We start from the raw sequence: 279,172 nt of genomic DNA on the forward strand, positions 1-279,172 counted from the left end.
CCGGGGTCATGACCCGAGCCGAAGGCAGACGTTCACCCGAGTGAGCCGCCCAGGTGCCGCCCCCAGTGAATCGGGTTGGTTTGATGAAAGGGCTTCGGGAAGCGGGGTTTCTGGGACCAGGACCGTGGCATGCTGTGTAAAGCAGCAGCCATCTGAACTGCGGGCTTAGAAAGGGTTAAAATGGCAACATTGGTTACTTATTTTGTACCAGGACCCACCCGCCCTGTGTGGGCAGCATTCACCGCCCGACCAGGTGCTGAGACACCTGCGCAGACCCTGAACACAAGCCCAGAGCGGCACAGTCCCGAGCCCCGGTGTTCATCAGTGTTCAGTCGGGGGACGGGAGCAGGGTCCGGCGAAGCCCTCCTCCTGGTGTGGAAGCCCGGGTCCCCGCGGACCATGTGTGCGGTGCGGCCGTCGGCCCCTTGGAGCTTCCAGCATGGCCTGTCCGGCTCCCTGGGAAGGGCCTGGCACTGACGGAAACCCGCCAGGAGTGGGATGAAAACTAGGGACAGGGCGTGAGGGAGGGAGACCGGGCTGAAGCAGGGCAGGCGCAGGGCAGGCGCGGAAAGCTCCGGCAGCCGCGAAGGGAGGGTTTTTTGTGACCTTCCCCAGAACAACAGAAGAGGGAGCTCTGGAGAACTAAAGACGCTTTCTCGATGCCCCTTTCATTCTGGAAGTTTATGATCTACTTTCACATCAGAAAAGCGTCCAAGTCAAGTCCATACGAAGCTGAGCGGGAGCAGAGCGTCCTACAGACCAGGAAAGGCCAGAAAGATGAGCCTGCAAGACGGACAAACCCGTCAGCGGTTTCCTCTGAGCACACGATGTTGTGTTAGCGTCGGGGACGCAGCGTAGGGACTCAACGGTTCTGTGCGTGCCCGCGTGCTCGCGGCGACCACTGTGGCCGCTGCCTGGTACAGGCCATGTCGCCATGGCCTCATCGGCATCCGCAGGCCAGGCCTCTCGTCTCCGGGACCGCCAAACCGCGTGACTGGAGGTTTGTCCCTCGTCACCCCCGCCCCTCTGGCGACCACCAGTCCTCTGGGTGTGCGTCTGCATTTGGGTTTGTTTTTTTTTTTAAGGAACTAAAGGAAATTAAGAGAGACAGGACAGGAAAGAATGCGTTAGAAAAGCCCAGAAACGAAGTGACAAGAATTAGAAATGAATGAAACCACTTCAGAAATTCAGACAGAACTAAGACGCAGTGAAAAATGCAGCAGAGGGGCACCTGGGTGGCTCAGTGGGTTAAGCCGCTGCCTTCGGCTCAGGTCATGATCTCAGGGTCCTGGGATCGAGTCCCGCATCGGGCTCTCTGCTCAGCAGGGAGCCTGCTTCCCTCTCTCTCTCTCTGCCTGCCTCTCTATCTACTTATGATCTCTCCCTGTCAAATAAATAAATAAAATATTAAAAAAAAAAAAAAGAAAAATGCAGCAGATCAGGCTCTAAGAGAAAAGTGCGAAAGGGGAAAACCGTGCGCATCAGGAAGGACGGAGGTGAAGGGACGTCCAAGGGGACACGGCTTGAAGGTGAGCGAAGCAGGACAGCATGGGTCGCTTCGGCGAGATGGAGGCAGCTGGGCCGAAATCAGCCTTTCCAAAGGCTGAGCTTTACGGGGGAAGAAATGGAATAATTGGGATTTTTAGGGGAAGAAAGGAAGCTGGGGAATTTCTAGCCAGCAGCACTGCGTGTGGGTGTCCGCACGGTGCGTTCGAGTCGGGGGGCCGCACGCCCTCGGGTCAGGCTGCCAGGGTGCGGGGGGAGACCGCGGACGGGGGGTTCAGGGCTGTGTTGCCTGAACGTCCAAGGCCAGCGAGCCCGCAGACGGGGTGGTACATGCTTGCTACCGCTCTGTGTCTGAATCAGACAACTTTTTTTTAAAAAATATTTTATTTATTTATTTGACAGACAGAGATCACAAGCAGGCAGAGAGGCAGGCAGAGAGAGAGGAAAGGAAGCAGGCTCCCTGCCGAGCAGAGAGCCCGATGCGGGGCTCGATCCCAGGACCCTGAGATCATGACCTGAGCCGAAGGCAGAGGCTTAACCCACTGAGCCACCCAGGTGCCCTGAATCAGACAACTTTTTAAAAAGGGGCAGGAAACAGGGACAATGTATGCAGAGGGTTCTGTTCTTCGTCACCATATCAACCGCAGCGACCGCGTGGTTGATCCGGGAGTCTCGGCCTGTGATAGGGATGCATCTGGCTGGGACCAGACCAGCGCACTGAGAACTCCAGACGCCCACGGTGTCTTGACAGCCCGGTGGGCGTGGGGCAATTGCGCAGCTCCTGGGCATGAGTCATTGGTTGGACTCAGGCACTTATCTGGCTCCGTGTTTTGTTTTAGAAAACAGGTTTGTGGGTGGTGGTATTTTTGGTTAGGACTTCAGACAGGTAATTTGCCTTGAGGGAGAGTCACAGCGGCTCACTTGCTGGGACTCAGGCTTTCTTTCCTTTGTCCTCATCACTGGATCACCGGAGCCCTGGCTGGAGCCGCTGGGACCAGCAGGTCCCGTCTGATCTCGGGCTTGTGTGCGCAGGACAGCGAAACGGAGCCCTCTCCCTGGTGGCAGGGGACCGCATGGCTGTTCTCGTGGTGTCAGGCCGGTCCTTGAGAGCCCTGCCCCTTGCCCGTGCTTCTCCAATAGAAGCGTCCAGACTAGTGTCCCGCTCTGACCTTGCCTTTGGGTTTAAGAACTCCGTCTCCAAGGCCCATGTTGACACCCACTGAGAAACAGTCACGAGCCTCAGATATGCAAATCACTGGGAATCCACGCACCAGCCCAACCGCCCTGTGTCCTGCGACTGGTGAAGGACAGAACAGTGAGCTGCCTGCTCTCCGGGCTGTTTCTGGGAACCAGCGAGGGGCAAAGGGCCCGGCTGCAGGGAGGAGGACGCCCCCGCTCCGTCTGTAGAGCAGTGTGGGTCTCCATGGACTTGAACCCCGTCTACACCCATGATCTGACAGTCCTGGTGCTACAGCCAGAGGGACACCCAAGGTCACCCCCAAGGGGAGCCTTGCCTTCCAGCCGGCTGAAGCTGAGGGCCCTCCCGGCCCCTCCGGCCAGGGAAGGGCCTCCCCCCCGCCACCTTGTGGCCCCATAGCAGACACGCATCCTCCATCCCCATGTGGGGTGGTGGTGATGTCCTTTCTCCAGTTCCATCTTGCAAGTCAGCGCCGAAGGTGGACATTCTCCAGCCCTCATAGCTCGTGAAATCTCTCAGAAGAGGGGCCATAGTTCGTGGGTCAGTTTCATTGGGCCACACGGTACCCAGATATTTGGTCAAACGTTATCGTGTTTCTGGGGATGTGCTTTTTCGGGTGAGAGTAACAGTTAGATGGGTAGACTGAGTGAAGCAGACTGCTCAGTAATGCAGGTGAGCCTTACCCAATCAGTCGAAGGCCCCAATCGATCAAAAGGCTGCCCCGCCCCAAGGGAAGAGAGGATTCCTCCTGCCTAATGTCTTCAAACATGGATATCAGCTAATCTTGCCTTTGGGCTAAAACCGTTGTCTCCTGGATCTCAAACCTGCTGGCCTTTGGACCAGAAAACACCACAAAGCCCTCCAGTCTCCTGGTCTTGGGACTGGTCAGCCTCTGTAATCATGCGAGCCTATTCCCTACTTCAGCTCTCCTTCTACGAATATGTTCTGGGTTCTCTGGCGAACCCCACTAATACAGGAACTGTGCTCCACACCCCCAGAATTGCAAAGCCTTTGACGTTTACCTAAAAAGCTGGTTAATCTAGAATCATCTTTCTCTGGTTTATGTCTATGTGTTTTGGTTTGGGTTTTTTTTTTTTTTTTTTTCCACCAATAGGCTTATTTTCTTGAATGTAGAATAGAATCATGGGCTGTTAAAGCTGAGGTGGCAAAGTCTAGAATGGTCTGTTTGCAGCTCTTGCAGCTCGGGGATGGTCAAGCCTGGAGGGGGGACAGGGCTGTGTCTGAGCAGGTGCCTACGAGTCCAGCAGGCTGGGGGACGTTGGGCAAGCCACTTAGCCTCCCGGAGCCCCGCTTCTCACTGTGAAGGCCAAGTCCGGAGACCTCCAGAGTCTCCTCCATCTTGTTGCCATCATTTACCATGAAATGGGAAGAGGCAGGCCCGTCTCATCGGGGTCACTGTAAAGACACAACACGCAAATGATGAGGCGACTCTGTGGTTCAATTCCAAGTGCTCTGCAAACATGACGTGTTCCATACAGTTCTGGTCTTGCTTAGGGCAAGGGTGCAGAGTTCCGTGCGCACGCCGAGGACACATCAGTGCCTGTGCCTTGCCTACCAGGGTCCTCTGGGAAGAGAGCACACTGGACCTCGGGGGGAAGACACGCCACTGAAGGAGATGCCAGGAAGGACCGCTTGCAGTTAGAAGCGAAACAAGAAAACTTAACGGCAAGCTCTCCTCCTCCTTCCCGAGAGGGAATGCGATGGCCCCATGTTGGCAGGGGGTCATGGGGGAGAGCGTGTCCCCTGACTGCCCCTCTGCTCCGACACCCGTGGAATGGGACAGACGGCTTGGTGGGTTGAACGTCTGTTGGAGCCAGGGGCTGTGGAGGGGGACAGCGGGCCCCTTCTGGCACCTTCTCTCTTTCCCACATGTCACCTCTGTCCGGGGCTCGACCAGCCAGAAGGCCAGGGAGGCACGGCTCCGCGGGGTCATGAGGTCGGATGCTCGCTATTCTCATGCGTCTGTCCCCGTCAGGGCCCAAGACAGTGCCTGGCACAGGCCGGACGCCCCCAGAGCATCAGGGGAGCGAACATGGGAGAAGTAGACTTCACGAGTGGGTTGGTCCAAAGGTGGGTGTGATCCAGCCTGGATTCCTTATAGACTCGGCATTAACATGCTCATTGTTTTCTTCTTCTTTTAGAAGAAATTAAAGTTAAAACGTTTTTGTGGACCCCTAAAAGAATGGTGGACCCTGGACCCTGCTCATAGAGGCTGGAAAGCCTCTGCGGACTGCCTCGCCCCACCCCAGAAGCAGGCCGGGGAAGGGACCCTCCCCACCACGCAAATCCTGAGCCCCAGCCCCCCGGCTGCCCCGGAGCCTCCCCGCAAGGTCTTCCTGCAGGGATGTGCCCGCTGCCCTCCCGCGCCCCCGGGGCTGGTGCTGGTGAGCGGGTGTGCTGGGTCTGTGCTGGCGCTCTGCACACAGGACGGGCGCAGAGCTCAGCACCCTTCCGAGGTGTGTGGAAGGGACGTCCTGGTCGGTGCCCTCAGTCCTGGGAGCTGGTGCTTCCTTGGGCCTGGGGGCTCTGGCCAGTCTGCGGGGTGCTTGCCCCTCGGGCCGCCCTCACTGTCTGACTGCTCCCAGGTGGGATGTGCCCGCCCTCTGTTCAGGCCAAGCCTCAGAGGAACACAGTACGCTCTGCTTCTGGAAGGCTCCATGGCTATATGGAGAGACCCCTGGAGTTCTTTAGTGAGTCAGAGTCTCCTCCCAACATTTGGATGTGCCTACCTTGGCTTAGCTTGCAGAGGCTGAGAGCTGGGGGGTGTCAGGCATTGCGACAGCCCGTGCCTGGCCGGGCCCACACCCTCTGCTCTGGAGAAGCATCTGGCAAAGGGGTCCCTGTGCCGGTGCCAGGGAGGCGCCTGGGGCTTGTGCTCAGCCCGTACTGTTTCTGAGCTTCCCCGTGGCCCCTTGGGGGTCTTCCTCTCCATACCCTTCTGCCTCCAACGCGTCTCTTCTTATCTTTTCTTTTCTGCCTAAGTAACACTCACCATACGCCACAGTCTCTGGCTTCAGCCCTCCCGGTGGCCCCCAGCCTGAGGGGGGCTTGGACGGAGTACCTAGAAGCTAGGCAGAAAGACAGGGCTGGCCAGGGAGAGCCGGCTCAGGATGGCGGCAGGTGCCCTCCCCACCTGGTCCTGGGGGCGCAGCGGGCAGACCTACGGGCCGGACCCTCACTTGTTCCCTTTTCTCATGGCCTCTGACTGGAAGCTTCTTCGTGAGGTTGGGGCGGGGGCCGGCCTGGTGGGACGACCGCCCACTGTGTCCCGCTCCCGGGCCTCGTGGCGGCTTGCACGTCCCACCCTGCAGCCCCAGCTTCCAGAAGCCCCACTGCTGCTGGGTGAGTGGCCGCTGGCTGCAGGTGGGAGTCGCAGTGTGTCCCTTCCCACTTCCAGACATGAGCAGTCGCTGCCTCTGTACATCCTTCTGCTCGAAACAGCTAAGGTGATCTCCGTTCTCCTGTCGTCTCGTGTGGTGACATGTGCCGGGAGGAAAGTAAGCTTGACGACGGACAGGGTGATGGGGTGGGATGGGGGGCGCAGTCTTCAGCTGGGTGAGCAGGAAAGGCCTCACTCAAAGGTGAGGGAGCCAGCCTGGCAGATTTCCAGGAGAACATTCTAGAACGAGGGAGGCGCTAACACAGAGGCCGAGGGACAGGCGTGTGTCCAGCAGGAGGGCTGTGGCAGGGAAACCTCAGTTCATCAGGTGCCGGGACCGCCCGTACCTCCCAGGGGCCCACGAGGTCGCTCTGGCCAACAGACGATGTCACCTCTGGCGGGGGCGGGGGCACAGTTCCCCACGTGGGCCTGGGTCGGTGTCACCTCGGGGTGTGGCTGCCGGCTTGCCGAGCTGCCTGAGCCTCAGGGACCTCGGGTGAGTGGGAAGGAAATGCCTCCGTGATGTCAGGGTTTGCTGTGACCCCTGCGGGAGGGCGCTCGTCCTGACCGAGGTGAGAGGCCGGCGGTGGGGGCGGGGCGGCCAGGCCCCAAGGGCCCCGTGGGTCCCGCGAAGCCACCAGCCGGCGACTCTACCTCCGACTGTGCGGGGAGCGGCTGTCTTGTTCCCCACGGGCTTGGGCTGTTCGCTTGTTCTCCAGGAGAGAATTTTAATCTCTATGACATCAGATTTCTCTTCCTTTCCTTGAGGGCGTCTGGGTTTTGCATCCTGCTCAGAAAGGACCTCCCCATGTGAAATTCTCCCTCACTCTCTTCAGGTTCTTCCGTGGTTTTGTTTTTTCGACCTTCGCACCTCTGAGGCGCCCGGTGTTGGTTCTGTGTGAGGAGCCACGTGAGGACTGGATTGGGCCTAACTGGTTCTCCAGACGTGGTAGCTGTAGGACAAAACTTACGTCCAGCTCTTTTTTTTTTTTTTAAGAATATTTATTTACTTATTTATTTGAGAGGGAGGCAGAGAAAGTGAGAGAACACAAGAGGGGGGAGGAGCCGGACGCGGGGCTCGATCCCTGGACCTGGGATCCTGACCTGAGCCGAAGGCAGACGCTCCACCGACTGAGCCCCCCAGGCGCCCTCACTTCCAGCTCTTTAGAGCCCTCTTGGGGGTGCCTGGCGGGCTCCGACGGTGGAGGTTTGGCTCTTGGTCTCAGGGTTCTGAGTTCGAGCCCCCTGCTGGGTGTGGAGGTGACTTAAAAATAAAGTGTTTTTAAAAAACCCCACAAAACCCTCTTGAGAAATGCTTAGGGACTGGCTAGCGGGGGCAGGAAGGTGGAGGTGGTCGGGAGCCCAGGGCCAGCTGGGCAGCCGCCTGTGGACGGCGAGACCGTGACAAGTGCTGAAATATTGCAGGATCGAACTGCAGCGCTCGGCGAGCCCGGTGTCCCTGCACACCTCCCTGCCGGCCGAGAGCGCCCTCGCATGGCCCGTGTTGGGGGGGCGGGGGAGGCTGCTGCCGGCGCATGTGGCGGGCAGCCCCGGGGCCCCGCCGTCAGCATTCCCGGCCAGCATTCACTCAGCACAAACACGCGGCCTAATAACCAACAGGCTGTCTTCCGAGAACAAGTGATTTATTTTATTGCCTCATTTTTAAACACTCCAGCGCGCCTCCCAAGAAGCTGCTTGGTTTGGGAAGTCACAAGAGAGGAGGCCAGCTGCACGCGGGGAACGCTTCTCCGCCCTCCTCTGCCTGGACGCCAGCCTGCCCCGCTGTGGACGGGCGTCGGGGCGACGGCTCTGGCTCCCAGCGCACGTTGGAACGAGGCACCCACGTTGTCGTTAGAAGAAAAGGCAGACTGTCGTTCTCTCTGCCTCTGGAAGCACCGAGTGGACACGGATCCGTTTCAGGGGCGTCGCAGGGGCCGCCTGCAGGGACCCCCACCCGTCTCCAGGTAGCCGGGTGGCCGCCACCGTTAAGGAGATGAACAGGTCCAGGTGCCCTGGGCCTTGGTCACTGACACTCCGGGGATCCCCGAATGGGACATTCTAGCCTCGCGGCCATCAGCCCCGACCTGCTCTCTGCTCTTCCCAGAGCAGGGGAAGCTCCTGAGAGATGTCACCCAACTCTCTGGAAGGACCATGGAGAAAGGGCAGTGGACCTTGTCCACTCCCCCAGTTTGCATCCAGCCCAGTAAGGCAAGTCCGCCCTGTCGTCTCCACAGCCCGGTCTTGACCTGGCATGGGCAGGGCTCTGTCTGCTCCGGGGTCTCCTGACGTCAGCGCTGTTGATGTTCTGGGCGGGATAATCCCTTGCTGTGCGAGCTGTCCCAGGCACTGGGGGGTGTCCAGTGGTCTCCCTGGCTTCTCCCCTCTAGATGCCACTGGCATCCCCTCGTTGCGACAACCGACCACGGTTCTAGAAGTTGCTCGTTGTCCTCTGGGCGGGTAAAACCATCCCTGGTCAGAATCACAGTTCTAATCCAACACTCTTATGCCTGGGAGGAAGAAGCTGAGGCCCAGAGAGGTTAAGACATTTGCTCAAAGTAACACAGCAAGTCCATGGTAGTGGAACGGGGGTTCGACCTCTTGCCCTGGGCTCCTGGCTGGTGCTTGGTCTATCGCAAACGCAGTGGCAGATGTGACGAGCGTGATTTTAACAAAAGGTGTAACGGGACTTCATTTGGGTCCAGCTCTCTCCTGGAAATCGCAGAGATCATGAATGAACCTCGTTGGCGGTGCAGAGAAACGAGAGCATTTGAATGCTGGGCCCTGACCCAGACCTGCTCCCACCCGATCCTGCACAGAGAACACAGCCTTCTGGCGGGGGAGCCCAGACACTTGGCTGACAGTGAAGAGCTCCCCCCCGACCCGATGCCTTCATACTGGCTGTTTCGCGGTAAGCCTCACGGTGGTGCCGCCTTGGTCGTTCTCCCCGGTAAATACCGCAGGCTCCCAAGTGCACAGACGTGTCCCTTGTGGAGGCTAGTGGCCCAAAGTCTGCTCGGTAAACACCTTCCCGGGACACCAGCCCGTGGGTTCAGATGTGTCCTGGGCAAGGCTGTCGGAAGGGACCCCCAGTCAGAGTCCTTTCATGGTGCCAGATTCCCCTGGTGATTTCTCCTGACTTGGGGTTTAGTAAATGGCATTCAGCACAGTGTGGGATTGTCTTAAAGCACAAACACGTTTATTTGGAGGTGGAGATAGAAGCAGGGCATGTGTGTGTCGTGTTGGGGGGGTCAGACACACCCTAAGGACTGAGTTTGATGCATCCGGTCATTCACACGTTTGATTCTCCAGTCCTGCGGTTCGTGGCTCTGACCCACACAGGCAGCTGGGAGGGATGTTGACTTTCAAAGGAGCAAACACCATTCTGTTTTCAGCTAGTTTCCTGCCTCCCTTGGGACGCCATCGGACAGAGCCACCTGGCGGGGCAGGGGGCGTCTTGTCTCTGTCCCAGTACCTCTGAAAGCCCCCGCTCTGTGGTGTGGGACCTGCCCCTTGACTGCAGCCTTCCTGCACCACCGGCCACTCGTCCGCCGACCGAGAGACAGATGGCCCCGCTGTGGCCCATTATCCTGCCAGGGGCCAGTGAAACCCGGGGTCCCAGTCCTCAGCCCTGGGGAGGCTCCCAGACCTCTACACCTCGGGAGGGTTGGTCTCCGGGTGAAACGAGCTTGCTCACATCAGGCCTGGCCCGTCTGTGGGGAAGGTTCTAGAACTATTAGCCGTCATGAGGAGGCAGATAATGATAGTGTTGGCAGGCTGACTCGAGGCCTCACAGCCACACACTCGGAGGTGATCACAACTGGCCCGAAACCTCTAGGGCTCTCGACTGCGACTGGGACCCTGAGCCGCTGCCCCTGCCCAGCCCCAGCCCAGCCGGGTGCGGTCACGGGCTCTCCGCTGTGCCATGCTGCCCTCCACTTCCTCTCCCAGTGGATGGAGACGGGCCTGGTGTCCAAGGGAAGACACCCAGTGAGAGCAGGCGGCTGGCCCTACAGCTGCGGCCTGGATGAGCCCCAGGAGGGGAAAGGGACCCAAAAGCTGGGGCTCCTCCCGGCAAGGGGTGCAGGCCACCTCGGGGGTCACCCGATGTTTGAGAGACAAGCTACCGAGCACAACCACCATGTAGAGGTTGGCACTCGCCGATGTCTGTCTCCGAATTACGTTAGATGGGGAGCAGCCCGTGAACTTGGCCCTAAGAACCAGCACTGCCCCCTGGAGACATGACCTTTGACTGGGGATCTCACGTTATGCCCCGGCACTTCCGAAGGGCCAGCTCCGGGCTCGCGCACGGTCCAGCCCTTCTGGGCCTTCTGGTGGATGAACAGCGCTAACACAGACACCCACGACCCTTCTGTCCTTATGTCTGGTTTCAGGGGCGGCTGTCGTGGGGATAGGTCCCCATGCCTCCTCTTGTGGACAAGGACTGCCTTGCAGCCGCAAGCGCAGTGGCCTGGGGGGACCCACGGACCGGACCGCCCGCGGCGTCTGCCGCCATCACCAGGAACCTCCCCATGCAGGGACTTCTGTCCAAGGCAACAGCTGCTCAGCACTATCCTGGCAAGGCTTCCGCCCCTCCAGACCTTTGGGAACCAACTGAGAGGCTCTTCAACAGAAACCGCTCAGGGGCATCCCACAGCGTATGGCACTGTGCTCCAGAAGATTCCACAGTGTCAAAGGACAGCTTCCTTCCAGAAACAGAACAAATCCTCCCCAGGAGACTGGAGGTGAGTTAGGGCATGGGCCTGGTCTGTAGGGGCATGTGATTCAACGATCGCCTTGACCTTGGCCAGAAGCCTCGGCAGGTGGACGGCAGCCTGGCCTTCCAGCAGGTGCAGTAAAGGGATGAAGAGAGCCGAGGTCTTGGGGTGGGGAGCTGTTGCCCCAGGACAGTGGCCTCCCCACGGTTCCAGAATCCTCTGGGCCGGTCTAAGGCCTGGGTCACCCTGGGCAGCTTTTCTGGTGGGACACGTGCATCCGAGAGAGTGAGAGGCCACCCGGGGGGCCTCAGGGGCTCTGTCCTCTGATGAGCACCCACGTGCCGTTTCCAACACAGCCACTCCCCTTCCCCTCGGTAAGAGCCACGGAGTTCTCCTTATTGCTGCCACTGTGCGTTTATCCTGGGTCCTACGGCCTCCGGGTGATCTGTACTTGGTTCTTATTAAGTTTGAAAACCATTATGTGAAATTTCAAACACAAGGAAAAGCACAGAGTAACATTCTGAATGCCTCCATGTCCGTCACCTGTGTTGAACAGGCGCTAACACTCTGACGCACTTGCTTTGTTCTGGAAAAATCGAAATCATTTAAAAATAAATGACTGTCTTTGTGACATTTCCATCTAAAGTATCTGAGTATACATATCTCCAGAACAAGGACATTTTTCTTCTTCAGATAAGGCCATTATCGCAACCAACAAAATCCACCATAATTCCCTGAGGTTACTTAACGCCCGGTGTGTATTCAGGTCTGTCCATCACCCCCAAATGTCCTCACAGCTGGCTGTTCAAACCAGGACCTGATAAAGGACAGTGCCCGGCCCTTGATCAAGTGCCTCACGTCACTTGTCATCCAGAGCAAGACCCACCCCCCCCTTGGGTTTTTAATGACATGGACCTCGGAAGAGACTGGGCCGGGTGACTTGTGGAGTGTCCCCCTTTGGGGTTTGTCCGATCCTTTCTGCTTACCGTCCCCTGCTTCGTCGCTGGATGTTGCTGGGAATCGGGTGTTAGATCTGAACGAGGCTTGAGTAGAAGACCTTCGGCGGGAATGTCTTATGGCTGACGTGTCGCACGGGAATGACGTTCTGTCAACTTGGTTCCTTAAAAACCCACTTCAGGCCTTTGTGTCCCTGGGGATTTGACTTCCTCAGAGCAGTGAGAATGGATGGTGATGGGACCCCCAGCCCAAGCTTCTGCCGCCAGCTCTCGCCAAGGTGGACTGAAGCTCGTGGTCTCCACCAGCTGGAGGGCAGTGGAGGGGCAGATCAGCCTGGCAGGAAGGACCCGGAGGGGGGAGGGGGGCGGGCGGGGAGAGCAATGGCCAGTCGGGAGGCAGCGGGAGGTGACTCACCATGTGATGTTGGAGCCCGGACGGTAGTCGCTGCAGGACACAGAAAAGCAAAGCCCAGAAACAACGCATTTGGGTGGTGCCTGCAGAAAGGCCAGTGCCTGGGAATGGGAGGGCTCCCAGCTGAGCCCCGCACGCCCTGTCCCCCAGGGTGGCGTGAGATGGTGTGTGTGGAGGGGACACGTGAACCGCCAGGAACTGCCGCTTCTCTGGGCCTACTCGAGCCCTCAAGTGTAGGCTGCGGGCCGCTGGTGCCAGGGGGCCCCCCAGCGCTGGTCGTCATTCTGCCCCGCACACCCTCGGGTGTGTGCAGCGTTCGGGGCAGCTCGTGAATGAATGCCTCTCAGGGTCTGGTGAGATCCTGCAGGCGACGCTGCTTGTAGGCGTCGTTGTCAGGGCCGGAAAGGGAGGGGAGGCCGTGGTGAGGGCACCTGTGGTCCCAGGAGCCCAGAGACCGCACTGCCCGGCTGTGCAGGTCAGAGAGCCTCCTGACCTCCAGCGAGGCTCTGGTGGGCAGGGCGCAGCGGATGGCCCACAGCCCAGGTGGGACAGGAGGGTGGCAGGGGGTGCCTCACCCATTGCTCCTGTCCGTGGAGAGCAGGATTGCAGCCCCCAAGCAGAACCGGGCTGGAAGGGTTCTCCCAGGGTGTCTAACTGGGTCCCAATCTCCCCTCTCCAGCGGCCCTCGCTCAGTCGGAGAGCCCTGGTCTTAGAAAGCTGCTCGCAGACATCCAGCTCTCGCCTCCCCACGTGCCTGGTGCGGGAGCCAGCCTCAGGACACTTGCACACCCGGAGACCTCGCTTCCCCACCCCAGGCTTCCCTGCGGCCACCACCGGTACGTGCATGCACGTGTGTGCACGCGCACGTGTCTGTGTGTACGTGTGTCGTGTGTGCGCGTGCACGTGTCTATGTATGCATCGTGTGTGCACGCGCACGTGTCTGTGTACGTGTGTCGTGTGTGCACGCGCACGTGTCTCTACGCGTCGTGTGTGCACGTGCACGTGTCTGTATGTACGCATCGTGTGTGCACGCGCACGTGTCTGTGTACGTGTGACGTGTACGTGTCTGTATGTACGCGTCGTGTGTGCACGTGCACGTGTCTATGTACGCGTCGTGTGTGCACGTGTCTATGTACGTGTGTCGTGTGTGCACGTGCACGTGTCTGTGTGTGGTGTGCACATATGCACGTGTCTGTATGTACGCGTCATGTGTGCACGTGCACGTGTCTGTACGTGTGTCGTGTGTGCACGTGCACGTGTCTGTATGTACGTGTGCCGTGTGTCTGCGCAGGTGCACGTGTGTCTGTATGCACGTGTGCCGTGTGTCTGTGTGTGCACGTGCGTCTGTGCACGTGTGTGCATGTGTGTCCCCACCCCCGTCCCTGCTTCCTCTGAGGGTTTCAGCTCCGCCCTTCAGAGCTGCGGGACCAACTTCCCATGGACCACAGCGCCACCTGCTGGAACGCACGCGGTGGGCCATCCAGACCCGGCGGGAGGGAGGGCTGTCCAGACCTGGTCCTTCTCCACCCCACCCCACCCTCCGCCCCGCCCCATGGGGGGTCTTGTGACATCCTGGGAATCCGTGAGGAAGGACAGAGGCCCGGAGACCCGGGCAGCATGCGTAGGGGTCCAACCCCAGAGCTGGGCTTGGATGTTCAGTGGACGCTCCCTCCAGGACTGATCTTCCCTGAGCCTCATTCCACCAAATGGAGGGCCAGCAGTCCTCCTGCAGGCACCCAGGGCTGTTCCTTCCCCGGCTTAAAGACAGGAGACTGAGGCCCAGAGAAGCTGCAACCAGTAGGTAGAGGACCTGAGATTCTGGCCCAGGTTAGTTGGCTCCAGTCCCCTATGGCTCTCTCTGCTTTGCCTAACCTGAGGACCGTTACTTACAGGCCACTCCTCCAGGAAGCCTTCTCTGACTCCTCCAATTAGGGTGGGTGCTCCTGCTCTGGGCTCAGCTAGCAACCCGTGTTCCCCATTTTAGTTGCTTACGCCGGGTTGCTTACCTGGGCCAGGTTGACCTTCCCCCCACCCTCCAACACCAGTCCGTGAGCTCCTGAAGGGGTCACTCGTACCTTGTTCGCCTGCCTTGTGTAATGGCCCAAACCTTTAACTGCATAGCTGTCGTTGATTATGAGGGTCAGAGAGCTATGAAAAGGGCTGAGGTCAGAGGTCGTACCAAAAGCCCATGTCGTACTGCTTCCCTGGACTCCTCAAGAACTGCTCCTCCGGGGCGCCGGGGTGGCTCAGTGGGTTAAAGCCTCTGCTTTCGGCTCAGGTCATGGTTCCGGGGTCCTGGGATCGAGCCCCGCATCGGGCTCTCTGCTCAGCAGGGAGCCTGCTTCCTCCTCTCTCTCTGCCTGCCTCTCTGCCTACTTGTGATCTCTGTCTGTCAAATAAATAAATAAAATCTTTAAAAAAAAAAAAAAAAGAACTGCTCGTCCCAGGAAGATGCCGAGTCGGGCTCTGAGCAGCATGGTCGCAGCACCCACGTCCACTGTGCTCACAGACGATGGCCAGGAGCCTTGTCTGTCAGCTCAGGGGCAGCCCCGGAAGCTGGTCACGTCTCCCTTGTAGCAAGGCCACTCACTTGTCACCCGGGGCTTCCCATCCCCAGCCCTCCCCCACCCTCTTCCTAAACCACGTGGGACCAGCTGCACCATGGCCCTCCGAGGTGGCCCCCACTGATGCCCCCAGCTGCTGGGAATCCCAGAGATCGGCCCCACGCCTGGGCTCCAGCACCGTTCCCAGGCCGGATCCTGCCCTTCTGCTCCCAGAGGCCAGAGCTCCCCATCGGACTCAGGCTCCAGCACCTCCCCAGGGCTCTGGGACAGGCTTGCTGTGCTCTTTCGGCCCAGAACTGACTATCTTCCTCACTGCGGATGGACGGCTCAGCTGAATGACATCAGCCTCCTCCACTCAGTGTGCGGGGGCACTGTCCCAAGGTGTCCTGACTCCCAGCCCTGCTGTGCCGTCAGCTGCTCCTGGTTGTCCTGCCAAGTGCCAGTCTAGACATGGCTCCAACAGGTTAGCAGGTGCCCTCGGGGTCCGCAGGGAGCTCACCTTGAAATGGGGAGAGTATCATGGTGGGCCACACCTAAGCACAGAACGCTTTCCCATCTGGAGACCATAGCTAAGAAAGCAATTGATGGACTGAAAGCAGCCTGTGGAAGGGGAGGAAGTATTTGCAAACACAGCCACCTCAGGGTCAAGCCCAAACTCCATCAAGGGTCTTGGAAGTCCCCTCCTGTCTGGCCCCCCACCGACTGTGCCCTCATGGGCCACATTCTCCCTCCCCTCAGCACACTGGGAGGAATTCCACCCTGAGCACAGAGTGCCCTCTCCCCAGTGAGCCTCTCTCCTCAGCTGCCAAGATTCAGCTCACTACTGCCTCCTCCGGGAAGCCTTCCTTGGTTCCCCCAGTCTGGATTTGATGCCACCAGTGCTCTCCTGGCTCCCTGTCATTACCCCCCACGGAAGCCCCCGACTGCACTGCACGTGTGGTCTTTGTGTCTCTGCTTCTGTGTCCATCTGGGCCGGAAGCCCCTGGGGTAGGGAGGCCGTCACCACGGTCACCTCGGCACCCCGCGCCGAGTCTGCCCGCGTCTCTACTCGACCTAAGGCCTCCTCCTTCCGGCTCGCGCGCAGTGCCCCCTGGACGCCGGCGCGGCGGCTCCCCACACAGCTCGGCCCGCCGTGTATTTATTTTCACTCGGCTCCATGCTTACATTTCCTTCAAGACTTCCTCTTTGAGCCTGGATTATCTAGAAGTGTGTTGTTTCATTTCCAAGTGTTTAGAGATTTTCCTCTTGTCTCTCTGTTGTTGATTTTCCAAGCTGTTACGGTCAGAGAACGTGTCCGGCGTGAGCTCAGTGGTAAAAAACGTGTTGAGGTTTATTTGGTGGCTCAGGACCCCTGGGTCTTGGAGAAGGTTCCCTGGGCACTTGATCAAGGTGTGTCTTCTCCTGGGGCACCTGGGGGCTCAGTCGTTCAGCATCTGCCTTCAGCTCAGGTCATGGTCTCGGGGTCCTGGCATCGGGCTCCCTGCTCCACGGGGAACCTGCTTCTCCCTCCCCCTGTCCCTGCTTGTGCACGCTCGCTCTCTCTCCATCTCAAATAAATACATAAAATCTTTTTAAAAAGTTTGTCTTCTCCTGTCGGGTGGAGTCTTCCAGGTCTGTAGGTGGGATCCCAGGACGGATGGGGCCATCAGACCCCCACGGCCCCGCTGACTTTCGGTCAGTCTCTCCATCGGTGGCAGATGGTGGCAGATCGGTGGCAGTTTGGGCCGGGGGCTGACGTCCCCAGATGTGCCCGTGGGCCCGTTTGTCCTTTCAGCCCCGCTCGTCTTGGTCCGCGTGCTGCGAGGCTGCGCTGCTTGGCACACGCACGGGCATCTGAAGGGTGACTGTGGCTCTGTCCACTCATCTTTCTATCGTCATGCGACGTCCCGCTTGGTCTCTGGTAATTTTCTCTGCTCCGAAGCCCACTTTATTTCATGTGAATACAGCCACGTGTGCTTTAAAAAAAAATATATCGTTGGCACAGCGTGTCTTTTTCCCATTCTTACTTCCGGTCGCCAGGCTCACCGGGCTTGAAGAGCAGCTGTGAGCGGCGTCTGGCCGGTCCCGCGTTTTCCCTCTGATCCACGGTCTCTGCCTTTCATGAGTGGTTCGAGACCGCACACCCGTTGAAGGCCGCAGGCCGCCGTTTGAGTGTGTGAGGGTTTTTGTTGTGTTTTCTGGGCATCGGGTTCTCCGTCCTTCTCTTTCCTGGCCCACCCGTGGCAATATTTTAGGACCCCGTGTTGAGGTTTTATGGTGTTTCTGAGGTTTTGTGTGCATTTCCGCACACACGTGGGCATGGTCTGCCACACGGCGAACCGTCCAGGGCCGACACGGGTGCCTTAGCATTTCGGGTGGAAACTTACGCAACTCCGCCCGTGGGGCCCGTTACCCTCCCCTCTTCAGTGTCGGATACGGGGCAGCCCTAACCTCCCACCACATCCGCTTCGGAAGCCTCCCGAGGAGGGACGTCTGTTGTCCCGAAGCGCGTTTCTGCTCTTTCCATCATCCCTGATTCCTTCCTGAGACTCAAGATACCTTCTTTTATTATTTCCTTCCTGTTGGAAGAACTTCCTCTAAGCCATTCTTCCTGGGTATGCCTGCTCGCCAGAATTCCTCTCGTCTCCCCCATCACAGGGTGTCTTTTCCCCCGTCGCTCCTGAAGGGGACTTGGGCCGGACTGAAGGCGGACGGTTCACCGCTGTGGTTCCTGCGGCACCTCAGTGGGCCGCGCTTCCAGCACCGGGGCTGATTCACAGCCAGGGTTGAGCGGGGACACAGGGCCGCCCGCCCGCCCGGTGCCGCTCGGTGGGAGGGGACCTCCGGCTTGCGGGGACTGAGAGCACCCCTGGGCCCGTGCTTCTGGTGGGGGGGGCCTTTCCTGGGCACTGGGTGTCTCTGGGTGAGTAAGGGAAACCCTTGCCTGGCCAAATAAGGTTGGGGGTTCCCAGTCCCTTCCCGGGCTGGTTCTGCCTGGCAGGCCTGCCGTTTTGGGAGCCTCTCCCTGGGCCCAGGACAGAATGAGCCTACTTGGCGGCCTTCTGTTGCTGGGTTGGGGCTTGGGAAGCACGTGTCTGGGTCTGGGGCGCGGTGCAGGCAGGAGGTCCTACGACGCCTGCGGCTAATTGTTCCTGATCGGTCTCGGGGTCCCGGCCACCTTAGCGTCTCCTTCTGCTCTGGTATCTCTGGTTGCCTCTGGTATCACCGCTAGGGCGTGTAGAGTTCTTAGCAGAGAGGGCGGAAAGAGACACATCCACGCTGTCTTTTCTAGACTCGAAGTCCCTCGATATGAAGACTGAGTGACGGAGGGTCTGTTCGAAGGAAGTGGTGACCACAGGCCCCTGTGAACAGCAGGGTGAGTGCGTCACGCCAGTCATGAGGTCCGGGCTGGACGGCAGGTCAGCTCCCGTCACAGCCCCGCAGCCGGGGAGCTCAGGAGCGGCCGTCCCCACGGCATCCAGAGGGACCGCCGCGCGTCTGCTCTCCACTGTTGGCTGGGGACGGACAGACAGCCGACTGCGGCCCAGCTACAGCTGCCAAGAGACGGGGGAGGGGAGAAGGCCCAGCAGAGACACCTGGAAGACACACCCCACCCCCCACAGCCGGTCTCCCCAGCGACTGGAGGGGTTTGTGGGGATGGACGTGCTGGCCTTTCTGAGTGGCCGCCTGAGACAGAAGCTCCTTCCTCTCCCGCCCAGACCGCTGTTCCCTCCGGCCTGGCTGCTGAGCCTCGTTCAGCAGCAAATGGGGTGGGGACAGCACCCCTCCAGGCGCGCTATGGGCATCATAGGTCGCTGTCTTCCCGCCGTAAGCTGGAGGCCTAGGAGATTTGGACGGAGCTCAGTGCACGTCCCAGTTCTGGAGGAACCCATCCGCGCCCTCTACACACCCCTACCCCTGCCTTCTCACCCCTCTGCTGGGGCAGCCCTTGGGGGATGAGGGCAAGAAGAAAGGGTCTAATTCTTTCCCTTCCTATTCCGTTACTTTCCATAGAAATTGCCTTTCTGCGCCCCACCGTGTGCTGCGAGGAAGGGGGGAGTGGGATGCCTGGGTCACACACAGGCGAGTTGGACCGGACGGGCCCTGGGAAGCGCTGGGGGGCCCAGGACGACGTGAGCCCCTTGTCCAGTCCTGCCCCAGCTGCAGCGAGGCAGAGCCCTGGAAGGTTTCCGACACCTGCCTGTTTGCACAGGGCCGGTCCCTCTCAGTCTCTCTCTCTCTCTCAGGCGGCACCTGACCGGGCCAGGAGGGTTGATCCTGCCCCACCGCATCTTTCCTGCTGGGGCCTGTCTGTGGCTCCCCAGGCACAGACCCTGCTCCCACCCCCAGGCCGCCGGCTTTGTTGCTAGCTCGGCCCTGCTCGCCCCCTTCAACACGGGCGGCCTTCCCCGACAGGCACCCACCGTTCCACGGAAGCCTGTAATTTCCGAGGGCTGAGTCACCGCTGGCTGGCTAGACAGTTCAGCGTGCTGCCCGGCCTGGGGCCGTGATGTGAGCTACTGGGGCCTGTGCCCTGAGGTGAGGTGCCCAGGGACCGATTTCCAGGAAGCCTGGCCTGTGAGTAAGTCTTCAAACGCAGAGAGCCAGGCAGAGTAACTGTACCTTCGTTCCCTCCCCCGACCCGAGTCAGGAGCAGCAGGCTCCCTGTGACTGGGTTCCAGCACATCCCGCGGGCTCTCCCTGATGCTCTGGGGTTTGGGAGGAACCCTGCACGTTTCCGGGAGGGTGCTGGACATAGCCATGCAGAACAGTCCAGTAGAGGGCTGCTGGAGAGCCTGGGATGGAGTTGAGGCTCACCCACTGAGCGGCTGTGTGACCTTCCCCAGGTGACTTCACCTCTCTGTGCTTATGTTCCTCACCTGTGGATGGGATTGTGATGAGGCTGCAGTGAATCAGTGCAGAGAGACCACAGGGGCAGGTCATGATCCCAGGGTCCTGGGATCACACGCCTCGTTGGGCTCCCTGCTTCTTGAGGAGCCTGCTTCTCCCTCTCCTTCTGCCTGCCGCTCCCCCTACCCAGAGCCAGAGGAACTCTTCTTGAAAGGCAGGAAAGGATGCCGTCTTCTGTCCACGTCACGCCCTGCCCCAAATCCCTGACGCCTTAGAATCGGGGCCTGGGGAAATACAGGGAGAAGATGTGTGAACTAAGGTCTTGCAAAATCTGCCCCATGCAGGGGCCCTTTGGCAGCCCTGGTGGTCTCTCGGGGCTGTTGGAATGTTCCTCCTTGGGGGATGGTGCGAGGCGATTTAGTCCAGTTACAGGATTGCCTGGGTTGGTCCTTCTGTAGCGACCGGGTTTGTCCGGGGGCTGGAAGGGGCCGCCCGGGGGCGGGGAGGGGAGGCCCAGGGTGATCTCGGGAGTGGGGGGGGACAAGCAGATCTCAGCTCTTTTAACGTTAAATGGGCATTTAGGAAAACGAGCCATCACTGCACACAGCTGCCGCCACCGTCTCTCTCTATCCAGGAGCACCCACCCCCGGGCGCAGGTCCTGACCTGCTGCCGGCGAGTCTGCGGGACGTCCTGGGAGCCCCGGAAGCTGGTGTGGGGGGAGGACGGTGCTGGCCAGCTCCGAGTGCTCCCAGGGCTGGACGGTGAGTCGGGGTCCTTTTATTCTATTGTGGTAAAATACACATAATGTGAAATTTACCACAGTAGCCCCTTCTCGGCATCCTGGCCCGGGGCACTGACCCTGTTGTCTCGCTGTCCCCGCCGTCTGTTTCCAGAGCTCTTCCATCCTGCCGAACTGAAATTCCGTCCCCATGACACATGAACCTCAAGCCCCGGCACCCCGCTGCTGTCTCAAGGAATCTGACTGCTCTAGGGACGTCAGAGTAGGCGAATCCTGCGGGGTCTGTCTTTGTGGTCCTTTTAGACGTGGGCTTCCTGTGTGTGGTTCCCAATTCCGTCTTCCCGACTTTTCACTCACTGGCTGGAAGCCCCTTCCTGAGAGCCGTGACAGGAAGGACACTGGCCCCCTGGGCCCCAGACTGGATGGAGCCTGACAGAGTCGCAGAATCGCGCAGGTAGGACTCAAGGAAGAGGGTATATTTCGGGGCCCCTGAATGTATACCGGAAAGATGAAATCTTCAGGGCACCTGGGCGGCTCAGTTGGTTAAATGTCTGACTCTTGATTTTGGCTTGGGTCATGATCTCGGGGTCGTGGGATCAGGCGCGGCGTGGGGCTCTGCGCTCAGTGGGGAGCCTGCTAGAGGATTTCTCTCCCTCTGCCCCTCCCCCCAACTCTCTCTCTCTCAAATAGAGGAATCTTAAAAAAAAGACGAACTATGTCAAGCATCAGAAAAATGGAGAGCCATGCAGCAGACAGCCTGCGGCACGGCCTAGCACCAGCAGAGGTGAGCATCGGTCACATGGGAGTCACACCCTCCTTCCCTCTCTCCCCGTAAGTGTTAACAACACGATGCTACAACGTGAAATCGAAGGCCCCTCTGTATCCCCTGGGACCCCATTCTTCCTCCTTCCCCAGAGCTAACTCTTGTCCTAACGTCTTCGCATTTATATGTTTGTACTTTTACATGTTGGTAAGCAGCGCCCAGAATCGTGTGTGCTAACCTTCCTGTTCACATCATGCTGCAGGACTGGCTGTTGGGCTTTCCTCGGCCGTTCCATTTCATGGTTTTATTTACCATGTCTGTCTCCTCTTCCTCTCTTCGGTTGGATTGAGAAGGGTTTCCGCATTCTTTCTTTCTCTCTCTTTTTTGAGATTTTTTTTATTTAAAAAAATTTTTTAAAAGATTTTATTCATTTGACAGAGAGAGAGAGAGACCAAGAACACATCCACGAGCAGGGGGAGCGGTGGGCAGAGAGAGAGAGAGAAGCAGGGAGCCAGGAGCCCAACAGGGGGCTCTATCCCAGGACTCTGGGATCACGAACCGGCAGACGCTTCACCCACTGAGCCGCCCCGGCGTCCCTAACTATAAGTTTTTACAGTGAAGTTGAAAGTTGCTCGGTATTTCTCTCCTCCTCTGGGAGCTTGAGCTTGAGCTTCCCACTGAACATAATCCCTCACCACCCGCCCCAGCTTCATTCTTACTTGGAGAATTTCAGTCCCGCTCTTTAACACACTGAATCAGCTACTGGATTTTCATTATCGATCGCAATTAAGTTAACTGACATAGTTTCTGGGTTCACCCTCGTTTCTCGCTGCCTTCTCTTCCCTCCTGGCTTGACTTTCCTTCTTGCCGAAGTTCACCCTTCGGTAAATTTCCAGGGATGGTTTGTGGCTAGGGAACTCTCTCCTTAGAGTCTGCATGTTGAAAATGGGCTTTGTTCTCACCGCTGAGTAAGAGCTTAGTGGGCTCTAGGATTCTGGGATGGGAGCTGGGTTCCTGCAGCCCTTGGATGGATTGCTCCAGACTGCAAGAAACCTGCTGAAGTCCCATTTCTCTGTGGATGATCTTTTTGTCTCTGATAGCATTCCAGACTTTTCTCCGTGTCCTCGGATGGGCTGCAGGTTTGCCAAGGCGTCTCTAATTATGAATGGGTATTTATTTATCTGGTACAGCACGTTTCTTTTTTAGTTTTTAAGAGCTTTCAGCAGTTATGTTTTAGAACATGATTTTTTGTATCCTTCCTTCCATTCTCTTCCTCTGAACCCCTGTGAGATGTATTCTGGAACTTCTGCTCTGTGCTCCTGCATTTCTTGCCTGTAACTTCTTGTTCTTATCTGTTTCATTTGTCTATTTCTGGGTCACGTTCTCCATGATGTCTTCCAACTACCTCATTCCTCAGTGTGTCCAAAACATACGTCCTGTCTGTCGAGCTTTAACTTTCCTACTTCTCATTTCCAGGATGGCCAGTTGATTCTTTATCATGACCGTTTGGTTCTGTTTCATTTAAGCTGGTTTTGCTTTCATAATTTTTTGTCTTCTTTGATGTTTCTTTGATGTTCCTAAACACTTCATTTAAAAATCATTTTCAGAGGCGTCTGGGTGGCTCAGTTGGTTAAGCATCAGACTCGTGATTTCGGCTCAGGTCATTTTCAGATTCCTCTATTATTTCCACTTCACTGGGAGGAATTTTATATCTGCACGGTCGATCTTCTTGATTGTCTTTATCAGCATTAGCTTTGTGCATGTCTTGGGGATCAGATTTGTAGGTTCATCTCGAGCCGATGCTTCTGTCTCTCCAATCTCTTCCCCTCCCCAGCCATCCCCCATTGTTCAGCTGCCTCCACCCCAGTGCAGAACAATGAAGCCATGTGTTGTGCCCATTTCCTGGGGGGATGTTGGGGATCCAGCTGCTGAGTCCGTGGGTGTCATGGCTCAGAAACTATGGTTACTCCTTTCCACTTCTCCAGGCACACAGCTGGGAGCCCTGACCCATCCCCTGCCTCCTTTTCAGTGTCTGTTCCTTGGTGATGGTGATCTTAGGTTTTTCTTCTGGCGATGTCTCTTAAGTTTCTCTTTTTACGTTTATGCCTTCGCTATATGAGATGACTTGGAAAATTGAATTTGAAGTGCCATCTACTTTTTTAAGCTTTAAATATTTCCTTTTACTGTAAATCCATAAAAATAGAAAACCAGTGTAAATTTTCAGTTTCCTGGAATGTAATGGGTTTGGAGGTTCACTTTTAAAAATAAAACCACATCAAGATGACCCAAATGGGAGCTCAGCTGCACATTTTCCCCTTCCATGGGGCGGACCCTGCCAGCTGCGTGCAGGCGACAGATAATAAATTAGTGTTCCCATTTCAAAGTTGGAGGCAATAATATCTCCTTGTAAGATAAATGGGGTAAGCTTCTTTCTGTTGGAAGCCTCTTTGCTAATTGAACTTAACTTTTTCAGAAATTATTTTATTGAATTACAGCATGACACGGCAAAGTGCACGCATCCTACGTGATCACATGATGAGCGTCTGCGCAGGACGTAGCGGGGTGTTCTCCATCCAATCCTGGGCAAGCCTGTGGCCTCGGGAGGGTCACGGTCTCCATTCCGTGGGTAAGGAAATGAAAGAGCAGAGAGGTTAAGTGCTTTTTCCAAGGTTCCCAGCTAGGAAGAGCAGTAACAGGGAGGGCACAGCCAGGCCTCAGGGAATAGATCTGAGAGGTCCGGGCCGCGGCTGGGCAGGGGAGGGGAGCGGAGCATCTACACAGGAAAGGAAAATTTCAGAAGAAATACCAGTCCTTTGAACATCTTAGGCTTTTACAAAAGAAGAAAAAAAAAGCAAACAAAAACAAGAAACCCACATCTCTGCATTGTTCTTATTTGTCTCGTTTTGCTTCCGACGGCCCCAGCCCCCAGCCTGGTGTCTGGGAACCCCCGATTGGGGGATGGTCAAAGCTCCTCTCCAGGACTGCCAGCCTAGGTCCGGGGGCTGAGGCCCGAGTTTCCAGATTTAGCAAGTAGAAGTACAGGATGCCCAGGTACATGCTAATTTCAGATAAACAATAATTTTTTTTTCAAGTATGCCTTCATGTCTTTAAAACTACATGGGATGTAGTCATACTACAGAAATTATTTGGGGCTCACCTGGAGGTTCAAATCTCACGGGGTGTTCTGTGTTCGGCCCTGCAACTTGACCGAGGGACACCCGCAGAGCACAAGGGCTGTGCCCAGAGCGCGCGGGGGGGGGGGGGGGTGCCCGCCCTTCCCTCCCCCATCTCTGCGACCCGCGACACCTGCACCGCAGCCCCTGCCTGGCCCTTTTAATGAGAGCAAATTAAGATTCACTTACTTTGGAGAACTGTGACATGATGGCTCTTGTGAGAAGTGGAGACACCCGGCTTTTCTCTGCCCGGCGTGTCCCGCGTGGGGCTCCGCGGTCCCATGTTTATGGCACCGGAGGAGAGAAGGCTGCTCCTGCCCTCACTCACTCACCATCCACCTGGGGACAGGCCCCACCACAGCCCGGGGCAGGCGTTGTTCTCGCCATGGGATGGGGGAGGAAACGGAAGCACAGACTTCGCTCCTGCAAGGGCCCATCTGGGTGACGTGTGGAGCTCTGGGATGTCCACCCAGGCCCCCGGGTTTCCCTGCAGCAGGCTGGTGGCTTGAGCCCAGGGAGCACTTGGGAAAGCTCCACCGCCAGACCTCCTGGTCGAATGGGCCTGGCCCAGGGCCTGGTGGGGAGCTCCGAAAGCTCACCGGGCGATGCCAGGGGACAGAGATGAATCTGGCGTCTCCCCTCACTTCCTCCCGCCCCGTGAAGAAGGAGGAGGAGGAACTCCGGGGGTGCTGAGGCCCCAGGGCGTGCTGGGGGCACAGGGGGGCGTGAGCAGAGGCACAGAGGTGGGCTGTGCTCCTGGGCCAGTAGAGGGCTGAGCTCTGAAGGCGGGCTTGCCTCCGGCTTTCCTGTCCACCTTGCTGGGGATTCCCGTTACCTCCACCCCCACTCCCAGCCAGAAGCACGGGTGCGGTGCCTGTCTCGCCGCTGGGCCTGGAGGTTTTCCCATCGGAAAGCTCATCCTGGCTCCTCCTCCTGGAGGGCAGTGGCGGGGAGAGGAGGAGCAGGCAAGGCCTGCAGGAAATGACAAGGGCAAAGGAGAGCAGGCCCAGGGTCAACGAGCCTTCAAGTCGGAGTCTGGTGACTCCCCTGGCTGATGGGTGGCCCTCCCATGAGCATCCTTTCCCAGAGCATGTCCCAGGGAACCTGCAAGGCACTCGTAACAAGAGTCCTGGTGTCCTCAGTTTGGGTAACGCTATGTACTGTAACTCTGGTCGGAGCCTCCCAACATCCACGAGCACATTACAGGCTCTGAAAAGTCCTACAGCAAAATGCTGCCCTGTTAGTTTTGTTTGATATAAGTGTGGACGCTTAGTGACCTCAGAGCCCTTCTCCATATAATGAGAAGCCCCAAGAGCATCGTGGAATGTGTCCCGGGGACGGGCAGCGGCTGCTCCCTGGCGCCCCGAGAATGGGTCCCGAGAGAGGGGCAGGAAGTGGAGGCGTCATTTGGGTCCGTGGTGTCAGGTCAGTCTTCCAGAAGGGTCCCCCTTCCTTGGGCTGCCGGTGAGGAGGGAAGCGCCTTCTCTGAGGGATGGCTGGGCCCGGGTCCAGGACGGATCTACCTCGCGGAGCCTCAGTTGCTGTTTGCGGCCCGACCTGGAGGAGTGGCCGATTCGGACTCAGGACCTGCGGGCCCAGCGCTGGCTTCCGCGGCTTCGGGAGGAGCCGTGCTTCGTGGGGAGGGAAATCCCAGCGTGGGGGCCCTGGGTGACCTCGGACTCCGTGTCCCATGTTCTGCAGAATGGGCTCGTGAGAAAACCTCCCTGGAAATGAAGGTTAAAGTCGCTTTGGGAAAGTCGGCCGTCCAGATTGCCTCGAGGTAGAGAAAACCTTGCTTGAGGTCCTGATAATGATGAGTTTGAGTGTAAAAGCTTGGAAAGTCAGGCAAAGCTGGGAAAGTGTACCAACGCCGACCTCAAAGACAGGTGTCTGTGGACACAGCGGAGGATACCCATTGACACGAGCCTGTCCTTATGTGCGCCCACGGCGTGGATGGCTGTTTTCTCAGATGAGGAGAGCAAAGTGCCTTTATCATGGAAAACACAGAAAAATACAAGAAGAAACCAAGTTACCCATAATCCCGCGATGGGTGGGGACTGCTGTTCGCCTCCGGTGCCGCACTTCCTGTGTTTTTTTCCTACTGTGCGCATCACGTTTCTGTTTTCTAGACAAGACCCCTGTGTACCTACGGCCACTGAAGCCTTCTTTTCGTTTTTTAGTAAAGTCTGTGCCCAACTTAGGGCTCGACCTCATGACCCCGAGATCAAGAGTCGCATGCTCCCCTCCAACGACTGAGCCCAGCCCGTGACCATCATTTCTTAAAAATAACGTATTGAGATGAAAATCACATAAAATAGCCACGTAAGGGGAGCAAGTCGATGGCTTTCACGGTGTGCGACCAACACCCCTATCTATAGTGCCAAAACTTTTCTGGAGTCTTACCGAGGCTGTGTGTGCTCCTCCACCAAAGAAGGGGGCTGGGGCTTCTCGAACACTAAAGCTGTTACCGAATACCGGCTTTAACTGCCTGCACTGCCGGCAGCTGCTGAGAAGGTCCAGCGTGCACCTGTTGTCCGTGTGTCTGTCTGTTCCCCTCCCACCATCCAGCGGACTCTGGGAGGGATCGTGACAGCAGGGACCCGCCTCTGAGGCCCAGACACAGACACCGCTGCCCAGCTGACGGCTCCCCTTGGATGCTTGAAAGCCTCCCCAACACAACATGCCTGAAGCCCAGCCTGTCCTCCGTCTCTCTTTTCTCTCTCTCAGCCGTCCTGATGAGCCCATCCCCAGGCCCAGGTGACTTTACATCCGGGGCTCCTTTCTGATACTCTGCAGTTTCTCTCTTTGAGTCTTGCCATCCCCCTCCCCTGCCCCCATCATCGTCCTCGCCTAGGACACTGCCTTAGGCTCCCCTGGACTCTGGCCCCCTCCTGTCACTTGTAGTCCATCCAGAGCTGCTGGTTCAGAGTGCCAGTTTGCTCACGCCAGCCCTGCTCCTCCATTCTTGGAACTGTCCCATGACCTCCCATTCTTGTTTAGGATAAAGGTCCAAGTTGTGAATGTGCCTGTAAGGCCTGCTTCCTCCACCATTTTCCCAGCTTCTCTGGGCTCAAGTCTCCCGCATCCTCCTCCAGTTCCTTGCAAGGACCACATTTCTGCCCACCGCAGGACCTTTGCACAAGCTGTTCTCTGCCTGTCATCTCCTTACCCTCCATTGCTCCTGGTTAATCCTTGCTCATCTTTCTGATCTCAGCCCAGTCTCCCCTCCGACAAGAAGCCCTCCCTGACCCCAGACCACATGTGAAGCTTTCAGTGTCTGCTCTGATTGCATCATCTTCTGTGTTGGTTTGGTTAATGTCTGTTTTCCCGACCCAGCTTGAAGCATTAGAGGGAAGGGGCCATAATGAGTAATCAAGAACTATATGTTGAATCAGCCAACGAAAAAACAACGTAGTTAAGAGGACAAAGCTCCTGACACGCGTTTGCCACAGTGCTTTCCGGACAGGTGCGAGCAGGGGACACTCCCACGTTGCACACGCTAGTGTCAGAATAGCCACGCCTTGACCGTAAATCCTGCCCGTGCGGCAGGGCCTCCGTCATCTGACAAGTTCAAGCTCAGGGATGGCACAAGAGAAGAGTCAGCGGCAGATATGCTGAGCTGAGCTGAAGAAGCAGAGCTAGCCACCCTCCTGGTGTGACCAGGATCCCCTCAGGACAGACGACAAGAGTGATCCCCCTGGATGGCTTATCAGAACCGAGACTGGCTCCTCAGGCCTGGAAACCTGGGTGGGATGTCCAGGGAAAGGACTGGCAAGACGCTGACAGGAGGCAGAGAAGAAAAGGTGAGCAGGGGGGTGGGTTTGGAAGCAGAGGCGGCTAGCATGGGCGGTGGCTGGAGCTGGAGGTCTCAGGCCCGTGGATGACGTGGGAGGTGCTGCGAGGGGGGCACGCAAAGGCTCACCCCGTGGGACCTGAGCTGGGAAGACCCAGAGACCAGGTCTGCCGACCAGATCTCTCCTCGTGGCCTTCTTGGGGCAGGCTGCTTCTGTGATGGTCCCCACGACATCTGTCTCCCTCCCGGTATTCAGGACAGCCACCTCTGTGATCAGAGTACGAGATCACCGTTTCCGTCTTCCCTGCAGACTGTCTTCCGCTGATGGACAAGTTGCTGTGTCGGGGAGTCCCATGTATCAAGGTGGCACCAGCTGGTGCCAAACAGAGACCTTCCAAGAGCCTCCAAGGAGCTCAGTTCTGGCCACCATCCCATGAACTTGGAGAGGGATCCTTTCCTAGCGGAACCTTTAGAGGAGACCCCCCTCCCCCCAGTCAGCCCCTTGACAGCCATCTGTGAGACCCTCCGGAGCCCAGAGCCCAGCCAAGCCACGCACCCAGTCCTGACGCACAGAATCCACGGGATGTTAAACATGTGCCATTTTAAGCCACTAAGTTTGGGACGATGTGTTTGCACGAGCAGTTGACCCGTACTCTCCCATGTGCCTTGGTTTCTGCATCTCACGGAAGTCTGGAGTGGCTCAAGTTCAAGGGTTATGATGCAACAACAAGCCCTCCCACGTTCAGACGGTAAGGGACTCAGGGAGGAACGCAAGGTCACAGTGTGCAACGGGGACGGAGATAGTACTGTGGCCGGTTTGGGGGAAGTACTCTCGGACACAGCCCGACCTTGGGCCACAGCAGCTCGTGTGCTCCCACATGCCAAGTACGCTTGCCCACCCCCAAGATGTCTCCCGGACGTCTGCTCCACGTGCTGTGGGCCAGACTCCAGGTGCAGGATTCAGTCCAGTCACTCAGGCCACCTGGTGGGATGGGACTGGGGGGGGGCTCCTCCAGGGCTCCCCTACCTGAGGCTGTTCTCTGAGTCACGCTTCCTCCTTCCTCAGAAAGCAGAGTTTGCAACTGAATAGCTTCCCGCACCTTCTTCCTCTAAAAGGCTGAGAATCCGAAGGCCTCTTTTCATTTTGCCCGGTCTTTATCCCCGTCTAGTCCAAGCCTAATTCCTTTAAAAGCTTGGGGGCTGTCTGTATGTTCATTTAAAATTGGCTCCTTGCATTAAACACCCCAGCCACAAAACTTAAAAAAAAAAATGAACAGACTTTGTGTGTAAAGAGTTGTTTTAGGTTCGAGAAAAGGGGAGCAGAAGGCACAGAGCGTTCCCATGGCCCCGCCCTGCCCCCACCGCGCCCCCAGCATCCCCTCATCACCTGTGTTACAACTGTTGAGCCAACACGGTTAGCACCCAAAGGCCGCAGTTCCCATTAGGCCTCCTTGTTACGCTCTGCGTGGGTTTGGACAAGCGCAGGATGACGAGGACAGCCCACGGCAGCATCGCACGCACTAGTCTCACGGCCCTAAAAATCCCCTGTGGTCCACCTGCATCCCCATCCCCTCCCGCCTACCCCGTGGCTGCCCCTGATTACCGTCTCTATCGTTCTGTCTCTTCCAGAATGTCCTAGAGTGGAGTCAGACTCATGGAGACTTTTCAGAGTGCCATGGAGACGGCTGCCTTCCCTTAGTGCCGCTTAGATACGCCTGTCCCTGTCCTCCTGTGGGGATGCGGTGGGAGAAAGCCCGCGGAAGACCATCTCTTTAAGAGAGGGTCTGCCAAGGCGAGAACCTCCGAGTGCCTCTGTAGCGGGAAGCGGTTAGGAAGCACCTTTACATTTTTCCCGAGGCCTTCCCTGAGGATCTGACCTTCCCGTCTGGACTGGTTTGTTCTGAGGCCCTTTCCTACTCTGCAGACCTTTCATTGGCTGCAGACACGGTTCTGGCTTTTCCCATTCCCTCCCAGTTCCACTGGAAACAAATCGTTTGCTCTTAGTTCGTCCTTCTCCTTTTTCATTTTATTATAGGCCGAGACTTCTGCCTGCACCCGGAAAGCCCCTTAGCTAGATCGTCAAGTTCACGAGCACACTTGCGTCTGTTTTCTCCACCACTGCAGGCACCGGCTTCGCTCCGCTTTCTGCCACCACTTGGTGAAGACTTCCTGTCCCCCAGGGGGCAATAGCACTCCTTTTTTCTGTAAAGATTTTATTTATTGAGAGAGAGAGCATGTATGAGTGGGAGGGGGAGAGGCGGGGTTGGGGGGAAGCAGATTCCCAACTGAGCAGGGAGCCCAATGCAGGACTCGATCCCAGGACCTTGTGATCATGACCTGAGCTAAAAACAGACCAACTGAGCCACCCAGGCGCCCCCAGTAGCACTTTCTTTACTCCCCCAGGGTCTCTCCAACCTCCTGCAAGGCTCTCAGGCTTCTGCCCACTGCCCACTCCCAGCCAGTGCCGCACATTTGAGGTTTAGTGACAGTAGCAAGTGAGGCACTTTATATAAATAAGATATTCTTTTATTTTTTTATGTGGGAGGGGCAGAGGGAAAGGGAGACTCTTTTTTTTTTCCCAAAATTTTTATTTATTTGACAGAGGGAGATCACAAGTAGGCAGAGAGGCAGGCAGAGAGAGAGGAAGAAGCAGGTTCCCTGCTGAGCAAAGACCCTGATGCGGGGCGTGATCCCAGGACCCTGGGATCATGACCTGAGCTGAAGGCAGAGGCTTTAACCCACTGAGCCATACAGGCGCCCCGAAAGGGAGACTCTTAAGTGGGCTCCCAGCCCAGCGTGGAGCCCGACACAGGGCTCAATCTCAGGCCACTGAGATCATGATCTAAGCTGAAATCAAGAGTCGGCCTCTTAATCCACTTAGCCCCCAGGGCACCCCTTTACGTTGCTTTTCTAATCAATCCATCTGCTTCGCAAGCTACATAAGATACTGTCATTACATTTATAGGGGGAGAAACTGGGACTCAGAGTCCTGTGGCTTGTCACAAGCCACACCCTGCGAGACATAGGAGCCAAGTGTTGAGAAAGAATTTCTAGAGGGCGGCAGGCACCGTGGTCTGGGGACGTTTCTCGAAGAAGCCGCATAGCCGTATATGAGTTAGTAACTGTTAAAGGTGTCATTTAAGATGGTCTTGAGCCACGAGGAAGTTCGGTATACTCTAGTAAGGCAGGTGATTTTGTTATACGTTTTATCAGAGAGCTGTACATCAAAAGAATGAAAAGAAAATTGCTGTGCTTGAACAATTAACCTTCATGCACCTCGAACATCATGCCTGTGTCGAGAACACCTCACTGCTCCTCCCTCCCCCTCATCCTAACTTCGGAGTCTGGGGACTGTTAGATGTCCAGTAGCTCTACAACGCAGGTGTTCCTGGTTCCTGGGTGCCCAGGTCCATGTGAATGATGACCCGCAGGCAGGAAGGTGAGTGTCGAGAGAGGGGCCGGCGCGACAGACTCTCGAAGGTCCTGCCTGACTCCAGGATCCATCTGTCCCGAGGATGGAGGCGCGTCCGGGCATCGCTAAGTAAAATGAACCAAGCCAACAATTCGACAGACCCCTGAGAGGTCCTTGGGCTCTGGGAACCAGAGGCGTCAGTGTCGGGGTCGTATCGTGCATAGGGGCTGAATCCGAATGAAGCTGGACCAGAGTGGAATTTGCACACGTGGTAACGAGGGGTGTTGTGCTGGCGCAAGCGACGATCGGGGGGCGGCGTGTGCGGTGTGCGACAGCTGCTGCTCATCCCTCCATACGCCCCGGCCTGGGGCTGCTCCCCTCCCTCACACCCCAGCCCTGCCTCAGCCTCCCATCCCTAGATAAGGAGTGGGAGCTTGGCGGGGGCAAGAGTCCGGGGTCCACTCTCTCCAGTCGGCTCTAATGAGGGCTTGGGGAGGGTCGCCTGGCTGGACAGATTTCTTAAGGAGGGGAGCAGCTGGGAAGGACTCACCCACCCAGACCCGAGTTCTCACACGAGCTTCCCACCGTCTGGCAGGAAATAGAAATGCTTCTTGGACCCCCATGGAACGTAAAGGAGAGGGGAAGAGAGCGTTGGTGACGCTAAGCATACTTTCTCCTGTGGGCTGTTTGGGAAGGCGGCCAGGAGCCGGCAGCGTTGAGACCTTACGGAGAGTTTGCGTGCATCTCCTCCCCCGCTCCGGTCTTCACCTTGGGGCCCGGGCTGGCAAACCTGGAAGGGTGGGCCCGGCGCGCCTGGGTGAGTTTGTGATCCAGGCGCCTCCGGCTCCGCCGCGCCCTTCCCTCTGCCTGGAACAGCGCGCCTCCCCGACCTTGGCTCCCTGGCAGATTCCTACTCATTCTTTAAAACCTTGCTTTGGCATCACCCTCTAGACAAAGTGCAACACTTTCCCCTACGTACGTTAAAAAAAAAAAAAAAAAAGAAAGTTTTATTACGAAAGTCCCGCAAGGATACAAAAGCAGAGAGAATTCTTCTGTCCAACTTTTGCAGGGAACGCGCGGTCCTCGCGGCCTGTCCTGCACGGGCTGGAGCGCTGCGTGTCCCGGCGTCTGCTCTTCAGACCGGATAAAGGCTTCTCAGACGCGACAGACGTGCGCGGACACACGCGCCCATTTTACAGACGCAGAAACCGAGGCCGCGTTCCTCGGAGGAGTCGAGGCTGTCTGTTCCTTTGACTACTAGATAGACGGGTACCCGGCCCACTCTGCCCTGCCCCGGGCAACGAAGCGGGAGGCCGGCTGTGCCCCCCGCGCTGGCCCGCCGGGCACCGCCTCGCCCCCGCGGCCACCTGGGCCCCCGGCGCGGGGACTCGGGGCAGGGCCGGAGCTGCGACGGCCCCGACCGGCCCTTCGCACTGGGGGTGGGGGCGGGCGGCGCGGGCCGAGGGTGCCTCCACCCGCCGACGGGCTGCCGGGACCGCGTGCAGGGCGGGGGCCGCGGGGCCGCGCCAGGTGCAGCGCGGGGCGGGGCCGGGCGCGCACCTCCACGGGCGGGGGCGGGGCCGGGGCGGGGCCTCCCCTCCTCCCGCCCCACCCCGCGCTCTCCCGGCCCGGGATTAGCGACCCGGGAGCCCGCGCCCCGCGGCCTCGCCGCCACACTTTCCTGGGAGCGGCGGCACCATGAAGAAGTCGTACTCAGGTGGGCGCCGCGGCCGGTGCGCGGGGGCGTCGGTGTCCCGGGACGAGCCCTCCCGACCCGAGCCGAGGGGGCGGCGGGTGGGGACGCCGCGGGCCGCCGCGCTCCCGCTCAGGCTTCCGCGCGGGGGGCGTTCGCGCCGGGCCGGTGTGCGCAGCCGCCACCCGGGACCCGATCCAGGGACCTCCGCGCGCTGAGCCCCTCGGCGGACTCGGCGCTGCCCCTTGCTCCGAGGCCGCGGGGCCCGCGCGTCCGTCCGGGACCACCCGTGCGGGGGCCGGGGGGGGGGCAGTCCCGGGTCTCGAGGCCTCTGACCCCGCACGCTGGCCCCGCTCCCGGCCTGGCCCGGGGTCCCTCGCCGCCGTCAGCCGCTGCTCGCTCAGGTGTCTGGAGGGGCCGCCTGGGGGCCGCTGCCCCAGGCCGGCCGGACTTCCTGCTCGCCCTCCTGGCCCTTGGCTCTCGGTCTCTCCAGGCGCCGCCACTCCCGGTGTGCGCTGTGCCGATGCGTGTGTTTGCAGGGGTGGTGGCGTGGAGGATTTCCTGGGGCTGAGCCTCCAGGGCTGGTGGTGCTCCAGGCCTCAGCATCCTTTCTTCAGGTGAACTGTTTGTTACCCCTCTACCCGCGGGAGTACAGGATGTTCGCCAAAGGGGACCGTCCAGCAAGGCTCGGGCTTAGTACCCCGGGTTCATCCAGTGGGTCTGGGGGCCCTCCCCCAACAGGTGCTGGTACCCTAACTCCACCGGCCTGTGTGCCCTCGCACAGATCAGGCTGAAGTTCCATTTCACAGATGGGCAAACTGAGGCCACAAGCATGGGAGGGCAGACAAGGGTAACCCAGATCTCTTGTCCTTTTTTTTCCCCTTTGTGGTCTCCCCTCCGCCCCCCACCAAGGGATCCTGGCAGGATCCGTGTCCTCAGTTCTCAGATAATGAGTGGAATCTTCTCTTTTGCTCACCTTGCAAACTGTGTCCCTCCCCGTAATCTATTTGGACATGAAGTTTTCTGCCAAGGACTCAGGAACTGATTTTTCTTGATAAGAGGACAGCATCATGGGACTTAGTTGGCACTGAGGAGGCCATTCGGGCCACCCCCCTGCCTTTGGGCCATTTCTCAGTTGCCTGCTTTCCACATTCAGGAACTGAAATGAGTAATAAAGAATAACTTGTCTCAAAGAGGGTTACTCAGAACTTCCCTGAAAATACCCTTCTGGGTCAGTGGCTTAGAATTTCAACTTTTACCCCACAGCCGCAAACAGCACGGCCCTGCAGACACCCGCAGCGCAGCTCTATCGAGGTGCGCGGGCGCATTGATGTAATGGGGGCTTCCAGGTGGCATATGCTGGGGTTTGGCACTTGGCCTCCCTGCCTCCCTAGCATGCTCCAAATACTTGAGATGCTTGTGGGCATTGCTGCTGTGTGCGGCCCTCTCCCTGGGATCGCTGGCCCAGGGCAGCCCAGGGACCTCTGTTGGCTCTCGCCCTGGGCTCCTTGCGCTTGACCTCGTGCTGGTGGGTCTGGACGGTGGGGGCCATGTGGATCCTGCCAGGTCTTAGGTCCTTGGCCTCTTCCTGGAGAGACTTTGAGACCATCCTCCGTGGATGCTGGGGGGGGGGGGGGGCCTAAAGCAGGCTCGGGCTCCTCTCCTTCAAGCCTTCCCCCCTCCCCCCAGGTAAATTAAAAAAAGAAAGATGAAGTAGGGCTTATGGGGTGAGTAGGAACCAGCTCTTGTAAAGGCAGCCTGCGTGGCTCCTGTGTTTACCTAACGGGGCGGGACCCTGGAGGATGGGAGCAGGGAGGGCTTGGACCCCTTCCAGTTTGTTTCCCTGCTGGCAGTAGTCCAAGGCGGGCTGGGTCCCTCTGTTGCACTTGTGTGCGATGGGACTGGAGGGGCCTGGCCCGGGGCGGGCTGGCCTCTTGGCCTCATTTTGAGCTTGCCCCCGTTCCCTTGGTGCGCCCTGTGCCGGAGGGGCGCTCTGCAGAAGTCAGACTGACCCCTACGTAGCATCCAAGCTCTGAAATTAAGGAGAGCCCAGATGGTGTTAAAAATCCTCCCCAGGGTTGAAAATCCAAGGACAGCCAAGAAGGCTTTCCTTTTCTGCCTGGACTGAATGGGATTATTGCTTCTGGACCTGTTTATGGGCTCGGAAAGAAATTGAATGATTGTAAGGGGGTCCTTTGTGGAGCTGGTTTGAGCACTCATGAGCTCTGAAACGGGGAAAATTTTTAAGCTATGCTTTGGGGTGGATCCCAAGTGTCTTGGGTCTGGACGCGTTCACTGAACACATGCCATGCGTTGGGCACGTACTGCGAGGGTACAAAGATCCTGAAAAGACCGGGGTCCTTACTGTCTGCTCACAGGGGAGACAAGAAGCAGGCGAGACGCCAGCGGGATGACACCCCCCACCCCACCCCGATCTGAGCCACAGGCTCCAGATGCTACCGAATGCCCTGGAAGGAGGGACCATGGGCGTGTCAGGAGGTTTGAGTGGGAGGCAAGATTGAGAACTGGGCCTTGAGAAGTGAGAGGTGGAGAGTAGGGAGAGAATAACAAAGGGCTTTCCAGGTCGGGGGCTGCAGGCTTTTCCTGGACCCACTTCACTTGCTGTTCTGCTGGGGGCAGGGCGGGTGTCGGGTGCAGGCAGTGTGGCCTGGGACCGACTGTGGGGTCCTTGGAAGCCAGGATGCACCTCCCTGCCGTGGGGCGGGCGCTTGATGTCGCTCGTCCTTCAAACAGGGCTGATGCTGACTTGTGACGATTGCATGAGCGCCTGCGCGTGATAGGCCTAGAAACATCTGCCGGGTACCTCGGTGGCTGTGACTGTCTTCATCATTCGTCCCCGCTCCAGGAAGGCCGAGAAGGCCATCTGAAGCCCGGGAGCTCCCCATCTTCCCTGCATCCTGTGCGGTTTCAGAGACCCAGGCCCCGGGCTTCTCCCTCAGCCCCTCGGCGTCAGAGCCGGCCGCGGGCCGACCCCCTCTGCTTTCTGGTGTTCTGAGCCTGGGACTTCTCCCTGCACGCCGCGTCACGAGGCCTTGGCCTTTCAGTGTCCCTGGCTCCCCCGGGAGTTCTCATGGGCACAGGCGCTTCCCTGAGGCCCTCGAACCACAGAAATGCGGAGCAGGGCGTGGGGGTTGGTCTGTGGGTGCACTTGGGAATTAGTCTGAGGTTCAGCTTTCGGGATATTCCCAGAGGGGTGCCTGGCCGACCAGAGGTTCCAAAGACCTGGGTAGCTCCAGAGGCCTGGGGAGGAGGCTGGACCCCAGGGGAAGGGCCTGACAGAGACCGTGTCTGCGCCTGCCCCTGGAAAAGTGTGGCCTTGCTTACACCCAGTGCCCTAGGAGCTGACTTACAGGAAGGGAGAGGAACCTCCGAGAACACTTCCCCAGTGAGCTAACCCCGGGTTGCCGGGTGGGCGTGGGCAGGGGGCCGAGGCAGGTTCTTCCTCTTCTCTGGCCCGGCCCCGCCCCCTGCGCTGTCCTCGCTGCCCCTTGTCTCTTGTTCATTCGGGGACCCGGGCAGAGAGAAAGAGCTGTCTCGTGCAGCAGTTGGTCCGTGGCGCTGTCGGCTTGTGCCCAGGACCGTGGGACTCGGGGACCCCGGGAGCCCCCCCCAGTCGTGAGCAAGCCGGCCGAGCCTGAGACCCGGGGCCATCGCTCTTGCTGGCCTGGTACCGAGGCAGGGAGGCACGCTCAGGCGCCGGGGGTCCGCCTGCCCGCCCCTGTGGCTCACCCCGGCTCGCAGTCACCTGCCCCGCAGCATCGCCCCCGCCAGCCCAGAGGGTTCCGAGAGTCCAGGGGCATGCGCCTGAGTTTGGGGCCACCCCCCTGCTTCCTGGAGATCCACCCCCTTCCAAGTAGCCGATTGGAGCCAGGACAGGTGCAGAGGGGACAGGAGATTGCCCCTCGGGAGCAGAGGCCTAGAGCCCGCCAACCAGGTGCACATGCTCAGACCTCCCAGGAGGGCATCTCACCCGAGGACCCAGCGACCCCGCTAGCGGGAGGAAGTCTGTCCCCACCCCCCACCCAACCCCCGGGGTAGCCCTCGGACACAGGCCCCTGGTGGTTGGGACCTGGGGGTGGGACCTTGTTTCCGCCCTGCTGTTTGTCCATGCGCAGTGTTGCCTGGGCTGTGCTGTTTGTCTAAGATGTGCTCGATAAGGAAGCCTCGGCGCCCAGCGAGGGCCCAGCCTGGGGCGAGGAGCGCCAGTTCCTGGGCGGACTGGCCACTGGCCTTGGGGGAGGGAGGGCTGGAGAGAGAGGCCCCAGGCCTCCGGGGTGGGAGCCTCCGTGTGTGGGGGGAGGTGATTGCTGGGTTCCTGGCCCTCTCTGTTGGAGCTATTATCGTGGAATGCCCAGCTCGAGGTGCGGTCTGGGGGGATCCGTGGGCGTGAGGGGTGGTACCGCCCCCCTGGCGACCAGCGCAGAGCACACGAGGGACCCAGCCTCCCGGAGGGACCGGGGGCTGAGCTGTGAGGTGCCTGTCTCCCCAAGCTTCCGGGCCTGTTTCGACTCTCCCTGTGGGTTCAGTCACTCATTCCCAGAGCGCCGCTGAGTGCCAGGCTCTGAGCGTCCTTCCGGCCCTCTGGTGGCTCTCACTGCCGCTCTGGAGGGGTGGCCTGGCCTTGGGTCTCTAGGGTTGAGTGTGGCCCTCTGCTTCCAGCCCGGTTTCTCTCCCCCTTATCTCCCTGTCCCCGCCCGGGCCCAGGTCCATTGCAGTTTGCGTGAAGGGGGACATTGAGCTGCTGGCCGCGGAGGGGGAGGTGGCCCCCGGGTGTCTTGCTGTCAGTGGCCTTTTGGAAGCTCCGCAACAACTGAGCTTTGTTCCCGGCCTGATCTGACCTGGTTCTCTGAAGCGTGACTGCCGGCCGCCCGCAGGCCCCCTGGGACAGGAAGACGAGCAGCAGCAGGGAGAGGAAGACGATGTGGGTCCCAGGGTGGCCCTCGAGCCCAGGCTCCCTGCCTTCTCTGGCAGGAACGCACGTCACCGGTCGTCCTCCAAGGATTGCTGGCTCCAGGCCCCACGTAGCGGGTGTGGAGCCCACAAAGTGCTGGGTGGGGAGAGGAGGGCTGGGGAGCCCTCTGTCCTGCTGGCTGATGCCCCTTGGAGAGTCGGTCTTCTGCTGGCCTGGGGTTTCACAGTGGGGCCGAGACAGGATGACGGGGCAGGGGCTTGTCCACGGTCCTCTTTCTGCCTCCCGGAGAGGCCTTGCTCATGAGGGGCGTGCAGTGACACCTGGGTGTGCCCAGGCCTTCGTGGGCCCTCCGGGCTGCACCTGGGAACCAGGGGATGGTCACGCAGCCGTGCGAGTCCCTGAGAGCTGCGCTAGGGCCCCTCGTCCCAGCCCGGCCAGGCATGTTGGGGCAGCGGCTGAAAGGCAGGCGGCAGCGACTGTCTGCCCGGGCTGGAGCTCGCTCCTGGGGAGTGTGGTTACCAGGAGGGGCCGGGCAGAGGCAGGCTGGCAGGCCGCCTCTGGCTGGGCGCGCACCTCCATCTGACCCGCGTCCTGGGGCTTTCACAGACTTCCCAGGGACCGCACTCCTGTTTCCCCCCTAGGACCCGAGCCCAGTGGGAGAAGAATGCTCCTGTAACCCAAGCCACTTGGAAGTGGGTTAACTCCAACCCCTGTTGTCTTCCAGCCTGTCAAGGACTGGGCTAATCCATTGGGGAGGGTGGGATTTGGGGTTCACAAAACGTGCTAAGAAAACCGTGACTTTGGCTCTGGAGCCGCAGGTTCAAACGGGTGGGTGTCGGGGGGCCGGGGTCAGATGGCTGCCTACAGGGGAGCCAGTGTAGACGCCGCGGGGGACACAGGTGAAGGCGTCACCCCCCGGGGCACACGGCAGTGGCAATGTGGGGCTGGGGAGGGGGCGGTGGTGGACTGCTGGCCGCTGCCGTGTGTCCCGGCCGGCGCCTCCGGCACGAGGGGCCGAGGTGGGGCAGCCCCTCGGCGGGGTGAGCCCGTCATTCTGGACGGCAGCGCCTTCCCGCCCTCGCGGGTGCTGCTCCAGCTGCCAGACCTTTGCATCCGTTTGGGGGGGTTTGCTTTCTTAAAGAAGAGCTTTTTCCATACCGTGCCTCTCTTTTTTCTCTTTTGTCCTCCCCCTGCCCCGTGGGTCGTTTTGTTCATTGCTTGCTGCCCAGGTGAACAGGAAAGTGAGTTCTTCAGTCCCATCAGTCGTGACCTTGCTTGCTGTGGGGCCCCGGCCGCGGCACAGCGTCTGATCATCAGAGGGGTGGCACGGATTTTCCCAGGGGTACGCGCTCTCCCCCGTTCTGATTGTGCTCTTTCCACCTGGAATCAGATCTCATGCGTGGGACGGCTCCGTTCTTGGCTCTCCGGAGTCCCGTAACGGACTTAACCGCCTTCTTACCACTCGGACCCTCTGTTGCCAGCTGGGATGGGGGGGAGGGGCACTGTCCCTGGAACCGAGGGTTCTGTGCTGAGCTGCAGGTGTGACAGCCTCTGGGCTCCCGGCTGGGGGACGCGGGCTGCTGGGAGACCAAGACTTCTCCAGGTAATTAGCTTAATAAAACATTGCGCACCATGACTCCTTTTTTCCGTCATTCCTGGGATTGCCTCCAAACCCAGACAAGTGTTCTTCCCGCAGCGTTCTGTAAGGAGGCTTGATGAACAGAAAACGCCATTTACTCTGCGTATCAATCTGCTTTGAGCACTGACTCGTTCCGAAGATCGAAGATGGGCCCCAGATCCGTACGGTGGAGCCAGCCCCCCACCAAGGGGGATGGGATGTGGAAGTGGGGCCTTTGGGGAGTGATTCTGTTTAGACAGTCTTGAGGGTGGGGGCCCCCATGGTGGGATCGGATCGGTGTCCCAGTAAGGGGAGGAGGAGACTCTGGGGCTCCCCCTACCTGCTCTGTGAGGATAAACAATTTTTTTTTTTTTTTTTTTAAATTAAAAATCAATGAAAGATCCACCCTCTTGCCTACAGGGCTGGGTTCCTGTCTCGGGCTGGTGTGCGATGTCGGGCTGCTACCCTTGGGCCCTCCTTCCCTTCGTCCCTTCTTTGGCCCCTACAGATGGACGCATCTGTACCCTAGGAGGTGTCCCCTGGCTTCCTTGGGCCAACCTGAATGCCCTAATCTCGGGGCCGGTCGCCCCAGGTGACTGACCGCCTCTCCTGGCGACCTTTCCCTCTGCTACCTGGTGACTGCGGCGACTCCTTCTGGAACTCCGGGCTCCAGGGGTGGGTCAACAGCGCTGCCTGCACAGTCGGTAGGTACTGCCAGGGCCTCTGACCCCAGCCCCACCTCTCCCCAAGGCGTGTCCTCCTGTTACACTCCCGCCACCCTCCCAAGCCGGAATGAAGCGGGTCTGGCTCTTCGGTGACTCGGGGCACGGTCAGCAATGGGGCCCAGAGCCCGGCAAAGCCTTCCGCGCGTTCTGGGGGCCCTTCCTCCTGCTCCTTCCTGCTGCGGTCAGCAGTTTCTGATGGCTTCTCCTCGGTTCTCGAGACCTCGGGTCCCCCGGCCTGGGGTTAATCTCGTCTTTATCATGGGCACGGCTCGTTCCCGGCGTGTGTTTCGGGGTCTGACCGGGACTCAGAAGCCGCTCGGGGACTTGGAACGGGTCTTTGCTAACACGGAGGATGGAGGGCAGCAGCCGGGGGCAGATCCGGCTTGCGTGGGGTCTCTACAGCGTGCACGTGATTCCTCGTTTAGCTTGAGGAAAGGAAGAACACCCGATTAGATTTTGTTTTATTTTTTTAAGGATTCTCTTTTTAAAGTCAACTCTACCCCCACTGTGGTGCGGAACTCACAACCTCGAGGTCAAGAGCCACACACGCTCCCCCGACTGGGCCGGCCGGGTGCCCCCGAATGGTCAATTTTAAACAGTTGGCAAATACCATAAGTACCAGAAAATCTTGAAAAATGGGAATGCTTTTACCCATCACCTACCTGTGCTCTCCCCAAAGCCCTGGTTTTTTTCCTACGGTAGTTTTGGCTACGAACTCTGATCGCTTCTTTACACGATGACTGGGTAACATCACTTTCTCATGGGGGAATGGAAAGGTCATTCATTTTCTGGTTAATCAAAGTTTGTTCTTTCACTTTTGGTAGTTGGGATGCATTACAAAGTGGGACTTCAGGGGCGCCTGGGTGGCTCAGTCGGTTGAGCATCTGACTCTTGGTTTCGGCTCGGGTTGTGATCTCAGGGTCCGGGGATGGAGCCAGAGTGGGGCTCCCTGCTCAGATCAGAGTCTGCTTATCCCTCTCCCTCTGTGCCCCGCCCTCCCGACCTGACTCAAGCGCACACACTCTAAGATTAAAAAAAAAAAAAGTCTTTAAAAGAATAGTTGTGGGGTGGCTGGGTGGCTCAGTGGGTTAAGCCACTGCCTTCGGCTCAGGTCATGATCCCGGGGTCCTGGGATCGAGTCCCATATCAGGCTCTCTGCTTGGCGGAGAGCCTGCTTCTCCCTCTCCTTCTGCCCCTTTTTTCCTGCTGTGCTCTCTCTCTCTCTCCCTGGCAAATAAATAAATACGATCCTAAAAAGAAAGAAAGAAAGAATATTGTTACCCTTTAAAAAAAAGTGTGACTTCACACAGAGTTTGTGGTCCCGCCACAGTTCTTGCCCTACAAACACAAGGATTCTGATAAAGTCTGTCTTGAAGATTATGTCTCCTTTTAAGAATGAAATAGGAAAGTGTGGGGCGTTTGTAACTGTATGTTTATTTCTGAGCTGAGATGCTTTTCGTTTTGACTCACCGTGGAAGAGAATCGAATTCTCTGCTTATAACAGTGATTTTCTGTGGACTTTTCCGTGGCCTAGCTTCTGGCTTCAGACATGCCACATCTCGCTCCCCCCCCCCCCCACTGCCCACATTTTTCCACCAGGCGCTCAGGCCCTGCTCACGTCTTACCCCTTCTGATTCCGCACAGCACACACAGATCGGAGGGAGTGTAGCTGGACGGCCACCTTGGGGTGGTCAGCAGTCCCCTGAGCAAACACAGACACGACGGTGAGCCACGTCAGTATAACCCAGCCGGGTCCAAACTCTACATATTTCTCCCTCCAACCTGTCCTGGGTGGGAGCCCCACCCTCTACTGGTACTTAGGCAGGAGAAGTGTGATGGGCAGGAACGCAGAGTGGACGCAGACAGTGATTTTGCCAGATCGGATTTAAGATATTTTCTATTTTGCAAATTTTACAAAAGTGTTTGACCCCATGGCTGTGTTGTTAGGGCCCTTCTCCTGTCAGCCAAGGCCCTGGAGCTTAAGGTTCCTTGGCTTCCTGGAGACAATCTACGGATTAGCCGCAGGAAGCCACCACCCCCCTCCCAGGTCAGAGGGTCAGAGGGTCAGAGGGAGGAGGTCGCGTCCCCAGTCCTCCCTCACCTGATGGTAGTGGGGCAAAGGTGGGCCTGCCCGGCCCCAGCTGCCGCTTTCAGCAGAGACAAGAGCCGGGGCCAGAGAAACCTTCCGAGGCAGAGAGGCGGGAAGGACCTACCCCATTTCTCCCTTGTCTCCTTCCAAGCCCGGTGCTGGGTGGCAGACCTGGGGACCCGGTGTCCTGTGGACCCCAGCCAAGGAGAGCCTCGGAGGGGCGAGGAATGGAGGGATATCCTCCTGCTTAAAGATGAGCTGTTGTTTACCTGAAATTCAGGTTTAGCCGAGTGTATTTTCTTTTCTTTTTCTTTAGCCGAGTGTATTTTATATGGCAACGTAGCTTGTAGGGGTGGGGCCCAGAGTCGGGACGCCCAGCTGGTGAAGCTCTGAGGGAAGGGCTCTGGGGGACCTTGGTCAGCACCATGTCGCGGGGGATGTCGCTGGCTGCTGTCTGGAAAGGGCAGAGCAGAGCGCCCCCCCCCCCCCGCCCCCCGCCACGTGCCTAAGCCGCCGGCACCTTCCCGACTCGGGAGCTGGACACCTGTGTTGGCTCCCCACGAGGCCATGAACACCGCGGGAGATCCCAGGTCCCCTCGGGTCACTGCTGTATTCCGTAGTCCTTGAGCAGTGCCGGGGCAGATCGGAAGCTCGGTGACACACACTCAGTCCGCTCCGTGTAGACGCGGACACCCAGGCTCAGAGAGACAGCACTTGCCCAGAGACGCGGTCAGCGCTTGGGACGTGCCCAGGAGAGCGTCCCCACCTCCCCAGCGCGTGCGTCCGGCGCTCGCCTCTGTGGGCAGCAAAGGCGGAGGGCGGAGGCCGGGGGGAAGACGGAGGAGCTTATCGCCTCATCTCAGGCTCTTTGCTCAGTAAGCCCAGAGTTTGACTCTGCGCTCCCACTGCAACCCTTGACTTGCGGGAGCCCGTCCCGGCTCCTGCGGGCATGTGAGCCGTGGAGAAAGGGGGGTGAAGACTGTGTGTTCCGGGGGCCCCCATCCTGGGCTCAGAGCTGGAGGGACGCGCGGCTCCGGGCCGAGGTCGCTGGGACCTCCCTGTCCTTTGCTGAGAAACTCGAACTCAGAGGTTTGAAGACAAAAGTTGAAAATGGATTCTTCTGTTCTTTACTGAAAATGGACGTTTGTGTGAGCTTTCAAAGCGGCCTCTTCCTGCAACACGGTGTCTTCTTGACTGGAGGAAGGTACTGGCCAGACTTTATTTGTTGTTGGCACAGAGCAGAATGGGGTGCGCACGCGCGCGGGGTTGCGGGGGGCGTCATCGTCCACCTGGGTCAGGATGTCCCGGCTGTGCATGACCCCGGAGGGGCTGGGGACAGCCCCCAGATCTTGGGCGGAGACACTGTGGCCCTGAGGCCGTGTGTGGTCATTAAACTCACAGCTAATAATGACCCATGACCTCGGGAGTCTACTTAGATGTCTCAGGGCCTGTTTAAGCATCTCGCATTTAGAATTTACTGGGTCCCACCCACCATAAAAACTTGGCTGGAAGGAGGACATCCGGGGCCTTCATGCCCACTGCACCCCCGCCTGCCTCCCCTGTGCAGGCTCCCCAGGTTGCAGACCCACCCAGGTGATGCCCACCAGACGGGGCCGTGGGACTGCTATGCTGGGGGAGGGGGAGTAGGGATGCCCTGGGGCCACGTGGCAGAGGGGAGCTGCGCGGTTTCCCGTGCACGCGGGTTTCCGCTGCCTGGAGGTGGGCTCTGTCTCCCCCACCCCCAACCCGGCTGCTGCCACGGTGCCTCCGCCTGCCCTCCCCCCACGCTGTTTCTATGGGAAAAGGCCTACCAGGCCATCTCCCTTCGCCCAGCCCTGCCCGGGGTCAGGGCCTTTCTCTCGAGGACCGAGGAGCCACCGCTCTGGTCTGGCATCTTCTCTCTGGCTCCGGAACACGGCACTGTCATCCCGCTTAAGACGCCCGCCAGGGGTGAGTCCTGCTTTCTGCCCCTGCTCCCCCTGCCCGACTCACCTGAAGGGTGTTTCCGTCTCGAGGGCTCAGGGCTCAACACGTTACACTTTATCAGTGTGTGTCACAGGTCCACAGTTTGTGACCATCTATGAAATGGCCTTTGAGTCCCGCCTCGGAGTTTCTGGGGTGCCCGGGTCTGGGAGAGCGCCCGGATCCCGGGTTCCGCAAGCGGGACTGTTCCCTCCGGGTCTTACGCGAACTCACAGGTGGTTCAAAGGCATCAGCTCGGGGCAGCCTGGCTTTGTTGATTCCAGTTTATAGACCGCAGGGTTCAGGCTGGCGTGTGTGGCTGGGGAATGATAACCGTGAAAACGATTTTAAAATTATGATTATGATTGATATGCTACTCATGATAATAATTATGTAATTTCTTGAGTGCTTACTTCCCGCGAGGTGCTGTGCCGGGTGCCCACGGCGTGTGGCCCCATCTAACCTCGGTCACCCGTGTGTGCACTCCGCTCTGTCTGCGGGCTGTGGGCCGGGCAGCTGGCGCTGGAACGGGGACCGCATTTCCCGGGGTGCAGGGGTGCAGGTAGCGCCTGGAGAACCCCGGATTTGAACCCTGCTCCTCCTCGGACTGTCAGCTTCCCTGCCTCCTGGGCCTCCGGGAACTCCCTCCAGACGGCCAAATTGCAAATCGCCCGCTCTCCTTCAGAATATGTTTTATTTTAAAATCACATAAAAATAACTCAGTTCTCAACTGGAGCAACTGAGCGCTTAGACGGCTTGGAGGCCTCTCCGGCTCCCTCTTCTCTGGACTCCGACGCGGGGCCTGAGGAATGAGGTCCACGGAGCTGGGCTTCAGTAGCTCTTGGCTGTGTGTCCCTCCCGGGCCGAGGCCAGGCGGAGCGGGGCCGGCCGCACTGGGCAGGGAGGTTGTGCGAGGGTGGGAACCTCAGGCCGCCACCAACCCGGCTCGGGAAGCGGTGTGCCCGGCCGTCTTCTCCGTGCCAGGGGCTGCCTGGCACCAGCCGCGTGTTTTGGGAAATTGGAAAAATAAACAGCACAAATAAAACAAAGCTCCACCCAAGAAATCTGAGACAGATGCTGTTTTCCCCCTGGCCGTGGCTCCAGCCCCAGCCTGGGTCTGGGGAGCAGCGAGCCCAGAAGGGAGCTTGGGGACCCGATGCCCGGTGGGGGGGGCCGTGGAACCAGAATGGGACCTCTTTTACCTTTGCCAGAGACAGGGCCAGGGGCACGGGTGGGCGTCCCGCCGGCCCAGGGGGAGTCGCAGCCGGAAGTGAGTCAATCCACAGGAATGCTGGGTCCGTTCCTTGTCTGTTCCTCGCCCCGTACGGTTTCCTTACTGGGGACTCGTTGGATTCACGGGCACAGCGTGGGTCACTGGTGCCTCTCTTAGCCCGGCAGTGGGACCTCTGAGTGGCTCGTGTGTGTGTGTGTGTGTGTGTGTGTGTGTGTGGAGGACGTGATGATGAGATGGTGATTCTCCTGCCGTGTCGCTCCCGCTTAGGGGAGAGGTCACAGCCATTGTGGAAGGGAGGACTGCGGAGGCCGGGGATGCCCGTGCTCAGGCCTCAGCAGCCCTAGGAGCAGGGCCTGTCCCCTCCCGCCCCTCCCTGCCCTGGGTAGCCCACCAGAGCCGCTCTGGGCCCAGCCTCTCTCCCCTCTTAAGAGAGCTGTCTGTTCTGGAAGTCCAAGGCGGGACCTGCCTGTCCGGCAGGGCTGGCCTGAAGTCCCTGTGCTGTGGTTGGACGTCCGAGGAGGGATTGCAATCAACTGCTTGGTAGTGAGCAGAAGCGCATCCGAGTAGGTGGGGACCGAGGAGGGAGGCCTGTGTGTCTGCCTGGTGAAGTCACTGTAACTGTCGGGGTTTGCCAGAGAGACAGACGAGTGGGGGACGGGCTCGTGTCGTCATGGAGGCCGAGGAATGCCACCGGCCGCAGTCAGATTGACATGGGGTGCTGGGGTGGGGCGGGGGGTTCTGTAGGAGAACGCGGCGTCAGGGGATGTCCGAGCCCTCCTGCCCTGAAACGGCCGTGCTGGCATTTGCCCGGTGGGGGTGCATGGGGAACGGATATGAGCTCGTGACCATCCCAGAGCCTTGGTGCTTGGACGTGGCCATGACCGCCCAGCGTCCCCCCGGCCTCCGGCAAGGGTCAGCGTGGCCCTCCCTGCCTCCTCAAAGCCTCGCTGGTCACTTCGGGCCCTTGGATCTCCTGCCACGCGCATCCCTTGGCGTTGTTGCACGGCATCTGGGTTCAACATTTGGGGTGCATCTTGGGGTCCTCCCCAGCCCTGGAAAGAGACCTGGGCTTGGCGGCAGGCGTCCGTCAACACTAGACCCTGCAGGATGAGCCGCACACGTTGTGTTCTCGGTGCTCAGTCCATCTGTATCCTCCAGACGTGGAGAGCATGCGAGTCCCCGGGGGGCTGGGCATGAAGCCGGCTATGCAGGTTGGCCCGCCAGGAGCTCTGGAACCGTAGGAACAATGCCGGCTGCGTCTGCTCCCCGTGGCCCGTCGTTGAAGAGTGGGTTTGTGTAATGAATGAATGTTCCAAGGGCCTCTCTGGAGGACGGCACCTCTGAAGCCAGGGTTCTGGGCGGGGGTCCGACGGTGGAGGCTGCCGGGAGGTTTCTGGGTTAGCCCCGGGCCCCTTCTCTGCTCCTCTTGCTGTGTGCAGGGAGGGGCCTCTGCTGGCCAACGCGGGGTGTCCCTACAGCTCCAAGGGATGGCTTGGTTGCCCAGGGAGCCTGCTTCTGGAGCAGCAGTCTCGCTCCCTGCCCCTCCCATGGATCCCCTTCCTGGCAGCCCCGGGTTTGCTTGGCTTAGCAGCTCCCCAAGTCCCCTCAAGTCCGGACTTGCCTGCTTGAAACCTCCCCGGGGAGCACATGCCGGACCCAGGGGGTGCGTGTCGGGACCGAGCGCCAGGCCGTGTTCACCTGGGGCTCTGTCCTTGTCCCCTCCTGAGGTGGAGGGAGAGAACCACCCATCCTTCACGCTCCCAAATCCAGTCCGGCTCTGCCCAGCCCCAGAGCAGAGGGGCTGGGTCAGTGCCCCGGGTGCAGGGAAATCTCAGTTCACCGTGCGGGTCGACCTGCTTTATCCCAGGGGCTGGCCGGAGCCTGACTGGGTGCAGCACCCTCCCGTCCTGCAGACAGCCGGGGTCGGGGTGGCCAAGCCTGGATTTTGGAGGTTGATGGGCTCCCTTGCTAGTGGCTGTGCGGCCTCAGGCCAGTTGCTCAGCCCCGCTGAAATGCAGCTGTGAGACAGGGGTGAGAGTTGGGGGGGAAATGTTATGCCGAAGGCTCGGCCTGGTGCCCACCAGCCACCGGCCTCCAGAAGGCAGTGGCTGTCCTTGAGGGTGGCAGCTGGGTCTGGGTGTCACCTGGGAGGACCGGGGCCGCTGGTTTCTGGTCCTAGAACCCACTGCAGAGCACGGGCAAGGTTATGCCCGGTGTGAACCGCCCTCCAGCAGCCAGGAGTGACCTTTGCCCTCTGCCCCTGTCTCTAGGAGTCACGCGGACCTCCAGCAACCGTCTCCGGAAGCTCGGCGACCCCACGGGCCCAGGTGAGTAGCTTGTTCAGCCGTGACCCCCAGGTTCTTCTGCCCCAGCCCTCTAGCCCAGCTGGCCTTCTGAGGTGAGCGGGGGCCCTCGCCTGCCGCCCAGGGAGGCCCGGTCTTTGACAGCTCCAACTCAGGTGGCTTTCAGGCCCATTGAGCACAGTCTGCCAGAGGTGGGCCTCGTGGGAGCAGAGGCGCCTCTCTGTAGGGAGCAGCCCTGGCCCAGGGAGCAGGCCGTGTGTGTGGGGGACAGAGGACAGAGGACCGAGGCGGGTGTGGATGCTGTTGGGCTGCCCCGGCGGAGGCGCGGAGGGACAGGCAGCCTATAGGCGGGTGGCTTTGACTCTGAGCAGCCACGGACCCCTGCTGCTTCCCACGCCCTGCAGAACTGAGGGGCTCCAGCGACCCAGCGGGCAGGCAGTGGGGACCAGGGTCACATAAGTGGTCTCCCGGTTTTCTTGGCCGAGTTCTTCTCTCTGCTGCTTCTCTGTGTGTCCATGCGGGCGGCCTCTTTCCAAAGAGGGACCCTGGGGCCCAGAGGTGAAGGACAAAGGGACTCGCCTCCCCTAGAGCCCACACCCTGCCCTCCCAGGCCAGCCCCGCCCGGCGGAACGCTCGCTGCGGGTAGGACTGTTCCGCATCTAGCCGTGGAGGCCACGTGACTACCAACCACGTGAGGAATACACGAAGTTTATTTACTTCATTCATTCACTTGCACAGAATGACGCAGTTAACTTCTTTTACATTAATTCCTCGTAGCGTCTGTGTGTAGCTAGCAGCTGTGAAGTTAGACCGTCTGGATCATTCCGGCTACCCCTAGATTCCTTCCCTGGGTGTTCTGAGCCTTCTTCCGGGGCCGTTGCAAACCTCTGCGAGGGTTGTCCGTCTGAGGTGTCCCCTGCCCGCGGGCTGGGCACCCCCAGGCTTGTGGCGCAGCCGAGGGGCAGCCTGGCAGGGAGCGGGGGTGGGAGTGTCCCACTCCCACAGGCCGGGATGTCCCCACGGCTGTGTCTGAGGCCCCTTGTGCTGCAGGACGGGGCTGGGTGTGGGAAGGGAAGGGTGACGCCCGGCTGGAGGTCTCCCCGCGGCTGAGTGATTCACATCCGCGGTTACGCAAGAGCTCCGCCCATGCAGCCACGTGGAGCCGCTAACCACTGGGCGGCCCGGCCTGTCTTTCTGGGGAACTTTCCTTTGGGGCCCCGCAGCTGGTCTGCTTTTTTGCCCTTCCAACATCTGGGCTGGGTCTAGGGGCCTCGCCTTGTGCGGGGGCCAGGGACAGGTTGCTGAGCTCTGGGGTTGAGGTCTCTGGAGACTGGCGCCCTGGGCCATGTGGACACAGTCTCCTCTGGCCATTGCTTCCCTGGGCTCAGACTGGCCAGTTCTGTGCCGTCAGCACTTGGCAGCCATTGCCACAGTCCGCTTGGAAGCCTAAGGCATAATTTGCCGAAGCCCAGAGCTGTGAGCCCGCGATCTGGGTTTTCTTGGGACTGCCTGCTGACACACGAAATCCTCTCTGTGGGGCCTGCACGGGCTCGGCCTCGGGACACCCTTTCCTTGTCTTCCCGGCTCCTTCTCTAATCCCAGCCGTCCCGCAGCTAAGACCGGGGTCCCGATGGGGGTCTTCCCTGGACCCCCAGCCTCTCAGCGCCCCGGTCCCTCTGACCCTTGCAGGATCCCCGTTTGGAGCCACCACCCGCCCTCCCCTCCCCCCAGCCTGACCTCTCTCTTGTTGCACACTCGGCCTGGCCTCCTGTGTCCGGGACCCCGGACCCCCAGTCCTCCCAGAGGGCCAGGGGCTGTATCCCAGCACTACCTCTGTGAGCTCCGGCTCTTCACGAGGCTGATGCTGTCGGAAGCCACAGGCCACCAGCTCAAGCCGTGCCCACGGTCCACCCTTCGACGACCTCACTTTCTGCCGTTCTTGAAAAAATGGGATCGGTAGACCCAGTAAAAAGACTGGAAAGAATGAAATAAGCCAGCCGTGTGCCCACCGGCCCTCTTGAGAAATAAGGTGTTCTAGGTGCGGCGTGAGCGCCCCGGGGACCCTCCCGGTGCCCGTTCCTGCCAGGGTAACTCCCTGGTCCCTGCTGGCGCATGTGCGCTGCTTGTCTGGACGACGCGTGTCTCCCCCTGCGGACCGGCAGCCACACGTCGGCCGTCCGAGGGGCGTTGGCTTGGAGGTGCTCTTTGCTTTTTCAGGCCACAGGATGTCTCTGAGATTGTCCGCGCGCGGGTGGGTGTAGCCCTGTTCATGTGAACTGCCCGTGGGCGAGGGCTCCCTGGTGTGGGCCTGCTGCCGGAGGTCGGTGGAAGCCTCCTCTGTCCCCAGCGCCGCTGGAAATACCCTCACGTGTCGCCATGCACATGTGTGTCCCCAGGCAGATGCCCGCGCTCTGACCTCCCAAGTGGCCTTCCGGTGTGTTCTCCCACGTGTCTCGAGCGGCCTCTCTGGGCCACTGCCTCCAGGCCACTGTCTCTGGCCAACCTTTGCCCTGGTTCCCACGGCTCGCACGGCGTTTCCGCCCCGGCCCGCTTCCTCACCTCCCGCGGCCGGCCCCGCCAGCCTGCCCGACCGTCCCCCTGGGACTCCTCAGAGCCGCTCTTTGTGCCCGGACATCCGGTGTGTTCCGCGTCCTGCTCCTCCTCCTCCCAGTGCCTCTGAGATGGGTGGCCTCATCCCTGCTGTAGGGGGTTGACTCACGTCCCCCCAGAATTCGTGCTCACCCGGAACCTCAGAAAGTGGCCCGACTGGGAAATGGGTCTCTCAGAAGCGCGGTCAGTGAAGGCCCCGGAGATGAGATCCTGCCGGACGAAGGCTGGTTCTTAAGGCCGACGGCAGGGGCCTTACAGGAAGGGGAGAGGTACAGGGGAGCAGGCCACGTGAGGACACAGGCAGAGATGGAGGGAGGTGGCCACAGGCCCAGGGACGCTCGAAGACGCAGGAAGGGGTTTCCCGCAGCCGTTGGAGGAAGCTCGGCCCTGCTCATACCTTGATTTTGGACTTCCGCCTCCCGAACGGGGAGAGAATCCGCTGCTGCTGTTGTAAGCCTCTCCGTGTGGCGATCTGTGACGGCAGCCGCAGGAAGCCGTGCATGTCCCACCTGGCCCGGTGGGTGGACGGCACTCCCCCCGCAGAAGGGTCTCCCTGAAACGCTGCTGTCTGGGCCGTGTCTCTGCCCTTACGCCTCACGAGTAGATGCCCCACGGCATCCCTGGTGGCTGTTCCTGCCCTCCCCCCGAGTCTTTCTGTCCAGGCTCGCACACCCCTCCTTGCTCCAGGCCCCTGGAGCTCTCCGCCTCGCGCTCAGGACGCCCGGCCGTACGCAGGGCCCGGCTGCCGTTGTTCCAGCCATGTGGACCTGGGGAGGGAGTGTGGCTTGGCGGCGGGGCTCTGGTCAAGGAAGACACTGCCACAGTCTGGCTGCCCGTGGGCCTTGCCTGAGGCTCCCACAGGCACCCCTCGGTGGTGCTGCCCTTCCCACCCATGGACGCCCGCTCCTCCTTTGTTTCTCTCGAGTCTCAGCCTGGCTGTCCACCGAGGTCCTCTAGCAGGACGTCTCAGCCCTCGTCCTTGACCTTTGCCCCACCCCCAGCACCCTCAGGTCGGCAGGTCACCGAGATCTTCTCAACTGCCCCTGCCCTCGAATGACCGTTGCATAGGCTGCCTCGTGGCCACCGACGCTCCCCTGGCCCCGTCGGCGTTGGGTGGCATTTACCAAGACCCGCCCGCGCACATAGGCTCCATCCGTGTGATTATCCGAAACAGACCTGGTCACGGCCTCTTACTTAAAGGACCCCTAGTTGCCTTTTCCGCACGGGATGAACTAAAGCACAGGACGGTGTTCAAGACGCTTCCCCGCCTGACCTGTCTCGCCTTCCAGGCTCTCACTGCCCCGTCCTCCCTCCTCGCTCTGGGCGCCCCGGCCTTCCCCCCCCCCCCCCCGCCACGGCGCCGGGACAGGCCCTGCACCTTCGTACTTCTGACGGCCTTGACTTTGACCCAACCTGTCCATCTCTGGGATTGGCCTTGGGGGTTTCTTTGTCCTCCCGCCCACAGGGCTGGGTGTTCTTATGGCACATGGCTCGCAGGCCGCAAATATTGTTGTATTCGACTGGGAAGGACAAGCTTGGGGTGATGGGCTCGAGAAGGAGTCTAAAATAGAAATGTCAGCCTTCTTTTGCGTTGGCTGAAAAGTAGCTTTTCTCTTCGTGTTTCTGGTGAAGAAATTCATTGAGAATGCAGCGTCTCTGGGGAGGAGGTTGGGAGCAGCACCCCCTGCGGCAGTGGGCACACGTGGCTCCCACATTGAAGGCGGTAGATAGAGCACGTTGACGTCATCGCAGAAAGTTCTGTCGGGCCGTGCTGGTCGGGAGAGCCGACACGTTGGCTCTTCAAGTTCATTGTTCTTCCTGCGAGCACGTGTTGGGCGCCTAGTGAGCGAGCGGGCAGAACGTTGGGCTCTCGGCAGGAAGGGGAAGACACCAGCCCTTCGTGGGTTTTCTCGGGGATCTGGAGAGATGTTTCAACTCCAGGGGCTGCGGGCCAGATGCTCCCGAGATGCGGGCCTCCGTGCTCCTTGATCCCCTTGTCCCGCACGGGCAGCGGGGGCCTCCTGGAGGCACGAGGCTCCGGCTCCCGCCCGGATGGGTGACTGAGCATGAGACCTGTTCGTGGAGGAATTCGGCCGCACCTGGGCCGCCCCTCTCCATTGTCTTGGTTCCCTTCCACACTGTTCTGGAAGAACTCCCACAGCAACGGGCAGCCCCGGCTGTTTGCACCAGTAAACCCCGCAGCCATGCCCAGGGCAGAGAGTAGCTGGGTTGTATTTATTTTGGAACAGCTGAAACTTGCTGCTCAATAAAGAGTGGAGAGACGGTTCCTGAGAGGAATGTAGCCGGCCCCAGCCCAGAACCCGCCTCGCTCGGGCCTTGCTGGCCGGGCCAGGCTGGGGCGGGTGCCTGCTCTGCTGGCAGGTACGGTAGGGACAGCGGCGGCCGCGGGAGGGTCAGCGGGAGGCGTCAGGATGGAGCGCCTTCAATGTTGACTCCGGGAAGCCGACCTCAGTGCTGGAGTCTGGGGATGAGCAGGAAATGAACGGAAAAGTCATTTTTTAGAGTGAGAATTCCCCATAGCTTGGAGCTGATTATGGAGGATTCGAGAGCGTCTACGTGGAGCGGGGGCGGCGAGAGGGGGTGGGAAGCCTGAGCTCAGGGCCTCAGGACGTCATCTCCTTTCCACCGGGCTCCTCTGTCCCCATGTCCTCGTGGCCTCTCCTCAGAACGCGCACCCCGGGAACGAGGCCACGTTGGTCGAGGGCCCCTGCTGTGCGCATCATGGGAGTCGTCCTCCTGGCCTGGCGGGGAGGGTGGGGGAGTTTGGGGCACCCGGGGATGCCTCGTAGTTGTGTGTCCCCCCCCCCTCCACGAGGGGGCAGGGGGCTTGTGCTGTGCTTCCTGGAGGGTCCCCCCAAGCCCTGCCTTTAACGAGAAAGCCATCGCCCAAGCCATCCCCCAACTCTTCCTCCTCTCCCCTACCATGCCCCTCGCTGGGGATGGGGACATGGATGGTGGTCAGGAGTCTGCAGGTGGGGGCGGGGGGCGGTGCGCAGGTCTGTTGCGGGGGGTAAAGGACAGAGATACGATCTTGGGAACTGTCTAGAAGAGGCTGTGGGGCAACAGTGCCCACCCCAGGACACGGGCTGGGGGGGGTGGCTGGGAGCAGGCGCAGTTTCCCAAAGCTGTGGAGGGGGTCCTGCCTCCCCCAGGTGGCAGGTGTTGGTCCAATTTGGGAAGTGCGGGTGGAAGGAAGCCAGCCCCCTCACAGGGACTGCTCTCGCATTTACTATGCTAATGCTCCAGAGGCATCTAAGGCCTGCATCTAGTTTATGTAACCACGGAGCCTTGTCAGGGGCCGAGAGAGCCACGTGGGGAACCCACTTCGGGGATGCAGGTCCCGCCTGGCCTGGCCCGTGGCTCCCCTCCCCCGCTGGGTGTGGACAGTGCCGCTGCCTAGACGCGGCTGCAGCCTCGATGAGCACCGGGGGCTTGGCTGCCCCCTTCTCCCACGGCTTGGCCTCACCCCACCTCTGCACCCGGCCTCTGAGCTGGCTCATGACTAACACGGGCCTCATTGGAGCCAACTGGTGCTGCCAGGTTTTTGGTTTCAAACGCTCCCCTGCTTGGGCCAGAATGCTTGGATTTTTAGGCATGGGGCGGGTGGGGGGGGGCGGTGGGGAGGGATGGACGTTGAGCCAAACTCTGCCGGGGAAGCACCGAGGGTCAGAGCTGTGCTCAGCCCACCATGAGGACGTCGGCAGTGAAATCGGCCTGGGCCTGAGCACTGGGCGCCTGCAGGAGGTGGTGGGGAGGGAGGGCGGGGGACGGCCCATGGCCAGCCCGAAGCCTGGCCTACCCCGGATTCCCACCAGCGGACCTGTCTGTGGGGGCCCTCCTGGGCTGGCTTGGCCCTGCGGAGCGTCCCACGTGTATTAAAGGGGTTTCTTCTTTGTATCTTTTCTGTCGTGTCTAAATTCAATACAATGAACAAATATTATGTTTATAATCAGGAAAACCAGTGAGGAATATTTTTTTTCAAAATCGGGGAAGAGATTGAATGGATAAACCCCCCATATTCTCTGTGATTGCCTTTGTCCTAGCTCAAGGATTGTTAGCCGTTGGTGGGCTTGCTGGTTTACAGGGCCTGTCTGTGTTCCCTGGGGCCCGAACACATGGCCACAGATCCAGTGGGTCACAACAACACAGGTGTGTTCTCCCGAGGTTCTAGAGCTGGCGCCTGAGATCTAGTGTGGCCCGGCCGCCCCCCCACTCCCCCCCCACCCCCCCGGCCAAGGCTCCAGGAAAGGATCATTTCCTGGGCTCTTCTTGCGTCTGGGGGCTGCAGCCAGCCTTCAAAGGTGGGGGCGTCAGGTTTCTGCTTTACTGCAGACCTCTCTCTGCCTCCCTCCTATATGAGGCGAGAGGCACCCAACTGCCCTGAGAGCTCCCCCTCCCAACCCAGGCCGATCAGGCCCCTTTGTTTAATCCCAACTGCAAAGCCTCCAAATAGAGTCCCATTTGCAGAGATTACGGTGTATGATATCTTTGGGGGCCATTATTGAGCTTGTGGGACCTCCCTGGGCTGAGACACTGTCCCCACATTCCCTCAGCAGGCAGGCAGGCCCCTTTTGGGGCTGTCCTCCAGGCTCTGCTTGGAGGGGGTGGGAGTGGGGAGATGGTTCCTGTTTCGTGTCCCCTGCCACCAAGGAGACACCCCTGCTATACATAGGAGACTGCGTTTGAGGTCCCGTCCCAGGCAGGAGGGGACGGGACTTGGTCGTTCCCTCCTCCCCCCCCCCGCCCCCCCCAAGTTCGCCAGGTGAGCAGCGCCCCCCCCCCAGTCCAGGGGAAGAGCAGGAAAGAGCTGAGCCTCCCCCCAGGCCTTGGGGGGCCCCTCCCAGAGAAGTGCTGAGTAGGGGAACCACGCTGAGGGCCAGGTTCCCTCCCTGGGGACAGCTGGGGACTCACTCATGAGTAACTGGGACCTTCCAGGAAGTCTCCTTCGGGCCACCTCCCCACCCCCACCAGCCTGGGCGGAGACAAGCCTACGGCCTGTGTCACCAGGCAGCCCCAGGGACGACTCCACAGGGGCTCGTTGGGGCAGGTGCTCTGGAGCCCTCCCTGGCCGCCTGCCTCCTCAGGGCCCAGCAGGGAGAGAGGTCAGGGCGGGCCTCAGGGAAGGGGAGGCAGCGACGGGCTTTTCTCAAAAGCTTCAGCCAGAGGAAACGTCGCCCCGCGGGCCGGGGAAAATGAAAGACTTTGGAAGTCGCCAGGAATTTGACTGCGAGCTGGTTTCCAAGAGGCTAAGTTAAGCTTCTCCAAGTGGATATTAAAAAGGAGCAGCAGGCCTGGCGGAGGGGCTGGAGGGGGTGGAGAGAAGGCCGGAAGCCGCCCGCTGCACCCCGCGCCTCCGGAGCCTGCCCGCGCGCACAAAGCCCAGACGGTCCGGCCCGGCCGGGGCTGCGGGAGCCTCGCGGCCGCCCCCGTCCCGCCTCCTCTCCCGCGCGGCCTCCGGCCCTTCTCCCTCCCCATTCACGGAGACAATGCTACCTCAGTCTGGGGCACAAACATATGATCAGCACATGGAAATGTGGTAATTTGGATACGTTCGTGATTGCAACAGATTGAAGAAATTAGACCAGACAAAGAGTGTTTTTGGAGGAGGAGGAGGCCGAGAGAGGGAGGGCGTCGGGGGTGAGAAGGGGAGGACGCCTCTGGAAAGGGGGACGCCGGGACTCCCGCCCGCTGCTAAATATATCCGTAGTGATGGAGAGAGACCGGATCACAGGTAGGCCCCCTGCGGCCCCCTCCCCTAACTCAGAGCCGCGTCTGCGCTTCGGGAAATCAGCCCCCGGGGGTCACTTTTATTCATTCGTGTGGACGGATTTCTGTTTCTTTGGACTGGTCTGAGGTCGTGGGACGCAGTGTTCCCAGAGCGGAGCCTCACCATGTCTGGCTCTCATTGAGACTCTGCTCTCCTTCCCCTCGCCATTCCGCTCGGTCCCCGGCGGGCCACTTCTGCTTCTCCAGGCGCTGCGAGTGCCCAGACCGGTGGCGGCTCCAGGAAAGGGCGGGGGGCCGGGCGGCCGGCTGGGCTCTGGGCTGATGGCATGTGGGCCCTAACTGGCTGGTTTACCCGCTGTGTGGGCTGTGTTTTAGCTGCCGGCCAAAGTCCGTCTTCAAGGCCGCCTGGGTCTCCTCCCCGAAACAGCATTTCGGTGCCTTCCCAGGGGCCGATTGCAGGGGTGGAGCTCCTGGTGCTCAGAGGTGTGCAAACGTGTGCGCGCGTGTGTACGCCCACGCACAGCACACACAGGTGGTCCCATTCGCCCAGAGGCTTGGGTCATTAGCAGTGGCGAGTCCCCCTTGGGGCCCCATGTGTCACTTGGGTCCTCAGTCACCTGGGAACCCTGCAGCGGGGAAGGGGAGTGACATCTTCTAGGGTCACCAAGGGACGCTCTAGGCCAGAACGACCAGCAGATGTGGGCTCTACTCAGATTCTGGAGCAGAATCACTGTTTAAAACATCTTGATGTCACCTCAGGGCATGGAGTGAGGACAGACGGCTGGTCCTTGGGCTGAAGGGACCTCGAGGGTCTGGGCCCATCCCTGCTCCCCTGGGGCATCCAGCCTCTTCTAGACGGGCCATTCTCACTGGCAGCCCCCAAGGAGCGGGCACGGAGCCATCGGGGCGGTGCGGGAGCCCACCCTGAAGAGAAAGGAGGCTGCTCTGGCTTGAGTCATCCCAGTTCGATGGCCCCTGTCCTGGGTCAGGCTCCCCAGCTGCTCCGCCGGCCATGGCGCACGCTGTGGCTCGGTCAGCATCTGACATCATGAGTCAGTCCCCCTTCGGTACAGCGCCTGCTGCCTGCCGCGGGCCCCCGTGAGGGTCCTGGGTCCACTGGGGAGGTCTGGGCTATCCTTGGGCTTCAGCTAGTCCGTGCGGACCCTGGTGGGCCTCAGAACGTCACCCCAAGATGCAGCAGCCCTTGTCTGTTGCTTGCCACTGTGTGTGTTGGGGGCTCCCCAAGGGGCCAGAGGAAAGGGTGGTCCGTCCTGAGGCTCCTTCTGTCTGCCGATCAGATCCTGATGGGAAGAGAGCTGCTGAGTGGCCTTGTGCACGTGCGTGTGCGTGTGTGTGTGTGTGTGTGTGTGTGTGTGCATTTGTGCCACTGGGACGGCCGCAGGATGTGGGGCAGCCATAGAGACCTGTGGGAGGCAAGGTGCAGACTCAGCGACACGGGCCAGCTGGTTCAGGGCTGTAGAGCCCGAGTTCCCTGCACAGGGGGACATTCACAGGGTCCCTGTGTGGCTCGGGAGGACGGTCACTTCACCAGCCTGGCTCACAGGGCCCCGGTGGCCATGGGTCCGGCCTTCACTTCCCAGATGACTAAGCCATGGCCCTGATGGGTGACCCAGGGGAGCAGAGAGCCAGGACACACAGTGGGGGAGGGGACCCTTGGGAAGTGACAGCACTCTTGGAACCTTCTGGGCCAGCTGGACCCCAGCAGCTTTTCATGAGCTGAACCAAACCGCCTTGGAAAACGGTCAGGTCTGCACTTTCACAGCCACGCTAGGCGTCACTGCCCTTGGCTGGGACTGCCCGCTAGGGATGGAAAGGGGACTTTCTCTCAGGACATGCCTGAGGAGGAATGGGTATTATCAACGAAATTCTCACAGGGATGCAGGAATGGGTACTATCAACGAAATTCTCACAGGGATGCGTTGTCGCTGAAAATTGCGTATTTCTTTCCAAGCTTTGTTAGAAGCCGGTTACAAATGCGAATGATAATGGAAAGCCTCAAGCCCTCTCCCTACACGTTCCTCAGAACTGCTCAGACCTTGACCGTGGTCTTTGATTGTAGCTCGGCTCTTAGGCAGCCCCCACCCCGCCCGGGGAAATGAGTTCCATCCCGTCCCTCTGTGGCCCGGGGCCCGGCCTCAGTTTCTTAGCCTCAAATGTGAAGGGTTTGGACCGGTGTGACCCCAGGCAGCACCCCACAGCCGGTGGGCCTTTGAGCCTGCTCTGCGGGGCCCCCGGAGGCTCCTTCCTTCTCCCCTTGTCTTGCTGTAAGGCACTGAGACTGCTGTCTCAGTCCCCACCCGCGCAGCGGGCAGAGGCGGGGCTGGGGCCCACGATGTCCCTCCCGGCCCAGCGCCCCACCTGACCGCTTCCAGACAGGCCTGCTGTCTGCTGCCCGGGCCCCACTGGGCTGGTATGTGAGGTGCATCTGGCCGCTTCTCGGCCACTGCCCAGTGCTGTCCGGGAGGAGCTGGCGGGGCGGGGAAGGCAGGTGCAGGCAGCCGTAGGACCCTTCCATCTGCTCGCTCCTTCTCTTGGCAGCGCTGGGCTCCTGCCAGGTTTGTGAGTCTGGGATCTGGGTTCCTCCTGGGCAGTGGGGTAGCCCCGGCCCTCTTGGAGGCCGCCCTCCCCCCACGGCCCCGGGAAGATACCAGAGGGCTTGTCAGCAGGGCAGGGATGAGTCATGGAGCAGCGACTGGCCGCTGAGACACAGAAGGCTGCTCCTTCCAGCCAAGGGTCGGGTTTTTTTCCTTGTTCTGGACGGGCTCAATGGCTTTTACAAATTAAGCAGTTTTATCTCGTTCCAAGCGCTTGTATTTCAGCAGGGAGAGAATCTCCAAGAAGGGAACTTTCCACTGGGGAGCTGTAACTTAGCTCAGCTGGGCCTCGGGGAGGGTGGGAACAGGCCTCGCGGGCGAGTTGCAGTCAGGGAGTGTGGAAGGTTCCTGCTCGGTCACGGACGTGGGGGGGGGTGGTCCTGGGAGGGTTGCTCCGTCACGGCAGCGCTGGTCCGTGGTTGGGCGTCTACCCGGCACAGTGAGGCACAGCACGCTCGTCTTGGAGGTGGGTCTGCTCTTCTCAGGGGTGTCCACTGTCGGGGGGGGGTGCAGGGAGCTGGACACCCCTCACCTGTCTCTCCCCCAGGTACTTGTCACCCTGATCCTGGACAGACACTACAGGTCTCAAGCTGCCTGGACCCGCTGTGTCCTCTCTGGCTTTATTTCTCTCATCTCCAAGACGAGAAGTGTGGCCAGTAGCTTTCCTGGCCTCCTTCCTCTTCTGGCTCTGACCCGCAAGGGACTTGGCCCCTGGAGAAGTTTCTCAGGGATGCTGAAAGCAAGTGCCACAGACCGCGCGTCAGGAAACAGCAGCCACGGACTCTCCCACAGTTCTGGGGGCTGGAAGTACAAATTCAAGGTGTCGGCAGGGCTCGTTCCTTCTGGAGGCCGTGATGGAGCTGCTGCTCTGTACCCCTCTCCTGGCTTCTAGGGGATGCCTGCGCTCCCCAGTGGTCCTTGGCCTGTAGGACATCATGCAGTCTCAGCCTGTTGTCACAGAGCCTTCTGTGTCCCCAAGCTCTGCTGCTGCTCTCTTATGAGGACACTCATCCCTGGACTTGGGTCCCTGGGTAATCCCAGGTGATTGAATCTCCAGATCCTAAACTTAATTATACCAGCAAGACCCTATTTCCAAATGGGACAATGTTCAGGGGTTCCAAGTGAGCATGTGTTTTTGGGGGAGAAGGGTCACCATTCAGCCCACTCCGATCCTGAGGTGTCCTGGAGGCACGGATAACTCCGTGTCCCGGATTCCTCGTTGTCCCCCTCTGGACCTTTTGGTGTGGCCACTAGCCTTTGCCACTGTGTCATGTGCACGCGGTGGGGTGTGGAGGGCTCAGGCTTGTTGGAATCCAAGAGCCGACCAGGAGATGGCCCTGCTTCCTCCCTGGAGCTCCCTGGTCCTGCCTGTCGGGCGGCCGGGATCCCCGGCACTCCGTGCTGAACTCTGAACTCTTTTTAAAGATTGGGGCAAAATATGCATAACGCACAAATTGCTGTTTTAACAATTTGGGGGCCCACGGCCCCGTGGCATTTAATGAGATGCACAGAGTTGGGCCACCATCCATCCGTCCGCAGAACTTCACCTTCTAGCGTGAAACTCAGCTCCCACGGAACATCAGCTTTCTGTTCTCCCTCCCCTCTGCCCTTGGCCGCCACCACCCGACTCTCTGTGTCCGTGAGCTTGACTATCCCAGGTGCCTCACAGACACGGAATCGTGCACTATTTGTCTGTCTGTGCCTGGCTTATTTCCCTTAGTATCATCTCTTCAAGGGTCATGGTGTTGTAGCAGGGGTCAGTTTAAGACAGAATGAGGTTCCATTCTGCGGAGAGACCACATTGTGTGTCTTCTTTCATCTTTGGCTAGACCTTTACGTTATTTCCACTTTTTGGCTGTTGTGACAGTTACTGCTGTGGACGCGGGTGTGCAGATAACCGCTTTCAGACATACTGGACCCACACGCAGAAGTGGCATTGCTGGATCGTGTGGGAATTCTGTCTAATTTTGGTGGGAAGCTCCGTACTGCTTGCCCAGTGGCTGCACCACTTCCCATTGCCACCAGCAGGGCACAAGGCTTCCAGTTCCCCCACCCCCTCAGCGACATTGCTATTTTATTGACTTGTTTATTTCTTTGGGTAATAGCCATCCTCACGAATGCCAAGTGGTATCTCACTGTGGGTTTGACGTGCATTTCTCTAACTGCTTGGAGATGGTGAGCGCCCTTTCCGGGGCTTGTTGGCATCTGTGTGTCTTTGGAGAAATGTTTCTTTGAGTCCTTTGCTAAGTTTTTAATTGGGTCATTTTGTTGGTGGTGGTGGTGGTGGTTGTAGGAGTTCTTTATATATCTTGCGTATTAATCCCTTACCTGATACTCGATCTGCAAGTATTTTATCCCATCCTGTCAATTACCTTCTCACGCTGTTGATGGCGTTCTTTGATGCATAGAAGTTTTTAAGTTTGATGAAATCCAATTTTACTATTCATCCTTTTGTTGTCAGTGCTTGTGGTACCCATTGTCACAAAGCTTTTCTCCTGTGACTTTTCCTAAGAGTTGTATAGTTTTGGCTCTGGCATTGAGATCTTTGATCCGTTTTGAGTTAATTTCTGTATATGGTGTGAGGTAAGGTTCCTGATTCACTCCTTTTCTTTTCTCACACCCAGGCTGGCTCCTCTGGGTGGCAGGGAGTGGGGAAATCCTGGGCTGGGCCAGGCCTTGAATCCCTCCCCGCCCCAGGCTGGCCAACAGAGCCTCAGCTCTGGCCTGGAACATGGCTGGATATGTGCTACGTCCTGGGGCAGCCCAAGCCCGGCCCTTCTGGGCTGATAGTGGAGGCCAGCCTGGGGTGTTCTGGGTTCCACCGTATGGATGTTTCTGTAATTCTCTGTGGTGGTCCCTGCCCAGCCTGCATGTGACACTGACTGTCGATGTGGCAGGGTGTGGGGCTCAGTGTCCATTGGTCTGTCCCCATGCTCCTCAGGAAGCCTGTCCACCCACGCCCTCTCATGTGGCCTCTGCCATCTGAACTTACGCCTCCTGCTCAGAGCTGGTCATCCCTCTTGCCTTCCCTTCCAAGCCGACAGAAGCTTACGTCCTGAGGCTGCTGCTCAAACCCCTTTGCCCGGAGGCCCTCCAGCCCCGGGCACGCCTTCAGCAGCCACACACGGATTCCGCTGACAGGGTTGGCTGCGGATTCAGCACCTTTTGGGGCCGGGCATGTGACCGGGCAAAGGGCAGGGGGGGCACCTGACCGAGAAGCAGGGGAGATTTCCTCCTGACAAGTGGCCTGAGCTTGGAGAAGTGTCTTGGCCGCAGCTTGAACTCTGGACAGATAGCAACGCGATTGCGGATCGCAGAGGACACACTTCTGCCTTTAGACCTTCAGCTCCTCCTTCCTTTTTTCCTTTTATTCCCCTTTAAACAAATGAGGAAACTCTGACTTGAGCAAAGCTGAGTAAACAAACCAACACACCCCTAGGAAATTAGCAAAGAGGCACCAGTTCTGAAACTACATGCTTTGGGGCTGGGTGGGTCTGTGGGAGCAGCTGGGTGCGGCCGGGGTGCGGGTGGCGGGAACCCCCGCGCCCTGTGCTTCCCGCCTGCTCTCCTGCCCCCTCCCGCCAACAATCTGTGTGGGAGCTTCTGCTTGGAGTTTGCCTCCTGTCGTTCCCTAGCGGGGGTCCTGCTTGCAGTGCCAGGAGGCCCCGTTCATGCCAGCTGACTTTCTGAATATTTCTTGAGGTCCCGCAATGTGTGGGTGCTTGCCTAGGTTCTCGGTCTCCGGGAGCGAGGAGGTCACTGCCCTTGCTCCCATGGAACTCCGTCTGAATTGGATGTCAAGCAGCTAGCCAGTGAGCCCATCGACAGATGATTCTAGATGAAGGCTGTGAAGGAGCCTAGAACAGGTGATGTGATTGTGACCTGGTGCGCGTGTCCGTGTGTGTGTATGTGTGTGTGTGTTGGGGGATTAGTGGAGGCCGTCCCTGAGGAGGGGACACTAAGCTGAAATTTGCATGACCAGAAGGACTCCACCAGGCCAGCGTTCAGAGGAAGAGCTTCTAGGCAAAGAGAACAGAAAATGCAAAGGCCCTGAGGTTGGGTCATTGAGGTGAGGGGAGGGGCCGGGTCGGATGGTGCTGGGGAGGCCTGTGGGGTGCCCCGTGGAAGGAGCTACAGGTGGGCTGGGAGGGGAAGCTGGGAGGCCTGGAGGGGGAGAGTTGGTCTTCGCAGTGGGGAGGGAGGGCCTCTGATTCCTGGGGGGACCTGGGTGGCTGACGAGGCCGCAGATGCCCTGACCCGCTGCCCAGCCCTGCCCCGGCAGCTGCTGACTCAAGGAGGGAGGCTTGCGCCACCTCAACTAGGAGGACGCCGGCTGTGGCCTGGTGTCTGCTTGGCCAACCGTGGGGTGAGGCTAGGCCGCCTGAGTCCTGGGAAGGTGACCTCACGCGGCAGCAGGCGTGGGAGGGGCGGCGCGCTCCTTCCCGTCCCGCCAGCTCCCACGTCCCTGGGCAGAGTTATTGGGAGTCCCGCTTGGCGCCACGTGCCCGCCGGGACCAGCACCCCTCCTGCTGGCGGGGACTGAGCATCTGCCTCTCCTGCTCACCAGGCAAGGGCTCGGGAGGGGACAGAGACTCAAGAGCTGTTCTAGCAGGACGGTGGACAGTGGGTGCCCGTGTGTCCTCGGTCCACACGGGGCACATTTTGGTCAAGCCCTGCTTGCTACTTCGTGTGCCCCGGGACCATCCACGGGCCCCCCGGGGGGGGGGCGGCACCGGCGGGGTGGGCGAGTGCAGGAGTCTCACCCAGGCCCGAGACCTCACCTTTCGGGGGCTTCGCTTTGGGCCCGCGCCCTCCGCCCGGCCGCTGTTCAAGGATGCAGGCCTCTGGGCTGTGGGGCTGGGGGCGACGTCCCAGATGTCATTATCTGGTAAGAAGCCAGGTACGGCTTTCGGACAGTGGACACCTGCATGTTTCCAAGCTCCAGGATCCTCGTTCAGCGAGCGTGTCCTGATCCTGATGGCGCCACGTCCGAGGGAGAGGATGGGGCTGGGGGCAACCGTGGGGGGGGGGGCTTGGACTGTGCTACTGTGCTGTGTGAATGTTTCGGGGGGGATACTCCAGGGAACGCCCTGTAGCGCCCCCCCACCCCCGCCCAGCTCGCACCTGTCTGGGGAGGAGTGGACAGTGGGGCCTGGGTTCTGGAAACTGCATTGTCCCGGCATGGGTGCCCCCATTGCTGCAGTGAGGGGCCAGGCGCGGCCTGGGGAGGGAGGGGGCTGCAAACCGGAGAAGGGAGCTGGACTGGGCTGCAGAAAGCCTTTCCCCCAGCAGGTGGCGGTGCAGGCCCTCCAGCGCCAGCCCCTGCCCGGTCTCCGTGCCACCCGCTTTGCGGGACGAAGCTGCCCCTGCCTTCGGTCCCCTTCCCGGGGCTGCTGGCTGCCGGCCGGCGCGGGGAAGTGGCAGGTGGAGAGAATGCGAATCACGGGGAGGACGGGAAGGAGCGAGGACCCCCTCGGAGACCAAGACCCGCCGAGGCCGAGGACCTTGAGGGCTTCCTGCCTTGGGGGCAGGGGCTCTGGCGACATCCTTCTTCCCTATTTGTGGTTGATACGTCTCAGTCTCTTCTGAATTTTTCCAACTTTTTACTGTGAAAGATTTCAAACACACAGGAAAGCTGAAAGAATTCTAGCGTCCCCCTCATCCCCCTGCGTCCACCCGCGGGATTCTGTAATGCATATCAGCCGTGTCCCCCAACAACCCGTGCGATTTGGGGGCTCCACGTCGGAATAAGTTGCGGATATCCGCACACATCACCCTTCAGACACCTCAGCTTGCATCTCCCTAGCTAGACTCCAGCACTGGTTGAGGTTTCTCTTTCTTTCTTGGTGGTAAAACTGATGCGCCGTGAAAGGCCCAGAAGTTCAGCGGACCCCTCTGAGTTTGGACCTAGACTTCCACGGGCGTCCTGACTGCTGTCCGGCTGCAGGGCGTCACCATCCACACGCTCCTTGCCAGTCTGTCCCTGCCTCCACCTGCCTAGGGGCTGCCAGAATTCTGGCTTTTTCCACTATTGATTAATTTTGCCAGTTTGTGTGTTGTTTTCCATCTATCTATGTTTTTGCCATGGTTTGTCCCATGACTGCTACGTGGTGTTCATTTCATGTTTCCAGTGTGAGGCTTTTATGAGTAAAGCTGCGATGAGCATTCCCTTTTTTTTTTCTTTTTAAAAAATTAAAAAAAAAAATTTTAAGTCCTCTCTACCCCCACCATGGGACTCGAACTCAGGACCCTGAGATCAGACGTTGCATGCTCCACGGACTGAGCCAGCTGGGAGCCCCTGCTCTGAGCGATCTTATACAATTTGTAGGGGCAGGACATAGAAGGGGGACATAAGCTTCCATTTGTCTTGTCTAAACACCAAGTAGAATTATTGGACCAGGGGCGCCTGTGGCTCAGTCATTAAGCATCTGCCTTCAGCTCAGGTCATGATCCCAGGGTCCTGGAATCGAGTCCTGTGTCGGGCTCCCTGCTCAGCGGGAAGCCTGCTTCTCCCTCTCCCACTTCCCCTGCTTGTGTTCCCTCTCTCTCTGTCTCTCTCTGTCAGATAAATAAAACTCTATTTAAAAAAAAAGAATTACTGGACCAGAGGGTAGGTTGGTATGGGTTTAGTTTTACAGGAAACTGCCAGATCTTTTCCTAAGGTGGCCGTACCGTTTTACACACCTCCCTGTCAGAGAGTTCCCGTGGCTCCACATCCCTGCCAGCGTTTGGTGCTGTCACTCTATGATTCCATCCTTTGGGTGGGCGTGTCGTGGTGTTTCGTTAGGGCTGCAGTTTGCATTTTCCTGACGACTAACGCCAGAGAGACATTTTCGTGTGCTTACAGGGCTCATCCATTTTCCCTTTGCAAAGTGCCCTTTCAAATCTGTTGCCAATTTTGAAAGTGGGTTGTTTGGGGGCATCTGGGTGGCTCAGTCGGTTGAGCGTCTGCCTTCAGATCAGGTCGTGATCTTGGGATCCTGGGATTGAGTCCCGTATGGGGCTCCTTGCTCAGCGGGAAGCCTGCTTCTCCCTCTGCCAGATGCTCTCTCCCCCCCTCCCCGGGGGCAATTAAATACATAAAAGCTTTAAAAAAATATTAAAAGTGCATTGCTTGACTTTTATTCTTTCTGGATACAGGTCTTTTGTCAGATATGTGTATTGTAAATATGTTTTTCCTGCTCTGTGCCTTGAATATTCATTTCTTTTTTTGTAAGATTTTATTTATTTATTTGACAGACAGAGAGATCACAAGTAGGCAGAGAGGCAGGCAGAGAGAGAGGAGGAAGCAGGCTCCCTGCCGAGCAGGAGCCCGATGTGGCGCTCGGTCCCAGGACCCTGAGATCATGACCTGAGCCGAAGGCAGAGGCTTTAACCCACTGAGCCACCAAGGCGCCCCTTGAATATTCATTTCTTAAAGATCTCTTTCAAGGAACAAAAGTTTATAATTTTAATTTTGATGTAATCTAATGTAACAAATTTCTTTCTTTGTGGTTACTGCTTTCTGTGTTCTTTATAAGAAGGCCTTGCCTGCTCCCAAGTGGCAAAGGTATTTTTGGTGTTTTCTTCTAGAAGATTTGTGGTTATAGCTTTTATGTTTGGTTTAGAAATTATCTTTTGTGTATGGTGTGAGGTAGGGGGTTAAGGTTCATTATGTTGGGTTTTGCTAGCTGGTTTATTTTTTCAGTATAGATACCCAGTTGTTCTAGCACCATTTTGGAAAAGACATTGGAGTACCTTGGTGCCTTTGTTGAAAATCAGTTGACTTTGTATACGTGGTTCTATTTCTGGAGTCTATGCTATTGTATTGATATTCTGTCTATGCTTTGGCCAAGACCACCGTGTCTTGATTAATGCAGCTTTATAATAAGCCTTGAGATAAGCTCTCCCAGTATATCCAAGCCACTGATTTCAATGTTTTTATTAAAATTTTAAAAGATTTTATTTTTAAGTAATCTCTATCCCCAATGTGGGACTTGAACTCACGACCCAGAGAGCAAAAGTTGCACACTCTACAGACTGAGTCTGCCCAGTGCACATAGATGTTCTCAGTCTATTAAATTTCCTTATAACTTTTAGAATTAGTCAATGTCTATAAAAAAATGCTGCGTGAATTTTGAGGTTGCGTTGAATCTATAGGTCAATTTAGAGAGAATTGATATTTTAATGACAACAGCTCTTCTAATCTTATAAATGTGGTATGTCTCCATTTTTATTATTTATTTATTTTGTAAACCATATAATGTATTATTTGTTTCAAGTCTGCCTCCATTTTTAAAGGCGTTTTTCTTCAGTCTCTATAGAATTATACTGTACTGTAGTTGTCAGTGGAAAGACCTTCATGTCAGTTGTTAAATTTATTTCTAACAATTTTATTTTTTTGTGCTGTTGTCAAGTGAGTATATATTTTAAGTTTCATTTCCATTTGTTTGCTGCTGGTATATAATAAGATGCAGTTGATTTTTGTATATACATTTTATATCCTGTGACCTTGTCAAAGTCATTTTTTAAAAAAAGATTTTATTTATTTATTTGACAGAGAGAGAGAGATCACAACAAGGCAGAGAGGCAGGCAGAGAGAGAGGAGGAAGCAGGCTCCCCGCTGAGCAGAGAGCCCGGTGCGGGGCTCCATCCCAGGACCCTGAGATCATGACCTGAGCCGGAGGCAGAGGCTTTAACCCACTGAGCCACCCAGACGCCCCTCAAAGTAATTTTTTATCCCAGTATTTGTTTTAACTTATTTCTTCCTGATCTTGATTCCTTTAATTGTTTTTTCTTGCCTTATGACACTAGCTAGAACGGCCAGTACCACACTGAATACGAGTGGGTGGGCATCGTCGTCTTGTGCCGGAGCTTAGGATGTTAACTATGGATTTTCCAAATATGCTCTTTGTCAGACCGAGAAGATCCCCTTCTGTCCCTAATTTGCTGGAGTTTTTAGCATGGATGGATGCTGACTTTGGTAAGGACTCTTTCTGTATCTATTGAAAAGATCAGTATTTTCCCCTTTGTTCTACTAACAGGGTGAATTATAATGACCGATTTTTGAGCATGAAACCAGCTTGCATTCCTGGCGTGAAGTCCTACTTGGTTACAATACGCAATCCTTCTCATACATTGCTGGATTTGATTTGCCTAATTTTTTGTAAAGGATTTTTTATGTAGATCATGAGGGATATTATTGGTTTGGGGTTTTTTTTTTTTGGTTAGTTAGTTTGTTTTGGTAATGCCTTTGTCAGCGTTCTTTCAGCCTCATGAAATGAGTTCAGAAGTGTACCCTCGTCTCCATTTTCGCAAATGTTTGCATGAAATTGGTTCTCTTTCTTTCTCGCTTTCTTTAAGAGATTTTATTTGTATATTTGACAGAGAGAAAGATAGCAAGAGAGGGGACACAAGCAGGGGGAGTGGGAGAGGGAGAAGCAGGCTTCCCACTGAGCAGGGAGCCCGATATGGGGCTCGATCCCACGACCTGGGATCATGACCTGAGCCCGAGGCAGATGCTTAATGACTGAGCCACCCAGGTGCCCTGGTGTTATTTCTTTCTTAAGTGTTTGATGGAGTCAGCAAGGAAGCCATCTGTCCCTAGAGTTTTCTTCTTGGAAAGGTTTTTTTTTTAATGACACATTAAGTACTTGTATTAAATATGTTAAATGAATTTAATATTTAATTGAATACATTAAATGCATTTGGTATATATAGAGAGAGCTATTCAAGGTTTTTACTTCCTCTTGTGTCAGTTCTGTAAGTAGTATTTTGAAGGGAATCTGTCCATTTCATGTAAGTTGTTGCACTTATTCATATAAAGTTCATAATTTTCCTTTATTATCATTTCAGTGTCTGTAGGCTCCTAGGGATAACCCTTCATTCTTAATACCAGTAATTTATGTTCTCCATCTTTCTTTCTTTCTCTCTCTCATCAGTCTAGCTATGAGCTTATTGATCTGTACATCTTTTTTTTTTTTTTTTAAGATTATATTTGTTTATTTGACAGAGAGAGATCACAAGTAGGCAGAGCAGCAGGCAGAGAGGGGAAGGGAAGCAGCCTCCCTGCCGAGCGGAGAGCCGATGCTGGGTTGGATCCCAGGATCCTGAGATCATGACCTGAGCTGAAGGCAGAGGCTTGACCCACTGAGCCACCCAGGTGCCCTGATCTGTAGATCGTTTCAAGGAATGAACCTTTTTTTTCTCTTCTTTTTTTTTCCCCTTTATTTCTATCCTTATCTTTATGACTTCCTTCCTTCTACTTACTTTGATGTATCAGTCAGGTCCCAGGCAGGAAACAGAAACCACACCATACCAGTAATTTGAACAGCAAAATGTAACCTACAGCATTATTAGCAGGTAGAAGCTGGTTAGCTGCTAAAAGGATAGAACAAGACTCTGGAGAAAACAGAGCGGCAGAAGCAGCAGCAGCTACTTTCCAAGGAGACACAGGGGAAAGAAAGCTTTGTGACATTGGGTTTGGTCCCAGCTTCTTGGCTAGGACACCAAAAGAACAGGTGACAAAGGAAAAAACAGATAGGTTGTATTTCATCAAAATGAAAAAAACAACCTTCCGTGCCCCACAGGACACCTTGACAGAGAGCAAAGGCAATCCACGGAAGCGGGGTGGGTGGAAATATTTGCAAACCATCTATCCGTAAGGGATTAATACTTAGAATATATAAAGAACTCCTACAATCCAACAACAAAAACCCAAACAGCCCAATTTAAAAAAACAGACAAAAGGACTGGCATGGCCCTTTCTCCAGAGAAGACACACAGATGCCCACAAGCCCAGAAAAAGATGCTCAGTGTCACTAAAAGTTAGAGACATGCAAATCAAAACAGCAGGAGCTGCTTCTTTATACTCACCTTATCCACAAAACAGAGAGTGACACGCGGTGACCAGAATGTGGGGAAATCGGAGCTCTCATGCTCGGCCACTGGCTGCTGTGGAAAACAGTGTGGAAGGCCCTCAAAAAACGAAACCCAGGATTCCCACACGCTCCAGGACAGCCGCTTCTCCTGGGATCCCCCAGAGAACCGAGGGCCGGGTCTCCTACAGATACGCAGATATGCGGCAAGCGCAGCCGCTGGCCGGCTGGGGCCAGGGGAATGGGAAGTTCATGTCTGATGGGCACAGAGTTTTGGTTTGATAAGATAGAATGTTCTAGAGATGAGAAAGTTGATAGCTGCACAGCAATGGGGCAGATGCCACGTCCCAGAAACCCAGGCCTAAATACTGTTAAAACAGTGAATTTTGGGGTACCTGGGTGGCTCAGTGGGTTGAAGCCTCTGCCTTCGGCTCAGGTCATGATCCCAGGATCCTGGGATCGAGGCCCGCATCGGGCTCTCAGCTCAGCAGGGAGCCTGCTTCCTTCTCTCTCTGCCTGCTTCTCTGCCTACTTGTGATCTCTGTCAAATAAATAAATAAAATCTTTAAAAAAAAAAAAAACAGTGAATTTTGTGTTAGGGAGGTTTCATTGCGCACACACACACACACACACACACACACACACACACACACACGGGGCCGCTGTGGCCCTGGGTCTGGGGAGCACTACGTGAGAGGACGAGAAGAGCCAGGAGGTCCGGCTGCCCTGCCTCACTGGGTTTGGGGTTCAGGCCTTGCTGGAGAAAGTGTGGCTGCCGCAGACACCTGTGGTCTCCTGGTGGCAAGACGCTCTTCCCAGAAGGTGTGGTTGGAGCTGGTCTGTGGAAGCAGCCTTATGGGTGGCAGAGAAGCTTCTGGAGGGCATGGGCAGGTGGGAGCTGGTCCACAGGATGTTTCTGGGCGGTGGGCTGGGAGCTGGAGCAGGTGCACGGGAAGGGGCCCCCTGGGTGCCAGAGAAAGGCCATGAAGGGCGAGCACCAGGCTGCTCGGGGCCCTGGGGGCCGGGAAGAGGAGCCCCTTCCCTTGTGCTGCCCAAGGGAGCCTGTCCCTTGTCTCCCCCCCACCCCCCCGCATGGCCTGTGTGTCTGTGTGCGCGCGGAGGAAATGATTCACACCCAAGTGCAAAGGTGGGGGTCAGAGCAGGCAGCCCTAGGGTTTGGGGAGCCCAGAGGAGGAAACGGGGGTGGGGACAGGAGATGTGACAGATACCGGGAGACGCGCCGTCCACACCTAGAAGGCCCCGGGGGAGGTTTCCGCAATGTCCGGGACACCGATTCCGTCACATCTGAAGTTTACCCTTGTTTCCCAAGGCCCGGGATCCTTGGAGGTGAAAGGAAAGGAAGGAAAAGGACTTCCCCTGGGGGTCGTGTGTGTGTGTGTGTGTGTGTGTGCGCGCGCGCACCGCCCTCATTTCCATTTTGCTATCTTCCTGATCACCAGGAAGAATGTCCATGAACCTCCCCCACCGCCCAGCCCTGTGCTGCGTGTGGTGGGACGTGTGGACGTGGGCACACGGGTGTGTACACACACACACACACACACACACACACACACACACACACAGGCAGGGGCGAGCAGTCCTACAGATTGTACCTAGGCCTGGCAGGAAACCGGGCTCTGGGAAACTTCAGGCCCCACCTTTGGCACAAAACTGTGCTTTTTGTTGCTGAGCAGAAAGGGGGGGTGGGGCCCGTCCGTGCGCAGGAGAGCAGGTCCGGCCCTGGGCGTCCAGAGCGGCTGCGGGCCTGTATGGGGGGGCCCTTGTCCCAAGCTCTGGGGCCTTGGGGGATCTGGGCCAGAATCACGGGGTCGCCCCTGAGAGGAACCTCGGCCAGAACCATCCCCCGCCCCGCCGCCCAGGGGCTCCCCACACTGGCGGAGGGCAGGCAGCTGAGTTGCTGGTCTGGGCAGCCTGTGCGAATACGGGGGCCAGGCCGCCCCGCCAACCCCAGCTGACCGTGAGTGGGAAAGGGGGGCCCCCGCCGCAGGTGCTCTGCGGGCGCAGGGCCGCCCGGCCTGTGGGGCGTGGGAAGGTCTGCGCGAACCCACTGACCGACGGAGCTCGGGGTGAGCAGCCGCGTGACCTGGCAGTTGGGACAAACCAGTGGATGCAGGCTCTGCTGCAGGAGGGAGGGGACACCGGCCACGGGGCCATCCCTGCTCAGTCCCTTTCATCACAAAGGGCCACAGACCCGGGGCTCACACAGCAGACACTCCTCTCACAGTTGCGGAGGCCGGGAGTGCGCCGGCCGGGCTGGCTCCTTCTGGAGACCCTGAGGGAGAATCGAGAGCCTCCCCCAGGTTCTCTCCGGCTCCGGTGGCCGCCGGCCTCCCGCAGCCGGTACCCCACGGCCGTGTCTGCCTCCGGCTCCCTAGGGCTGTCTCCCCCGAGCATGTCCGTGTTCAGGCCATTCCTTTCTCTTACAGAGACACCAGCTCGTGGGTTTAGGGGTTTAGCCCCCCAATCCAGGATTCCCTCCTCTCAACTCCGTCACATCTGCAAACCCTCATTTACAAATCAGGTCGCTTTCGCGGTTCTGGGCATTAGGGTTTCCACATACCTTTTTGGGGAATACAGCTCAGCCTCCTACAGGCTCTCTCTGCAGAGGGGGCCTCCCTGGGGCTCAGTCATGAAGGAGGATGTGTAGGACAAAAGAGGGCCCCAGTGTGGGGTGTGGATACCCGGATGCTGTGCCGGGGGCTTGAAGGGGATCAGGGCAGGGGAGGGGAGGGTGCTGTGGGGTTGTCTGGACAGGAGGCGCAGAAAGAGAAGAGCTGCCGGGACACCTGACTGGCTTAGCCAAGCGTGTGGCTCTTGATCTTGGGGTCATGAGTTCGAGCCCCGCCTTGGGTGTACAGATTACTTGGGGGGAAGAAGGAGCAACAGTCACTGGTCTGAATATTTGGAGAGTCGTCACATAGAAGGAGGAAAGGACTTAGTCTGAGTTCCTCCAAAATGCACCCTCAGGACCAGATGCCTGGCAGGTCCCAGAAAGTGTAGTTTGACTCGTCACGTAAAGAGGCATTTTGCCCACAAGCTGGATTTTCTCACAATGGAGCAGGCCAGTTCACAAAGTAGTGAGTTCCCCATGCCTAGAAGTATTCAAGCGGGGACTGTGTGGAGATTGTTCAGGAAAGCTGTAGAAGGGGCCTCTGAGGCTCCTGCCAAGGTGTATGTTACTTGATGGGAACTTAACCCTCAAGGTGTGACGATGTGGGGAACATGCTTGAATCGAGGGGGCCTTCTGCTCAGGCCCCACACATTCTGCTTTGTCTTTACAGTTGGGGATCAGGCCAGGCTTGATCCTGCCACGCTTCCAGCCCTGCTCTTTGTCTTCAGCGGCCTCTGGTTCCCATGGCAAGGGAGCCTCAGCCCTGTGGCCTACCTGCCTGATCCCGGATGTCGTAATTAAGCGGGGTGCCAGAGGGGTCTGGGGAAACGTGTATGGATTGTCACACGTGTGGATGAACACATGCTTCGGTGTTGCACGCGTGAACGCACACACCCCACCCCCGGCCGAGGGTCCCTGGTGCAGAGCCCCCGCCTCTGCCTCTCCCGCCCCCGCCCCCGGGTCTGAGAGCTTCAAGAACACCAGCTACAGAGGCTGGCCGCATGCCGAGCTCTGTTTAAGCACGGAATAACATGTGTCTTGGTTTTTGCCCTATTTAGTAAACCCGTAACACTTGTACTATTCTAAGAGCTTTACAAGTACGAACACATTTTAATTTCGTGATAACCCTTTGCAGTAGGTAATGTTATCCCCGTTTTAGAGATAAAGAAACTGAGGCATGGGGTTACAGGGACCTGCCCGAAGCCTGCCTCGCTCCCTCGTGCACACACACACACCCGTCCAGACACACTCGCACACAAGTACTCGATGGCAGCTGTTCTCCTCGGATGTGAAGTGGGTCTCGGAGTGGCCAGGATCTGGTTGGGTCTGAGTCTCTCTCTGGCCTTGTTCTGCTGCAGACACTGAAGGGCATTCCGGTAGCCTCACCCCTCTGTCTGGCCTGTCTCCCAGGAACTGGATTTCCCCTAGAGCCCCTGCCCAGCCCGGAGGGAGGGCTGAACGGCCCCTCACTGCCTGGAGGTGACTGGTCAGGCTCAGATCATCTCCTGCCGGCTCCTCCGCTCCCCGCTCTGTGGGCTGCGGGGCCCACTCGGCTCGCCCCTGGGTCCGGGGACCCAGCAGCTGTCCGGGAAGGAAATGACACTTGAGCCTCTGGGAAGCTTTGGGAGAAGCAGCTGCAGGGACGTGTGGCCTCCTACTGCCGTTTCCCTGCCCCCGAGGACGGGCATGAATGGATCACTGTGTGGACGTTCCCAGTGGGAGCGCAGGGTGGCACAGGTGTGATGCCTGCTTGTCACACGTGCCCATGAGGACTTGCCCTAGTCCCCTGTGATGCCCACTCACCCGCCCAGCCCAGGGCTGCCTGCAGATACCGTCTGGTCGTCTTGCCGAGACCTGCTATTTCGCAAGGAGACTGAAGCCTGGAGATGTCGAGAAACCGGTCCAGATTCCACCAGCTGATAACTCAGCTGAGCTGGGGTTTCTGCCCAGGGCCCTGCGCCTCCAAAAACCCAAGTTCCTCCTATGACATCAGACTCAGGGAAGGATTGGGTGTGTTTCCACGAGCTGATTCTTTGGCTGGGCTGTGCTGCTTGGCTCATTATAGTTGCTCAATAAAATGCCCAATGAATGGGTGCTCCCCTCCCCCGGACCGGCATGACTGAGAGTCGATGGCTTCGGCCCAAGTGTCTGCCTCCGTTCCCTGGCCCAGTGCCTCCCTTTGGGGTGTGTGACCTTGAAAACAGTGACCCTCTCCATCCCGCCTTGGACGGCGACTCTGAGTGGCGTCAGGGGAGCAGCTGGGGATTACCAGCGCCCCGTGGCTGGTGGGCTGTGCTCCAGATTCCTGGCAGGGATGCACGGGCGATTGTCAGCCACATGTGCGGGGAGAGCTGCCCACATACGGCTCAAGCACACGCCTGCCCCCGCCCTCTGGCACGAGCCCCCTGGGGGGGCTGCCGAGCCTCTGCTCTGGAATGTTGGCCAATGGGGGGTCCTGCCTTGGTGTCCCGGCTGTGGCAGTTGTTCAGGGTGGTCACGGCGGTGGAACGAGCCTGCCCGTGGATTGTGGGACCTGCGTGTGTCCGTGCCCCTTCTGCGCGTGCTGTCGTGGGTGGAGACCATCACCACTCGCCCAGGGGCTGCGGCCTCCGAAGGGCCTTCCACGGTGGTGGGCTGGTGGGGGACCTGTGCAAAACTGACCCTGGGGGAGGGGGGCGTTTAGAAGCACTCGGGCCCCTTCCTTCTGTGCCAGGGCTCTGAGTATCCGTCCTCAGGGGAGAGCCAGCGTCTGGGTGTCGGAGTAAAAGTAATACAGGGTAGGGTGGGCCTTCCTGGACCCAGATATGACACCACGCCAAACAGGGACTCTTGGCTTCGGCGAGCGAGCTGGGGCTGCCCGGGCAGCTTTACTCTGCAGAAGTGGGTAGCATCCCGGCCCCATTAGTGCCCCTGCTCCGCCAGGGTTAGTGAACGCCCGCTTCCCCTGGCCCCGACCCCAGCATCGCACGTACTGTGCACCCGGTCCCCTGGCCTCTAGAGCCTTCTGCAGGGACTCAGAGCCACGGCCCCTGCTGCCCTTGGTCCTGTTGAGGGCCACACGGATGGACGTGGGGACTGGACAGGCCGAGTTCATGTCTCCCAGCAACTGCCCTGATCCCTGGGGCCTGGACAGGCTCCTGCCTTCCTTGCCCCTCTGCTGCCGGTGGAGAGATGAGGGGACGGACAGGCTACCTCTCGGCAGCTTCTTCAGGGCTAAAGGGGGGTGTCATAGTAATCGTGAACGTGATGAATGCCACGGGCTGCGGGCACTGGGCCCACCGTGGGGAAGTGCTGGCCCTCCTCCTGCTTCTCTCCTGTTCTCCTCGTTTCTTCTCCTCCGTCTGTTTCCCTCCCCCTCCCTTGCCCTCCCCCCTCCATTCTCCTCCCCACTCCCCCATGCACTACCACCAGGACTATGTCCCCAGTGGCCCCCTTCTTTCCCATCCTCTCTCTGGTTCTCTGAGTGGGGACTGGAGGACAGAGGGGGGCGGCCCCTCCTGGGGGGCTCCCGGCCGGGCCAGGCCCTGAGCAGGACGGTTTGCAGTCTCCAGCCTGCTTCCCCATCCACCTTTGGCCTGCCGGGGGCTGGGCGCAGCCTCAGGAGACGCAAGCCCGGAAAGGGGCTCTTGGACCGAGGGTTGGCCGTCAGGGCAGAGCGCTGCGGGGAGAGGGGTAGGCGCCATGGAGGGGAAGCTATTGTGACATTTGCTAGTGCTTTATTTATGACTTAGGATGCTTGTGGGGTGACTGGAGCGGAGCTGGAGACGTTGTTGGCCAGAAGTCCAGAAGCGTCCACTGAGTGGCTGGACCCGGCCGCTGGGGGAACTCTGGGCAGGCAGATAAGGCGTGGGGGCGGGGGCTGACGTTTGCCAGGCACCGGGTGCAGAAGGGCGTAAGGAGAGCAGGCATCTGGGCCGGCCCACATGCCCCTGCAGAACCTTCCAGGGCGAGTGGGGAGAGGACAGTCAGGACTGAGAGGCAAGGGTCTTTGAACCCGTGCCTCTGGTGCTTACAGGGCTGCGTTCCTGCATGGACTCTGTGAGGCTCTGCCCCAGCCCCGGCAGCTGCTGTGGTTCTCTGCTCCTCTCTCCTCCCTCCACAGACTGTGAAATGGTCCACGTGCAGTGCAGTGGGGAGCACTTTACGGTCCATACCCACATGCCCGTCCCTCCGATTGCACCCGGATGCTGAACTTTGCTTTATCACCTCTTTGTCTGCCTGCCCGTCCTTCCATCCACCCGTAGGTCCACTTTGTTGTTACTCCTGGTGCATTTCAAAGTAAGTCACGAATGTCCTGATGACCTACAGAATCATTGCCAGACGCTCCCAGCGTCACCTTCAGAATTTCTGACCAACTGCCAGCTCCGAATACTCGTCCAGGGCTGCTCCTTCCCCAGCAAGAGCACAGTGGGCGGAGCTGGATGGAGCCTGGGTTCCAATCCTGGCTCGTTAACAGCTGTGCAGAACCATCTTGCTTCTCGGTTCAGGGATAAACGGGGTTCACCTGTATGTTAGAGACGACGAGTGCTACCAATGACCAGCTTCTGTTTCGTGCCCGACACTTGCTGCACAAATCCCTTCGATATAGGGATTGTCATTCCTAACATTTGAGGGAATCGAAGACAGCTCAGAAAGAGTAACCAGCCAGCGGTCTTGTGGCCTGGTGAGTGGTCACCCTGGGTCTGTGCCCAGCAGTCCGACCCAGATCCAGGCCTTGGCTCCTGCTGATGGTCTGAGGCTGTGATTCGTCCCTGGAGTGGCCAGTTCTGCTCTGTCTGTTCTGTCTGTTGGTGTAGGTGAACAGAACTCTCTTTTTCAAGGTCTGTCTCAACACAGAACTTTCCAGAACAGTCCAAGCCTACTCTGGGCATATATTGATTTGGTGACCCCTCTGACTTATGTTAGTGTTTGTGCGTTGCCAAGCTCAGACCTTCATTTTCCAATTTCAAATGACCAAACAAGCAAACAAAACGAAGCTGGGGTGAACCAGACTGTTCACTCTGCTGTGATTGTATCAGACTCCACCCGGGGTGAGTGCGTAAAGCTCAGGTCTCTGCCTTGCCTTCAAAGGAGCTCTCAGACTGGCGGGATGAGGGACACATGCCCTATCAGCTAGGGAGCTGTTTGGCTGTGTAACAAAGACTGAAACAACAGAGGCCGACACAAGAGAGAAATTAATTTCTCTTCCACTTCCCCATCCAAATGTAAGCAATCAGGGCGGCCCAACACAGCAGGGACACGCTGTGGGGCCGCTTTGCTGCTCTGCCACTTTCAACGTGCCATGTTCATCCCGTGAAATAAGATGGTTGCTGCGGCTCCTGCCATCACATCTGCACTCCTGCTGGGGGAGGGTAAAGGGCAGGAGTGTCCTGAAAGTTAAACACTTCAGATCCCCTCTCGCTGGCCAGAACTAGGCACATGGGCACTCCTGGCAGGAAGGGCACCTGGGAAATGTATTCTTTTTTTTTTTTTTAAAGATTTTATTTATTTATTTGACAGACAGAGATCACAAGTAAGCAGAGAGAGAGGAGGAAGGAAGCAGGCTTCCTGCTGAGCAGAGAGCGCGATGCAGGGCTCGATCCCAGGACCCCGGGAACATGACCTGAGTTGAAGGCAGAGGCTTTAACCCACTGAGCCACCCAGGCGCCCCTGGGAAATGTATTCTTTCGATGGACACCGATGTGTCCAGCTGACACTCTGTCACCATGGAAGAAAGGGAGGTAGATATTGTGGAGGGCACCGAGGGCACCGAGAGTGATGGCCAGCCCTGTGGCAGGGGTCATTCCCGGGAAAGGTGAGACTGGAAACAGCTCATCAAGGAGGTGATGTTTGCTCTGAGCTTGAGCGGCAAGAGAACGGCAAGTGTCTTGGTACACGTGCCGCCTGTCCTGAGGCCGGGGCAGACATGGTCGGTCGATCATCACAGCTGTCTTTCTCCCTGAGCACCGAGCAGCCCCGGAGACCTGCCCCGCATCCCCCCACCGGTGGGCAGGTGATTGGCTAGGCCTGCCCGTTGAACCTCACTGGCCCCCGCTGTTTTGTGAGGCAAGGGGGCACCGTGGGCATCTCACCCGTCCCCCCAGAACGAATCCGCTGCGGCTGTCCGACCGCGTCAGCTAGCGGTGGGTATGCCGCGTACCCACTCTGCGTCGGGTCACATCCTCTTGGTGGCTTGAACTTGGTCACGGTGGGGTCATTTCCCTCACGGCAGTTGGCAAATGTGATCGATCAGGCATTTCCCCGCCTCTGGGTGGGTTGCTAGACATCCACCAGCCCTCCAGACACGGCATCCGCCCTTTCATCCTTTCTTTCTTTCTTTTTTTTTAAAGATTTTATTTATTTATTTGACAGAGATCACAAGTAGGCAGAGAGGCAGGCAGAGAGAGAGAGAGGGGGAAGCAGGCTCCCCACTGAGCAGAGAGCCCGATGCGGGGCTCGATCCCAGGACCCTGAGATCATGACCCGAGCCGAAGGCAAAGGCTTTAACCCACTGAGCCACCCAGGCACCCCTCTTTCATCCTTTCTTAACCAAAGTCTTCCTGAAAGTTCTGAGTGCAGATCTCTGTCTTAATAGGGGGTTCCCACTGCGCAGCGCTTCCCTCCTTTAGAAGGTCTTGCATTGCCTCGGGGTCACCGTCCGGGACGTCAGCTCCTCCCGTGCAGAACTAAGGTTGCGGGGATGAGTGGGGAGATTTGGGAGCCCGGCGGGATTGACAGTGGTTGTGTGGTGCTGCTGTGTCCCGGGCACGTGTCCCGGGCACCTGCGGGTTGGCTGGATGGGGGACGGGCGCCAGGGGAGCCACGTGGTTCTGCAGAAAGGGGATGTGTGTTTGGGGGTTGGAGGTCCCCGACAGGTCCATGCTGGACTTTTCCTAAATAGATGATCTAGATCATTCATCGTCGAGCGGGAACCACTCAGTCCTGGGCTTGCCTGGCCTGCTCGCCCAGAAGACCACATGCGCCCCGTGGGCTCCATCCGTTTCCTTCACTCCAGCCTCAGGGTGGGCCTCGGGCTTGTGAGATGGGCTGACATCGGGTGATTCACTGGCCTGGAATGTCCGCGTTTACCTCCGTGAACACGATGCCCCTGGTACCAAAGGCTCCGCTTGGATTTGTGTGCTGGTCTGTGCACCGGGGTGCTGGGCTTCGGCTCGCCCACCCCGCCCCCTCCCATACTGGGGGCCGCGCAGCTCCAGATGTGTGCTGGCTTGGGCAAGACCGGCAGGCCCGGGGCCAGGTCTGCGGGCATGTGGATGGAACAAGCTGCAGAGACCCAGACTCCGCGGTCTCTGAGACCAGTGTCGACGTGGCCCCTCTGGCATGCCTCCGCCCTGCCCCCCGGGGTGGGAAGTTTCCCTCTGCTGGAGAACAGCTGTTCTGATGAGGGAGCCCATCTGGCTGGCAGGACAGCGGGCGGACGGACTGGCGGTGCCCAGCACCTCCTTCTCTCTCTGGCTGTGTCTTTCCCTGCGGCAGGAGAGGACTGGCACCCCCGCAGGCTGATTGCTGGCTTCCCCCTCCAGCGAATGGTCTGGGTCAGAGGCAGCCCTGGTCCCTGGGAAACCCACCAAAGGGTCTGGGAGAGAGAGTCCCTCCCTCCGTAGGCTCCTGGGGGGCTTCTCAGAAGTGGCGTCTGAGCCGAGTACCTGAGGGCTCTAGAGTGAGCCAGCCAAGGGACGCCTGGGCGGCTCAGTCCGTGAAGCGTCGGAGTCTTGATCTCTGCTCACGTTATGACCTCAGGGTCGTGAGTTGAAACCCCACACTGGACTCCACACTGGGCATGGAGCCTGTTTAAAAAAATTAAAAAAAAAAAAAAAAAGGATGAGCCAGCCAAGGTCGGGGGGAGGAGGGGGATGGCTACCAGGCGGAGGGCGCAGAAGAGGACAGGCGCAGAGATGTGACACCGTCTTGTCCGGGAGCTAGGAGCAGCTGGGCAGGGGCAGAGGACACGGAGACGGAGGGCCTAGGACAGCCTTGGGGGCCCTGCTCGGCTCTCACCACCTTTGCAGGTGAAGGTCGGATGCGCATTCTGGAAATGGGGTTCCATCAGCAACTCTGAGTTAGGCTGGGAGGAGCAGACGCCCTGGGCAGGGAGGCCAGCTTGGGGCCTGAACGGTTCCTCCTGGAGCCTGCAGCCAAGCGCGGGAGGGAGCCTGGGCGTTCAGCAGTGATGAAAGACACCCCAAAGCCGTCTCTGACTTGGGGCCACTCCAGCGATGCTGGGGAGGGGGCGCTGGCCCTTAGAGGCCTTGGGCTGTCTTGTTCCTCTTCCCTCTGGCCATTTTCCAGGTCAGTCCTCCCCCTCAGCTCCCTGTCTGCAGACTCTCCTGGAAGACTGTCTGTCCCCACACGGGCAGGAGGGGCACGGCTGCCCAGGTGCCCAAGGAACCAAAGAGACACACAGAGGCCTTCTGTTGGCTTCAGGGGCCCCGGATGCAGACAGTCCAGGGGAAGACTCGGCAACCCCCCCCGCCCCCCCCGCTGGGGCCTTGGCACTGGGCGGCCTTTGTCCTTGGGACTGGTCTCTCTCCTCACAGCCTGGCCAGAGCTGGCATCCCCCTGGTCAGGGCCCTCAGCCCAGCCTTGTCATCTCGGCGAGTGACTCATGCTGGGGGCGGGGGGACCCGAGCGCCAGGCGGGCTGCGGTAATAGCAAACCCATTACGTCCCCGTCCCTGAGGTCACTTCACACGAGGGACAAATGGTTCATTGAGGTTGGTTTGGCCGCCTCCTGGCCCCGGCAGCCCTGGTAGTGGGGACATGTCATTACCCAGGAAAGCAGCGCCGGCTCCCGGGGAGGGGGCCTGGCCAGCCTCCCTCCCACGCAGAGCACTCTGTCCCCAAGGCTCCGGGCTCGGACCCAGAGACTGCATCTCAGGTCGAGTGAGGCACGGTGGGCGCCCTCCCCCGGGGGTCATGCCGGGCCGAGGGACGCACCCGGCGGCACACAGCCTCCTCCTGGTGCGTGGCAGGCAGGAACGGGAAGAAGAATCCAGGCCACAGAGCGCGCCTCCCCCCCCCCCCACCCCATTTTGGCTACTGACGGCGGGTCCTTTGTCCCCAGACGTCGGGCTCCAGAGCGTCTCCTGAGTGAGCTGACCGGCTCTTCTTCTTATTCCCCATCCTTCCCGGGAGGCGTGGGGCAGGAGAGGCATGGCCCAAGTTGCTCAGTGGAAATGAGGAGGAGGAGGAAGAGGCCGGGGGTGGGGGGGTAGGAGAGGGGCCTGGGGACCTGCCTGCTCAGGACTGTCCCCCCATGTGGGTGGCTTCCCGCTGAGCCCTTAGAGGCCTGGCCCAAACAGAGGCTGAGGCACCCACCCTTCTCCCCTCCCCCCCCCCCAACCCTGGGTTTGAACCCTGGGCAGAGTCCCGTAGCCCCCGGGATCCTGGGCTCGCTGGTTGAGAAGGGGCACGGAGCGTGGGTGTGTCTAGACACTTGCTCCTCCCCTGGCTCCCGTTTCTAGGGCCTGTCTCCGGCTCTGGAGCCCCCCCCTCCCCCCCGCCCCGGGCTTACGGACTAGCTTCTGGGGACATTTCCCCACAGAGGCCTGTTGATGGGAAACCAGTTCTCTTCCAGGCCCCAGAGCTTTCCCGTGCAAGCCTCTGTAGTCAGATTTCTGCCGTTGCCAGGGACGCCTAGGAGCTGTTGTCCCCCTAGGGGGCCCTCCTCCAAGCCTCCCCTGGGGGGCCCGTGGCTCAGCCCCTTCCTCGAAATGGAGGGGCACATGCCCGAATTCCAGGCTGCTATGAAGGCTGCTGGGAATCCGTGCCTCTGCATCTTCTTTCCACTCTTCTGGGGGTTTTTGCTTGCTTTTCCACTTTTCAATTTTTTTTAAGTTTTTTTTTTTTAAGATTTTTATTAAGATCTTATTTATTTGACAGAGAGAGACACAGTGAGAGAGGGAACACAAACAGGGGGAGTGGGAGAGGGAGAAGCAGGATCCCTGCTGAGCAGAGAGCCTGATGCAGGGCTCGATCTCAGGACCCTGGGATCATGACCTGAGCAGACGACAGACACTTAACCCACTGAGTCACCCAGGTGCCGCTCACTTTTCTATTATTGAAAAGAGTAAAGTTGATAACTTTCTTCCAAGCTATAGTCTCTCCCTCCCCCCGCCCTCTTTCTACCTCTGTCTCTACCATTCTCTCTCTTTTATTAAACAGCCCAAACTAGGGTGCCTGTGTGGCTCAGTTGGTTAAGCGACTGCCTTCAGGTCATGATCTCAGAATCCCGGGACTGAGTCCCATACTGGGCTCTCTGCTCACTCTGACCTGCTACCCAATCCTCTCTCTCTCTCAAATAAATAAAATCTTAAAAAACAAAAACAGGGGCACCTGGGTGACTTAGTGGGTTAAAGCCTCTGCCTTCGGGTCAGGTCATGATCTCAGGGTCCTGGGATCGAGTCCTGCATCGGGCTCTCTGCTCAGCGGGGAGTCTGCTTTCCTCTCTCTCTCTGCCTGCCTCTCTGTCTACTTGTGACCTCTGTCTGTCAAATAAATAAGTAAAATCTTTAAAAAACAAAAACAAAAACAGAAATAGCCCAAGCTGAACAAAAACAAAGTAAGCAACATTGAAAGGCGCTGAGCTCGTCACCAGAGGTGTTCAAGGGCAAGGCAAAGGGGCATTTAGGGGGCAGGCATTGAAGGGGGATCCCAGCAAGGGCTGTATGTGCCCCTATAAGCCCTGAAGACCCTTGTGAGAGGGTGCAGGGGGGTTTCCCCCTTTCCTGCCCTTCCTGTGTCGATGGCTGCCCCTCGGAGCCTCAGCCCGCTTTCCTCCCACCTGCTCGCTGGCTGTCTCCTGGGCAGGGACGGGGCCAGGAGCACGGTTAGGGCACGTGGCCCGAGTCCAAAGGGGCAGGCGGACGGGCAGTTCCCTGGGGCCAACGTCACCTCGGTTACTGCGGCGACTTTAAAAATAAGTTCGGCCACAGAGGGCCGGTTGGCCTTTCTTCCCTGCTCGGATCCCACTCCCATGCTGTTGTTCGTGCTGACGTGGAGCTGGGAGAAGGCGGTGACTCAGCTCTTGTCCCCACGCTGCGGCGGTGTGAGCTGCTGCCAGCCCCTGAGCCCTCGGAGCAGGGCGCCTGCTCGGGAAAGGCAGCGAGGAGGGCAGGACACCGAGGGCACAGCCTGTCCTCTCGGGTATGTGGCCCAGCAAGTTGTCCTGGCAGCCACGGAAGGGGTAAGGCCCAGCCACTGGCTGCTTTGAGGCTGGGTGGATCCCAGGCCGGCCCCTCCTTCGAGGCCCCTGTGTGCCTCTGGACGGGGTACAGTGTACCCCCGGCCCCCCTCTGTACCTCTGGCCTCAGCTCGCTGCCAGTGGGCTGGGGACTCCAGACCCTTCTGAAGCCTTGTTCTGGGGGCTGGAGTAGGAGCAGACCCAGTAGGAATGGACTGTGTGAAGAGGGCACGGATCAGGGATACGGCGTGAGCCACCGTCCTCCTCCTCCCCCTTTCCAGCTGGGGGATCCAGAAGCCCATTGGATGTGCCAGAGCCCCTGAAATCACCCTGGGGGGGTTACCGCTTCCAAGCAGTTTTCTGTCCCCGCCCCCCCACCCCAGCCCATCCCCATGTTAGCAGCCGCTGCCCCCACCTTGCAAGGGGGTCCCAGTGGCTCTCATGTCCCTGCAGGAAAATTTACAACTGAAACAGAAAATGGGAGGGCCGGGCAGGGCTGCCGGCCCCCTGGGAGCAGGCCATGGCCATGGGAGTGGCCCGCTGCTGGGGTCCTGAGCATCTGTCCCCGGGGACTGGGTGGCTTGGGCGGGGTACGGGCAGGAGGCCGGCAGCCAGGGAGCAGGGAGCTTGCCTGGGTCCTGCCGGCCAGCAGCTTCCTTCTGTGACCCGAAAGCATGAATTTAGAGGAGTAATACTTTGTTTAAAAAGCTCCCTGCCTCTGAGATAAGGCCGGGGCTGCAGTGGTCAGGGTTTGCTGTAAATTTTCTGAACAAAGCAGGCCGGGGCGATGGCTGGGGAGTGTGGGGAACAGATTAATCATGTGCTAAGAAAACGGCATTCCCCTTTGAAGTGAAACCTTCTGGTTGCATTTAAGCGGCCGGGCAGATGGAGGAAGGGTGTTCTGTGGCATGTGGGCTCGTGAAATGTCAGCTGTACCCACAGACCGGCTTCGCGGGAAGCTTCACACCCCGGCAGCTCGAGAGACGCGGGGGTCGGACCCTGACGGCGTCCCAGGGCCATGGAAAGGGAGAGGGGTGCCTGGTGCCTTGGTTGGGGTGCAGAGGGCGCCCTGCCTGTCAATGCTGGGGCTGCCTGGTGGCTGGCGGGCATTCGGGGAGTCGGCATGAATCCCGAATGCGCCCCGTGCCCCCGTGAGCTGATCCTCTGTCAGGAGTCACGGTGACCTGGCTGTCCTCTGAAGGAAACTGAACTTTGTCATTCCCCAGGGATCCGACAGGTTCTTGAGGAGTCCTCCTTGCATGCCGGGAGGCGAGGAAGCAACTGTCTCAGGGGGTCTCCTGGGAGACCCTGGGATGGTCGCGCTGATATTTAAGGCAGAAATGACAGACAGGGAGCCCGCTGGGAGACACCTTAGGGACGCCATCCAGGCAGCGGGAGCAGCAGAGGCAAAGGTCCCGAGGCAGAAGGCGGTGTGAAGGAGCCGGCCGTGAGCAGACCAGGTGGAGATGGGCGCGGGCATGTGGGACCTTGGCAGCCAAGGTGAGGCGTTTGCAGTCGATTCTGAGCGGGAACGAGGACACGGGAGGTGACGAAATGTGACCTTGAAGTGTCGCTGAGATCTGGATGGAGAGGGAGAGAGTGGAAGCAAGCTCCCGGCGCGGAGCTCTGCGGAGGCTCTGCAGGAGCACAAGCGGGAGAGGGGGGCCGGGAACGACCGCCCGTTGCTCAGTTCCGAGGTATCTCGTGAGTCGGCTGTTAAACACAACCGTCGCTAGAAATGTAATCACGTCGCATATGAACACGTAATTCATATTTGGGGGAATGTATATACAATAAAAAGTAAGTTATATATAAATTATTGCTTAAACTTAAGGGCCGTGGAATTACTGTATGATCCAGCAGTTTGGGTTCTGGGTAAATGCGCCAAGGCCGGGGTACGGGCCTCCAAGATGGGCACCCGGGTTCCCAGCGGCTCATTCCCAACAGCCAAAAAGTGGAAGCAGCCCAAGTGTCCACCAACGGCGGGACGGGTACGCACCATGTGCAGTTCCGGCTACGGCAGAACATCAGCCTTAAAAAGGAAGGAAATCCTGACACACTCGGCCACACGGACGAACCCTGAGGACCGTGAGCTCGGTGAGCTGAGCCTGACCCAGAAGGACAAACACTATGATCTCACTCGTGTGAGGTTCCCTCGAGCCGCCGAGTTCGCAGAGACACAAAGTAGAGGGGAGACTGCGGGGGCTGGGGGAGCCGACGGGGAGACGGGGTGGATGGAAATAAGTTTCAGCGGGGGGGACGGCCGCGGTCCTGGGAACGGCCGGGATTGATGCGCTCAGTGCCATCCGTCGCTGTGGGCTGAGGTCCGGTTCCAGCGCTACGTGTTACGTTCTGTGCATTTTGGCATCGCCCTATTAGAAACAAATCAGATTAGATTAGAAACAAATCACATTATAAAACTAAGTTATCTGCTCGATTTATATAATACAAATTCCTTTGGCCATTAGGCAGCATGCACCCCTGGAGGGGGGTTGGACCCGAGGTGGGGGCACTTGAGGTCAGAAGCAGCCGGACCCACGGATCCTTTGGAGATGGAAAATCCCTGATGGCCTGGCTGTGGGGTGAGGAGGGAGGGGACCCAAGGCTAATGCTTAGGCCCTTGGCCTGAGCCGCTAGGTGGATGGAGGGACCGTTTACAAAGGTGGCGGACAGAGGGAGCTTGGGGGCTGTGGAGGGTCGGGCAGCTGACGGATCCAAGGCTCTGGAGCTCATGGAGGCCCTACTGTGCGCCAGGCGTGGGCTGGGCTGAGGCCATGGGTGCCTGTCCTGGTCTTTGAGGAAACAGATGGTCCACTTAACAGGGTGTCCTGTCCAAAGGCTCAGGGCAGCCGGGAAAAGAGCCACTGTCCTCCCCCTGCTCCCCAGTCCCCGCATGGAGTCCCGGGTCATGGATACAGGGGTTGAGCCAAACGGCTGTTTCCGCCCATCCACTTCCTACCTCCCTCTTTCCCAAAGCTCATCCCGCCAGGGCCTGACCCATGGGGTTTCTCTCCAGGCCTGGTCTTTCCCATTTCCAGAAAGGTCTAAAACTGGACTTCATATTAGACCTTTCTTATCCACCCCTGGCCCATCAGGGATTATTAAAACTTGCTGCTTGCTGTTGGAATGTCCCCAGCACCCCAGTCCCCTGAGGACGGCCACCTGCACAACAGCGTTCCTTATCTACAGCAGGTTTGGGGGCTCACGCACCTCTTTGGGACGTGCACACAGGGTCAAGGTCTGCAGAGCATCTGGGGGTCACCGTTACAAAGGACCCCCACGTGAGGGGCTTCTCACAGCAGAAATGTCTTCTCTCGTGGTTCTAGAGGCCAGAAGCCCGAAATCAAGGTGTCAGCAGGGCCCCAGTCCCTCTGAAGGCTCAAGGGAAGAATCCTTCCTCACCTCTCCTAGGCTCTCGGGTCCCAGGTGTCCCCACCTTGTGACCACATCCCTCCAATCTCTGCCTCTGACTTCACATGGCTTCTCTGCGTCTCTTTCTTTTTGGCCTCTTACAGGGACACTTGTCCTTGGATTTAGGGTCCATCCTAATCCAGGGTGATCTTCTCTGCAGGGTGATCACATCTGTAGAGATCCTCATACCGAATCGGGTCCCATTCTGAGGTTCACGTGGATGTGTGTTTTTGGATCACCCACTGCAGGTCTCCTGGGGGAACCTGGGAGGTGGGTGTCCCTCCAGTCAGTCTTTCCCCTTGGGCCAGGCCTACAATCTTGTCTTCTCCGTGGCCATCACAGAATACGGACGCCTTGTTCTGTTTTTCTTGCCAAATTTAAGCTCGCTTTCCTCTCTCTGCTATGGCTCCCTTGATCTGCCCAGCGCCCCAGCCCAGCCTGCCCTCCTCCTCCCCACCCTTTGCCCTGGACTGTTCTGCCCTGAGAGGGGGGCTGGGAACCTCTCACCTCCCCATAAGGCCTACTTTGCGGACTGGAAGAAGCCATCAGAGGTGATCGAAGGCTGGGCCGAGACACAACCGATTTCCGCGGGGAAAGGGAAGGCGGAAGTGTGGCCAGATTGTTTTCGGATTTGGAGAAGGTGATTATTCTGTGAAGGGTGGTGCCCAGCTGTTTCCCATCGCCTCTGAAGACAGACCAAAAGGAGGAAATAAATTATGTACAATTAGAGCAGTTGGTTAGATACAAGGGTGAACTTCCTGGCTGGGAGTGTGGCCAAGTGCTGGGTACGGTTTCCCAAGGGAGTGTGGCGAAACGCTCCTTACCTGGAGGTGTCAAGACCCAGGGGCAGCGGTATCCCGGTGGTTAAGCCGAAGGCAGGGGTGTGGACCGGATGGGCACTTTCTGGCCATGGAAGTCCTTTGGGTTCCCACAGGGGAGCCTTTTGGCCAGGCATGCACCCGAGCTGGGCTCCCCGAGGAGATAAGCACACATCTGTTCAGCTCCGCGAAGGGGACATGAAGAATGCACAATAAGCCGACTCTGTGCTAATCTGGGGGAGCTCCAGGCCCGCTCTCTGGAACAATCGCATGGGTGTGTCTGCAATCCCCAGGGGCTTTTTATAAGCACATGGGAGAATAATGCCACGGACCAGCACCCTCCCGGGGGCCTGTGTAGTTAGGCCTCTTCGCAGGGGCAGTGGACCACCCAGCTGCCCAGTACTGGGTGGACAGGTGGCCCAGAGAGCTTGGCTGTTCGGCAGGCCTGGTGCTGGCTTTGCAGCAGGACGTGTCGGGGCCGCTGGGAAGGCTGTCGGGGTGCCCGTGATGGCAGCGGTGACTCCCTGGCTGAAACCCGGGCCCCAGGCAGAGGAGGGTGTGTGCGCATCCGAAGTGTCTGTGGTTTTGCAGTTCCATGTCCACAAACTCACTTAGTTGAAAATAGTTCAAAATATCCAAAGCATGAGGGAGGGAGTGACCACTTTTTTTTTTTTTTAAAGAAAGTACTTGGTTTCAGCTGCTTGATAAAGCCACCCAACCCTGTGTTCTCAGGCTGAGATGGGGAGGGACTGGGATGTCAGTCAGGCCTCAGCATCCCCTGCCCTTTGGGGATCTTTCCTGACTAGGGGTGTAGGGGCTGGGAGGGGAATGGCAGTCATCAACCTGAGACCCAGGACAGCTCTCCAGCAGGCACAGGCCTCGGGGGGAGGGTACATTCCCTGCCCGGGACTCTCACTGGGCTTGAGGGCCTGACGTGGGGCAGAGGTTCTGGGTCTAAGGTAATAGGCGGGACAGCCCGCCAGAGCAGACCGCCTAACTGACCAGCCCGGGGAGGGCTCCGCTGTGGGGGCCAGCCCTGGAGGGCCCTTCCTGGGGGCTCCGTCCTTTTGCTTCACCGGTTCCAACCCAGCCTGGAGGACCCGCCTGCCTTCCTTGTAGGTGACGGAATTTAATCAGTGTTTGCCAACGGATGGGTGCGTGCAGAAATGGCTGTCTTGGAGGGCAAGACCAGGCCCGAGGTACAGCGGAGATGGCGAGCCCCCCTTCTCCCCATTCCGGAACTCCTTCCTTCAGACCCTATGAAACATCGCCCCCTTACTAGGGGGAAAGGCCGAGGTTGACGCTCGCTGCCACCAAGCAGCACCCCCGTATTGTGGAAGCCGCGGGCGGCACATTTCGGTGGCTGTTCTGGCAGGGGCGCTCCTTCCTTGCCCCCCCCCAAGGGGCTGGCACCCTTTCTGTCACCTTGCTCGGAGGTGCAGCAAGGGACCTCGGGGGTATACGGGTGGGGGTGGGGGGAGTCGCTGGAGGGGCGCCACCCCCGCCCCCAGGCCACGTGACTCGGGCGCTCGCCCCTCGCTCCGCGGCTCCGGGCCCGCGGAGGGCCCCGCGGCCCGCCAGCTCGGTCGCTTAACCCTTGCAGGCGCTGAGCGCGCGCAGGCGGCGGCGGCGGCGGTGAACTTTGTTTGGCTGCGTAAATAAAACCTCCCGCCGGAGGAACCCAGCGCCCCAGGGAAGGGGAGGAATCTCTCCCCCCGCACTCGGCACCGCCCCCGCGCCGCCGCCCGGCCCCCACATCCGCCCACATCTGGCCGCGGCGGGGCGTCCGGGGGGGAGGGGCCGAGCCGCGTCGGTCGCCGTCCTGGGGCGCGGGCCAGGCGGGGAGGAGCGGGGCGCGGGATCGGGCGCCCAGGACTCGGCCTGTCCCCGCGGCGGCGGCGGCGGCGCGGGCCCCAGCACCCGCCCCCCCCACCCCCAGGCCCGGGCCTTGACGGGCGGGCGGAGCAGCCAGTGCGAGCCGGGGAGGCCGGGCCGGGTGCGGGAACCTGATCCGCCCGGGCGGCGGGGGCGGGGCGGGGCGGGGGCGCGGGGAGCCGAGCCCCGGCGCCCGCCCGCCTCCCCCATTCATTCAGCCGAGCCCGGGGGCCGAGGGGCTCGGGCGGCCAGCTCTGCTCGGCGGGAGCGCGGGCGCAGGGCCCGGGCCGCCGGGGCGCTTCCTCGCCGCCGCCCTCCGCGCGCCGCGCCGCCCGCCAGCCACCATGTCCGACCCCGCGGTCAACGCGCAGCTGGACGGGATCATCTCGGACTTCGAAGGTGGGTGCCGGGCGCGCCGCGGGCGCGAGGAGGGGGCGGGCGGGACCCCTCGAAGGGGCGCCCTCCCGCCGCGCGCCCCCCGTCCCGCGCCCGCGCCGCCTACGTGGAGGACCCGGTTCGGGGGCCCGCGCGCCCCGGCGGCCCCCGCGCTGCCTCCCGGCTTCCTTCCTTTTATTGTATTTGCCGAACGGCGACAGCCCACTCGAGGGCTCGCGGGGCGCCCGCGGTACTGGCCGGGGCTCGCGGCTCCCTCGGGGCCGTCGCTCGGTCCCCTCCCTGCGGCGCTCCCCGTCGGCCCTCGGGCCCCCGCGGCCCTGCGGCGGGGCGGGGAGCGGGTCACCCGCCTCTGCGTCCTGCCCGGAGCGCGGCCGCCCTCCCCCACACCCGTTCGGGGCCGGACCGAGCCGAATCCCCGCCGGGGAGGCCGCTGAGCGGATACGGCTTGGGCCGGCGGGGTCTAGAGGGGGGCGCCCCTTGGCCCCCCAATCCAAGCCCGGGGACACCCCCTTCCGCCTCCCGGAGTCAGGCGGCGCGGGGGAGGAGGGGCCTGCGTGCGGGTGGGGAGCGCGTTTTGGTCCCCTCCCCCCTTCGGCGTTTACGGTGTGCGGGGACTTGGGGGCTCTTCCGTCCGAGTGCGCCGGGCTCCCCAGCCCTGAGCCTGCGTGTGTGCGTGTGAGTGCGCGCGCCTTCGTGCGCCCTCGCGGCGGCCCGTGGCTCTTGGTCCTGGCGTCCTGGGGAGTAAATAAAGCGGTCGGGAGGGAAGCTCCCACAATAGTCTGCGGCGCTTCTGGGCCCGGAATTCTGAGGGGCGGGCCTGCCTCTGCTGGGACCTGGAGCCCCCGCCCCTCCAGGGGGCTCCCAGGCAGCCTTGGGCCGAGCCGTCTGGTGGGCCCCGCCTTGGGGCTGCTAGGCTGGAAGGAGTTTTAGACCTCCAGGTGCCAGGCTGGGCCAGGAGGTCCTCTAACACCCCCCCCCCCCCCCAGGATGTGTGTGTCCCTGAGCTCCGTGGCACACATGGTCTGCTGGGGTCCGCCGCATCTCGGGGGCATTCTGGGGACCAGAGTCTGGCTGGATCCCAAGTAGAGCTGTGGCGGCGTGATTCTGGGCTGGGCATGGGCTGGCCCGGGCAGGGGTGTGAAGAGACCAGAGTGTTCGGGGTCTAGTGGCCGGCACACCCTTGCAGGGGACGGGCCTGCGGTTGGCTGGCTCGCTGGCGGCTGCACTTCTGTGATTGCGACCCTGAGCGCCAAACAAGGGGGGTTGTGGTCTGCAGGATTGTGACGGCTTCTGCCCTGCTGTTGGGACCTTTTGGGTAACGTGGTCCTGCTGGAGTGCCTCTGCGTCTCCTTCGTTCTGTTTCGCCTTCTGCGACCCAGCGTGTCTCTCTTCTGAGACTCCCACTGTTGCTCTCGGGGCCTCTCATCTCCTAAGTGTCCCAGTGCGAGAACCCGCCAGGCTGGAGGCGACTGCCCCCTCCAGGTCGCGCGCTGTGTGCACACCCTGGGGCCTGCGGGAGTGAGCTTGGCCTACAGTCCCTGGCCCGGAATCGTCTTGTGGGAAGCGGGGGTTGGGGTGGGGGGAGAACAGGATTCCGTGGTAGCCCCTAGGCAGGAGGGGGAAGTGGAGATTTGGGGATGGCATGGTCCTATAGCCGGCCCAGTTCGCACCTCTGCCTCCGGGTCCCCGTGTGTAACTCCATCCTGACCCCGGCGGGCCCCATCTGGAGATGCTGGCCGCCTCTACCCACTCTCCCAGGCGGCTTCTTGACCCTCTCATTTGGTCGGAGACAGTGGCCGCATTGAGACCAGCCTGGTGCGACAGTGGGCAGCCCTGTGATTCCAGGGGGAGATTTCTCACTCTTTGGGACCCTCTAGTTCCCTGTGGTCATCAGTCGCCCTGTTGTGTGCTCTGACAAGCTGAAAGGGTCCTGAAGGCTAAGCAGTCAGGAGTTCGAACCCCCCCAGGCTTTTGGCTGGAAGGGTGTGTGAGGGCCCTGTTCAGCCAGCTCAGGGACCAGGATGGTCTCCCTATGTACCCCAGGAGCTCGGAGTGGAGTGGGGTGTTGGGTGGTCGGTGTTGGTTGCTGGGCCTGGATTGGTCGGAGGTGGGGAAGGGGCCATTCGTGAAGGAGGACAGGGCACGACCCAAAGCGGCAGTGACAGATACAATGTGGCAGGGCCCAGGCAGAGAAAGGTCACCATGGCGGAGGCAGAACTTGGGCAAGGAAAGTCGGAATTCAATTGCAGGAGGGAGGAGGAGAGCACGCAGGTCCCGCGCAGCAGGCAGAAGCGGGGGAGGCCGGAATGAGCTGGTCCATTGGAGAATGGGGCACAAGGAGGGGCCAGTTGGAGCGGATCAGAGGACCAGGCCAGGCGTGCCTGCCGGGAGTCGGGACTCTTCCTGGGGAGGCAGCTGGAGTGGCGAGAGCAGAGTTGGAGGAGCTCTGGTCTGGGTCCGTGGGGTTTCTCCGGGTTTCTGCAAGGTAGGACGAAAAAAAGGGTTAGGAAGGAGCCGGCCAGCCCCTCAGCTGCTGCTGCACCCCCAGAGTCCTGGGGCTGGCAGACACGGCGTGTCACGACGTGTGTGCTCACCGCTGCGGAACAGAAGCCCCCGGGGCAGCCACCAAAGTCCACAGGTTCCCAGCCACAGTGTTGCTGGGGGCGGTTTGCGATCCTCGCAGATTGGAACCCTGCAGGGGGCCCAGAGGGCCCTCCCTGGGGGTCTTGGGAGGTTTGGAGCTAATGGGAGCGTCCAGGCCAGGGTGGCATGCCCTGCGGGGCAGAGGGGAAGGCACCCGGGGTGGGGTGCGGTGCAGAGTGGGTGTCCCGTCCAGAGCTGCGCGTCCCTGCAGGGCCGACAGGAAGCTGCCCCAGGTGGATGTGTGTGGGTGTGTGGACCTACCAGTGCCCCACTCCGGGGCACATCTGTGCCCTGCCCCGGGGGGCACTGTTCTTGTTTTGGCACTGTCCCATTGTGGGGAGGCATGGGGACTCAGCCGGTCCTCTCTGAGGGATGTGTCTGTCAGGTTCAAATCTCCCCCTGGGGAACTGAGAGGGCGGCAGTGGTCTTGATGGGCCTGAACGTCCCTTGGCCTTCCATTGAAGGACGACCTTGGGGCTCTGTGGAGAATCCCCATGTAGGGGAGAGAAGAGTTTTGTATTCGCTCCCCCCCCCCACAACCCCCTGGGAAGACGGGCCTGGGACAGATGACTCCTTCCCTGATCTCACCCCTGGTCGGTGGAGGCACGGAGCCGTTGGACGGCGTGTTCTTGGGTAAGAGCAGGCCAGATCTGTTATCACGAAGGCTATTACAAGTCTGGTCTTTGTGTAACAAAGCCCTTCCAAGTGCCAGCTGCGGGCCTGCCTTCCTCGGCGCTGTTTGCTGGAACCCTGTTTGCCTGCAGTGAAAGAGTCCTGAAAGTCCTTGATGTTTGTGGGAACGCCGTCTGGCCCAGGACCTCGGCACTCCAGTCCCGCAGCTGAGCTCTGTCGCATACAGGTGGTGCCTGTGCTTCCAGACCCTCCGCTGTCTGTCTGGAGGACCCTCCTAGAGGGGTCCTGGAGGCTCTGGGCCCCGGGGAGCAGGCCGGTGGGGCTGGGCGGTGGAGGCAGGGAGCGGGTCTCCTGGGGGCAGGGATGGGGCCACACCGACAAGCCCGCTCATCTGGGAGCCCAGACACCTCTGGGACGGGCGCTCCCTCGCCTGCTGGATGCAGGGACCCTTTCCTCCCAGAAGGACAAGGCCTGTTGCTTGGTGATGGGTACAGACCTGTCCCTAATTAATGCCAGTGGGCCTCTCCAGTGTGCCTCCTGCTTTCCAGCCCCACGCAGGGCCCCTGTGAGTACTCCCTCCCTGTTGGTGGCACCTTGGAGGCAGGAGAGGGAAGCCAGACGGTGGTGAGGTCCTTCGGCCGGACTGGAGGAGCGGGCCTTGGGGATTTGGCTGATGCCACTTCTGCAGCGATGACGGGACAGTTGCCTTAGGATCCAGCTGCCCCCGCAGCAGGGGCCCGGTGCTCTGTGTGGCTGGAGCACGGGACCGAGCACAGCCCTGGGCTTCGGTGCAGGGAGGAGAGCTGAGGTGCACCTCGGGGTAGCAGGAGCACCTGTGTCCTGGGATCCTGGGCGGAGTGTCACACCTGGGCTGGGGAGGTGGGGGCCCGTCTCACGCCGCAGGGCGTCCGCCTGGAAGGGCTTCTGGAGGACAGGGATCTCCGGGAGGGTTTGGAACAAGGCAGGTGGGCAGAGCTTGCTTCCAGAGCAGGAGGGCCTTCCAGAAGCTGAGGGCTGGGGCAGCCGAGAGCCCCTGCGGTGCGGTGCTCAGGAGGGCGAGCCCACTGCGGTTGAATGCTGTTTGGTGCACGGGAAGTTTCTGAGCCCGAGCCTCAGTTTACCGTCTCTGCGAGGATTGTCCTGCAATTTAGGTGGATGTGGCGGGCAGCACCGAGCACAGGGCCTGCTCCTGGGAGCGTGGGGGGCGGGGGGGAATGCTGTTGCCGCTCGTGGAGTTGGGGCGATGTTTGCAAGGGACGGGTGGGGGCAGGCGCGGAGATGTCGGGGTCTGGGGGATGGAAGGCGATCCAAGGCCACAGGCTAGGGCCTGTGTGTTCACCCTGGGGTGAGGCTGGCAGCGAGGTTTGTAGCTTCTGCGGAGCTCCCGGGCCCCCTCTGAGTTCAGCAGATGCTCAGGCTGCTGGCCAAGCCGAGGGACCCCCCCGACCCCCGGCCTGGCAGAGCTGTCCAGAGGTGCCACAGCCCTGTCCCTGTCACGGCAGAGCTGGGCTCCTGAGGGCTGTGGGGCTGCTTCCCTGGAGAGGTCGCCCCACCTCCCTCCCCTGCCATTCCCCATCCTAGAGCATCAGCGATGCGGGGCCCCAGGCTGGCGCTGGACGGCCTGACTGAAGACGGGCGGGCGGTGGGCTCCCGCGGCCCCCCTCCCTGAAAGGTGAGCGAGGCAGGAGCCTGGGTCAGGGAAGGGTGGACACATGGGGCTGCCTCCTGGTACAGCGGCCCTTTGGCAAGTCCTGCTTGTGTGTGGGCTCTGAGCTAAGAGATGAGGGCAGCAGGGGCAAGCCAGGTGCCCTGCCTGGGCCCTGGGAGCCTGTGAGCTCTGCCGCTCCTCTGCCTCCCAAGGGCCCCGGGGAACCTGGGCATGGGGTGGGGGCTCTGGGGCTTCCCCACCTGGAACTCAGGCTCCCAGTGCTCAGTGGTGGGCACAGCCAGCCCCGTGCCCGGCATATCGGGGGCACTTGCTCAGGCCACATTTGTGGAGGTGGCTATCTTGCCGGTGGGGGCGGTGACATGGTGGCCCTCGTGTGACGCGGTGACACCAAGGGCCACATGGATGGCAGATGGTGGGCTTGGAGATGGTGGAGGCCCAGTGCCGGTGGCCTCAGCCTGCCACTCGGTGCTGTGGGCCACAGACACTGGCCCAGCAGAGCGGGGGTCCTTCGTCTGCTCTCTCTTGGTGTGCCTAGAGGTCGTGGGAGGTCCCAGCCAGAGATCCGACCCCCACGACCCCCTCAGTCCAGTCGGGACCAGCACTGGCACCCCGCTGGGCTTACCAGCCTCGCAGCCCTGGGGTGGGGCCGGTTTGCTGCTCAGAAGAGTCCTTGGGGTGCAGATAGGAGCATACCCCGGTTGGGCAGGAGGGACCTGGGGACCAGACGCAGGGACCCGTGGTGGCCCCCAAACCAGGAAGGAGTCCCACCTGCCTGCCTGGCCAGACCAGGGCCTTCGTGCTGGGCTCGGAGCCCCCTTTGCTCACTGTTCTGTGGCCGGAGCCGTGGGCTACGTGCTGAGTATCCTCAAAGATGGGGGTGGGGTGTGCAGAATGGGGGGTGGTCGGGGCAGGTGCAGCGGGGGCTCCCTTGGGAGATTCTTCAGAGGGGGGAGGCCCCGGGAGATTTCTTTTTTTGTTTTTATTCATCCCTGAGACTCAGCCAGGAAACGAGCTTTGGTGCTTTCAAAGGCACTGAGGAAGAGTGCACGGTTGCACGGGGGCCTGCTTTCCAAGGCCCTCTCTGTTTTTCCCAAATTTGGAGGCTCTCTGAGTTGCTAATGAGACCAAACGGTCCGTAACTCTCTGGAACATGGTCCCAGAAGCCTGAGGATTTGTAATCTCCAGCCAAACAGACCCAGCCGTGGGCCCTTAGACACCCCTGGCGCCTGGGGGGCAGTTCTGGGCTGGGGCTGTTTAATTTGGTCGGGACAGATCCTGGAGGCTCCGGTCAGCCTGGACCGGGAGACGTTCTGGAAGCTCCCAAGCTTGTTGTCATGTTTAAAAGTGCTGCCAGTGCCCAGAAATTTAGGCGGAGGGACGAGAGGACAGCACTCATGTCTGATGTCCGTGGAGTCCCCACGCCCAGCCCAGGGCTCTCTCAAGAACCGGGGCTACGGAGAAGGTGGGGAGCCTGGAAGGAGGCTCCAGCCTGCCTCTTTCTTGCTTGCTTTTGGTGTTTTTCCTTGTCTTCCTCTCTTTCCCATGTTCCTGAGTTTTTAATAGCCTTTCCCGGGAGGGTGAACCTCTGCGGACTCTGGCCTTCTCCCTCCCCTGGGCCAAGTTGCAAAATCCAGAAAACCCAGGGCGCTGGCCTTAATGCATAAACGTGCGCTCCCCACCCATGGCTTAGACCTTCCTGTGCCCTGGCCCCAAGGCGGGGAGCCTTTGCCTGCAAACACTTGGAACAGCCTCCTGGGAAAGCCAGGGGAGATGGGGAAGGGGAAGCAGAGTGGTGACCCCACCCCCCACCTCCTGGCCTTTCCACTCCTTCTCTGGTCTCCAAGGGCCTGTCTGGCTGGCTGGGGTTTAATGATTGTTCCCTGGGTACAAATGGGGGTGGGGTGGGGGGGGGTTTGCAGCCTGGGGCTTATTTGGATTAAGTGGGGGGTTCCTTCCCCTCTGGGCCCTACTTCCTCAGTCTTCCAAGGAGGGGCTGGAACACGGAGCTCTTTTGAAGGCCTTGTCAGGTCTTTTTTGATGATTCTGTGTCTCGTCTCCTAGCCAAGGCCACGGCCTTCCCTGACCCTTCGAGGAGCGCAGGCTCCCTTTGCCGGTGGGCTTTTGGCTGTGCCCTGGGGCAGGATGTGAGGGTCTTGGTACCTCCCCGTGGGAGGCTACAGCTGAGGGTCCCGTGGAATTGAGGAAGGAGCCACCAGGCCACAGACAGCCCCCTCTCTGCCCGTGGGAGGTTAGGCGACAGACAGCATCATCTTTCTTTTTGGTGGGAAGAGAGAGATGTCTCCAGTATGGGCCACCTGGCCGTCTGCCCTCTCCCAGGCCATCTCCCCTCCCCCAGACACTGACCTGGGCAGCAGCCTGGTGCATCTCCATACTGTCCCAGGCAGGGTCTCATTCTGGGTCTGGGCTGGCTCCCTCCCTCCGTCCGTGCACGCAGTTGGTTCTGAGCCGGGATATTTGGCCCTCCTTTCCATGTGGGTGGGCAGTTTCCCTGTGAGGGGTAGGCCAGGCCCCTGCCCCATGTGCCCTGGAGACCGAGATTATCTACAATAAAAGCATACAAGTTTTCTTGGCTCCTAGCCAGGCTTGGAGGGGTGGTCTTCTCTGCTGTCCCCTGCCTCCTGTCCCCCATAAAAAGTCAGGGGAAGGCGCGCTCTGGGACGGGCCTGGGTTTTGGCTTTTCGTTCAGCTTGAGAAGTGCTGGGGTGGGCGGGGAGGAGGGTCTGTGGGGTGGGAGACGCCGTTGGCTCATTCCTTTTATTCAACAGCACCATCGTTGTTCTAGGTTCTGGGGGTCCAGGCGTGGGCCCAAGAGAGGGGTAGGTTCAGGAGGCCTTCCTGGAGGAAGGAGCATGTCGCCAGAGTCCCGGGTGGGAGGAGGTCACCAGGTAGGGTCTCCAGGCACATGGTGCTGGCTGGCTTCTCTTGTGATTTCTCCCAGCTCATAGTTTGGGGGATCCCGTCGTGCCCACACCGGGCAGAAGTGCTGGCATGTGATGGGGGTGCCCTAGGGGCTGGGCTCGCAAGGAGGACCCGGGCTCCGTCTCTGCTCCTGGTCAGGAGGCTGGGTGAGCTGCGAGGGACTTGGGTGATGAGTGATCCCGGTGGGAGCTTCGAGGTAGCTGAGTCGTTCGCCTCGCAGGGGCGCAGACTGGATGGCGAGCTTCGTCCGGGGCCTGCTCCACAAACCCTCGGGGAGGCCTGCTTTGCTTTCCTGCTGAGCTGCGAGAGAAAGCCCTGGCAGGGCTGGGCCTCTCGGGAGCGAGATGGGGAAGGCGGTCATTCATTTGCACCTTTGGAGGAGGGAGGTGGAGTCCTCTCCCTCCTGGGTGGCTGTCCCCACCGCAGCCCCTGGCCCTGGGGGACGCTGAGTCTCGGGGCAGCCAGGGGAAGGGGATCCTGGTGAGGGAGGAAATCCTCCCCTGCCCTGCACTCAGATATTTACATCTCCCCTAATATTTAGGTGATGAAGCCAGGCTTCTGCACACAGCTGTCCCAGAGCCAGCTGTCGGCTCCGGCCTCCCTCTCCCTCCTTCCCACCCTGCCGCATTCTTTGTTTCTGACCCAAGTCCCGGCCCTTCCAGCTGTTCCCCCTTTGCTCACAGGCACTTCCCCTGACTGTGCCCGTTTCTTGTTAGTTTCCATAACCGTCTCCTTTATGGAGCACCTACTGCATGCCCGGCACTGGGGGCTGGGCCCTTCATATGCTCAGTCTTCCAGTCCTCCCTGAGTCCAGCAAGGTGGACAGGCCGCTGAGGCTCACTCGGGTTGCCCTCGCCCCAGGCCACCCTGGACGGCAGACCCAGGCCCTCCTGACCTGTACCTGCCTCTGTCCCATCACTCCCTACGACTGAGTCCTGTCCTCTGGCCCTCCCTGGTGCCACCTTACTCACGGGCTGACCCTGCCAGGCTGTGATGGAAATCCCGGGCCACTCATCAGCGGAAGATGGGACAGCTGGGCGTCCAGAGCCGGCAGTCTGGGCTGGGGGGACGCCCCTCCTCCAGTCCTGGCCTCGCTGCCCTCCAGCTCTGTGACTGCTTTCTGCGAGATGGGATTCCCAGCGCCCACGTTACAGGGTGGCGGGGAGCTTGGGAGAGGTGGTGAGGGTTTGGGGCTCAGTGCAGTGCCCGTGGGGGGGTAGCGGGCACTCTCCCCTTGAGGGTGTGGCTCTCGGGCTGGGGGCTGGTGGGGTTTGGAGTCGGAGTGGTGGTGAGCCAATTAGCATGCTGACTGGGATCTGGCTTCCCCACCCCCTGGCTGGATGCTGGGCCAGTCGCTTGCCTCTCCATCGGCGAAAACGGGGAGGGCATAAAGCTGCTGGGTCTTGGGGTGCCCATGAGAATTGAATGGGCCTCGGAGCCGGCTGTAAGCACTCCGCAACATCGGCTGGTAGAAATTCAAAGTGATGGGCTTTTGTGGGTTTGTAGGACATGCTAGGCAGTGTCCGAGGCCCTGGTGGAGATGGGGACTGTGCTGGTCTGTTCGGGCATCTGTCGTGAAAGCCCAAGCGTGGGGGCTTAAACCGTGCGTCCATCTCTTGCCATCCCAGAGGCTGGGGATCCAGAATCACCATGCTGCCAGGTCCGGGCTCACAGACGGCCGTCTTCCCTGTGTCCTCACCGGGTGGAGGGCTCTCTTACAGGGACACTAATCTGTTCCCGAGGGGTCCGCTCCCACATCCTGAGCACTTGCGAAGGCCCTGCGGCCTCATACCATCCCACCGGGGTAGGAGTCAATGGAGGAAGTTGGCGGTGGGGCACAGCAAACACCAGCAGGCTTCATTCCTGCCCCAGGAGAGTGACCGTCTGTGGGGAGGAGTGGGCAGAGGGGGCTCCCCGATGGTTGGGTCTTAAGATTTTTGCACGATTCTCAGCAGGGGGCGGTGGTGGAGAGGAGGCTTGTAAGGTCCCCCCCTTCCCTGTGATGCACCCTGGGGTGCGAGGCCCACCCAGTCCTCCCGACTCAGAACGTCCAGAAGGCTAGGACTGGCAGTTGACTTTTTAATAAGCTCCAGAAACGATTCTGACCAGCGGTCGGCGCAGAGAACTATCGGATACTGGGACCTCGCGAGTACAAAAGAATTCAGAGCTCGGGGCTGGAATGAGTAGGGATTTGACCCATGTGATGCTACCCGGAGGGCAGCTCAGAGCGCGCCCCTGCGCGGCCTGACTACGAGGCGCGTGCACAGATGTGCGCAGCAGGAGGATTGGAAGGACCTTGGCCAAGATATTGACCGTGGTTCTCTGGGTCATGGGTTTATCGATGTTTTTTTCTTCTGTTTTCTTTGTGTCTGGCCAGTTTTCTGCGTTGTCTATGAAATGCTTTTAGGGTCAAGAAAAGAGCGATAGATGTTACCTCTGCAAGTTATTATCCAAAAGAAAAGATCACTCAGCGCCGTCTCCCACGGCGGCTAGCGAGATGGGTGCCCGCTGGCTTCTCCTGCTCCAGGTTGGGCTGCTGGGTTGAGGGAAGGCCAGCTTCACCGGCCTCGCTGCCAGCTGTGTTTTTGGCCCCAGAGGAATGTAGCCATGCCTCGGTCCTTGACCTCAGCCCTGGGGAGGAGGTGGGCTGGCTCTCCCTGTCTGTCCCTGGCCGGGCCCCTCCGGCTCTGCTGATGGTGGAGGGGGCTGGTCGGTCCGGGAGCAGCAGAGTGGCCGGAGCTGGTGGCCGACTTCAGAAAGGTCCCCGGGTCGGAGGGTGCCGGAGCTGGAAGGGGCTCTTCAGCCTGCCCTTTTCCAGGCCTGTCACCAGGACACTGAGGCCACAGGGGTCATCTGTCCAGCCCAGGCAGCCTTCCCAGCCCTGGGTTCAGTGGAACTGCCCCTGCCCCCCCACACTGAGCTGCTGGTTGACAGTTGGAGCTAAAATCCTCTGTTTTCAGTTAAGAAAAGTGTCATTCCTGCAGGCAGCTGTGCTTCCTGCCCCTGATGGGGGTGATCGGGTGGGGCGGGTTGGGTCCCTGTTTGAGCGGTGGACCCTGGGCGGTTCGTGGGCAGGGGACGGCTCCTGCAGCTGGCGTCGGGGAGGGAGAGGGCCTGGCTGCCTGGAGGCTGCAGAGGCGGGAGTCGGGAGTGGCAGTTGGCAGCCTGGGCCCTGCATGTGTGGGTCAGGCCTTCCGGGGCTGTGTTGGCTGCCCTGGGCGGTGGCGGTGGTCTGCCAGGAGCTCTGGCCCAGGATTTAGAGCTTGCTGTAGACCACGCTTCCATTTCTCCCGCTCCTGCAGGCCAGAAGCAGAATGGAGGGGTGTCTCTTTATGGGGTGCAGCCCTGGAGGGGGTCATTTCTCGGCCCACTCGCAGCCCAGCAGGCAGGTAGATGCGGGTCACACACCACCTGCCCCAGAGGCAGCAAAGGGAGGACGTCCCGCAGGGTCCCGTGCTGGCTGCTGGGGCGTGCTGGGGCCTGCTGTGCCCGGAGCGGGGTCTGGCCCGTGCCCCGGCCCGTGCCCCGGGAGGCGTCTTCCCTGAAGCCATGCGGGGCAGGCGAGCGCTCAGAGCCCCTCCGACCGAACGTAGAGTGGGAAATGAGTCAGTTCAGCACTGCCTGGAAGCTGCGGCCGCCGGGTGGGCCCTGGAAAGTGCGACGCGCTGACCCGGCAAGTGCATGCAATCAGCCGCGGCGCCTCGGGGCACAGGTGGGTCAGGGGCACCGGCGGGAGAGAGGAGGCTCAGGCTGGGAGGCAGCAGGAGCGTGTGGGTTTGCCGCACCCAAGCTCCACCGGCTGGGGGTAAAGCTCCGAGCCCAAATGCAGGCATTGGCCGGGCTGGTTCCTTCTGGAGGCCCTGAGGGAGGGTATGTCCCAGGCCTCTGTCCTGGCTCCTGGGGCAGCCGGTGGTCCTTGGCATTTGTGGCTTGTGGACCTGCCCCCGCCTGCCTCATCTTCACGTGGCCCCTCCTCTGCATGGCCTGTCTCTCCCGTCTCTTAGGAGCGTGCTCAGTATGAACTTGAGGACCACCCGGTGCCCACAAGGACCACATCTTGGGATTTTTAGTCACATCTGCAAAGACCTTATTTCCAAATCAGGTCCCCATTCACGGGTCCTGGGGGCTGGGACACAGACATGCCCTTTGGGCACCCCTCTTCCGCCCACCAGTGACCCATCCGAAGGGCAGCAGAGTGGTTTAGGCTTGCTGTGGGATGGGCGGGTGGGGAGTGGGGCCCGGCCTCTGCGTCCAGGCATCAGGAGTGTGGTGTGTCCCGTCTGCTGGCCTCCGAGCCGCTGCGCGTGGCCTGCCTGCTGGGCCTGCCCAGGGGTCTCCCCGTGTTCTAGATACGTGTGTAGAGTTGGCCAGGAGCTTGGCATCCCCGGTGAGAGCCCAGCGAGGCCCTGAGCAGGGGGGGCCCTGGAGGCGGCCTGACTCAGCATCCCCCCCCCCCCCAGTGGAGGTGCTCCTGCTCCCGGGGCCCCTTCCAGAATCTTCTGTGTCCAGCTCTGGTCTCCTCACCTCTTTCTTTTCGTTTGCTGGGCCCCTCCCCTTCCAGACCCCTCCGTCCTTGAGCATAGAGACCGCGTCCGCTCCCCGCTCCGCGTGGGCAGAGTGTGAGCCCACAAGCCCGTGTTAGCGCAGGTAGGGCTTTGTGGTCACTGCGTCCCTTCCTCCCCCCCCCCCCCGCCCTCCCCATTCCTCCGGAGGCCTGGGGAGCAGCTGGACTCCTGGGTGCTGCTGTGACCGGCGCCTGACCCCTGCTCCCTGGGGTCACCGTCCCCTGTAATTAGGCCGCAGCTCCCATTGGCCTGGGCAGCCCCTGCTTGCTGCCCGCCCCGAGGGCTCCATCTGTCCCCCTGGCGTCCCTCAGCGGCCCGCGTGATTAATGGAGGGCTCCACCTGGGCTGAGTGGCTCCTGGGAGTGAGCTGGGGTTTTTTCCCTTCATTTTTTTTTTTTAAGCACATTTACCATCTCCCCCAGTAGTCAGCGAGTTGAGGAAGGGGAGGGGGTTCCTCCACCCCAGCAGATTGGGAACAGCCAGCCCCCTGGGTGCCCGGTGGCTGGGCTGAGTGCCGGGAACAGAGGAGTAGCTCCCCTAGGCTGCTGGCCTCCCACCCTGACCGCGGCCCGGCAGCTCAGCCTCCCCGGTGGAGCCCAGATGTCCTCGGTGCCGCGAGGGTCCTGGTCTGCAGCGCGGGTGGCCCGTGGGAGAGATGCTCCCGGGGTATGGCCGGACCCCGCGGGAGGGCTTGTTTGCAGAGTGATTTTCAAGGACTGTCTTTGCTCTGTGGTCAGGGGCTGCCGGGCCAGCGCTGCATCCTGGGTAGCACTTGGGGGCCTCTGTGGGCCTGCGGATTTGGAGGAAGGTGTGTTTGGGGGAGCGGTGGGCGGTTGGAAGGTGCGGGTAGAAAGGAGGGGGAGGGCTGAGTCGGTGGTGGGGACCGTCTTGTGGGGAGAGGGGCCATGCTCCGACTAGAACCAGCAGCTCTGTTCTCTTTTTGGGACGGGACCCCCTGGAGACCCCCGCAGGATAAATGCCCGGGAAGGTTACAGGGCTGAAGGGCTCTGGGCTCTGTGACCTCTGAGGCCCTGGAAGCTGTGACCCACGGTTTTCGAGTTTTGAAGTCGGTCTCCTCCTCGGGGCTCCCTCCTGCCCTCCCCCGCTGCCATTTATCTGAGAACCTTTGACCCAAGGAGGCGGGAGAGGTCATGTGTCCGCTCCCCTCCCTGCAGGCTGGGCCCCTCCTCCGCCCAGGGAGCTCTGGTGTCCCCACCCCGGGGCAGGGCAAGACCTATCTCATCTGCTGGCAGCTCCGCTGGGTCCCTTGGCTCTGCGCTCTCCGGGTTTGGGTTTGCGGCACCCGCCGTCTGCAAGAATCGTTGGCGTGTGCACGTGTTCCTGTAACTTTCGTCGAGAAAGAAAGGTGGTCCAGCGTCTTAGAGGACTTTTAGAGCTGCCCGGAATGTCACTGGTGTCACCGGGCCCAGGAGGACTGGGCCCGATGGCAGGAGCAAGCACGGAGAGGCCTTCCTCCGGGAGAAGAGGCCCCGTGCCCGTGTGTCCTTCTGCTCCGTGTAGAGACTTCCCGCAGGAGGAGTCGCTCCAGGGCTGTCCCCGGCTGCCTGCCGGGTCTCCCGGACTGGACAGCTGTCACCCCAAGGCCCTTCTCTGGTGGAGGAGGGGTGAGCACCAGTAGTGAGCCCTCTGAAGGGAGGCCAACCAGAGAACTTTCTGCCCCAAGGGGCCCGGTGTTGGGAGCGAACAGGTGCCCTCTCTGGTGACACCGGGACAGCAGGTGTGAGCTGGGACGTTCTAGGTGGGTGGGATGCATGGGCCCGGTCCCAGGTGGCCGTCAGGGAGGCTCTGAGGCCAGGGAGGGAGAGCAAGCAGCAGGAGGGGCCCGGGGTGAGCCGCTGGCCTGATGCAGGCCTGGGGGAGAGGCTCCTCTCCAGGCCAGACGATTCCAGAGAACCCATGTTCCCCTTCTCAGAGCAGGTGAGAGGTGGCGGGAGGTGGCTTCAGCGTCCGCAGAAGGTGGCCGCGGTGGTTGCAAGAGCTCCCCTTCTCGTCCGTGTTCATTTCCTGGGGCTGCTGTAACTAAGGACCGCACTAGGCCTTTGGTCTGTCCCCGCTCGGGAGCCCACAGCCCCAAGTCATGGTGTGGGCAGGGGTTGGTTCCTGCCGGGTGCTGGGAGGGAGCCTCTGTCCCAGGCATCTGCCCCAGCTTCAGTGACAGTCCTTGGCTTGTAGACCCCGTCCCTCCAGTCCCTACCCCCTGTCACGTGGCCTTCTCCTTTTCAGTATCTCAGGAGGACAACTGCCGTCAGATGTAGGGCCCGCCCTTATCCGGATGATCTTATCCTTGATTACTTCTTAATTACTTAATTAGATCCTTAATTACTTCTACAAATACCCTTTCCCCAAGTAAGTTTCCTTGCAAAGGGAATTGGGAATTAGGACTCGGACATACCATGTTGCGGGCTGTTTGACCAGTGGCTCCTGTGGGCCGCATGGCAGAATCTGGAAGCCGTTGTAAAGGCATCAGGTAGGACCTCTGGTCCCATCTCGGGGTGGGGCGGGGGGAACTGGACTGTGTGAGGCCGGGGAGGGCTGGTCCTGCCTGTGTCCGTGCTTGCCTGCCGGGCTGCCAGAGAGCCTGTTCCAGGGGGAAGTTAACATAGTGAATTTGGGGAGTAAGAAGGGATCTGGGGATCTGGGGGCTGCTTTTGACCCTAGCTGCCACTGGGCCCCCCACTTGTAGCCGAGGGGTGTCATGTGCGTGCTCGTGTGCGTGTGTGTTGGGGGTCACTGTCCTCCATTCCTGGCTTCTGTATTCTTTTTGTGCCTGGAAATGTCATGGCCTGAGAAGGGCCAGGTGCCACGGAGGCTGTGCGGTGCCCCCCCCCCCGGTGCGGTGGCCCCCAATCTCCTCCTGCAGCCCTGGGAAGTGGGGGGCGTGTTTGCTGCTCTCGGCCCGTCTGGGAAACTCACTTTGCCATTCCAGAACAGGGGCCCAGGCCTCACAGGTGCAGGCTGTGAGGAGCAGGAAGGACCCCGGAATGCCTGTGTCCCCCAGGCCCAGGGCACCAGCAGGGGTGGGGTGGGAGGGCTCAGTGCCTCCCAACACCCAAAGCAAAGACAGTCATACACATAAACCAAGTCGGGCGGCGGGGGACCTCACACGCTCGGCCTGGGGCTGCGTGGCCTCCCGGGGCGCAGGGGCTCTGGTCAGTCCTGAGCTCTCAGGGATACTGTTGGCTGTCCCTGTCCCCCTGAGGCTCATGGGGGATCAGCTGGTTCCTCCATGTCCAGGGGGCCCAGGCTGGACCCTTGGGAAGACCGTGCCTGGTGTTGAAACGCAGGCGGGCTGGTGGTCCCTGGGGCCGGGGAGAGGGCCCGAGCGCATGCTGTCCGCGCTCCCCAGGCCGCCTTCGGCTGGCCGCGTGCGCACGTGAGCCCAGGGCGGCCCGTAGGCCTTAGCCACCTCGCTGGCGCCCAGACCCGAGCTGGAGCGGGATGCGGCTCTCAGGCTGTGTCCGGCCCTGCAGCCCGGCCAGGCCTCGCCTCGGGGAGGCAGAGGGAGAGGGGCCGGGCAGAGGGCTTGGGCCCGTGGGTGCTCTCCTCTCCATCCACTCCTCCTTCCTTTGTACTGGCATTTTGCTTGTTAGAACCAGCGTGTGTCTGTGTGTGAGATCTGAGGGCCAGTCGGCCGGGGTGCCGGGCGGTTCGCCGGGCGGTTCGCGTCGGCTGCCCAGAGCAGGCCCCACTCAGCCAGTGTCCGTTTTTAAGCTTTTCCGTTTGGACTGGTTTGCCTCCTGAGGACACACTCCTCTCCCCTTCCCCATCTCCCCTCCACCAGGTGCCTGGAGGCAGCTCCGGAGACTAGGGTCCCAGTGGGGGGGTAATCCCAGGTGCTGTCCTGCAGGGGGCAGCCCCAAGCACGTGTTAGGCAGGTGGTGCCCACTGGGAGTGCTGGGGGACCCTGCCCCACGCACCTCAGAGTCGCCCCAAGGGGGGACAGCTGGGGTATTTGTTCTCCATTTACTGACTAAAGGCTGCTGGCCTGGAGAGCGGTGTTAACCCCTTCCTGCCTTCTGGGCCTGGGCACCAGGGGGTCACCAGGACAGGCCCTCGGGCTGAGGGACATTGGTAAGGGCCCTGCAGCCTTGGCAGCACACGGGGGGACCCCACGTGCCGACCTGCACGCCCACCCACAGGTGCACACTTGATCAACAGGGATAAATTGGTCGCAGGCACCATCGTGTCATCCCATCACTGCCACGGTAGGACAGCGGAGGAAGCAGAGACAGCGATGACTGAGGTCGTGCACTCCCTGTGGGCTCCTTCTCTCCATGGCCCTGATGTGACACTCTGCGTGAGCGCTGTCCATCCACACAGTGCGGCGACCCGGGCCCTCTGCCCTGCGCAAGACCCCGTTCTGTCCTTCCCCAAGGCCTCCCTGGAGTTCTTGACCTGGAGCCAGGGGCCTGTGCCAGGGCCTGGCCCCCACAGGAGAACCAGGGCCTCTCGGCTAGCTCTGGGTGTCCTGACTCTGGGCTTTCACCTCCGTGGTGGCGTTTCCCTGTGGCCTTGCCCTACAGGCTCGGGACAGGGACGAGGGCAGTACTTCCTGCCTGGTTCCCTGGGCCGCGACCTGGGCTCCTGGGTGGCCACCCGGTTCAGGGACACAGCCTGCTCCGCCACTGCCTCGAAGAGGCTCCCTTGGCCCGGGCGACGGTTCTGGGGCCGGAGCCCAGAACGGGACCCAACGATCAGCGGCGTCCCCGGCGCTCTGGCCCCTGGGAGTTGGGTTCCGGTTTGAGGGTTGACCTTGGTCTCTGACATTCCTTGCATAACATTCGTCCCCCCCCACCCCTCCCCCGCTGGAGCAGGGCTCCATGATCGCCCCCGGTGCCCCCTCCCCACACCAGCCGCTCTGTGCACCCGGAAGCGGGAAAGCTGCACCGCAGCCTGTGGTCGGAAGGGGCCTGCACAATGGCCCCTTGTGTGCCCCGCATTCCTCCTTAAACAGGCCCAGATCCGGGCTGCTCCTGCCTCGACCCCCACGGGCACGGACAGCCAAGCATCTGGAGAGGCCGCCTGGCCTCCTTGCCCGCTGGGCCTGGAGGTGGTTAGTGGGCTGGAGAGGGTCGGGCTTTGGGGCAGGAGGAGTGAGGCTGGGCCGGGTGTGTGATTACCCACAGCCTCCCCTGTTCGCCGCAGCAAGGGCTGTTTTTTTAAAAACAGTGTTGATGGTCTCACTTCCGGAAAGCGTTAAGCGGGGCCCACACGTGGGGCAGGCGTGCTGGGAAAAGGCAGGAGGCCTCGAGGAGAAAAGCCCCCACGTGAGCCCCGTCCAGAGCTGGCGTCCTCCGCGGGCGTGCGTGTGCACCGCACGTGTGCGTGTGCGACGCGGCCCGATCTGGGCACGCGTCTGCTATTTTTACTCAATATTCTCAACATCTCTCATCTGCAAAACCGTGATTTTGATGACTGTGCAGGACTTCGGCATATGGGTTTAGAACATCCACGTAAACCCGATTGTTTCCAGCGTTTGCTGTTCTAACGCTGATGCGAACGTCCCCACGTGTAAATCTGCTTCGGATTATTTCTTGGGGGTGAATTCCCAGCAGCAGGCCAAGGTGCACGGACCACCGTCTCCAGGCTCCTGGTGCCTCTTGGGGGGGGCCTTGGGGAGCAGCTGAGGTTTGAGCCTGGCTTTGGGGGGGACTTGAATACAGAGGAGGGAGAAGGGGGGCAGTCTTGTTTTGGGAACTGTGTAAGCGGGGCGGGGGGCGCCTCCTGCCCCGTGGGGATGGATGGCAGGATGGCTCCCTCCCAGACGAGGGGAAGGGGAGAGGGACCTGCCGCTGGGGGAGGTCACACCCGTCTCCCTTGGAGCTGGTGGAGGGGGCTTCCAAGGACGGGGGACTGTATGTGTGTGCCTGGGACCCAGAGTGTGTTTTTAGGATTCCGAGGCAGGAAGCTTCAGGACAGTCTGCTAATTTTTCCCAGCTGGGTGCTGCTCGTGTCAGGACATCCTCCGTGGGGAGGCAGCTTTGTACAGGGCGTCCCTTGGGAAGCCTGCCCTAAAAAATGACCCTGTTTCATCACCAAATTTCCCAGTGTAAATCTAGAGTGGGGTCGCTCCCGACGATGGCTCCTACCATCTAGGGTCTGTGTGATTCCAGAAGAGGAACAGGAGGTGGCTTTTTCTCCTGGGTCCCTGGTGGGGTGGGCTGGGGTGCAGGGCAGCACCATCGGGAGAACCCAGAGGTCTCAGCCCTCCAGCGGTCCCCGTGGTCACTTCCTGGGGCGGCCGTAGGAAATTAGCGCGGACTGTGGGGCTCAAACCATGGAAATTTATTCTCACTGTTCTGGAGGCCTGAAGTCCAAAGTCAAGTGTTGGCGAGGTCATACTCTTTCCAAAAGCATGAGGGAAGAATCCTTCCTGCCTTCCCCAGCTTCTGGTGGCCCCAGGCGTCCCTTGGCTGCATGGCTGCTGGTCCCCACGGTCTCCCAGGGCCTGACTCTGCTCCTCAAATCCCCGTCTTCTGTCTCGTGGGAGAACACTTAGAGGATTTAGAGCCCCTCCTACATTCAGGATGACGTCGTCTCGAATCCTTACCTTGTCTTCCCAAGTCAGGTCCCCTTCACAGGTTCTGGGGTCAGGACTGGGCCATATTTTTGGGGGGGACACAGTTCAACCACCTATAGAACCATACGGGGAGGTGGAGCTTCTCAGGCTGAAAAGGCAGCGAAGACCCTGTTCCTCTCTGCTCCGAGACCCCTGGTCGGGGGCTTCCCCAGGGCTCCGTGCCCACGGGTCCAGGACCTGGGACCTGCTCCCACCTCCAGCTCATGCAGGAACAGCACCTGAGGCCCACGAAGGGACGGAGAGGTGGCTCGTGGAGGTAAGATGTTTCCGGGGACCCCAAACATCACCCCCACCCTGAAGCCAGTCACCGTATTCCTGACATGGCCTGGATGGCATCGGAGGGAGAGGTGTGAGCTGCGTTGGGGGGGGGCAGGAGGCAACAGTGAGCCTGGCTTGGGGGGGGGGGGCTTGAAATCAGGGGAGGCGGTGGGGGTGGTGTGCTTGTTTGGGGGGGATGGTGTAAGTTGGCAAGAACTACCCTAACAACCCAGACTTGGGGACAGACTTGTCGGCAGTCCCCGCCCCGACAGTGGGAATGGCTCCTGTTCCCTTGGAGCCCGGGACTGACCCGGGATGGGAGACGGGATGGGAGGGGGCCTGAAGCCCAAGGGTGAGCACCTCGGCGGATGGTGTGTGGGATGAGAGGCACACCGGTCACGTAGGGCCCAGGGTGAAGGGTGCTGTGATGTACGAAGCGGGTGGAGACCGGTATGTGCGTCTGTGGAGGTGGCCGTGGCAGTGACCTGCAGAGGGAGGAGGGTTACAGACTGGGCTCACCGCTGATCTGTGTGTGGCTCGGGGTCCAGCTCATCGCTCCCCCCAGCGACCGTGTGTGCCTGAGTCAGGGAGAGCTTTGCGTGGGGCATGGTCCTACCTCCTGAGTCGGTGGTCGAGGGCACCTCCAGTGGGCTTCCCGCGGAGGTCGTCTCGTTCCGGCGCAAACCTGGGCCAAGGCCCCCCCACCTGATTCCTGTTCTCCACCTCGGGCCCCAGGGATTAACCTCAAGGACGACTGGAAATGCCTGTGCCTAGGTGGGTGGAGTGCGGACCCCTCTTCTAGGGAGCTCACAGACATTTGGGGGGGCAGTTTGGACAGTGCTCTGGAGGCCGGGGGTGGACCAGGTGGCTTGAGGTCCCGGGGAACCCCAAAGGTCCCGATTCCAGGTGTTCAGCTCTGGATTTCCTGTCCAGTGTAAGGCGCCCTGGCCCGTCCTTTGTCACTTAAGCCTTCTTTGGAACGAGCAGTTTGCACCCCGTGGTTCTCTTAGGGGTTGGCCCCCGGGAGAGCTGTGGCATCTCAGACGCATACCTGCCACCTGGCACGGGACCCTAGTGCCCTTGGCCACGCTCTCCACCGAAGGTCACTCGCTGGGCCCCCAGGCCACTTGCAACCTGGGTGGGATTCGGTTTGACTGCTCTGTTTGAAGAGGGGTGGTTTTCCTCTGCGCCCCCATATACACATCGGATGGCCCAGACAGAAAAGCAGATTTCCAGATTCTCCCGCCGAGTCTGAAGCTCTGGCCACGTGGGGTGGCCGGGTTGCCCGCGGCAGGCAGATAGATGGCTTCCCCGGGACCGAGCGCTCAGTGACAGGCTAGGTCCCTCCGACCAGCAACGTTTCTGTCCCTGCAGGGCCTTTGGGATGGCTGAGCTTTGTAACTTGGGATTTTGTGCCCTTTGTGTCCCGAGAAGGAGGTGCGCCCAGGGCTGAGAGCGGTGCGGTGGGGGAGCACGGCAGCCAGGCGTTGGGGACGAGGGTGTCCTTTGCTCCCTCATTCTTCCTGTGCTTACGAGCACTTGCTTCCCAGGCCACCCACCCACTCAGTCACCCGCCAGGCCCTGGTCTCTGGAGGAAACACCGTCCCTGGGAAGAGACAAGACGATGCTGGAAACTGGCAGAGGGAAGACGCAGGATTGGGGGAATGGCGCTGAGAATGGCCCCAGATTGCCGCTGTTGGGACCCAGGCCAGCTGGGGGCCCAGGGAGGAGCTTTGTGGGGTCCCAGGAAATCCTGGGCTCAGGGAGCTGTGTTGGTGAGGTGGGGCGAGGGGCGGGAGAGACACTATGGGCCACCGAGCCTGCGGGGGGCGGGGCCGGGCCGGGAAGGCGTGGGCAAGTGTTCTGCCGTGTGGGCCCTTCCTGCTCTGATCGTGGTTAACGGGAACAACTGGTTCTTGCTGGGAGGGTAGCTGCTGGGACTGTGGGGATGGCTGGTGGCTTCCTGGGCACCGTCCCCTGGCCTTGGAACAGGTCCTGCCGGAGGTGGCGGGTGGCGGGGCGGGAGCACTGGGCTGCGGAGTGGAAGTCAGATGGCCAGGTTCCCCCGGGGGCCGAGGTCTGGCTGGGGCAGGTGGCCAAGCGCGGGATCAGATGCAGCCAGGGGTGAGGACAGAGAGAGTGGGCTGGTGTGGGCCATGCCAGGGCTCTGTTACGCCACCTGAAACGGGACGGACAAGCGGATGGAACCCCGGCCTTGCAGCTGCACAGACGCGTCTTCTGGCCCCGCCACTCCAGCTCCTCACCGTTGGGCACATTTCTTAAGCACTGGGGCCTCAGTTTCCCCATCTGTACCAGGGGCTAACAGCAGGGTTTACAACAAAGGGTCGTGGGAGGCGTCAACGTACACAGTAAATCTAGTGCCTGCGTTAGAGGTTCCGTGCCGCTGTTGGTGGCGGGTTGTTGTGACGTGGCCTCCTTGTCATGTTTCTGCGGGTTTTGGCTGTGGCTGGTGTGACTGGGGGCGCCCCCTCCCCGCCCCCACTGCCCCGCCCCGTTGCTGTCTGTGGTGTCTGTGTTGGGTGGGGGTGAGGACAGGTGAAGGCAGGTCGACAAGGAAGAAATCAAAGCTGCCTTTGAGCCAGAACATCTTTATAGAAAACGTGGCTGGCACGTGGACACCGTGGCCGTGGGGGACAGAGAGGCTGGTGTCCTGCAGACTCCGGCCTTCTTGTTCCCTCTCCTCCAGTGGGCGTGATTGCTGGTGCCGGGGTCCCTAGGACAGTGGGGCTGTCCCCTTTCTTCCCCAGAGGTGGAGGGTGCGGGATTCTCCCGGGCCCCTTGCCCAGCACCCCACCTGCTGCCTTAGCAACGCGTTCCCCAACCGCCCGCTCCTCACATCCCCCCTTTTTGTTTTTCAGCCTTGAAAAGATCCTTTGAGGTCGAGGAGGCCGAGACGCCCAACTCCACCCCGCACCGGAGGGTCCAGACCCCCGTGCTCCGGGCCACTGTGGCCAGCTCCACCCAGAAGTTCCAGGACCTGGGAGGGAAGAACTCCGAGCCCGCAGCCCGCCATGTAGACTCCCTCAGCCAGCGATCCCCCAAGGCTGCCCTGCGGAGGGTCGAGCTCTCGGGGCCCAAGGCCGAGCCCGTGTCCCGGCGCACGGAGATCTCCATCGACATCTCGTCCAAGCAGGTGGAGAGCGCCGGCGCGGCCGGGCCATCCCGCTTCGGGCTCAAGCGAGCCGAGGCACTGGGCCACAAGACGCCGGAGCCCGCCCCTCGGAGGACGGAGATCACCATAGTCAAGCCCCAGGAGTCAGCCCACCGGAGGATGGAGAGCCCTGCCTCCAAGATCCCCGAGGTGCCCGCAGCTCCCGCTGTGGACGTGGCCCCCAAGAGGGTCGAGATCCAGGTGCCCAAGCCGGCCGAGGGGCCCACTTCCCCGCTCCCACCCCAGACCCTGGAGAATTCAGAACACGCCTTGATGTCTCAGCTGCAGAGCCGGCTGGAGCCCAAGCCCCAGCCCCCCGTGGTCGAGGCCCCCCCCAGGAGCCAAGAGGGTGAGTAGCGAACGCGTGTCCTCCGCGCTGTGGTGCGCGGAGGTGGGAGCTGGCTTTGCCTGGAGTCTGGCTGTGGTGGGGGAGGGATGGGTAGCAGGTGGTGGAGACACGATTCCGGGGAGGCCAAGAGTACACCAGGGCAGGGGTCCCAAGCCTGATGGGGCCACTGGCGGCCTTTTCCGAGCGTGGGGGTTGGATCAGGATGCGGCAGAAGCTCGGCTTGTGTTGGACTTCAGGCAGAATCTTTGGGGCTCAAGGGGCCCCCTTTACTGGTCGGAATGCGCCATGGTGTAGGACTTCTGCTGGGAGAGTCCCAAACGGCAGGGATCCCAAAGTCTGGGAAATGGGGAGGTGGCAGGCTCATGTCGGGACGTGGGTAGGATGGGTTTGGGACCCAAGGACAGGCTCCTACGTGCTGCTGGTCACTGGGCCACGGGAAGGCAGGCTCCTGCTTAGGAGGGACTGTGGGCTGCCCTGTGTGGCAGGGCCTCGGGTGGGAGGAGGGAGTTCGTTCCTTCTGGAGGTCTTGTCCTAGAGGGTCTGCCTCCAGCTCTTAGGGAGGGAGGGTCGTGGCCGGAGGCACGGGAAACAAGAACGCCTGATCTCTGTACCCTGATTCTTGGGGCCGCTGGGAAGGGGTCCTTGGGCCAGGGAGCCCCGTGGTACCTGCGCGCAGCTCCGCGGGGGGTGCTCCTCTAGTGAGGGAGGGAAGCCAGGGGCTTGGGTGCTGCTGTCCTCCGAGAGCCCAAACCCGGAGTTGTGCTTCCGTGGGGAGCTCGCCGGGGCCTGCTTGGGAACATCAGGTCGTGGGACACTGTGTTCTGGGCCCCGCAGCGGTCAGGAACCGGCAGGGCACATCAGGTCGTGGGACACCGTGTTCTGGGCCCCGCAGCGGTCAGGAACCGGCAGGGCCGCAAACCCTTTCCAAGCACAGGACCCAGTAAATGTCCAGCAAGTATTCTTTGGGTCGGATAAACAGAGCCTTCTAGGCTTTTGATTATTACTTTTCATTTTGGTAAAATACACGTAGCGTGAATTGACCACTTGAGCCGTCGTGAAGCGTGCGGCTCGGCGGCATCGAGCCCACTCACGCCGTCACACAGCCGACTCCGCCATCTGCCTCCAGAACCTTCCCCAGCGGAAGCTGTGTCCCCAGCAAGCATAACTCCCCGCCCCCCTCTGCCAGCCGTGGGCGCCCCCCCATCTACCTTCCGTCCCCGCGAACCTCCCGGACGTGGGATCGGACCATGTTCGTCCTGTGTCGGGCCGACTTCGCCGAGCACGGTGTCCTCGCTGGCCATCTACGCGTCCCCCGTGTCGGCACTTCCGTACTTTCTACGGCTGAGTAACAGCCCGTCGTGTGGGTGGACCCCGTCTTGCTGCTGCTCCTCGGCTGTTGTGAGCGAGGCTGTGAACGTGGGCGCATGCCTAGCCCGTCCACGCCCTGCTGTCAGTTTTTCTTGGTTTTCCTTGTGAAAGCAAGTTTTCCCGCGCTCCACGGGCTTAGGGACTGGGATGGCTTTCGGCGTTGGACGGGGCAGGGCATTGGATGGGGGCCCCCTGTGCTCCTCACGCTTCGGTGGGAGCAGCTGGGGTTGGGGGTAGGGGCCGAGACTCCGCGTTGCCTGCCGTGCTGGGCCTCAGCCCACTCTCCTGCCCCCGCCCCCCACGACCCTGCAGAGCCACGCCCACCCACTCAGGTGCTGTGGTGCCGGCAGGAAGGCGTGTCCGGTGTGTGGGGAGGGGCCTTCTGTTGTCCAGGGCCTTTGCCACCTGGTATGACCCCCTCCCCGGGGTGAGGTGTTGGTGCCCCCGTCTGCGTCCCCATCTCGAAGGTGGCTGGTGCCGGATGTGTGCGGAGACGGTCTGGCTCTGGAGGAGGGGCAGGAGGGGGTCCGCCCAGGGTGGTACTGCCCTGGGTCAGCAGGACATGCAGGGCACAGCCTCAGAGATGCCAGAAAGTCTTTCTCCAGCGCCGACGTGGCTCGGGCCCCACTTGGCCCAGAGGCTGTGCTGGGAGCGGGGCCGCTGGGGCCAGTCAGGCTGGCTTCCGCCGCCAGGAGCCGTCAGGGCAGTGGAGGTCTTCCCAGAGTCCAAGCCCTGGGAGCCGGCCTTGGAGAATGTGGGATTTAACCAGGCCAAGACGGGGAGCTGAGGCAGCTGTCCCGAGGTGCCCGGGACCCTGGAGCTCAGAGGAACTGTAGAGTTTCTCCGTGGAAGAAAGTTGAACTGTCCAAACCCAGCGCCAGAGCTCTGCAGTCAGCAGCCCTGGTGGCCCTCGGAGAGCCTCTGGTGGGCCCAGCAGACGGGGATGGGGGGGTGTCCTCCGGCCCTGGAGCATAAGCTGGGGGGGGTGTGTGCCAGGCACGTGTGCACATGGGTGTGCCCTGACCCGCTGCCCCACATCGGCTGGGTGGGGAGGGGCTCTCTAAGACCCGTGCTCACGGGTTGAGAACCTTCAGGCTGGACAGATCTGGTCAGACGGGTGGCGGCCAAGGGGTAGGATGCTGGTGGGGTGTTGAGGGGGCACTGGAGGGAGTGGGGGGCTCAGATGGCTCAGTTGGGGAGGGTTCTGTTTCCTTCGGGCTGCACTGCGGGTGACTCTGGTCCTTGAGCCCCCGAGTAAGGCAGGGTGTGACGTCGGGTGAGGAGAAGGAAGCCAGGCCCACTGTGGGCCCGAGGACTTGGCCCTGACGGCCTCGGCCTTGGATGTCCAGTCTTAGAGTCCTGGGCAAGCCCAGGGGCGGGCAGGGCCTTCCCGGTGGAGGTGTGGTTCTGGAATCTGTCGCAGCAGCTTCCGGGGGTCCCCTGCTCGGAGGCTGCATCTTCTGCCCTGCTCCTGCCCCTCCTCTGGTCCTCCTCTGGTCACAGCCTGTCCTGTCCATGCAGACACAGACCTGGTTGCCCCTCAGCCTGGCTGAGACGCATCCGTCTTTCCCACCCCACTAGCACTCCCATCCCCTTCTGCCCCCTCACAGACGCCCCCCACCCCGACTGCCCCCTGTGGGCACGCTGTCCCTGGCACCCAAGGATCTGGGAGGGCGGGAGCTCTGTGTCTCCTCTGCCTTCTGGGCTGTGGCTTTTGTGTCCTCTGCCTTCTGGGCTGGTGCAGGACAGGGTCTCGGGGACCGCAGCCGAGTTGCTCCCAGATGGAGCCCCCTACGGCACAGCACTAATGAAATCCGCACCGGTCTCGAGGCTTCCTGGCCTGCTTCTGTGGCGCCCTCCACAGTGGATTCACCCCTGCTCCCTGGGCTCTTCCTGCTCTGGTCCTGTCACAGCCTCCTTAGGCCCCCTTTCCTCACCTCCTGCTCTGACCTCCTGACCCCTGGCCCCTGACCTTCTTCCTTTCCAAAGCACTGCTTTTTGAACTCCTATGCATCCTTCAGAGCCCAGCTCAAATGGCGCCTCTTCCCTAAAGCCCTCCCACTAGCCAGAAGTAGCCTCACTTCTTTGACTCCTGTGCCTTTTTGCCTCTGTGTGTGTGTGTGTGTGTGTGTGTGTGTGTGTGTGTGATCTTGTGTCTGATTTGGAATGTTAATTGTGCTGCAAGAAAATTTTTTCCTATGCTAAATTTCTTTTCCTTTTTTTTTTTAAATATTTATTTATTTCTGTGACAGAAAGAGGTGTGTGCTCATGCGAGCTTGTGCAGGGGGAGGGGCAGGGGGAGCGGGAGTCCTTCTAGGAGCTGGATCTGGGATCACAACTCCAGCCAAAGGCAGATACTCAGCTGACTGACCCACCCAGTGCCCCTCCTCCACTAAACTTCTAACGTGAGAATAGTTTCTGAGCAATACCTTTTCTTTCAAATTCAGAAAATCTAGGAGCTAAAATCTCAAGTTCACCTATAGCCAGCGATACCCACTCCCAGCATTTGCTCGGTGTTTCTCGGAATTCCCTCCATGCCCCCCACCAGGTTCTGGGATATTTGAAGGTAAGGCTGTTGTCTGTTTTTTTCAGCGTTTCTTTGTTTGTTTTGGTTTTGATTTTTTTAAACTGGCTGATTGACCCTGATGTAGTGAGGCCTCAATCAAAGACGGTTGCAGGGGTGAGATGGCTTTCTGTGGCCCCTGTAGGCAGACACAGGGACCCTGGGGACCCCATGGGACCTTGCAGGGACCAAGCAGATCCTTTCCTGGTCAACCAAGAACCCACAGGTCTGACCTGCTCCGTCCTGGCATGTTGGGGTCTGTGTTTCTGAGGCTCCTGGTCCCTGACCCTTGACCCTGGTCCCTGACCCTCCTTGTCACCCTTTGGTCATCCCTGCTTCTCTCAGGCTCTGGTTCAGTATGGCCTTGTGCCCTCACCCGGGTCCCTGCCTTTCTGCTGCCCCTGCGTGGGTGGCTCTGGGTGGGGCCGGGCCGCGGGACCCAGAACCGCGTCTGCACGGCCGTGAGCTGCTGGCTCTGCTCCCCCCGGGAACCACCCACTTCTGGCTCCGTGGCTGACAAGGGCCAAGTTTCCCCCAAGGCTGCCTTATAAGGCGGGCAGAGGCTGCTCAGTCCCTGGGCTGCTGCTTCGCCATCTCGGGATGCTAATTGGGAGCCCTGGGGGAGGCCCGGGCTGTCTGGGCAGGGTGGGGATCGCAGCGCCCTGGACCGGCTCCCGCTGAGTTTGTGCCAGGGCCCTGGTTCCGCCCCACGGGCCCGCTGGTTCTGAGCCATCCCTTCGCCCGCCCCCAGCCTCAGTTTCTCAGTCTGCCCCGCGAGAGTGTTTGGGGCCTCTGTCCTGAGGAGGTGGGGCGGGCTGGGCGTCGCTGGTGATGGTGGGTGTGAATGGGGTGAGGCGGACTCGCTAGGTGTCTCAGTAGGGTTTCCCTCTGACTAAAAGCATCTAGAAAGGGTCTTGGCTGGGGGTGGAACATTGAGGCAGGGGCCGCTGGCTCCCCAAACTTGTGGCGCTGGGCATGGTGTCTGCGCACGTAGGGGGCACCTGCCTGCCTTCCTGGGACCCGGGTGCCTGGTGCCCCAGGCCTGCATTAGGGGCTGAGACAGAAGGGAGAAGGTGTCAGCTCCGCGGGGAACATGGGCGGCTGCAAGCACGGGGCTCCTGGGGCCCCCGGCAGGGATGCAGGGATGGAGGGGGCTGGCGAGGCGTCAGGGAAAGTCAGGTGTGTACTGAGTGTGAAGGGGGAGGAGGGCCTGGCCAGTGACATGCGTGGGAGTGTGCCAGGCCCTGAGTGGGGAGGCAGGTGAGAGGTGACCACTGTGCGATTAGGGAGGAAAGGCCCAGGCTCTGCAGAGCCTCCGGACACTCCCCTCCCACCCCGCCCTGCTTACAGGACACCCCCCTAACTAGGGTCCCTGCTGGGCCTGACACTGGTCCGTGAGCTCCCTGGTGACATTTCCTCCAGCACGTGGCATACAGCAGGAGCTTGATAAATGCTGAGGGACTCATTTGTGTGTGATCAAGCAAGCAGAGCAGTGGGTTCGCAGCTCACTGAGCCCTGGGCCCTTGGCCTGCAGGATTTCCTCTGTGTGGAGCTAAATGCTTCTTTTCTTTCTTTCTTAAAGCTTTATTTACTTATTTGAGAGAGACAGAGAGTGCATGCACATCTGTGTGAGGGGGAGAGGGAGAGGGGGAAGCAGCCTCCCCGCTGAGGCTGGAGCCCGATGTGGGGCTCGATCCCAGGACCCTGAGCTCAGGACCTGAGCTGAAATCAAGAGTCAGCCGTTTAACAGACTGAGCCGCCCAGGCGCCCCTAAGTGTTTCTCATCATGGCTCCAGCCGGGATGTCCCCCCCCCGCAGGCTGTCTTACCTGGAAGGATCCCTCTGCTCTGAGCTCCCCTGTTCCGGACTCAGCCCTAGAGAGCGTCCAGGCACCCACTTACTTTTTGGGATTGGGTCTCTTTCCCCTTCCTCCAGTAGGAACGAGCAGCCGGCCCTTCCTGGTCTGAGGCAGGAAGTCCCCGTGCATGGGGATGCAGGAGGACAGTGGCCAGGACCAGGGGTCTGTCCTTTGAGGTGAGGCAGAGAAGGGGGCAGCAAGGACTTGCCCCTGCTGCCTGGACAAAGGGCCCCGCCTCCCCTGGCGGCCAGGCCCGCTGTCTGCCCAGCCCAGCCCTGGGGTGAGAAGGACCCGTGCAGGGAATGCGGCCCCAGCAGCTGCGGAATGTCTGAATGCTTTACGGGAGCTCCGCACAGCCGCAGAGAAGGCAGGGCAGGGAGGCAGGTGCTGGAGGCGGGTCTCGGCACTTCCCAGCTTCAGGGGCTATGGCCCTGACCACCCAGCCTGGCCCCAGGATGGAACCCAGGCTCCCGACACATGGCGCTGGGTGAGGCCTCCTGCGGGCTCATTCCGGGACAGCTGCTGGGAGCCCGGGTCTGCATAATGGGGCCGCTGTCTGTGGGATGTGCCCGTGCCAGACAGCCACGCTCTGTGCGGCGCGGACAGAGGACACGTTCAGTGCTGGAGGAGCGCGCTCGGACCCCCACCTGGCTCCTGGAAGGCGGGGCAGCCCTGGCCGGACTCTGGGTCCTGATGGTTGGCCTGGAGGATGCCCCTTGGTCCCCACTGACCTGCTGTGGCCCAGTGTGGATCTGTGGTGGCCTGCCCGAGTGCCGTGGGGGAGGGGTGCGGGGAAGCAGGCCCGGAGGCTTTCCTCTGGGTACAGTGTGCCTTCCTTTCCCCAGGTCAGCTTTCCGCGACCTGGGGCTTTCTGTGGGCCTCATAGGTGCCCCTCCCCTCGGATTCCAGCGGTGCCGGGAGCTCTGGGATGTAGCTGGTGAGCAGAGGTCGCTTGTGCCTGGGACTGAGCTTCCAGTTCCCTGAGCGGTGGGACAGGGATGAAAGGGGACGCACTTTCTTAAAGAGGGGGGCATGGAGCTCCCACGGTTGATCTCCCCTCCCCATTCCGTCTACTGCTGCCTCCCTCCTTTCAGAAGGACGCCCAGAGTTTCCAACGTCCAAGCATAGAAGGTGAAGAGGCGGGAGTCCCCGGGAGGCCTTGCCCGCCTGTGTGTGGGGGCACGGCCGCCGGGGCTCCCGCAGGCTGCCCCGTGCACGCCCGATCACTTTGGCCCCCGTGGCCGGTTTCTCGTTGCGCGCTGGGCACGGTTCCTCCCGCGCAGCCTCTTAGAATGAAAGCGGTGTTGGGTGAAGCCGGCCAGTGTGGGCCCAGCCCGGGAGCGCGGTGCCCCTCCCGCTGCAGGCCCGTCGGCCCCGGACCCCTGGTTAGCTTTTCCACTCTTGCTCCAAAGAGCAGCGCGGCCAGTGTTCAAAGAGAAGAAATAATGATCCCAGGAACTTTGGAAAGGAAGTCTGTCTTTCTGGACATCCCCTCCCCCATCTTCCCCGGGGCAGACCGTGTTAGCAGCGGGACGTGTTGTGTGGCCTTCTGGGGTTTGCGTGTGAGGACTGTCCTTCGGTGCCCGTGGAGAGGAGTCTGTGTAAGTATCAAGTGAAATCAGACCCCTGCGACTGCTTCTCCATTATCCTGGGGCTGTCTTCGTGCCCGGCGGGTCCCTCTGGTCCTTCCATCCTGCCCCGCTGGTCACGGGGATGCGTGAGGCTTCGTCCTGCCCTGTGTTCCTCTTCGTTTGCCCGGGACTGCCCGGCTTCAGGAGGGGGGTGTCTGCACCACGGGGCCAGTGCATTTAAACTGTTGGTGCGTGGCACCACACCGGCCTTGGAGTGGTCACACCAGATTTTGGGGCTCGCACACAGTGGTCCCGGGCTCCGGCCACCTGTCGGATGGGGACTTTATCTCCTCTGTCTTTCTGGGTGGGAAGGGGAGTATCTTCTCCCACGTTTACAGGTCCTGGTTTCTCCCTGAGCGGCTCCTTCCTGCCCTTCTTTGCCCGGCTTGGGCTGTTTGTCCTTGTGCTGTTGACGCTTTCTTGGTAAGAGTCCCTCGTGCACCTTTGTTGTGCCTCGCTGGTACAAGTGCTTCTTCCCGGTTGTTGACTTTGAATTCTATTTATAGTGTGGACTTCCAAACCGAGGTTTTTAATCCGAAGGTTGTCAAGTGCATTCTTTTTTTCCCCCTCTGTTGGGATCTGTGCTCTGCTTGGAGGCCTCCTGCATTCCAGGGTTATAGAAAACACGCCTTCCAGGTTTCTTCTCGCACTTCTTTGGTTTCGTGCTTTACGTACTGCTGTCATTAATCTGCTGGAATTTATTAGGGTTTAAACAGCGAGGTGGAGACGTGTGTTTTTGCACAGATACACACACATGGGCCTGACCCAGCGTGTGTGGGGTGCTCTTGTGCGTGATATATATATGTATTTATATATATATGATTTCTTCCTTTCTTTATTTGACGGAGATCACAAGTAGGCAGAGAGGCAGGCCGAGAGAGGGGAGGGGGAGAAGCAGGCTTTCCCCGGAGCAGGGAGCCCGATGTGGGGCTTGATCCCAAGATCCTGGGATCATGACCTGAACCCAAGGCAGACGTTTCCCCGACTGAGCCACCCGGGGGCCCTGCGTGCATGCTATTTTTATCAGTTTTGGTGTCAGCGTCCCACTGGCTTCGCAAAAATAATTTGTGTGTGTTTCTCTGTGTCCTGGAACGTTGTAACAGCAACACAGTGTTCTTCCCGGTACAACTTTTAGAGAATTCCCTAGTGAAACCGTCTGAGCCTGATACCTTCATAGGGGCCCTCCTCCTTTTTAAAACCTCAACAAGGTTTTTTCCAGATCATCCTTTAAGCCACTTAAACCCTCCCCCACGGTTGGGAGGTGGTAGTGTGGGCCCCATCCCTCCGCGCTCCTTGTCTACTGCCCGGGGCCAGGCGCTATCTGCGGAGGGCCAGGTGCAGAGACGCAGTGGACGCGGCCGCTGTCTGGGGTGCTCCCTCCGACACGAGAGCAGTGCCGTGTGGCGGGTTCTGAGAGTGACCAGTCCAGAGGGCCACAGGCCCCCCGGGGAGTGAGCTTCCACCATGCCGGCCGAGCCCTCTTGGTGGCTGTGCCTGGGGACCCGGGGCTTGGAGGGGGCAGAGTGGTCCAGGCAGGTGAACGTGTGCGTTCCAGGAATCCCAAGTGTGCTGTGGCCCAGAGAGCGCCTTTTACACTTCGCTGGGCCGCAGCTCCTGGTCACATTTTACAGCACAGCGGGGGCACAGGATTGTGTAGCTCAAGGCTGTGTGGGGGGATGGGTGGGTGTGTGCGAATGCGGCGTCTCCCGGAGTGAGCCTTAGCGCTCCCGTGCCTGCTGCGCTCCGCTGTCCTCCCTTCCTTCCACTTTGCCGGCAGCGGCAGGAGCTTTGCTGATTTCTTTCAAAGCAGGTTATCAAGATCCTTGTTACAGACCACGGGGTGCGCTTATCAGAAGGGCTCGCGGGAAGGGCACGCCCGCAGACTGGTGCGGGCATGGCTGTGTCCAGTTCTAGAGTAGTTCCATCACCTCGGACGGAGTCCCCGGACCCGTTAGCTGCTGCCCCCGACCCCTGCCATCGTTTCCTCCAGCCCTAAACGCTGCCAGATCTTTCTAGATGTGCCCGTTCAGAACCTTGCTTAGAAAATAGGGTCAGGGTCGCCTGGGTGGCTCAGCCTGTGAAGCCTCTGACTCCTGATCTCAGCTCAGGGCTTGATCTCGGGGTGGTGGGTGCCAGCCCTTATGAATGTACTCCTTTAAAATGTGTGTGTATATTCATTTTTATTCAGAGGCTTTTTGGGGATGTCCCTAGGCTTTATTCTCTACTCTGAAATATCTCATGCTCAGGCTCAAATCCTCCCATCCCTGGGTCCCCGGAGCCCAGCCCTCCTGGTGGGGTTCCCCCCGCCCCGCTCCCGTGAGAGCACCTGCTGCCCAGGTGTTGCGGTGTTGGCAGTGGAAGGTTAAGGAAGATGGCGTGCTGCACCGGCGAGCCCCCAGGTGCTGGAGCCCCCACGACACCTCGGAGGCCCTTTGGTCGGCTTGGTGGGCCAGGCTGAGTTCCTGGAGAGGATGGCTGGATGCCGGTGGTGATGGCGTAGTCTGGCCTCCCCGGGGAGTTCTGCTGCAGGTGCAGAGCTTGGGCCTGGGCAGGCCCCTCCTGCTGATGGTGGGGAGGCAGCCGCTCCCACTTCCCTCCCTGCCCCAGCCAAGTCTCCAGATGCTTTGCCAGGAGCAGGGAGGCATCTCGAGCTGGTGAAATGGCACATCCGCTTTCCAGGCAGCCCCGGCACAGCCCGGCGCCGCCATCATTTGAGACCGGTGGGCCCTGGGGCCTGTGTGGGCCAAGGCCAGGCAGCCCCTCCCTGCTTCCCAAGCCTTCCGTCCCTAATACCCTGCGCCCCAGGGTCCAGCCTGGAAGCCTCTGTTCTCAGTCACTGTCACCAGAACCACTTTGTCTGTGTGTGGGCACCAGGACTTCAGGCCTTGCCTCCCTTGTGGTCAGGCAGACACAGGAGACCCCGTGGGGCCCCCGGAGGGTATGAGGTCTACAGTGGGTTTTCCCTCTGCTCCTCCCCTGAGGTGGGTCTGGCGGAATTTGGGGCATCAGCTTCCTCTTGTGCCTGGCGTTGGGGGGCGGGTGGGGAGCCTGTTACCAACGGGGAACTGAGCTAGAGGGGAGGGGACACCCACGGTCTCCACTTGTCACTGGTGACCCCAGAGCTATGCCCGAGGCCCGGTGTGACCCCTGCCTGGGGGGCAGTGTGTGTGCGTCTCTGCACGGTCCAGTATCCCAGCCAGAGAGAGAGAAGAGGGGCTCCGTTTTCCTCCGCAGGGTGATCCCCACCCCCGCCTTAATTCTGGTGGAAGAACGTTGGGCCTCCCTTAGGTCTGTGGCTCCCTGCCTGCCTGCTGACTAATGCCTGTTTGGTGCCTGATAGGAAGGAGAGCACGGTGAGGCAGCAGGCCCCCGGCACAGGGGCTCAGGTTACTGAGGGTTGAGGCATCTCCTAAAGCAAGGCCCCCACGCCACTGACCCTCCTCGGCTGCCTGGGTTTTCCGGCCCGGCCCTGACACCCGCTCCCGGTGAGTTTAGGCTGGGGGCGGAGGGCCCAAGGGTGGTGGGTTTCTGGGGCGGGGCATGGCTGGGGCGGCTGGGGTGGAGGAGGAGGGCGGATCCTCCCCTGTCCCCTGGGCAGGAGATAAGCCCCCTAGCTGGGCCCCACCTTCTTCTGTGGCGGTGCTGGGTGGGGGTCTTCGCGGTCTGTTAGGCTGGTGTCGGCCCTGTGGGGCGGGGGCCCACCTTGCACCCAGACCGTTGCCTGTGGCTTACCAGGGCTCACTCTGGAAGCGGACACTCCGTTCTGGGGAGGCAGCCCAGCTCAGCGAGTGAGAAGCCGAATGCCCTGAGATTTAATTCGGCAGCAAGTCTCCCTCTGCCCAAAGCCTTGCTTATCGTGCATGCCTGTTCTTGGCTGTTCTTAGCGCTCTGCTCTCTGCGGTTGGGAAGGGCCCCCAGCCACCTTGGCCTTGGTGGTGCCCCCATGTTAGACAGAAGCCTGGGCTGCACCCCCCACACCAGTGCTGGCAAACCGCTGAGACACTCGGCTCCAGTGATGGGTGATTTTGTTCAGACCCTCAGTATCCAGAGGAGTCTTGGGGTAGGGGTGCGGTCTGAGCGCTTCTCCTGTCCCACTGTCACAGGCACTGTTCCATGGGCGCTGTTCCGGAGGGTCTTTCCCTTCCCTCTCCCTTTTCTTCCCTCTCCCTCTGGCACATTCCTGCCCCTCCTCCCTCGCTTTTCCTTCCCTTTTCCCGTCCCCCCAGGCAGGCTCCTCCCTTTCTGGATGGGACTGGATGGACTCCGCATTGGAAGCCTCTCCATCCCGAGTCTGATGCAGTTAGGGAAATCTTTATCTCAGCGGGGAGGATTGATAATAACCTCACAATGGCAACACGATAAGGCTAGCCTCTGGCCAGGGTTTCTCTCGTTATCCCATTTGCTGGATTAGGAAATCAAGTCCGAGAGACACCAGGGCCGGGCAGCTGCGCACAGTCGGATTCGACTCCCAGGAGAGCCTGGGTGCCCAGCTGGCCCTGGAGGCAGGCGGCAGGCGTGGGGGTGGGGCTGCTGCGGACCCAGGCCAGTGCGTGAAGCCGGGCCCCTGCCCCGAAGCTTCGGCTGGGATGCCGAGGAGCCCGGGCTGGCACGTCCTTCTGCTGCTTCCTTTCGCGAGGCGCCAGGAGATGATGAAAGAAAACCCCGTTTAGAAAGGAAAGACTCTGGTATTCCCCGTCCTCTTCCAGCCCCTTCTCTGCCCTTGGTTTTGAAATAAGATACCGCTTGTCAGGGGCTTGAGTGGGAACAGATTGGAAGCTTCATTTCTCTCCCTTGGATCACACGCGGGGAGTCCCCCGTGGCTGCTCTCCGCGGCTCCCCCGGCCCCCCCCAGCTCGGGGGCAGCCACGCCCGCACAGCCCTTGCCCCGCCCCTCCCGGCCTTTGCCCCGCCCCACTGCTCTGGTTCCGTCTTTCTGCTCCCCTGCTAGGAGTGGGGCGAGAGAGAGGTTTTGCGGGGCGCAGGTGGGGGTGTGCCTTCTTGGTTGGGGAGGGGCTGAGTTAAAACTGGGGTGTCACCCTGGCGTCCCGTCTGCCAGCTCTGCTCCCAGGCCTTGCAGCAGGTCCCTCCCTGCAGGCCCCAGAGCGGGTCGTCTGTTGGGCGCACCGGTGGCTTCCACAGGCTCGCCGGGGTTACTGATGTTCCTGGAGCTTGGGGTACTTCTCCACCCTCCTGATGGGGCTGAGCAAGGCGCAGACTTGGGCCAGGACGGAGCTTTCCTGTCCCTCCCCCCGGGGTGAAGGGGGGAGAGCAGTGGGTCCCCCCCCCCGGACTGGCAGCTTCCATGCTTGCTTCAGAGGCCTGCGTGCAGGTGTGGGGCACGGGGCTCAGCTCTTGGCGGGTGTTACCAGCAACAGCACAGGCCCTGTCCCTGTTCCCTGCACACCGTGGCCCAGGCCCTTGGGACTGTTGGAGAGTGAATCAGGTGGGGAAGCCGGCAGAAACGCAGGTCTGCACTCCTGTCAGCGCCCGGCCTGGCAACCAGGACAGGAGCGAGGCCACATGGCTTTCTGGGGGGCCAGCGGGTCAGCATGGTTCCGGGGTTGGGAGGGGAGCTTCTGTCCTTGGGTCCCCTCATTCCTGGTCTCTGGGCTTTGGGAGCTGGCCCCCAGAGTTCTGCCTGGGGGTGCGAGGTGGGGAAGCTGGGGTGAGAGCAGGGCCCTGGGGGTGCTGGGGGCCCCCCGGAAAACCATCTGTCCTCACCCCTCAGGGAGCAGGCCCCTGGCCGCACGCAGCCGTGGGGAGGCTGATGGCGCGTGAGGCCGCCCCGTGGCAGAAGGCTGCTTGTTGTCAGCGTGCTGCTCCCTCACCCTCTGGGCCGAGTTCTCTCTCCAGGCTCTGGAGCGTTCTGAGTCTGAAATGCAGCTTCCCAGGCCCAAACCCAGCCCTTTGGACCCAGGCCCCTGGGGCGGGAGGGGAGCTTACCGAACGCTGCTGTGAACCCCATTCCTGCGGCTTCCAGTTCCCTCCCCGTGCCACTGGGGTCTCGGTCAGGACCCCACTCCAGGGTCGGCCCCGAGTGAGAGCTCTGAGACCTCACTGGCCTCCGGGCTGTGGTTGCATGTGAGGAGCTGTAGCCTCTCTGAGCGAGTCGTGCACACGGTGTTTGGGGGGGGCCCCCTGGATGCAGTGTCCCACATGGGACCATGGGACCAGGTGGGGACAAAGGCTCCTGTTACAGAGATTGGAGAGCCAAGGCCCCTGGCTAGTGCCTCATCGGGGAGTTGGGGGCCAGGCTGGCCTGGATCATTGCCCTGTGACCCCGCGCCCCGTGAGATTGTGGCTCTGCAGTGAGTAACCCTTCTGAGCGCCACTCCCCCTGGAGCGGCCTCGTTTCCTGCTGCCCAGAAACTTCTCCAGGGAGCCAGCTGACACACTTGGCCTGCGTCGTTTGTTTTTGAACAGGCCTGAAAGGGAGAGAGTGAGTAAGAAAGTGTGGGGGGGTAACTGAGTAGGGGAAGGTCAGAGAGAGGGGAGGAAAGATCTGGAAAGTCCCAACATGTGCTTTGGAAGCAGGTGCCAGCCATGAGCTGCTCTGGAGGGTGGGGCCTGCCCCTGGACGAGGGAGCGGAGACTGGGGTGGGGGGAGTGTTCAGAAAGGGGATCGCGGCTCGAAGCCAGACCTGGGAGCCTGCCCTTGGCCGACTCTCTGCTGCTTTGGGAGCAGAGTTGTTTCCATTTTAGGGACACAGTGGGGAGGCTGTCATTCTCCTCCTAGCCTTTATTAAGATTCCATTAATCACAGTGATCGCTCCAAGTGCTGGATTCCAAGCTTCTCCATCTGCTTCATGGAACGTATCTGCGCAGCAACCTTAGCAAACACTCACCGACTGTTAGGTGTTGTAGAGAAGGAAACAGGGCACAGGGAGGTTGAAAAACTTACCCAGGCCACACAGCTGGAAGTGGCAGATGCTGGCTTGGAGTTTGAACACGCACCTGTTGGACTCCAGAGCCCCAGCAGGTTTGTAACTCGGGGCCTGGTTTCTCTGCCCCTTTGCCAGCCTCTGGGTGGCCAGCTGTGCCGAGGTCCCTGGCATGTCCGGGCAGCCCCAGCGCAGTGTCCCCATGGCTAAACGGGCCAGGAGAGGAAGGGGCTGCAGCTGGAGTCTTACTCCCAGTGGGCAGCCACCCCGAGGATGAGGCCACATGTCCTCTCCTGGAGCTCTGGAGCCCACAGGTACGGGGTTGGGGCTGTCTGCCGCCTAGTAGGAGAGGGCCTATAGCAGCAAACTCTTGGAATCTGGCCTGTGAAGCCCGGAGGCTTCCGGAGGCCGCTGGCCCAGCTCCCTGTGCAGCTGGTTCTCCCGCACGCTCAGTCCTCAGTCCCCAGTCCCCAGTCCTCACGACCTCCCACATCTGGGACGGTCTTCTCAGGCTGGGTCATGTGGTGCAGGTCGGCGCTGCTCTGGGGGAGGGCGGGGTGCCAGGAACAGCCTGTAAGGAGGGGGCCCCACTCCCCTGGAATGGAGTCAGAGCTCACTTTGGCCCAGCGCCCACTCGGCACAGGGGCGGGCTCCACTCCCAACAAGGGGGGGTGTGGGGGTCCCTCCATGTGGCCCAGCTCTGCACAGGCCCTGTCAGTTCCCTGCCCGTCCCCCTCCCACCTGTCCATCCGTCCACCCACCACCCCCCAGCCCCCTGGTAGGCATTTATATTGTGCTTGTGGTCTGCGGGAGGAGAGAGACTGTCTGGCTCGGAGCCAGAAGTTGCGGGGCGATCCCGGGCCTGCTGGCCACCAGCCACTTGATCCTGGGAAGAGCCAGGCGTCCCTGCATGACAGTCGAATCTGCGGGAGGAGGAGCTGGGCCGTGATGGTTCTGGGTTGTGCTGGGGCCGTCCCCGCTGAGAAGTTAAGCTCTGTGTTCACACAGCGGACCTGGACCAGTGAATCAGGCTGAGCAGAGGGTCGTGGGCTGGGGAGGGCCCCCTCCCAGCCCAGCACTCCCAGCACAATTGGCCGTTTCCTTCTGGGCCCACGCCTCAGGCCTCCTGGTCAGGAAACAGCGGCAGCCTGTGAGCTGCCCGGGCCTGAGAAAGTGGAATCATCTGCCCTACAGCTGTCTCCAAAACGTCCCAGGCAGTTGTTCCATATGGAAATGACTGTCCACCCCACGCTGCCCCCTGCCGTCCCCTGCCATCCCTGTCTTGCAGGGCTCCTACGCCTTCCGACGGGTCATGTGCATGATGCTGGACACTGTGATCCTGGAAGTCCTTAGTGATATTCCCGAACGGTTCAGATCACTTTGTGCCTCAGACCTCCCAGTGGGCACCCCTTGTCCATGGGACACTCATTGCCCTTCCCTGGTCGTTGGCGTCCTGCCCCCCCCCCCCCCCGCCCCCGGCCTGGCCCTGGCTGTCCCTGGGACACAAAGGCTTGTCCCCATGGAGCCTTCACTCTGTTCCTTTCTGGGCCATCTTTTTTCTGATTCTTCTCCTGGCTGCCTCATTTGGGTCCCTGCCTAAATGCCACCACCTGAGAGGTGCGTCCCCTGCCACCCCAGCTAAAGTGGCTCTCTCACAGCAGGGGGTCACTTGCTGTGAGCGTGAGTGGGGGTGCGCACGCATCTGTCACTTGCTGCCCACATGTGGCGTGCACACTGCACGAAGGCAGGAGAAAGCGGCTCGTGTTCCCGGGACTGGCTCGTCCTCCATGCTCAGTTGAGCGTGTTGGGCACCGAGCAGTAGGGGAGCGCAGGCAAGGAGGTTCCCTCTAGCTGGAGCAGTCCCGGAAGACTTCCTGGAGGGAGTGGTATATGGTGGGCCTTGGAAAAGTGAAAAGTTTGTCTGGGGCAGAGATTAGGGTAGAAGCGGTACTGTCAGATCTCAGCAGACAGCCGCCAAGCAGCGAAGCCGGGAGCAACGAAGACAGTGCCGGGAAGTGGATTGCCACTGGCTGGGGCCTAGTGGGAGTCCCAGATGCCCGCGGGCTGGCATGCCTGGGGAGGCAGAGCTCCCGGAGCAGAGGCCCGAGGTGGGAATGACACCCGTGGGTGTGGCTTGGTGTCTGTGGATCCCAGGAGGGGCAGCCCTAAGCCCACCAAGCAGAGGGTGAGTGGAGGTGTTTCCAGGGCACCAAGTCCAGCGTGGGTGGGTGGACTGACAGGCGGAGAAGGGGCAGAAGGGCCCGGGGCTCTCGTCTCCCGAGTCAGGGCCTGCCCCACCTCCCTGGCCCACCCGGCTCTAGCTTTTGGGCTGGCACGGTGAGCGTGCTTTGGTTGTGGGGCTGGCTCTGGCCCCGCGGTCATGGCTGCATGAAGCACTGTGTTGAGGATTCTGAGGCCAAAGGGAAGATGTCTGCTCTGGATTGGCGGCGTCTGCCTCTGGTTGCGGGGGTCCCCACTCTGTGCCTACCTGCCTCTGCCCCAGTCCTGGCAGGAGATCCACTGGAGCCCATCATACCTGCTGGGGCAGGCAGCACCGGGACACGGGGAGGCCAGGGGCGCAGGCTGGATGGTGGGGGGCCAGGACGGCACCGGGCCCTGCCCCGGTTGCACCTGGAGCTCTGCTCGTCATGCCAGCAGCACTCATTCGTCTGACCAGCACGCCATCCCTGGGCTCGTTCGCCATTTTGGCTTGATCTGTTCATTGTCCCTGCTGTCCTCACCACCCCACCACGACTGGCTGCCGGATATCCAGCCTTCCTGGCACGGCGGCCTCTGGGCTCAGAGCGCTCCATGCCTCTCCTGTGGCCTTCGTAGCAACCCAGGAGGCAGAGAGAGGCTGCCTCACTTGTCTGTAGTCACGCTGCAGGTACCGCGGGTTAAGCTGGACCTCTGACCCCAGGGCCTTTGCATGGCCAGGGTGGGACATTGGCAAGGAAACAAGGTATGTGGGCTGACCGTGCCTCAGAGCTCAGGCAGGGTGGCCCAGCCGGCCCCGCTGACCCAGTGGCCTGTGTGGGCGGGGCTGCTGACAGAGCGTAACCGCGATGTGTGCGTGTCTTTGGGGGAGATGCGCGTAGTAGACAAAAGCGTAGGCTCTGAGCTATATGTGCCCGTTGCGGTGGGTGACCTCGGGTGCTTTCCAGAACCTTTTGGCCTCCGTATCCGGGAAGAGGAGGACGAATAGTCCCTACCCCTAAGGCAGGTGGGGGCAGCAGGCACAAGATTCCGGGAAAGCTGGCCTGTGTCCCGGGCGCGGTTGACATTGGCCGTGCAGGTGACCCCTCAGTGACCTTTTCGAGCAGGCCAGTGTTGCTCTGTCTTGGTTTTGAAGGAACAACCCAGAGAGGTTAGGGAACTGTCCCAAGTCCCACAGCAAGAGCTCAGACGACAAAGAGCAGGACGGGAGGGGCAGCCTGAGCACAGGAGAGAGGACAGTGGGGTCAGCCGAGGGGAGGGCGTGCTTTCCAGCTGCGGGGGGAGGGGTAACCCACTCACTCGCCTGCTTTGTGCCAGTGCCTGGTGGGTAGGGAGGTCATTCCTGGGGCCGCTGAGAGCTGGTGGAACTCAGGGCCACACAGCACACGGGGCAGCCTTGGGGCCAGGCTTCAGACACCCACTCTGTTGGCATTTGCCCGCGGAGCCATGGGTGATCTGGTGGGGTCCACCACCGACCAGCTTTGCCCTGTGACATAAATGCCGTCCCCTGCTCTGCAGGAGGAAAGGGAGCCTCTGACGTCCCGGCACCTGCCTGGGGTGGACCCGGGGCCAAGCACTCGGCAGGTCTGAGTACACCGGCCCTCCTTCCCACCATGCCCTGCAGCTTGCCTCCCCAGGCTTGCCCCTCAGACCGTGGCTGTGCCTTGGCGGGGCTAGCCGTCAGAGGTGGCCCCGGGCTGGCCTTGCACGGGAGGCTCACTAGCCCGGGATGGGGCCCCCCGCCCCCCCCGCCACCGACCTTGCCCACTGTCCGCAGCACACGGTCGTCATATCCCAAGAATGGGCTTGGGGAAGGTGCTTCTGGGTTTTGCTGGTGGCCACGGTCTCTGGTGTTTGGAGACAGACCCGAGGTCTGTGGGGTGTGCTGTGCAGACAGAGCCATTTGCCCAGCTGGGAAGTGGGTGTCCAGTCCCCGTCAGAGAGGAGTTGGGGGCCGTGAGGTTTTTGGAGATGGGAACTGACCTGGGTGAGAGGCTCCCCTCCCACCCCGTCCCCGTGCCCCCAGCCCCACTCCCCACCTCCGCGTGCGCGCGCGCGTAGCTTCCCTGGGCACGCCGCCCCAGCTTCCTACCTGAGTCGCCGCTGGTCGGTAGGGGGCAGTGGGGGTTGTGGGTCCTTGGAGAGGAGTGGACACGGCGCTTTTGATCAGTCTCTCCCTGGAAAGTCTCTCCGATCTTGCCCACGGTGGCTTCCCTCCCTGCTAACATTTTTCCTGGGGTTGTCACGCCGGGCGGAGTGGGGGGTCCCCACCAGGCTGGGGACAGAGCAGAGCTGTGTTGATACAAACTCCAGCTGAACCCACATCCTCTGTGCAGCCCAGCAGGAAGGGACCTCGAGGCAGGGCCTGTGGAGCCCCCCTGTGTGTCCCGTCGGTGGCTCTTGGACCCGCTCTGCGCATGGAGGCGAGGGGACCCCGGGCCTGGCTGACAGCTCTTTGGAACGTCCTGCCCGCTTGGCCGGCCCAGCCAGCGTGCCGACGTAGGGGCTGCTGAGAAGCTGCGAAGCATCTGTCTTCCTGGTTGAAAACAACCCTTATCTTTTGTGATTTAAAAATTATGCCAACTCATGGCAGAGAAAATTAAATCAGAAAACCCGAGAGAATGCTCTCACTGATAATTGTGTCTCTTCCAAGCTGTCTTTCTAAATGGATGCTTCATACAAATGAGTTAAAAAAAAAAACAAAACCCAAAAACACAAAAATGGGATCGGATACTTCTTTCTGCCACACGCAAGAGTGCTCCCTCCTGGGGGGTTTTCCTCCTCCTGCCGGCATCTGGCCTTGTAAAGACTGGGCCCACTTGTTCTAGGACAGTATGCCAAGGCAGAGGGCCATCTTGGGGCCACGGGGACTTGGAAACAGGCTGGGGAGCTTTCAGCAGAGGTGGGTGGCGGACCAGGGCTGGGCCCCCCCGTGGATGCTTCCTCTTTTTATTCCGTGGGATTATCTGTGAGTGGCGTGGTCAGGAGTGTGGGCACAATGCTGGGCGGGGACGACCTTCTGGAAGCATGACCTTGGCAGCATGACCTTACAGCATGGCCAAAGTACTGTGGTCCCATCTGTGAAATGGGCTTATTGAAACACTCACTGCAGAGACCTCGGTGAGAAACGGTTTTGTCCATCCGAACAGAGGGCTTTGAGGAACTCTGCCATCGTGGTCTGTGACGTCTGCCTGCGTTCTGTCCCCATCGCTGTGGCCACCTCCATTGCCCACCGTTGGGCTGTCTTTCATTCATTCACCTCTGGAGGTGCCAGGCCTGGAGCTGAGGACTACAGGTAGATCCTGGGGTTTCCCGGGAGAGCATGATCTCAGGGACGGCCCCAGCTGCCCCGCCACTCCCTCCTCAGCCGGTCCCCATGAGGCCAGCGGGGAACGGAGCCGGCTCCTACCCCTTCTCGCTGTGTGACCTGGGACAAGTGGCTGAGCCCCTCTGTGCCCCATTTCCTAACCTGTTAAAGGAGGAGAGGCGCAGGAGGGTTCCAGTCGGGTTGCTGTGAGGACCCGAGGGGGTTGCGTGTGGAGCTCTGGGAACTGTGCCTGCCATTCGTAAGCTCTTAGTCTTCGCTCTTCTCGTAGTTGCGGTCCTGGGAATGTTCTGGATCTCGGGACACTGACGGCTGTAGATGAAACGCTTTCCCTGGGAGCTGTTGAGGAGGGACTGTAGGAGCAGCGACTGACCGGGAGCCCTTCCCCAGAGCTCAGTCCCCGTTCTGCAGGGGGAGGCAGCCTGCCCTGGAGTCCCTCTCCCAGAAGCTTGTGTCCTGGCTCTGAGAGGGGGCAGTGGGGTGGGGCGGCGAGGGGTGTGTTGTCTGATGGCTCTTTGCCAGGGATCTGGTTCTCCCAAGTTTAGACTGTCCGGCTCTGACGCCGAGGGTCCTCCCTCCCTTGCCTCATGGGCCCGCTGCGTTCTCAGCTGCTCCCACAGCGCTTTTGGGGCTGTGAGGCAGAAACCCCAAACCACATGGCCTGAGAATGTACTTCAGCGCAAAGTGGGAAGCCCAGATACTGGGCAGCTCTGGGACGCTCCAGAGGGTGCCCCATCAGCCGTCCTCGTCCTCCGGTATGACTTTGCTGTCAGTTGGTCCCCGCGGTCACAGATGCCCCAGCTTTCAGAGGCAGGAGGGCCCCCTCCTGTGAGACCTGCGCCCCCCCCCCCCCCCCGCTAGCAGCTGGGGCCTGTCTTCGAAGCCCCTCTGTGTGCTCCCTCATGCCCCCCTCATCCCAGGGTTTGTCTCCCAGCCCCTGACCTCCAGTTGGGACTTCACGGCTCCTGTCCCTGTAGCACGAGGGGTTTCAGGGCTGAACAGAGAGGAAGGCGCGTCCCTGAACTAAATGAGGTTTGGCTGGGAAAGGGGGGTTGAATTGAGAGACCCTCCTTCAGCAGGGGGAGCAGGGAGGAGGCCCCCTGACTCTGGCTGGTGTCTGCCTAGACACGGGGCACCTCGGGGCCAGTCCTTCCTGATGGGGTGGGCCGAGCCATCGGTGTGAGCCAGTGAGGCAGGACCCAGTTTTGCCCGCCCAGGGGGACCTTGCTGTGGTCCCCCTTCCCCCCCCATCCCCCACCCCCCATCCATGCTGGAAAAACAGCAGCTGTGGTCCTAGGCACTGACCGGACTTTCTTGGGGCTGGAGAGGGCTGGCTGAGCCTGCCCTCCAAGCTGGATCCAGCTGTCCCGGGGACAGGCTGTAGATACAAACGCTGGGGGGGGGGGGGGGGTCAGGGAGGCCTGACTGCTCCTCCCTGCAGGTTTGGCTGGGAGTGCACCCCGCTCTTTCCTGGTCTGCCTCCTGCCCCTCGTGGTTGGTTTCCTTTCCTGCCCCCCCCCCCGCCCTCCCCTCAGCTCTGCTCTGCGAATGGTACTAATTAAGTCCTTCCGCCCGCTGCTCAGTGGACGAGAGCAGAGCTTGTGTGGGGCCTCCGCCGACCCTGGGTTCCCCCCGCCACATCCCCGCCTCCGACCCTGGATTCCCCCCGCCACCCCCCCCTCCCGCCCAGCCTTCTGGCCTTTAGAAACCAGACATTTTGCCTGTGCGTGTAGGTTTTGGTGCCATAGAATACAAATCGATGCTGTTCCGTGTGTCTGAGTTTCTCCCTTTTCTGCTTGGGGAAGGCCCCTCAGCTTGGGGTTCCCAGGCCAGGTCCCCAGCACTCGCCGGGACAGGCAGGGCTCCTTCCATGGGCAGCTTCTCTTCGCTTCCCTAGAACAAGGCCACACAGTGCGGGGCGGGGTGGGGGGGTGGCCCTGCCCTTCCCCCGCCTGGAAGTGGTGTGAGGGGCGGGGTGAGGGGTAGCCCCCTGGGAAGGCCGGAAGCCCTGCCAAGCCCCTGGTTGCTTGAAGTCTTGAGTCGGGGATATTCCTGGACTCCCTACCCCCCCCCCCCCAGCCTGGAGGGGTTGGTGTTCTCTCTTCCACATGAGGCTAAGGCTTGTTTGGAGGAGGGAGGGAGGAAGGAACGCGGTTTTGAAGAAGAGGAGGTCATTGTTCACCTTTCTGGTATGGGGAGGAGGGTTGTGGCCTGGGGCATCTGTGGTTACCAGCTCAGGACGGTGGCTGGTCACCGGGAACAAGGGCTGGGCTTGGGCATCTCAGCGGCTGTCAGAGGGGAGAGAAGGAAGGAGGGCAGGGTAGCACCCTCTGTGGACCGAGGCCTCCAGCTGCCAAGGCTGCACAGGGCCCCCAGAGACCCGCACAGTGGTGTTGGTGTCCCTTCGTGGTGACTTGGGCTTCCTGGGGACTCTGCATGGCCGTAGGACGCTTTACCTGGTATATCTCCTTTAATCTGATCTACTGCACTGGGAAGTCAAGTCTGTGATTCCCATTTCACAGATGAGGAAGTCAAGGCACAGAGATGTTATGTAACCTGCCCAACGCCACACAGCTGGTGAGGGCGACAGAGAGAACGTTTGAGTTCAGGAAGCCTGACTCCAGAGCCCCTGTCCTTACCCACCGACGTAGCTCCTTGGACCTCTGACCTTGTGGAGAACTTGAGGCCAAGAGAGGAGCAGTGACTTGGCCAGGGTCACCCCGCAGGTTCGTGGCAGAGCTGGAATCCTGTCTCCCGGGCCAGCGAACAGGGCCAGTTCCCCAGGCCCATCCAGCCTGCTGGCCAGATGGTGGAACAGCCCATCCTTGGAGTGGGACTGGAGGGTCCAGGGGTCCCTGGTCAGTGTGGCCTGGTCTCCCAACATGTCGTTCCAGAAAGACGTCAGTCCAAGATGGGGCGTCTGAGGGGCGCAGACAACCTTTGGGCTAATGACCGCAGTCGGTCACGGTCGGCCCCTTTGGGTATGGCCTCCCTTCACCGCGCACCTGTCCTGCCTTCGGTCTGAGGCTTGCCTCCAGCGCAGGTGTGGGGATCTGCACACGTCGGCATCAGAGCCCTGCCTTCATGTAATCGGTGAGGCAGGAACCTCTTGGGGCCCTCCGTGTCCTGCGGAATCTGCACACGCTTAACCCGAGCACACGGGCTTACCCAGGGCATGGCTGAGAGGGCGGCCTGGCTGCAGGAAAGCGAGCACTGTACCAGCCGAAGGTGTGTGTTCTTGGCCTGGACTGTGCGTGTGTGAGGTGCGGGCACTGGCTGGTCGGCCTCTGCCGTCCACCTCCGGTTCCCAGCGTGGTGGGAGGGGGTGGGGCTGCAGGAAGTTGGCGGGCAGGAAAGGGTTAATGATGAATCCCAGGGCTGGGGCTCCTGCTCCAGCTTTTCCCAGGGAAAGGGCAGAACCAGAGGCCTCTTCAGAGGAAGGGGCCGGTGGGGGAGGCAGTGAGAACGGGCTCTTCCGCACAGGCACGGGCACCCCGGCCGCCGACTGCTGCAGGCCAGCTGTTGCGAGTGAGCCCGGAAGGTGCAGGGAGAGAGCTTTCGATGAGCAGAGGATGGAATGAATGTGGGATTCATTACTGGGGTTTGGCAATTTGAGGAGCCTCACTTTCTCCCTGGAGAGCGGATGGGGGACGGGGGCGGGAGTGGGGAGGCCCTGGGCTGGAGCCATGGGGAGTTGGGGGGGAGCGGGCTGTCGGGCCAGAGCTCCTGCCCATCCCCCATGGCTGAGCTGGGGAGGTGCTGCTTCCCTGTCCCTGGGCTCCCCTTGCCCAGAGAACCCGGGTCTGGGGGTCACGTGCCTCCTCTCCCCTGGCTTCTGCTGGAGGGAATGGCCCGGCCTCCTTGGCCCCTGTCACCTACGGCCTCCTGTTTGCTGCCTCGGCCTCTCTCGCAGAGGCTGCGGTGGGTGTGGGCAAAAGCCACTTCCGGGCCGCCGCCCTGGTCCTGGAAGCCGCTGAAGTCTGCTGATGGCCCTGCAGGGTGGGCGGACACCTGGGAGAAGACCAGGGTGTCACCGCGTGGGATGGCACGTAGAGAATGTCCCCATGTGTTTCTTAGGCCAGGGCTGCCGCTGGGTTCCAGAACCGTCCTCTGCCGGTGTGATTCGTGGAATCCTGCAGCCCGACTCCCTCAGTGTAGGGAGGAGGAAGGGAGAGGCCCAGACAGGCAGAGCCTTGTCAGATGACAAATACGTGCTGTAGGTCACAGAGTTTGTGACGGTTTGTTACAGCAGCAACAGGAAGCCAATACAGTCAGGAAGTGGTCATCATCTTCTGGAAAGATTCCGGGTGAATTCTCTGTGTGTCCCGAGCCCCGGAAGACGCTGGGCTCCCCCAGCCTCTCCCTGCTCCGGAGTGGGCAGGAGGGCTCCGCCGGCCGGGCAGGAGGGGATCCAGTGGAGCAACGGGTTCCCCTTTCCAAGTGAAGGCAGGGGTGCGAGCTGGCTTGCCCGCCTCATTCTTGTGGCTTTTTTTTTTCTCCCTGAACATTCTGTAGCTGAAAAAGACTCGAGGGCTCATCTGCCTGGTGTGCACGTGAGGAAAGGGAGGCCCAGAGCAGCTCAGCGCCAGGGTCAGGGGCACGCAGGGAGTTCAAGCCAGGCTTTCAGCTCGCCGCCTCGAGCACTGTCCTCCGTGGTGGATGGTTAGTGGACGGCAGGGAGCAGGCTGGGTGGGCCTGGGGAAGCTGGAAGAGCCGCCCCGGCCGCCTCTGCTCCTTTCCCGGCAGCCCTGCCTGGGCCACTGGCCTTCGCCTTACAGTTCGGAGAGCCATGCCTTGGCTGAGGCTGGGGGAGGGCCAGGTGCCCTGCATGGGCGAGGGGGTCTCCTCTGCACACCGCCGCTGCCCTCCACCTCCTGCAGGTGCCTCCAGGCTGCCCGGGGCTCCCAGAGACAGACCTCGGTGACTGGCCTTGCCACCCCCGCCTTTTCCCATCGGTATCCTGAGGCTACCAGTTTGCAAGAGTCAAGCTTTTCTTTCTGGCCACAAAGCCATCCCTTTCTGAGCAGAGTGGGGACCCGCTGAGCAGGTCCCTGTGATCCTCCCATCCTGGGATCTGGAAGAAATAGCTGGGAGTGGCTGGGAGTGGCTCTTCAGCACGGCGGGGACCTCCGGCCTCATCACTTGCCCCTCGGCCTCTCCTGACATCTGCGTGCGGGTGCCCCTGCCGGGGACTCCTGCCTGCCTTCTCCTCGCATGAGGCTTGGGCTGCTTTTAGGATCCATTGGGAACAGCCTCGGTGAACCATTCTCAGGTGCCAGGGGTCCTTGCGGAGTGTTGCCAGACCCTTCGCTGGGCTTCTGCCTACCGCTGCGTTTTAGCTGTGGGTCTCCTCCCTGATGAGATCTGAGCTGCCAAGGGCCCTGTACCCCGGACAGAGCCTGCGCTCCGGGCACCGTGCTGACGCGCACCGCACGAGGGGACGAAGGACGAAAGCGTCCAATACCCCGTTTCTGACTCATATCGCGGTCAGTGTGCACGGCCTGTTACTTTTTTTTTTTTTTTTTAAGATTTTATTTATTTATTTGACAGAGAGAGATCACAAAGAGGCAGAGAGGCAGGCAGAGAGAGAGGGAAGCAGGCTCCCCGCTGAGCAGAGAGCCCAATGCGGGGCTTGATCCCAGGACGCCGAGATCATGACCTGAGCCAAAGGCAGAGGCTTTAACCCACTGAGCCACCCAGGTGCCCCTGGCCTGTTAAATTTTTGATGTGCTTTTTAAAAACCTTTATTTTGAAATTGTCTTAGATTCTAGACTCACAGGACGTTGCAAAAGTCACAGAAAGGAGTTCCCGTGCCCTTTACCCAGCGCCCTCCCTCGTGACATGTCATTACCAAAGCCAGGAAATGACTGTGGTCCAGTGTGAACTCAGCTGCAGACGTCCTTCAGCTTTCACCAGCTTCACCAGCACTTTGTTTTGACCTATGCTTCCACGAACTTTTACCACGTCCGTGGATTCGTGTGCTCTCCGTCACAGTCGGGGGACAGAAATGTTCTGTCCCCCCAAAGAATTGTGCCTGATTTTGTGCTTACCCAAGGGCACGAGACAGCATGCTTTCATTATTTCTTTTAAATTTATTTTATTTTGCCTTCTTTTGCTGATTATTCATCCTTTTTTTCTTGTCTTTTTAAAATGTACCTTTTTTTTTTTTTTTTAAGATTTTATTTATTTATTTGACAGATAGAGATCACAAGTAGGCAGAGAGGCAGGCAGAGAGAGAGAGAGAGAGGAGGAAGCAGGCTCCCTGCCAAGCAGAGAGCCCGATGCGGGGCTCGATCCCAGGACCCTGGGATCATGACCTGAGCGAAAGGCAGAGGCCTTAACCCACTGAGCCACCCAGGCGCCCCTTAAAATGTACCTTTAAAAGAGAAATTCCCCAGGAGATCCTGCGGGTGCCCCGTTAGGGTTGGAAAGCACAGATGCTCCAGCCTCTCTGCTCTCTGCACCGGCAGTTTCTGCTTATTCCTGTTTGCATCTCCAGCTCACAGCCCGTGCATCTTGGCCGCAAATGCTCGCTCGCTCCGGGCTGTTCCCGGCCCCGCGCCCGCGCCTGTGCCGGGAAGAGGTGGGCGGCCCGTGGCGCTGGAGCACCTGCTCGTGCTGGTCTGTGCACGTTCTGCCTCTTTCTCGGGTTCCGGGGATGGGAGGACCCTTTCCCCTTTTGGTGGCTGGGAAGACCGCTGCCAGGAGCTTGAGAAATTTGCCAAGAGTCCCTCAGCTGCTAGGTGGTGGGGGATGGGATACAAAGGGAGGGGTGCCTGAGACCATAGGCTCCTCCGAGGGAGGGATCACCGGCCCCCCAGCCCCCCGCACGGGGAGGGTCTAGCACTGAGGGGTGCTGGGGCTTGTGGCATGAGCCCGGGAGGGTCAGCGTCCCCTCTCTGAATAAACAGCCAGAGGTGGTGTGTGGGCTGCTTCACAGCCTCGAATTTCCTGAGCTCCTGCTTCTGGGGGGAGAGAGGAAAGAGCAGGGCTGGCTCGTGCCCAGTTCAGACAGGCTTCTCTGTTGCTGCGAATGGTGGTTTCATCTGTGTCCCTGGCGGTGCTAAAGGGGTGAGGGGCTTTAGGGCCTCTTTCAGGGCCCCTTTAGGGGCTGATGGAAGCCTCATGTCAGCCTGAGCAGCCGGCAGATCTCAGGCCCGAGACCGAGGCCTCTGTGCCGAAGGAAAAAACAAGGTTTCCTTTGGCTGGGACACTTTCTGCCAGGTCACGAAAACGGGCCTGGGGTGGGGGGCTCCCCCTCTCCAGGCTAGGTGCTTCATGTGGTTTCCAAAGCCCTTTGAGGCTGTAAGCTCATTATCATCCTGCCCAGAACCCCCTAAGGGAGGGCAGGAAATTTGAGCAGGCACTTTGCAAGCAGCTGATGAGCAAATGGGTTTGTTGCCTCGGTTTACAGGTGAGTAAACTGAGGCTCAGGCCTTTAGCCTTGTTATTCCCCCGGGTCCTCCGAAGATTTCTTTAGCTTTTAATAAACCTGCACCATCGAGGACCATGAACACCCGCGTGCCTCCGCCCGGCCCCAGCGGCAGCAGGAACCAGCCCTGTTTCCTTCCTCCCACCCGACACGCCTGCATCCTTCCCACGTGGGCCTTAGAACGTCCGCAGTGTCGCTTGCTCTGTTCCTCTCAGTCGTGCACAGTGGTGTGGTGTTTTGCACGTTGGACAACTGGGGGTCTGAAGTATTAGCATCCTTGGGCGGCTTTTTGTGTTTGGAAATTGAGGTCATCGCCCCCAGTGCCTGTATAGTTCTGGTCGGTGTGTATTCACTGCCGGAGGGTTGTGGGCGGGTGGCCCCGTACTACGATTCGCTGTGCTCTCCTCCACGGACACTGCGTCATTTTCAGTTTTTGCCTTTAAACATGCTGCTGCCGTGACACGGTCTTGCGTTCTCTGGTAACTTTGGAATTTGGATTTAAACCTGTTACTCCAAGATCTCGGGCAAGCCACCCTACCTGTGGGGCTCGTGATCTCTGCCCCCACCCCAGCTTTGTCCGGGAGTCTGGAACCGATCTAATGTCTGGCCTGGAACCAGAGCAGAGGGCTGGCAGGCTGAGAAGTCTAAACCAGTGTTTCCCAAACTGTGTTCTGTCTGGGACCATGAATTGGTATTAAAGGTGCAGAGTGGTTCCATGGCCCAACAAGTTGAGGAAATAAAGAGTTTAAACTTAAAAAAAACAAAACAAAACCCAAAACTCTAGCGAATATAATATTTAGTATGCGAATAAATACTTGTGAACATCAAAAGAGGGGAGCAGTTGATGGATATATTTGTGGAAACCTTTTAGGACAGAAGTGTCCTGCAGGACAAATTTTCCTGCTTTAACAGACTTTGAGAAACAGGTCTGAATTGTTGGCTGTGGGTGGGGAAATGTGGATTTGTGGTAAAGAGAGGGGTTGCTTTTGTTTTTGTTTTGTGAGTGCTTGTAAGGAAAAACTTTTCCTGTATCCTCTTAGGTTCAGTACCAGGGGTCTGCAAATTAAACTGCAGGAGGCACCCCCCCCCCCATTAAACTGTCAAGAGCCACAGTATGGAGAGAAAAGACAGCTTTAATCACATAGGTATGGGAGTTTACAGAAAAAATGTGACAGAAAGGGGCAGTTAGAATGAAGCTTATATGCTGTCACCAGAGGGGTAAGAACACTTACTTAAAACAAATCACTTTTTGGAAAGATAAGTGGCCATTAGGAGAATAGATGGGAAGTAGATAGTTCTGTGAATGTCTCTTTAGGTATGGTGTGAAGACTTTTTCCCATCTTCTGTGATGAAGTCTGTGTTGCCTGGTTGCCCAGAGCAGGGGATTGGTGACAGCCAAGTCCTTCTGGGAAGTTCTGCTTTTAGACTGTTAAGAGATTTCAGGAGCTCAAATGGCTCCTCAGAATCACTTTTACCACAGTGATGTCCCCTGGACCCCTCCCTAGGTCTTCTTTTTTTCTTTTTCTTTTCCAAGTCCCAGCCGGGCAGCAGGCAGCGTGGAGACGCTTAATGGAAATCAAAGAGCCTTGCCCATTGAGTGGCCTTCTCTGGACAGTGGAAGGAGCTGCTGGCGCCCGAGCTCCCCACTCATCCTGTGCGTGCCTCTTGTACATTTGGCTTAGAGCACTCTCGGCAGAGACCCCAAGATCTCACCGGATTCCAGACATGTGTCTGCATGTGCCAGACCCACATGGTGCCTTTTTTTTTTTTTTTTAATTTTTTAAGATTTTACTTATTTATTTGAGAGAGAGTGAACACACAAGCCAGGGAAGGGGGGCAGAGGGAGCGGGACTGGATCCCAGGACCCTGAGCCGAAGGCAGATGGAGTGACCAGGCTTTCCACACGGTGCTTTTCAACCCAGAAGGCACAGTAGAGTCCTGAGAAGTTTTCAGAAAATACCAACCCCCGATTAGTGGACTCAGTGGCTGGGGTGGGGCCCTGGCTGGGGTGGGGCCCCGCCTCTGTATTTCTTGGAAGTTCCCCTTAGAGTAGTGAAGTGCTGCTAGGATGGAGAGCCTGTTTCCAGAGGTCAAACAGCCAGGGTCTCAGAGCCTTGCGCAACCGCCTCCCTCCCCCCAATCCCACTGTCTTAGCTGCTGGGCTTTGGTTTCCTGTCCTTGTTTCACGGAGGGAGGGCGTGGAGGCTGCTGCACAGCCCGTATTGCCAACCTGGAGCGCCCCCACCTGGCAGCCCTCCCTCCTGACACCTGGAGAGAGCCAGCCCAAGACAGCTTGGGGTCTCTTGGTCTTTGAAACGGGGCACAGGGTTGGGTTCTGGTTATCCCGTGGTCAGGCATCCAGAATTCTGGCTGGCTGTCACCGGGGCGGCCCCGGGGCTGGCGGGTTCCCGACTGGAGGGTGGACGTGGTTGGAAGTGGGCCTGGGGCTTCCCTGATCCGCCCCAGTGGCCCTCATGCCCGCCGGGGACACAGAGCTGGCTGCCGAGGAGGAGCATAATTTTCTGAAGTTAAGATATCATCACGTAATTTCCAAGACACCCTGTTGACATGATAGCTCTTCAAGGGGAGAAAGAAATGTGTATTAAGGTGCCCTGGAGGGGAAGAGGCAACCTGACAGCGGAGGTGGGAGGCGCAGGCTTCTTAGAAAGGAGGAAATGGGGCCTTCCTGCCGCGGAGCTCCACAAACACGTATCTGCTACCTAGGAGACCAGAAGGGGGTGAGTAAGTCCCTCTGGCAAGTGCTCCAAATCAGGGTGTGACTCCAGAAGCTCTGAGGGAGGGCATCTGGAGGGCTTCCTGGAGGCGGTGATTTTTAACAGGGGTGGGGTTTTAAGGAGGGGTTTGGGATATTGCAGGGTCTGTGCTGTGAGAGGTGGTTGAGATGGGAACGCCGTGCCGTCCCTGGGCTGAGTCTGGGGATGGAGAGGAGACTCCCATGTGCTGTGGAAAGCCCTGCCTTGGGGGACAAGGAGAGGATAGCACCCCGAGCAGTGCCTTTCCAGAAGGAGGGGCCGTTCATCTGTGCGCCTGCCCAGGTCAGCCTGGTGGAGCTGGATGTTGGCACTGGGCATTTTCTCAAGAGGCGGGTTTAAATAGTGAGATGGGCGGCCGCCAGACGGCAAAGGTTAGGACGCGAGCAGGTGGTGGGAAGATAGGACCACAGTGCAGACCAGCTGTTAAGAGGTGGGGAGAACACCAGGGGTTGGAGGAGGTGGTAGCTGGGCCCAAGGGAGGGGCCTGGGTTTTGAGATCGGAGGCGGCCTGACCCTTGTCCGTGGTCACGTAGCAAAGGAACCCGGAGAAGGATGTCAACCAGATATGACCGAACCACCAGCCCACTAAGCATTGCTCTGTGGCGAGAGAGACTTTGCAGGCCCCCGCCCCCCAGGCTTGTCTTGGGCCCCTTGGGAGCCCACCCTAGGACAGCAAGACCGTGTGCGGGCTCCCTGCCCCCCGGGGGTGTGTGGCTGCACCTGCTGGCTGTCCACCCCAGGGGCCCCACGCAGCTAACCGCCAGCCCTTCCCCTGCCCTTGTGTGCAGGGCAGCCCAGCAACCCGCCTGCAGAGCCAAGGGAAGGGTGTTTTTTCTTGGCCTTTGATGGCAAGTGTCTGCGCATCCCATGGGGGCCCATCCAGGGTGGGTTGGAAAAGGTCGTGGGAGGGCTGGGTGTCGTGTTTACAACCCCGCTTTGGGCTTGGCAGGAGAAAGGAGGGGGTGCGCCGGGGCATGTGTGCTTCTGGGGGTGGGGGGAAGGGAAGCTGCCATGTGACCACTTCCTTTCCTGTCTGCTGCCCTGCGCCAGAGGGGGGTGGTCTCGGGCATCATCATGTCCCTGCAGGGCGGGGTGGGTGACACCCCCAGACTCTGCTTTCCTCCCAGTTGGCCCATTTGGAGGTGGGAGCCTGCCCTGACTGTTCCCCTGCCACTTTCAGAGTAGAACCCTGTTGCAGGCCACCTGACCTCTGCTGCCGCTACTCCCTGGTGACTCTTCTGGCGGGGGCCCCCCAGGGAGGGCAGTGGGTGCGGCTCACGGGCAGGTAGAAATGGCCCCCGGCAGGCATCCTTGTCAGGGACGCCATGGCACCCCCTTCCCTCCCCCGCCCCACATGGCAGCCTGTTGTCCAGCAAGGGGGCCAGAGTGTCCTGGAAGTGACAGCCTTGGAAAACCCGACCTAGACCCCCCTCCAAAGGGCTGGGAGGGATCCTGTTCATGCTTCTGGACTGCCTTGGCCCCGAGCAGGTTTCCTTCCAGCTCTTAAGTGTGTGTTTCCCCGATTGAAGGTGGAAACTCCTACCTCACTCCAGCTCAGGTCAGGACTACAGGGCTGTGTGAGGGTCCTGGGGCCACTGTGACAGAGTACCACAAATTAGCGTGGCCTCTGGCGACAGAAAAACCTACTACCCTGCAGTTCCAGAGGCCTCAGGTCTGGGGTCAGGTCGCGGGGCTACGTACGGCGCGCTGTGCGCAGGCCGCGGGAGGATATGTCCTCGTACCTACTCCAGCTTCTGGTAGCTGCCAGTGGGCCTTGGCTTGTGGCCACGGCACCCAGTCCCTGCCCCCATCGTCACGTGGTCACCTTCCCTGTAGTCTTCAGCTTTCCCACAGGACACCCAGGATAGTCTCTGCGTCTCGAGTCCCTCCTGCCGTATCAGGGGACCTCCCCAGGCTCCAGGCAGGGGGCATTGCTCTGTCTCCCCCAGCGCCCCTGCTTTGTCTCGGGGCCCTTGTGGTCTCCAGGTAGAAAATAATACGATAAACTGCCCTGCGGAGAGGAAAGGATACATTAGACTTTTTCCTTTAAGTGTAGTTTTTATGGTATATTTTTATGGCGCCCAGAACATGAAATTCACCGTCAGTAACACTTAGAACATTCACAGGGTTGGGCAACATCACCATGATCTAGTTCCAGAACATTCCCATCCCCTCAAAAGGAAACTCCATGTCCATTAACCGGTCAGTTCCCATCCCCTGACTCCTGTCCTGGCGGCCCCCAGTCTGCTGTCTTTATAGAGTCTTTTCTGATCTGCGTGGCTGTGTGTGTTTGAAGTCGGTAAACAGAGGCAGGACGAGTTGGTTACTGGAAGGACGAAGGTGCACAGAAGTCAGTGTGGAATGCCCGGGCTGGGAAAGGGCAAGGCCTGTGGGAGCTGAGCGGGCTCACGATCTCTGTTCTTGGGGTCTCCGCCTGCGTTTTCCCCCACGCTGCCCTGTCCCCCTTTGCAGTTGGCCCCGGACAACTGCCCGCCCTGAAGTCTGCATGACCTCAAGCTTCTGGAGCCTTCACCGGAAAAGCTGCTGGGTCGGGGCTGCAGGGGGGAAGCTCCAACGGCCCAGCTCATCACTTGCTCGAGACAGGCACGAGGCTGGGCCGCTGGTCAGCCAGCGGTGGGCTGCCTTCGAAGCAAGAGTTCACCCCAGAAACTGGTGGTGGTCTCACTGACGCTTAGCCCCAGTACAGCAGAGTAACTTCTTTGGAGAAGTTGTGTTCTTTGTGATAGTAGAATCTGGGAGACATGTCCCCAGTACATCCCCGGGAGGGGGGCGGTGTGAGGTAGGGATCAGTGGTCCCGCGACCCAGTAGAGGCTACTGTGGCTTCCATCAGGCTGTATCCCGTGACACCCCCAAACGTGGCTGCGCGTGCGCCGTGGAGAGCGAGGTGGAGGGCTCAGCTAACGCGTCTTAAGTGAACTGCCCCCCAAGGACCTGTTGGAGCCCCGGGTGGATCGAGAACCTCCAGCGGCTGCCGGCACAGTAGCCACAGCAGCCGCTGACCACGTGAAGTTTGCCCCGACCGGTGGTGCCCGGCCGGCTGCGTCGGGACAGCGTGCGGCCCTGGATCGCGGGGTTGTGAGTTCGAGCCCCACGAGCGGTGTAGAAATTACATAAATACACCCTGAAAAGAAGAGAAAACAAACGTGCCCAGTTCAAACCGGGGGGGTGCCGTGAGGGCACGAGCCACGCTGAATTTCCGAGGCTCAGTACAGAAAGGAAAAAGAGTGTAAAATGTCTAAAAAGTTTTGGGAGCCCGCGGTGGCTCTGTCGTGAAGCGTCTGCTTTTGGCTCGGGTCATGATCCCGGGGTCCTGGGGACCTGCTGCACCCAGAGCCTGCTTCTCCCTCCCTCCGCCCCTCCCCCTGCTTGTGCGCACTCTCTCAAATGAACGGATTCTTTTTAAAACGTTGAAAAATAGAAACAAAGTGTTTAGAGGGTGACTTATTGAGTTGGTATGTTTGGGCTGCATTAAGTAAAACACATCAGGTGTCGTCTGTTTCTTCTTACGTTTTTAAACGTGGCTAAACGTGGCTGAACGTGGCTGCTGGAAACTTCCCGTGACAGATGCACTGTGCTTATGGGGCCTTGCCTTCCGTTTCTGCTGGGGATTCGGTGGGCGGCTGTGTGGGATCCAGGCCATTCCAGTAGATGCTGTGTGTGGGCCGAGAGCGCTGAGCAGGCCCCGGGGGGCAGGGCTAATTCATCAGAAAAGCGCCTCCCACCCCTGGGCTGAGTGTCCTGTCAGGCCCGGGGGTTCTCTCTCCTGCGCTCTGGAGACCCCCATCCCATGGGCGATGCGCCAGGGAATGTGTGGGACGCACCCAGGCCACGTCCCGGGCCAGCGGTCTGCAGGGGTGTAGGGAGAGAGGAAGAGGAAGGGCAGGCAGTGGCCTTGGAGAGCTGGCAGGTTGCCCACGTGGTGCCCAGGAAGGGGGTGGTGGGTCCTGGGGGGCAAGTCTAGGTGAGAGGCAGCGAAGGAAGCTGGGAAGGAGGGGCCCTGCCCACGGGACAGGTGGAGACAGGAGGTGGCATCTCCGTGGTTCCGTGTCAGCCTTGACACCGGGTGTGACAGGAGTCGCTCCTGCTGTCACTTGGAGCTGTCCTTCAGGGCCCGGTGGCAAGGGCCCAGCAGGCAGGGCAGAGGGTGGTTGGAGGGGCTGGGCCCTCCCTCTTCCCTGTCCTAGAAAACCACCTGTTGGAGGAAAGAGAGGCCTATGTTCTGATTGGACAGTCTTCCTAGTTCCGGACATTACGTCCTGCTTTAGTTCTTGTGATTGTGCCCATTTCACAGGTGGGGAAGGTCGCGTCCCACAGGGTTGGGTAATGAGCCAGAGCTGATTTGAGTGAAGGGGACCTTGATTCTGGTGTGTCTCTGAGGCCCTCAACTCAGGTCCTCCACCGTCCTCCCTCGCACTGAGATGGGAACAAGGACTCTGGACACGGGGTCCCTCCCCTGGAAGCTGCCTGTGTTTGGCCCACGGCCCAGAGACCCAGGGCAGCAGCTCTGCACTCTGAGGGGTGGGGAAGGGAGTGGGATGCCAGCCCCCCTAAAGCTATTACGGCAAACCTGGCGACTCGGGAGGCCACGGGGAAGAAATTGGCCAGCTGGAGTGGGCGTGGCCAGGCTGGACCGCCAGTGGCTGCTGCTAGGGAGATCTGGCTTCTGAGGAACTGGAGGGAGGCCCCGCTGGACATGATCAGCCTGCCAGTGTGGCCAGTGGGCTGCGTGCTTGGGAGGTGGGGGGGGCTCACCCACCAGCCACGGGGGTGAGTGGGGACGGGGAAGGAGAGAATGCCTCGGGAGTGGGGCGGGCAGGGTTCCTCCTCCCACGGCTGGCCCCTGCTCAGGTGTCACTCAGGACTCCTTGGCACTTGAACTTCTCGCCCTCTGCCCCTGCAAATTCCCAACACCAGCAAGAGCTCTTCCCTCGTGGGGAGTAGGTCTGGGGCTGGCTGCCTTGGCCCCGCCTGCGCCTGGGAGTGACTCACTCAGGGTCAGAGGTCGTGGCACAGGATGGGTCTGGCGGATCCCAGCGCCCAGGCCCAACCCCAAACAGGGTGGCTCCCAAGCTCCTCCTTCTGGGGACCACCTAGCCCATCCCTGGGGTCTGCAGGGAGGGCGACTCACTGCCTGGGCCCTTAGGGCTGTAGAAGCTACAGCCCAGCTCCCCGAATCCGAGTCCTTAGGCTCCAGGAAGAAGACAGCTTGGGGTGAGCTGGCCTGGCACCACCCTTCCCTCCCTAGTCCCTGCCCGCGGTCCCCTTGTGCTGCTTCTCCCGTGGGGGTGATTCTGTCACCATGGCCTTGGGCAGTGGGTGGCACACAGGGCCCGCTGTGCTCTGGCCCCCAATGCCCAGACCCTAGAACAGCCCCGGCTTTGGTTCTTGACGGCTTTCCTGGGGAGGTCCACAGCCCTGGAGGGAGGGCTGCCCGATAGCCTGCTGTGCCTTCGGAGCTGGACGGGGTCAGGACCCATCTGGGGCTCACCTGGCAAAAAGGGTGCTGGGCGGGGCAGCAGGGAGAGGGGGCACCCCTGGGCCGTGTCCGATTCCTGGCACCACCCTGCGCTCCCATCTGGCCTCCCCCAGGCAGGAGGACAGTCTGGGAGGAGAAGGACTGGAGGCTTCTCCGGCGCACAAACTTCTTGGCCAGGGCAGCTGGACTGGGTGTCCAGGTGAGCACCTCCTGCCCTCTCTCCTTCCCGGAGCCAATGGCCCTTTCCTTTTGGGGGTGACTCAAGCCAGCTGCGGGGCTCAGCTCCTTGGCGTTTCTCAGGCACGGAATGCACCCCGCACCGCCCGGTTGGCTTTGGGCCTGCAGCCGGGCGCCCCTGGCCGCCTCTGGGGGGGCCCCCTCCGCTCCCCTCGCCCTGCCTCCGAGCCTCGGTTCTCAGGCAGTCCCTCCTACCTCTGCCCGCGCTCTGGGAGGCTCCTTGTTCCGCGGCCACAAAGCCCCTTTGATCCTCTGCTCGGCTCGGAGCCATGTGACCCGGTGGGCGGGCCACGCTCTCAGGCGGCCAGCGCAGCCCGACTCCGCGGCTGGGGTGAGTCCTCCGCTCCCTTTGTTCCTTGCAGCCTCGCACCGGCGGCGGGGGGCCTTCAGGTGGCGCGGCCGCCCGGGGGCTCCCCGAGGGCACGGCGGTGGGGCCGAGAGCGGCGCCTCCCCGGGGCCCCCCACCCGCGGCCGGCAGACCACTCCGGGTCCCTGGGAGAGGGGCGGCGGGAGCTCGGTCTCCACGCGGGGCCCAGATTTTCGGCCGCGGAGCAGAAGAAAGGGGCTTTGTGCGGCCACAGCTATCTCTTTGTAAATATTTGGCCAGCTCGCCTGAGTGGTTAGGTCCTCCTCCGGCGGGGAGTTTCTTGGAGCCCGTTTCCCGTTCGCAGGGGGCTTCCCTGACTTCTAGGAGGCCCGGGGCTGGAGGCGGGGGGGAGGCTCAGGTTGGCCGCCGCCGCCTCCTAAAACCGTTCAGCGCAGATTGTCAGCCGTTGGGGCGGAGGCTGGGCCGGAGACTGGCTTCGGCAGACGCTGGAAACGCGGGATCCGATGTGGTACCGTGGGCCTGGGGGGAGTCGGCGGCGGCTCATCTGGGCTCCGGGGCACTGTGGGGGTGCAGCTTGCTCCCGGAGCCGGCGGGGGCCTGGACGTGTGCGTGGCGCTGGAGGGGGAGCGGGGCGGTCCGCCACCCCACCCCTTGTCAGGGAGCAGGGGTGGGGAAGCAGCTGCACGGGGACCTGCCACCCGAAGGGCCTTCCAGCTGAGACGGTGGGGAATGCCCTGGACTCAGGTCCCATCCCGGCCCAGGGTGCCCTGCGAGCCCCAGTGCTGGGAGGGCCGAGGTGCTCTGGGGCCAAAGCCATCTGCTGCTGAAACTTCATCCCACATGTTTGTCCTCTCGTCCCCCCCCCCGCCCCGCCCCCGGGGAGCCCTCGGCCTCCAGGCACTCCATCCTGGTCCCCCTCTCTGCCGGGGAGGCTTCCCAGCTTTTGTCAGAGGTTTGGGGAGCATCTCTGCTCACCAAAGAACAGTTTGAAATTCCTTTCCTGGAGGAAAAGGGGCCGCCCAGCCCGTGGGTTTCTGGCTGCGGAGACAGCGCCCTGATCGGAATTTGGTTTGGAAAATCCTGTTAGGGGACTAGGGAGAAAAAGCCCCCATGCGCTTACGATCCTTTATATTCCCTTATCATCCCTTATAACTGCGCGTGGACTTCCCACTTCATTCATTGCGGGTGTTTACATAAATGTCATTCCTCTTTGGCCTCTCCCCACAACCCAGGGGGCCCCTTTTCAGGAAATAGGAAGAAGAATGAGTTTGTTTAACCATTTGGGGTTGGAGAGCCAGCGTCTGCCTGAGACCTCTTGGATAGGGTAGGATTCTTGCTTCCTTCCTTTGGATCTCCTTTGGGCTAAGGTGTGACTGCGGAAGGAGACCTCTTCCGAGGCTGATCCCCTCCCAGGCATCCCCATGCCCCCCCCCATCATTTCCGTGTTGTGGCACCTGCAACACCATCGTGTCTACCGGTTTGTGTGTGTGTTTCCTCCAGACTGCACCTTGTGGGACGACGGTTGGCTGGTGTCTGGGGAGGGGCCTACTCTGCGTGGGGCCCTGGGCGCTCCGGGACCGAGGAGTCAGCACCCTTCTGGATGGGAAGGGGACACCCACAAGGCTACACCCAGCCAGGCCAAAGACAGCTCTGGTTGGGGCCCGTTGGGCCATCCCCTGCGTACCTGGCCCAGGCTGTCCTCCCCAAGCCTGGAGGACAGGGTTTACCCTGGGATTCCTCCCCAGAAGCCCTGTAGCCCCTTGGGTGACCAGAGTCAGGGCTGACTTTCCCTCCCGACCCCTCCCCACCTCCCCGGCCATGTACTGTCCCCACTTCCTGTTCCACCCCTGCCTGAGTTGCCCTTCCATTGTCAGGAGAGAAGCATTCGCTGGGGGCCTTCAGAGAAGGGGAAGACCCCAGCCTTCAGAGAGACCCCGCCAGCTCGAGCCGGGCCCAGCTTCCTGTGTTGTCGAAGAGCTCAGTGCTTTTTCCGGAAGCCGTTGGTTCACGGGGGCGCTTCCGTTATCCCAGGCCCCCTGCCCACCGAGATCTCCCGCTGCTTTTCCGTACGGCCCAAGGGTTCTGGTTCTCCTCCTCTGCTTGGCAGAGGGCACAGGAGGAATGACTGTATTTCAGGGCTGGGGATGTGGGGAGAGCCCCGCGCCCGGCAGCCGGGCTCCGGGGAAATGCTTGCAGCACAGATCCCAGCCCTCGGCGGAGACGCCATCCCCAGGCTTCTGCCTCCAGCGGCAAGCTTTGATTTCTCAAAGGACAGGTCGGGGCCTGTTCTCAGGAGCTCGGTGGAGCCTTAGGAGGCCTGCCCAGAACGGCTGCGAGGGTGGTGGGCCGTGCAGCCGGCTGTATGGGTGAGTGGGGGAGGCCCAGGGCTAGTCACAGGCCCTCCAGCCTGCCCCCTCCCAGCCGGCTCATCTGGAGTCTTGTTCAGGGTTGGCGGAGGGACTGGGGTGGGGGGGAGCACATCCTGCCTGCGGTGGCCTGTCCCTGGGCCATGGGTGCGTGAGTGGGGTCCACATGTCCCCTCATCTCCTTCTCTGTTACCACCTCTGGGAAGCACGGGGCCACTAGGCCTGTGGGGGCGGAAGAACAGCCCTGCCAGGCCCAGGGGTTCTGATTTCTGATTCTGACTTTGGAGGGGCCTGAGCTGCTGCTGGGCCTCCGGGCGGAGCAGCGTTTGCGCTCAGCCGGCGGGAGCTGGTTTCGGGGAGGAGGGCCTGGGCCTGGGTTTGGGGGCAGCTTGGTGCAGAGCGTGTACAAGGTGCAGGCCGACCTGTCCCCTCCCTCCCCCGTCCTGGTTGTTCCAGCCTCAGTGGAGTTTTCAGTGTTTTGGTTTGGGTTCAGTAGCTGGATCACGGCAGGGGCACCCCGACATTTCTTGTCCCTCTCCTGAACCTGGGGACGGGGGACAGCTCCTGAGAGGTTGGCTCCTGACCACCCAGGGCTGCACCTGGAGCCCCAGCTCTGGGTCGGGGGTGAGTCACCGAGACTGACCCGCACTTGGCCTTGGGCAGGGAGGCTCCGCTGGTTCCGCTGTGGTGCTCGTGCTGGGCTCTGTCGCACCTGGCTCAGCCCCCCCCCCCCCCCTTCTGGGACCTGCTTCCACAGAGGCCTGCCAGCCCTGGCCACGCCCTGCCAGTGCCAGGCACCGAATGGCCGGTCATCGGAATAGTGTCCTTGCTGGTGTTCCCAACGGAATGTGCGCAGACCTCCCCCGACCCCCCCAGGCCCGGTTCTAGGTGCCTGTCACCAGGCCTCTGACAGCAGATAAGATTTTCCTAGCCCAGAGCAGGACGGTGAATTCACCCTCCCGTGTGGAGGAAGGACCCGCCCACATCAGGTCGGGACGTTGGTGTCCGGTCTAGGGTCTTTCACTAGACCGTGGGCCTGTGGAGAGAGGGCGCTTTCTCGGTCTCGGTCTCCGGGTCCGGAGCTTGCTCAGTTCACGATGCTCAGTTCACGAACGCAGTCCGGTCAGCGCGGGGGGGCCGCAGCTGTTCATCTGTCCACCCGGGACTCCGCGGTTTCCGCGCAGCGAGCTCCGGGGGCCTCACGCGAGCAGCTGCGGGTCCTGCTGTCCTTACGCGAGCTCTTCTTGGAGCGTTTTCTTCAGGTCCCACATGCCTTCTCCCCGGGGCCGGGCACTGGGCCAGATGACCCTGGCACCGCTCCGTGCCCTGGTTCCGGGGCAGTAGGGGACCAGGGAAGGGATCCCTGTCATGCCCCTGTCACTGGCTGCCCGTGGTGGGCTCCAAAGACTAAAGACGGTGACCGTGGCTCCACCGAGTCGGAGAACGGCTGCTGGTTGTGGGTGGGGGGGCCACGGGTGGGCAGTGTGGCGCGGAGAGCCGTGGAGGGAGGCGACACATCCGTGGCAGGGCCACGTGTCCTTCCAGGAATTCTCTCCCTCTTGGCCTCACTCACCTGCGCAGGTGGGCTGGCCTAGCCCTGCGGACCCGGACCACGGGGCAGAGGGAGGCTGGGAGGCTGTGGTTGGTTTGCAGACCCCACGCTCTGCTGATCGGGGGGCTGGTACCCGTCGCTCCGGGACTTGGCAGTCGGTCTGCTGGGGCCGGTCCCTGTGGCCGGCGCTGTCCTGCTGACTACGGTCACCTTTGGGCCTGGTGCCCGGGGCCCTCGGTCTTCCTCTTGGGGAGTTTACTTAAGTAACAAGACCACCAGGTTCCCTACCTGGAAACTGAGGCAAAACAATAGAGTCATCCTGGAAGCATTTTTAGGTGGGTAAGAAGAGTTTCTTTCCTCAAGTAGGGTTGCTTAGTAGGAATAAGCTTATTTATTACAGAAGAAAGGAACTTTAAGCTGACCTCAGGAACCCCCTCACCCCAAGGCCGATTTGGCCTTTGTGGATGCCGGCGTCTCCTCCCAGCCCTCCTGCAGCCTCTGCTGCGGAGGGAACCCTCCGGAGCCCCCCTGGCCGGCCGAGGGGCTGCTTCCTGCAGGGCAGGACTGTGCATCTGAACGGTGCCCAGCGCGGACTGTGTGAGGGCCTCCCGGTCGGTCTTCCTGCACGCCAGGGATGTTAGAGCTCAGGGCACAAACCCGTCCTCCCCTCCTTGCAGGCGGACGCCAGGGCCCAGACCCGAGAAACAGGTCACTGGGCCCCATGGGTTCAGGAGCTTGTCCACTGAGGCCAAATTGGCGGCAGTGGAGGTGGGACCCCCTTCCCATGTGTCCCCTACTTAGGTTTAGTGTGAGCCCCTCTTAGCCCCCCACTGAGGGCTCCAGCTGGCTAAGGACCCTTGGAGGCCCCTGGGTGAGGCCTGCCGTCCCTTGACGTGGTGACTCTAGGTAGAAGGCGGGAAGTTGGGGAACAGTGGGGAGTCCAGTTGGGTCCAGCGGGCCTTGTGTACCAGACGAGGGGAGGGTCGGACGGGGTGGGGTGGCTGGATTTGGTGGACGCTGGGGCTAACCGGGTGTCCACCTCCGCTCACTTGGCGTTGGCTGGCCCCCAAGGACTGGAGGGGGGGACTCAATGTTTCCCGAGGCTCCTCACCGTGTCCCCATGTTGCTTGCTCATGCGCTGGGACGGCCTAGCTGCTCGTGCCCCAAATTCAGGGAGGAGATGGGTGTTCAGGGAGGTGGTTACCAACGCTGGGCCAGCAACCTGCCCCGCCCCCGTCCACCTCTGGAGGACACATGGCTCGCCGCCTCTGAGCCGCCGTCCAGCATCCAGAAGGCATGATAATAGTCACCACTTCGTGGGGTTGGCGTGAGGGTGACCGGACGTAAATCAGAGAATGTGAGACCCTGGCCACGGAGATGTACGTTAGCCTGTGACCACGGCCGCTGTCATGAGTTCCAACCACGTGGCAGCCCTGGTACCAGCAGGGTAGGGAAACACACACATGGCGGGCCTTCCAGAAGCTTCCAGTCCAGTTAGGTAGGTGCTATGTACACACCAGCTCCAAGATGAGATGCCCTGGGACCCATGGGCGTCCCCAGGAAGGCAGCTTGTTGGCGGCGGGGACTCAGCAAAGCCTTCAGGGCCCCGGAGTGCTGTACCGGTCGTCCTGGGCTCCCTGGACACGGAGGAGAGCGGCTGAGAATCGGGGCAGCCAGAGAAGCAGGACAGGAGGGCAGAGGAGGGGTGTGGGGGGTGTTCTCAGGCCTCCCAGCTCCGTGCACACCGTCCACACCGCACCTCTCCGCAGATGCCTGCTTCCTGCTCGCCTGGCGCAGATTCCTCAGCTGACCTTTGCCGTCCTGCCAGAGGTCTTGGCTGCCTCCCCAGCCTCCCCCAGGGCTCACGGTGGAACCTGCGCGCCTGGTCTGTCTCCCTGAGGCTCCTGGGACCTTGCGTGTGGGCCAGCAGCCACCTCTGTCTCTGTCACTTCCCGCTGCGCTCACCCAGCCGTGCGTCTTGGACGCCGCTCAGTAGGAACTTGCCAAGAGACTTCTGGGCCTGAGACCCAGGCCTGGTCCGCCGGAGCCTCATGCTGCCGGCTCCTGGGGTGCCGCTGGGGCCCTGGGAGGGTGAGCCAGCGGCCTCTCTCTGTACCTCGCTTCTGCCTCCGGCTCAAGAGCAGAAACTCCCGTCTGCTGCTCATTCACGAGGCTGTGGGGGAGACTGAGTCAGGGCTGGGCGGCGGGTTCTCTGCGGGTCCCAGGGTTTGCTGGGTGGGTTGGGGTAGAAGCTGCCTCCTCCCCATGGGGCTCTCCAAGGACAGCTGGGGAATAAAGAGCTAATTAACCCCCCGGGGCTCTGGGAGACTCGGTACTAAAGTTATAATTAAACCTTGAGTCACCAGAGGCCCCCCTTCCTCGGGGGCCTGGGCCGCCCCATAAAAGTGGGGCTTCAGTGAATTCTCTCTCTTTCTGACTTGTTTTTATGGCGCCTCCTCCCAGCAGCATCCCTAGGGCTTGGGATCAGGGAGGGAGTGGCCGAGAGCCTCTAACGCATTTGGGGTGGGTGCTGCGGGAAATGGCTCAGGAAATCCGGGGCCGCCCCCAGCAGCTCCCTCCTGCCATCACTTCCTCTGCCCGACCCGGCAGGCGAGACTGAGCACCTGCCCGGCGTGTGTGTCAGGCGGAGGGTGGGCGGGGGGGAGGTCAGGTCCTGCCGCTCCTGCACACAGCTGGTTCTGGTACCGGTGTCCCCACAGCCGGGAGGGGATGCTGAGTGGGCTTTCCCTTGTCCCTCCTGCCCAGAGACCTGGGATGAGCCAAGTGTACCCTTTGTGGTCCCTTTGTGGTCCCCGGTTGCTGCATGTTTACTCCTGCCGTCCTGCTCTTCAGGGTGAGGCTTAGGGCCTCTTGCAGTATTAAAGGGGTCTGCTCCTGGTTCACTGTGACTGACGGGTTCAAGGCTGGGACACTGAGGGCCCCTTTTCTGAGATGAACCGAGTCCTCATGAGCACTGCTGGTGAGAGGAGGGGATCACAGTGGGTGAGTAGGAAGTCACAGGGTGGGGAGCCTGCCAGCGCCCCACTCCCAGGGCTGCAGACTCAGAGTGATGCTGGGAGCTGGCCATGGACGCGGACACAGTCGCCGCTCTCGTTTACTAGGGATCCCTCCTGGGGCCCCCATTACGCTGTTAATAGCTTTGTTGAGAGAGCATTCATACACCGTGAAGGTCACTCTCCCAGAACGCACAGGTCAGCGGTTTTTCATGCATTTGCAACGTCCTGCAGTTATCGCCACTGATTGCAGAACATTCTCCTCATCTCAGAAGAGACTCTGTATCCATGAGTAGGCGCTCCGCAGCCCCGGGGCAGCACGGATCTGCGTCGGTCTGTATGAATTCTCCTGTTCTGGGTATTCTGCATGGCTGGAACCCAGCGCCTCTGGCTTTTCACGGGCTGCGGTGTCTTCAAGGTGGCAGATGCCAAGGCTTCGTTCCTTTTCGTGGCTGAGCAGTACTCCACGCGACAGCCACGCCGCCGCACTTCGTTTACCTGTTCCTCCGTGGGTGGGCGTCGGGGGTGCCCCTGCATTCTCTGCCATGAACACGGGTGCCTGGGTCCTGGTGTGCACGTGTTTTCGTTTCTCTTGGGGACCTGCCCGTCCCGTGGTAGGTGGTGGGGGCGTGCTGGGCGTCCTGCCCCCAGTCCCTGCGCGTTTCTTACACTTTCCCCCATGACATGTCTTGAATCTACCTCCGGACAATTCTCCAGAGGTGCAGGGCCAGCCCGGTGGGATATGGTGGCTGGGCCTGGGGATGGGTTTGGGGGTCGGCGTGGGGGAAAGAAGAGCCATTCGGTCTGCAACTGAGCACTGGCGCTGGTTCCCTTCGCCCGTGGGGCCAGAACTCGCCAGAAGGGGGGAATGGAAGAAGGTCTGCGGGTCCTCCCGCTGGGGCGATAGGGAAGCTGCAGCGGAGCCCGTGAGCGGGAGGAAGTGGGTGGAGAGTTGCGGCTGGGCTGCACAGACCCCCCACCCCCGTAGGAAGCTGGGGGAATGGACTGGGGTGTGGGAACGGCCTCTTTTCCTGAAAGAACAGGCTCCCCCTGACCTCACCAGCCTGGCCCCAGGCAGACGCTTCCTTCCAGGGAGGGTGGAGGTGCAGGGGGCTGTGTCCGGGACCCCGGGAGGGGGCGCGGCGTCACACACAGAAAAGTTGGGCTCAAACACACACGTGTCCTTTGTCATGTGAAACCAGCCCATGAGCGCAAAACGCGAAGGCCTGTTGCCCTGCGCCCCGGTGCGCCCGCTCCCCCCTCAGCCCACAGCCCTAGCTGAGAGCCCCGGAAGGGCCTGGCGACGGGGCTGGGAAGCCAGGAGGGGGCGGTGAGGCCTGGGCCAGGCGGAGGGGCCTCCAGGGCTCACCAGTTCGCAGGCAGAAATTACCATATGAATGTGGCTCCTTCCCGGAGCCTGGAGCTGCGGGACCTGGGAGGGCACAGGCTCCCAGCCCCAGGGCCTCCTTGTTCTGTGCTGGCGGCCTACGTACTGGAGGAGGCTGACTTTGACTCGTTTCGGATCCCTCTGGCAGGTACCCCCCGGGGTGCAGAGGGTGCGGGGTGAACGGGACACCCCACCGACGGCAGGCTTCAGGCTGGGCTTTCTTCCGACCTGACTTGTGTAAGGACAGGTTACCCTGGTGTTGGTTCTTTTGGTCTCATTTCAAGAGTCGCAGCTAATTACCGCAGGAAACGCGGGCTCCAAGGAGGAACCGGCGGCCGGGTGGGGGCGGGAGAGCAAGTTTGAGCGCCTTTAGACTGCAGTGCCCTTGCACAGCCCAGCCCTGGGGTCCGCACTGCTCTGGTGGCCCAGCAGCCCCTTGTGTCTGAGCCCCGGGCTCTGTCCGTCTTTCGGCCACTCTTCAGTTTGGGCTGGAGGTGTGTCACGTGGAACAGCCGGGCGGAAGATTCGGGGACAGCAGGAAAAGTCCCCCTGGGGCTCCGCACCTCACCGACAGACGCCAGCTCCCAGGGGCCGTGTCTTCAGGGTTGCCCGGTGACCGATGGCCTGGTCCCCTGCACACAGGGGACCCACTTGGCGCTGTGGCACCTGCCAGGCCACTTGTAGCTAGGGGAGCCACTCAGGGTAGTGCCTCGGGGTGGTCCCAGGTGTTCTGCTCTGAGCCCCTGCCCACCTGCTGGGCCCGCCTGCCCCTGGCCCTGTCACAGGCCACCAAGTGTCCGCCTGGTTTCCTTCTCCTTGGGCGCCCTACCCCCATTTCCTGAGAGAAATTTCCTGACCAGGCAGGAGCCACCCCCGGAAGCACATCCATCCATCCATCCTTCCTCTTGGGGGTTTGGTGCCTCTAGAGGACGACGGAAGCTGACGTGGTTAACGTCCAGCTCACACGCTGCCGCACACTGAAAGCCGCCGGGGAGCCCGTGGGAAAGGATGCAGGCCAGCACCTCGGGGGCCAGGGCGGGAGAGGCGCCACCTGGATTGGCCGGGGAGCAGTGGCCGGCCCCCCACGATGTTCTGGGAAGAGAGGAGGGCTGGAGCTCCCTTTCATTCATTCAGCAACCTGGGGGTTTCTGCGGGAGCAGGGGGGCTGGGAGAACCTCTCTGAGGAGCCTTGTTTGCAGAGCTGATAGGAGCTCGGGAGACTGGCCATGCACCCAAGCTGGGGAGCTGAGCGGGGGCCTGTATTTCACGGACGACGACTGAGAGCGTTGACGGTGCCACGCGTGTTTCTGCCGCGGCAGTAATCTGCGATTCTTACAACGCTCTTGGGAGGCAAGTGTTACTGTTCCAATGTACACATAAGGAAATGGAGGCACAGAGAGGTTAAGTTACTTGCTCAGGGTCACACAGTAAGTGTGGTGAGGGCTACCACTGAGTGGACAGAGGTTGGCATTGAATGCCCAGAGGCCGGCAGTCTCCTGGGGAGAGCGTCCAGCCGGGGACCAGGACGGATTCCGCCGGTAGAGGAGGGGCTGGTGAGGAGCCTTCGCCCCAGCAGCTCAGACAGAGGAGGCAAAGCAGCAGAGGCCGGCACGGAAGCCCAGAGAAGAGAGTAATTAAGGAAAGGAAAGGGGGGCTGGTCAGAGCTCATTCCCTACAGCTTGGGGTGAGGGGGTACCCCAGGCACTTGGCTCTGCAGAGGCCCAGCAGCTGTGTCTGCTCAAAACGCCAGGTCCAGAGTGTACCCAACTTTGTGCCACAGCGCCGGCGGGAAGATGGACCGGACCTGCTTCTTCCCCTCTGCCGTGAGACCCGGCACTGGGCGCGGGGGTGTCTGCACCCCGCCCACGGCCAGCATCCCACCCCTGCCGGTGTTCCGGGGCTGATGGACGTGTCTGTCCAGAGGGCGGGCAGCGGGCTTTTTCCTGGGAAGGGCCTGGGCTGAAGGGCCCTGGTGTGTTTCCAGGACTCCTCGGATGGGCCGGCAGCCCGTCCCGCAGTCCCGCTGGAGAGCGTGTGACCGTAGGGGTGGGCCCTCCAGTATCACAGCGTCCTTCTTTGGTTTATTCACCGGGTGAGGGGCTCCTGTGGGCGAGCTGGGGCTGGAGGGGGCAGGGGGCAGGGAGCCGTGAGGTCTTGAGGGCATGGAGGGTCTGAGCAGCCCCGCTGGCAGGTGGGCACAGTCAGGGGTAGGCTGAGGGCCATGGAAGGGTGCTTGCTGATCCCCAGGTCCTGAGCCGGACGCTGGGTGGGAGGGTGGATGCGTCCAGCTCCCCCCGCCCCCCTCAGCCCGAAGCTGGAGCCGCAGACGGATGGGTGCCCTGGTTCCAGATGGTCTGGGGCTGCCGACCCCACCCCTGCTTTCCCCCACGCTTCCTGGACCCTCAGCCCCTGGGCCTGTGGTATGAGACGTCCCTCTCCCTGCCTCAGGGGTCATCTGGCTGGGCTTCTTTTCCGGCCCAGGAATGTGCCCCTCCCTGCACGGCCCCCTCCCAGGCGCTGCACCCACCTTCCCGAAGTGTGCTCTGGGCACGGGGTCGCCTTAGGCAGTGCCCCCCCATCACCCCACCCACCCCAGGCCCGACCAGCACTGCCCAGACATGGATTGTTTCATAACTTTTTGGGGAGGGGGAGGTAAATTTTGATGTCTTTTTCCACGTAGGCCCTGGGGGTGGGGAGGCTGCCCCATGGTACCGGAGAGCCCTGTCTACTTTTTGTTTTCTCAGATGACGTCATCAGCTGGGGGAGGCAGAACCCCCGCACCCCAGCCCTGTCCGGTCTCACCCCAGCTCTGGGGAGCATCTGCGGACAGTGCTGCTGATAGGAGAGGGGGCGGGGGAGGCGGAACCCCCCCTCCTTAGGGGGACATCCCTGATAAGAGGAAATTCCACGCTGTGACAAATGGCCAGTTTCCATCCATCCACGGGGGCGGATGGGACCTTTTCTTTCTCTTTTTAACTTGGCAAATATTTGCCGAGAACTAACGGAATCTCTGTGGTCAGTCAGCCGGCCCCTTCGGACCTGGTGGGCGGGCTGGCCAGGGCTGGATTCTGGCTTCGCTTGGGGGTGGGGGGCCCGTCATGCTGGAAGGTTCTCTGGGGTGGGAGGAGGCTCCGGTGGGTGGGTGGGCTGGGGGCCCCGTCCCTGATCCTGCAAGGCCAGCGGGTGCTGGTAAAGGGACTAATAAATCCTCAACACAGGAAGTCGGAGGGCTCATCCCGGCCCTGGCTGGCTGTCAGTTCTCCAGGCTGCCTTTTAGGAAGGGAGCACAGGCGGCCTGCAGGTCGGAGCCTGCTCCGCGAAGAAAGACGGATGTCTCGCCTGGCGGAGAGTCCCTGGGAGGGGGAGGCCGGCCTGCAAATCAGGAACAGAAGAGGGCCTCTTCCAGAAGGGGGTGGGGTGGCCTGGTGAGAGGTGGCCGCTGTCCAACTCGGACTCGGCCGGACTCGGGCCAACTGAAGCGAAGAGCTTCTTGAGATTTGAGACTCCTGCCTGCACGACGGCGGAGAAGCTTGCTTTCACACGTCCGGCGGGAGCGAAGCCCGGGAGCCTTGGCGGACGGTAGGAGCCGGGGAACCCCCTCCCCGCCTTCCCCGCCTTTGGGGCGCCTCTGGTCCTTGAAGGAATGAATGAATGAGTCGGACGGGGATGGCACAGTCACTACCGTGTCCCCTCCCAGGTCTGCAAAGGGCAGGGGGTCCTGGGAGATCTTCCTTGATTGATGCACACTCCCACCGGGTCTCCCCACACGGGAACCAGAGATTGGAACTTTGTCTTCGCCGCAGCCGCCGCCTCCCTCCCCTCCTCCTCCTCCTCCTTGGAAAAGGGAAGGAGCTCCGGGAGCGGGAGAAAAATGCAGCCCTTTGCATTTGCAAATCCCTCCTTTCTCTGCAGAGGCGCGAGCCTTTTGTGCTCCTTTTCTAAGCCCGAGTTTCAGGCGGGAGGGCAAAGTCTCCGATTTCTGGCATCCCGGTTCCCGACCAGACTCGGAAGAGACGCTTCCTGCCTCGTACAAAGTGTGAAGTAATTTGATTTGGAATTACTTATCAAATTAGATGAGGCCTGTGTGCTTTTGAAATGCAGTCCTCAATCCCCGCCCGCACAAATGTGCAAAATTTGGTCATTCATATTCAGTGTTTTCCGTCTTTAGAAGGGAACAGGAAGTTCCCCTGCGACGTTTATGGGGAGCTTGTATTGGCTTGGGTGGGTGAGTGGGGGACAAGGAGAAAGGAGCAAGGAGCAGAGGAAATGAGGAGAGGTCCTGTTTTCAAAGCCCTGCGGGGCGTGAGGCCCCATACCCTCTCTGCCCACCCCCTGCACAGGGCTGGTTCTCACTGGCCCTCGCTGCAGCTCTGGGAGGGAGACCCCTGGCCTTAAATCATTTGCTGAATGAATCTGTATTGTGGTCCTGGTCCCCTAGGACCCTGTGATCTTTTTTTTTTCCCAAAGATTATATTTACTTATTTTTGACAGAGAGCACAAGCAGGGGGAGCAGCAGAGGGAGAGGGAGAAGCAGGCTCCCCCCCTGAGTAGAGATCCTGACGTGGGTGTCCCAGGTGACGTGGGTGACATGGACTCCCGGGAGTCCAGGATCTTCTTCCACAACTACTATTTCTAGCCATTTTTTAAACGTCTTGTTGCAAAGCAGTTCCGTGTGTGTGTGTGTGTGTGTGTGTGTCCCCGTTCCGTGTGTGTCTGTGTCTGTGTCTGTCCCCGTCCGGTCCCCTGCCCGCTGACTTCCCCAGGTTGGCTAACAAGCACCTCTCCCTCCCCTGCGCCTCACAGCCAGGAGTGGGGAGTCATCACTGAATCGCAGAGGCCCCTGTGAATTTGTCAGCTCAGCCTAGGGCGACCTCCAGGAAGTGGAGTTTTGGGATGGGAATGGGCATTTTGCTCTCTGCTGGGATGGCTCCATAGGGAGCTCTGCGGAGCGGGCCTGTGAAGCCGCCCTGCGCCAGGCTCTCCCGCGGTGTGAGTTAGCGCCTGCGAGACGACTGGAACAGCGCCTAGGGCGCCGTGAGTCCCCGAGAGACCTTGGCCGCTGTGGTCAGCGTCAGGCCTGCGTTTGTTCTCTCATTCATTCCAGACAGCGAGTCTTGGACCTGCCGTGTGCCGGCGCTGCTCTGAATGTGGCGGCTGAGGGCTCGGGCTGGGGGACTGTCCCGTGGAGGGGGATATGGGGGAGAGCACGTCATCCTAACGCAGTCCCTGTGGAGACTGCTTGAATGTAGGGTACGGGCTCAGTAGGGGACTGCGGGGACACGAGGTGCCCAGGCCAGGGCCTGCAGGGCTGCAGGCACTGGGGAGGTTGGACAGGAGGGCGGGAGCAGCTGCCGTCACTGCGCCCTGCATCCGGGCGTCATTGCTAGGGACGAGGAGCATCAGCTTCTGTGTCGTGGCCGTGGGCTTGGGTGCTCCGGAGGCGTCTGCACGTATCCCCTCGGCCTGCACTGCAGAGCTGTGCCGAGGTCCCAGAGGGTAGACTGCAGGCACCTGGGTGGGGGGTGGGGAGCAGCCACTGAGCCTGGAGGACACTGGCTGGAAGGCGGTCTTCTCCAGGAGAGGCCTTGGGGCGGGAAGAGGAGAGCCCCTGGTGGGCCCTGGTGTCCCCAGGAGCCCATCCTCTGACCCCCGAGTGGGCCTACCTGGATCTGCTCGGTGACCCTGGTTCCCTGCCTGGACCTGTCCCGTAGCTTTCTAGGCGTCTTCGGACCGGTTGGCCTTGCTCTCTGCTCAGGCACTGTGGGCGGGTGGTGATTGAGTGAGGCCTGTTCAGACAACAGTGGCAGGGTCCCTGGGCTCTGAGAGCCAGGCATGGAGAGGATTAGGGTGAGCTGGGCAGATGGCACGGGCCTTACCCGGAGGGCGCTGTCCCAGGGCCAGCTGCAACACGGCCCGGCCCCACGTGGCTGCTGCTTCTGCCGGGAGCAGAGTCAGGCAGCGGCCGGGGGCAGATGAGACTGTTGCTGGCGAGGATGGAACGTGGGGGCACGTTGCTGGGATGCAGAACCGGGCAGCAAGACGTCTCACCAGGGAGGCGGCAGGCCGCTAGGGGCGACCCCTGGGCTTGGCTTCCAAGACAGGCCTTGCAGGCCCGCACTGGTGTGCTGTCCCCAGCCGCCGCCCGGGAGCTGGGCTGGGGTGTGAGCGGCTGCGGAGGCATCCCACCCAGTAGCGGGCTCCTTTCCGGGGGCTGCCTTTCAGCCAGGGGAGAATTGGTGGCACGGGGCAGGAGGCCACGGAGGGGGATGGCTCAGGGCTGTGGGCACAGAGAGGAGCAGGATTGCCGGCTGGGGCAGGGGGAGCCCTGCACTCCTTCCTGCGTTAGGACCCTGCCCCCCAGCTCCTGAGAAGGCAGCCCTGCAGGTGTCCGTGGCCCTGCAGGTGTCCGTGGCCGCCGGGCCAGCTGCCACCTGCCTGTGGGGGGGCGGGGACTCTCCCACAGGGCTCGAAATGGGGACCTGCAGACAAACTGCCCGCCATCCCCCAGGATTGCCCTTTCTGGGAGCCTCAGGGCTGCTGACCCCGGGTACTGCCTGGCAGGTCCAGGGCTCCCGACCTCAGGCCTGAGCATGGTGTCCGGGTCTCAGCCACCTCGGAGCCGTACAGCCGGCTGGCAGGCAGTCGTGGGCACCGTGGGGCTCTTGTCAGTCCAGCTCCACGGGCAGCCTCTGCTGTTCCTCGCCAGTGTGACAGCCTTACCGAGATGACCGTCCCGCACCAGACACTCTGCCCGCAGAGCACGTGGTTCCATGGCATTCGTTCCAGGGGCGCTCCGCCGTCCCCGCTGTCCGGTTCCAGAGCGTTTTCGTCACCCCAAAAGGAAACTCCCACACGCGATGCCACCGCTGTCCTGCCCCAGCCCCCCGCTCCGCTCGTCCACTTCCTGTCTCGTGGATTGGCTGATTTTTGGACGTTTCCCATCAGCGGGATCCTGCATAGGTGGCCTTCTGCTGAGTCACCCACGGAGCCTCTCGGTGGCAGGGTTCCTCCGGGTTGGGGCCAGTGGCCGACGCCACTGCTCTTGATGGCTCACGTTCCGTCTGTCGTCCGTCCGTTCTGTTGCTAGAGGTCGTAGGTCCTTCTCGAGGGCCACTCTCTGGGCGAGGGGTTGGGGGCACCACCGAGCGGGCCACAGTGTCAGGTTCAAGGAGGAGAGAGCAGTGGTGGGGGGCAGTGGTCAGGGGCCACGGGGCCCGTTTTCCACCCAGGTGGACAGTGCCACTGGCAGGGTGGGGACCCTGATAAGAGCCATGGTGAGCCACGGCCGGCACCCAAGGCCCGAGGCACGTGCCGCGCAGGCGGCGGCGAAGCACTACCTTGCTCTGACGGTTAGATGACTGTGCATTGACTGTGCCTCGCCGAGGGCCCCCTGGGTTCTGTGAGTAGTTAGGTTGGATGCCCGCGGGAGCCCAGAGCAGGGGCTCCGGTCCTTGCACGGCCGCGCTCACAGCAACGTTATTTACAAGCGGGGGAGACGGCGCCAGCGTCCGGGGATGGATGAACCGATAAACAGCGGAGTGTCGGGCAGACGTGGAAAGGGAGGACATTGACACTCAGGTTCCGCGAGAGAAGCCGGACGCAGGGGACGGGGCTGCACGAGGTCTGTAGGCCACTCAAATCCCCAGTCCGAAGGTGGATGCGAGGCCACTGGGGCGCGGCAGGGGAAGTGAGGGGTCCGTGGGCGCGGTCCCTGCGGAGGGTGACGGACGCACTCCAGAGGTGGCTGGTGGTGGTGGGCGCGGGCCAGCGGGGATGGGCCCAGAAGCAGACGCCGAAACATGGTTTCAATGCCTGAAACTTGAAGTTATGTGAATGTTACCACAACCAAGACGATAATTGGGCTGGAGGAAGGAATAAGCCAGTGTCTAGGGTCACCCCAGCCTGGGTGGTCTTGAGCCTTCTTTCCACAGGGAAGGTTAGTGGCCTGGCGGGCAGTGACGTCGCCCTGGGCCTGAGAGCTGCCGGCACGGGGCGAGGCGGGAGGTTGACCCGGGGCTGCTGGGGAGGGAATGAGGCTGCACCAGGGCCCATGCCCTGAGATAAAACTGGCATCCCCTTCTCGGAGGAGGGGAAGGAAAGTCGTGGCAGTTTGCCATCTTTCCACATTGCCTTGTCCAAGAAGCAGGCAGGAACAGTGAGCGAAGGCAGGTGGTGCTGTGTGACCACGAGTCAGTGACTTAACCTCTCTGAACCTGACTTTTCCACTTTGAAAAAATAGGGCTCCCTTGGGGCACCTGGCTGGCCCCGTCGGTAGAGCATGTGACTCTCCATCTCAGGGTTGTGAGTTCGACCCCTTGCTGAGTGTCGTGATCACGTAAAGATAGAGTCTTTTTTCCAAATGAGGCTCAGGCGCCTGGGTGGCATAGTCGGTTGGGCCTCTGACTCTTGGTTTTGGGTCGGGTCGTGATCTCAGGGTCAGGGAATCGAGCTGTGTTGGGCTCTGAGCCCAGAGTGGAGTCCTCTTGGGATTCTCCCCCTCCCTCTTCCTCTGCTCCTCCCGCTCATATTCTCCCTCTCTTTCTCTCTCTCTCTCTGGGGTAAATACATCTTTAAAAAAGCAGGGCTCCCACTGGTTCTCTTTAGCTGATGAGGGTGCAGAGAGGGTCATCTGGGACGTAAAAGTGAAACTTCTTTCATGTGAAGAACATTCTTTTGCTGTTAGTAGCATCTCATGAAGTTCGGGTATGAAACGCAAATTCAGGTGCCGCGGCCACGGGAAAGAGGATGAGGCCCCCGGCCCCAGGGAGAGGCCGCTGGGGGACGTGGGTATCGGGGATGCAGGTCTGACCGTCGTCGTGGCGGGGCTGCGGGCCAGGCTGGGGCCGCAGAGCCCTCCTCCCCCCAGCCTGCACCCGGGGGACACTCCCAAGACCCCAGTCATTCCACGAGTGTTGTTGGGGTGTCGCCTCCCGGTACAGCTCTGGACGGACGAGGGAGTCCACCCAGGCCGGCTGCCCTGCTCCCTGGGGCTCACGGTGTGTGTGTGGCGGGGGACACGGACGGTGGCCCACGGCACAGCAGTGAACGGGAAGCTTTCGCGTTGAGTAAATGCAGTGACGGGCGTCACAGGTTGGCCTGGCTGCTTCTGATGGTGCTTCAGGGAAAAAAGGGGGGAAAAAAAATCACTCTGCAGACTCCAGTTTCCCCATTGGTGAAAGAGGTTGGTGGAACTGGAACTCTCTGCCATCCAGTGTCTTTGCCCTTTGCCCTGGGTCGCTTTTTAAATGTAAATTAATTGAAATGAAATAAAATGAAAAATTCGGTTCCTCAGCGGGGCTGGCTGCGTTTCCAGTGCTGGGAAGTCACGTGTGAAAACAGGTGGCAGTTCCTCAAAAAAATTAAAAATACTAATGCCACGTGACCCCGCGAGCCCGGAAGACCTGGAAGCAGGGTCTCGAGATACCGCACACCTGTGTTCCCAGTGGCGCTCGTCTCCAGAGCTGAAACAGAAGCGCCCCAGGTGTGGATGGAGGGACGGATACGCAGAAGGGACTCTGAACCTTAGAAAGGACGTTCTGACCCCCGCTACAGTGTGCACGAGCCCTGAGGACGTGGTGTTAGGTGAGACAAGCCAGCCCCTAAAGGAGAAACCCCGCAAGATCCCTCTCCATGGGATCCTGTGCCTGCAGATTAGAGGGTAGAATGGGGGGAGGGGGTGAGGAGTTGGTGTTTAATGGGGAGAGAGTTTCAGTTTGCAAGACAGAAGGCATTCTGGAAACGGGTTGCACGACAGCGTGAATGTCCTTCATGCCACGGGACTGTGCACTTGACGTGGGTGATGGTACATTTCACGTTACGTGTATTTTAGCACAATCAACAAAGTAGCCCCACGTGGCCACCGCTTCAGGCAGCGTGGTTCTGGGGTCCTTCCATCCTGGAAGTCCTCTGGGACGGCGTTGGGGGAGACGGTCTCTGCTGTCCCTGCCAGGCGGCCGGAGCAGCCGGGTCCCGGGTGGCTCTCCGTGGAAAGCAGGGGTTCAGAGAAAGCGTCTGGACAGGTTGGCCTGATGGGGCCCCTGCTTCTCCCGGGGTTGGTTGGGCGGGCGGGGTGCTGCCTCCTGGCCGGGAGAGAAGGGGCTTGCAGGAGGGGACCCTCACCTGTGCAAAGGCCAGGCCCTTCCATCAGCGGTGGGGGGTGGGGGGGGAGAGTGGGGCCTGTCGCGTTTTTGTGATTATTTCTGAAGCAGGCGCTGGTGGCAGGATGTTTGCTTTGTGGTTTGAGTTTCTGCAGGGGCGGGGGGCGGGTCGCTGGAGCAGAGGAGGGAGGGGATGAGGGAGGGGATGAGGGCTGGATGTGGGAGTGGGCGGGGCCAGCGCAGGCCCCCCTCCCCCCACCAGACCCAGGGGCAGCTGGAAGCAATTTTCGGTCACGTGGGGCCGGGCCGAGCCGCTGGCCTGCAAGACAAGGCCCCACGTCTGTGTCCAGGAAGCAGCCCCACGGCCACATGTTCAAGGCCAGCTGCGGCACTGCTCTTTGTTTATTTAAAGATGCTGGAGCTGGGGACGGTCTTTCTGAAGAGGGGGCAGAGGCAGATGCCTTCCGGGTGTTGCTGGGAGGAGGCCCCGTGGCCGTCCTCGCTGCCTCCTGGGTCCCTTGCCTTTCTCTGGCCTGGGAGTGGGGTGGGCAGCAGGGACCCGTGGGCTCTGTCACTGCTCGGTCCCCGATTCCACGAAGGGGGCGTCACGGCGCTTTGTGAGGCTGAGAAAACGGGGAAGTCGAGCGAGGTTGTGCGGAGAAACCACGCACACTCTGATTTCTGCAATCTGTCAGCTGATCATCCTGCTGCGCAAGGAGAGGGTGCTGGCCGCCCTCGGTCGGTTCCCTCTGATATTCCCGCAAAGCAGAGGTGCGGCCACCTAGGTGCAAGCCAGTTGGGCCCACTGGGGTTTGGCACCGGGGTTTGGTTGTCGGGGAGAGTCTGGTCGCTTTCCCAGGAAGTGGAAACCCCCATGTCCTGTGCACGAACTCCCCGCACACTTGGGAGCGGGGTTCCGAACCTGATGCCCAGGGAACCAGCCAGCCCCTCCCTGGGGGTTCCGGGGAGATGTTAGGATGCACCGTGTGCTTCTTCCCATGAGTGTTCCTGGGAGGCAGGAGAGAGCTGACCGTCCTCCTCAGTGGTCGGGGGCTGGGAAGGCTGCGGGGGGACTGAGAGGCTGGCCAAGGAGAGGTGTGGGCAGGCGCGTGTGGTGTGTCTAGGGGTACTCTGGGTCATGGCCGATGTGCTCCTGGCAGACCCTGGGAGGGACCCACACTGTTCTGAGCACCCTGACCAGCTCCACTGGGGGAGTGGCCCTCATGTCCCCACTGGGTGCCTCTGGCCACTCCTCTCGGCCTCTGACCTGGGTGTGCAGACACTCCTCAGGGCAGGAAGGGAGGAAGGTTCTGATCTGCAAACTGCAGAGGCTTGAGTTATTTCTTGAAGTTCAGTCCCGCCTGCTTGTCCGCAGACCTAGAAGCAAAAACTGTGGGTATGGGGCACACAGGTGCAGGGCAGAGAGAAGGACGCCCCCCCCCCCCCCGTGGGGGGAGGGGAGCTGCCCCAGGGCCCCATCTCCCTGCTACTGCCTGGGAACCTCGGAGCCCGGGAGAGGCATACCCTGTGTTCAGGGCTGCTCGACGGGGACCCAGGACTGAACACACCTCATCTGGGGGCTGCAGGATGATACCCGGGTCCTCTCGTTTGTCCTGGCTCATGGGCTGGCCCCACCGCTCAGCTCTTTGGCCCTGAGGGTCCCGAGGCCTTTGGGCTGGAGGGGGTGTGGGAGCCTGTGTGCGCTGGGTGACGGAGGTGGAGTCAGAGGTGGAGACGGCCCACCCGGGCGCCCTCGGGCAGGGTGGGGGCTGGGAAGGGGAGGGCTGGGGTCAGCTCGGCCTTGGAGCTGAGGGAAGGACGCCTCGCAGTGGGCAGCTGCTTGGGAGGGTGAGGCTCCGCGGGTGCTGTGATGGGGGCCCTTTAGGTCTGGGGTCTTCCGCAGGGGTCTCCTGGGCAACCGAGCCTCAGTTTCCCCGCTCGAGAAATGGGGGTGGTGGTCGGTGCTTTGCAGATGCCTGTGTCAGACCCCCTGACACCCCCCGTTCTCCCCACAGCCCCTGAGGCGGCTCCTGGCTGCGTCGGCGACATGACTGACACCCCCAGAGATGCCGGGCTGAAGCAGGCGCCCGCGCCCCGCAACGAGAAGGCCCCCGCGGACTTCGGCTATGTGGGGATCGACTCCATCCTGGAGCAGATGCGCAGGAAGGCCATGAAGCAGGGCTTCGAGTTCAACATCATGGTGGTCGGTGAGTGCGCGCCCCACGCTGGGACCCCACGCCGCGGGCTCTGGGGCTCAGTCTGCTCCTCGGAAAATGGGGGTGGACACACCTGGTCCGCAGGGCGGATGGCGTGTGGTCCCGAGCGTGCGCCCCTGTGTGTGCCCGCGTGCGCCCACGTGTGCCTGCCGGGAGGGCGGCAGCTCGCTGACCAGCAGCCTCACCCCGCCGGGGCTCAACCCTGGACTTCCAGGGCGGCCAAGAGGCCTTGCTGGAGACTTCCTGGTGGCCCCAGGAGAGCTGGATGGGCCCCTGGGCAGGTCACTGATAAGCCCGGCCTGATCCGGGTTGGGGGCCAGACGTGGGGGCGCACTGGGCCGCCTCTTGTTCCTGAAGTCCTTGAGGCCCCTTTCGGTCCTCGCAGATGCCCTGTCAAAAGGGTGTCCCACTCTGTAGGCAGCAGTGAGGCCCCGAGAGGGCCCGGCACGGCCTCTGCTCACAGGGCGGGGAGACCGGAGCTCTGCTCCCCCTCTCCCTGGGCCGGGCAGGTGTCTGTTTGGGGGTCTGCAGACCCAGCGTGGAATCCCAGCCTCACCCCCCCGCTCAGTGGTGTGGTGCTTGTCCTCCCTTCCCCCCCGGAGCTTACGCATCCGTGGAATGGGACCACCGGGAGGGGCAGATCCGATGCCGTGTGTGGCTCCCGCGTGGCTGTGGGCGCTGGAGGAGTGGCAGTCGCAAAAGCAGCAGCGGGGGTGGGGGGACGGGGATGGACGATAATGGATGGTTTGGCGTCTCCCAAATGCCAGGCACGGTGGCCGGGCCCTCTGAGGTAGCTCCGGTGTGACCTGGCAGGGACGCAAGCAGGTGGCAGGTGGGCTGAGGGGGACGTGGACAGCTGGGCCCAGGGGTTCCCGACGTCCACTTACGGTGTCCTGGGAGCTCACGTTTTTTCTTGACAGGTTATCAAAGTCGGAAAATCGGTGTAATTTTAATTTTTTAAAATACGTGGGCTAGCGTGGCATAGAGCAGCTCGGGGAAGGGCTGAGGTGCTGGGGTTCCACGTGTGGGGTCGTGCCTGTGAGGTGCTCCTGGTGTGGACCCTGACGTGGAAGGTGGTGGCAGGGCCCTGGTTCAGGCTGTGGGGTTCCCATCCCCGCACTGGGCTCTGTGCCTGTTCTCTCATCTGTCGGGGATGGCGATGGCCCCCGGGCAGGCGAGGGCGTTACACAGCCTCACTGAGGACAGCGGCTGGTGCATGCATGGGGAGCACTGTGAGCAGAGCCTGGGGTCTGCGGCAGCGGCTGCAAGGCCAGCCCCCCACCCCCCATGCCCTCTGCCTTCTGCCCTCCTGCCGTAGGCGGGGCCTCAGGTGATGTGAGGATTGGAAACAGCGAGGCCCAGAGTGTTTCTGGGTCCCAGGGGTCTGGGAGCCCCATAGGGGGTGGCCTGAAGCCCCGGGGGCTCCCTGGACTGCCAGGGTCTGTGGACATGGGCACTGGCCAGTGGCTGTTCCTGTTCTGGCGGCGAGACCCAGCTGCCCCCCGTCTGCCCCGCCCGTCCTGCCCCAGCAGGAATTGCCGCGGTGGCTTCTCACAAAGCTACAGGCTTGGTATGCTGCCCGTGCCGGCACTTCCAACCTAGATGACCCCGGAAACCGGGCAGAACCTTGCAGTGCGGTGGCCTAGCGTGGTTAGACTGTGGCAGGTTTGCAGAGCCTCCCTCCTGTCGTCTTGGGGCTCTGTAGAGCTTTTCCTTCAAACCTCATGACCTCAGTGTGTCCAGCTGTGAAGAGGAGAGCTGCATCAGGGGCCCCAGCCCCCCGACTTGGCCTCCCTGGTGCTGCTCTGCCTCTCAGCTCCTCTGCGGCCCTCTGGGTCCTGCCCCACGACAAGGCACCGTGAGAGCTGGCTACTGCCTGGGCATCCCAGCCCTTCCTGCCTCTCGTCCTCCCCTGACCCGGGGCCCCTACTGAGGAGGGCTGGGGGCCAGCACCCAGGTACTGCCGAACCACCAAGCCCACTGACCGGCTCCCATCCTCTCTCCAGGGCAGAGCGGCTTGGGGAAGTCCACCTTGATCAACACCCTTTTCAAGTCCAAAATCAGCCGGAAGTCGGTGCAGCCCACCTCGGAGGAACGCATCCCCAAGACCATTGAGATCAAGTCCATCACGCACGGTGAGCGCCGGGGTGGGGCTGGGGGGTGTGGACATGGGGTGTAGGGGTGCTGCGTCCTGAGTGGCCAGGTCGAAAGTCCGGGTCAGGGATGCTCTCTGGGAGCCCTGTAGGCCCTGGTCGGACGGAGCCCTCTGGAGACAACTGAGTTTTACAGCAAAACCATGGGTAGGGGCTGCCCAAGTCGGCAGTCACTGGGCCCTGCTGGAGGCCCTGTGCATCACCTGGGGGATCGTTGCTGGTCCCCGTGGGGCACCCCAAACGGGCCTTGGGACAGGGCTGGTCAGGTTCCTCCCAGGCAGGACCCAGCCTGCGCTAGGTTGCCTGTGGGGGTCCAGGGTCTCCCCCTGAGCTCGGTGGGCTCTGTGATTCCGCAGATATTGAGGAGAAGGGCGTCCGCATGAAGCTCACAGTCATCGACACGCCGGGCTTTGGGGACCACATCAACAATGAGAACTGGTGAGGACGCCTGGGGCTGCCTTCCATGGAGGAGCGCCCTGATGGCCGCCGGGGCCTGTCTCGCGGTCCGCTCCGCTGCTGAACCCTCAGAGGCCCCCAGATCCTGGGCCAGCGTGCAGTTCCCGAGACTCGTGACCCCCGCACCGGCTGGGGTCAGCACGGGAGGCCGGCTGGGGAGCTCTCGGGGAGGCGGCGGTCTCTGCTCAGACGGCCCCGCAGCCGGGGCCCTCGCACCGGCAGGCCGAGGACGGGGCTGGGGCGCGGGGGGAGAGTGGGCAGCAGCCGTGCCCGGGGCGGGCTGACGGGGCCTCTGCCGGCAGCTGGCAGCCGATCATGAAGTTCATCAACGACCAGTACGAGAAGTACCTGCAGGAGGAGGTCAGCATCGACCGGAAGAAGCGCATCCCGGACACGCGCGTGCACTGCTGTCTCTACTTCATCCCCGCCACCGGCCACTCGTGAGTGCCCCGCGGCCCCGGCCAGCGTGGCCAGGGGGGCTCTCGGCCGTCCCGGGCCGTGTCTGCGACTGCCCGTCGCCGTACGGAAGAGCGGATGCAGCTCTGCTCCCGGTGGAGGACGGTGGCCGCCGCTCGGGGTCCCTGCGGCGCGGTCCCCATGCCCGCCCAGGACGGGCTTCCAGTTGGGGGCAGGTGGCACGCTGGAGCCAGTGGCCACGTTCTGGGGGTGCCCCGGGCAGTAGCCTGTCCCGGAGGCTTGGCTGGGTGGGCCCAGACCTGCTGGGGCCTTCCCTCCCCTTCTCCCTCCTCTGCCCTCCGAGGGGACCCCTCACCCAGGACGGGGCTCAGAGCCGGTCTCGTACCCTGTGCTTCTGGTCTGGCAAAGGCCCTCTTCCTCTTTGTCCCTTGTTTCTTTCTGGCGAGTGTCCCTTCTTCTCTCCTGTCCCTTGCTCGGGCCTTGGCCGGCCATGGCCTTGCCGGTGTGTCCACACCTGGGAGCCCCCACGGGCACCCTGAGGGCCCTTTCTCAGCTGGAGGCGGCCCTGCCTGCCTCATTCTGTTGCCGTCCGTCCGTCTGTCCCCCTCGGCCCGTCGCTCACCCACACCATACCATTCTGCTTCAGCCTCAGGCCCCTGGACATCGAGTTCATGAAGCGCCTCAGCAAAGTCGTCAACATCGTCCCCGTCATCGCCAAGGCCGACACGCTGACCCTGGAGGAGAGGGTCTACTTCAAACAGCGGGTAGGCCTCTCCACCTCCATCCGGGCCGTCGGACACAACACGCCAGGCCTTCCTCGGGGGAGAGCAAGCCCAGTGCGGGTGGGGATAGGTGGCCGCATCTGCGGTGGTCCCGCTTCAGGCCACCGTCCTGCAGGAGGGCACGCCCGGGCCTGCGGCTTCTTGACAGGCTGCACATCAGAGCCACCTGGGGAGTCAGGAGAGTGAGGCCCCCGGACCCCACGGAGCCTCCACCCCCGGTGGGCATGAGCCGGGAAGCCCCTTGGTCTCATCCGCAAAGAACTGGACGTGCTCATCCGTGGGCCCGGGTGCGGGGATGTTCCAGCAGGCTGAGGGGAGGCCTGCGCCCTGGCCATGGGCGCGTCTGCCGGAGGGAGCAGGCCGCTGTGGGTCTGGGCTCCCGGTGGAAATGACGGCTGTGCACGGTGTATCCGCGTGTGGGGGAGCCAGGGCAGCAAACGGTGGTGACGGTCTGACACGGGCAGGTGCACGCCGGGCTGCGGGGGTCCCGGGCAGCATCCAGGCCCCGCCGTGACAGAGGGTTTCCAGGTGGGGCTCGAGGGACGATTTGCCATCCCAGAGCTGCTGTCTCCGGGCCATGCTGGCCTACAGAGGGAGGACAGGGAGACGCACGGGACTCGGGTGGCTGCACGTGTCTCCTGGCAGGCCTGCAGCTCTCCCTCCTCCACTCGGGAGGCTCGAGAACTGGAGTATCAGGGCCACCAGCCCCGTAGAGCCTGCCCTTGACCCCAAGCCGGGCCCCCTCTCTTTCTGGAGGTCACAGTGCAGGCCGATCCGGGTGGGTCAGTCCAGCCTGCTGTGTGGACGGCACCCACATCTCTCCCCTCTGGATCCCCAGATCACCGCGGACCTGCTGTCCAACGGCATCGACGTGTACCCCCAGAAGGAGTTCGACGAGGACCCAGAGGACCGGCTGGTGAATGAGAAGTTCCGAGTGAGTGCATTGGCCGTTCCCGGAGGCCCCTCGATTCCTGCTAGAGGACCCGGCAGGGTCTTCCAGCCTGCTCCAGTGGGACTGCGGAAGCGGGTGGGATGGCCCTGAGCCATGGGAATGTGTTCCCTGGGCCAGAAGGAGTCAGAGCCCAAGTGTTCACATGGGGCTCTCTCGGGCCAAGGGTCTCCGTTCTGGGGGGCCCCGTGCTCGGGCAGCTCCTCCCCGGGGCCCAGGAAGTGCACTGGCCTTCTCACACACGTGACCCGTGCTGCCTGTCCTTCCCCCAGGAGATGATCCCGTTCGCCGTGGTGGGCAGTGACCACGAGTACCAAGTGAACGGGAAGAGGATCCTTGGCAGGAAAACCAAATGGGGCACCATCGAAGGTAATTGTCAAGCTGCTGGGGTCTCCAGACAGACCAGAAAACTCGAGCCACTTCTGCCGGCCTGGAGCTTGGACACCCAGGCCCCAGCCGGGCACTCCTGGGGCCTCATCTGTGGCATCGCCCCACTCAGCCGCCGGGAGGGGGCAAGTGGCTTGTCTGGGGCCCGTGGCCGTTAGCTGATGGAGCTGTGCCTTCACCCCGATCTCCCAGGGGACAGGGAAGTATCCAGAGAGGAAAGGAGGGAGCCTGAGGGGTCCTGCCGAGTTCTGGGTTTTGGTGTTTCACAGCCGTGCTGTGTGACCCTGGGCAAATTGCTCCACCTCTCTGGGCCTAGGACAGGGCTGGGAATAGCGCTGTCCAGCTGTGAGAACCAGACAGCGCGCCCCCCTGCCGAGGTTCCCAGGACCCCACATCTTGGTGTCCTGCGGCTGCTGTAACGATGAGCTGAGACTGGGTGGCTTGGAACAGAAATGTCTTTTCCTGGTTCTGGAGGCCAGAAGTCAAGGCATCAGCACGGCTGGTTCCTTTCAGAGACCCTGAGGGAGAACGTGTTCCAGGCCCCTGTCCTGGTGGCTTTCAGACATCCTCCGTGACCCTTAGGCGGTCCGCGGTCCCCGCTCAGCCTTCGGACTATGTCTTTCTGTTCCTCTGCCTGTCATTGGCTTAGCTTCCCCTGAAGTCCACGGTGATCCCCTCTTAGGGTCTTTACCTTAATTACATCTTCAAAAAACTCTCCAAATAGCCCCCGTTCACAGGTACCGAGGGCGTCAGCCGTTGGACATGGTTTGGGGGACACAGTTGAACCCCCTTTGGGTGGTGGCACCCGAGGCGGGCTGCCCTGGGCGCTGCTTCACCCTCCGCTCTGTCCGTCTCCCTCGGTAGAACAGAGGAGCCAGAACGGACAGGTTCGAAGGTCCAGGTTCGAAGGTCCACGTTGTCTGCTCCCGTGGCTGAGGGCCCGGCGTGGACAGGTCTGGAAGGCGCTCACCAGCCGCCGTGCCCCAGCCTCCCGCCCCCCACCCCCGTGACACCGGGCGAGTCCCTCAATCCCCCAGGCCTCAGTCTTCATCTTCACTATCCTTAGGATGGGTGCTGTGTATCAGGACCTCAGTAAAATGACAGACTATCTCAGACTTCTGAAACTTTTGGGACAAATGCCCTTAAGGAAGGGATCATCGTGACACCGTATAGCGACACGTTTTACATCCATTATCCCACTGCGTGCTTAACGCCCTCTCCCACCCTCACCCCTGCAGCTGACCCTGCGCCCTCCTGCAGAGAGGTCCAGGCTGTAGCACCCAAGGGTTTGCCTCTGCCCTGCTGAAGCCTGGGGGAGGTGTGCAACGGTCCACATTTTCCAGCGTCTCCTGGATCTGCACTTCCGCAGCCCTCCCCTCCTCTAGGGGTGTCTCTGCGGCTGCTCAGCTCCCGTCCACGCGGGCCGTCTGCCTGTGGAGTCTCCCCAGGCTTTCCCTGGGCGCGTCCTGCCTGGGCTCTACTGTGTGCTGTTTAGGAACTGTTGGCGCAGGCGCCCATTCTGGAGGGTGGAGAAGAGTGGGATCAGAAGGGCCCATGGGGACGTGGGGACGCCAGACTGGACTGGGTTGGGGACAGCCTGGGGCTGGACACGTCTCTGCTGCCCCCTGGTGGCTGACTCTGGCCCGCAGGCTCACCGTGGGGTGAGACACAGCCCCATGGCCCCTATAGGGACGGTTGCGAGATGGCGGGTCTCCTGCAGCCTTTGTGAGCACCCTGGAGATTTCTGCCCCCTGTCCGCGCAGCTGGACCCTGCACGCTGGCGGCTCTTCCTCTCCCGGGCCTTGCCCGCTCGAACTGACCCGAGGACGGGCTGCTCTGTGCTTCTCCCTGGCGAGCCTGGGTAACGCGCGCTTTGTCCTCCTCCTTGCCTCCCAGTCCCTGGTCCTGTTTCTTTGATCCTGGTTTTCGCCGTCCTGAGACGGTTCACCCATGCTCGGAAACTGCCTGGCGTGTTCAGGAGGAGGGTGGGGTGTGAGAGAGCACGTGCTTAGCTCATCGGAGGTGGGTGGCGTTTGAGTCCCACCTTACAGAGGAGGAAACTGAGGGTCAGAGAGGCCAGGAGAAGCAGCAGCCACACGCACACACTCCCAGCCGCGGGGCTCCCTTCTTCCCGCCAGCTCTCTCCGCTTCACGTTCGTAGCAATGCCGTGTGTGAGTCTATCGGCAGAAGATTCTAGTGTGGGCACAGCCCCGAGCCGGTGGGTGTGGGAGGAGGGCCGGGGTGTGGCGGGCAAGCAGGCGCTGGAAGGAAGTTGTAGGGCTTGGCAAGGTGGAGACACTGGGGCTCTTGGGCTTTTTCTCCGCAGCTTCCTGGGGCGATGGGGGAGACAGGCCCATTCCCTGCGCTCTGAGCCCCGATGCCCCAAGACCACAGTCCTGGAGCCGTAGTGGTGTGCTGGGTGCATGAAGATTTGATGACACACAAAAGTCATGCAGCAGAGCTCTAGGGGGCCCAGGGACACTGCCTCTCGGGGGGACCTGGGGGCATCTGGGGGCCCCGTCCTGTCCCGTCCTCCCACGTCTGCAGAGCTGACCGCTGTCCTGCAGCCCGTGCTTTGGGCGTCGGGGTGTAGCCGGGCAGCGCAGGGTTCCCGAGCTCAGCGTCAGTGGTGACGAGCGTGGGAGAAGGCCCAGCAGGGCCCAGGTTCTCTAAATGCCACCTTCGGTCCCTGCCTTGTTCTGTAGCCACCCCCCCCTCGTTTTCAGGGTGTCCTGGGACGAGCTGCTCTTCTCAGCAGAGCCCCTCCCCCGGCTCCCAGTGAGGAGCAGCGGCCGGGTTCCTGTGTCGTGGCCCTGCTGGACGGGAGCCCTCTGGGGGGCGGGCAGCTGGCCAGGCCTGCCTTGTAGTTTTGGGTGCCTGTGGGGCCCCAGTGCTCCCCTGTGGGGTGGGGACTCCCACCCCACCAGCCCACCCACCCAGGCTTTTCGTGGCCCCTGAACTACTGGGGGGAGGGGAGAGGCAGGGCGGGGGAGGGGCTTCGATTGACCTTGAAGCTCTTTCTGTCTCCTCAGTTGAGAACACCACCCACTGTGAGTTTGCGTACCTTCGGGACCTCCTCATCAGGTGAGAGAGGGCTGTGGGGTGTTGGTCTTGGCCCCCCGAAGGCCCTGAGAGGGCCCTAAGTCAGGAGTATGGGAGCGGGGGAGCGGCCAGAGGTGCTGGACGGTAGCCCGGGAGGACCTCGGAAGGCCGTTGCCTCCGTGGAAATGAAGCAGGAAGTTAAAATCTTTCTGAATCTGTGTGAAGGCCCCCGGGGTAGGAAGGGGCTGGGTTCTCAAATCCCTGCAGCCTGGGCCCCCAGGGGGTCTCTCGTGCCGGGTAGGGAGACAGTGTCCCCTCCCATCCCAGTGTCTGCTGACCCCACCACCTTGACCTAGCTGAGGCTTTCCCGTAGTTTTCCTTGAGCTCAGAGAGGGAGTGGCCGTCCTTAAGCCGTCAGAGAGGGTGCCGTGTGGCTCGGTCAGGGCAGGAAATGAGACAGCGGGGGCCCCTGCCGCGGCACCAGGAGTTCCTGGCTTCTCTGTTAGCAGCTGCGTGCATTCTAGGCATTAAGTGGAGGGACAAGGCCATCCCTGGCAGGGGGGTGGGGGGGCTGTGGCTTCTGGGAGTGACCCCACGGTGTTGGACAGCCTCACTGCCCAAGACACCCACCAGGCCCTTCCGAGTCTCCTGCTGGGCTGCGAGAGAGGGAGCACCTGGGCACAGGACTGGTTCTGTCCACTCCAGCTCAGGGCGTAGCCCCAGGACCGGTGGTCAGCTGCTGGCCCCTGGCCTGGTGCTTCTTGGTGGCAGCAAGGACATTCGAGCGCTGTCCCCTCTGAGTGTGCACCCAGCCCCTACCCTTGGACTGGCCACAGGCTTGGTACGGAGAGAAGGGGGCGCGTACGTTAGAACATAGGTGTTCCGAGAGGGTCCGGGTCACTGTGGAAACTGCCCCCCACACCCCCTGCCGTACCCCAGCCTGGCCCACTTGCTGGGCTTTACAAGCCCTCCTGGGGGACCCCCTGAAAGCCAGGCAGGAGGGATGGGGTGCAGGGGGAGCAGGCAGCGGGAGTCCTGGCTCTGGCCCCATGGGGTCAGCTCCCGTGCCCCCCATGTCCCCCCAGGACGCACATGCAGAACATCAAGGACATCACCAGCAGCATCCACTTCGAAGCCTACCGCGTGAAGCGTCTGCACGAGGGCAGCAACGCCATGGCCAACGGCGTGGAGGAGAAGGGGCCGGAAGCCCAGGAGATGTAGACCTGCCCTGCCCCCGGGACCCGCCCCTTCCCAGCCCTTTCCAGCACCGCCCCCAGGCCCGCCCACGTGCCCCGTTTTATTTTATATAATTTCTTCCACTTGCCGTCGTTCTCCGCCCCCTTCACACGCCGCCCAGTAACAAGGTCACGTGCGCCCTCCTGCGTGCGTGCGTCCTTAGCCGCTCAGTGCGGGGCCTGGACCGGGTCCTGGGGCAGGAGAGGGGCCGCAGGCCTAGCGCCAGGCCCCAGCCTCTGAGCAAGGCAGGCCTGGGGAGGGGGGGGCGCTGGCCTGGCTGGCCTGGAGCCCCTTCCTGCCCGCTCCTCCCTACACGGCCCAGGCCGTAACTCAGACCTCCTCCCCCCTTGCCCCCCGCCCCAGGGGAGACTAGTTAATTCCATGAGATGCAAGTTGCCAATTGCTTAGACGTGGGGAGGCCCGTCAGTGCCCGCCCGCCCGCGAGCCCGTCTTGCAGCAGAAAGTGCCTTTATCTCAGCCGTCCACGAGCCCGCCTTCTCTCCCCCGCTGTCCCCGCCACGGGCACTGGGGACACATCGGAGAGAGGGAGGTGTGTCTTCATCTCTCCATCGCCCCCCCACCCCCCGGGATTTGATTGAGCGTGCAAGGGAAGGAAAAGATGCCCCCCACTCCAGCCCCGCCCCGTGGTTTGGGGGAAGGTCCCAGCAGGTGAAACTGGGTGGAGGAAGTGAGGGAAGAGGAGGGGACCGTGTGGGAAGGAGGGGGCTGTGTGGGCTGGGGCTGGGCTGTTCAGAGCGGCCCAGGTGACCCCAGCGCCTGCCTGCACCGCCCTGCGTGACTGCGAGAGTGTTTCTGTCTGTCTGTCTAGATATCTCTGGCCTAAGATGCTCCACCCCGGGTACACCCATTCAGCTCTCCTGGGCCAGGCTTCGCTGACACCTTGACCCCGGGAGCTTTTGTCACCCTAAATATGCCTGGGCTCCCGCACCCCAGAGCCCATCGTAAAGACTAACCCCCTCCCCCCCAAAGAGGGAGAGGTCAGGAGGCAGGTGTGCTGGGCCCTCATCAGGCTGCAGCCCAGGCTGGCTTCCTGCAGAGGTGGGGAGGGGATGCAGACAGACCTGGGGGGGGGGCGGGGGGGGGAGAGGGGTGTGCACGCGCCGTGTATGCGTACATGTGTGTGCGTGCGTGTGTACGATGTCCTTGCATTGTGTGTCCGTCCCCATCTAAGACAGGAAGGACCCCTTAGCGAAACCGTTTACTTGCCGACTTGCCACGTTTTTGCCAAAACCAAGACTGCGAAGGAAACCTCCACCTGCGGCGGCGGCGGCGGGGGGCAGCCTCGGGCGGGCCGGACTCGCTTTCCTTCTCTGTAGCCAGATCTCGGCAAATGGTGTTTCACCGGCACCTGTTTCCACAGTGGCCTTTTGCTATGTGCCTCCTGAGAAATTCGTCTTTTTGTATAAATAACAAAGTGTTGAGACTGTATTTCCTGAAATAAATGTCCAAACGCAAACCTGCGGCGGGGGGCACGTGCTGCTCTTCCTGACCCAGAGGCGCGGTTCCCCGCGGGAGAAAGCCGGCCAGGCAGTGCTTGCCGGGGGCTGCTCAACCGCGTGACGGGGGGAGCCGGTGTCGGGGAGGTCAGAAGCCCGTGGGTACGTGGAAAGCCAAGGGCAAAGCTTTTCTGATGGATGAGGAGGCTGGGAAGGGTTTCCCACCGCGAGGCGCCGCAAGCCGCTTCCGTCCTGTATTGTCGGAAATAAAGTTTCTCTAGTTCAGTTTCGTCCTATCAGATCGAACCGTAGGAACTGGTCAGAATTTGACAGTAATTCCCTATCAGCGACTTGTTCCTGGAGAATGTGGCCCCGAGGAGAGGGAGAGGTTCCGGAGGCTGCTGTGGGCGCATCTCTCCGCACGACACCCCCTCCCCCTGCCGGGGGGTGTTCGGGGCGGGAGTCCTTTTCTGGGCATAACACGGCACCATGAGCCGGGCGGCCTCAAACGGCGGAAATCCATTCTGTCCTGGTTCCAGAGGCTGGGTGTCCTGTCCCCGGCCTGCACCTTTCCTCGCAGACGAGAAACGGATCTCTCGGAAGGCACCCCTGTTGGATGCGGGGCCCCTCTTCAGGATGGGTTCGTCTCCTCAGTTCCATCTGCAAAGACCCCGTCTCCAAATAAGGCCGAATTCTGAGGTTCTGTCTGAGGACATGAATGGGGGGGGGGTGGTTAGGCAGGTCCTCTTCAACCCAGGGCATCCAGTACCCACTCCGTCGCTGGGCCCCAGGGTCAAGGTGGCTGCAAAGGGCCCTGCAGCAGGGCTCAGATGTGGGTTCAAGGTTGGCTTGTTCTGCAGAAGGTCAGTGGGTTTCATGTGCAAATGAATCAGTTGGCAGAGGCCTCGTGAACCACGTGCTTCTGGATTCTGGGGTCTGTCAGGCGCTGCCAACCCCTGCTGGGGGCACGGAGGAGGACAAGCAGACCAGGGTGGGGGTTGCGGGACCATCATCTCAGGCTCTTCCCAGCTCTCTCAGCGACTGCTCTTGACCTTGACCCTGAATCTCCCCCTTCCCGCCCTCCTCCAGGCTGAAACCACCCCCATCTTCACCCCAGCTGGACACCCATGTCCGTAGCTGCTCTCTTGGGCCTGACCCTCCCGCAGGGCCCAACGCCCTCTCCAAGCCTTGATCTCCGTTCCAGAATCTGGCTTCTCCCCCCCAGGGGCTGGCTTACCGGGTCTGACCAGCTCCCCGTCCCTGGCGCTGCTGGTCCCTCCCTCACCAGCCTGACAGGGACCAGGACACGGGCTCTGCCCAGCCCACCCGCACTTTCCTCCAAGGGCAGCCCAGGAATGCCATGGCGAGGGGGGCTCTCCCACGCAAGCAAGCAGATCCCCTGCTCTAGATCCGGGTGACCAGCTGTCCCAGTCTACCTGGACAAGTTGCTCACCCTATGGAGACCCCACAGCACCCTGCCCCTCCCACCATTCGGGGTCTTGGTCTTGGACTTCTCCGCCTAAGGGGCTCTTAAGGAGTTGGGCTGTTGCCAAGACATCCTGGGGGTGAGCAGGGGCTTCCAAGTCCCAGCCAGAGCGTCAGACTGGCTCTGAGCACCTGTGGGGGTGGGATGTCCCCAGGGGCTGTGACCAGGTGTCCTATGCTGCTGCCTTCCCTGCTCTGGGCTACAGGGTTTGACCAAGCCAGGAGAATGATTCAGGGAAGGGGCAGTTTTTTTTTTGGGGGGGGGGGGTGCTTTTCCAGACCCTGCCTTGTGTGTGTCCTTGCACCCAGAGGGATCCATGCGGGTGGCCCCCACCAGGAGAGAAACCAAATGGAAGTCAGCTGACTAAGGGGTCTCCTTTTGGATCTGTATTTAGGGATGTGCCCCCCTCATTGCTAAACATGGCATAGACCAAGTAGACGATGTGGAATGTGGGAAATGCCAGAAAAAAAAAAATACCCCACAAGGAACTAAAAAGCCCACCGTCCTGCCTGGCACCAACTCTGGGGGCAGGGTGGTTCCTCTGCTTTGCTTTGTGTCCTGCTTGATTTGGTTTCAGGGGCACTGCGAAGAAGTGGGGGGCAGGAGGGAGAGTGGGTGCCATGCCGACGTCTGGCCAGGCCCCAGTGTGAACAGCTGAGGGGTTTGGAGGCATCCTGTCTTGGGGACCACCCTACAGGGGTCCCCAGCTCCCACTCACCCCTAGCAGGTGGCCGGATCCTTCCCAGATCGGGCTGCCTTGTCCAGGCAGGAGCCCTCTGTCCCCGGCCCTCTCCTTCCCCTTTCTCCCCGCTCGCCCCCACACCTCCCCCCGAGGAAGGAGAAGGGGGACAGGCTCCAAGTAGGTCGGGCCCAGCTCTGGTGTCCCGGATGGTGGAAACTGGGACTCGCTGAGCAGACCAGATGCATTTCCTGCCTTGGCGTCTAGAACACTTGCAGGTGTGTGCACGGCCCCAACCACAGTCAGGAGGGGCCCGGGGAAGCAGAGACAGCCGTGTCAGGGACGCGGGCCTAACGCCAGCACATGGGGCTGTCGCTGTGAGGAGCCCAGATCCCAGAGCCTGTCCTTGCTATGGTCCCCTCTGCCGACCCAGGCGGGCTGCAGACCCCCGTCCTGCCTGCACTCCGAGGGCACTGGCCTTTTCCAGAAAGTAAGACGTGCCGGCTTTTCTCTGATAATATTGGCCCTACCTGCTCCCTGTAGAAAGTGTGAAAAATAGACAAAAGCCAGAAAACAACCACCCTAACAGCGAACACAGAAATCCCCCGTTGCCAGTCCACCAGCTAATGGATAGGAGGTAAAGAAGTGCTTTTAAACACATCAGCAAAAATAAATAAATAAATAAACAAATAAACGCATCGGCAAACTTCGTTGTGTTTGTCTTTCCGAAACTGAGCTCAGACCGAGCACACCCTGTGTAACCCGTGTTTTCACTATCAGGGTTTTCCTACCTCGTTATGTTTTCTTGGAGAACAAGATTTTCATGGCAGTACATTAGTCCATCCCGTACACCTGCCTTATTGTGGATGGCTACGGGTTCACCCCCGTCTGTGGGCTGCACCGGGAGGGCTGGAGGGGTGCGAGCCGTCCCTGTCCTCCTCAGAGATGGAAGAGGTCCCCAGTGGCAGGAACCTGCTGGAAACGGCTCTGAAGCCCATGCTGTCAACCTCTGTGTCGACCCAGAGCCAGGAGGGGCCCCAGGATCGTGTGGACACGTCCTTCCCCCTCCTGCCCGTTTCCCACGAGGCTCTCGTTACTGCTGTTTGGCCGTTTGGTGGGAGGGCAGAGCATCCTCGTGAAGTCGAACACACCGGCCATCAGGGTATCATGGAGTTCAGGGCTCATGCACAGAGCACGGCTTTGACCCTGTTACTGAAAATGCTCATTTCTGAGCCCCTTTTCCACGTAGATTCAAGTAGGCAGCTGGGCGTCTCCCTACTGAGTCCGCCAGGGAGACCCTGGCAGGTCACCTCTCACCGATCATATACTGAGGACGCCCCAGAGGCCAGAGAGGGTGGGTTGGGGAGGGAGGGTAGGAGGCAATGGCCCCTGGGCCCTGCCCTGGATCACTCGTGGTCTGAGATGACCCTGATCAGTCCCTCAGCTTTGGGAGGGACAGGAAGGCCCAAACAGCCTTGTGATCATCGGTCACTGTGGTTTATGTGCCGAGGGAGAAGTTCCAGGCCTGAAAGGTTGGATAATGGGGGACCCGGCCCGTGATGGGGTAGACATCAGACGGGGCCTCCTTCCTCCGGGGGAGCATGGAGTTGGAGGGGATCAGGAGGCCAAGAGGCTGGAAGTGGAAGAGGGCGTGGGAGCGGGGGGGCTGATTCTGCCCCAAGCCAAATTCCTCCCTGCACCCCTGCAAGGCTGGCCTCACCACCCTCCTTTCTCCCATCTGGGTGAGCCCCAGCCACTCTCCCGCTGCACCCCTGCCTGGCGTCCCACCCCCCCAGGGCAGCAGGGCTCCTCCAGGGACACCTGATTCCCAAAGTCCCCCATGTAGGGGTCCCTGGCCAGCCCCCCGCGGTTCTGTGGAGAGCCCTGAGTTTCCCGGCCGAGTGGAGGATCCCGATAGAAGAGAGCGGCTGAATGGATGCCCGGAGCCCAGGGAGAAAGCATCTTCCTTCCCGTCAGCGAGGACGGCTGTAAATAATGAGAATAAAGAGGGAGTATGAATAATTAAAGCTGCCCAGAGTGAGTGGGTCTTGAACCGTCTGCCTGATTTAAAAACTAATTACTTGGAGAGTGTCACTGGCAGGGAACGGCTGCCTGTTTTCCACAATGCCCTCCTCCCCCTCCCCCCTTCTCTTCTTCCTCCCTTTTCCCTCCTCCCTCTCCTCCCCCTTCTCCTTCCGTCCCATCTTCCCCCTCCTTCCTCCTCTCCCAGCTCTCTCCTCTCCTCTCCCTCCTCCCCCTCATCCCTCCTCCCTCTCCTCCCTGTCCTCCTCCTATCCTTCTCTCTCTCCTCCCTCTCCATCTCTCCCCTCCTCTCCACTGTGTTCTCCCTCCTCCCTCTTCCCTCCTCCCGGCTCTAGGGATGTGGGACAACAGCATCAGGCTGATCAGCCGGTCCTGGCATGTGGAAACCGCCATGGCCCCTCCATCTCCCTGAGTACTGACTTCAGTAGAGCCTGCCCCACGAAAAAACTCAAGTCCCCTGAAGGAAACAGCCACATGGAGGGACCACATTGGGGACGCGTCGAGGACCCACGCAGGCAGAGCTCAGTCTGGAGCTGGAGCACTCGGGAGACCCCAGGGGCAGCCTCACCGGCCAGGTTGGGGTGGGCACAGCTCAGACCTGGCCTCTGCAGCCTGCCCAGAGCACTTTGAGGGGGCTGGGGGAGGCGTGGCCCCAGGTGGTGCCTCTGGCTGGGTGGCTCCTGGACACATGGTCCTCAGAACATCTTTGCATGTCAGGAGTTGGGTTGGGAGGGAGTGTTTATGGGACCAGAGCTTCAGTTTGGGCAAAGAGAACGTTCTGGAGGTGGACGCGATGGCGGCCGTACACAGTGTGAATGTGAACGCCTGCGAACTGTGCACTTAAAAAAGGTTAAAATGGTAAATTTTATGTTCTATTTTACCACAATCTTAAAAATAAGTATGTAAAAAAAGGCTGTCTGTGTCTCAGGCCCACTGGGTCTGGGACAGGCTGGTCTCATGGCGGAAGATATGGTTCCAACATGTTCTAGCATGACAGAGGGTGCGTCTCTGCGTCTCCTGCTGGAGAAGGGGGCCTCGGGGCTGCCGGGGGGGCTCTGCCAGGGGAAGCGAACACTGTGCCCTCGGGCCTGCTGCAACTGGGGCTTGGAGCGCTGGCTGGGGGTGGGACCAGCAGTGCCTCCCAGACGGTCAGCTGTGGGCTTTTCGGACATGGCCTCAAGGGGGCGTTGCTGAGTCTCGGGATTTGCAACCAGATTAACCCAAGGGAGCACTGGATCCCCGCTCTGGCTCTGGGGCAGGTCAGAATCCTGCGGGAAGTCCCCCTCCCCTCCTGTTCCCCATCCTCTGCCTTTCCCCACCCCTCCTCCTCACGGTCCTGTCTGGAGCTCCAGCTCCCCCGGGCAGCAGGGGATCTGTAGCGGAGAGAAAAGTCCTTCCCTGTAGCAGGGGGCCCTGCTCTTTGTCCAGCCCTTCAGGGTTTACAGAGATCCCCACTCCCGTGGTGCCTTTGGAGAAGGCCCATCAGGGGCTGCGAGCGCCACTGTCCCGATGAGGAGGCAGCTCGTGCAGCGGGGCGGTGGTGGAGGCCTGCTCCCAGGGTTCCTCCTCTGGGGGCCCTGCACTCTGGGAGCTGCTTTGGGCAGCCCTTCCTCTGCTGCCACCCGCCCTGGGAGGAGTGGGGCTGGAACACAGCCGTATTCGATGTCACCGCGCCGGGCTGCCTGTGGTCTCAGAGCAGGGAGCGTGTGTCTGCGTGCGTACAGGTGAGCACACCAGCAAGCACGCGTGCCCCATAGCACAGGATACAGGGAAGCACACGGGGTCGAGAGAGCCCCCTGGTTTGGGACTGCAATCGGTGTCCCCCCCAAATTCACTTGTCGGAGCCTACCCCCAATGTGATGGAAGTTGGAGGTGGGACCCTTGGCAGGTGACTAGGTTTCTTCAGGATGTGATTCGTGCTTTACGAGAAGGGACAAGATAGCTCTCTCTCTGCCTGTGTGCACACTGAAGAGAGGCCATTGGAGCAGTGAGAAGGCAGCTGCCCACAAGCCACCACAGAAGCCCTCTTACCAGGAGCAGAATCTGTCAGCACCTTGATCTTGGGCTTCCCAGTCTCCAGAAGTGTAAGGAATAAATTTCTATTGTTTAAGTCACCCAGTCCGTGGTATTTTCTCATATCTTCCCAAGCAGATGAAGATAACCATCATCACCGTCACCACCGTCACCAACATTATCACCAACATGCTGAAGCTGACATGATGGCCTTAACTTGCTTCTCTGCCCTGGAGTCAAAAGGAATGAAAAGCGGGGGCACCGGCCCGGCTCAGTCAGTGGAGCATGCGACTCTTGATCTCAGGATTGTGAATTCGAGCCACACGTTGGGCATAGAGATTACCCAAAAATAAAATCTTAAAAAAAAAAAGGGGGGGGAATGAAAAGCAGCCAGAAGGTGGAGGGTCGAACGGACAGGCGAGGAGAAAGTGAGCTGTTTGCAGCCCCTTCTGGGGCCCAGTCTGCTGCCCAGGCCTGTTCACTCCTGCTGCCCACCTTCCCCACTAGATCTTTTAACATCTTTATCATGAAGCCCTTGTCTGGTAATTCTAACCTCTCAGCCATCTCTGGGTCTACTTCTACCGACAACTTTTCTCCTGATTATGGGTCACATTTTCCTGCTGCTTTGCATGTAATTTTTTATTTACCCCAAATGTTATGTGTAAAAAAAAAAAAAAACCAGGAGTGTGCAAAATAAAGATATTTCTCCTGGAAAAAGAATATGGCCCTTCTTTCAGGCCGGGAGCGGGAGGGGCTGAGCTCACCCAGTATATGCAGCTGAGCCGGCTCTAGGCTTGGCTGCTGCATTCATTAGATCCGTTTCACCGCTGGCTTCCAGAGTAAGATGAGGCCTTTCCCTTTAGTGACTGGGAGAGGATGACAGCATGATAAAGTTAATGTGTGTGTCTATGTAAAAGGTAGGCAGAGTGTGCTCGTATGTGGCTGGCGTGGCAGGGGGCAGGTGTATGGAGGGGGAATGCTGTTGAACAGGTGGGCCTTGGTGTGCAGAGACGGGTGGTAGTTCTCAAAGATGGCAGAACATATCTTTGAAGCTCAGACGTTACTGCTGTGATTGGAGAAAGTGATGATGGGCTTTCTCCGCTGACACCGGCCCCCTCACAGACCCTGGGAGACAGCTCAGGACTTCCAAATCAACTGGCCACAGGCCACATCTGCTTCCACATAGTAGGAAAACATGAACACCCCTGTTCTCCCTCCAGACCCCAGCGCATGGTGCATTGACCCACCAAAGGAATTCACCACTAGGAAGCAGAAACTGCCTGGTCCTGGACCAGATCTCTGCGTCCCAGCCTCGCCCACAAGAGGGGCTCCCATTAGCCCCACTCAGCTCCCTGCCACATCTCCCACAGAGCTTTTTGGCTTTTGTCAGCTCAAGACAGCCCTAGAAATCTGTGGAAGCCGAGGGGGTGTGTGTCTAATAAAGCTGGAACTCTGTAATTTAGCAATTACTGTAACCCACACTTGTAATTTCGGGGGCTTCTCGTAATTCGTCTTTGTACGCTTTCTCTCTTTTAAAAAATACGCGGCTCTAATAGCTTTCTCTTTAATGCTCCAAAGCCTGGCGTTCGCCCCCTCCACCCCAGGCAGCTGCAGAGCCCACAAAGTGTGCAGACGGCGTTTGTGCTTCTTTTCAAGGATTAAAAAGGTTAATTTAATGTTCGGCAGCTCCCAAAGGAAACTGAACTTGCTCTTTGCAATTGTGCATGACTTCAAAGCCCAGAATCCATCCAGTTTGATCATCAGTGTGGACTGAAACCCGCCGCAAGGTGTAATCGGCCCACCTCCCAGGCTCTGTTATTAACCAGTCCCTTTACTGCTCCCTGAACGCTCGAGTGCCACTCATGCTCCTTGGCCTCCATTCATGTGATTACCTGTTTGTTCATTTAAGGAAGGTTTGTTTTGAGAACCTCTGCGTGCCGGTAATATGCTTCCTATGGGGAATCTAAGTCATAAAAGGCAGAATCTCTTCTTGGGAGTTTCTATGTGATGGGGAAGACAGATCATCTCATAAGTCTAGTTCAGAGCAGAGCTGGCCCAGGGGCTGTGGGAGCCGGGATGGGAAGGACGGAAGGACGCTGGAGAGACAACGCCCGGGGAAGGGGCAGCACTTGGCTGAGGCAGTGGTGAGCATCAGGACATGAGAGAAAAAATGGGCAGGAGCCAGCTCAGAATATAGGCAGGGCCATGTTGGGAAGAGCCTTGAGGGCTATGGTGAGGAATTTGAACTGCGTTTTGCAAACCATCGGAGCTACTGAAGACTTTCCTAAAGGGAAATGACACAGATTTGGTTCTAGAACCGTGCTGTGCAAAGGAACTTATGGCAGCCTTGCCAGTGTTCTACAGTGGAGGTGTCCAGGGCAGCAGCAGTGAGACCCTATTAAAAATTTGAAATGTGGCTGGGGCATCTGAGGAATTGCATTTTTAATTTTGTGCAAACTTGCCTACCGTATTGGACGGTGTGGTTTTAGACAGCATTCTTTATAAGCTGCACAAAGACCGTGTTGATGCTGGATGAGGACAGGAGATGAGCCGGTTAGGACGACCTGTGATGACCCAGGTGAGAAGCGTTAAGGATCTGGCATAAGGTGAGGTGCCTGGGTGACACAGGGCATGATCCGGGGTCCTGGGATCAAGCCTGGCATCAGGATCCTTGCTCAGTGGGGAGCTTTCTTCTCCCTCTCCCGCTGCCACTCCCCCTGCTTGTGTTCTCTCTCTCTGTCAGATAAATCAATAAAATCTTAAAAGAATTAAAAAGAATCTGGCATAAGGCAGAGACTGAAGAGGAGATGACAGATTTGAGAGAGATGTTGAAGAGCCAGGTATTGGCTATGGCTTGGAGGGAGAGGGGGGATCTTAGCCGACTTGCGAATTTGTTACTGTGTTCCTGGGTGGGTGGTGGTTCTTGTGTCACAGAGAAAACCAGACACACACACACACACACACACACAAGTGTATTTGATATGTTATTAATACTATTATAATTCATTATGTATTAAAATATGTTGTATATATTATATAAAATATGCACAGGTATATTTTACATGTACATAAAATATATACTTACTATATAAATATATGACATATATATATACACACACACACACACCATAACAGACCTAGAGTAAGAAAGAGAAAATAAAAATAAAACATTGAAAATTGTAGACTAATGAAATTTAGTAATATAGTTAAACTGCCTATTTCATTTATACCAAGTAATGTAAATGACATAAATCACCGGTTTAAAGGAAGTGACTCTAGAATCAGGTCAGAAGACAAACTTGACTATACATATTTATAAGGGACATATATGAAATAAAGCAATTCAGTCAAGTTAGACACAGAAGAAGGAAAAAGCGTACTAGATCAACCAAACAAAACCAGAAGTATCAGGTCATAATATTGATCCCAGCTAGCATTCAGCTCAAGGGCAGAAGTGCTTAGGGGCCACAAAGGGGCCATGGGAGTAGAACAACATGGTGTGAGATCTGGAGGGCCAGGTGAGGGGCCAGGAGGGCAAGCCGCTCAGCATACTGTGGTTTGCCTCTCTCCACACATCACAGGAAAAGTGAGACCAGAAATAACTAAGGCTGCAGAGAGTTTGAAAATCGGCTCTAGACGGAGCCCACAGCTGTGTGTTAACCATAGCCTGGGGCTGTTGTATTTTCTCTTTGAGCGACCACGGACGCTTATGAAAGCTGATTCTAGGCTGTGCCACGAAGAAAACCCCAACAAAATCCCCCCAAGAGGAAACACTGCCGACTACATCTGACTTCAGTGTATAAGACGGAGAATTAATAACAAAAATGAACATAAAAAATTAACTATTAAAATGGGTGCCTTAACTAATTGATAAAATTATAAACCCCAGCAATGTAATGGTCCAAAATGCAAACAGACAGTAATTCCGGAGTTTTACTATAACCTTTGGCTCAGTGCTGTGTTCCCAGATTTGTCTCTATCTATCCCACATGAACAGAGCAGAGCTTCCTGTTTGTTGGGAAATAGTTGGGTGTCTAGGTCACATGCATCCTTAAAAATATATTGCTCGCTTCAGCTAACAAATCGATTTAGCACATCGATACTGATGGAGTAGGGTAAAAATAACCATCTCTCTGTCGTGCCCTTGGGCAGAAATCTGGATGTAGCAAGAATGGGAAGAGTTAAAGAATTTTATGCATTCGGAATATTTAAGCTACGTCAGCAGTAATGTGAAGTCAAGCTACATATCTTTCTAAAACAAAACTATCCTTAATGAGTGGATAAATCCCAATAGATTAATGAGATTATATATGAGAGCCAGATGTTATCATCTTGACCTGCAGATGATCATAATGCCTCCTCGCAGGGTCTGGCAATAGTTTTCATTTTTTTTTAATACTTAAAAAAAAGATTTCATTTATTCATTTAAAAAAAAAAAAAAAAAACAGAGAAAGCCCAAGCAGGGGGAGAGGCAGAGGGAGATGGAGAAGTGGACTCCCTACTGAGCTGGGAGCCTGACGTGGGGCTCGATCGCAGGACCTGCAGATCTTGACCCGAGCCAAAGGCGGACGCCCAACCAGCTGAGCCACCCACGTGCCTCAGTAGTTTTCTTTTTTTTTTTGTTTTAAATCTGGGTAGAGACATTCCTTATCAGATGTGACCTGCGCATGGGCAGAAAAGAAAGCAGTTGGAAAAGACCCACTTTGTGACCCAAGCTATAATCAATTTTGTGACCTCTCCATGGATGTTTGAAAAGAGGCAGTATTATGGAAAATCCTATTTTTCTACCCATCTATCTATTAGTCTTCTACTGCTTTGTAACAATTGACCCCCGAACAGTAGTGTCCAACGACAGGCAACCAGTCACTCCCAGTCTCTGCAGCTCAGGAACTGAGGACCAGCGAAGGGGGAAGGTGCTGTCCAGGGTCTCTCAACAAAGGCTACAATGTTGGCCAAGGCTGCCGTCCCGGGAAAGCTTGACTCGGGCCAGAGGATTTGCTTCTACGATGGCTCCATTCCTCTGGCTGTTGGCAGAAGCCACGTGGGGTCCTTGCCACATTACAGCTGGCTTCCCCGGAATGAGTGACGTAAGGGACAAAGAAAGAACATAAGCCGACCAGAAGCCGTGATGGCTTTCAGGCCCCAATCTTGGAAGTGATGCACCATTATTCCTGTGTATGCCACGGGTTACACAGACCACCCTTGGGGCCCAGCGGGAAGGGAGGACACAGGGCTCTTCTTGATCTATTTATAGACATGGCTAGAAATTTCTTTAACATTACGAATTGTGTTATTAAAATACTTTGTCCATTTTTTTCCCATTCATCTGACTATCAACCGAGAGAAATAGTTATTGTCAACCACTGCCGTTCTGAATCTTTTTGTATTTGGACACTTTTTGTTAATAGGTTTTGCTTCCATACTAATCTGCAGTATGACGAATGAAATGATTTTTTCACCGTGGATCTTACCTTTGGTCATTATAAAGTAGCCGCGCATTTTGGTATCTTTCCCTCTTGGTGTTGTGCCGACTGGTCCCAATATTCCCACCCCCGTTTTCTGTTTGTTTGCCTTTCCCTGATCGTGTTTGCCTGCTGTTTTAAATTTTAATCTCTCCTTAATATTTAATTTCTCTTTTGTTTTGGAAGAACCTCTGGTAAACAGCATATCCTTGTAAGTTTTTTTTTTTAATAAAAGAAAACACTCATTTACTTTTATTGTTATGACAAACACATTTGGTTTTAATGCTTTTGTCTTCTTTGCTTCTATGTTTTTCTGTGTGTCTGTGTGTGTGTGTGTTCTAAGTCCTCTGGATTTTTCTCTACAGATTGTATTTTTACCTTCCTGACATAGTCTCTGAATAATCTGTAAGATAGTTACCTCTTGTTAATTCTGTATTTAATTGTTTTTTAAAAGATTTTATTTATTTTTATTTGAGAAAGGGAGAAAACACGAACAGGGGTGAGGCACAGAGGGAGGGGGAGAAGCAGGCTTCCCCGTTGAGCAGGGAGCCAGACGTGGGGCTCGATCCCAGGACCCTAAGATCAGGACCTGAGCCGAAGTCAGACGCTTAACTGACGGAGCCCCCCAATTGTAAACTTAAGAACGTTAAAATGTATATGTTTTCAAAGTTATCTTTTAATTACACTAAAGCATGTGTGTTGTTTTAAATGTTAAATAATCTTAAAAGAAAGAAGCAAAAAGTCACCAGTTTCATACCCTGTCTCTCCCCCCAAATTCATAGATGGGAATGCTGATGCCCTCCTCCGGTGACGGTGCCTCTGGGAGGTGACCAGGTCATGAAGGCAAAGCCACAGGAATGATATTAGTTCCTTTCCTTAGAGACCCTTTCTGCCGCTGGAGGAGACGCTAAGAGGAAGGTCTGTGAACCTGGCAGCGAGCCGTCGCCGGAAGCGGAATCTGCCGGCAGCGTGGTCTTGGATTCAGCCTCTAGAACTACGAGACTTTTGTTTCTGTGGCTTAGAAGCTACTCTTCTTTGGTATTTTGTTATAGGAGTCTGACGGACTAAGACATCTTCCCACCTCGCCTCTGAGATCCCTTTTTCAAGCCTATTTCATCTCGTTTTGATTTGGGTTTGGGCTCACACCTCCGTAAGGTGCTTCCGTGACCTCCCTTGACGTTGCCCTCAACGTCCCGTGGCGGAGAATGAAGACATGTCCCGTGTCCCCGCACTTTCTCTCCCGCCCCCACACCCCCTTTCCTGCTCCCTGTCCATCTATTATGGCACGTGGTGGGTTAAAATCATTATTTAGAGTTTGGATTACTGGGATCGTGCCATAAGGAGTTAGAAAAAACCACCACCGAGGTAAATACTGTTACTATGTTTACATTTCCTTCCTTGTGTCCTCCTTCTTCTTAGAGTTAATATAGATATTTGTTCATAATATCTAATTCGATATTGTTATTTGGTTACATGACTGATGAGGTCACGGTCACGATTTCATCCTAAATTCTCTACCACCACACTAGGTTCTACGTCCCCCACGATTATTACAGCAGACGCTTCATGAGTCTCTCCCGCGGCACCTGATGGACCCCCACATGTCCTCCCGGAGCTCTGCTCTCCCTGGTTGCCATCCCCCTCCCTGTCCATGAACACACAACTTCTCTTCCCTTCCCACTGGGTTGTGTGGCACCTGTCCCAGATCAGGTGTCTCCCAGGGGCTTCCCAAAAATGCCCGAGGGATGCTTTTCCTGAGGCTTCGCCTGACAATGTCTTTGCTCTGCCTTCACCCTCCTCCTGGACGCGGAGCGCTCGCTGAAAACCGCTGCTCTGGGAGCACCCTGACTGGATTGCGCTTTTGTCTTCCAGTCCGCTACTGCGGGGGTGAACTTGGGGCCTTTTGTGACCTTTGCACGTGGTCTCTTCTCTCCGAAGTTGTTCAGATCATTTCTCTAGCGCCGCAGTTCAAATATGCCTGTGAGCTTCCTCGATGCACGCATTTAAAATTCACCTCGCTGGGTCCTTTCTAGATGTTTTCCTTGGGAGTTGAGCTCAGGGACGTTGGCCACCTCGCCCTTGGGCTCTTTCTGGTGGACACTGGTTCGAAAGAAGTCTGAGTGGGGAGGGCTGACGACTCCCTCACAGCTCTGCTGCCGGACGCTGGTGCATCCAGACTCAGAAGAAGGCACTGGGGAGTTCAGGCAACGTGGCTAGAGGCAGGCTCAACTCCCAGCATCTGTCTCTCCCTCGCTCCCCCTACACCTGTATGGATGGCTCGTCCCCTGCTTGCCCCAGCAACTAGCGGTGCCTTGAGCTTACAAAACTGTGGGGTTTTCCCTTCATCCCTGGTCGGGTGGCCCTACCATGGTCCTTGGTGACCTCGCTTCGGAAGGATGGGGGCCCCCTAGGCGAGAAGACCTCGGACCCTCCTATTCTACCCGAACAAGAACTTCACGGTGTCCTGTCTGCCTTTGGCCAATTCCCACTGCTCCCAAAGGCGGATTTTTGACAACCGTGTCCAGTTTAATTCTTATTTTTTATGGAGCGAATTCACTGAGTACTTCATACCATCGCAGCCCAGAAGGACCTCCGGCAGACTGAGGTTTAAAAACCGGGGCACCTGGGTGGCTCAGTGGGTTAAGCCTCTGCCTTCGGCTCAGGTCATGATCCCGGGGTCCGGGGATTGAGCCCCACATCGGGCTCTCTGCTCAGCAGGGAGCCTGCTTCCCCCTCTCTCTCTGCCTGGCTCTCTGCCTACTTGTGATCTCTCTCTGTCAAATAAATAAATAAAATCTTAAAAAAACAAAAAAAGAAAACCACGCAACCGGACAACCTCGACAGATACAGAAAGGTAAGGGATAAATGCCATATGGCCATTTACGAATAGTGATTATAAACTTAACCTGTGATAACCGTTGTCGACCAAAACCTGACAGCAACTTACTGTTAGAAGCTGTCTCTTCAACGTGAGAAGCCACTCCAGGAGCTCCAAACACCAATGGATTTTTTTTTGAAGATTTTATTTTTAAGTCATCCCTATACACCCACCGTGGGGCTCAACCTTAGAGCCCCGAGACCAAGACTTGCATGTTCTACTGCCTGAGCCAGCCAGGTGACCCCCAGCGGATTTGACATAGGAAAGGAGAGGTGGTAGGTCAGGAGACGGCTGGGACAGTGACCTTGGGATGCATCACCATCTTTGAGGGTGTGGCTCCACAGCTGGGATCCAGAGGGCCTCGCGCGGCCCTGACCACACACCCGTGGGGCTGGAGACGGGGAGCTGGTCTGCTCACATCCCCCCACCAGCGCCGCAGGAGAGAGCTAGGACTCCGAGTCCCCGTACCTTCCACGTATTACACACGTGCCTCTGTTCCAGACCCTAAACCACTTTTGGTATCCTACATAAGCAAGGCAGTTGGGGAAACGTGGTCCTGAACCTTCCAGCTCCCATGATACAGAGTGGTGGAAAAGGGGGTGCTGGGTGGCTCAGTGGGTTGAGAGTCCAACTCTTGGTTTCAACTCAGGTCGTGGTCTCCGGGTCATAGGATCGAGCCCCGTGTAAGGCTCCACACTCAGGGCCGAGTCTGCTGGAGATTCTCTCTCTCTCTCTCCCTCTCCTTCTTCCCCTCCCCCTGCCTGCACTTGGTCTCTCTTTCAAATAAATAAATAAATACAATCTTAACAAAAATAAAAACACTAAAAAACCAAAGGGGTGGAAATGGTCTGAGGGTCCTGCAGAAATTACGGCATGAAAGCGTGTAGAAAAATTCTGCCCTGGTCTTTGGACAGAATAACAAGATCTACTTTCGCTCCAAACCTGTCTTGAATTTCTCTGGGTCCCCAGCCCAGGGGAAGCGAGGGGAATGGCTTGTGAACATTCATGCAACGCCTGGTCTTCTACGGATGGGGCTTCGAAACTTGTGAACCTTGGCTAGACGTGGCGGAAAGAGTCCGTCTTCGTCTGTTCAGGCTGCTTTAACCAAATGACCTTAGACGGACGGCATATAAACAACACACATTTCTTCTTCTTATTCCGTTCTGGAGGCTGGAAGTCCAGGACGAGGACGTGAGCAGACCCGGGGCCTGGCGGGAACCTGCTCAGGTCCGCAGACGGGCGGTGGAAGGGGGTGGGCGAGTTCCCTGGGACTCCTTCACGCAGGTGTGGATCCCACTGGCACAGGACATCCCGCCGTCCTTTCCTCCAGCACCCTGGGTGCTAGGATTTAATAAAGGAATTTCAGGAGGAAGTCGACATTCAGTCTAATAACTGGAAGATGGCGGAGCTAATCCTCATGTTCGACTCTCGAATTCTGACCACGCTCCTGTCGAGGAGAAAACATGTGATGCTTTCCTACAGAGGGGGGAGTCTCACCCCGGGGACAGGTGCGCCCTGTTTCTCTGACTCTCCTGCCCAGCCTGGGGACCCAGATCCTGCCCAATAGGACACCCCAGGTCTGCTCCTGAAGGGGAAGGTGCTCGTCCCATGTCTCCCTCCTCACCCCCTCTCCAGTTTCCCACGTGGATCTTTGTGTAATTAATTAATATTGCATTCATCAGAGCTTAATTCATGTTCTTGTAATATACGGGATTAAAACAAATCCTACGAAGAGAGCAGTGATAGGCTCCGGCTTTCCGGGCTGGGAGAGAGGATAAGGAGCCCCCGCGACAGCCTTGTCTTCTTGCCCTCCTTCCCCTGCTCTGGGCGCGGGAATGCTCAGCACGGGGGGCTCCCCTGCTCCCCCCCCCACCGCTCCCACCCCTGCCCAGGAACACCTCAGCCTCCCTCCTGGGGCGGGGGCCAGGCTGAGAATGCATTCGTCAGGCAGAGCAAGCCGGGGTGCGGAGACAGGACAATGGGGTGCAGGGGAGGCCTCTGGGCGGGTCTGATCCCAGGGCCTGGCTTCCCCGCAGAGATGCCCACAACGCGCTGTGCCTCCCGGTGCCACTGGCCTCTCTGCCACCGTCTGCGTCCCACGGCAGCGAGGGCTCCCGGCCAACCACCGTACAGAGCCGCACGGAGGGGAGACTACGAGGTGCTTTCAGGGTGTGGATTTTGCTCTGTGACCGGAGGGAGAGGAACGCACAGGACCAGCACGATGGGGGCTGGGCTGTTGAGGGCGATTCCCATCGGGGTGCCTGGGGGGCAACATCTGGGCACCCCCGAGTGTTGACGACAGCTGCAGACTTTGCTCCGAGGCTGCACAGTGCACGTGGGGGGGGGGGTGGTCTTGGGGAGGAACCACGCACGAGGCCGGCTGAATGCTCTGTCTCAACCAAGCCTCTCCCTTCATGTCCTCCAAGCAGAGGCCCCTGTGGCTCTGGCCGTGGTCCCCGGGGATTGTCCCAACACAGCTGGTTATCTGGGAGAGCAAGAACAAAACCTGGGGGGCAGGGGCACCCGGAGTGGCAGCAGCCACCGTCACCAGGGAGGGGGTTGGGTCACAAGCCCCGCCTTTGTTGACCCCTTGGCTCTGACCCCTTCCTTCTCTCTCCTCCCCTAGCACAGCCCCTCCGCCTCCTCCCTTGCTTTTTAATGCCTTCCTTTCTGCAAGGTTCTTGGTGTCGCCTCCCCACCCCGGAGCCATCTGCCGGCAAAGGCCTGAGCGAGCTTCCAGGAGGTCCGTGGCGCGGGAAGAAACTGAACGCATCCTGGGTGCTCAGGGCGGGCGCCCCTCCTTCCCCTGCCTGGTGTCCCCCGTGGGCAGCTGTTCCTTTCTTTCCTCTGCCTCCTCCCCTCGTCCCCCTCCTTCCATAACTTCCCAGATGCGGTGGGGACGTGGAGGGACAGAGGGGGCGGGGGCAGCGGGACCAGTGTTGAGAAGGAAGGCTCACCTGTGCCCACCTGTGTGGGGGCCAGAGCAGGCAGAGCCCCGTGGGCCAGGGCCAGGGCCAGGGACGGTGTGTCGCTGTGTGCGGCCCCTGAGGAAGCTTCTGAAACGCTAGCTCCTGTGATAGCAGAGAGCACCCAGACGGGCTAGAGCAGTGTGGGGGCTGGAATGAGCATTTCCGTTCTCTGTCTTGGTGCAGAGATTGAAACGCCGGTTGGCTGTGAGGCTAAACGAGACGGGACGTAGACAGGGTGAGCATAGGGCAGGGAACGGGCATGGGCTGCCTGCGCGGACGGGAGCCCCTGCGCGCCCCCACTGTGCGGCCACGGCGGCCACCCGGTCTCCCGGGAAGGGGTTCTTCCTTTTCTCTCTGCTGCCTGGAAGGGATGGGCCAGTCCGGAGGGTGAGGCTCCTTTTCCCTCCCAGCAGCACCCGCCCACTGCCACTGTCCCCGCCCTTAGCCACACTCCGTCGTAGTGGGGAGCGAGGGCCCCCGGGGACCATGCCGCTGGTGGTGGCTATTCCACTGACGCTTGGAGAGCCGGGAGGGATGTGCTGTTGCGGGCCGCCTGGCGGCATCCTTAGGCGGCCAGCTGTCTCTCTGTCCACCGCTGGCACGACGTGGCTGGAGGCGAGGGGGACAGAGAGGAAGATGTTCTCAGGACAGCTGGTGATTTGACCCGACACGTGTCAGACAGGCACTGGCCTCCTGCCCGCATCCCCCTGGGGAAGAGCCGCGGCAGCTGCGGCTCCCAGAGCTGGGAGAGCCGCCCCGAAAAGCGGAGGATGGCCGCTAATGAGCCCCCAGAGGGGTTGCCCAACCTAGGGGGGTGTGGGGGAGCAGGCAGGGGCGGTGGGTGCGGTCCGCCTGCTGGCCAGGTCCCGCCGTGAGGCTGCCCTGCCCTCCCATGCTCCCGGCCACCTCCTGGGTGGTCTAAGGTTGACCCTGGAAACCACCTGCTCCCCTCTCTTATCAGGACAGTGCTTCAAGTGTGGAACTTTCTGGAATGTGCTCTCTGCCTTTGAGGCATGTGTTTATTATTTATGTGTAAATCACCCTCTGGTGTGTTTATCCTTAAAGATAAATAAAGCCAGTGGCTGGAACCAGGGGTTCTTACCGGAGAGCCCTCGAGATGATGCTGGACACGGGTCCTCAGGAAGCCCCTCTGGCGGGTGGGTGGGGTCTTGTGTGGACCGGACACCCCAGCCCACTCAGACCCCAACACCTCAGGATGCGGAGAGAAGGTCTTTGAAGAGATAATTAGGGTTAAACGAGGTCACCAGGGTCACCTTAATCCAGGGTGACTGGTGTCCTTCTAAAAAGTGGAGATGAGGACACACTCCCAGAGGGAAGGCCGTGTGAGGACACGGGGAGAAGGTGTCCATCTGCAAGCCAGGGACAGAGGCCTCCAAAGAAACCTGTCCTGCCCACAGGTCTGGATCTCGGAGTCCAGCCTCCGAGCTCTGGGCAAGTAAATTTCTGTTGCTAACGCGGCCCAGCCTGTGGCCCTTTGTTGAGGCAGCCTGAGAGGACGAGTACCGAATCTCTTGGAAAATGTGAACCCGAAAGGTTATTTCTAGGGGCTCAGTCGGTTGAGCATCCGACTCTTGATTTTGGCTCAGGTCGTGACCTCAGGGTTCCAGGATTGAGTCCCATGTTGGGTTCTGCCGTGCTGGACATGAAGCCTGCTTGGGATTCTCTCCCTCTGGGCCCCCTGCCCTCTAAATAAATAAATAAAATAAAAACAAAATCTCTTTCTAAAAGGTACATCCCAGGTCCCTAAAAACATCTGCTCTGATAGGAGAAGAAACTTCCGGAATGCATGTGCTGGGCCGCGCCAAGATGTTTTCATGCTCCAAGCCCCCTGCCCAGGACATTCCCCCTCAAAGATGTTTTCTCAAAATGTGCTCTTTCTTTTTTTTCTTAAAGATTTTATTTATTTGACAGACAGAGATCACAAGCAGGCAGAGAAGCAGGCAGAGAGACAGAGAGAGAGAGGAGGAAGCAGGCTCCCTGCTGAGCAGAGAGCCCGATGTGGGGCTCGATCCCAGGACCCTGAGATCATGACCTGAGCCGAAGGCAGAGGCTTTAACCCACTGAGCCACCCAGGCGCCCAAAACGTGCTCTTTTAAAAATGTATTTATGCAACAGACCAACCTTTAAATACACGTTTAAGGAGCAATTATGACTGCTCACCGGTCAGAGTGAGACGGTGTCACTCACGTGCGTCCAGTCAGCTGGATAAATAACGAGTTCGCACGTTTGGTTTTTAAACCCACCACCTCCTGTAGTTACGTGTTCACCTTTATGATAACGCCACGCCGCTCTCAGCTTTAGCTACGAATGGGGGTGAAGTATTCCAGCAAGAGAGAGAGGAATGACTGGAGGAGGGGGACCCTGGTACCTGTCCGCGCCGCCCCAGGGCACGTCTGCCGATGTCCCCAACTCCAAGAGCCGCTGTCGCACACCGTGGCTCATTGCCTCCTGCAGCTTTTCGTATCCATGACCCGCGTGCTGAGAGGGCCTCCCTGTGTGGGGACCAGAGCGCGTGGCTCACCCATGCGGTCACGGGAGAGGGGACGGGGGGTGTGACTGCTGCCAGGGGGCCTGGCAGGCGGCGGGCGCTGAGTCTTCACGCCACGTTCTACAGAATCACGTGGCCTCCGTCGGTCTTCACAACCTCCCTCCTTTGCTCACAGAGACTTGGGTGATGACGTCCACACCTGGGGGTGACCATGCCTTCCTTTAAACTTCCAAAGCAATCAGGATCTTATGCCTGGACTGCCAGGGACAGAGCCCTTACCGCATACCCTCGATTCTGGAGTAAATGAAAGAAGTCACGTTGTGCCCATTTTACAGATGGGGAGAGAGAGAGACACAGAGAAACTGTCCTGTGGCCCAGTTCTGGCACTTGTGATTTTTAGGCCTCCTATAGATACCTGGTGCTCTTCCAGAATCGTCCGCCGTAGGAAATTTGGGGACATGAAGCCATTTGACAGTGGGGTCACTACCTCTATAGGGGTCAAGAGATTCTGCTGTAAGAAGATGTTGGGTCCAAATCTACTTCCCGAGTCAGGGATGGCTGCTTTCGCTGGGAAGCTTAGCTACAGAACACGTCGGGACCACAAGCCCCTTAACGTGCTTTGGGTGGCGGGGGTCACACAGTGCGCCCCAGAGGGCAGGCCCTCCAGCTCTGCAGTTGCTAGCGGAGTGTGCGTGTGTGTGCGCATGCGTGTGTGCGTGTGCGTGTGCGTGTGTGTGTGTGTGTGTGTGTGTGTAGAGGGGCCCCCTATTCCCATTACCGGGGCTCTCTCTGGCCGTGATTAGAAAGGAACCAGAGAAGCTAAAGTCAAAGGAAATGGGATTTTTTTTTTCTCTGATAGCAAAATCAGGCCTAGGAAGAGCTCCAAACTGTTACTTCTTAACTCAGCTTTTTCAGGTGCAGGAGAAAAGCACTCAAACCGGACTCTAAACCAGGCAGGTTTGGGGCCTGGGGCATCTACCTGAAGGCATCCAGAGTCTGGAAGCTGCACTTTGACAAGTGAACCGAAGGGTCTGCTCTGGTCCCAAGACAGGCCGAGGGAGGCAGGCCAGGCCAAGGGCTGTGCCGGGAGGGGCCTGAGCAGCTCCCCTGGGTGGGCTCCCCTGGCCACATCCCAGAAGCCTGAGTACCGGTCCCTCCCCGACCATCCCACCAGCCTGTTGTCTCGGAGCATCTCTGAGGACGCCTTCAAATATTCTCAAAGCAAAACTAACCGCGATGGAAACCAGGTCAGCCAACACCATTAGTCATTAAGGAAATACAAATCAGAACCAAAGGATGACCTCGCGTCCCACCTACGGGGGTGGGGGTGGGGGGAGGAGCTCACTACTGAAAACAACGGAAAATGACCAGCGTTGGTGAGGATGTGGGGAAGTCCGAGCCCTAGTGGTAGGTTAAATACAGAATCACCCGAGGAGCACTCCCAGCCCTGGGTACATGCCCGCCAGACCCGAGAGCAGGGACCGGAACACATCTTGCGTAGCCACATTCACAGCAACGTTATTTCCAGTAGCCAAACGGGGAACCAGCCCCCGTGTCCATCGAGAGCAGAACGAAGCCGGACGTGATGTGGAAGACGATTCAGCCTTCAACAGGTGTGAGTGTTGGGGTGCGCACAGCACGGAGGGACCTTGAAAACCTCGTGTTGGAAGGAGGAGGGTGTCTCCACCCCTCTTCATGCCAGGAGCTTAACTTTTCCTCTCTTTCTCTTCCTTTCTTTTGGAGGACAAGGTCATCCGCTTCCTCTCCATGCTTCCTGGTCCACATCCATCCCTCCTGCTGGATGGATGGACAAGGTCAAGGTGGTCTTCTCTCCTTCCTGAAACAGCTTCTGAGACTGACTTTCGAGACAACCCGTTCCCTGGGTTGCCTCCCGCATCGCTGCTGTCCAGCTCAGTCTCCTTGACTGAACACGTGCGGGTGCCCTCTTGGACATCTCAGGCAGTGCCCACTTCCTCGGGGCCCGAATCTTCCCCACGGCTTTAGGAACCAACTGCGCTGACCCCCAAATTCCCATCTCGTCTGTCCTGAACTCCGGGCTCCTGTGTCTGCCTCCTGCACGTGTCCGCGTGGTGCCCGATCGAGACGGCAAACAGCATGGCCAAGCTTGTGCTCCAGGTTCTTGCCTCCCCACCTGTCCTGCTTCAGGAGCAGCAAAGCCACTCGCCAGGTGGCTTGAGCACTCCCTGCCTCCTCTCTTTCATCACAGCCCACAGCCCGGCTCTCAGCAACCTACCTGCTCCTCCCAAGCCCAACCTAGCCTCCCTCCTCGCCTCAGTGATCTTCCGTCTCCTAACAGGTCTGCCTGCTGCCCTCACGCCCCCTCCACCATCCTCCTTGCCACAGACGAGCCAGGGCAAGCTTTGGCAACTTAAGTGAGACCAGGCCAGTCCTCTGTTAGAAAGCCCCCATGACTTCCAGCTCAGAAAAAAAAAGTGCAAAGTCTTTATCTTGGCCTCTGAGGCCCAGCATGAACCAGTCCCAGTTTATTCCCCTCTGAGCCATACCGCCTGCTTGTGTTCCTTGAACATGTGTGCACTGTGCTGCCTCAGGGCCTTTGCACTGGCCGTTCCCTCTCCCTGAGATGCTGTTCCCTCCTGAGTTCCACATGTCTCACACTCACATCTGTGTCTGTCCATCAGAGAGGCCTTCTCCAGCTATGCCGACCTTGAAGGGCAGCTGTTTTCACTCCCTCTCTGCACGCCTCACCTTGTTCCCACAGCTTTTATGCCACCAGACATGAGTATAATTACTCACTTGCTTACGATATCTCCGCCCCACTTTGTGAGGGCCTGCGCTTTGTTTTGGGTACTGTGTCTCTAGGGTCTGGCCTGTAGTCGGCCCTAATGCATGGGTGAAAGAGAGTAGCCCAGTGCCTTTGCCCGTCATCTTGAAAAGATCTGGGCTAACTCTATCTATCTATCTATCTATCTATCTATCTATCTATCTATGTATCATCTATCTATCTATCTACCCATCCATCCATCCATCCATTTATTTTTAAGGAAGCTCTACACCCAATGTGGGACTTGAACACATGACCTTGAGTTCAAGAGTCCCATGTTCTGGTGACTGAGCCAGCCAGGTGCTCCTGGGCTAACTCTGGAGATGTTATGGGACACAGAGGCCTGGATGGTGAGAGGTCAAGCCCCAGAGGTGAGTCGACCTGACCTTGACTTTCCCTTGTGTCTCTGCCTCTAGGATTTGGGGTGCTTTTTCCATTCATACTCTCCTTTGAGGGCAAGAGGTCAGGACAACAGGCCCAAAATGCCGGGAGGTGATCCGAGGTCTGTGGGGGGCATCAAGGAAAAGCTATATCCCCAAAATCTAAGGTGCAGACCCAACCTGCAAATACCTTGCATGTCGTCTTTAAGGGGACTTGGCTCCTGGCTGAATGTCTGTGGTCTTCCCGCTGGCCCCAGCTTCCGGGCCCCCTGGGCCTGGGTCCCCCTCGCTGCACTCTGTCCAGGTGTGGACAAGAGACACTCACAAGCTGCTGACGTTAACGGGGAGGCGCAGGGAGAGCGAGTTGGGGCTGGGGGCGCCCCTACCACGCCGGCCTGGGACCCAGCCAAGAAACACCTTTCTGGCTTGGCTGTCCTGGAGAGAGGGAAGGGAAATCTGACCAGCCCAAAGACCCCGGGGTTTCCAGACCTGTCCCATCTGGCAATAGCTAGTCTGAGAAGGCGGAGGGTTTGTCAGCAAAGAGTCAACCGAAATTTATTCCCTGAATCCGAATCTCCTGGGTGGAGAACTTGAGGCCAGAAGTCAGAGAATGGGGAGCAGCGGGCTCTGCATGCCCCCCTCCCCTGCTGCTTCTCTTCTGGGGTCTGCATTGGGCAGCCAGGAAAAGCAGGGCCTAAGGGCTAGGGCTCACAAGGTGCCCTTGGTCTCGCCCATGGGAAGCAAGGAGATGTCCTTGCCCGGAGATGCCGCTCACCGCCACCCCTACCAACGGGCCGCGATGGACTTGGTGGGAGCCGCGGGTCATCTGGGGCAGTGACCTGTGTGTCGGGGGCGGGCAGCCCACCAAACAAGCACCCGTCCTTGATCTCTGGCATGGCCCGAGGGGGGTCTTTCTGCTGTGGGTGGTGTCTTTACATTAACCCCTTGAGGAGAGAATTTAATTTGTAATAAATCTGTATTACCTTGGAGGTTCAGCGCCCCAGCGACTATAAAAATTAATTCCTTATCCTAAACATTATTATACAGCTTTTGCAATGAGTTGGTTTGTTGTTGGGTTCCTGGTGTGGGCCACGAAGAGTAATCAGTGTCACCGAACAGCATCGTGTAATATGTCCCCTCTCTCTGCAGCCCTCCACTGGCCTCACCCCCGTGTCTCATCGCCAGCTGGATCCCATTGTCATCAATCTTGTAAAATGGGCTACGCTGGGCCATGACTGCCTGTTGGCTTTGACGGTCAAGAAAGATGTTTTCTTTCTGTTCCTGAATGGCCAACTCTGTTCTGTGTTTTCTCCTTCTTTCGAAGTATTGTGTGTTCTTGGGGAGAGCATTTCCTCCCGAGCAGATGAGGACTCTGACAGTTGTTGAGGAAGGAGAGCTCCTTAATCCGGGACCCAAGGGGGGCTCCCGAAGTTCTCAGAACCCCTGGAAATTTCTGGAAAACGTTGTGTCCACATGCATGGATAAGCACTTAGTTCCCCTCTGAGGAAGTGAGGTGGGAGGTTTCTGCAGATGGACAGAGGGAATTTACCTCCCAAAGGATAGCAGCTAATATTTATTGAGAAGCGATATAGACCAGACACCCGAGGTCTCTAACCTGGAGTTTATGGACCTGTAGAGGTCCAAGAGCTTGGATGAGGCAAGTTTACATTTTTATTTTTGGCAAAGTTATACTGCAGTTTAGTATTTCCTTCCATTATAAATGGACTCAACACACCACTGTGGTTTTCACAACTGTTTCTTCACTACATGAAAATTGTTGCAGATATCTCAAAATATTCTTTATGCCCGACATCACTTGGAAATCGTGTTGGTTATTGAATCAGCAACTACGCTTTATTTAGTACATTGAGGAAGAAACACATAGATAATCGTGATCTTTACGACATATTTTAAGAACGGGCATTCATTGCCATTTGTCACCACTGTAATTCTATGCATTTCATTTTATGCATTTATAAGTATCATTCTGAGACGGGGTCCATGGCGGAGCGACGATTAAGCACCACGGGTGTGTACTAGAGCACACGCACGCATCTGAGATGATGCTGTGTCTGAGTTTGGACACCTCTCCCACTTCCTACCGCCTGGTCTGTGCTCTACTGGTTCCCTTTGAAATGGGGACAACAGCCACCAAACAAGGGTGCTCAATGGTTAGAATTGCTGGTATAAGTGAAAGTTTTGAGGCAGCCCCAGGTACGACAGCATACTCTTTACATCAGTTTTCTCATTTAAGTCTCCTGCAACTCTAGAAATTCAGTCCTAGAATTATTCCCATTTTACAGATGGAGACACTGAGGTTTATTTTAAGGAAGAGCCCAAGGTCAGCTAGTTAGGAAGTGGTAGAACTAGATAGAAGTCCAGGCTATTGGACCGCCAATCCCCTGGGCAACACGTGCTTTCATTTTTTACCCATAATATTTACCACGCCTGGCGCTCTTTATTCCTTCTTGTAGATCTGAATTCTGTATGGCATTATTTCCCTTCATCCTGAAGAACTGCCTTAGGCATTTCTTGTCATGCCGGGTTGCTGCAGAGGAATTCTCTGAGTTCATTATCTGCAAACATGTTTGTCTCATTCTCATTTTTGAGAGCTATTTTCACTTGATGTAGACTCATGAGACAACAATCCTCCCTCCGCCTCAGCCCTTGCCTCCATTTCTTTAAGATTTTTGCACCCTTATCTTCTGGCTGTGACTCTATCTGTTGAGAAAACAGCTATAATTTTTATCACTTTTTTCTTTCTATATAATGCATCTTTTTTTCCTGCCTGCTTTCAGGATCCTCTTTTCTTCTTTTCCTTTTTTATCTTTTTTTTCCTTTAGCAGTTTGACTATAGTGTACCTAGGTATGGGAAGCTTTGAGTTGACCCTGCTTGAGGTTCTCTGAGATTCTTGGATCTGCAAATGAGCATTTTTCATCAAGTTTGGAAAATTTTAGCTATTATTTCTTCTGCCCCATTCTCTTTATCTTCTGTGTTATAAACTCTACTTACATTAAAAAAAACCCTTCTGCTTACAAATATGTTATACCATATAATTTTGCCCAATAGATTATCAAATATCTGTTGGTTTTCATGAAATCTCTTTCTCTGTGTTCTTCAGATGGAATAATTTTTTATGGACCTGTTTTCAAGCTTTCTAATCCTTGCTTCCATAATATCCAATCTCCTAGTCAGTGAATTTCAAATAGTTTACCTTTAAGTTCTGGAATGAACTTGGCTATTTTGTAATAGTTTCAATTTCTTTCCTGAGATTCCCCCTACTTTGTTCAGGACCGACCTTCATTTAAGTTCATGAACATGTTCTTAATGGCTGCTTTAAAGGTCTCTTCTGCCAAGATAGGTTAGCTCAGCTCTTTTTCTATTAATTTCTTTTTTCTCCCCTTGATTCAAGTCACATTTTTCTATCTCTTCGCATATCTAGTAATTTTCAATTATATGCTGGACATCTCAGGAGATATGTTGTATGGCCTCTGGATCGTCTTAACCTACTTTTAAAAAATGCTGAGTTTTGTTCAGCATGCAGTTCAATTCTTGGTGAATTCTTTTCCTCCTGCAAGGTTTGGTCTTGTGCAAGGTATTCTTTGTCTGGGTGGACCCGCTTTGGTTTTCAACTTGGATCTATGGTGTGGCCCTTAACCTAAGACATGATCTTTACTGCTAAGACCTGGGCTTTCTGGGGCCTCAATTTAATGGAGGTCTCAGTTAAAATATAAGCTATAGGTTGATGCAAACCTCTTTTAGGGCCTTTGAGGGTGCATCACAAAGAGAAAGTAAATTATGCTGGATAAGGGGGAGAAAATAAAACTATGATAAGAAATACATTTGCCTGACTGTTGGTAGAGATCTGCTGAGTATATTCAGATGCTGGGGGCAGAGAAAATGCACAGTGGTCATAGATCTAAGTCCTAAATGGGAAGTTACAGGACAATAGTGATGAATTGCCGGTATGGATTTGTGACAGAGCCACTTCTCATCAGTAATTCTATATAGAAAGTTCAAGGATTTACTTATGATTAGGTTCAGAGTCCTTGGAACAATGCTGGAGAGGCAAGCTGGTTATTAAATGTTTTTAAAGAAACACTGATGGGTTATATTTAGACACCTGTAGTGACCACTTAATGTACTCAAGTGTCTTGAAGTTACTTGGTAAGGACCAGAACAAACAGATAAGTTTACTTTGTGACTGAAATAGTACCTCTTTGTAAGCAAATACGTGTTATAACAGACGTACCTGAAGATTGTTCCTTTGTTTTGTTTTTTTTTTTAAGATTTTATTTACTTATTTATTTGACAGAGAGCACACAAGCAGGGGGAGCAGTATAAGAAGAGGGAGAAACAGGCTCCCTGCTGAGCAGGGAGCCTGATGCAGGACTCAACCCCAGGACCCCGGGATCATGACCTGAGCCGAAAGCAGATGCTTAACAAACTGTGCCCCTGAAGATAGTTTCAATAGAGAGTAGATTTTCCCCTATCGTCTTGGGTACATGATTAGGTTGCTTACATTACTCCTTAATTCAGGCAAACAGGGGACACACTTCATCTTAGTCCAGGTGGAAATTTGGAATGGGAGGTATCTGAATTAATAAATTAAGATAATAAGGGGCACCTGGGTGGCTCAGTGGGTTAAAACCTCTGCCTTAGGCTCAGGTCATGATCTCAGGGTCCTGGAATTGAGCCCTGCATCGGGCTCTCTGCTCGGCGGGGAGCCTGCTTCCTCCTCTCTCTCTGCCTGCCTCTCTGCCTGCTTGTGATCTCTCTCTGTGCCAAATAAAACAAACAAACAAACAAACAAACAAATAAATAAATAAATAAAAATAAATAAAGATAATAAATTAATAAATTTTGAAGGTAAAAGTGGGATTTGCCTTCAGAGGCACAAGGTTGAGACTGACCACAGGTACTGTTCTGGTTCCCTAGTATTATGTAATAAGCCCAAACTTAGGGGTTATTTAAACAATGACTACACTAATTTTGCCCATGGCCTCAGTGGGGACAGCTTTTCTCTGCACTAGACAGCATCAAATGGGATGGCACGAAGGCTGGGCCAGGAGTCATCTAAAGGTGTGTTCACTTACAAGTCTGGTGGCTGATGTGGGCCATCATCTAGGACCTTCACTGTTGTCCCTCTATGCGGCTTGGCACCAAGGGTGTGTCTTGAGAGAGGGAGTCAGGCAGAAGTTGTATCGCGGACTGATTCTTCCCTCAGGCCCACTGCTATCCTTTTTTCATGTCCTAAATGCCCTGTATATCCTCCCACATTCTATGCAGCCTCTCCTGTTCCTCCAGAGGGGCTCAGATGGGGACCACCAGAACCTTCTGAGCCTCGTCCTGTGACAACATATGACACTTACAGGAGGGCCTGAGTCCTACCACTCGCCGCGTTCTGATGGGCTCTGACAAGGACAGACTGAATGGCTTCAATCCTGTAGAAATGCTTTTGCTTTTCAGAGGGACCATCCGAGCCGGACCTCCATGTTAGAAGCCCCCCTCCCCCCAGGTTCCTAAGGTCCAGACCCTTCCTGATGCCTGGCCTTGTCTTGATCCACTGTGCCATGTTCTCTGCTGCCTTGGCTTCTCAGTAGCTCCTGGCCAAGCCAAAGGATTTGGCGCTTTCCTTCTTTCTCTAAGGACTTGCCTGTCAAGGAGAATTAGCTTGAGAGGAGATGGGAATAAGGACTTGATGTGAATTTAAGGCAAAAATCTCCAGGATCTGAAAAGAGTGGGTGTGACTGCAACACAGGTCTCAGGGACCCCGACGGCGATCTTCCCGCGGGTGCTGAACTGTGTGCCGACCCCTGACCAGGGAAGCACCTGCTGGGACCAATTAGAATCTCTCTTCCAGGTCTGAGTTCATTTGCATAAACCCGGGGGCCCCCAGGAAAAATTTTTCAAATGGCCTTCTATTCTTTGCTAAATGAAAAAGGTTCCTCTTCTTTCTTCAGCTGTCGGCTCACACTGGCTTCCTCCGCAAGCTCCCGCTGGCTCCTCAACCAGGTGGCCTCATTCGGCCACACTCCTTTGTCCTCTGCCTTCTCAGCCACACACCTCAGCTCACAATTACTTGTGCGCTCTCCCAGACTCCAGCACCAAGGACAGGGCCTTTGCATTGTTTCATCGTCATTGTAGCCCAGGCTTAGTGCACAGTAGGACGTACTTGGTCCGTGAGCAAATGGATTTCCTTCCATGACACCTGTCTGCCCCCTCATGAGCCAGACCCTACATAAGGCCACTCATGGGCCATTCGGCAGAAAGCTGGCCAGTTGCTATTTTCTTTAGCTTTCACCGTGGTTAAGTCTTTGCTGGTTTCCAGGCCCGCCCCTTAAGGAGCTTACAGCTGAGCTGAGAAGATAAGATGTAAGTCCATGAAAAGATTATTTTTATTTTTGGAAAGTTTAACGTTTTAAACCAACATCCCATGAGGCTGTGGGGTTCGGCTGGAGGTAGAACAGGCTTATCCAGTTTGGAATCACCGAGAGAGTTCCAGGAAGGGCTTAATTCTGCATCCCTTTTTATTTTTGAAATTCTGCAGAGATTGAGATACTGAGGTTAGGACTGGGAGAAAAGCAAACGTCGAAATGTCAAATGATGGGTTGGAGCAAGTGGGAGCTTTCAAGATAACGCCTGAGGGACCGGCTTTTGGGGGCCCTTGGGACGTCTCAGGGCCTGGCTAAGACTTGTGATCCGAACAGCGTTCATGATAAGCTGTTTGCATATTTCCCGAGTCCCGTTTCTTAGCGGGGCGCGCATTCAACTGCTGGAACCTGAGATGTTAACCGCACACAGTAGAAACATTTTCAGGTGCTGCCTTTGTCCCAGGGAGCTTGGCAGAAGGCGCTAGAATTTCTAACCAGGAGCAGACGGCCCGCGGAGCTGGACAAGCACGAAGACAAGAGCCTCCGCCGCCGTGCAGACAACCAGCTGCCCCGCGGGGAACTTGAAGGCACAAGCTTCGCGAGTTCTCTTTCATCTCCTTCCCGGCAACCCTAAGCATCTGAAGGAAGAGAGGCAATTGCGCCAAGCGGCCATCGGGTGGCAGTATGGAACTAAGTCCCTGCGCGCGTCTGCTCCCCGCTCTCCGTCCCGAGTCAGATGCTGCGGGAAGCTGGGCGTGCAGCCCCAAGCAGGCTGGGAGTTGGGGCAGGAGCCTCGAGGGCTCTCCCTGAATTTAATCGCCCCGTGCACTGAGCTGAGAACGTGTCTGCCATCTCTCAGCTTGGGCAGCTCCCCATGTACGGAGGCTTGGGGGCGCTTATTTGCTGGGCTGGGAACACGCTGATAAAAAGTTAATTTCTATTTGCTGTTGCTCGGTAATTGGATGAACATGAAAGCAATTAAATATTAAAACATACAAACAAATAACTAAGTCACTGTAATTAGCCAAAGTTTGATCACTGTCATATTTATTTAAGAAGAGGTGATATGTCTCAGCAGGTGACATTTTAAATACCCCGGGCCTCTCTGGTGTCGTCTTTGGAGGATGCTGAATAATGCACGGAGAATTTAATTAAACCCTGTTGTAAATCAGCGATGATGACAGGGAAATGACAGCCACATGTTGAAACGAGAATTAGTCCACAGCAAGGGATATTAATTAACTCCTTTTCTGAAGGCCTTTGGCACAGAGTGGCATTTTAAAAAAAAAAAAGAAGAAGAAGAAGCAACCAGCGCTTTGACACGGGGAGGAGACTGCGCCTGTTATTATTTTTATAATCATCATTATTATTTACGGCTGGAATTTCTTCAGTCGCCCACATGGAGCTAATCATCAGGGCACGGTACAGTAAGATCAGAGAGTCCTTTCCCTGGGGAGCCAGAGACACAGGTAGACATCAGCAGCACAAAAGGATGCCAGGGGAGGAGCGGGTCCCTTGGAAAACATAAGCGTTTTCATAAGCCCCGGATTACTCTATTCCAGATTTGGGAGAAGGAACGCAGATGTTGGAAGAGAATGCGCAGACCTCGGAGATGAGAGAGGCCGCGGAAACCCAGCGGCCTCACCCCGCTCACCTCCTGGGGAAGGAGACAGAGGCCCAGGGAGGTTCAAGGACATGCCCAAGGTCATGGGCTGATCGGGGCACCGTGGGGGGTGCAGTGTGACCCTGGGACCCGGGTCAGTGCAGTTTCCAAAATGCTGAGGCTGTGGCTATGCCAGGGATGGGAAGAGGCGGCTGTGAGCCCCGGGGTGACCGCAGGGCCTCGTCCGTCCGCCGCTAAAGCTGCAGGACAAAGAGTGGAGCAGAAGGGGGCGCGCAAGGACACCCCCCTCGGCCTCCCCCTCGCTCGGAAACGAGGCTGGGTGCAAAGATGAACACTTGGCAAAGGAGTGTCCCGCCGTGGTGTAGGAACGTCATCGCTTCGGGAGGAATCCTGACCCTCCACCGAGGACGGACCCTCCACCGAGGACGGGCCACTCCGCGCATCCCGCCATCTCGAAACTGTCACTGCATGACGGGAGCCGGGCGGCTCCCTCCACCCGTGGCTGGGTGCGGCCGGGACAGCCACCGTCCGCTGGCAAGTGCAGTCTCGGGACTGCTCAGTGGCCCGTGGACGCCACGCGTGCCGTCTCGTGTAGGCCACGACTGTCACCCTTTGGGCTCCCTGGGTTGGTGGTGGACCACTGCGTCGGCCAATCCAGAGCTGGAAAGGGCAGGCCATCAGTTGCGGGAGAGACCATTCCAGATGGTCCCGACCACGTCTGTGGGCGGACGTGTGTCCTCCTGTCCCGCAGGGATGAGAATCTGGCCCGAAGAGGTTGTCGGGACACGGTCTTTACAGCCCTCCTCGGGGGCGGGGGCGGCTGGTTCAGACAAAAGCCAGCCTGCTTCGGAGAGGTGGCTGCCTTGCTTCAGCGTCTCAGGTGTGCATGTGTGTGCGTGTGTCCCCGACGCTGGGACCCTCACGGTCCCCAGAGGAGCAGGCTGGAAGCCGACGTGGGAGTTAGGCTGACAGCTCTCTTGTCAGAGTCTAAGAGGCGTCCGTGTTGAGAGGAGAGCCACAGTGTCCCGTGGGCTTGGTTTGCGTGATGTTATCTGCAAGGTCAGGGACTTAACAGAAGCTTAGCTTAATCCCTGGGGCCCTGCAGTCCTTGTGTCAAAGTCACTGACCCAGAGGCACAGGCCCTTGGCCGGGCATAGGGAGCCCATCTTATCTGGGTCAGCCAGAGCCTTATGAGCATTTTTGCTGCTTCCTAACAGGGTTTGATGGGCAGTCAGAGGGAAAGGTTGCTGTGCCTGTCTCCTCGCTGAGCCGTAGTCCCCGATTTCTCCGGGAGCTGTGCCGCACAGCGCAGCTGTCTGTGGCCTCGGGTGAAGTCTCACCGGACCTGGGAATGCGGGGAGGGGATCAGCCCCGTGTTTCCAAGGGAGAACAAACAGGTGGTATAGTAACGGCCAGTTCTCTTCCCTCTTCCCGAATAAAAACCAGCACCAGGCAGTGGGTGGGGGCGGTGAGTCCCCGGGGGGAGCCGTCTGGGTCCATCTGGCCCTGTCTTACCTTGCAGGTTCACGTGCAGCATCTACACGTCCCTTCTGCCTGTCACCGACACCTGTGAGCCTGGTCTCCAGCCCCCACCCCCGTTCTCCAGAAGGCCCCGCCCACCTGCTCTGGCCTGGCAGGCAGCCCCTCATCACCCATCCGCAGCCTCTGGTCTCCGTGAGCATCCTCCTTCCTGAGCTCCCGCCTCCCGGAATGTACTCTGGCTTTGCCAGCTCCCCCTCCCCCTCCTCCCCCGCCCTGCCCACTTCCCGCCCTTTCCTCAGCATGGCTTGGGGTTCTGGAGTCCCGGAGACGGTTGACCAGCGTGGGGCTGGATCCAGTGGGCATGCCCACGGGCTCCGGGAATGACCTGCGCTCTCCTCTGGCAGAGGGCCAGCTGAGCGTGCTTCTGCGGGGCTCAGGTCCCTTCGCAAGGCTCCAGAGTTGATTCTGGCAGACAGCCAGGGCTGAGAACTCCCGGGAACATTCTGAGAAGGGTTCAGAAATGGGGAGATTTCTCTGGAAGCTGCCCTGCCAAGAGCACTATTTTGGGAACACAGATTTCAGACTCAGACCGATCTGGGCTTGGCTCTCAGCGGTCCCTTCCCGGATCCTGTCACTTCGGACTAGTGACTTCACTTGCCAGTGCCTCAGAGCTTATCAGTGAAATGGAAATAATTCCTCAAGGAGCAGAGACTGCCCAAGCCAGCTCAAAGATACAAGAAGGGAGTTGACTGTAAGAATGGGAGGTGCCTCCGGGGCCACGAGCGACACCCTAGTTCAGCAGGCCACTGACTCGTCCTCCGGTCTCTGTGTAGGTAAAGGCACGGGCCAGCCACTCAGAGCAAGACTGAGTCTCTGCATGTCAGTTCCAGATTCCCAGGGTATGGCCCCTGTCTGCCCACTCGGCTTTCTGTCTCTCTGCTCCCAGAGCATCACCTCTGTACCCAGGATTGCTGAGGGCCAGACAACTCTCCCGGAAACATCCTAGAAGCTGGAACACATCCTCCCCAGGTGATCATACATTCACTTAATAAAAGCAAGACGCCTGTGTTTGGAGAGGAGACTGCGTGGTGGCCCCAAGAGCGGACAGGAGAGCTGGGCCTCCCCCCTGTTCTGCCCCCGGGGCCGGACACCAGGGACGTACGGGGAGTCTGTTACTTTAAGTGGAGGGAAGAAGGTCTCTTCCCAGGGCTCTGGGCTTTGCAGACCTTTCCTTAAACAAACAGGAGAATTTATTTGTCTTCGGTCAAACTACACAGAGGTCAAGGGGCTGGTGACCCCTTTTAGTTTGGAGTGATGGGGTCACCCGGTTATTTGCTCATGGGCCAAGCTGATCCCCGGTGCGGGGGTGGGGAGAACTGGCTCATGGTGGTTCGATCTCAGCCCTTTGCCTGCTTTGCTCACGTAATCCTGTTGGAGCAGACAGCCTCCGTGACGGTGGTGGGCTGCGGCGGGCGCCCAGTGCCCCTCGCGTGGCTGCCGCCTCTTCCCTCCCAACATGCCTCTCCCAGCACTTTCTTCCTTAAGTCCCCACCTCTCCTCTGCTTGGTCCCGCCCCATTCTCCTAAGCTGTTACCCGCTGGGGCCCTCCGTGTGTCTCAGCACGCTGGGTGACCCACAAGCATGTTGACACCTGTCCTGCCCAGCGACCCTCCCCATGGATGGCACGAACCTCCAGTGCAGGAAATCAAAAGGGAGCCCCGATATTAATTATATGACTCTACATTAGCTCCCTGATTTGGACACACGCCACACGTGTTGGTGACAGATGTTACCTTCCTGTTACAAATTTATGTTTTAGTAAGGTCACTCTGATCATATTCTTTTTTTAAGTCTGGTAACTGGGGTACAATTTGCATGTGGTAAAATTCACTCTTGCTGGTGGCCAGCCCCGTGAGTTCTGATCGATGCGCACAGTTATGTAAATGGCACCGCAATCCAGCCGTGTAACACTTAGCTCCCTCAGCCCAGTCCAAATCTCCCCACCCCCTGGGCGCTGGAAACGAATAACCTGTCATTTTCTCCTATAGTTTTACCTTTTCCAGAACGCCCAGTAAAGAGACTTGTATGGTCGGTAGCCTTTGGGTCTGGCTTCCTTCACAGAACACCAAGCATTTTTCTGTCATCCGTGCTGCGTGCTGCCTTCCTTCCTTTTCCTCGCAGAGTGGTTCCCTGTTGCATGACTTACTGTTACTTTTTTAATCTGTCACCAGTTGAGAGACATTTGGGAGGCTTCCAGTTTTCGATGAGGATGCATCAAGCTGCCACAAACACTCCCACGCAGGTTTTGTGGGAACACACATTTCCAGTCTGGAAACCCAGTACGGTCCTATGGGTGTGTGTGCCCCCAAATGGTCATCCCGCATGGCTGTTCCGCCCCGCAGGGCCAGTGTTCCACATCCTCCTGCTGTTGTCAGATTTAAAGCCCTTCTGATATCTGTGTAGGGATATCTCACTGTGGCCTTAGTTTGTATTTCCCTGACAGTTAGTGATGTTGAACCTCTTTTCTTCTTGCGCTTATCTTCCATCCGTATACTTTCTTCAGTGACGTGTCTTTTCAAATCTCCTGCTTACTTGTAAAAATGGGGTTGCTTATTTTGCCTTATTAAATTCTGAGAGTTCCTTAAATATCCTGGACGTGAGTCTTCGAACAGAAATACGTTTTGCAAATACTTGCACCCAGTCTGAGACTTGCGTGTTTGTGTTCTTCACAGTGTTTCTCAGAGAGGGGAAGTCTTTAGCTCAGAAGAAATCCAGCTCATTTTTATTTTTAGTGGAGTATGCTTTTTCTTTTGTATCTGAGAAACCTTCCCCTGATCCAAGATTTTCTGCCATGTTTTCTTCTAGAAGTTCAGGTCTGCGTTCCTTGTGAGTTTGTTTTTATATATGGTGAAAGATATGGGTGGAGATCACCTCTTTTGCTTGTGGGTGTCCGGTCGTTAGACCACTTCTTTAAAAGACTGTCCTTCTGGGGCGCCTGGGTGGCTCAGTGGGTCGAGCCTCTGCCTTTCGCTCAGGTCATGATCCTAGGGTCCTGGGATCGAGCCCCGCATTGGGCTCTCTGCTTGGCAGGGAGCCTGCTTCCTCCTCTCTATGCCTGCCTCTCTTCCTACTTGTGATCTCTATCTGTCAAATAAATAAATAAAATCTTAAAAAAAAAAAAAAGACTGTCCTTCCCCCCACGGGCGTGTCTTCATGCTTTGTAGAAAATAAATGGGCCGTCCTTCATTAGTTTCGAAAAATTTGGCTTAATGCTTAATGTGACCTGAAGATCTCCTTCTGAGTTGTTTATGTCAACAGTGGTTTGTGGTGATGCTAGGTGGAAACAAGGACTCGCAAATTTTATGTAGATCCGAAACAAAACAAACAAAACATATGTAGATCCATCGGAGGAAGCAAGAAGGAGGCTGCAGCTGCTAAACCAAGATACTTATTTTCCAACCCCACCTGACAATTGCACGATCTTTAATTGCAATTTGTTGTTTTCATTTCTGTCTTTCTTTATGTCAATCAGTTGTGCCCACAGTCTTGGAAAGGGTTGCGCCTTTCACGTCTTTAGCCAATGAGTTCAAAACCCACAACATTCTTCATATAAAATATTTTTTAAAAGATTTATTTCTTTATTTGAGAGAGACAGATTGAGAGAGAGAGAGAGCAAATGAGAAGGGAGAGGGTCAGAGTGAGCAGTGCTGAGCAGACAGCCCAATGTGGGACCCGATCCAGGACTCCAGGATCATGACCTGAGCCGAAGGCAGTTGCTTAACCAACTAACTAAGCCACCCAGGCGCCCCCCATATAAAATAATTTTTTAAAACTTGTTAGGAAATTGCTTCTGGGTCATATACACATGTAGGAGACATTTTTTGGACAGGTGATATATTGTTTTGGGCAGTGATGATGCCAGCTTGACTCAACTGAGGACTTTCCCCCTGGTTTTCTAGATTCTGAGCACGGTGCCGGAAATGGGGTGCACGGATAAGGGGTGGTGCTAATGCCGGAGCGCCAAAGAGTATGGGAGACCTGGGTTCTGTGTAGATTGTGACTTATTCCACACCTGTGGGGGTTTGACTCTCTATTCAATAGTCTATTGAAGACTAAAGACTAAAAGTCTTTTACTAAAGACTACATAGTCTATTGAAAACTAAAAGACTATTCCATAGTCTTTTTCCCCCAGTCTATTAAAAAATATTGATGAAGCTCTGCGTTTGGAGACTAGCATCAGACAGTACCAAAGACAGCGTGTTCTCTCATCCAGCAGGCGCTGGAGAGCAGGAGCAGCAGCTCTGGGGACCCCAGCTTGTTGGCCCCTGTGGACAGCCTCACTGAGAGCCATACCTGCTTACCCTAAGGTCTAGGATGCAGAGATGAGGCTCCTCAGTGAGCCTACCTACCAGCATTGGAATGGTAGGTCTGCACACCCCCTCAAGTATCCTGTGGGTCACATCCTGAATTTCATGAACTTGGGGGAACCCTGAGAAATCACAACACCGAGTGCAAACTTGCTTTTCTCTGGGTCCCTTCTTTTTTTTTTTCTCTTGCAACACCTCAGTTCTTGGAAAGTTGCCCTGGAGATCTCACCGTCATGTTGGCATTCGTGAGTTCTACAAAGCGCTGTGATCCCCCCTGTACCCAGCAAGCACTTGAATGTGGACTTTTATGAGCTCCGCAGGCTGAACGGCTCAGGCACTCTGGAGAGAAATGCTGTGCAAGAAGTTCCATGCTCCTCTTCCCTCCCAGTTGGGATGTGACCAGGGGACACAGAAATGAAACGGGGAACGAAGAGAAATGGGTCCCCCCCTTGTGGAACTGCAGAGAAGCTGTAATTTGCTTTGGAGGAGGCCCAGGGACAGACCCTCTGGCTTCCTAAGGAACTGGCCGGAACTGGAGGCTTCTCCGCTTTGGCCTGTCTGGATGCCTCGTGCTCTTCTCGAAGGGAGAAAGCAGATCTTAGAGCTGCCCAGCTTTTGAAGAACAGCCTGAGCTGGGGCCATCTGCTGGTCACTTTTCCCCGAGGATGCCTGTGTGTGCTGGAACCAGGGCCTTCTGACACACAGGAACCACGGCAGCTTTAACGCGTGTGTGCGTGTGTGTGTGAGTGTGAGTGCACGTGCACGTGTTTGTGTTTTCATCTCTAATTTCTGCCTCCAGGAGGTCCCAGACGGCTGCCGGCAGCTCCTCGGGGCTCCCTGCTTTCATGGTCATCTCTGGTAAGAAAGAGAGCGCTTCTTTGTTCCAACTTTCCAAGCGAAGGTTCTGAGCTTCCTTGATGAAGCCGGATTGGTTCGCGTGCCCACCTTTGGGCTAATCACTGTGACAAAGGGATGGGAATCGCAGCCCGTGTCATGTGCTTTGTCTCCGAACCCAGCAACGAAGTCAGGTTCCTGGGAGGCAGACAGACCCCACCTGGAGAGATGGAGGCTGCTCGGAAGAGGGCAGGAATGCTTGGGAGGCAGCCAACAGGTTAGGTTACTAAGGTTAGGAAGACCAGAGGTGTGTGAGGCCGGTGTCTGCAGGAACCAGGCCCGGGGCGCCTCAGAAACGTAGATGTTGGCAAGTCTGGGGGGTGCAGGGGAGGGGTCCCTGGGCCGCCCGCTGCTGGCTCCGTTCTATGATGAGCTTCAACCCACGTGCTCGTCCCACTCTGTCCACACCCCATCGCAGTGTCCGGCAACTCTCATCTAATTCTTCCATTGTTGGCCTTTGCAATGAAACAGGTCCTTCTACTGAAATTCTCCTGCTGCTCGTTTCAGCAGCATCAGGCCAGGATACTGGGATAGATAGTGATGACGTCCTCGGGCACGAGGCCAGACTCCGGTTTTGAATGCCAGAGCCTCGGTGCTCTCCCGAGAGAAATGGAAGTACCGATCAAAACTGCCCAAAACTGCCTTCTGAAGACGTCTGGGGGGTTCAGCAGGCTAATGACACGCCCTTCTCGAGTGTCCAGGAGGCCATAACCCCACCCCAGACTGGGGCTTCAACCGTAGACCTGTACTGCTCACAGCTCCGGGGGCTGTAAGTCCAAGATCAAAGTGCCTGCAGATTCGGAGTCTGGTGGGGGTCCTCTTTCTGCTTCTTACTGTGTCCGCACGTGGAGGAAGGGATGAGGAAGCGCTCAGGGTGTCTCCCGTAACGGCACCAACCCCATTCGTAAGGGCTTCCCCCTCCTGACCTGATCTCCTCCCAAAGGCCCCACCTCCAAAGGCCGTCTCCGTGGGGGTGGGGAGTCAAGCTCTGACTCCCGCGAGGACACAACATCCCCCCTCCAGCACACAACAAGGGCTTAGCCGAGGGGCAGGGGACCCTGATTTGGGCACAGGGAGTGGAGCTGCTTCCCTGGCTGTCACTAGTCCACGGGGCCACAGCCCAGAGGAGCAGGAGGTAGAGGCTTTGGAGGTGAGCGACGCAGGGGGAGGGACGGGGAGGGGGACTCCTGCAGGCTTAGCATGTCCTCTGGTGGCCCCGAGGCAGCCGCCGTTAAAAATAGAAGCGCACTTGGCGGAGAGATTCTCAAATGACACCCACCAAGTGCCCATTAACTCATCAAAGTGGTGATTCCAAATTGATTATTTCGAGTGTAAGACAAAATAACATGTTCATCATGGAAAATAATTAGCAGTGGAGTGGGGCCCGGGACGGCCCGCTGCCTGCCTGCGCCCCCAACCCTGCAGCCGCGGGGGCGGGGGGAGCTGGTGGGTTCGGAGGGGGGGATGCAGGCCTTCACGGGGTGCAGGGGGAGAGCTTCTGCGGCTTAGGATTAATCCTTACCCTGCCCCCCTCGCACCCACAGGTCGGGGCCTCTCCTGGGGCAGGGTTTGGGGTGCCCCAGCCCCCTGGCCCCCCGCGGGCTCCGTGGCAGGCCAGGCTCTGGGGGCACCAAGCGGGCAGTAATTGGCTGGGCTCCAGCTGGGTGCCCGGGCCCCGCATGACACGTGTTTCTCACTGGAGTGTGCGCAGCAGTCCGCACCGTCACCGTTTCCTTGGAAACCAAATTGCTCTGGCAGCGCTCCACAGTGACACACACACACACACCCGCGCGCACACACACCCCGTGTGCACACACGCCGCGCACACCGCGGGGAAATCAGGTGCCGCGGGCCGCGTTGTCGTGCCCCGACCACCCCTTCCCCGCACCCCTGCGTGCGCCACCCCCCACCCCCAGGCCTGGTGGGAAGTGCCCCCCCTGCGAGCGAGGGAGGCGAGCGCTGCTGAGGAAGCCGTTTGAGCGAGATGTTTATGGGCACTTGGACTTGGACTGGAAAACGGCCCCGAGGGGGTGCGGGGCGGCAGCTTAGGAAGTGGGGTGGGCTCTGGGGACGCCCCAGCAATTCCGGCACAGCGAGGCCTATGCAGACGGTCCTGCACGGTCCGCTGCCCCTGCCCACCTCTCCCCTCCCCCGCCCACCTCTCCCTCAGTGCCTGCCTCCGCCCTGCCCACCTCTCCTCTCCCAGTCCCAGCCCTCCCGCCCCGCCCCCTCCCTCCCCCAACCACTTTTCCTCCCCCCCAACTCTCCCTTCCCCTACTCATCTCTCCCTTACCCCCACCTCTCCCACCGCTGCCTGCAGAAAGCACTTGCAACGGGAAACGCTTGGGAAGGGCTGTCCTCAGGTTTGGGGTGACAGTCACATGAAGGCAATCTGGGCAGCGCGTGCTGTGGCGGGCCCCAGAGCTCCATCCAGGCTCGGGGCTCCCTCGCCCCCAGATCTCAGTGGAGTCCTTCTGGGGGGACTTGCCTCCAGCTGGCCAGAGCGGCCTGTGTGCTGGCTGGGGGGACAGGGGCGGGGTTGGAAGCACCTTTCCTCCCCCTCACCACCCCGGCACCACGAGCTCCAGCTCCAAGGCTCCCAGTGGGGCTGCAAGTCTTCCGTGAGCCTGCATCAGCTCTCCAAGGGCATGGGAGACCTCCTGCACCCCCAAACTCAGTATCTAGCCCCCGGCCCTGCAGGCAAACCATGGCTGGGTGTCAGCGTGGGGTTTCCGAGTGACTTCTTTCATTCCCTCTTTCCACGGTCCTTGGAACACCTACTGTGTGCCGAGCACCGGTCGACCAGACAAGCAAGGCTCTGTTCTCACGGATCACCTGGGCAGGTTGGCGGAGACAGAAAAGAAAGAGGTAGGAAAAATATCGGACAGAGAGACGTGCTCTGCACATTCTAGAAGATGGCAGGGTGAAGCCACTACCCTCAGGTGGTCAGGAGAGCCTCTGTGAGCAAGGGACGTCTAGCCGGACGCTTCAGCAACCAGAATGGCCGGCCCCGTGAAGGCCTTTCCAGGCACGGGGGAGTGGCAGATGCAAAGGCCCTGAGGTGGGAACAAGATACACATAGTCTGAAGCCACCGTTTCAGCCACGTTTTAAGTGGACGCTCAGGGCATTAAGTCCAATCACCCTGGGTGCACCTGTCACTGCTGTCTGTCCCCAGAACATTCGTGTCTTCCCCAATCAGATCTCTGTCCCTGTTAAACATGGGCTTCTCATTTCTCTCCCCCTGCCCGGAGGTACTCCGCTTTCTGTCCCTGTGACCTGGGCTGCTTCTGAGCGCCTATGTAGGGGGAATCTTGAGGTATCTGTCCTTCCGTGTCTGCCTGATTTCTCTGAGCAGCACGTGCTCAGGGTTCATCCACGTTGTAAGAGGTGTTGGAGTTTCCCCCTCCTTTTTAAGGCTGTGGGTCTGGATCACATTGTGTTAATCCAGGGACAGATGCTTCAGCCGTGAATGTGGCCGCACCAGGGCAGGGGCCTGCGCCGGGCGGTGAGGGGCACGGCTGTGTTGATGTTTTAGCCAGATCTCTCCGGAGAGGATGGATTGGGTCGGGAGGTCAGTGAATTGTAGGGAAGGGGTGTTGGGGGGGAGGGGAGGGTGATGCCCCTGAGGCTACTGGTGAAGACCACAGGCCTGAAACCGGGGTGCACGGGAGGCACCATCGTGCCCACTATCCTGACTTCAAGCAGAACATATGAATCTTCGCCTCCTTTAAGATCTCATGTAAATAGGATCGTGTGGCTGGCCCCCTTCTGCTCTTGGTTTCTGTTGCTCAACAGCGTCTCACCTGTGCCTGGAGATTTCTCATTCCTGTTGTTGGAAACCATCCTGCGGGGGATAAGAAGCCGAGCGGTGTTTATCTATCCATCGGTGATTTGGGGGCGTTTCCATTTTGGGGTTTTTCTGAAGAGGCTGCGGTGTACGTTGTCACGTATTTTGGTGGACCCGGGACAGATCTGTGGGGGGTGCGAGCCTGGGAGCGATCTCGCAGATCCTGGCGACATCTAGTTGTACCACTTCCCACTCCCAGCAGCACGCCAGCGTCTGGCTGCTCCGAGCTCTCCGCGGTCTCCACGGTATCAGCCTCCCCCCCCTGCAGCACCCGCGCGGCGCTGGTCACCCTGGTCCTCCTGGATTTCATCTGTGGATCCCCGGTGACCAGTGAGGCTGGTCACTTTCCATAGGTCTGCTGCCTATCGTCACTTCTGTGAAGCGCCTGATCAAGGTGTTGGTTCGTCGATGTATCGAACCGTCTGCCTTTTTCCTAATGACGTGAGGTGTCCTTGCTGTATCGCGACGGTTAACTTCAGGTGTCTGGGTGTCAGGTGTCAGTGACTGGGCCCCGGGGAGGCCCCGGTAGCTGGTTAAACCTTATTTGTGGGTGTGTCTGGGCGGGCAGTTTCCAAAGAGATGAGCCTTTGGGTTTTGAGTGAGTTAAGTAGATATCCTGCCCAGACGTGAATGGGATCCACCCCTCCACCGAGGGCCCCAGTTGAACAAGAAGGTGAAGAAGTTTGCATTAACTGCCCAGCGAGCGGAGCCGGACGTTGCTCTCCCGCCCGCAGTGCTCCCGGTCCTCAGGCCCCAGACCCGGACTGGAGCCTGGGTTATGAGCTGTCCGGCTCTCAGACCTTCCAACCACACTACCCACTGTCCTGGGTCTCCCGTCTGCAGAAGTCAGACCGTGGGACCTCTCAGCCACCACAGTCGTGTGGGCCAGTGCCTTGTGATACGTGTATATGAAGACAGAGACAAAGAGAAGTAGGCCGAGAACGTCTTCTCAGCGTGTGGCTGTGCCTTCCCTTTCCATCCTCTTCATCGTATGGACTAGTGATGAACAGAGGTCCTCGATTTTATTCTTTATTTATTTGTTTGTTTAGAAGTCGGCTCTAAACCCAGTGTGGGGCCCAACGTGGGGCTTGAACTCAAGACCCTGAGATCAAGACCTCAGCCGGGATCTTAACCGATGAGCCGCCCGGGTGCCCCGAAGTTCTTCATTTTAATACGTTTCCTTTATGGTTAGTCCTTAGTGTTTTGCGCTGGGAAGCTTGGCGTCTCCCCCAGCGCGGAAAAGTCCGCAGACGTGTGCGATGTTCCTCCCCGGGGGAGCCCACTGCGGGGGACGCAGGCCCCAAGGTTTGCACTGGGCGCAGGTCCCACGGGCTCTCTCTCTGCCTGGCGCGAGTGGAGAGGCCAGACCCCCGGAGAGAAAGCAGGTGCTTGTGTAGCAGAAACCATGCTGCTCCTTCCCTCCTGGTGAAGGGGCGGGTGGCCCTGAATTCCTCGTGCCCAGCCTTGCGCGCACGCCTCCCCAAGGAGAGCAGCCTCGGGCCGCCGCCGTCCTCTCCCGCGTGGCGAGAGCACCATTTCACAGCGGGATCAGTTCCTTCTTCTTGTCTGGGAGTTAGTGGCTTTCTGTGTTTTGCATTCTGCCAGCTGGCCTGGAGCTCAGGTGGGAGCTTACATCCCTCGGGTTTCTTTCACAGTCTGGAGGAAACCGGAAATCCCACCAAGAAAGTGGTAGAATGAGAGCAATGGCGTGCGTCTGGGAGGTCATGTCCTTCGGAGGGTCTGATGACAGCCTCTGTCCCTTCCCTGGGACACACACCCTCACACAGCACATGCCCACGTGCTCCCACACAGCACGCTCACATAGCACACACCCACACACCCACAACACACAGACACATCAAACAAACAGCACTCAGACACACACACACACACAACACACAGTCACACACACAGCATAGGGGGCATGGCCTGGTTCTCCTCCAGACACCCCGGTTTAAGCCTCTAACGTGGCTCTTAGGCTGAGAAGGGGCACTTGCGGAGGGAGGGGTCACCCAAAGTTGGGGTGGGAGGCCCTGCCTCTCCCTGAATGGGAGCGGTAGCTCCGAGGGCCAGGCCGCCCCAGGCACCCCACGTGAGCTCCCCCACCAGCAAGGAGACCCCAGAGCGTGAGGCTTCCTCGGAGCTGGCCGTCATACTAAGCACGTGACCCTATTATCTCATTTGGTCCTCCCACAGCGCCATGGGGTAGGTATTTGTTTCAGAAGGGGAAACGGAGACCCAGGGAAGGTCGCTTGCCCAGGGTCACACAGGATTGGGGTCCAGGCTGTCTGTCTCCTAAGGTCTCAGCACCTCTATCTGCCTTCAGTGGCGCCGCTGTTGGGCGTGGCCCAAGGTACAATCTTTGCCCATTTTCCTGTGACGTCCAGCCCCTCGGGGAGACCCTGAGCATGTTAGCCAGTCATCTCCTCGTGTCCTCAGCACGGCCCGCCATCCCGGACACTGGTCAGAGAAGGTCACCCCGGGCAGTGGCCCCCTTCCTGTCAGTGTCACCGTCTTGCTTGTAATCAGTAACCTGGTTCCCTCCATCTCACCCTAAAGGCTTCCGTCTCGGAAGGAAGGGGCAGGAGGAGAAGCTGTCACCATGACGAGCGATGACGAGCGATGACCGCAGCCCAGCGCCGTGCGCCGGCCTGTGACCCAGGGCATGGGACCCAGGCCTCCTGCGGAGTTCTGGTTCCTCCCTTTCGAAGACGGTGCTCTCAGATTTCTCGCTGACGGTACAACAGGTAAAGACGTGGCAGCTCCGAGGGTTCAGTGATCCGCTCTGAGTCAGGGTGTGACAGCCGGGCTGGAACCCAGCCGGCTGGACCCCGATTCTCACCGCCACAGCACTTGGCCTCCATTGGGTCCCTCCCAGTAGACACGCGCCAGCCATGGTGCCCCATAAAGGTCGCCGTGTGGATGAGCGCTGGGCAGTGGGCATAGCCGGCTCGTGTCCCTGCAGGGCTCACTCATGTCTTGCGTGGGTGGTGTTAGGAAAGGGGGTCCCACTGTCGTTTGTTCTCAGAGAGTGTGAGACAGTGTCGCGGCTGACAGTTCTAGCTTGGTCCTAGTGCGGGCTCCGGAGTAGGGACAGACTCCTCCCGGTGACCCCTCACTCTCCCCACGCCTTTCTCACCCTGGGATCAAACGCTGCCATCTGGACGTGCCCACTGGTGCGCACCATCGTATCATCGGTCACCACTGAATTCATTTTGCCCTTGGTGGCTCTTCTGTGGCATCCCCCCCGGGCCCCCATCCAGAAGCCTCCTACAGGCACGAAGGCTGGCCAGTCGTCACGGAGGAAGCAGCCGGGACTCCTGACGGATGGGTCATCGCATCCTCCTTCCGGCCACTCGCTGGGTCTTGGTCTCAGCTGCCTCTTCCTATGGCTTTCCTCCCTCCCCTCCTCCAGAGGCGTGAGGCTCGGACAGCAAGTGATTGACGGACCAGCCAGGGGGAGGCAGCGTTCTTGGTTCTATGCCCCTAGCTCTTTCCGCTGTGATTTAAGTCCGCGTCCACCCTTGGTGAGAGAACTTCCTGGGGCAGTGGCTGTCCTGGTCTATCTGCCCCTCCCGCTTCCAGGAAGAGGCCACACTTTTCCCTCTCCCGCGTGAGGGACGTGCTCATTTGCCCCGGAGCTGCCGTGAACCTTAGAGACCTGGACAGATGTGACTGAGAATGAAAGCTTCCGGGCTGAGCCCTTTGTATATCAAAGGAGTTTCATAAATGCTGATAATATCAACGCATGCTTTCCTTGGCTCTCCCGGTGCCTGGGGAGGAACATCATGAATTCCTTTGGCTAACAGTCCTTGCTCGGGGAACAGTTAGTTTCTTGGGGACATTTAGAGGAGGGAAGGCTGGTTGGTGCTCGTCTAGCCACTCAGAGTCATTTCCTGCCCCTTCTGTGGCTGGTACGGTTGGAGAGTATCTTGGGTCCCAAAGGACATAAACATGGCAAAGGTGGGATTCTTGTACATTTTCTTCACTGAGAGTCTCCAGCCTTTGCAACAGGACATGGCTGGCCCTCGGTAAACCAACGGGGAACTGATAGAGACACGAAAATATTCCCGTGACCCTGTCCCCTGACCTCTCTGTCCTTGCTCATCTTTTAGCTCCACTGAAACACGGTCTCTATCAACATGGTCATGAGAGTGAACTTGGCCAGGGAGGATTGTGTCTCTAGACCTTCTCAACAGAACTTCTCAACAGAGCTGCTCCTGGACCACCATCTCGAGGGACAGTGGCTGGACCAGCCGGCGTGAACCACATCCTTGGGCTTCAGGGGTCTGCCGAGGGGGCTGCAGAACACCCTGGCTGACGGAGATAACACTTGATCAACAGGGAGAGCGTGGCTTCCGCCTCCGCCCCTCTTTTAGATACCCGGACTTCTTTATGGCTTTGCCCAGGTAGATCATTCATTGCCATAAATTTTCTTATCTTCAGTGCTTTTCCAATTACGGATAACAACAGAAAAGCAGTCATTGGTTTCTAAAAGGTCATCAAGATATAGAGCCCGTTTGGGAAGGGAATGACTTATGCAGTTGACTTGTATAAATCTGGAGAAGGTTTATGCACAGGTTGGACAAGAAATGTAAGTGAGATTCATAAAATATATAAAGATTTATGGCGCCTCGGCTGATGAAAATTGCCTCTCCTTTTGCTGTTTGTGTGGGAATTATTGGTTCTTTCTGAGTGTTTTACATATGGCTTTTGAGCCAACGAGGCCTCGTGAGGTCCCGCGAGTGGCCAGTGGCATCCCGAGGGCGTAGAGACAGTTAGTCACCGCGAATGTGAACCACAGGACAGAGGTGGGCGTCTCAGAAACCGCGGCTCATCTGAACACGGAGATGCTTGGATCCTGCACGCCACAGCTGTGGCATTTTGGGGCCCTGCTGACGGACACAGACGCTCACGGGGATGGTCCACTAGCTAGTCGCCCTGTCGCCCCTCTGGGACAGCGGGTGGGACACGGGGAGCTGGCTGCTTAGCGTTTCTCAAGGTGGTTCTCACACGACCCGCCGTGGGCGCCACTCAGAGTCTCAGGCTCAGCCCCAGAGAGCCGGGTCTCCCTGGTGGAGCGTGGGCCCGGCCAGGTGCACCCCACCGGCCACATAGGTGTTTCGTGAGCGCCCCAAGGTCTGAGAGCACCCCGCGGAGCACTTCCCTTCGTCGCCTTTTCTGTGGACCAGAGATGGAGGCCCAGAGCAGTGAGAGGCACAGTTAAGGACCTCGGTTCCCTCGGGACCTTGAGGAGGAGGAGGAGGAGAGTGTCAGAACCCGAGGTCACCGTCAAGAACTCCAGGCGGGCGTGTCCTCGAAGCTGTCCCGTGCAGGCTCGTTAGGAAAGATCATTTCCCCTGGATGACCCTCAGCGACTCGGCCCGGGGACTCTGCCCTCATCAGCCTCCCCTGCCTGCTCTCCCTCGCCCAGCCCCGGCCGCAGTGGGGGAACTCGGCGAGCATCCTCGGGGCGGCGTGCACGGTTGTGTCTCACACCTGGCTTTCTGGGGAGAGAAGCCCTGACGTTCGCCAGTTCCCATGGTGGAAATGCTCCCACCGTGGCCAGTTCCAGGCTTTCTGGCGGGACTTCTCTGAGGGGGGTCTGGGAAGGACCGTGTGGGTTTGACTCTCGTAAGCCGGTCTGAGCCCACCACGGTGTCTGCGTCCCAGGAGATGAGCGCGATGGAGGCAGAAACGGATCAGGCCCGAGAAGGAGGAGGCTGGCCGACACTTCGGGGCCGGGCAGACGAGGAGTCACATCCAGGAGGCCAGCCGGGGGCTACCCGCATGCACGGGGTGACGGTCGGTCTCAGGATCCGGGGGAATTGAGGACACCCAGACGGCACTGGGGCACTCGGCGTGACACCCCCCCGAGGGCACAGGAGGGTCGCTAAGTCCAGCCCCTGACCCCAGCCACAGGGCTGCTTGTCACCGGGTCACGGACGGGCTTCTCATGCTTCTGGAGAAGAAGCCAGACGTGTCCTTCCAGATCAGAGCTGATGCCTCCTGCCAGGCGTGGGGCAGAGGTCAGAGCCAAGTGTGAGTCTTGCTTTTGAGACCTTCCTCTGCAGACTGGCCTCACCCCCTTGTCCATCTCTTGCTCCCGTCCCTCCCCGCCCAGACCCCACTCTGGCGAGGGCATGGGACCCAGAAACAGAAGTTGGCCCGCCTCCTGGGTCTTGCCTAGGCCGTGCCTTCCGCTTGCTCTATCTCCCCCCACAACCCTGTTTATGGTCTGTGGGGACCCAAGGCTTTCTAACGTTTTCTAACTGCAAATATTACCCCTCGCTGAGGACCTCCCCAATCTCCCTCCACCGTGGAAAGGACCCCCCACACCCTTGACCCCCAAGACGCTGCATGCGTTTCCAACAGCGCGGACGACATCGGCCCCATGTGGTCACGTGCCCTTTCCAGGGAACTCGACCACGTTTCCCTCCACGGCGGTTGTCCGTTAGGCTTTAGGACTCCAGGTGAGGGAGCTCCCCCTTCTCCATGGCCCCCATAACATGGGGGCCTGTAGCCTGGGACCCTGCTAAGGTCTGGTGTTACCGCTGAGACCAAAAACAGTTTGCCAACACGCTAGTAGGGATGGGCGGGTGGCCCGGGCTCCCCACGTGTAGCTCCTCTGGATAAGTCTGTCCTGCCCACCAGTCCCTGAGCCCCGCAGTGACGACAGACAGACCTGCAGTCCCGGCTCGGACCCGTGTCCACTTGGCTCCAGAAGCCTCCCGTTCACCACCTTCCCTGCTCTCCTTTCCCGAGATGCTCCGTAGGGCAGGTGCCCTTCCAGCTGCCCGTGTCGGGCGGGTGGGAGGCTGGCCTCTGCCTTCGGGAGATGATCTGTCGGAAAGTTTCGGGACCAGCTACAGCCACACGGCCCTGTCGCGATGGGTCATGGCCTGCCATGGCCAGGGCTGCTCCTTGAAGACCCATCCCGGGCTCGTGGACAGGCCTCCGTGTCGGGGGAATCCTGCTGATGCTGTGTGCGTCCGAGTGGGTCCTGGGGCAGGGACCCTCTTCTCTCCTTCTTCCCTCCCTCCTTCTGCATCTCAAGTCATCAGAAAGAAACTAGTTTCGTGGCTAAAAACTCAGCCCTTGGGTCAGAGAGTCCTGGGTTCAAATCTCAGCTCCACTGGTACGATCCCTGTGACCGACGGTGTCTGTCTCGTCCGTTCCTGGGGGCCTTCGAAGGGCAAATGCAGACAGAACTCCGAGCAGTGCCCGGCACAGGGCAGGGGTGCCCCGCACAGGGCAGGGGTGCCCTGCAGGTTAGCTGAAGGCTTCTCCTTATAATCACCACTGTCAGCAGGCAGCCTGGCCTCTGCGGTCAGGGAGTCACTCGTGGTATCTGTACCGCAGCTTTTTCCTCTAGCTCTCTCCTGTGTCTTATCACACTTCGCTGAAATTAAATCAGAGCTCACAGGGGAAGCGTCTCGTTGTGCCTGGCACACAGTGGGCACTTTACAAACCACGGTGCCTTCTAAGAGTCTGGGGGCAGCATCCCCTAGCCCCGTGCTGGGCACGTAGTGGGTCTTCCACAACAGAGCAGAGGGGTTAGCCCAGCCCTCTCTTCCTCCTTGCGCCGCCCTCTCCAGCGCTCTGCCCTTCCCCCTCATCAAGGCGGCTCCCAGATGAGCTCCAGGAGAAGGTTCTGTGTTGCCCATGGAGGCCGGGAAGGAAGATGTCAGTACAGACATGCTCTGGGGCCCCGGGGTGAAGGGGTTCCATCTCAGCAGAGACGAGGGGACAGGACTCTCTCGGACTGCCCTCCCGTGCATGCCCGGCTCCGGCCCCTCCTCTCGCTGTCCTCACCACCCCCGCCCCCTTGGTCAGGCCGCCAGCCTTCTCTCGGTGTCACAGCCCTGGCCCCAGATCCGCCACCGGGCCAGAGTGAGATCTCGTCTGACTCATGCGGGTCCGTGGGAGACAGGCTGGGGGGATAGATTGTCCCCACTGGGGCTCTTCTCCGGGACAAAGGCCAGCCATGAGGCTGTGTCGGCAGGCAGGCTGATGAGACGCTACGGGACGGGGTACAGGGACATTTGTCACAGTGGAGAATGACAAAGAGGAAGAGGTGTCTGACCTGGGCTGACACAAACCCGGAGCAGGGGGGCAGGGGGCAGAGACACAGTGTCATTTTTCAGCACAATTTTCCTCCATTTAATGTTCCCATAGATTCTGGGACCCCATCATCTGATGGCCCATAGAGATGGTTTATGGTGTTAGGGTGTCAGGTTCCAGGAGAGGGAAAAATTAACTGTGAACTTACTGTCCTACAAGGACCCTCATTGCCTGTAGAATACCAAGTTGATTTGGTTTTGCTCTTCTTGGAAATGTACTCAAGGTGAGGGAGATAAATGGGATATGGCAAACCCCCTTCTGCTCGTAAAGAAAATGGAGAGACGCTCCCCTCCCCCCGCCCAAGTGCGCCCTTCCTTCTGGCATGGGGGGGGTGGGGGGTTGGGCAGTGGGGACAGAGGAGTCTTCCCACTCCCTCTCGGCCCCATGGGGACCGAGACTCCTGCAACAGCAGAGCAGCTGAGGCTAAAGTTTTCTCTAGCCCTCCCTCTTCTCAGCCTCCCCTCTGCAGTTCTCTAGCCCTCCCTCTTCTCAGCCTCCCCCCTGCAGTTCTCTGTGCTCGGCCCTGCGATCGTCATCATCGGGAAGGTCTGAGGAGAGACAGGGTCAGTTCTCTGTCTGGGTCAGTTCTCCTTCTCAGAAGGACCTCGTCCTTAACTCCAGGAGGGAGAATCTGGAGTCCTGAATCCCATTTCTTGGCAGGGAAGAAAAGCAAAGAAACCAGGTCACGTTCATGTTGGGCAGTGCGCATGCTCAAGACACCCAGCACCATGGTTGGGGAGAAGGACCGTCGGACAGTGAGGTCCGGCCTTGCACCCGCGAGGATGGGCGGAACCGAGGCCCTTAGTAACAGGTGCCGACCAGGATGTTCCAACATGGGAGCCCCGTGCGCTGCTGGAGGGGGCGGCGGGATGTCCGACGGGCTGGCTTCTTTGGAAAACAGCCTGGTGGCTTCTTAAAAAGTTAAACGTGGAATGACCTGTGGTCCAGCCATCCCACTCCTGGGTATAGACCCCAAGGAATTGAAAACACGTGTTTAAACCAGGACATGTACATGTGAGCTTGCAGAGAGCCGTTCCCCGTCCGTCCACGCCCGCGTGCATAAGTAGAATCGGGCGGCATCCCTACCCAAGCTCTACTCCCCCCGAAAATGCGGGTGGAGCCCCAAAGCCTCACGCTCACTGAAAGCAGCCAGTTGCATGGGGTGTGAAGCCACGTCCATGAAACACCTAGAGGGGAGTAGGGGCAGAATGCAAATCGGGGTGGCCAGGGTCTGGAAAGAGGAGGCCCTGGGGAATAAGGGCCTGTAATAAGGGGTGTGGGTCTCCCTTCAGGGGTGACACGAATATTCTGGAAGTACGTAGCGGCAGTTGCACAACATTGCCAACGTACTAAAAACCACTGGATGGTTCGTTCCCTTTGAAACGGTTAATTTTATGTTGTGCAAGTTTCATCTTGATTAAAAAGATATTAAACGATCATTTCCAGCAGGGCCCTGAGAAGCCAGCTTGGGGAGACAGGCTGCCTGAGGGTGGGTTTTTGCAACTGGAGGAAACGCTCGCTTTGTTTCCCTCCAGAATTTCTGGCTTCCCCCACCCCAGGAACGAAGGCTTGGTGGGAACGTCAGGTAATGCGTGCATTCCGTCCTGGGAGAAGCTTGGGAACCAGCCGGACAGAGCCAAGAACCCAAGGGACATAAGAGGGTGATTGTCTCCTCCTCTGCCGCAAGTCCCCTACCCTCGCCCCCACCCCACGCACACGCAACCACCTGCCCAAACCACCAGGCTCTTCTGCTTAGGCCAAACCAGTCCCCAAGAGCCGGGACAGGCAAGGGCGCGGGCAGCCAGCTGGGAGAGAAATTCCAGAAAGCTGAGCCTGTGGGATGCATGCGTGGCCCCCGGGAGACGTGGTGCCCCGTCTCCTCCCATCTTCAGGCTTCAGGAGGGCGGCCCAATTTCTCTGCTTCCCTCCCTTGCCGTTGACCCCGGGTCGACCTTCAGGCCAGCTTCCTAAATGGTGTCTAGAGAAGGAAGACTGAAGGAGTCTTCATCCTGGACGGCGTTTGGGTCCCAGGCAGCCAGCCCCTAAGATTTTCTGGCAGGATGGTGGGTGGTCTCCTGCCTGCTCATTCTCCCTGGCACCATCCCTTGGAGCTTTCCTTGTTGAACCCCACCACGGACTGGGATTCCGAGAAGATTCCACCTGAGTCTTCACCCCGAGGTCTGACTGTCCCCCTTGTCCCGCCATCACCCCCATTTCCATCACCCGTCCCCAACTACAGTCCTCCCAAGTGTCTCCTGGTGCCCTTGGGAATACCCTCCTTCCTTTTCTACATCCCTGCCGGGTGGGCAGAGAGAGGCAGGTCCCCAACCTCTCAGGCCTCTTGGAAACCTCTTGGAACAGAAGTGGCTCCCAAGGGTCGTACTAAGATCCCGCTCTTTTTGCCTTAACCCATGAAGAGAGAGACCCCATGATGGACACCGCCACTCCCCGCCGACAGGAGCATCCGGATCCGGATATGAAAAATTGTCCTCGATCTTCATCAGCCACAGCCGCCACCCCACCCCCACTGCCCCCAGCCATGGAGCCTGCATAATCCTCAGCAAGAGAGGATAATTAATTCGAAAAGGCCCACATCCCGGGGCCTCGGCCCCTTTGACGAGCGAAAGGAGGGGAGGCAAGAAGAGAAGCTATGTCTGTCGGAATAATCCCTGTCTCGGGGCAAGATGGTTCCAGTCCTAATGAGACCCCCGGGCATTATCCCGGCGTGTATTGTCTATCACGGCCAGGAAAAGGGCGAGACCAACTTTATTTCTGAATTTGGACTGACTTAAAGAGGTGGCATCACATTTGAAGGGCACCCAATCAATCTGTTACCCTCACTGCATGAAATTGTATTTGCTTGCCTCTTCCTATCTCGCTGGGCGCAGCTGGGCTGTAAGTCATTGGTGATAACATTCTTTATTATGCCGTCCTGTTTATGAACTGTGCCTGGAAAGAGATGATAGAAATATACAGCAATATGCAAAGGGATGGGGGGGAGGAGAAGGGGGAGCAAATGCTAGTTGCCAGGGCAACAAAGGGGCTATTTTGGGCATCGGATTTTGCGGATGATGAAAAACCATTTCCTTGCGATGGTTGGACTCTCCCCTCCCCCCTCCTGGAAGCGATGAACATAGAACCGAATATTTAGGCAGGGGATGGCTTAATTTCTTAATGAAAAATTATTTTATTTTCCCTTCTACCTCCTTTAAAAATGGATGAAAAACAAAAAAACCCTAAGGGTGTTGATAAGCATTCTCGAGTGGAAGGTGAGCTCTCGTTCTGGTACAGAGATGTGTGAATAATTTACTAATCTTCACTGATCCCCGCCACCTCCCCCCACCGCACATTCCTACCTCTTTTTACCTACACCGACTTAACTCTGATAAACTCCCCGAGCAAAATCCCCGAGCTCTGGACCTCAGCAAAATCTCAAAACCTGCAGGTGTTTATAAGCCGCCTGAATTCCAATGAGTTTTTTTGCAATTTGGCTGCCAAGGAGATGGCGAGAGCTGAGCGGAGCCCGCACCTCTGGGCACGGGCGTCTGCACAGATGAAGGGACGGGAACCGCGCCGTGGCCCCTCCGGCGAGGTCCCGGAGGAGGGACTTACCCTTGGGGGCAGGGGGGGTGGCGCAGAGCCCGCTCAGCAAGCCCAGTTGGCGCCGGGACCTCCGGATCTGTGCCCGCGTCAGGCCACCCCTCGCACTGCGTCCGTTTCCACGGGGTGGAGGAGCTGCTGGGTTTCAACCTTGCTGCTTCCCTATTGTGGCTTCGCTGGTTCTCACAGTGGGGTCCCCTGGCCAGCAGCAGCACATACCACCTCACGGACATGGTGCTCAAGCACTAGGTGTTGGATGGATGGGGCTGGGGGGGGACAGTCCTCAAATCCAGCCTCCCGGCCAGCAGCACCCCTGCTCCCCAGTGCTCTCAGGGGCGTATGTGCAAGGAGAGGAGGGTGGTGGCTGAGCAGAGCAGTGGGTAGTTTCCCTGGGCTGGACCCCCAGGCATTCTCCTCCTGCCTGCTGAGCTCTGGCGTCAAGTCTAAGATATGTCCCTGGGCCCAGGGTGCGTCTTGCAGCACCCACTGGTTCTGGAAGTTTCCATAGATGTCAGAATTGGCGGGATGGCAAGGGAGGCTTGGGGGTGGTGGCTCTTCCGCTGTGGTTGAATGGGTTTGTGCCTTGGAAGGACGCTTTTGTGCTTCTGGCTTTGAGACAATGGGCTGCGCTGTGTTCTTCCCAGTGGCTCCCTTCTGCCTGCTTCCTCCACCAGAAAGAACCCCCCCCCCAGGTGTCTTACATGGGCAAATTGTGGGGGAGATTCTTTATGTTAAATTAGGGGAGAAGGTGGCTGGTGGCTTCAGACACCCCTTCCTGTGGGGTGTCACGCATAACAGCATCACTGCCCTCAGCCCCAAGAGAACTCTAGGATTTCAACTTCTTATAAAAATGAACTTTTTTTTTTAAAGATTTTATTTATTATTTATTTGACAGAGAGAGAGATCACAAGTAGGCAGAGAGGCAGGCAGAGAGAGGAGGAAGCAGGCTCCCCGTGGAGCAGAGAGCCTGATGCGGGGCTCGATCCCAGGACCCTGAGATCATGACCTGAGCCGAAGGCAGCGGCTTAATCCACTGAGCCACCCAGGTGCCCCTAAAAATGAACTTTTAATCACATATCACCTAAGTCATACGTGCGTGTGCAGAAAAACTGGGAAGTAGAGCACAGTACAAAGAGGTAAACACATCTTCTGCGCTTCCCTGTCTGGAGAGAAGAGGACACTTTTCTGCTTTGTTTCGTCGTTCTCCTCTTTCCTCTCTCACGCTCTGTTTATTTTTACAAACTTGAGGTCACACTGCACTCCGTCTTTTCTTTCCGGCGAACATCCTCGGGCGAGCGTCTCCCCATCTCCTTAAATAGTCTTCAAGACTCGCTTTTATTTTTTTTTAGCGGGTGCGCACTATTTTGTAACGTGGATATGTCCTCGTGACGCTCCTCCGCGAAGCCATTATCTTCCGCGTCTCTTTCAGGATGTGGAAGTGGCACCTCGTGATTTTAATACCAAAGAAAGCCGAGGGCGCCGAGAGGCCGAGGTGAGTTCCTTTGTCTTTGACGCCTGGCGCGCCGGTGGAGGCTGGGAGAAGCCTATCAGTCAGTGGGGTTTGAAGTGAGTTTCTGCGCTGACATTCGGGGTAGGAGACGGAATCACTTCCCCCAGGGCGAGTGGCAGCGTTTGGCATTTTGAAGCTTGGCAACGAGATAAATGTGGTCAAACAGCAGCTCACACAAAGCGTCCCTTGAACTCCCTGGGACGGGGCTGTCGCAGGGGGAAAAGATGAGCCAGGCGGGTCTGGGGGACTGTCCACCCCCTCGGGGCCCGGGGGGAGGCAGGGGCCCGTCTGGTCTCCTGGGGTGGTGTTTCTGCTGCATTTTATCCCCTCTGTGAGCACATTTGGGTGCTCATTTCTTTTTGGAGCTGAATCCCATTCTGTTGTCTGGATGGACCACGGTGTGTTTATCCATCACCTACTGGAGAGCATCAAGCTTGGGCCCCCCCCCCCCAAGTTTTGGTGATTACAAATAAAGTTGCTGTAAATAACCATGTGCAGGTTTTTGTGTGGACGTGAGTTTTCAGCTCCTTTGGATACGTACCAAGGAGCTCGATGGCTGGCTGGTACGCCAAGAGTAGGTTTAGCTTCATAAGAAACCGCCCAACGGGCTTCCACTCGCCTGTGAATGGGAGCAAGGGAGGCAGAAACTTCTTCCATAGACCGAGGACCTCTGACACCCGCTCCGCCCTCCACTGGGGCCTCCAAGCGTTCATGTCCCTTTGCAGCTCTGCTTTCCCATGAGTTTGGACCTGCCCTTGGCCTCCAAAGCCGACCAAGCTGCCCCTTTCTTCCCACGGGTCCCACCCCGGCCACCTCCTCCAGCAGGGAGCCCCTACGCCCGTCAGGGTGCTGCGTACACAGCACCCAACACGGAGCCCGCCTTGCCAGGGGGTTGTGCGTCTCAAGGTATTGCTGTGAACGCGCAGGCGCCCCCGTGACCCCCGAAGGCGGGGCTTCTGTTGACACGTGGAGCCGCAGCGTCCGGAACGTTGGAGGATGTGGGCAGCACCCCCGGGTCTCCCCAGCCCCCTTCAAGCCGGCAGTGCCCCTTCTCACAACAACCCCAAATGCCTTCAGACGTCGTCAGTTACCCCCTGGGGCACAGCCCACGCCTGGTTAAGAACCGCGGGTGTAGGACAGCATTTCCCAAGGTGTATTCTGGGGACACCGAGTCTCCTGGGTCGCTAACACATTCTAAACATTGGGGCTCCAAGATGAGCTAATGTGAGAAACCATGGGCTGGACAGCATTCGACAGGGGGTCTCTGCTCCCACCTGGTTTGTCCCTGCCTCACGTGCTTTCCCGGTGCTCTGGGGGGCCACGTGCCCCCCACCCTTCCTGCGGCACCTTCATTCCTGCACGGGGGTCCTTGCTGCCGTCTCTCCTTCCTTCCTCTTCTGCTCTGGCTCTGCCCCTTCTCTCGGCTCTCCCGAGCTCCTGGACCTCTGATTTGTTCTTTTGTGCTATTGACATCATCGCCTTTAATTGGGGGGAGGGATTTGGTCCCAACTTTGGTCCATTCAGTGGCAACCCTTTTTCTCTGACTGTGTGAGCTCTGTATGCCCTCCTGGGTGGCTGCTGGTGACCTACCTGGAGCGTGGGGTGGGCACCGCCTTGGTCTGGCACCTGCTGCTCCCTGCTCTTCCCCGACTCCCTAAACCTCTCTCTGAATCCCTCCATAGCTCCCCACGGCGCTCAGGCCAGAGTCCAAGCTCCCTCCCAGAGCCCCAAGGCCCTGTGCAGGCAGCCCCTCTCCATCACGCCCCTGTGATCCCGGTGAGCACCCTGCAGGTATCCAAGGGCCCAGGCCTTTCTCTGGCCCTTGGTCTTGGCACACCGCTGTCCCCCCGCGTGGCGTGTGCACCACCCTCCTTATCGGGCATCTTTTTTCATCCAAGGGGGCTGCGTGCCCAGGCTCAGCCTGTGGTTGAGGAGAAGGATCACGGGATCCCTGGGGCCTCGGACCACCCATGGACACGCCTGCCGCCTGTGGCTCCGTTCTCCAGGCTCAGGGAGGAAGGACCGGCTGCTGCCCCTAGCTGGCATTGGGACACACACTGGCCAGCTAGCCAGGCCAGGCCAGGGCAGGCCTGGGGAGGGGAGGGAGCTGGTCTTTCTGGAAGTGACGGACACTGCCCATCTCTTGCATTCACCTCTTGTACCTCAGCCCAGGTTATGAAACTTGCCATTTTTGGTCCCCTCATCCGTACCCCAGATGTCATCTGTCACCACAGCGTATCACGGCTTCCCTTCAAACTGACAGTCGGCATCATCCCCCAAACCCCCGTTCCTCCCAGCCTTGTGAGGCTTTGATCTATTTAATTCTGTTTCTTTCTTCTTTTTTTTTCTTTTTTAAATTAAGACCATTTTTTAAAAAAGAGCAGGTTCCCAGCAAAATTGAATGAAAGGAACAGATTTCCTGCATACCCTCTGCTCCCACTCATGCAAAGGCTCCCCCACTACCAACACCCCCCCCAGATGGCTGAACCTCCCTCACGCGTCCTACCATCCAAAGCCCATGGTTTATACTCAGCTTCATTCTCGCTGTTGTATATTTTATGGTTTTGGACAAACGTACGATGACGTGTGTCCACCATGGCGGTACCCTATGGAGTCTCGCTGCCCTCAGATCCCCTGTGCTCCCGCTCCTCCTCCCTCCCTCCCTCCCTCCCTGCTAACCCCCTGGCAGCCACCCATCCTTTCACAGTTTCCATTGCTCTCTCTTTCCGAGAATGTCGTACAGATAGAATCCCACCGTCTGTAACCTTTTCAGATTGGCTTCTTTCACTGAGTGATACACATTTACGGTTGCTCTGTGCCTTTTCAGGGCTTGAGAGCTCATTTCTTTTTGGAGCTGAATCCCATTCTGTTGTCTGGATGGACCACGGTGTGTTTATCCATCACCTACTGGAGAGCATCAAGGTTGCCCCCCCCCCAAGTTTTGGTGATTACAAATAAAGTTGCTGTAAATAACCATGTGCAGGCTTTTGTGTGGACGTGAGTTTTCAGCTCCTTTGGATACATACCAAGGAGCACGATGGCTGGCTGGTACGCCAAGAGTAGGTTTAGCTTCACAAGAAACCGCCCAACGGGCTTCCAAAGCGGCCTCGCCATTTTGCTTTGGGGCCAGCCACGAATGAGATTCCTGTTGTTCTACCTCCTCGCCAGCAGGCGGTGTCCTCAGTGTTCTGGATTTGGGGCCGTTCTAATAATTGTGTAGTGGTTCCTCACTGTGCCTTTAATTTGCATTTCCCAGATGACCGATGAATTGGAACATCTTTTTGTGATCATTTCCCATCTGTGCATCTTCTTTGGTGAGGGGTCAGAGTCTTCGGCCCATTTTCACTCGGGTTGTTTGTTTGCTTGTTGAATTTTAGTTCTTTATATGTTTTGGATCACAGGACTATGGCTCGTCTTCTCATTCTTTGGACCCTGCCTTTTGTAGAGCAGTGGATTTTAATCTTCATGAAGCCCGTCGTATCAAGGATTTCTTTCACGGATTGCTCCCTTACATCTTGTGGCATAAACTTTTTATTATGAAATTATTTTAGATTTCTAGAACAGTGCAAAGATAGTACAAAGAGCGCTGTTTGACTGTGGTTCTTCACTGGCCCCTCGGGGGACATCTGGCAGGATAAGGAAACATCACGGGTTTGCGCACAGGCAGAGACGCTGTTAAAACCCTACAATGCACAGGACAGCCCCACTGCAAAAAGGGTCTCATTCAAAATGTGAGCAGAACGGACACAGAGAAGGCTCTCCACATGCCCTTCACCAGCTTCCTGAATGTTAACATCTTAAAATAACCGTGGCACATTTACTAAAATGAAGAAGTTAACATCGGTACCATACTGATGTTGGTTGGCTTTTTTTTTACTCTACTGACAAATTTTTATGTGCCCAGAATATTACAGTTAACCGTAATTGCAATGTCATACAGACGTCTCTAGACCTTTCTTGTCCTGCGTAATGGAAACTTCAGGCACGTTGAAATGCATCTCTTCTTGCCCCCTCCCCTCAGCCCCTGGCAACGACCGTTCTCCTTCGGCTTCTACGAGTTCAGGTTCTTAGAGAGCTCATATAAAGGGAATCATACAGTATGTGTTCTTCTGAAACTGGCTTATTTCATGGAGCGTCATGCTGTAGCTGGTGTCAGGATTTCCTTCCTTCTTGAGACGGAATAAATATTATTCCATTGTCCGGATGGACCACATCATCCCTATCTGCTCATCCGGCCATGGACGTTCAGGCTGCTTCCACCCACGTGCTGTTGTGAGCGATGGTGCCATGGACCCCGGAGAGACACTATGTCTCCAGGCTCCCGATTTCAATTCTTTGGGATAGATTTGCGTAAGTAAGATTGCTGATAGTTCAGCTTGTAATTTTTTGAGGACCCTCTAGACCGTTTTCCCCGGCTGCTACAACATTTTATATCCCCACCAACAGTGCACGAGGGTCCAAATTTCTCTACATCCTCATCAACTTTTTTTTTTTAAGTGTTTACTTATTTATTTGGTAGAGAGATCACAAACAGGGGGAGCAGCAGAGGGAAAGGGAGAGGCAGGCTCTGTTCTGAGCAGAGAGCCCGATGCGGGGCTCGATCCCAGGACCCTGAGATCACGACCTGAGCCGAAGGCAGATACTTCACCGATGGAGCCACCCAGACGCCCTCAACACTGGGTTTGTATATATATTTCTGTATTTATAATGGCCATTCTAACAAGTCCCAATGAGCTGGTTTTGATTGGCATTTTCCTGGTTAGTAAAGTTGGGCATCTTTTTATAAGCCCATGGGCCATTTGCCTGTCTTCTTTGGAGAAATGCTCATTCTAAGTCCTTTGCCCATTTTTTAATTGGGTTGTTTGGGTTTTTCTGCCGCTGAGTTGTAGGAGCTCCATATGGGCTCTGGGTCTTGGATTCTCATCAAATGTGTGCTTTGCGGATACCCTCTGCCATTCCTTGGGTTTTCTTCTCTCTTTCCGGACCGTTTCTTTGGCTGTGCTCAGTCGGCTTTTTAACTTAACACTTTTATTTCTTTATACCTCGTGCCCTCTCTGCGGTCCAAATCACCGATGGCCTGAGACAAACTCTCAGTGTCCCAAGAAGGCCTCCTCCATGGGGCGAACCCTTTCTATCACACGGATCACCTTCGGATCACTGATTTGTTTGGTAAAATCACGTTAGGTCCAGCTTTTAAAAAACAGAACCCAGGGGCACTTTCCACCAAAACATAACAGACCTGCATTTGGGAGGTACAAGGTCGGAGGGGCAGGGAACAGAGTGAGGACCCTTTTTGGGGACTCCAAGTCCATTCTCTGGAGGACAGGCCATTGGGTTGAACTGGTGTCTGTAGGATCTCTTTGCATCCATCCCATGGTAAAGACCGGGTCATCCACTCGTGTCCCTAGGCCGGGGCTCTGAGGTCCTCATCATAGGACCCGGGTGCTCCCTGACCTTGGCAGGTTTACGTCCCTGTGGTCCCCAGTACCGTGGAATCAGCCCCCAAGCTCCCCACTCCACCAGATTCGAGAGAGATCTGGGGAGAAACCACCAGTCTCTGCCATCTTTTCTGTGTCTCTCTGGATCGTGAGTGCCACTGCAGATCCCAGAGAGGCGGAGCCCTGAGCCCTGCCCTCAGTGCACTGACACTTGGCGGGCCTGAGAAAGAAAAGCTTATTCAACAGGGCGCCATTCCTGTTCCACAGAATAGGCACTCGGATCAGGGCTCTCAACTCCTCAGTGGCCTTGCTGAAGGCAGACTCTGATTCAGGGGCACTGCAGGTCCTGAGCCACACTCAGAGACACGGGGGGAAAGCCCCATGACCCGCGGGGAGCCGGGGCGCAGCGAGCAGCAGCAATCCAGAGACGCTGCCCCGAGCGGAGCTGCCCTGAGCCGAGAAGGATGGACAGAGAGTGGGTCGAACTGGTTGCTGGGGGCAACCTTCCATTGTCCTCGAAGCAGATGTCTTACTTGTGTTGACCCAAAAGGTGAGAACCAAAGGAAGGGAGGAGGGATGGCAGAGCTCATCTTCACTTAATTCGGTCGGATTCATGGGGGACCCTTGAGTCTGGCCGAGCAGCGATCTGGGGACTTTGTGGTGGGGGGGCACGGAGGAGGGCCTTTTCAGCCAGCTGGGATCCTGGCAGCCGGAGGGAGGGCATCCGTCGGTGTACCGCCGAGACCCTGCCGATGTCTTTGCCTTCGGGCCACCAGTCGGGGTGGGCCATGCCATCCAAGGGCAAAGTTTGTGCTTTTAGAAATTTCTTTCCTGGGAAGCGATTAGCCAGCCAGACCTGTTGTCCTTTTGCAAGCAGCAAATTACCCAGGAAAATGTAATTACCCATTCACTCTTATTAGCGCACAGCTAAGAAGATTGGAGCAATGGCCCTTTCATGGTCTTTCAAAGCTTCCTCGCACGATGCGTCCCTGATATTAAACACAATGAGACTTTTTTGAATTCAATTAAGCATTTGCCTACTGTGACTCTTTATTCATTGCAAATTGTCTCAGTAAATAATCTTCATCAAAAGTCAGAACCAATCCCCATTAGTTGTTTAGATTAATTAATGGACCCCCTCCCCAAGCCACCCAAATGAATTCAATTCGAACGTCAACAACTTGGCCCCGGAGTTTCCCAGGTTGGCATTAAGACAATATTAAACCTGCAATAAGTCACATTTAAAATGTTAATTCAGAGAAGCTCTCCATTTAGAGCATTTAATTAAATCCTTAAATAAACTGCATGGGCTCAGTACCAGATGGTTCTGTATTTTCACGGCAGCACCGAGCCGGCACGGTGAAGATAACCAGGATATATAGAGTAATAAAATCTAATCTCGTTTCCAGCGGGGAGAGTCAGTGAATGTACACAACCCAGGCTCAAATTGTAAGTTAATTACATTAACCCCAGTGTACTCCGGGATCTGAGCAGCCAGAGATGAAATTAGTCTTTTTCCTATCGTAAGATTCTTTTCAACTTCACTATATTAATTTTTAGCCAAATACGAACTCATAAGGAAAATTGAAGTTAATGTAACCAAAGATAACGTAATGCCGCCTTAATATTCTGAAGGGATTATGGAGACCCGTGAAAATATACTCTGCAAATGTCACTGACTCGAAATGGATTTGTGGGATGGGGGAGAGGAAATGAAGACGCCAAGGAGGGTCTTGTCTCCGCCCATCGCCCCCCTCCCGCCTGAGGGTTAATAAAGGACTTAATCTAGAGAGCTCCGTCCTTGCAATCACACAGGCTTACGGGGGTAGCGGAGAGGGTCTGCTGGGGGAAGGGACACGTGGCCGCCAGGAGAAGTCAGTCCGCATCTCCAGCAGACGATGGGGCCCTGGTGTCACCCGGCCGCAGGATCACCTCTGCCTGCCCCCCGGGTGCGCCGTCCATAGATTTCCATGGCTCATCTGTTAATCTCTCTGTCCTCAGAGCATCCGTCCTCCAAGAGGAGGGACGAGGCAAACAGCTCTTCCCAGCCTCCCTTGCAAGGTGCCCAGGGGGACCCTGGTCCTCCGTCTCCCAGCCCAGAGACATCACAGTCATGTTTGGTCTGGAGCAAACCTACTTTTGAGGGAGTTTCCCCTAAATCCTATCAATCCTCGAACAGCTAAGAGTATCTCTGGCAGCTGTGTCTTCCAGGACCAGCCCCTACAGGAACGTGGAAATGAGGAAAACCCAAAACGCTTTAAATTAGTCTCAAAAGAACGACGTTCCCTTCCTGCAATTCCAACCAAAGCAGCGGAAAATGCATTACATTTCCAGTCACCTCATCCTGGGAAATGACTTTAATGGGCCATCGTAACCCTGCGGTCACCTTCACTTGACCTTCTTTGAAGATTTTATTTATTTATTTGACAGACAGAGATCACAAGAGAGCAGAGAGGCAGGCAGAGAGAGAGAGGAGGAAGCAGGCTCCCCGCGGAGCAGAGCCCGATGTGGGGATCGATCCCAGGACCCTGGGATCATGACCTGAGCCGAAGGCAGAGGCTTAACCCACTGAGCCACCCAGGCGCCCCATTGACCTGCTTTGATTTGAGCTATCAGACTTGCACTCAGCTTCCTTCTTCATCCTTGACCTTGACCTTGACTGCCAGACCCGTCAGTGAAGGATCTCAGACCGAGGTCACTAGTAGATCCGAACGCCGGCTATAACCCATGGGGATGGGGGGGCGGCTCTCTGGAGTGCAGTGTTCAGTAGGATTCTGAGCCTGAATCCGGGCTCCAAGAGGAAAGAACGCCCCATGTGATTAGTCATACCCATTGCAGATGGGGGTGTGTTTGCACTATGAACACTTCCCAGTTTTTAAAAAAACATCGTTGGAAATATTTCCAGGGCTAGCTGTAATTTTTTTTTCAAAGACTTTTAATTTTTTTTATTTGAGAGAGAGCGCGCACAAGCAGGGGGAGTGGCAGAGGGAGAAGCAGGCTCCCCACGAAGCAGGGAGCCCGATGGGGGCCTCCATCCCAGGACCGTGGGATCATGACCTGAGCCGAAGGCACTTAACTGACTGAGCCACCCAGGCGCCCCAGGAAGAGCATGATAAACAGATTTTCCTGATGATTTGAATTAAGGGATAACACGGAGACAGCAAGATTTAAAGGAACAAGCAGGTGGTCATCATTGCTCTCCCTAGTAATCCTTACTTTCCATGATTCCTGGTCATTGAATCAAAGACATTAGAGCTGGGAAGAAAACTGGAGGTTTCCAGCTCCTGGGACAGAGGAAAATGAAGCCCAGAGAAGTTAAGTAGCTTCACGAAGCCACACAAGCCAGTCGTGGCAGGCTGAGTCCCGCTCCAGTGGTCTGGCCCCCGCAGCTGGCTCCCAGCCACACCTGTCTGCACACACCTGCCTTCGGGTGGTTCTGCTTCACACGCACTCGGAATCCACAGCACAAGTACACCCTTCAGTCGTGGGTGCCTCACTGCTGATTCTGACGCTGGGCCGGTCGTTCCTGGGACCGGCTCATACAACCGCCCCCCAGTTTGTCTTGTTCTGCTCCTCTACCCAGGAGGAGGAAACACAAGCAGGTCGTGCTGTGTCTCCGCATCGGCGTGTATGCCCGCCTACCCGTTTGTCAGGGGAACAGGCAAACCAGGCTTGGCCTGGGTCTGGTCTGGTTCTGCAAAACGCACCATCGCCCACTCGCCACCGCAAGGACCACGTTGGAAGGAAGGCACAGGCGCTCGGCAGCCACTAAATACCCACCAGAGCTGCCTAACAAAGTTGCCCTCTTCTGCCGGGAAGAACGAGCCAGTCGCTGTGCAGGGAGTGGGGGCGGCCATGGGCTGAGCAGGGAGCGTCGAGTCTGGGAGCAGTCTGTGCTTGGCGGGGTGGACGGGAACGGCTGGGCGCTTAGCCACAGAATCCACGCCCAGCGCTCATTTCTGGCGTGGAGCAGGGGACGCTTCCTGGTGGAACTCCACATGGGGATTGTTCCTGCTCCGCCCAAACCCCGGACGGCTGCAGGACAGGCTGGCTCCAGGAGGAGAGCCTGTGAAGAGAGGAGACAGAAGCCATGTCCGTGGGTAAGAGGACGAGGGTCTTTGTTGTGCCTCGATGAGTACCAGCCGCTTGCCCCAGCACCCCCGGGTCTGTGCTGCAGGAAATCAGGCCCAGCAGGAGCTGAAGCTGTGGAATCATCATTGACGCGGACGCCAGAGTTGGCAACTCAAAGCAGCTACCCATGCAGTTTCCGAGGGTCCCTAACCTTTATGCTCCAGGGCAAGGACCTAGGAAGTTCATTCCAGGCCACAGAGAACCCAGCACAGCCTGGACCCCAGAAGAGGGCCAGCCACGGGGACCACCCTAGCTGCTCTAGGACGAACCCAGGAACCCTTTCTTCGACCCCCTGCTGATGTCCCACAGGGTGCCTGGCGAGCAGGGACAGCAGCTAACGCGGGGCCTCCCCGTCTGGCATTTGAGGTGTGGGTGCGGATTGCTCCTTCCCAGATACAAACAGCCTGGCGCGTTGTGTCCGCTTCCCTCTTGGTGCCCGAGCCCTTATTTCGGAAGTGGCTCCGCTGGGTGACCCTGCCCGGGCTCTGGCTCGGTCTCTGATTGGAGATGACCCCTGCCGTTCTGTCATCTTTTCTTCTCTGTAGTGACACTCGTTCCCTCCAGGAATGTTCCAGCCCTTCACAGCCCATACCTATCGAGGTACCTGCAGGAGGGAGGGCAGCCCTCGGAATGTGTGGGGGGACCCCCCTCCCCAAGGCTGCAGGGGGGAGGAGGCGGGAGCCTCCCTCCCCCCCCTCTGAGTTGGCCCTGTGACTCCCCTCTCTCGCTGCCTGGCAAGCCAGCTGGATCTGGCTTAGCTGGGACAAGAGAGGCCAAAGCACAGGGGGTTTTGTTTTCATTTGGTTTTGTGTGTTTTGTGTCTGAAATACAAAACTGGCATCAGACTCAAACGTTCTTCTCTTCCTCTGCATCCAGAGAACACAAACAGTGGAAGTGTCCATCGTGACTGGTCCAGGCCTGAGCTTGGCAGATGATCGAGATTTCTTTGCACGGGGGTGGGGGGGGGGTGCTGTGGCTGCCTCTCCCCAGCACAGTTCTCTGGGGCCAGGCGGCAGGGGGAGTGAGGAGGGGGGTCAGACAAGCACTCTCTCACCGGGTGCTGTCCTGCCTGCTCCTGCCTGAGCTGGGGGCTTCTGCGGTGGCCAGACTTGGCCTCGTGCTAACAGGGGGTGGAGGCGTGGTTGAGTCGTTGGTAGAAATCACAGAAGAAAATGCTGCATCGTTTTTATGAACAGGACCTGGGTTTAGTGTGTCAGGGACAGCAGGAAGCGATCGCCTCTGTGCAAGGAACCGGGGCGATGGGAGCCTGCCCAGATAGTCCTGGGACGAGCCGGTCTGTGAGAAGCCCCTGATGGAAGCTTCTTGGCAGGGTTTTGCTTTGGGGGAAATGTGGTTGTGGACAGAGTGGGGCTGGCTTCCCTCTGACTGCACCGACTTCCCTGGAGTCACCAGCCGCGCCGCCCCCTCTCCCTCAGCTCAGCTGAGCTCGCCATCGCCGTCGGGGTACCCTGTGCCCGGTGAGCCTCAGTCCCCGGCGAGACTTGCAGCGCTCCTTCCCCGCACAGACCGATTCTCCCTCGGCAGGACCACAGCTCAGTCAGGAGACACCATCAGAGCCTCCCTGACCATCTCACCCGGATCCTGGGGTGGGAAGGGAAGCTGTTCTCTGCTCCCAGGGAGGAGGCCTAGAGGGAACAGAGGACGGGGTGGCTGGCCTCAGGGACTGTGAGCAAGGAGTTTGCTGTCTGGAGCCAGATTCCTGCTCTGACTCATCCCTGTGACCGTCAGGAGGCCTCACCACACTGCTGTAGCCCCGCACCTGGACACAGATGTCCGGCCCAGCGTGGCCACGTCAGGCAGGCGAGTCCTGTCAGTCCTGAGTCCTGCCTCAGGGTTTTTTCCAAAGCTCAGAACGGTGCTTCATTAGGAGGGGCTGCAGAGATTGCCATCCAGTGACAAGCTGGGGTGAGGACAATTTGGGAAACAAGAGAGCCACAGAGACCTTGAGCCTCACTGAGGGCAGACGTTACCTTCCCTCCGGAGAAGGACCAGCGTGGGGGCTGGAGCTGGGCCGGGCTGGTAGGTGAGCTTGTGTTCATTGTCCCTCCAGTGGCTCTCGAAGCAGCGGCCTTCCCTGGTCCTGCCGGTCACAGCAGGATTCGCCCCACGATGTTTTTAAAGGGACATGCCCTTGACATTGCTTTCCTTCTAGAATTACACCTGCTGGGGGCAAACCACCCTCCCTTTCTCCCCAGCAGGATGCACCCACACTGCCCACCAGGCAACAGCAGGATTCCTTTGTTAAAGGTCTGATCCCCAGAGGCAGACTGTTGGAATCTGGGACCTTGTCCCCAGCCTTGCAGGAATGCCAGCTAAACACCCAGAGGCCCATGTCTCCAGCAGCCAGGAAAATGTGCTTGATCTTGGCTTTTTCATCTTGGACAATGAACATGAGGTCAGAACGGTGCTTCATTAAAATAGTTACTGAATAAACAGGAATCAGCTGCGTCACTTCCGGAGAGCAGCGGGGAGAAGCAAAGATTTTAGGCACAGGCTGGCGCTGCCTTGCTCTCTTATCAGCTGTTTCTCAGCTTAGCTCAGACCCGGAGGGCGAGAAAAAAATGATCAGGAGCTTCTGAATTAGACCAAGCCCGAGCTCTGTGCCGGTTCCTTCCCATCCTTGCAGAGGGGATTAAGTGAGATCAGGCATAGGCAGCTCCTAGCCCATGGTGGGGGCTGTATTAATCAGAAGTCTTTGGTTGCAAGTGACCCAAATCCCAAACACAAATAAGGAAAAGGAAAATTCATTGGCTTCCATAGCTTCAGGTGTGACTGGATCCTGGCGCTCAAACACTACGATCAGGACCAGGTATCCGTTTGTCTCCCTCTCTGAGCTCCTCTGGGCTAGCTTTATTCCCAGGTGGGCTCCTCTCGCTGTGGGTCCTGGCCACTCCAGACCTTCGACTCACCAGCTTTAAGACCGTCTGTTCTTTCCTAAAAGCTCGTTGGACAGACTTGCCCCAATCATAGAGCATGTGCCTGACATGGAGATCCGTGTGGGGTCAGGGGGTGGGTGAAGGAATCGTGAGCCCCGTTGTGGTACATCTATGTCCCCCGCTATCCCACAGGATGTCCCCCAACCCTGTGTTCTGCCTCAGGTTTTTACCAAAGCTCAGGCAAGGTGCCCTGGGGCCAGTTAGAACCCCCAGAAGCCACGCTCTGCCAAAGGGGGACAAACGTCTGTGCCTGCAGAAGGACAAACTGAGGCAGAGTCAGCTCCACCTGAAGCAAGAGCATGGAGAGGAATTTGGTGGAAGGCGAGGGCAGGATGCCAGGCCACTGTCCCTGCGGAGCTCAGCTGTCAGTCCCCTTCTTGGTCCCCGGCCTGTATCGGGGTGAGCAGGTCATTCTTCTGGCCTCTGCCTTCACGTGTTTAGTGAAGGGCTCCTTGAGACAAACTTGTTTTCCCTTTAGCATCAGTTACCTGTCGCTGCCGTAACAAATTACCATGAACTGGGGCCCTTAGAACAACTCAAATGGACTCTTTCGGCTCCGGAGGCCGGAAGTCTGAGGTCAAGATGTCGGCGGGATGTGCTCCCCCCAGGGGAGACTCCAAAGACCTCTAATCACATCCACAAAGACCCTTTTTCTAAGTAAGGTCCTATCTAAGGTTCTGGGCATTAGGATTGGGTGGAGGGTTTTGCGATGTACCACGCCCTTTTGATTTGAGGCCAAACTTGTAAATCAATCTGTCTCCCATTTTCTTTGGAAATGTTGTTTTTAATCTTTCTGAAACTTTCTAATGTAATTTCAAATGTAACTGCACGTAAGCCCCCCAGGGAGAGTGGATGGGTCCTCCCGGTACATAAAGGATATGAAGCTGGGGTGATCCAGGCTCATTGGGCATTCATTGAGCACCTACTGTATGCCAGGCTCCCTCACCCCTCACAGTGACTCATCCCGCCAATTTACAGATGCAGAGACTGAAGTCTGAGATTGTAAGGAGGTCACATAGCCCGTGCACGGCAGGGCGAGGCCTGGGGTCCGTGTAGGTCAAGTGCACTGAGGGCAAGTGCAGGTCTTGCTCTGTGTCTGCCGGGCTCGTCTGGGGCCACTCACCACACTGGCCTCACCTGAAGCACTTGTTGGTGACTCCAATCCGGACTGGACCTCCCATGCCTCACTTGGACTCTTCCCACCCTCCCTAGGCCCCTTTCCCTTGTGCTTCACAGGGTCAGGCTGGTCCTGTCAAGGTCCACAGGCAGCAGACACCTCCCTTTCTGGGCACAGATGTCCCCTGTCCTGAGGTCCCCTGCTGGCCTGTGGCCCCCGTGCCCAGCTCCATGGGAGGTGGGCTCACAGCTTCTCTCCCTGCCCCCCTCACTGCCCACATGGACCCCAAGCGTGAAGGATCCTCTCAGAGCCCCCAGTCCTCCCACAAACTCTGTCCCCATGTTACCTTCTAAATGACAATACTAACTGTTCCCTCTGAGATCCGCACTGTCACCTTCTGGGGCTGCCCCTGTCCATCCGGGTGACCCTCCCTGCTAAGAACACGGAAGCATTAAATGCTCCCATCTTCCTCAAAGACCGTTAGCCAAGAGCAAGTGACAAATTGGTTTTCTTTTGCTTCTTCTGGTTCTGGCGAAACACCGGGACTTCAGGCGGCCGTCAGAGGGTGGAGGGCTCTTCCGAGGCTCTGCCCTGCCTCTTTGACCTTGCCTTCTGGCTGCCTCACGATTCCCACCGTGTGACATGCATGCGCCGCCCGGGGCCAAAAACAAGGCCAGCCTTGTGCTCCTGGGGAGAGCGGAGGTGGGGCCGGGGGGCTGCTCTCCTCTTCGCCGGCCCCGTGGGTCTCTCCAGCCGATCGTAAAGAGCCTTCAGGGTCTCTCTGATTCTTCTAATGCCCTCTTCCCAAAAGTCACCGAAGAAATACCCGTGCTCTAGGCGTTTTATGCCATTGAATGAGCTTCTCCTACTGAGCGTCCCCGGGTCGCTTGCGAGTCTCCCCGCAGCCGTGCGTGCTGGAGACGTGGGCCTAACCGCGCTCTCTGGAGCCGTGGCCAAGCCCGGTCCCAGCCTGAGGGATGCCAGCTTCCCAAGAGGTCTGAGGTCTGGCCCCGCTCCGGACCTCGGCCAGGAGAGCGGGGCTGACACAGACGTGCTCTGTGCCCTTAGACGTGGCGGGCCAGGGGCACGGAACACCCGACACTCGGCTCCCGAGCGCCTGCGCCAAAGAGCCCCTTTGTCTGACCTGTCACATGCTCCCTCTGTGTGGGTTCCACGGTGGCTCCGAGGAGACCTGGAGGGAGGCCGCGGGCGCCTCCAAGCTGCTTCTATAAATAGCCAACCTCAGGAATTCGCTCGGAGTGGGGACTGTTTTCCCAAGTTTGCGACTTCGTTTTTTCCAGTAATCCTGCTGATCGCAGTGCTTCTGGGCGGGGGCCACAGCAAGGGTAGGGACCACTTGGAGGGGGTGGGGAGCTCTCTCCCCCCGGTTTAGGAGGGGCTGATGGGGGGGGGGGCAGGGCTGCCGGCCTGCTTGGCTCGGGATCTCCTGCCCCGTCTCTGGCCCTGTGGCCGGCACGTGACTCTGGTTATCTGGGACAAGCCGAGGTGCCCAAGTCCGGAAGTGTCTTCCCCCGGGCCAGTCCCCGGCCAACACAGCTGGTAAGCATCAAAATGAGACGGAGCACAGTGTGTAACAGGAACCAGGTCTCGGCCGTTCCAGGCAATCCTTGGGGAGAAAACCCCTTCTATCAAGTCTGAATTCCTCTGCTTTTAAGTAAGCCGTGTGTGCTTCTCCCGACAGCCCGTAACCAGCCAGCTGTGCGGGCAGCCTGAGATTGGGGACCCCCTGGGTTTTGCCTGCTCATCAGTGACTTGAGGGTTGTAGCCTAAGGGGGTCTCCAGCCCCTCTGGATTCAGCTCAACAACCTTGATTGAGTGCAGGGGCTCCAGGCACTCAGCAAGCCCAGAGAGGGACGTGCTCAGGGAGTGGGTGCCATGAGTGGGGGCCCGGGGGCCTGCAGGTGGGTGGCCAGGGGTGGAACGGGGCCACCGAGGTCATGGCAGTTCTGTGCCTGCTTGGAGCAGCATATGGCACAGAAGCAGCAGGAAATCTGACTTCTCACGGGCAGAGGCAGCTGGCCCTGGAGAGGAAGGCTCCGAGGGAAGACAGAGAGAGAGTACTCCCGGGAACGCGAAGGAGGTGCTGCCCGGCTGGAGGGAGGCCAGGACAGCATCAGAGCTGCATGCCAGAGGCATGGGAAGGTCAGACAAAGACTGCCAGGGCCAGGACCCAACGAGAAGGCCAACATGCCCTCTAAGCATCCCATCCTCTGGCCCCGAATCTCTCTCTTCCCTACACTAGTCCTGGGTCCCAACTCCCATCCCTGGCTTCATTCATTCATTTGGGAAGTCCCAAGCCCTGTTCAGACCTGCTCCAGACCCTGATACCCCGCACGCCACCTCCCATCCCCATCCCCAGCACCTGTGCCCTCTGGACGCTGCCACTCCCCGCTGCTCTGGGGAGACACGCTGGTTGTGTCTCAGCCCCCAGGAGCCCCTGGAGCGCAGACCCCGAGACGCACAGGCCCAGGACAGCGGACCCGCGGCTGGTCAGCATGAGTGAGGCCAACCGAAGTACCTCCCATCCTCCTGCCTCTGGGGTGAGGAATGCTGGGTTTGGGGTGATTGGGTTTTTTAGCAGAACAGCAAGAGGTATTTACAGGAAAGAAATTCAGACATAGACAGCTAGAGACAGAGAGGAGCTAAATTTTTACTCAAAAGGAAGACGAGGGCATGAACGGGCCTCCGACCCCTGTTGGTGCTTTGTCACGCGTTCTCCGGGTGACATGGTACGGTCTCAGCCAGGCTCCTGGGAGATGTCCCCTCTCGCCCAGCTTTGCAGTGTCAGGCGATGTGTGATTGCTGGTAACTTAACGGCTAAATCGGGCAAACGGGCCAGCCCTGCAGACCCCGTCTGACTGCCTGGGCCCAGCCAGAGGCTCTCAAAGGGAGGCCTGCGGACCCCAGTCCCCGTCCACTGCGGGAGCGACTCGAGGCACAGAGGCTGTCCCTGTGGATGCAGCCTGGCAGCCGGGCCTGAACGCGGGCTCTGCCATTTGCCACCGCGCGCCCTCAGCCAGGTGCTGAGACAAAGAGCGCTGGCCTCCTCCTGGGGCTGTGACACACTGGATGAGACGGAAGGTGGGTGTGGCTCAGCCCCGGCCGGGCACGTGCCCACGTCCAACAGGAGACCCTTGCCATTCTTGGTGGGAGGGCTCTCACGGGAGCGAGCCCTCAGAAGACGAGCTCCCACACAGAAGACGGGGAGGCCTGGTGGTGGAGGGACAGAAGACACCAGCCCAGAAGACACCACCGAGGTCCCTAAGGTCACAGGTGGCTTGCTGAGGGTGATGGAAAGCAGGTGCGCACCTGTGCGGCTGGCCAGCCTGGGGGTGGGGCGTACCCGCGATTCGGTCCCACATCGCGGCGTCCGAAGACGTCCATGAAGAAGGGCCTCCTTGACACCCGGGCAGCCCTCCCTTCGGGTCGCCTCTCCCCCTGTGACTAATGGCTGACCTGACATCTTTCAGCAAGTGACCTTGTTGCTGCTGGTAATTCAAATATCTCTCAGCGTCAGAAGTAATAAGTGCCATTGTGAGATGAACAAGAGGGGCTTACGTTGAGAGCAGATTAATGGGGTTTTAATATTCCTAATTTAATCACTCTTTTCTGTCGCACTGTGGGTGACCATGATGCAGCAACCATGATGGGGATCTTTCCTAATCAATTTTATATTTAACATGAATGAAGGGAGGGCAGTGATTAATGAGAGAATAAATCTCACCAAACAGGCACAAGCAAGCAATCAGTTAAAAATACGGCAGGATGATTTTTTTTTTTTTCTTCTCATGGAGCAAATTCTGCCGGAATGGGATGGAGCGCCATGTTAAGTCTCTCTCGTTCTGAAAAGAAGAAATACATGAAAGTTTTAAAAAATGTGTTGGATGGAAAGAAAATGCACACCTGCGTTCTGATCTGAAACACTGTATGCTGAGAAGTTAGAGGCCCGGGTCACAGCTGCTGCCTTCCAGGAGGAAGGAGCGCATTGCAGGCCACCTCGCCTTATCCGCAGGCTCCCTTTCCAAGGCCTGGACACCTTCAGAGGCCGCGACAGAAGGTCAAGTGTAGCCACCGTCGCTCATCTCGCCTCCTCTAATCACGGGGGCGGCTTCTCAGCCCCCAGTGCCGCGAGAGAAACGGGGAGCACAGGACAACAGGATAGAGAGACCTCATTTCCATAATTTTTATTACAGTGTACTGTTGTAATTGTTCTATTTGATTATTAATGTTGTTCGTCTGTTCCTGTGTCTGATTTATAAGCTGCACATTATCGTAGGTATGCGTGTAGGGGAAGGAGCACAGGACACACAGGGTTCGGTGCCATCTGACATTTCAGGGGTCCCCTGAGGGTTTGGAATGCACCCCACCCCCTCCTGCCCTGCAGATCAGGGAGGGGAGGACTCCTGTGGATTCAAATGTCGCTGCTGCCCGTTACCATGTGACCATGGGCATCGGTTTTCTCATCTTTTTTTTTCTTTTTTTAAGCAGGCTCCATGCCCAGCACAGAGCTCAACGTGAGACTCGAACTCACAACACGGAGATCCAGACCTGAGCCGAGATCAAGAGTCAGTTGTTCAACTGACTGAGCCACCCAGGCACCCCCTCATCATTTAAAAGGGGACAATGTGGGGCGCCTGGGTGGCTCAGTGGGTTAAGCGTCTGCCTTCGGCTCAGGTCATGATTCTGGGGTCCTGGATCGAGCCCCGCATCGGGCTCTCTGCTCAGCGGGGAGTTTGCTTTCCCGTTTCCCTCTGCCTGCCTCTTTGCCTACTTGTGATCTCTGTCTGTCTAATAAATAAATAAACAAATCTTTAAAAAAAAATAAAAGGGGGCAATGGTGTGCCTTCCTTGGGACCTGCTGAGGGCTCAGTGGGTGAAGGCGCATAGCATGTGCCTGCCCCGTATGCGTCCCCATCGGACGGTGATTCACAGGACCCCGCAAGGTGTGTCTCAGGCTGGGGCCCCACGAGCAGGTCCCGAGCGGAGGCTCTGCCCCCAAGAGTTCGTCAGGAGGTGGTCGCAGAAAGCAGAGCAGGTGCGTGGGGAGAGGAACAACGCCACACAAGGGGACGGTATCAGGCTGAGGCCACTGCGGTTTGGAGACAATGGTCACAGCCCAGCGCGGTCCGAGCCAGGAGCTTGGGAGTTGATGGTGCATCACGAGGAAGGGGAGACCTAGATTCCCAGGCACCTTCACTCCTCTCGCCAACCAGCCCCCTGCCGCCTGAGGACAGCCTTCCCAGCTGGAGAGCCGGGGGTCACCTGCGGGCACGCACAAAGGCGACGATGTTCAAGGTGGCATGGGCGGAGGCAGACGGCGACGGCCGGGGAGCCTGGGCTGGCGGCCCCCCGGAGAGGATGTGAACAGGCACAGACCCTGCCCGGGGAAGGAGATCCTTGGGTCACATGCCTGGGAGCCGTGGGTCCTTGCAGGCCTGGGGCGAGTTCGGCGCCCTGAGCTCCACCCCCCAGGAGGAGGCGAGGGGCAGACGCCAGACCCTTCCGGGCCATGGAGTCCTCCCCTTGGCATTTCTCCTCCCAAGCAGAGCTGGACGTCTTTGCTAGTGTTTTCGCTCATTCACTCCACCTTTATCAAACGCTCGTGCCAGCCAGCATGCACCCCAAGGTCCGACGGTGAGCAAGGACGAATAAATCCCGCTCCCAGAGCTGACATCCTAAAGGAGGGGACAGGCGGCAGTTTGTGATGGAAATGCAGTGTTTCTCAGAAGGTGAGAGTTTGGGGGGCGCCCGGCTGGCTCAGTCGGGGGAGCGTGCGACTCTTGATCTGGGGGTTGTGGGTCTGAGCCAACGTTGGGTGTAGAGATGACTTAAAAATAACATCTTTAAGGGGCGCCTGGGTGGCTCAGTGGGTTAAGTCTCTGCCTTCGGCTCAGGTCATGATCTCAGGGTCCTGGGATCGAGCCCTGCATCGGGCTCCCTGCTCAGCAGGGAGCCTGCTTCCCCCTCTCTCTCTGCCTGCCTCTCTGCCTACTTGTGATCTCTGTCAAATAAATAAAAAAAAAATTAAAAAATAAAAAATAACATCTTTAAAAAAAAAAAAGAAAAGGTGAGAGTTTGCCCACAGAGAAACAAAGCAGAGGGGGAGCAGAGCAGGCCTGGCTGAGGGACGAGGGCTGTGCTGAAACACGCCTCTTGGGAGCTAAACAAGGAGGCTTGAGCAAAGACCCATAGCATGTCTTGGAGAAGATCAGCCAAGGCAGCGGGAATGGCAAGTGCAAAGGCCCAGTGGCAGGAATCTGCCTGGCCCTCAGGAGACAGAAGGGAGCTGGTGTGGCCACCGTGAGGGGTGAGGAGGCGAAGGCTTGGGGAACGTGCAGGTCTGGGTGAGGTCCTGGGTCCCATTGAGGACTATGGCTTCCCTCGGAGTCCGTGGGAACCCTCCATGGGATGGTTCAAGCTGGGACGCGCCATGTTCAAACTCCGGCTGCCGTGCTGGAGGAGAGCCTTGGGCGCCTGGGTGGGAGAGGACGGTGGCCGCACTGGGTGGGTTCCAGGCGGAGCTGGTGGGGTTGCTGACAGACCGGATGTGGGGTGTGAGGGACAGAGCGGAGTCAGAAGTCCAGGTCTTTCCGCTGCGGCGGGTGGCGGCCCCGAGTTGCTGTGAACCCAGATGGCGGGGCAGGTAGGAGCATGGGCGTGGGATGGGGCCAGACAGGGGTTGGGACCTGTGAGGTCTGAAACTGCCATCGGGCCTCCGAGTACAAACATCGATGAATCAGGGAGTGTGGAGTGTGGGGGCCCAGTTCTGTGGGAGGAGGGCCGGAGGGCTTGCAGTCAGCCCTGCCGTGGGCCCCATACCTTGTCCTTCCCGGCGGGTCAGGAAGCGCTCTGAGCTTATTTTCTCACTAGGAGGGAAAGGGGTAGGAGCACGGAGAGTAAACCTCGGCGTTCTTGGGGTGCACGGCCACACCCCTCAGCAGGTGACGGTGATGACCCCGGCTTACTGCTTACTGGTTTTCCGAGGCTGTCATTCTTTCTTATACATTAAATTTTAGAAAATTGAGAAAACTCAGTATTATTTCATCTTCTCTCCCCCAACCTTCCAGATGGGAACCAGGGATGAAGTTTGCTGGGGACACAGGCCAGTGGCCGAGGCTGGCGTGGGCCGCCCCCCCCGCCCCCGCCCCCGAACGCTTCCTCCTCTCCCCAGAATGTGGGACCCCAGAGAAGGCAGAGCTCTAAATCCTCGTGTCCTTCTGCGTTCAGAGCGGATGGCTTCTTTCCCATTTGACCTTAGAAGTTTTACGTAAACATCATCTTGTGTTTAATTTCCTTCGTTGGGGGAGGTCAATTAAAGGTCTCGACATGATTCTTTTAAATCACTGGTCTCCCGAGTGAATAGTTGAGGCCAAGTTATAAAACTTTGCAAGAGGGAAGCGAACAGTTGCCTCGAAACCCCTTCCTTCGCCTCAAGGAAAACCAGGGAAGGAAGCGCTGTGCTGAGAAACTGTGCTGCGATCCAGCCGGGGTCTTTGTTCCGTTTTCTCATTCGTGTCCTTTTTGCCCAAAGACAGTCCACATGCGAGTGGGGGGCCCTGGTCCCTGCCTGTCACCCACTCTGGGAATTAGCTCTTTCGTCTCAAGCCGAGGCGAAGTGCGGGTGGGGGGGTGGGGGGCTGGCACGTAGCTCCTCTCCCCCCACCAAGACAGGAAGGGGTGGGAGGCTCTGGTGCCTTCGGGGGGCGTGGCGGGGTGGGGGGTTAGTGCAAACCTCCTTGGTTCTTGCCACAGGCTGGCGGAACACTGAACTCAGAGGGGATAAGTCCCTGAGCATTTTTCTCCCTTGGTTTTTAAGCCGTTTCTGCTTTAAGGAAATTGAATCCATGTGTGTTTGGATTAATTGCTTAACTCCTAAAAATGTTGTCTTGTGAGAGCAATTTGAGGTCCAAGAACCTTTTAAGTTGCTTTCCACCCTTTTCACATGGCCGCGGTCTGGGGATCTGAGCAAGCCTGCTCGGGCCAGCACTGTGCTCACAGCTGGATCAGGCTAAGGAGGAATTAACAGCCTCCCAGGGTGTTTGCTTCACCCCCAAATAAGGTGGGCTTAGGAGCCTCACACGGAAATCCAGGAAGCTTCTGCGTCTTGCTGAGTTCGGGCTTGGGCTTCCACGAACAGGGACACCTTCTGTGGGCTCCTGTTAAATCTGGGGTTTCCTTTCCTTGGGTCTGATTTCCAGAACTTGGCTCCCTCTCTTGCAAGGGAAAAAAATGCCATAGAAGAGATTTCAGGAGCCTTGAAAGGAGGAACATCTCAACCCAGGAGGTCCTGCTGAAAGCTGGGTCCTGCCTTCTGTTCTCAAAACGGATCCAAGGGTCAGGCATCGAAACTGATGGGACGTCCCCTGTACCGTGGCTGGAAGAAGAAGACCCCACCTTCTTGAGCAGCCAAATCCATCAGGAACCGGGGTAGGGGGTGTCTTAATGCCCAGCCTGGGTACCTTCCTCTCTCTACCATCCCCAGGCTCCCGATTCCCCAGCTGCTAACTGAAACCTCTCCCCTCAAGGTGTTCTGAGAGGCGTGGAAGTGAGAACTCCTGCCGAGTGCTGTGCCTCCAGACCGCAGGCGCCCTCCCCTGGGTCCCAGGCCCCCCCCCCCCTGGGTCCCAGGCCCCCTCCCCCTGGGTCCCAGGCCCCCTCCCCCTGGGTCCCAGGGCCACCTGCAGGTCCTCCTTGTTCAACTGAGCCGCACCTGCGCCTGTGACACGATACGATTCGCTGTATATGAAATGTCCAGCATGAGCACATCCCTAGAGAAGAAGGCTGGTTGGCGGCTGTGCGGGGCCGGGGGGAGGGAGACATGGGGAGCCAGGCTCCCGTTTGTGAGGCTGAAGATGGTTCAGAAGGGGTGGGTGCGGCTGTGGAGGGGTTTTCAGAAGAGGAGGGACAGCCGCGGTTGACTTTTAGGAAGCTTGTGCAGGGGGCGGTGTGGGTGACATGCAGGGGACAGGGGAGCCGCAGGGAGCATCAGAACGCTGGAGCTAGAGTCCAGATGAGAAAGCAGGAGGGCTGGAGCCCGGAGCGGGTCTCAGTGAAAGGCCGGCGTAGGATACGCGGGGTGATTGATTACGCAGTAAAATCTTCCCTCGGGGCCAGGAATACATTTTTCCCCCCAAATGGCGTGTGAAGCGAAACATCTCCGTGAGATGCTTTGCCTGATAGACCTTCCCTTTTGCCCCCTGCCGAGACTTTACGTTCCAAGTGCAGGGCTCACGCCCGGCCTGGAGGGGCCTCCTGCCCCCTCCGCTCTGGCCCCGTTGCGCCCGTGTCTCCAGGGTCTCTCGCGGAGTCAGAGATCGCACGCGTGTAACTCCGAGCCTCCCCGAGCTTCGACTCCAGAATCCGAGCTTCGACTCCAGAATCCGAGCTAGTCAAGCCACGCAGTCAAGCCACGGTGGAATGACGACCTCCATCCTTCTGGGCTCGTCGTCTGTTGGATGGTCGGAAACCTTCATAGTTCTGCCTGTCTGGAACCTGAGGCCTTTTCGGGAGAGTACTTTGCTCTCATTCTGTGTGCGATTTGTTTTGTTTCTTTAAGATTTTATTTATTTGAGAGAGAGAGAGGGAGGGAGAGGGAGAGCACAGGCAGAGGGAGAGTGAGAGGAAGAAGCAGGCTTCCCACCGAGCAGGGAGCCCAACGCGGGGCTCCATCCAGGACCCCAGATCACAACCTGAACTGAAGGCAGACGCTTAACGGACTGAGCCACCCCGGAGCCCCTCTGTGTGCCAGGACTTCTGAAATGGCATTTGGTCCAAAGCAAGAAAGTTCTGGCCTCATCTTTATAAAATCGTTTTTTTACAGGGCGAGGGGCAGTAGCGAATGATGCATAAGCAACTCTAATGAGAAAATCACGTCTGATAAGAATGTAATCAGGAGGGAACCGTAGACGATCCGGTAAGGTATTTCTAACATCAACTAAGCCACGGTTTGCCGCGTGTTTGCGGGACCTTTGGCTCTCCTTTGGGTCCTTGCACCGCGGACAAACACTCGATGGGTAGAGTTGTGAACTCTTATACGGAAACTTGTCCCCCAGCAGCTGGTCAAGCCCCAGGTCCGGGGGAGCGGACAGCCACCCCCGCACGCACCCCTGCTGCGTGGTCAGCGGACGCAGGCCGGGCCAGGCAGTGAGCTCCGTCCTCCCGATTTCTTCCAGGCTGGCTGGCTGGTGGGAGGAAAGCCCAGAGGTGCTGCCGTCTCTCCTGCTGGAGAAGGGTCTGCCGGGAAGGACGCTGGCCCAGAGGAAAGCAGAGACGAGACACAGAGAGCAACTCTGGAAGTCGTGGTTTGCGTGTTGAGATCCAGCGATGTGGAACATTCCGGACTTTGCAGCTACGTGAGACAAAACACCCCCCTCGTTTTTTTAAAAGAGATATTTTTTTATTTATTCATTTGAGAGAGAGAGCGCGCGCATGAGAGCAGGAGGAGGGGCAGAAGCAGATTCTTCCAGGAGGCAGGGAGCCCGACGGGGGACTCGATCCCAGCACCCGGAGATCATGACCTGAGCCGAGGCAGACGCTTCACCCACTGAGCCACCCAGGCGCCCCTGAAACACCCCCTCCTTTTCCTTCAGCCACTGAAACTAGTCTCTGATCCTTTGTCATCAAGGGTCCTTCTGGTGCCCACGTCACGTGGCTGCTGTTTTTCTACTGAAACCACGCAGGGCTCGATGGCTGCTCACTTGCTGTCTGGCCCATTGGCAGGTCCCTCTGCCCTGTATCAGAAAGCTCCCCGCCCCCCGGCCTCCCTCTGCACCCTGCCTCTCTCGAGGGAGCGGGAGCGAGCAGCGCCACCCCGCTGGGGAAGACCCCTTTGTCCGTGGAGCTTTAAAAATGCTTGCCTCAAACTCGGGTTCCTTGGCCTGTGGGCCCCCACCCCCCTCTGTAACTTCCTGGGGACTAAGCCTCGTGTGCCGACATCTCAGTGTCCCCCACAGGGTCCCCTTACCATCCACTTGGCCCGGGAACACGGGTCACCCTCTCCAGACACGAATCAGGGGAGCGTTCCCGTGTGAGCCGCCCGCGGGGATATTCGGGCTGGGGATGGAGACAGCTTCCCGCTGTGGCGCGCCTGACAGCCAACCCAGCGTCAGCCTTACAGAGCCCATTCCGCTTCCCCGCCAGCTGGGACCCCTGGCCACCCCGACAGCCCCCGCAGCTGGCTTGCACGCCCGCATCCTTCCGCTTGTGGCCTGCGTGCTTCTCCCCGGCTCCAGCCCCCTCCATGGTTCTCAGGCCAACGTGCCCCACCCCTGCTGTCTCCGCTGCCCCCCCTTCACCAGGGCCCCCTCCCCAACTCTGCCAGCTGCAGACCCCCACTTCAGGGAGCTAGCAGAGCCTGTTAAGGCCCCTCTTTTTCCTCAGCGTCCCTCAGCAAGGTGAGGGAGCAGGGAGATGTATTGTCCCACCCCTGGGATTTATACCGCCCTCCCTGGGAGGCAGGGCCAGCCACGCTCCTTCTGGGTTTCCAATCACCATCTGTCTTCGCTCTGCAGCCTGGGATGAGGTCCCCCCTCGGCCCTCTCTCCTCCAGGCGCCAGTGACACCGTCTCTTCATCATTGTTCTTGTTTCCAGACCCTTCACCCTCCGGGCCTCTCCTGCGAATGCTCTCGTGTTTGCTCGACTCCTTCACCTGGACGCTGGCTTCTGGCTGCAACGTGCCCCGTGGCCTGCGGTTTCCATGAGCTGGTTCCACGGTGCGATTAGTGCCGTCCACGCTGTGGTGACCTCTCTTCCCGGCAGGGTCCCCATTGGCTCCTGTGTACACCTCTGTCTGCGGGTGGCAACTTCCCGCAGGGGCATCCTTCGGCTGGGTCTGCCCTCCCTGGCTTCTAATGGTGCAGTAACAAACGGGAATGACCCCACGGCTTCGTGCACACTGTGGTCTCTCATTTAACTACTTTTGCATCTCGACTCTATCATCATTCATTTTCAGCCTCCCTCCCAGGGTTATGCCATTCGCAAATGTGAAAAGTACATCCCCGGCCCCCGGGGGGCCTGGGTGACTCAGTGGCTTAAGCCTCTGGCTCAGGTCATGATCCCAGGGTCCTGGGATCGAGCCCCACATCGGGCTCTCTGCTCAGCGGGGAGCCTGCTTCCCCCTGTCTCTCTCTCTGCCTGCCTCTCTGCCTACTATGATCTCTCTTTCTCGCTGGCAAATAAATAAATAAAATCTTAAAAAAGAAAAGAAAAGAAAAGCACATCCCCTATTTCTGTCCACTTCCGGTGTAGAAGCGCTGACCGGTACCAGGGCAGGGCAGATCCCACGAGGGGACCCACGAGGACTCCCCTTCCAGGCTGACGCACTGTGCACAGTGTCCCATGAGCTGTGGATTTCCCTGGGGTTCTATCATGTAGTCTCTGTGTGACCACCTAATCTACAAATGTTCCTGCAAATCCGTGTATTTGCCTGAAATATTCTTTGGGTCCATCGATCTAATACCTCACAGGAAATGGGAGAAAAGATCCGTGCGGCAGGTGTTAGTCTCAGCGAGTTTCCCGTTTGTGTGGCCTCCCTTATGCGTTCATGAACTGACTCTGGAATAGTCTTATCCTTTTCTAAAGATTTACAACACGTTTGCCGGCCTAGTCTTTCTAGAATTTTCTTTTATTCCTTTCTTTCGGAAAAGCAGGTCAGGTGTGGTTCATGGACGGCGTTTCAACACCTCCCTTGCCCTGCATAATTTTTTGAAATCACCGGGAGTGGTTCTGAGATGACGGCTGCTGGCTGCTTAAACACCCAGGGAAGCAATTCATCAGGGTCTGGGGAAAGAACTCATTTACAGCAGCTCCGGCAGCGATTTTTCTCTCTTCGCTTACATCTGGTTGCGATCCCGTCTTTGCGTTTAATTTAACAAACAGCCTCTGAGCTCCTATGTCATGCCTGTGTTTTGTTTTACGCTTCCCAGTTGGAAGACCCTTCTCTTTCCTGGTTCAGGCGGAAACAGGATGAGGATGGCACTTGTGTGCCTTCTCTCTTTGAGGGAGCCCGGAGGTGTCCTTGTTCACCTTGACCTGAAGGCCACTTTTAAGAGAGAGAGTGTGTGTGTGTGTGTGTTACGTGTATTGTGTGATTGTATCTCAAGGCATCCAGTTTTTCCCGACTCTGTGCGGTCAGTCATCAAGTTCATGTCCTTTTCTATTTCCTCCAGCTCTTCCCGTTCATTAAAACAACAACAACAACACTTAATCCCGTCATGACTGATATACAAAACGCTGTACATATTTAATTCATGCAACTTGATGAGTTTGGAGATAAGTGCACGCCCCGGAAACCATCCCCATAATCTGTCATGAACACATCTATGCTTTCCAAAATTCCTTCCCAGCTTCTTTAGTATTATTATCATAACACTAAATGTGGGATCTACCCTCTTAGCAAACTTTGAGTATAAACTGCAGTACTGTAACTCTAGGCTCTGGGAGAGCCCACGATGGGCAGTAGGTCTTAGGTCTATTCATCTTGCATAACTAAAATCTTACGCCCTTTTCTCTTTGTGTCTGGCTTATTCCACCGGGGCACACTTGTTTTGGTCTATTTCTGGGTACTCTGTCTGTTCCATTGATCTATGTGTCCAATTCTCAGTGGCCAACACCACACAATCTTGATTACTATAGATAGATTAAAAAGTCCCAGATTAAGGTAGCTTGAGTCCTCTTATTTTTATTCTTTTTCCAAATTATTTTACCAATTCCTTTAATTTTCCATAAAGATTTTTAGAATAATCTTGTCTACAACTCTGAAAAATCTTGTTGGAATCTTAATAGGAATTGCTTTAACCCTGTTTCAATTTGGAATGAACAGATATCTCTACTATGTCTGATCCATTAACATGGTATGTCTCTCCATTTATTTAGGTTTTCGTTTATTTCTTTCATCAGCATTGTGCAGTTTTCAACACATAAATCCCATGCTAATTTTTTTAGGTTTACACGCAAGTATTTCTTTTCATTTTTTTATTTTTTTATTTTTGAATGGTATCGTTTTTCAATTTGGTGTCCATCTCCTTATTGTTAGTGTATAAAAATATAACTTTTGTAGGCTTATCTTATATCTTGCTGTACTCACTTACAACTTCCAAGGTTAAAAAAAAATTATTCGGGGCGCCTGGGTGGCTCAGTGGGTTAAAGCCTCTGCCTTCGGCTCAGGTCATGATCCCAGGGTTCTGGGATCAAGCCCCGCATCGGGCTCTCTGCTCTGCGGACAGCCCGCTTCCTCCTCTCTCTCTCTGCCTGCCTCTCTGCCTACTTGTGATCTCTGTCTGTCAAATAAATAAATAAAATATTTAAAAAAAAATTATTCTTTGGGGGCACCTGGGTGGCTTAGTTGGTTAAGCATCTGCCTTCTGCTCAGGTTATGATCCCAGGAACCTGCTTCTCTCTCCCTTTGCTGCTCTCTTGCTCTCTCTCTCTCTCTCAAATATATGAATAAAATCTTTAAAAAGTATATTCCTTGGAATTTTCTAAGTAGACAATCATGTCATTTGCAAATAAATAGTTTTCTTTCTTCCTTTGAGACCTTTATGCCCTTAATTGTCTTGGCTTGTCTTACTGCTCTGGCTGTCCAGGATTATGCTGAAGAGGAGTTCCCCTTGTTCCCAGTCTTGGCAGGAAAGCATTCAATCTTTCACTAATAAGCATAATGTGATCTGCAAAAACCCTTTTCCCAAGCAAAGTCACATTCATAGGTTCCTGGAGGACGCGTCTTTTGAGGGCCCCCAGTCACCTCAGTGCCGGCGGTGACCTGCTTTGTGCGTACTTGCCTATACCTTGCCTTGCCAGCCTCCAGTCGGGGGCTGACCACTGTGGCCTCATAACTGAGCAAACGTACGAAGGGAGACCACTGCGCCCCAGCACACTTCCACTGGAAGTGGAAGGTGACACTGAGCTGTGTCACGTCGGAATCTTTTGCAGGCAGGAGAGACGGACAGGCTTGCTGTTCCAGCAATCAGAGGCGGCTTCCCCTGAGGGCTGGGGATGGAGAAGCCGGAGCCTCCCTCCCTGGGTAGAAAGAATGCTAAGCTGGGGCTTGGGAGGACTGAGCGAGGCTGTAGACATTCCCGGGCTTATCAGCAGGGCTGTGAGCTGGGCAAGGAACAGGCTGGATTTGGGTATCTGGGCAGTTCTTCCAAATCGAGATTTTTTTAACTGAGACTTAAGTCCTGAGCTGGACACCAAGAAGGACTCTATCTCCTCGCCATCTGTAATTGCTTGTGACCTTATAAATCCCCTCATCTCTGTGGGTCGTGGTCATCTCATTCCTCTTAGCTGGCTGGAGGCTGAATTGTCATTCACCATCCCCAAATAGTTATCGAGTCTCTATTTTGCAATAGACACGATAAAATAGTGTCCCTGTCTAGAAAAACTCCCTGCGCTAGGGGAGAGGAAGAAATAAAACATCATCCAAAGGCAGCTAGCTAAGGGTTATAGCAAAAGCTGTGTGAGCATGGCTGCTGGGGGCCAGCGAGGGGACCCTGAGACTCCCAGGGGCAAGGCCACTCTTGTAGCCACATAGCTGTTAACGGTGAGGCCAGGGTTCCACACACAATCCACGTGCGGTCCAAGCATTACCCTTTCTGGAATCACATATTGCCCATGAGTGCAGGTGGAAGGGTGCAGGGACACTGTTGGGGGATGATGCCTATGTAAAGGAAGGGGGAAGCAGGATGGGGCGGGGAGGGCCCCCCACTGGATACTCTCTCACGACGCCTGGGGGTTTCTCAGAAATGAGCTCTAGACTGAGACCCAGAGTAGGGGAGCGGAACGTGTTCTGGACACAGTGATCATCCCAGAGGCTGGATAACATGAAGCTGTTTCACTATGGTTAGAACATTCCAGAAATCAGGCGGGGTGGGGGATGCATGGCCGACAGGGCCAGATCAGGAGAAAGAGTCCTGAGCCACGTTCTGGAATCTGGTCTTTATCCTGAGCCATGGAAAGGCCCTGATCTGGGATGCGAGGCAATCCACTTCCTCCGGAGGGACTGGGCTGCTCTGGAACACGGGAGCGGAGCCTGCTGCCTGGCTCCATCTGGAGGATGGCCAGGCCCACTGCCCACCTCCACCTGTTCCTTCCAGCCCCCTCTAATGGTTTCTGCCCAGCGCCCAAGCCCCCAGCTGCAAGTCCCAGCGAGCCCTGCCCCTGAGGAGAGCACCGGCAGGAACTGGGGCCAGGAGAGCAGAGACGGGGTGTGGAAGTGCAGAGGGGGCTATTGTCTGGAAATGACTGGAACACCCGTCTTGCCACCCAGAGCTGGGGCCCATCTGCCAGACCAGACAGCAGCACCCAGGTAAGAGGCTGGGCTGCAGGAAGCAGAGGAAATTGTCTGTCTGTCCTGCGCTCTGAGTAGAAGGAGTGGCGGGAAATGCCGTAAAGGATAAGGCAGACTCTTTCTGGCCTGTCTGTACCCCTGTTACCTCCTAGGGGGTTGGGGCTCTCCCAGAGCCTGGCACAGGAACCCCTTCTCCTCTTGGGGGGACTCAGGTCCGTGTTAGAATTTGAACTTCCTCCTGCTGGTTGAGCTCAGCCTTGAGAGGTCGTGCAATTCATACCGTGCCTGGGGGTGGGACCAGACCCATGCTGAGCCAGACTGGCAAGGCAGCCCCTTCTCCGGGCCCCCCGAGGAGAAGTCCTCAGGTATCATCATCAGCCACCCACCCCCACGGCGCAGAGAACGCAGACCCCCAGCCCTGGCCCCTCTGCCTTCCCACTCAGCCAGCAGGTTGCCATGGTGATGAGCCAGTGTGAGCATCTCTGTCTTTAATGCCAGCGTCTTTCCAGGCTCTGCCCTGCCTGGCCCCAAACGCAGCCCCGGGTGGCGATCAAGTAGCAAGGAGGGCAACGAGGACCAGCAAGGCGAGGGAAAGGGTCAGGGATGATTGCTGATCTGGACGCCGCCCCGAGAGTTACTTCCCGGGGAAAGTGCCAGGAAGATGTACGAAGCGAGGTCTACAGTGTTGCTAGATTTTTATTTCGGATGAGCGTGGTGGGGAGAGGCTGGGACTCTGCTTTCGAGCTTGTAAATGCCTACTGGGGCCCGACTGAGCAGGGGCTCCCCGCTGAGCTAAGGGAAGGCCAAGGCCACGAGGACTGGCTTCACCTCTGCTCACACCTGGACCGACAGCCCCAGAGGAGCAAGGCACGGGGGAGCCTGGAGTGTTCCTCCCTGCCCTGACCTGCAGTCTGTGCAGAACTGGGCTCCAGCCTGAGCCCGTGCTCCGTCCTCTGCAGACGTCGGTTTATCACCTGCTAGAGCGCGGCGGCGGAGACTTGGGCTTTTCCCTGTAGCTGCCCTGCTTTGTCCAGGCATGACCTAGTCCGCCTGGAAGACCGCCCTTGAGAGGCGGGGGTGTGGGGAGCGAGGGCCTGGCAAAATTGGTCTGCCCCTCTCCCCAGCCCTCTTACTGGCAGGGCCGGTCCCTGAGCCACGTGCTGGATGCACGGAGGTGCGTCTTTCTCCTAACCTGCAGCAGTGATTTCCAGAACGCCCTTCCTCCCTCCCGGTTCTCTGGTAGGCCGCACTCCCTGGGTCACCCGTGCAACCTTTTCTCTTGTGCGTCCACTTGGCCGGGAAGTGGTACCCAGTCATTTAGTCGAACGTCAGTCTAGGTGCTGCTGTGAAGGTATTTGATAGACATGGTTACCGCACAACCAGATTCGACTGAGAAAAAGAGCCGTCCCCCCAAGGCGGCGGCGGGCCTCACCTAATCAGTCGAAGGCCTCCAGAGCCCAAACTTGCGCTTTTCTGGAAAGAAGAAATTCTCCAGACTGAGGCAGCAACTCCTGCCCCAGTCCCAGCAGTCCTGCCCTACAGATGTCAGACTCGCCAGCCCCACACCTACTTGAGCCAATCTAAAACAAACCTCTCTCCGAAGAATCCTGGCTGATAACACCCATCATGTTGGGTGGGGCAGGGGTCCATTCTCTCCCATACCCCGTCTCCCTCTCTTTCCCTTTCTCTCCCTCTCTTGTTCTCTCTTCTTCTCTCTGTGTGTCTGTCTGTGTGTCTGTCTTTCCATCCCAGCTTCTTTGGGACTTCTCCATCCCCTCACCAACGGCTTGGATTCCTCGGCAACAAACGAAAGCCCAGGAACAGACCCCACAAATGAGAATCTACGTCCTTCCCCCCCATGTCTGTGGTCTAGGACTCCTTCTCTTGTGATTCTGTCCTTGGGGGGCCAGGAGCCAGGTGGGGGCGGCGGTGGGGCTGAACTGTCCTGGGCTGCGTCGGGAGGCTGAGACAACTTCTCTCTGGCTGGGCAGGGCAGGGTGGGATGGAGCCAGGGAAGGGGGTCATGCCGGGCCATAAGACATCAGTCCTCCGTCCGTCCCACAAGGTTTTATTTGGAAATCGGAATCTACAGCCTACTGAAGGCTGGACTCTGCTGGCTTGGGCTGGCCTCGGTCTAGACTGATGCCCAAGGCCAAGGGAGGCACGTGACTTAAGGGGGACCTCGCGGCGGGTAAGGCAGCACGGGATTGGCACCAGGTTCTTCTGATCCTGACGTCCGTGCTCTGCCACGGGGCTGCCTGTGCCCGAACGAGCTGGATGGAGGTGGCAGGTATAAGCAGTGGAGGGCCACGCAAGTGGACTGGGGGGTCCAAGGAGATGGGGCCCCATCCTCCCGAGGGAGACCGAAAAGGTTTCAAGGAAGAGATCACACTGGAGATGACCTTGAGGGACAGTCAGGCTGTGGTTTTTAGAAAGTGAAGGGGGAGGGCATCGTGGGAGGGGACAGTAGGAGCAGAGCCCAGAAGGGGGAGCAGCAAGGGGACAGTGCGGGGCATCCCACTCTCTCTGTATTGGATCTCAGCATCTACGTGGAAGCGGCAGGAAGAAAGACCCTTCTGGGGAGGGGTGGTGCTCGGTGTGGTAGGCAGTGAGGAAGTCGAGGGTTGTTTTGTTTCCTTTTTGTTTTTTAAAGATTTTATTTATTTGTTTGACTGACACAGATCACAAGTAGGCAGAGAGGCAGGCAGAGAGAGAGGAGGAAGCAGGCTCCCCGCTGAGCAGAGAGCCCTATGCGGGCTCCCTCCGAGGACCCTGGGATCATGACCTGAGCCGAAGGCAGAGGATTTAACCCACTGAGCCCCCCAGGAAGTTGAGGGTTTTGAGCATGCAAGTGGCATCCTGGGTGTAGGACCAGAATGGGAGGCAGCCTGGGAGGGCAGCTGGGACCAGGACATTGGGAGGAGGAACGGGGCAGAGGGGGAGATGCGGCCTTGAACTAGGGGTTGGGGTCTAGCTGCTCAGCCAAGGGGACCCCAGGGAGAAACACAGTTAGGGGGAGCCTCCCAGAATGGGGAAGCTGCATCGGGAACAATAGGTAAGAATCAGCCGGTACTTGAAAAGGACCAAGGGATTTTCTATTTAACAGAAGCTGCTTGTAAAGGAAGGAATCATCTTTAATTAGACTACGGCAACCTAAGTTTTTGTAAGTTTGGATTTCATATTTAGACTTACAAAACATCTGAGCCCGTTTATCTGTGTTTGTCCCTGCTGTCAGGGGACCATTCGCTCCCCCAGGCCTGAGGCCGAGGGATAGAAAGCAGAGTCCCTCACTGTACCCCCCCAACCTGACCCCGGAGTTGGGGCGCCACGTGTGGCAGGTGCTGGAGCAGAGAGGGGACCGGCGGTGAGCTCCACCAGCACTGGGGAAGCTTCCCGGGGCTGTTGTAACAAATCCCCGCAGCATGGGGGACTGAAAACAACAGAAATGGGTTCTCTCACATCTCTGGAGGACACTAGTCTGAGATGGGGGTGTCCGGGGCCGTGACACTTCCCAGGCCTCCAGGGGAGCGTCTGTTCCTGCCTCCTCCAGTTGCAGTGGCTACGGGCCTTCCAGGGGGGCTCGTGGCTGCCCCTCTCCAGTCTCTGCCCACCAGCCCCCTGCCAAGACCTCACATGGTCTCATTTCTTTGCTATGTTTCCCTCTTCTGTTTCTGATTAGGACACTGGCCATTGGATTTAGGATTTACCCCCATAATCCATGATGACCTCATCTGAGGTCTGTAACTTGACTACAACTGCAAAGAACTTTTTCCCAAATAAGGCCACACTCCCAGGTTCCAGGGGTTGGCGTGAGCACACCACCGTACCCTCCACGGGCTTGGGAGGACTAGGCTCGGGGCAGGACCCAGCCTTCCAGGGAGTGCGGTGGGTGTCTCTCCCACCCATCCCCTCACACCCTCCTTTCCCAGCCAGACCCCCCTCTCCAAGACACCCCCACGTGGACCTGCCCTTCCTAAGCACACATCCTATCCCCTCATCTGCCTTCCAACAAAATTAACAAATTTTTAAAAGATTTTATTTATTTTTGGAAGAGAGAGAGAGAGAGAGAGCACACAAGAGTGTGGGGATGGGAGGAGCAGAGGAAGCAGACTCCCTGCTGAGCAGGGAGCCCAATGTGGGGCTTGATCCCAGAACTCCAAGATCATGACCTGAGCCAGAGCAGACGCTTAACGGACTGAGCCACCCAGGTGCCCCAGATTACCACCTTTGCCTCCATCCTTCCTCTCCTCTAACCAGCCAAGTCCTGCTCTCAGGCCAGAGTGAGCAGGTGTGTGTTCTAAGCAGGGATCAGATCCGGGACATGGTCAGAGGCGAGTCTGAATCCCGCCTCACAGATGAGTCTTCCGTGTGTCCAAGGTCAAGTGCTTGAACTTCCGTGGGTCTTCCTCTCCCCACCCAAAAACATGGCAATAAGAAGACCTTTGCCCTTTTGGCTAAAAAAATAGTTTCTGCAATGTATTTCCTCCCGCCTCATCGCAGCATTCTCTTTCCACTCATAATAGACTTAATTATTTAAATTTAATTTGTTAGAGGTTTGATATTTAATTTGAAAATCCTAATGAATTATAAATATTTAATAAATAGTGAGATTTAAGATCTATTAACTGGGGTTTATATATATAAACTCTTTAATTTCTTAATTCAATGCTCATTTTTTTTAAATGGAACAGAGAGGAATGGCTCTCAGAGCCCTCAGAGCCTAAATGCGTTCTGGTGGTACCCACACCCCCTGAGTGAGCAGGTGTCCCTGCGGCCCCGGGCTGGTTGTGTACAGAGGAAGGAGAATCAGGAGGTGGCCGGGGTCAGCCCCAGGAGGAGCTGCGGCTCAAAGGAGGCTGAGTGACCAACTAGGTAGCATTACCCACTGGAATGTTCCGAGCGTTCCAAACTGTAAACCAATAGACGTGCCAGGCTTTCTGTTTGAATATGCACGGGCATAGATGTACCGCAAGCGTCTCGTTACACTGGGGCATAGTCCCCAGGGAGGCTCGAGCCACCGCGCTGCTCCTGGGACTCTGGAAAGTACCTCGGGCGCTCCCGGGAACATTCTCATGACAGCATCCTCACCTAGGGCCACGGGCTTTTCTGGGTCTTCCCAAAGGCAGATTTTTTGTCCTTCACAGGGACCACGGACTAAGTGACAACCCACAGGACTGGCCCTAATCATGTCACACACATAGAAGAGAACCCTGTGGGGTGGGTGACCCTGGGGGTCCTTTAACCTGCACTTGGTTCAGGGGATTAAAGCAAATGGGTCTTAATGGCCCTGGGTCTCCCTGGGTTTGCTTGTCCTTTTGGGATGCCTGGAGCTTCCCCTGGTCATTCTGTCCTTGGAGGAAGAGACAGGCAACTGGACCCTGGAGCCTGGAATCCTGGACGGTGATGGGTCTGGGCCCCAAGGCACAAGCTCCCTGGCTAGGGAACGTCCTGAGATGCTGGGTCAGTGGTGGCCGGGCAGGGGACAGCATCCCCGGGCCCTCCCGTCGTCGGGCAGGCACAGCCAGGCGTGGGTCACACTGTCACCTCATCACGTGTCCCGCACATGGCTCTGCATTCACCTTGCCGGCCCACCTGTACGTGCCCAACCTGAGCATCGTGCCTGGCACACAGTAGCTGCTCAGTTGTGGAAGGGAGGAGGGCTCGGGAGGCAGAAGCTGCAGCAGGGAGGCTCCAAACCGCAAGGAAGTGAGAATTCGCTAGTAACGGGACAGAGGCCATGGGGGGAGTTCTCTATCAAGGTTTCCCTGGGGGGGGTGTCACTGCCCATGCCCCCCCACATCCGCTTCCACCCGGACCACGACACAGGCTCTCCTCTCTCGCACCCGCCTCCCACCCCTGCTGGGTCAGGATGGGGGGAGGGAGCAGAGGGTAGAAGCCAGGGCGTGTGCCTGCTGCAGGGGGTGTGGGGTGGGGGCAGCCGACCCAAGCCACCTCACAGGAGCCAGCTCGCCCACCTGCTGGCCTCCCTCGGCCGCCGCCCGGCTGCGGCTCCCCGAAGGCTCGCAGGGCGCTCTCGGTGGGGGAGAAGGAGCATTTCTGATCTCATTTTCCAGTATTTCAGCTGTGCCGTAATCTGTTTACCACACAATTCGTGTCACTTTGATAAGCGGCTGCTTCAAGACTGCAATTATTAAAATCAAGAGCGGGGACAGCTTTCAAGTCTCTCAAGAATTGTAATAAATGTTTGAAATTAGTCATTACGGTGTTTGCCATGGTTCACGTCACGCACTCCGTCTTGGTGACAAACCAGCCCATCTTGCACACGCTCTTTTTGGCGACGGTGGTGAGGGCCTGGCTTTGACGCCCCCGCCGTGCGGGAGAGGGCCGGAGAGGGGCAGGGGGGAGGCCCTGCTCGGCAGCCGCTTCCCGGGGCCCCGGGCTCAGCCCCGGAAACGTTCTTCCAGTCTGAGTCCGAACAGGAGGGAAACGGGCCAGCGGCCCCTTTTCCTTCCCTTCCTCTCCTTTGCCTCCCCCCACAAACCATCGGCTCTGTTTCTCCGTGGGCTCTCCACGGTCTCCCCTCCACCCTCCACCCCTGCCCAGCAGTGTGTCTGGGTTTCCGGTATCCTCTGGGCTTTCGCAGCTGTGGGAAGGAAGCTGCCCTCAAATATGGCATCTTCTCGGGGGCTCAAAGTTCAGTAGAGCATTGAGCCCCAGGGAGGGGGGAGAAGGGCCCTCGCAGACATCAGAGGGATAGGGCAGAAGCCATGCGAGGCCCTCCAAGAACAGGGTTCCTGCCTCCATGGTGCCGGGGGGAGGGGGGACATATCAAAGTGACACCAGGAGATAATGGTCAGAGCAGGAAAGTGTTAGAGATGCCAGGAGCCGGCCCAGGGCAGCCTGATGCTGGGAGGGAGAGGGTGGGAAGGGCCCAGCCAGACCCATTTGCTGATGGATGAGGAGACTTTCCTTCGGAGGGGTCCCCGGAGCTGCTGGGGTGCCCTCTGGCTGCCACCCGTTGTGAGAGCTGTGACCCCACGGGTGAAGAACTGATTGGATGGGACCAGGAGGTCCGCTGGGGAAAGGGAGTCACAGCGACATGGGGTCAGGGTGTGCCAGGAGTGGGTCGTGCCACTCCCGAGGACAGGCTTCTGCTCTGCAGGGGAACGTGTCTGAATTTTGCTCATGAGAAGCTGGTCAGGGGAAGTTCTTGTGTCCCTCAACAGGCATGCAAAATGGGCATTCCTCTCCTTTGAGGAACGGTTTTAGCAGAGCAGGGACCCAAACCTCCTGTGTTTAAGCATCCTTGCTGGTGAGGGGCGGGGGTGAGATGGACAGACAGACAGGCCCCTGTAACTACAGCATCCCAGAGAGCCTGGAGGTGTCCCCTTATAGGCCTTCCTGTCTCCCGGCTGGAGTCCCCTCCCAGCGAAAAGGCTTTTCCTTTACTCTAGTTTTGTATATAAAGGAGGAAAACAAAAAATGTCATTTGGTCTGGTTTTATACATTTATTTGAGAAAGAGGGAGGGGAAGAAGGGGCAGAGGGAGAGAGAGAATCGCAAGCAGGCTCCGCGCCCAGCACAGAGCCCGACGCGGGGTGTGATCTCACGAGACCTGAGCCAAACCCAGGAGGTGGACACTTCACTGCTGGACCCACCGGGTGCCTCCCTTGATCTGGTTTTAAAGGAAACATACCCTCACCGCAGAGAAGTTGGAAAACTCAGAAGAGAGTGAATGCAAAGATGCTTTTGGCAAGGAGCTATATTTCATCATCATCTTCATCATCATCTTCATCGTCGTCATCATCATCATCTTCATCATCACCATCATCGTCATCATCATCGTCGTCGCCATCATCATCATCCTAATGGCCTTACCTGCAGGCAGGTCATCCTTCCCAAGGACGAGCCTCCGTACCTCTGGTGCTGGTTAAGCAAGTGGGGGCGGGGCCCTCTGGGGACCCATGGAGCCAGATTCTCTGTGATGCAGCCAAATGGCCTGAACCAGGAGCGCCCCGGCTGATCCCCAGCAAGATCGAGAAGTGTGTCCTGTCCTCACCGTGATGCAGGGGTCACGAGCCAGGAGTTTAATGAGGAATGGTGAGCTGGGAGAGGGGAGGCGGCTTGGCCAAAGTCACCCAGCCAACGACTGGCAGAACAGCACTGTACAGTGCCCTCTGGCTCTTCCAGCCACGCACAGAGAGAGACGTCCGTGCTGGGGGAGGGGCTGCACCGCAGACCACTGCCGGGATGCCCGAGTCACCGTCATGCCATTTATTTATTTATTTTAAAGATTTTATTTATTTATTTATTAGAGAGAAAGAGACAGACAGAGAGAGGGCACAGGCAGGGGGAGAGGCAGATGGAGAAGCAGGCTCCCCCCGAGCAGGGAGCCAGATGTGGGGCTCGATCCCAGGACCCTGAGATCATGACCTGAGCCGAAGACAGACTCTTCACCGACTGAGTCATGCTGGCGTCCTCACTTATTTTTTTTTTAATGAACTTTTTATTTTTGAAGAGTTTCAGGTTTATAAAAAAAAAAGTTCCAATAGCACAGAATCCCCATACACACACCTGTTTCCCCCTACTGTTAGCATGGGACGTTAGTACGGTACGGTTGTTGAAATCAGTGAGCCTGTCGACACGGCATTAACTTCAGTCCATGCTTTAGGGGTGCCTGGCTGGCTCCGTGGGTAGAACAAGCCACCCTTGATCTCGGAGGTGTGAGTTTGAGCCCCACGTTAGGTGGAGAGATCACTTAAAGAAAATCTCAAAAAACAACGAATAAATAAAGTTCCTGCTTTACTCAGCTTTCTGTGGTTTTCCCCTAATGCCCTTTCCCTACTCTGGAATCCCAGGCAGGACGCCAGATCACGCTCAGGCGCTATGTCTCCTCCGGTGGGGGGGACTCGTCTCTGATCATCCCTTATTCTTGAAAACCTCAGTTTTGAGGACAAATGGTCAGGTGTGTTGTGCAATGTTCCTCAGTTTGGATTTGCCCCCAGGATTAGACCGAGTTTGTGGGGTTCAGGGCAAGAACAGCAAAAACAGCAAAGAACCATTGTTTCCTATCTAGGAGCCATGACTCAGGACCGTTGATGAGGACCTCGACCAGTGTCCTGAGGTGGCGTTTCTCGCCAAGGTGAGGGAACTGTTTTCACCCCTTCCCATGCTGTGCTCTGTAAGAGAAAAACACCAGGCACAGCCCTTACTTAAGTGATGGAGGGCGGAATATCTACCCAAATTATATTAGGAGTTCCCTGCAAAGCAGATTTGTCTGTTCTCTCTCTAAATTTTTTTTAAAAATTTACTTATTTGGTCATTTATTTATGTCAGTATTGACTCATGGATATTTATTGTATATTTTGGTCTATAATGCAATACATAATTTATTTCATTGCTTAAATTGTTGCAGCTTTGGCAATTGGGAGCCAACTGGTACAGACACTCTGGGAGACAGTATGGCGGTTTCTTACAAAACTAAAAATTCTCTTACCATAGGATCTAGGAATCATGCTCCATGGTATTTACCCAAAGGAGTTGAAAACTTTTGTCTACAGGGAAACCTGCACGTGGATGTTTATTTAGAACAGTGTTATTCATAATTCCCCAAACTTGGAGGTCATCAAGATGTCTCAGAAGGCCAATGGATGAACAAATGTGGTCCGTCCAGACAATGGAATATTATTCGGCACTGAAAAGAAATGAGTCAGTAAGTCATGAAAAGACATGAAGGAACCTTAAATGCATATCACTAAGCGAAAGAAGCCAATGTGAAAGGGCTCCATGCTGTATGATTCCATCTCCATGACACTCTGGGAAAGCAAAGCTATGGAGACAGCGGATCTGGGAAATCAAGGGGTTGAGGGGAAGGAGGGATGAATCGGCAGAGCTAAGATTGTTAGGGCAGTGAAACTGCTCTGTATGATGCTGTAATGGATACATATCATTGCACGATCGGCCAAACCCATGCAATGTAGGACACCAAGAGAGGACCCTAATGTATGTTTCATACTTATGGTGATATTATGTTGCAATGTAGGTTCATTGTTTGTGAGAGATACACCTCTCTGATGGGAAATGTTGATGGTAAGAAAGTTTGCGCATGAGTCAGGGGTTAAGGGTTTATAGGAAACCTCTGTACCTTTCTCTCAATTTTGCTGCAAACCTAAAACTTCTCTTAAAAAAAAGTCTTTGCAAAACTAAAAATAGAAATGTATATACCTATGTGGCCACCACCACAATCAGGATACAGAAAACTTACATCACGTGCAAGAGTTTCCTTGTGTCTTTTTGGGGACACTCCCCCTCTTCCCCACAAGCCTGCTGTCACTACAGTTTTGTCTCCTCTAGAGTTTTCATATAAACTGAATCATAGACCATGCTATCTTTTGTGGGTTATGCTATCTCTGCCTTCTTTCATTTAGTCTAAAGCTTTTTAGGGGCACCTGGTGGAAGTGGAGGATGTGACTCTTTTTTTTTTTTTTTTTTAAGATTTTATTTATTTGGGGTGCCTGGGTGGCTCAGTGGATTAAGCCGCTGCCTTCGGCTCGGGTCATGATCTCAGGGTCCTGGGATCGAGCCCCGCATCAGGCTCTCTGCTCCGCAGGGAGACTGCTTCCTCCTCTCTCTCTGCCTGCCTCTCTGCCTACTTGTGATCTCTCTCTCTCTCTGTCAAATAAATAAAATTAAAAAAAAATCTTTAAAAAAAAAGATTTTATTTATTTATTTGACAAACAGAGATCACAAGTAGGCAGAGAGGCAGGCAGAGAGAGAGAGGGAAGCAGGATCCCTGCTGAGCAGAGAGTCCAATGCAGGGCTCAATCCCAGAACCCTGAGATCACGACCTGAGCCTAAGGCAGAGGCTTAACCCACTGAGTCACCCAGGTGCCTCAGGACATGACTCTTGATCTTGAGTTTGAGCCCCACGTTGGGTGTAGCTTTATCAATAATAATAATAATAATAATAATAATAATAAAGCTTTTGAGATTCATCCTCATCTCCTGTATCAGCTTTCCCTTTTTTATCAGAGGGTAATCTTTTGGTGGATGAATGGTTGCACCTCACTTGGTTGACCTAGTCATTAGATAATAAACATTTGGATGCTTCCAGTTTGGGTCCATTATAAATAAACCCGCCATGAGCATTCTTGTTCAGGTCCTTGTGTGAAGACACGTTTTCATTTCCCTTGGGCAAATTTGTAAGACTGAGGTTTCTGGGGGCATATAGTAAGTATATGTTTAGCTTCACAAGGAATTGCCAAGTACCTTTCCAGCATGGCTGTGTCATTTCTCAGTTCTACCAGTGGAGTATGAGAGTTCTGGTTGTTCTGCATCCCTACCAACACTTGGAATAGTCGGTCTTGAATTTTAGCCATTCTAGTGGCTGTGTCGTAGTATCTCATTATGGTTTTTGTTTCCTGTCTCTGATTATTAATGATGCTGAGCATGTTTAAAGTTGAATTATTATATTTGAGTGACTCTTGAGCAAAACATTGTAGAAGTTTGTAGTATGAATGGTGGAAGTCTCTTCCTTCTCCCTGTCCCCATCCTCCCCCAGAAGTGACCACTGTGATCTCTTCCAGGTGTCCAGCCTCTTAGACCTCAGCCTGAATGTTCACAGTCAGCCTACACATCTTCCCACACCAGTGACCAGAGATCCTTCCCGGGAAGAGCAGTGACTCTATTCTTTAACTTGTCCGTGACCCTATGGCCATTCATGTCTCCCTTTCCCTACACCCTCCAGTCCATCCCATCATGAAGAACGATTTTATCCCAACCTCTCACCCATCCCTTCTCTCCAACTTCCCCACCACCATTGGAGCCTCGACCACAGGCTGCCTGGACAGTGGTCCCAGCGTCCTGATCTCCTTCCAACCCATCCCCCCGCAGCAGCCAGAGCACATTTTTCAAAGTGCACCTCTGATCACGTCAGTACCACATGCCTCAGACCATGGTGGCTCCCATAGCTCTGAAGACAAAGCCCACCCTCCTGCGTCCATCACTACCCTCAGCATGGGCTGGGGGTGCCTCCCGCCCTTGTACCTGGGAAGCTCCCACCTTCTTTGAGACCTTGCCCCCAGCCACCTCTTCCTTAGAGAAGTCTTCCTGGACCTCCATTGCCGGGGGTGGCTGGGGTGAGGTCCTCCCCTGTGCTCCTCTGGGCGCCCAGTCCCCGGTTCTCCTTCCTGGTCTGTGTCACAGCTGCACGTTTTCATGGGTCTAGGGGTTATTGGGCGAATGCCCATCTCCGCGCCGCAGCTAGACCACACACGCTGAGGATGAGGTGGGGCTGGTTGTGTAAAGCACTGGGCTCTAGCTCTGGTGATGGCCCGGCAGGGGCCCGGCTCTTCTCAGGTGACCAGCCCGGCTGTCAGGATTGCCGTTGACACCTCTTCCTGTCATTGCAGCTGGCAGGACACCCTGGTGCCACCTCTCCTGGAGGAAGCCCCGTGTCCCTCAGAAGTGTGGGGTTCTCTGCCCTGAGGGCAATAGAAGCCAGCAGCTGGGGAGGGGGGAGGGCGGCGGCCACATTTCACACCTGGGACCTGCCTCAGGCGGCTGTATTGAGCTCCAGGGCTCCGCCTAGCAGCCTGGTCACTTCGGGGTCCCTCCCACCTGTCCCCTGGGGTCTTCTCCCCCAGGTCCTGCCATGAAAGCCTGATTCAGGCTCTGTTTCTATGTCACCCAAGCTAAGACACCAAGCTGACCTATTCGGATGTTTGGGCTCCTGTGTGGAGAACCCCCCCCTTGTCGTCTTTGTTTTGGGGGTGGGGCACCCCAGATTTTCCCACTGGGTGTCCCCCTGTAAGACTCACTACGACCACACCTCCTGCTTTCCCTTTGAGCCTCCTTCCCCTCCACGCTTCTCTCGGCCCTGCCTCCCTCTTCTCTCCCCTCTCCTGGCTTTCAGAATCGCCGTCCAGTCCTTCCTGCGGCTGGCATCTGGACATGCAGATCTTGGCTCCCGTTTTGCATGAATGTTTGACCTTGGGTAGAGCTGCTTGCCAGGATGGATGTGTTGTGGCTGCACTTAATCACTGGGAGCAGCCCAAGCCTTGAGAAACCATGGAGACCCAATTCCCCGTCCGCTGCTTTGAGATGCAATGATCTTCTGAGAAATAGCTAATCAATAAATTGAACACAGCGCTAGCAGCAGACCCTCTCTGTCAGCACCTTAATTACAACTGCAGAGATGAATGGGGGCGGCGGGGAGCAACAGCAGGGGGGCAGGTGGGGAGCTCGCCCTGACCCCTGATTCCTTGCTGGGAGGGGCAGGAGGGCAAAGTAAGCTTCTCCCCTCAGGGGGGCTGTGGTTGAAGAGGCTGGGATTCCATTTCTGGGAGGCCACAAGACACAGGAGATGGTCCAGTCATCAGTCTGGCTCTTTCTACCCACACTGAGCCAACAGCGTGGATGGTTTTCCCAGATGGGCAGACCCAGCACCGTGGAGACTGCCCCATGAAATTATTTCGAAACCCATAGGTGCCTCTTGGCTGTGTGAGACTGTGACCACAGCAACTGACCTCCTTGGCCAGGACCCTGCACGTCTCCCCCTGGCCTGTCTGCACGTCTGAAGGAAGGTGACTCTGGCTGGGTCA

The 279,172-nt window shown here is 58.4% G+C and overlaps 1 protein-coding gene across 6 annotated transcripts; it reads left to right on the top strand.

Annotated features, from left to right (window-relative positions):
* The first annotated feature begins 33,084 nt into the window (after positions 1-33,084).
* On the top strand, positions 33,085-180,639 carry SEPTIN9 (septin 9). Of its 6 annotated transcripts, XM_045985287.1 has the most exons (14): positions 33,085-33,179; positions 47,987-48,043; positions 112,350-112,991; positions 116,807-116,925; positions 166,866-167,004; positions 169,535-169,726; positions 171,742-171,870; positions 172,245-172,326; positions 172,647-172,784; positions 173,408-173,525; positions 174,382-174,477; positions 174,765-174,861; positions 177,913-177,964; positions 179,008-180,639. In XM_045985287.1, exons 1-14 carry the CDS (start codon positions 33,161-33,163, stop codon positions 179,141-179,143), a joined length of 2,016 nt encoding a protein of 671 aa, XP_045841243.1. In that variant the 5' UTR covers positions 33,085-33,160; the 3' UTR covers positions 179,144-180,639. The 6 variants fall into 6 exon arrangements, with proteins under 6 accessions (XP_045841243.1, XP_045841245.1, XP_045841244.1 ...); XM_045985289.1 differs by lacking the exons at positions 33,085-33,179; positions 47,987-48,043 and adding an exon at positions 55,675-56,381; XM_045985288.1 differs by lacking the exons at positions 33,085-33,179; positions 47,987-48,043 and adding an exon at positions 89,712-90,164.
* The last annotated feature ends 98,533 nt before the right edge of the window (positions 180,640-279,172 follow it).

The sequence above is a fragment of the Meles meles genome, chromosome 18 (assembly GCF_922984935.1).
Source record: "Meles meles chromosome 18, mMelMel3.1 paternal haplotype, whole genome shotgun sequence".
Classification (NCBI taxonomy): Eukaryota; Metazoa; Chordata; class Mammalia; order Carnivora; family Mustelidae; genus Meles; species Meles meles.

Excerpts from the sequence above, each read along its gene's own strand:
- SEPTIN9 (XM_045985287.1), top strand. Across the intron at positions 172,327-172,646 it reads CACATCAACAATGAGAACTG|CTGGCAGCCGATCATGAAGT; the intron begins GTGAGGACGCCT and ends CTCTGCCGGCAG. Across the intron at positions 172,785-173,407 it reads ATCCCCGCCACCGGCCACTC|CCTCAGGCCCCTGGACATCG; the intron begins GTGAGTGCCCCG and ends ATTCTGCTTCAG.